Here is a 244,495-nt window from a genome sequence, read left to right as displayed (position 1 = left end):
CACTTTTGAATAGGGGGTTCGAAAACAAAAATAATGTATTTGATCTGAAACGTGTGAATTTTATTATATTCAAAAGGTGTGTTTGAGCTCTGTTACATACATTTTTATATTCAATTGGTTTACTTTTTGTTACGTTGGTAAGTTATTCCACATAACATTTTTGAACTACATGTATTTTACCATTTTAGAGAACACCCACACCCTTGATCCATTACGGCAAAATGTTGTACACAAAAAAGACAAGACTGTCCAAGCATTTTAAGGTAGAATGCTACTCACGAGTTTTTTTGCTCTTCGCAGATGTTAGCGCACATAAAAGTGACACAATTTCATGTCGAAATATGTCTACAATTATTCATTTTAGTATTAGTCAATTATGTATTATGTTATTTTATTTCTGTACAAGGCCTCAGCCCATTGTACAAAACGTAGTGGATAGAAAAGTGCATAGGACATTTTAAAAACAATAGAACATTTATGTAAACATATGGTACTAAGTTAAGCTGGATTCATATTCATCTCGTCGCTTGAAAACATTTAAAAGACACAAAGCTAGTTGATATATGGTGTGGCAGTTTAGCAGCGGTCTCAATAGACTTCAATGAATACATCTCTTTTTTATGAACCCACTAAAAATATAGAAAATTTTGTAAGACATCAAAAAAACAAAAACAAAAAATGTGTAAAAAAAAATATGTTTGAAAAATATGATTCATCGCATAGTTTTAGTGCTGAATCAACACTGTAGGGTAAATTGTTGGCTGCAAGAAGCTCTTCAACCTATACAACTCGTGATGATAAATCTTCGGCATTTTTTTAATGCTCTGTTCAACCCGTAGCTGTACACTATTGTCCAATAACACAAGCTACACATACTAATACAATAAGTTGACTACATTTGGCTGATACACTTGGAACAAAACAGTGTATATGCCATCATTAACTCGAAGAATACAAAACTAATGAACCAAACTATGACAGTACAGTGTCGTGTTGTCGTGTCAATCCCGTTCGATCCCCACACTTAACTAACTGAGCGAACACTAGCACAAGACAAACGAACCTATTCAGGACCACCACATCCTTCAGAGAGTGACTACCATTACATTATTGTTTCAATGTTGCTTTAATATTTAACATCAGCTGCTTGAACGCGATCTTCATTACACCATCGCGGAATCACCGAATAAAAGCTTGCCCATTTATAACAACCTGTTTTGATTGACTGCTGTTGAGCTGAAACGGCATAAAATGTAACTTCACGATTGACATTTAAAACTCGTTTCCACCAAAATGCTCATTACTATGCAATTTCGGCCAAGTCTGATAGTTACCTCACTGAGTCAAGTGATTTAAACGATGATAATTAGTTTAAGTAATACTGTTTGTTTTATTATGTTCTGACTTCTACGATCATAAATCTATTCACTTCCAAAATTTAGGGGGGTTCGACCGAAAACCCCCCGACCCCCCGACCCCCAAACTACGGGCCTGGATGTAAACGCATCGTTTCGCGTGAACACCTCGACGAACGAAATAACCGACAGCGAAACCAAGTGAGCTACAGAACTGCAGCTAAGCTATTTTGTGAGCATAACCATAGACCATCTTTATGGTCTATGGCATAACACCGTAACAGTGTAACATACTACAATATTGCCATTTATTTTTTCTTGCGGTCACAGCACCGTCTTTCAACGCGGTGGTCATAGTAAAAACTCGTTCATTTGATACAGTTTGCGCAAAAATGTCAAAAATCAATGTGTATAGTGCCACAAGCATGGCCCAATAAGGAAATGTTCGTTACCATACAGGCTATTGTTTTCTATTTAGCATAGTCAAATAAGGAAATGTTTATTATCATACAGACTATTGTTTTCTACCAAACATAGCCAAATAAGGAAATGTACATTATCATACAGGCTATTGTTTTCTAACAAGCATAGCCAAATAAGGGAATGTTTGTACCATACAGGCTATCGCTTTCTATCAAGCATAGCCAAATAAGGAAATGTTTATTATCATACAGACTATTGTTTTCTACCAAACATAGCCAAATAAGGAAATGTACATTATCATACAGGCTATTGTTTTCTAACAAGCATAGCCAAATAAGGAAATGTTTGTACCATACAGGCTATTGTTTTCTATCAAGCATAGCCAAATAAGGAAAGGTTTATTATCATACAGACTATTGTTTTCTACCAAACATAGCCAAATAAGGAAATGTACATTATCATACAGGATACTGTTTTCTATCAAGCATAGCCAAATAAGGGAATGTTCGTTACCATACAGGCTATTGTTTTCTATCAAGCATAGCCAAATAAGGAAATGTTTATTATCATACAGGCTATTGTTTTCTATCAAGCATAGCCAAATAAGGGAATGTTTGTACCATACATGCTATTGTTTTCTATCAAGCATAGCCAAATAAGAGAATGTTTGTACCATACAGGCTATTGTTTTCTATCAAGCATAGCCAAATAAGGGAATGTTTATTATCATACAGGCTATTGTTTTCGACCAAGCATAGCCAAATAAGGGAATGTTTATTATCATACAGGCTGTTGTTTTCTATCAAGCATAGCCAAATAAGGAAATGTTCGTTACCATACAAGCTATTGTTTTCTATCAAGCATAGCCAAATAAGGAAATGTTTATTATCATACAGGCTATTGTTATTTATCAAGCATAGCCAAGTAAGGAAATGTTCGTTACCATACAGGATATTATTTTCTATCAAGCAAAGCCAAATAAGGAAATGTTTATTATCATACAGGCTAGTTTTCTATCAAGCATAGCCAAATAAGGGAATGTTCGTTACCATACAGGCTATTGTTTTCTATCAAGCATAGCCAAATAAGCAAATGTTTATTATCATACAGGCTATTGCTTTCCATCAAGCATAACCAAATAAGGAAATGTTTATTATCATACAGGCTATTGTTTTCTATCAAGCATAGCCGAATAAGAGAATGTTCGTTACCATACAGGCTATTGCTTTCTATCAAGCATAACCAAATAAGGAAATGTTTATTATCATACAGGCTATTGCTTTCCATCAAGCATAACCAAATAAGGAAATGTTTATTATCATACAGGCTATTGTTTTCTATCAAGCATAGCCAAATAAGGGAATGTTCGTTACCATACAGGCTATTGTTTTCTATCAAAAATAGCCAAATAAGGAAATGTTTATTATCATACAGGCTATTGTTTTCTGTCAAGCATGGCCAAATAAGGGAATGTTTGTACCATACAGGCTATTGTTTTCTATCAAGCATAGCCAAATAAGAGAATGTTTGTACCATACAGGCTATTGTTTTCTATCAAGCATAGCCAAATAAGGAAATGTTTATTATCATACAGGCTATTGTTTTTTATCAAGCATAGCCAAGTAAGGGAATGTTCGTTACCATACAGGCTATTGTTTTCTATCAAGCATAGCCAAATAAGGGAATGTTTTTACAGACTATTGTTTTCTATCAAGCATAGCCAAATAAAGAAAAGGTTTATTATCATACAGGCTATTGTTTTCTATCAAGCATAGCCAAATAAGGGAATGTTTGTACCATACATGCTATTGTTTTCTATCAAGCATAGCCAAATAAGAGAATGTTTGTACCATACAGGCTATTGTTTTCTATCAAGCATAGCCAAAATAAGGGAATGTTCGTTACCATACGGGCTATTGTTTTCTATCAAGCATAGCCAAAATAAGGGAATGTTCGTTACCATACGGACTATTGTTTTCTATCAAGCATAGCCAAATAAGGAAATGTTCATTTCCATACAGGCTATTGTTCTCTACCAAACACAGCAAAATAAGGGAATGTTCATTGCTATACAGGCCACCATTCTCCAGAAAGCATAGCCAAAAAGTGAAATTGAGTATTTTACCAAAGTCCCTCTATAGATGGACCTCTACTACATTCTCAGGCAATGCAAGAACGTTTCAAGGATGATCTTTCAGTCTCTGGAGTATACCTCAATCACTCACTGAATAGACATGTATCCATCTAAATGAAATACAACAGATATAGTGAACTTGCTAATTTATTGCAAAATAAAAAGTTTTTCAATGCTTAATATGCATAATCTGAAGAATATCCAGACTACAAATAGCCAGAATACTTTCAGTTATGACATTACAAATCAATTACATAATATTCATAACATCAACGTCAAAATTTTTAATTTGATATGAACTTTGACTTTTTACCTTTAACCCCAAAGCTTCCCAGGTGCGCATGAAATAAAATCTGTGTGTTCTCATATCAATAGAGGTGAGGAAAACATACAAATGACTAAATAGGCGCTAAATTTTTCAACAATTTATGACTATCAGTGACCCATACCCTTCAAAATAGTAATGTAGTATACATCATTAAACATTTCAAAATTATCAAAATAAAAAGTTATTTTTATCATGAGAAGCCAAGAAAATTGCATGACTAAAAATGTAAATTTCTGATAGCAGACTGCACACCAAAAAAGTGAACAAAAAGTCAACAGACATATGTCAACATACATAAGATATTGACAACATAGACCTAATCATTACAGAGTTGACCTACATCACTAACAGGTTCTAGACAGATACAGTATTTGTTCCTATTACAAAGAAACGAATATTTTGGAAATGACATTAGTTTTAACTATTATTGTCTTAATACAGGCACAGTAAATAAACATACATAAAACAATAGGCTGCACCAAATCGCACCAAGAAATGAACATTCATATATTGTTACTTGTGGAATTAACACTTTGAAACTAGAGACTGTTGTTAGTTGATTTTTTCCACATCTGAAAGTGTGTGAAAAGTTTACGTGGCTGTATCAAGATTAACTTCATTTACTGAATCTCAATGGGGATATGGGTTTACTGACTTAACTACTTTGCATGTTTACCAAGTTATAGTTCCAGCCCCCAGTCCCTGGATAAGGGAGCGGAAGTATCAATGGTAAACAAAACAATACTACGACGATACAATTTACAATCATTATACATCAAACTGGAATAAAACATGAAATTAAAAAATTAATGGATGGTGCAACAAAAATATTATTTTTTTGGGGGGCAAGCAGACGACGTAATAATACAACATTAAGGAAACCGAGACACAACAAAGTTATGTTGTTAAAAAGCTGAGTCTCAAATTATTTATTGCGTCTCGGTTTCGATTTTTTTTCTCTCTCTCTTTTATAATTCAAATACTGAATCTCCATTGAAATTAGCTGATGACAACATATCAAAAGCTTTTTTGTCCTGATGTATTTAGTTTAAACATTATCTACCATCTTCATGGTAACAATAACCATAATTTTTTTTTTCTCATCTTAAAAGATTATTTACATCTTTTAGAAACCTGATTCTCCAAATATCACAATAGACAAATATTTCATCTTAAAAAAAAAATAAAAAATTTCATGAACAGAACAAAAAAAAAATTGCAGCATTTACTAACAAAATTATATTTTTCTTTCAATGCTAATATGGTGTTAGTATACTTAATTTGTCCAAAATGTATACAGAACTATTACTGTTAGGTAGTTGAACAAAACAAACAAAAAAACAGAAAAGACTTTTGGCAAATTACACTTTATATACAAATTCCAAAATCTCCTGCTTGTTAATTTGCATAAATTTGCATATTATGTACACAATACAAGTAAATCCAGTGAAATGTAGTTATGTGTAAAATTAATTCTCACATATATTTATATATGTCAGATTTCTTGTCATATTATATTTTGTGTCCATTTAGGTTTTATTGATCCCCACCATTGACTTTGTCAGGGCTGGGTATCTGTCCTGGTGACTTGTCACCATTCTGCTGTAACCCAGTGCCATTTTCAGTCTGTGGTGGTTTATCACTTTCGGTTTTATCAGTTTCCACTGCTTTTGGTTTGGGTTTAGGTTTGCCCATTTCCTTTTTAGGTGCAGTCTTAGTAGTAGGGGTCTTTGTTGCTGTACTTGATCGCGCTGGTACTCTTGATGGTGTAGTAGGTATTCGTGACCCCGGAGTCGTTAATCTTTTCGCTGCCGTCGTTGTAGATTTCACTGGAGTGTCTTTATCACTAGCTAAGGAGTCTCGACTTGACGTGCGACTTGGAGTTTTTCTCGTCAGTGGTGTACGTCTAGTGGCACTTGGTGCATCTTTTTCGGACCCAAGTGATTCACGACTTGCACTCCTACTAGGAGTTTTCCTGACTGTTGATGTAGGTGTTGTCCTTCTCAGAGGCGATGGTCTCTTGAGGGCAGTGTCCTTTTCTGATGACAGAGACTCTCGACTTGCACTTCTCCCAAAAGCACTTATTGGGGTTTTTCTTATTGGTTTTTTAATTGATCCATCCTTATCTGATGACAATGACTCCCGACTTGATGCCCTGCTGGGAGTCTTGCGAGGGGTTGAGAGTCTGTCAAAGACAGAAAGCCCCCTAGTTGACCCATCTTTATCAGAAGAAAGAGAGTCTCTGCTTGTTGATCTTGTAGGAGGTTTTGCTGTTAGTGTCTTCTTTGTTGGGCTAGGGATTCTTGTTGGTGATGTCACCTTTGATGAGGGTGTGGTTGGTGTAGCCTGTGTTGTCTTAGTTGGAGATGCTTTTCTTGGGACTCTAGTATATGTAGTCCTAGCAACAGTTGGCAAGGTGATGGTCCGTGTCTGTAAAGTTTCTGTTCTAAATGTTACTTCCCCCCGGGTCATGCCACCAACAGTCTTAGTCTTGACATCTGCTGTTGTGCGGACATGTTGACCGCCAACTTTACAGGAAACGTCAGGTCCATGACTGTGGCCATGCACATTTCCGTGGTCATGCGAATGAGGACCTGTGAATAGAGGCAGAAGAAAATTAATAATTAATAACTGCTATTTCATATCCAGGCAGTTAGATATAGATAAGAAAACTAGACCCACATGCTGGATATTAGTAACTGCTAGTAAATTGTGGTACATGTAACCATTCATAACTAAAGATAACCATGAGTAACAATCTTTATTAATTTTATTTAAATTTAAATTAACAACTATCAGTCAGAGATAACCCTTAAAAACTATAAACAATCATGATCAAGTAATTATATGTATAAGTAAACTCAGATAACCTCTGGTAAGTTAAGCCGCCGAGATAACCAGAGAAAGTAATCTGTGGTAACTAAACAAGATTATTCAATTACTTTTGTTAGTAGTTTAATATTTTCATGCTCATTGTAGCAGATCACTCACATATCAACTATTTTAAACTCATTTTAAGGTAACAATTAATTTTTATATTTGATTACATATAAACTGGACTTATATTTTTTAAACTCAAATTGAATGACTTGTATAAGAAAAGCGGCATTTGGGTGAAGTGACAAATGCAAAGTCTGGCATTTACTCTGGGATAGTAAGTAATACCAAAATTGAATAGTAATACGTAATCGTCCTTTTCATAACATCGTTAATTGTATGTGCTAATTTTTTTTCAAGCCATGATTTCCCTTTATTTTATGAGCTGACAATAAAATAGAAGAAATAAGGCCAATACTACTCAAAAATGAAGACAAAACTGGATTTTAGTTTGTTCTGTTTCATGTTTTGAAATACAAAATAATAAAATCCTTGGGTAACTATTTGGTAACAATTAAATTAAATTTAAAGCATGCAATAAAACAATCACACCAACATGCAGAAAACAAAGTCAGCTAAAGCTACAATGCAATGCAGTACAGAAATGCAAAAGAAAAAGATAAGACACCTTCACCACACCAACCAACAAACTTCACTACTTCCGCCACATGTGACTAAAATGCTCCTCGTCAACCGGAGACAGCAATTTTTTGGACCGGGCTTTACATTTATGTGCTAGAGTGCAATGGAAGACAAAGATGCATGAAAGAAAGTCAACATATAGAGTAACAATCACGTCTGAATATTCCAAAGCTTGGACATAATTTGAAAATAAAATGACGACGAAATATTGCAAAGCTTGGACGTAATTTGAAAGTAAAATGACGACGCAGTATTGCAAAGCTTGGACGTAATTTGAAAATAAAATGACAACGGAATATTGCAAAGCTTGGACGTAATTTGAAAGTAAAATGATGACAGAATATCGCAAAGCTTGGACATAATTTGAAAACAAAACGACGACGAAATATTGCAAAGCTTGGACATAATTTGAAAGTAAAATGACATCGCAATATTGCAAAGCTTGGACGTAATTTGAAATCAAAATGACAACGTAATATTGCAAAGCTTGGACGTAATTTGAAAGTAAAATGACGACAGAATATCGCAAAGCTTGGACATAATTTGAAAATAAAACGACGACGAAATATTGCAAAGCTTGGACATAATTTGAAAGTAAAATGACATCGCAATATTGCAAAGCTTGGACGTAATTTGAAAATAAAAAGACAACGGAATATTCCAAAGCTTGGACATAATTTGAAATCAAAATGACAATGTAATATTGCAAAGCTTGGACGTAATTTGAAAATAAAATGACGACAGGATATCGCAAAGCATGGACATAATTTGAAAATAAAATGACGACAGGATATCGCAAAGCTTGAACATAATTTGAAAATAAAATGACGACAGGATATTGCAAAGCTTGGACATAATTTGAAAATAAAATGACGACAGGATATTGCAAAGCTTGGACATAATTTGAAAGTAAAATGACGATGAAATATTGCAAAGCTTGGATGTAATTTGAAAGAAAAAAGACGATGCAATATTGCAAAGCTTGGACGTAATTTGAAAGTAAAATGACGATGAAATATTGCAAAGCTTGGATGTAATTTGAAAGAAAAAAGACGATGCAATATTGCAAAGCTTGGACATAATTTGAAAATAAAATGACGACAGGATATTGCAAAGCTTGGACGTAATTTGAAAATAAAATGACGACAGGATATCGCAAAGCTTGGACATAATTTGAAAATAAAATGACGACAGGATATCGCAAAGCTTGGACATAATTTGAAAATAAAATGACGACAGGATATTGCAAAGCTTGGACGTAATTTGAAAGTAAAATGACGATGAAATATTGCAAAGCTGGAAAATAATTCAAAAGTTAAAACTTGTGTGCTTTTCATATTGGAAGTAAAAAAATATAATAAAAGCCAAGACAAGTCTGGTATTTGGGGAATTTGTCATCAAAAGAAACTATAATGGGAAGCAAAAGATAAAGCTGTACACATCTACAAAAAAAATAAAGAACATTATAATGAAGCCTAACTGGTCAGAACCAGTCAGCTGTGAAGCTGAGAACTGGTCAGAACCAGTCAGCTGTGAAGCTGAGAACTGGTCAGAACCAGTTCTGACTAGTACAAACTGAACTGGAAAACCTACCAGCTGGACATTCTTTAGTATGATGTGTCTTAGTGATGACTGTACCATCAGGTCTTCGTTCTCGTGTTGTTTTGACACCGTCAGAACTGGTGGAACTTACAACAGATGGAACAGACATGGGTGACTGTCTTTGCCATGGGCGAGTTATATTCTTCTTTTCACGAATCTATAAAACAAAGGTGAACAAAAATAGTATTAGAATATATAATTTCTTTTCACCATCTCACTAATTTGTGTTTACTATTCAAATCTTGAAATATGGCAGTCTTGCACTTTCATCAGACATGACACCCTAGAATTAAATGCTGTGGTAAAAGAAAAATGAACTCAAAACACCATGGTCACCCACCTTCATAATAGGTCCGCTCATGCTTCGGGAGCTTCCGGTCGTACTGGAGCCAGATGTCGAGACTCCGGGACTCCTCGTCCTAAATGCTTGCATTGATTGGCTCACACCTTCTGCTAAGATGAAACGCTCACGTAGTTCAATGTTTGTTCGACCGCGAGCTGCAGGGAAAGCAGACAAAAATAGAAAGTTGGAACTACATGTATATTGGAATTATATTTGACATGTTTGCGCTGATTAGATATAAATATATCAGCAACACAGTCACAGAAAGTTGTTTTCACACCGTAATAGATGGCAACAAAGACACCTTTCACTACAACTTTCATTTACAATATGCTAAATACTAGTAGCCAATGTTGAACTGCTTAGCATCGAAAATATGAAAAAAACCATAATATATAATTTTGTTCCAAAAAGAATATTAAATTGATATTATAAGCTCTTATGACTGATATTATAGATGGCTTTTTCGAAAATTTAAAATAATTTTCTGAAATTAGTTAAGACAATTAATGTATATATATGCAGGAGTCAGAAGTCCTGGTAATGAAAGGTTCAACTTTTGTGGCTAAAGATGCATATTAACCATGTCAACGTCTAAATCGTCTTTCGCACATTACAATTTCTTAACAACTACTCAGAGAACAAAAGAAAAATAAAGAACCGAAAATGGGTTAAAGGCCAGGCCAAGTACCACTAACTATCAAAAGTGGTGTACTTTTCCCATCATGCAAGCATACATAAACTGAAATGGTACATGTCTTGAGGGTGGCCAAACATAACAGTTCATGTTGGTGGACATTGAGTTAAAGACTGAATATGATGGGAACGGAATGATAGGCAATGAGGTTTTTGTACAGAGCAAAAATTAATTAACTGTTTTTAGTCCATAACACCAAGCCAATTGAGTGTAGAAAGCATTTTTTGGACCAGTCTTCCACTGTGGAACTGTGAACAGCCTTATTCAGTTAAAATATGAAGGGAAACAGGCTTGGTAGAAATATGTGTTCAGCAAACAATATAATAAATATTAGTTGATAACAAGACATGAATTCGACCATGATGTCATCAATTCAATCTATGATGTCATCAATTAGGCAATTATGTCATCAATTAGGCAATGATGTCATCAATTAAGCAATGATGTCATCAATTCAACATATGATGTCATTACTTCAAGCCATGATGTCACTAAGTTGAATGAGATTGTGTGAGATTGAATGAGAAGAGTCTGAAGAGTGTTGTAGACATTTGACCCATGTACCTGCACCAATGAAATACACAGAAATACTATGTACTCTAGAAAGATGAGAATATCTGAATTGGCTACAATTTGATTTTATTCAGTATTAAAGGAGCTTGATCGATGTGAAAAATTGCACAACTAGTTTTCAGTTACTTGTTTTGAACATTTAGTGAACAAATCTAAAAAAAAATCATGTTGGTAAAAGTTATTATAAAACATCAATCCATGATTATACATTGGAAGGTCTGTTGCTACAGGTAAATTCAACAAATAAATAAGCTCCCCTAAGTTCTCTGAAACAAATCAAAAGGCAGCCATATTCCTTCGACACAAGCAATAACAAGACAAAAAGACCAGTTCCCAGTAACACTATTGCAAGTTCTATTCATATTTGAACCTATTACCTTCTTGTAAAATTCTTTTCCGGACTGAAGATACAGTGAAAATAAATAATAAATAAATAAATATTCAAAGTTTTTAAAAACATTTTCCCATTACCATTTTTCCCCTTCATGTTTTTCAAGCATTACCAATTGTTATGGTGTTCAGATTTGCCTCCATGCAAGTTAAAAATTATTATGAGGGCACTGTGCTGTGAAAACATGCTTTCAATAATGTGAATAGAATTTGGAAAACAATTTTTTTTTATTTTTTGACAAAAACAAATGCGGCAATAAAGGCAGGCTTGACAGTGCTTCACTCATTTTTATTTGCAACTTTGAATTATAGTTTTTTAATTATTAATCACCAAATTACATAACCAGCTAACTGAATGAGATGATTTAAACATTTTTAATCATTTATTGCCAAGACATTTAGACAGTCACATGATCAGAACATGAGAATCAGATGAATGTCATATGTTGATCACATGAATGTCACATGTTGATCACATGAATGTCAAACAACGGTCTGAGAAGCCTGACTCAAAAGTTCCAAAACTATAATGATTTTTTTTTATGTAGATGAAACAGTGAAGTACAAGAATGCCAAAAAAATAGAAAACAGGACCACCCGTTAAAACCATCAATGGAGAGAGTGAATATTAAGAAAAAACAGGTAAAATTAAATTAATGAAACTAAATAAACACATGGGTAAAACACAGAAAACATAATATAACAAAAATTAAAATAATATACCTAAAGGAAAAAAAAAAGTGCAACTACATATTTTACCCTCAACCAAATATTTGTGTATGCTGTTACCTTCAGCGACATTGTACTTCCGCTCTGAACATAAATAAATAATTAAAATAAAAAAAAATTAATAAAAAAATACATGGGATAACGCCAATTCCAAAATTATTTTTTTGAGAATGCAATCAACTTGGAAGTAAGATGGAAAAGCATCTTTTATTTATCTTTGATGGTAGTATTGTTTCAGTGAACAGTCAAAATCTGACTGTAAGAAACATTGAACTGCCAAAAAGATACAAACCTAGAAAAAAAATGTTTGCAGACGCAAATAAAAATATGAAAGTTTGCAAGATGGGAATAAGGGGATGGGATAGAGATATAAAGAAAGCAGCCTACCTCTACATGGATCATTTTTCACCAAGAACTCGTCAAGTGCCATCCATCCTCCACCAACACGAACCATTACGGTACTTCGTAAAATACGCACCAATCGTAACCGTTGTGAATCGCCAAACTAGAAATGGGCAAAAACATGAATAAAGTAAGCAATGTCACACAAAAAACAGCAATAACAAGATCAACACTGTAGTAATATAACTCCATCAAATCTTACTCTATTCAAGGATTATAGTGCAAAGGAAGCTTTTGGAGCAAAATGCAATTTATGCAAAAAAAATCCATAAGCAAACACCAGTGCAGTCTATCTTGTATATAACTCATTGAACACCTTTATTGTTCTGTACTTTTTTTTTTTATAATTTCTTTGTTAATTTTGAATCCAATTTCCTTTTAGCTACAGAAAATGATGCAATTTTTTTTTTAAATGTGAACAAATCGACAAGTTTGTAATTGTGAAAAGTTACATTGGTGTTCAACGGGTTAACTATCTACTCTACTAAAATTTCCCATTTTATTCAGATTTTCCATCTTCTGATACCAAAATTAATATACACATTGTCTAAAAATTAATTTATTTAATCATTTCATACTCCCTAGCTTGTACTTTATTGTGTTCATACTCCCTGTGTTGCATATCATTGTGCTCATACTCCCTCACTTGAACTTCATTGTGCTCCCTAGATTGTAGTTTATTGTGCTCATACTCCCTAGCTTGTAATTGTTTGTGCTCTCTAGGTTGTACTTTATTTTGCTCATACTCCCTATGTTGCATATCATTGTGTTCATACTCCCTAGCTTGTACTTCATTGTGCTCGCTAGGTTGTAGTTTATTCTGCTCATACTCCCTAAGCTTGTAATTGTTTGTGCTCTCTGGGTTGTACTTTATTTTGCTCATACTCCCTAGCTTGTACTTTATTGTGCTCATACTCCCTATGTTGCATATCATTGTGCTCATACTCCCTAGCTTGTACTTTATTGTGCTCCTTAGGTTGTAGTTATTCTGCTCATACTCCCTAGCTTGTAAATGTTTGCGCTCCCTAGGTTGTACTTTATTGTGTTTATACTCCCTTGGTTGTAAGTGTTTGTGCCCATACTCCTTGGGTTGTACTTTATTTTGTACCCACTCTGTAGAAGTTGTGTTATTGTGTAATTGTACTGTGTTAATATTCCCTAGGTTGTAATTTTTTTATGTTACCGGTAATACTCCCTATGTTTTACTTTATTGTGTTCATACTCCCAAGGAGTTCAATTTGCCATAAAATTTGACAATTCCATGATAGCAAAAAAATATAATGTGAAAATTCAAGTGTTTGTTTATTGTAAATCTGATAATAATATTCAAATATGCCAAGTGCAAAGTCTGTGTAGTAAACCTAATTGCTAGAAGTACTATTTGGAGTACGATTCAGGCATATTGCCCCCCCCCCCCCCTCCCACCAGTGCTGGATTTCACATGGCTTATGAACCCAAATAGATATCATAGAATTATTTGGAAAATATAACTGAAAAAAAGTAAATTCAGCACTGCAGGATTGGTATTTCAGAAATCCGCTTGTAAATTGGCCAGTGATTATTTCTTTAAATAGAGAAATAATTCTTTATTTTTTTAGGGGGGGGGGGGATCTGTGAACAGGTGATGGTAAGAATTGCAGGGAATACCCCTTAGTTTTTGTAAAAATTTATAGGCTGGTAATAGCGACACATTTGTTCAAGCCATGTTGTCTTCCTTCACCATTTAACACCTCGGGAGGTTATCAAAGCATGCAATTTGGTTTGGTTTGTTAGTTCAGTGTTATTATTATATAAATAACTGTGCATAAGTTAACAGAGATGGAAAACCCGATATAATGGGATGCTGAAAACGCTGCTTATCACAAACAAAATTATTTCAATCATTACATTAATGAAACTTATATAATAAGTGATGCTAATAAAAGCATATAAATATATACAAATAACAGAAACTTAATAATATAAATTAATAAAAGCATGCACTTGAAATAATATGCAAACACTTAGCAGTCAATGTCAAGCAACACACTATGCAACCCATATCCGAACCACGAACCAGTCAGTAAAGGACCCGATAAATTTTTTTTTTTTTTTTTGAATTAACGTACTTGTCCAATTTGCACGTTTGGTGAGCTCATATCCTTGGTGTACATCATGTAAAATTGCTGTGATGAATGGCAGCAAAAAAGTGGGAGAAAGTATGTTTTTTTTTTAGTTTTTGCAAAAGCTTACGAATAATTTGAGAAAAGTCTCAATATAAGAAAACTTAAGAAGTACCGGTACCCAAAGTGGAAAACCTGAGAAAGAAAGGCCAGTGGTCCAGAGGAGAGTTAAGTTACAAAGCAATGGTGTTAAGGAACAAGAGCAAGCATTATGGGTTTGTTTGGCATAAATTTGTGCAGGAGACACACCATGTGACTATCATGTGGGCACCATGTGACTGCCATTTAGGCATCAGGAGCCTGCCATGTGGGCTTCATGTTAAGTCATGTGGTGATCATGTGATAAGATGATGATGAAGACAACACAATGAACTTACATGAACGAGAAATGATAATGGAAAGTTGTAAGGGATACTCATTTGATCGTAAATTTCTTCAATTGGTGTGCTGCATAACATCTGTTAGGGGCGGGGACGGTAAAGCGAGGAATGGATGATGGCAAAAACGGAATCGTAAGTACGAAGTGAGAAATAAAAGGGAGTGTTTTGGAAAGGGATGGAAGGAATAAAGGAAGTCCATGATTAAAAATCGTTTTTTTTCTTCTGAGAAATAATAGGCAAATAAATGACGAAGCTCTATGAAATTGAGATGGGGTTTTTGAGGTAGAACTTGCAGCATGGAGATAGCAATTTGCAATTAAAGCCAGACAGCTGTGTGTTTGATGCAACTTACAAATAATATTATTAAACTGAAATGTTTATAAACAAATAAAGGTGCAAACAAAATGAAACAAGCATGGGTTCCTCATTTTTTTTAATTTGCCAAATTGGTATCTCCATGACAACAGATGTCAGAGAAATAGAGAAGCATTTCATCTTTCATTATCAGCATTTTTTTTTTATAAGCTATATGATGTTATGATTGACACACAGAACATGATTAGCACAAACATACGCGACGAAGCCCAGAAGTGCGATATGTTTAAAATGTATGGGATGACAAGTTTACCGGATACTGTATGGCGGCCCATCAACCGTTTACGCATTTCACCATGATAAGGAAAGAATCATAGGAAAACAAACATACCCGACTAAAAAACTGATACATTTGTTGGTTACCACTCTAAAAAGCGAAAACACCCGAAAAATAAAAGAACATGATAGTAGAAAATAAAATAGCATGCATTACAATTGTTAATCAGGAGCGTGGGAGTTAAACTGGTAAGTCACCTTAGGTAGGCGAAGTGCACCCCATGCTTTGAATGGGATTTGATTTTTAGTATTGGCACAAACCCAACTTGAAATTGGTAAAAAGAAGATTGACAATATAAAACAGATTTAGATGGACAAAAGAAAACACGTAGGATTGACATTAGGAAACAGATGTAGATTTGCAAGATTGACAATAAGAAACAGATTTGGATTTAAAAGTTCATTAGCAGAAGAGTTTCACTACATTTGATTTATTTCTAAACATCTTACATAGTTTCTTTTAATTTATGACGTTTCTTATCTAATATGCAAAACATATGATAAATTATATATGGGTACAATGATATTTAAGAGAATACAGTCTATAAATTCTTATGGAGGTTACAGTACTATAAATTAAAATTCTATATATTACTATAAGCAATAACTGCAAATAGTAATGTAATGGGAATGAAAAGATGCGGATGCAAGATAGTGAGAAGAAATTCAGGATCAACAAGTTGGGAATGTTCCAAATATCCCTTTATTTAATCACGACACCAAACAATGGAATTAAAAATGATAAAATTATGCAGATTCTATGTCTGTCTGTTTTTTTTTAATTGGTCTGACATGACACCACATGATAATAAACACCCACCAATGATAACACGCAACACATAACATTGATATAAAACCAAGTGCTGAATTTGCATATGAATACTAATTAGGTACATACCCTGTACTTTCCCTCTCCTATCTGCATCACCTGGAATTGTTTGGTGCAGGTACACAATGATACCTGACGCCTCACCTGTGAAAAGAAAAACATGATTGGCAAATATGATTAATTATAATATAATATTTTCCATTTATGATTTTCTACATCAAGCAAAATTATTTGTCAACACATTGAATTCACTCCCTCACCTTAGTGCTTTTAGGAGAGCTATTCTTCACTCTCCAGCCAAGGTCTGGAGTCATTCAGTCATCAGACATAATAATTAATGATTTTGTGATATAAACAATTTGATATTTTAAAAACATACTAACCTCATCCTGAATCTTATCTTGGTCCGTGATAGGCTTGGCTCGTTCACTATCTGGTTTTAATGCTGCGATAAATTCCTTGTAGTCAATGTAACCGTCACCATCACGATCAAAGATGTCCGCTACAGCGTTCATTTCTAAACGTGTTGTGGGGAATTCTGAGAAAATAAAAAAAGAAACATTTAGCAAAGTTCCCATAACTGCAATGATCTATAAAATCATTTTCTTGGTGTGTATTGAGAACTGAATCAATTTTTGGACGTCATTCTCCCAAACCCAACGTTAAGTGTTTGGTAAGTCTGGGCAGAATGAATTCTTTTACTTGGAGAATCATCAAACCCTCAGCTAAGACGACTGACAAGACTCACCACTGTAATACACATGTTGGTAATGACTTACTTGATGATAAAACACCTTCAATAAATTCACGTCTTGTGACCTTGCCATCGTGATCTAAATCAATACGACGGAAGAAATCCATCACACGCGACTTTTTGTGGTTCATCCATCTCATGTAGCGACGTCTCCAATCATTGAAGTTGAAGTTCTTCATTATGCGCATCTAATGTAATAAAAAATGATAAGAGAAATTATGCCCTCTAGTGTCACAATTTATATTTTTTTTTCAGTCTTCATCTCACGAAACTTCTATGAAACGCCCTCTAGTGTCAAAATCGATAAGTTCATTTGTTTTTAGGATCCATAATCAAAATATCAAACTTTATCTGACACATATTTTCTATCAATAACAACTAATTGTTTTAATCTGCATTTATACCTCAGCGAGCCGATCATAGACATCTTGTAGTTTCCGTTGTCTGTCAAGCGACATGACCCACACATGCTTCCATTTGTTGAATAAAGCAGCGGCTCGAGGATTCCTGCTGGCATCTGGACCAGGGCTAGGTTCCCGGCTTGCTGGACGGCGATGACGATGACGACCACGGCGAGATCTATCAAGAACTGGTATACCAGTGTGGGAACCATCACTAATTGATCGTCGTCTCTTATGCGGCTTGATTACTCTGTCAACATCAGGCTGCTTTGTCGACATCTCACCCTGGAACTCGCGATGTTCTTCAAGAAGTTTCTCAACAACTTCAAGTTCCTCAGGGATAGGCTCCTCTTCTAGTGTTTTGAGGGTAGCTTCAGCACCTTCCAACCATGCCATGAGAGCTTCAAGAAGTTCAGCATTGGTCTTCAGCTGCTGTAGTGCATCCAAAAGTCTCTGTTCACGTTGATCAGACCAGTTCTGGACCTATAAACAGTGAGATTTGTCAGTAACAGTAGTGAATTGGCAGTTGAAACAGCAAAGCATCAAACATTTTTCTGAATGCAAGGCAATCAAATAAACTTTGACAACCATAAATGAGGATATTATTTTTTTTACAAAAAAACAACAACCAAAAAGCTCCTGAAACTTACCTCTGCCCATCTTGCTTCAAGAACTGTAATCCAATGTTTAATGACTGTTTCTGCATCAGGATGGCATTTTTTAAGAATTGCCATTCCCATGGCAATCGTGTCCTTCAATCTGGATTCCTCTGCAGCCATCAATTTCTTAAAGTCCTGTATAAACATGAGTCAAGTTAAAAAAAAATTGTGAAGATGAAATGTACCATAAAGTTTTATGTTCAAAGAACATAATCTGTAATGTTCAACATAACACAACACAGCACAACATACTTTATGGTTTTCTATTTGTTCTGTCAAAATCTCCTCATCTTCTGGTAGGGGTCCATGGAAACGAAGACTTTGCTCCGCATCAGCTAACCACTCAAGTAAAGAATGAACAGCCTGGTGGAATGCTTCAGCCTAAAAAAAAAGCAAAAAAAAACTTTATACTATTTATGCAAATCAGTTTTTTAGTTTTTTGAATTTGTATTATTTAAATGTAATTATTCTAAAAACAGTGCAGAGTATGTTTAATAAGAGTATGTTATTGTATTATCATCCTTGGTACTCATCAACTTTTCTTCTTTTTTCCTGTACAGTCTTTTTTTATTTTTTTTTTACTTATGTTGAATATGTAGTTGTAATGGAAAATAAAACAGGTTAATTAAGAAAAAAAATTCCTTGAGCAGAATATGTTGGAATTTCAGATAAACAATTGATGTATTTAACACAAGATTGGTCTATGGGATTATGAATATGATGTTGTCATGGAAACTGTAACACTTTAAAAAACTAAACTAAACTAGTGAATTATAGTTGACAAAATAGGCCACTATTACACATAGTAGATAAAGGGTTAAACCAAATTAAAGGATGATCACTATTCCAAGCATACCTCTTTCATGGCGTCCCCGAGTCTATCTAGTTTAGTGACACTCAATCCACAAACTCTTTCCCATTTCTGTTGCAACTCATTGAGTTTGGCTTTCAGTTGTGTAGTGTCATCACTGGATGTCTCCATCAGTTCTTTGGCAGACTTATTGACAGATTTAACACTTGTCTTCCGACTGCCCAAGTCACGCTGGAATTGCTGTAAAGACAAAGAATTTTATAGAAATTAAAACTACACAGTACAGGAATATACAAAGAATATCAAATGGAAGCATGGCAAACTAATTGGGCAATGAGGCAATGGCCTTCGTTGCTTCCATGAAGTTTAAGCCCTGTGATACTAAATATGATTCGAATAGAAACAGGATAAACCCATCCTTCATGATAACAGCGGCAAAAATAACATTGTCTATACATACCTTGTGGGCGTCTGTGAGGTTCAGGACTGTATCAATATCTCCATGGACTGGAGACTCCTCTGTTAATGTCGGTTCTACTCTGTACAACCAGTCAAGGAGTGCTTGTAAGGCATCCTTAAACTGGCCAGAATATAATAGTGCTTCTTCAAGTTTGTGTTGCCTGTAGACAGAACAGTGTTTTCATTAGTTGTAAATTTCTCATGAACACAAATACTACAAGGTGAAAACACTGCGTATAATAGTCTGTACTGTTCATAAAAATGCCCCCACGTGGCAACAAATATAAAATCTTTTGTTTTAATAGTTGAATAATTAATATAATGAATTCATTTAATTTAACCCTTGCATAAATAAAAAATGAAAACTGACCTGTCAACAGATTTGCCGCAAATGAGATCCCATTTGTCTTTGAGATCTCTAAGCATACCATTCATGATCTTTGTATCCAATGGGTTGCTTTTCTCTCTTAGAGTACGTCCAGTTCGTACGATGTTGTCGTATACCGGCTGCTTAGCGCCAAGAGTTCTCTGGAACTCCTATATCATAAAAACAGATAAATGTTGCATAAAACAAATATTTTGTCTCAACATCTATGTAAAGTACCAGGATGTGCAACTAGGTCAGAGGTCAGAGGTCACGCAAAACATACTACAGTGACATATTGGAATTCTTACCCTGTGTTGTGCCAGTTGTTGCTTCAATACTTTCGGGTCACTGCCAACTGATTTGTTAGCTATCAACATCTTCTCAGAATCTTCCAGCCAGCCATATAGTCTACGGTACTGGTCATCAAACTGGAAAAAGGGAAAAAACAAATTAAACCATGAATATATTCATAATAGAAATATGGCTAAATGTGTCAGAAGTACAAATCATGCTGAAAAAAATTCACCTATTTTCAGTACTTTAAATCAAAGATGTTTTCCAGTAAATTTTAGTGAAACGCCCATATACCGGGTAAAGACTAAGTTGAAGATACCCGTAGTAGTCACCAATGTGTAGCACAGGCATTGTATATTTTTTTAATATTTACTGTTATTTTGTCAATGAGAATTTTGTAGAAATTTCCCGTCAGATCATTTTTTTTCCTGTCTAAAATGTGCAAAGCTGTCAAAAATAACAAGGTGGCTGGCTAAAAGTCTGTTGTGGGGGTAATGTGAGGACTATTAGTTCATTTCATAAGTGAATTGCACACTTGTTCATGTAAATACCACCAAAAGTAAGTTTGTAATCTCCAAAACCACGGCGTAGATACCTGTTTAGCTCTCTTCATTCCTACTTCCAGTTGTCTTCTTGTGTCAGCGCATCGTGACAGGGCTTTCTCCCATCTATGCTGCACACTAACCAGCAGATTCTTTATGAGTATAACGTCTTGTTTCTGACTGAAGTATTTTAATTGTGTCCCAACTCTGTCGAGTTCTTTTATAGCTTCATGTTTATCCTTGACTTGGTAAGTGAAATCCTAAATGAGTGAAAATTATTGTTAATGTTAAGTCAAACATTTTACTGGATTTTAACCTAATTTTTTTCTTGTATTTTGGATTTACAAATTATTTAAATGGTTGCATCCATACTATATAAAAGACTATATAAATCCATCTAAAATCTTTACAGCAGACTACGTACTTCGTGTTCTTTTATTTGTTTGTTGACATTTTCCAAGATTGTACTTGGTGCCTTGCTGTTATTCAACGTCTTCTCAACTGTTGTCAGCCAGGAGATGAATGACTGGAGTGAGTCATGGAACTCTTGAGCTTGCTTCAAAGCTATTTCAAGTTTTTGCTACAAAGAAAAAGTACATGTATGATTTGAAAGTATCACTGAAATCCAAGATGGCTTCCATAATATAATTACCTAAGTTAGGGAGTTTAGTTCAAAAAAATCATATGCTAAGTGGTTGACAACGCTTGTATTGCTACAATTTAGAAGATTGCTATTTTAAGTTTGTATTTATAAAATACATCATTGAGATAAGGGAAAAGTAAACATAAATAATGGTACACACCGAGTTGTGCACAAAGCAATTACTGAACTAAGGAGTCACGTATAAACAATTACTGAAATAAGGAGTCACATATAACAAGGTTCCCTTTCAAATGATAAATAACACTCACCTTTCTTTCGAGAGACTTATCCTGTATACCTTGCCATTTACTTTCTAGGTTGTGTAGAGTGTGTTCTACACTGGTACGGCTTTCAGGGTCACTCTTTTCAAGAAGCTGGTGTCCCTTCTTAATGAGGAAATCCACATCAGGCTCTTTCCGGGCAATGTCTTTCTGTAAATTCTGTGATGAAAAATAATTGATTTAATTTTAAAAGTTTCTTAAAATTTATGCAACATGAGTCGGAAACAATAACCACAATAATAACTTCAGTTAATATGAATAAAAAAACAAACCTACACACCCCCATCTATGAAAGTGGTGTGTTCAAAAGCAGTATGTGTGATGGACTGAACTAATACTATAGGTTGGCTGAAAACCTTATGTGTCACCCCTACATACAAAAGTGGTATGACCCAATGCCTTATATGCATTGGGCCAAACCAATAATTCTAGGTGAGCTGTAGTGTGTGCAGCAGCAAAGTTATCCAGCATTGCGTGTTCATGTGTACTTACAGTGAAATGACGAACGGCGACAGATTGCAGTTAGATTGGTTACATTATACTTACGTCAAAATATATTTGTTTAGGTCTGAAATGTATTCGGATTACCGCGACTACAGAGCGACAACGTTCGTGGAAATCCTCAGCATGCAGACTAGATTTCTGCAAGAATGATGGCATTTAGTCTTTGTTGATGATGAAGCTTGTTAATTGGATTAATTATAATCCAGTTATACACAATTTTACTTGGTATTAGTTTTTTTTTTAAAAAGTTAGTGTGAAATTTTAAATTACAATTAGTGTCGCTATGGAATTAGTAAGAGTGTTTTATATTAGTACCACAATCGGCAATGCTGGAGTAGGGACACCTCAGCTACACTACCTACAGAAAACGATGAAGCGTACCTGACATACCGACTATAACATATTGCAAAATAAAATGTCAAAAATGAAAAAACAAAAACAAACATGCAATCTAGCTGCAGCTAAAACACTATCACTAGCAGATTGTTAAGAGTTTTTGAAAGAGTAAACATAAGTTCTTTGTAGTGAGTACTTCAAGCTGACTTTCTTCAAGAATGGAAGTCAACTTGAGAGTTATCAGGAGAGTAGGAGCACAGGAGTACTTGGAACTTGAAAGTAGACTTTACAATTAGAGTCTTTCGAGGAGTGGAAGTCAACTAGAGTCCTTTGAGGAGTGGAAGTCAACTAGAGTCTTTTGAGGAGTGGAAGTCAACTAGAGTCCTTTGAGGAGTGGAAGTCAACTAGAGTCCTTTGAGGGGTGAAAGTCAACTAGAGTCCTTTGAGGAGTGGAAGTCAACTAGAGTCCTTTGAGGAGTGGAAGTCAACTAGAGTCCTTTGAGGAGTGGAAGTCAACTAGAGTCCTTTGAGGGGTGAAAGTCAACTAGAGTCCTTTGAGTGGAAGTCAACTAGAGTCCTTTGAGGGGTGGAAGTCAACTAGAGTCCTTTGATGAGTGAAATTCAACTAGAGTCCTTTGGGGAGTGGAAGTCAACTAGAGTCCTTTGAGGGGTGAAAGTCAACTAGAGTCTTTTGAGGAGTGGAAGTCAACTAGAGTCTTTTGATGAGTGAAATTCAACTAGAGTCCTTTGGGGAGTGGAAGTCAACTAGAGTCCTTTGAGGGGTGAAAGTCAACTAGAGTCCTTTGAGGAGTGGAAGTCAACTAGAGTCCTTTGAGGAGTGGAAGTCAACTAGAGTCCTTCGAGGAGTGGAAGTCAACTAGAGTCCTTTGAGGGGTGAAAGTCAACTAGAGTCCTTTGAGTGGAAGTCAACTAGAGTCCTTTGAGGGGTGGAAGTCAACTAGAGTCCTTTGATGAGTGAAATTCAACTAGAGTCCTTTGGGGAGTGGAAGTCAACTAGAGTCCTTTGAGCAGTGAAATTCAACCCGAGTCCTTTGAGGAGTGGAAGTCAACTAGAGTCTTTTGAGGAGTGAAAGTCAACTAGAGTCTTTTGAGGAGTGGAAGTCAACTAGAGTCTTTTGAGGAGTGAAAGTCAACTAGAGTCTTTTGAGGAGTGGAAGTCAACTAGAGTCCTTTGAGGAGTGGAAGTCAACTAGAGTCTTTTGAGGAGCGGAAGTCAACTAGAGTCCTTTGAGGAGTGGAAGTCAACTTTTGAAAAGAGTATATCAACTAGAGTTGAGAGGAAGTCAACTTGAGTTTCTAGAAGTCAACTGAAGAGTACAAGGAAATAGAGAAGAAATAGAGTTTCTTGATGATTTTTCTAAAGATATCTAGATATCTAAATATCTAGATATCTAAATATCTAAAAGGTCAAGTACATGCAGACAGTTTTATCCACTTTTTCTTAACAGTTAAATTGTTCATAATATCCTTAAATGAAAGTTCCATTTTCAAGAACATTGTTGATTTTCTCCTTTCACTGGTGCCACACTTTGTCCCACAATTTGAAAACAAAATATTTGTTTCAGTGTTTCCAGAGTATATTTTTTGGAGATTCAGTCTCAACAACAATAAACAAAGCACATGGAAGTACCAAATACTGCTTCATGATAGCATTACTTAAATAGTAAGTGTTTTCTTTTCTTACCACATGTTGATCGAGCTGCTCTTTAGCAGTTTCTGGAAGTCCACCAGTTGGTTTGGTAGTTTCTAAGTCGTGTGTGACTTTCTGCATCCATTTCAGCATAGTCAGAACACCTTCTTGCCACGAATAAGCCTAAGAATAGACAATATTCAATGAAATTTAATATATTAAACAAATTCTTAATAATAGTAATATAAACAATCATGTTTACATAATGAATAAATACCACTACACAAACATTTAATCTGGACAGAATGATAACAAATCAAAAACTGCCATATCTGATGCTAACACAGCTGTAACCAATCATACAATAGAATCATAAACCTCAACTTACCTCATCAAGAGCATCTTCTAGTTCTCGCTGTCTGTCATCACTCCTCTTCATCACGTCTTCCCATCTCTCATTCAAATCATCAAGTTTAGATTTCATCGCGCCAGCTTGATCAGCGTCCTCTGTTCCGATAAAATTCTTTCCTGCGGTGTTAACTTGACGAACACTCGCTTGATGAGCTAAGATATCATTCTGCAGAACCTTATGTTTGGCAAGCTCCACTTCAATCAGTTTGCGATCACCATACACATGCTTGGCCTCATCCAATGCTTTCTCAGTTGCCTTCAACCAGTTAAGAAGTTCATCTAATGTACCTTCTAATTGGCCGAGAGCTAACATTGCTGCTTCAAGTTTGTGCTGAAAGTACCCAGAAAGATTGAGTAATTAATTAATCACTTCAATGTTTGGACAAGCATTAATCAATTTTAGTATCTTTTTAAATTTTAACATATTAGGGTTATCTAAAAAAATGATTTTAACAAAATAGGGATATGTATATAAAATGATTTTATGAATATGCATGAGGTGATGCAACTTAATAAATATTCATGAGGTGATGTAACTGAATGTACATTACGAATAAAGTGAGTTAGAAATCAAGAGGTTTAGCTGGCATACCTTTCTATCAACAGTCTTGACCTGAAGGCCATCCCATCTTCTGTTGAGATCCACAAGTGGTCCTCTGATTATGTGTTTGCAGTCATCTGGTAATTTAGACATTAGCTGGTTACCTTGCTGATTGATGGCTTCAACGTCGACTTGGTGTGGATCCAGCTCTCCTTTAAATTCCTGAGAATAGGAAGAAGAAAATCAATAAAATTAGTTTGTTTTATGGGACTGGAAAACAACAATAATTAAACAGTAAATAGACATAAAAGTAGACAACGACATTATTAGTCTTCATCATTAGCTCACATAACAACTATAACACTTTATTTTAGTTTAGATAGAATTACCATGGATACACAAAGAATCAGAATATTTGTAAACCTGTTTACATATATTCTGAAAGCTACATTTACCTTGAGTTCTTCAAGTTGTTCCTTGATTGTCACAGGTTCTGTTGCCACAGGAGCAAATGTGTCAAACTTCTGTTCGGCATCAGTGATGTACTCCAATAAGGCCTGCAAATGAATGAAGGAACCCAAATACTTTTAATATTTGCTTGTGAGTAATTCATCACTGAAACATGAGCAATATTTTCTCACTACTTGAGGTCATGTGATCAGATAAGCCAATCAGAAGAGATATTGAACCCAAATACTTTTAATATTTGCTTGTGAGTAATTCATCACTGAAACATGAGCAATATTTTCTCACTACTTGAGGTCATGTGATCAGATAAGCCAATCAGAAGAGATATTGAACCCAAATACTTTTAATATTTGCTTGTGAGTAATTCATCACTGAAACATGGTATGAGCAATATTTTCTCACTCCTTGAGGTCATGTGATCAGATAAGCCAATCAGAAGAGATACTGAACCCAAATACTTTTAATATTTGCTTGTGAGTAATTCACCACTGAAACATGGTATGAGCAATATTTTTACACTACTTGAGGTCATGTGATCAGATAAGCCAATCAGAAGAGATATTGAACCCAAATACTTTTAATATTTGCTTGTGAGTAATTCACCACTGAAACATGGTATGAGCAATATTTTCTCACTACTTGAGGTCATGTGATCAGATAAGCCAATCAGAAGAGATATTGAAAGCCATTTCAATATTATTTTTATCCCAAGTATACAACATGTGAACTTTTTAAACTACAAACTTTTCAGTTCTCACTGTTTTTTTATTGTTTGGTAGAAAACTCTTCAAAGAGCCCATATATATATTCAGTTTTTAATTAAATATTTAATACATTTTTTTCAGAAATCACTCAGCTTAAAATAAAGGTACTAACATGTAATGCATCATGGTATTTGGATGCAGCATCAAAAGCGTCAGTTAGCGCTTCTTCTCGGTCCTCATACATAGCGTTCAAAGTATCCCATTCCTTATCAAGCTCATCAATATTCTTTTTCACTTCCGGCCGATCTGGTTCACCACATAGTCTCATCAGATCTTCTCCAGTCTGGCGTACATTCTCCACATCATCCTGAGTGCCTTCAATCTCTTCCTTAATTGCCTGGTTTTTGAAAGAAAGAAAGAAAATCACACTCAAATACCAACAAATCACTTCAATAATCCATACAGTTGTATGCACTTGTGAGATACATCAACATCACAAAAGTCTGTTATATACCACGATTAAAACTCCTTATTTTGAAATCACATTTCTCAATAACATTATATATGCAGATACCCTTAAATTACACATGATGTATTTAATAAGGGCAAAGCAACAGATGCCAATGACAGTTCAACTTAGAGCCATAGGGCAGTATTCACTCCATACCTGCAAGACTTCTTGCTGTTCTTTGATGACATCTGTTTGCACACCGGGTGGTTCTTGTGATTTCAGAGTATCTTGCGTCTCTTTCACTGTATTGGAGACACCCTGAAGTTCATCCCAGAATCTCTCGGAGGCATCAAGACAATCATCCAAGGCACTGCCACGGTCATTGGCTTTGTCAATGATGGTGTCCCAAGTGTCCTTGAGTTGCTCGAGCTTATCTTTCAACTCTACAGGAAAAAGAATGCAGAAATTCCTACATCAATATTTTAAAAACTTAAAAATGCTTTTATTATAAATAAGCAAATGCCACACTTGTCACTTCCACACACAAAGTGTGATGACATAAAGATGTAAGACAGGTCTTGCAGTCAAGTGTTAAGTCACATATATAAAGTGTGATGTCATATGAAGTACCTATGATGTCATGCATGAAATGTGATGTCATACATAAAGTCAAGTATAACTGTTGCATACCTTTAACTGTTGGATCCTCTAGATTCTCCACACCTGCCATCATGTCTTCACCAGCCGTCTTCATTCCTTCCACTGAATCTACTAGTCCTTCAACATCATTGCGAAGATTCTGTTTTTAAAAAAACATGAACACAAAATCAGTATTATTGACAACTCCAGAACTAAATAGGTGTTATATCAGTTTGTAACCTCATCCAAGCACAGGGGCTGCAGGAATATGATGTCATCTTATTATAAGTAGCCAATCATTAAGGCTGTTACAATTCCACTACTTGCAGGGGTTGCATGGAATAAGATGTCATCTTATAAGTAGCCAATCATTAAGGCTGTTACAATTCCACTACTTGCAGGGGTTGCAGGAATATGATGTCATCTTATAAGTAGCCAATCATTAAGGCTGTTACAATTCCACTACCTGAGATCAAACAATCAAACAAGAGTTTATTATCACTCCTTACCTGTAGTTTCTTGATTTGTTTCTTGAGTACTTCAGGATCAGCTGCAACAGGGTCAGCATTAATCAGATGGTTGGCAATCTTACCAAGTTGTTCTAGCATGTTGTCCAGATCCTCATGGTACTGAGTAACAACAAAACGACAACATCAATTAGAGGCCGAGTATGATCTTGGGGGAAAAGTTACTATGAAAATTAAAGAAAAAAGAACCCAAAACTCAAACAAAACTTACTGATGTGGTTCTTTGTAAGGCATCGGTAAGTCTTTCTGCTCGTTTCTGAACTTTCTCCTTGATCTTTTCGTATCTTGCATTGTCATCATCCGTGCGTTCTTTGACAGAATCTGCTCCCTCGCCAGGACTCAATTCCATCAGCTTGGGGGCAGTCTTGTTCAGTTTCTGGATGAATTGCTTCTTCTCAGCAATCTCTTGTTTTAGCAACTGGAATGAAAAAAAACAATTATTGTTTTTAAGTGTACCTTTTTTTATTTCAAATGCCGGTAAGGAAAATATATATAAATACTGTTGATATTGAATGGACTAAATAAACAATGGACACATATGCAAGTGTAAGTTTGCAGAATCATCTCAAGTAACGTACCCTATTCTTATCAACTTCCTTTCTGATCTCCTCTGCTTCTAAACCTGGTGGCACTAAATTCTTGAGTTCTTTCTCCATCATATCCAACCAATCCGTCAATTCCTCATGAGTTTCTTTGAACTGCAGTGCTAGTGGCACTGCATCCTCAATCTGGTCCAATTTGTCCCCGCTGATCAATTTCAGCTCATCGTATTTGGATTTCATCATATCTACTTTATCTTTCAGTTTAGTTTTGCTTTCTTCATCTGATGTCTCCTCCATCAGCCTCTCAGCAGCAGACAGGTAGTCTTTCATCTTATCTCCCTTGGAATGGACATCTCGGTCAGCAGACTGTGAACAGATCATCAATACTTAAATTGTAACATGATTGTAAATTTTTTTTTTGTCACTATAAATTTTCATGATTTGATGACTTAATGACATTCGTTAGTAAAGTAAAGTTTTTAGGTTCAAGGTGAATTGATGATATGACATTTTCACCATACTTTCATTTTTAAGGGTTCCGTCAGAATGCACACACAAAAATTGTGATCATCGGACAAATTTTTGAGATGAAAAATGGTCAAAAATGGTATTTTTATATTAGTTTTCATGGAAAGATTTTTCCTTCATACTTCAAAATTTTGTTTGACACCATTAGATGAAAAATCATATAATTTTATAAACATCATTTCTAATCTTGTGGAAACTTTTCAAAAAATTGACAAATTAATGAGTTTGTTTGTCCTAATATACAATAGGAGTTGTCTCCCACAATGCATTGCATATATGTGCAGTGACATGCTCAGTTGTGCTAAATTTGAATTTGGCTAAAACTGTTTTAGAGACCCCAGGAAAACATACAATGATAACATTTCTAGATTCTCCTCTTTCTCACCTTCATCGTTTTGAGTTGTTTTTTGGTGCCGTCTGGCTCAACATCGATTGGTTCCTTGCAAAGAATTTTCAACATTCGTTCTAAGTCCTCCAACCACACTACCATTTCATCAAGGCTAGCAGTGATCTGATAAAAAAAAGCTCAAATTAAGCCAGGTTTCACATAATCAGGTACTTATGACTGATGACATAATGCATGTACAGCAAGGTGACTATATTCATAGTGAAATTCATTTGCCATGCGGCAAACTCACCCAATGTCATATATCAAACTATCTTACCTTCTGAGCACCTTCCAATGTGGCCATCAGTTTGTACTCAATCTCCTTTAATTTCTGGTTGATGCCATTGTATCGTTTGTTATCCAATGTTATCTTTTCTTTCAAACTCTCAGATTCCTTGGCATCTACCAAGTCCATAAGCTTGGGTCCGACCTCATTGATGGTGTCTATATATTGCTTGTGCTCACCTGCAAGTGCTTGTAGTTTCTGATGATGAAAGTATCAATAAAAATTATTATGTTCAAATTCTAAACAATGAATGTAATTCTGGTGTTCAGTATAATTAAGACATGATAAGATCTTTATTGAAACCACAGAGAAAGTGTGACATTTCTAATTTCTCTATAATTAGAATGACATAAACCTGGCGGGAGAAATTTTTGAAATGAAATTGAAATGTGATTTCATTCATTTTAGGGCAACACACAGACCCTCCCCACCAACTTCAGCACCTTGTACACCTCCAAATTTCCACAGAGACGAGATTTCACTGTTTTTCAACAAAAATAATGTCATACCTCATGTTTGATCTTCTGTTCTTCTGCTGGAATGGTGGTATCAAATTTATTTACGTCGTCCTCCACCTTGTCCAGCCACTCCACCAAAATACGATGGGCTTCGTGAAATCTACTTGAGTAGGTCTTTGCTTGCTGTAACTCTTGCATACGGTCATCACTCTTGACGCAAATGTCTGTGTATTGGTCCTTTATTGAGTCAAGTTTCTGTTCCACTGCGAGCACCTCAGAACCTAATTTTAAAAATAAATGCTATGAATATGGTTCTTCCCAGAGCATCAGTGTTGAGCGTGCCCTCTACTCTATTATTTTGCAAAAGGATATAGCACATGCCATGCATTTTATTTTGCATAACAGTAAAGACCACCACATACTGAAGAATGGAGGAATTGTTTGTTTTTCATTTCAGCAGATGTTTTATGGATCCAAATCAATCTTTAAAGCATGTATTCAACAGTTTATTTGGTAAATGTTAAATTTTTTTTTAAATTTCTAAGGACAAAATAAACCATTTTGCAATTGGTATGTAAATTAGTCACAAGGCTAGGATACTTGTATATTCTAAGGAATAAATCTCAAATGCAATATTCTCGAAGTACATGTATAATCTGGTAAGTTTCAGAGAAGAAGTTGTTCATAATTATTATTAATATATAAAACTATGAAAATAAATGATACATAACAATGTATCCTTTTTATTTAAATTTTTGAAAGGTTATGAATATTTACCAGTGCAGTGCTTGATGAGTTCGTGACCAGCTTCTATCGCTGCATCTACATCCGACTTGTGATTAACAACATCATCATTCAGGTTCTAGAAGGTTAACACAGTATAAGAAATAATCAAGAAAAGTTCACCCTGAGAAACTGTACGCAAAGAACATTTACGTGATGTTTACAAACATGATCAAATAATTGATTGCATCTTTCATGCACCTATCTATATTACAAGATACACAACTTCTGATTGGTCAGTATATTTATGAATGATCAACTGTAACCAATAAATACTAAGCTTACATAGGATTTGAAGAGATTCCCTACCATCATGCCAGGCAACCCCAATCACCTCCATTATTTACAATCACAAGAATATTCAATAGGACACAAAAGACTGACGCAAACAACTTGCTTGGACAGTATGTATTACGTATGTGTTAACGATTTGACAATATACACAACATATGATGTATGACCGGTGTAGAACAGTGCTTGATAATGACAGTACTTGTGTGACGAGAGAACCGATTTTCTCAGAAGACGCTGATTGCTTGCATCGCTTCTTAGATGATGACTACTTCGGATCTCACTCTATGATTTTCTCGGTTTATTAGTGGTTATGTGCATGCATATGAACATTGGCGAAATATGCCGTGCGTCATGGTGCAATGCGAAAAACTAATGACCTATGATGTCACAATAATGACCCCATGTGATATTTTACAATGTTAAGTGCATACATGTTATTTTCAATATTTAAGTACCGAAAATAGTTGTCCTAGCAACAAATATTAATCTCACCAATGTTTGAATTTAGTATTATTCCTGTGAAACAATTAAGTGATATACAAAGAAAACAACAATGTGCATGCAAACAAACAAATAAATACAATATACGTGCATAAGTAAACAAAAACGCTACAACTAAAGTTAAAAGTGAAGAAGCCATTAAACATACAACTAATAAACTAAAGATTTAATATATTATTACACATGCAAGAACCCAGAATAAGTAGTGAATAAAATTTAAAGATGCAATTCTTTTCTTACTTTGTTGAAAAATTAAATATTTGTTTCACAAAAAAAATCAAATTGCATCTCCAATTTTTTTTTAGATTCGATTGATACAGTGAATATATAGTAGATTTTGAGCTAAATGTGATTTATTTAATGGTTAAAAGAGGATTTAATTGAGAATCTTTTTTAAAGAGCTTTTTTAAAGAAGACAGTTGAGAGAGACCCAGAGAAGTCACCGCTCATGCGACTGATGAACTGTACCGTGTGGTCTCCTAGTTGTTGTTCGATGGTCTCGTATATGGAAGATATCGGTTCCATGGCATCCAACCGCTGATTTGTTTCCACCAACCATTGTATGAGATCTTGTTCATTCGCTCCAAATCTTTCAACATTTTTCAGCGCTTGCGCAAGCATTTTTTCTCGTCTAGCACACCGCTCAGCAATTTCATCATATCTGATTTGTGTGCGATCCATCTTGACTTGCAAGATCTCTCTGTCCTCGTCACAAACCAAATCTCGCAGTGATTGGCCAATTGAAATAGACTGATCCAAAGGTTCTTTCTGATTGGCTACCTCATCAGCCAATGCCTGACATTGATACAGGGTGAATGCGGAATAATAAATAGAAAATAAATTGAAGGAATTTCACATGAAATAATTGTTGCATGTATCACTAGATCCTAAAATTGTGAGGTAGGAAAACCAAGATATATATAATGAGAAAAATAATAAATATCATGTTGCAATATCCATAGGGTTAATGAATATTCATTCTGTTGAAAGATTTTTTCACTTTTTTGTAAATATAAATTAACATAAAATGAATAATATAAAATTCAATTATAAATTTAAAATCTTTTAAAACTTGTTTTAATAAAAACGTTTTCATTGACCTTTCAATGATTTTTAATGTCAAACTACACACCTTGTGATCTTGTATCTGTTCTTCAATCTTTTCTGGTGTTGAACCGACAGGGTCGTGCGATGATAAAGTCTTCTCTGTCTTTTCTATCCATTCTGTTAATGGATCCATCTTATCCTGGAATGCTTTGGCAACATCCATAAGTTCTTCCAGATTCTTGCGTCGTTTATCAGCGAGATCATTCAGAGCATCCCACCTAGTTTGCAGATCATCCAACTGTTCACGAATTGTTTCTTTTTCGTCAGTATCCATGCTAGCCATTACCTTCTCCCCCATGTCCTTCACAGAATCAACGCTGTTCTTCTTTGCGGCAATCAGTTTGTCAAGAAGCTGGTGGAAATAAAAAATTGCGATAAATTTATTTTGTTGTTGTACAAACATGATTTTAAACTTTTATGGATGAATCACTATCGATAAGAGTTTTCATTTGCAAAATAATTTATTTTGTGAAGGAACTCACTTTTTGACCATCCAACTGAGCTTTGACTACTTTGTAGTCAGCTGAGGGGTCTTTCTGACTCGCTAAATGCTCCTCTGTGTCTTCCAACCAATCGAGTAGAGACTGCAGAGCTTCAGAGAATTTACCGCATTGCAATAATGAATCACTTAACTTGTTGTCTCTTTCAGACACCTGATAAAAGAAACAGATAAACAGATTAAAAATATCGCAAGAATCATCAGATAAACTAGTTTTCAAATTTACACTTCAATCAGCTCCAGATAAGGTATGAAATTAAAATATTGTGTTTGTCACCATAGAGGGCGTTTTCTACTACAGCTAAATATGTTCAAACTAAGCAAACTAAGGAGCCTGAGAAAGGATCAGAAATTTTTAGCTTATAGAAGTATTTTTGAAGCAAGGAGCTGTATGGCTAAAAACCAGCTATCTTGTTCACAGTGTTCGGCTTAGAGAAGTTTCTTTTTCACAGTGTTCGGCTTAGAGAGGTTTCTTGTTCACAGTGTTCGGCTTAGAGAGGTTTCTGGATCAATGCTTGGTTTAGACAGGCTGCACTGTTAAAGAGGAAGCTGCCAATCTGAAGAATTGTTCCAAGGAATTATGGGAAACTATTCACTTTTGTTATTGATTGTAATTTCAATCCAGTAAGTATATTTGCTATGCAAGGAGGCTTAACTGGAAGTATCCTTTGTAATGGATTGAAAATAAATTGAATCGATAATGCCCCACCCCTTCCATCCCCTATAATAACTAATTATATAATACCTCCACACTGAGTTTATTCCAGCGTTCATTCATTTCTTCAATGTCTTTCTCAATCTTTGATGTATCAACACCTGTAGAGGCGCTCTGTACTAGACCCTGACCAGCTTTGTTGGTGTCGCCGACATTGCCAGACAAACGGTCGATGTGTTCCTTGTGGAATTTCTATAATAAATAGAGAGTAAATAAAGAATTTCGAAACTGAGACACAGTAACAATTCAAGAATTAGTTTGTATGATGCACATGTGATATTTTAGTATTATTTATTATTTGGTTGACTGATTTCAAAATTCTTTTGAATATCCAATCAGATCACTGGAAAGTGTATGATGATGTCATCAAAAATTCACTGGACTCACCTTGAAGTCAGCTTGTTGTAATTTGATGGTGTCGACATCGGCACCAACAGGTCTGTATGATCGCATGGAGTCTTCTGCTGCATCCAATGCATCGCATACCTCATCCAGCTTCTGGTAGAAATCTCGCACTCTCTCCAACGTCATGTCAAGTTCATCGCTACGACTATTAGTGCGATCGTTCAGTCGGTTCCATCTCCTCTTTAGAGTAGCAATCTGATTTAGGCAAATAAAAAAAAACAATTTGGTTAGTTGAATGAACCTGGAGTGGTAAGGCTGAGAAGGCAAGAGGGTTTAGGTATACCATGAGTGCTAAAGCTAAGAACGTGTATGGGCCGAGGCAAATATGGGTTTTGTTGAGCTATTCACAAGTGGTAAGCTGAAAATGCAAGAAGGCTTTGGTATACCATGAGTGCTAAAGCTAAGAACATGTATGTGCCGAGGCAAATATGGGTTTTGTTGAGCTTTTCACAAGTGGTAAGCTGAAAATGCAAGAAGGCTTTGGTATACCATGAGTGCTAAAGCTAAGAACGTGTATGGGCCGAGGCAAATATGGGTTTTGTTGAGCTATTCACAAGTGGTAAGCTGAAAATGCGAGAAGGCTTTGGTATACCATGAGTGCTGAAGCTAACAGTGTGTATGGGCCGAGGCAAATATGGGTTTTGTTGAGCTATTCACAAGTGGTAAGCTGAAAATGCAAGAAGGCTTTGGTATACCATGAGTGCTAAAGCTAAGAACATGTATGGGCCGAGGCAAATATGGGTTTTGTTGAGCTATTCACAAGTGGTAAGCTGAAAATGCAAGAAGGCTTTGGTATACCATGAGTGCTAAAGCTAAGAACGTGTATGGGCCGAGGCAAATATGGGTTTTGTTGAGCTATTCACAAGTGGTAAGCTGAAAATGCGAGAAGGCTTTGGTATACCATGAGTGCTGAAGCTAACAGTGTGTATGGGCCTAGGCAAATATGGGTTTGTTGGACTATACACAAGTGGTAAGCTGAAAATACAAAAGGATCTAGGGCAAATGAAGGTTTTGCTGAGCATATAATAACAAGTAAAGCAGAGAATGTAAAAAAAATACAATAAATAAAATTAAATAAAAAATAAATGAAATCTACTACCTATATATGTAACTAACTTTAATGATAAAAAAATAATCATGCTTACAATTTAATAAATAAAAAAATATACTACATGATGATATGAACACATGCAAAATTCGTTCAATTATGTGAGGCCACAATATTTTATAACACGTGTAATAAATAAAGTGTCACTCCCTCCCTCCCCCTCCATCAATTTTAATTCAATATACTACTAAGACCCATTTAGAAATACATTTTTTTTCGCTCCAGACAAACTTATCACTGGGAAGTGTTAGTAATCAATAGTCATCAGACAAAAATATAACCATGCAGATGAACAAACATTTCTCTACATAACATTTTACCTGTTTTCTCATATCTGCAATCTTCTGTTTATTTTTTTTAAAGGAGTAAGAAAAATAATATAAGCGATATAAGCAACATTTACGCAAAAAAAAAGTGAATACAAAAAAAAAAGCACTTCATCCCTTGCACCTCCAGACATTTAGGGTTTCCCACCCCACACCATAAATGGTTTGGTCCAACCATGGATTTATTAGGTTTTTGCAGGGGTGCAAGAGTTCTAACCAACTATTACAGGTCACAACATAGAACACTTAAAGCTTTATTTAAAAAAAAAAATCAGCAATTGTATGGCTGGGGAATAACATCAAGATTTGGAAACTACTTACGTGTATATTTGTATATTTATCAATCTAATTTGTTGATGATGAAGTCAAAGAAATAAACAGATGTTAAAAGGAGAAAAAAATTAGAATTCTAATTTAAAACAAGTGATATTTCTCAGTTCAACAAAATGAGAAAGGAAAGTGGATGTATAACCATCGAGGCAGTGAGATCAAGAGAAGTACTCTCACTATGGTAACATAGATGTAACTACATATTTACAGTATACATGACGTATCTATCCTAAGAACAATAATCCTGAAAATATAAAATGAGATTGAATAAAAATATTCATGGTGATAGATCTTACCTGCTCTTTGAGTTTCTCGGGTTCCGCAGTGAATCCTTTAGTGATGAGATCTTGTAAAGTGATTTCTTCTTTATCGATGTCCTTTTTTCGTTTTCTTAGCGAGTCTTGAAGTTCCTGAATTATACAATTTGATTGTGTTATTTGACATTACAGTCACTAAGCAGTAGGAATAGTGACGGTATCACAATGCTAAAACTCACTATCACAAGGGATCCCTACACTGCCAGCAATGTAAAAATGGCATCTATAATAGCATTCACCATGTGACATTGCAAAATAACAACAATGATGTAAAATCACTATCAAAGATGTACATTCCATCGAATTCATCAATATGACATACTCATCAATAACCATTATGCCCACCAATACACATTATTCTAACATTGTCATTTCAATAATCCTATAATACTGCTCCCAATATTTGACACTAACACCATCCGGCTACTGCCACCAATGATGAGAAGAAAACAACGCCTTACCTTAACTTCATCAATTTGTTTTCTGAGGGTATCTTCATCTCTGGCCACATGTTTGCACTGGTCGTACCTTTCCTCCAAATCACTCATATCGGACTGAAGATCTCGCAACTTATTCTGGAAAAGATCAACCTCCTCAGAAGCAGTCTCCAGATCTTTCAGTCTCTCAGCCACGGCAGTTTTCAAAAGATCAAGACGACCAGCAATGAAATCAACTTCTTCTTGAATGGGTGTTGTATCAACTTCTTCTGGTGCTTTATCAATAACATTATCCCCAAGTTCTTTAACTTTGTCCACTTTGGGTTTGATTTTATTTACTTCAGCTAGCAAGTCCTACAAATCAATTGCAAATGTTTTTTTGTGTATTAAAATAACATGATATCATAACCTGTAAGTTCCCGCTGCCAGAAATGTATACATTTTGTATGTCGTTCAGGGATTTTAACAGCACCCTCATGCCATGACCGTGCGCCCCCTTACCCTGGGGAGCAGATCCTTAGGCAACCATAAAATTCTGATTGACCAGGGATCACATGTGCCCACAGTCTTCAACTGTGACCTGTCAGATAGTAATTTTGACCCCAAGGAAGCTATAGAATGCTTCATTTTAACTTATCATTTTATTATCAAAAACTCCACACCTTGGTAGGGAGTACCTCATCTCTCCCACTGGGCGCCGCTGAATTGCAGTGCTCCCTCTTGCAGTTTTTTCGAGAAAAAACCCTGCTGTTTATGAGCACAACGTAACAAAATCTGCATACAACATACAACATACAATGCCACAACATACAATGCCACAACATACAACGCCACAACATACAACATACAACGCCACAACAGACTCCACTTTCCAGCTACTGACTAATTCACAGAACAACTTACTTTAATTTTATCCAGGTGTTTACTATCTTTCTTTTCATCTCCAAGTTTATCATGATCTGCCAAAATGCCCTCACATTTACCGAGAGCATCACTGGCATTTTTCACTGCATCATTGAACTCCTGCAATGCCTTCAAGTGACTGTCTATCTCATCTTTCCTCTCAGCTGCTCCTGTGATACAATAGAAAAAGAGTCACAAATCAGGAGGAGTTATACTACGAAGATTTCAATGAAATTCGGTGATATGAACTCAAGTAAATATTTCTGAGTGAGTCTCATTATGTGTCTATCAAACAGTTCCTAATGATCATTTAGTTCTCCAGTACAAATCACCCTAGATGGAACCCTTTAATTATTATATACCCTTGATATGATTCATTATGTATCATTAAGCGTACGTGTTATTCCAGTTCTTATGCACACATCACTAATCAACCCAATACTCCTCAATAAATACATTGTACTAAATTAAATATATTCCCACAATAAGGAGACACCAATGGTTACAAACAAGTAGAGATCAGACTTACCTTTGTTGAGTGTGTCAAATCGGTCATTAATCTCCTTGACAGCGTCTTTGATCTCGTCTCCTCCCGTTTCTGATGCATCCACCAGTTTGTCAGCAACCTGGTTGAGTTTATCAAGAATGGCTTTGTGTGCGGCCACATCATCATTCAGAGCCTGTGTACAGATCATAGTCATAACAAGATTCATTGCAAGAAGTGATGTCTGAGTACATAAACTATAACTCAAAAGAAACTTAATACACAAGAGTAAAAAAGTTCTATGTATAATTGCGCATATCTGTCTTGTGATAATGTTGTTTTCTGTGTAATTCTTGAGTCTCTATCCTTAAATAAGAGTATTATTTCAATACTTATTTACTTTTCCCAGCGTAGTATCACACTTTATAACCTCCCTTAATAATAGAAGAGTGCACTAGTAGGGGCACTTTGAACAGACTGATGGTAAGCTCAAGACTACTTGGTAATATATCACTTTCAGTAGATACAACAAGATGAAGCTCAGTCCAACACACGATCTTTCAATGACAAGTAAAATCGCCATCGATGTGTCAATGCAATGTTTTTTAAAGTTACACTTTGTTCTTTATTTGAGGTAAAAAAAACCATTAATTTGAACAATGGTTGACTATGCATTTAATTTTAATGCTGGAAACCAATTTTACATCATAGTAGTGCTTCATTATTCACTGTTTTAAAATGTTACAATAATGTACCAGAAATTTTAGCATGCATTTTATTTTTTAAACAAAGCAATATTATTTTTTCAGAGGACTCATATCAATGAATTCAATTCAAAACACACCTTGGCATCGTCTTTCTGTTTCTTTGCCTCATCCAACTCCAAACTGACTGGTGCCTGTGTTGACAATTTTTCCTCTGCTTCCTGTAACCATGGCAACATCTTCTTCATCTCATTGTTGTATTTATCAGCGCAACTGTCCACATCTTTCAGTTTATCTTGTCTGTCCTTTGACTTGGTGTTCACATCGTCCCATTTTGATTTCAGATCATCCACTTTGTCTTTCAAACTGTCATATTCTGGACCTGGTTGTGCCTCTAGAAGCATTTTCTGGGCTTTAGTAGCGACTTGTTCATAAGATGGTTCTTGTTGCTTGATGTCTTTCACAACCGGCTAAAAAATAAGACATTTTCATGTGATTATTCAAATAAATCAGATTATTGTTTTTGCCCAACAGTAGCGCATACACTTACAATGCAGACGCGGCTTCATCTAACTTTCAGTATTGTCATCAATAATTTCAACATATTTTTTCTCTTGTTCAAAACTTGTTTCACTTGTACCAAAAATACCTTCCAGCTTGTAACAAATACAATTTTTGATAAACCTGTTTGAGAAATTTACATACTGGTATTGTACAATCACTTCTGAGAATTTTGTGTATTTTTGATAACATTTTCAACCCCACATGAGTCACAACAACATGTGAAATTTCTTTTTAGAAATTATCAAATTATGAAAATTTATGGCAGCGAAAATCATACCGTTAACAGTACATCTGATTTTAAGATTGTTTGATTGCAGGGGAAGACATACCTCGTGTTGTTTGACTTGCTCCTTGACTTTATCTGGGAGGGCATGTACTGGTTCAGCACTGACCAGTTCGTTTCCTTTCCCATCCAACCATTTTAATATGTCAGCAAATGAATCTTCAAAGTCCTTGGATTGTAGTAGAGCAGCTTGTAGTTTACCGAGACGCTCATCTTGAATCATAGAAGTAAACAAATAATTAGTGCATGACCAATAAAATGTTTAGTACTGATCATTCAACCAATCAACAGAAAGATTTCAGAATGAGTCTTGGTTGGATTGACCAATCAAAATGATTGTTAGAGATGATTCCACCAATGAACAAAGAGATTTCTGAATGTATCTAGATTAACCAATCAAAAGATTTGTTACTGATGATTCAGCCAATGATATATCTTTTCCCTACCCAAATTAGACACAATTTATTTCAAGAATTGTATTCCATGAAATGTGAATGTTTTGCATGAATGGAAGTTGTCATGGGATTGTATTATGAAATCATGGGGCACTTTGTTTTGTTGCTCGTCTTAGTTTAATCGTGATATTAAAGAGATTAGGCCTTTATAATAAAGCATGATTAAAAGAAGAACATACCAAGTTTCTGGCACAATTCATCATACGGTTTGACAACAGCATCAAGTTTCCTCTTCAAGTCGGCTTTAGCAGTTGGTTCATCTACAAGATCCATCAGAATGTTGTATTTCTCATGCATCAGAACAATGGATGGTTTCTTACTATCAACTTCCTCTTGCAGGTCCTGCAGTGAAGAAATATAACCAATCACATACCATCTTACATATTCCATGCATATACATGTATTCCTTTTTCTGATTGACTGCACAGTAAGGTAACACTAAAATGATTGGTTAACTCACCTTTGTTTCTTGGATTTGTCTGTCAACAATCGCAGGATTGGTACTGACCGGGGAAAGATTCTTGAATCTACCATTGATATCTGACAACCAGTCGAGCATCTCTCGTAAGGCATCATGGAATTTCTCGCTCTCAATTAACGTTTCTTCGATTTTCTTGCATCTCTCCTGCATGCTTGTTTTCAGGTCATTCCATTTGTTGTTTAGTTCGTCCAGCTGTGCTTTGACGGGTGAGGATTCAAGTTCCTCCGGCGATAGCTTATCAAGAATTGGTTGACCAGCTTTATTAACATCTTCAAGTTGATAGTCATTGGAGTCAAACTCATCAAGCAGAACCTTGGAGAGAAAAGGAATATGAACATCATTTATTTTTAAACATCTTTGTTTATCTATGATTTTTCTGAAAAAATTTGCCTTAGTTGTTTCAGTAAGTTCCTTTTTGGAGAAGGAAAGAGTCCGCACATAAAGACATATACTGTAAAGCCGTCTGTCATCAAGAATCCTCAGAGTTCATTGCCCTGGTAACCTCAGGTTGAATAAGCAGTCTAAGAATGTTTACAAAAATGTTTATTGACTTTGGGGGAATTCCGCACTGCTATTTTATGTATCAAATTATATACATAAACAACTAATACACCACTTATACCAGTTAAAATATTTTGGTTGAGATATTCACCAGTTAAGGTAATTAAGATATTTTTTTTTCAAATATTTGTCAAAACAAAGCATAAGTTTTCTCTTGGTCACAGGAAGTTTTCATTATGGGCACTGTGATAACTAATCCAAAGAAACAGGATATTTTTTTTTTTAAAAAATTTCACAATTTTTTCTAATTTTTCAAAGTGCTATAAAACAGTCCCAATAAATGGCAAGGACTGTTTGGGTGATAAGCCAATCAGGTAAATGGCTAATCAGGAACAACCTTGTAAGTGCTACATGGCCTTCTAACTTCCTCAAGTAAGGACTTCCCTAATTGGTTCACCACCAGTTAGTGATAAGCCAATCAGGTAAGCGGCTAATCAGGAACAACCTTGTAAGTCCTACATGGCCTTCTAACTTCCTCAAGTAAGGACTTCCCTAATTGGTTCACCACCAGTTAATTAATTAATAAATAAATAAACATCACTGTGACAGCACTACTTTAGTTCACACTAGTTATATAAACAAAGAATACAATGACACGTTTAGTACTTCCAGTCTGTCTATTCATAGCTTTATATTTATGCAGACATACATGTATGTAGTATTTTATTCCAGTCCACCCAACTAATTAAAATCTACTAGGGCTAATTAATGATATTTGTTCTGCAGTCCAGACAGCTTGAACACATCTACAATGTCTGATGTAGTAGCACAAGTAAACAATACCAATTCCATTCCTTTGCATTATTTATAAACCCGATAGTATCAAATGATATTACTACCAGCGCTGTACTGTTACACTGATAATTTTTTGCAAGATTTTTAAAATTTCAAGTTTTCAAATTTTGTAAGTCAAAATTTGATTTAAAATAATTATAGAAAATTGTCAACAAATTTTAGAAATGAATATTTCTTATAATTTGAGTAAAAAGAATCAATTTGATACTCTTCAATAAAAGAAATGTTTTCATCATTTAACTTCCTTTATCCTAACATGTCTAAAATTAAAAAAAAAATCTGCCTTAGTTGAGGTAATTTCCTGACAAATCTAATTATATCATTATCTCCTTTTTTTTTAAAGTTACATGGTCACATGATGTCATTAGATTACAGTACCTTCTCAATAAACATTCATTTCAGCTGATACTATATTATTGTTATATTTTATAAACAAGTGGTGAGTTTGAAAACATTTTAGTTTATAAAACACCACAACAAAATAACTTTATTCAGGAAAACATAAAAGTTAATTTTCATTTTTATAGAGACAAATATTGATGTTCTTCAAGTGCGTCAATTTAGGAAAGGGACTCACCTCAATTTGTTGTTTCTGGCTTCGGAGTATCATCACTTCGGCAGCTAGCGATCCAAGTACACCAATGATCTTTTCCTTGTGCCCCAGCCATTTCTTGAGACGTTTACATGCCTCTTCGAAGTCACCAAGGTTTCCGGAGGCATCGTCCAATTCCTGTTGGCGATCTGCAGCCTTTTTCTGCAACTCTTTGTATTTATCATCTGTGGAAGGCGGAGGGAGATAAATAAAAATTGTAATTACTGTCAGCAAGAGGGCACCAAGATAGAGAAAGGTTACCATGACAACAACATGGTTCTGTGATAGTCTTTCGGGAGGAGAGAGAAAGATGGCGATGAGAAATGGATGGAAACTTAGACTGCAACATACACAACAGCTGGAGGTCAAAGTTCATGTGTTATTTTTATGTGTAACTGTATCCTATGAGAATGCCTGTTATGTCTTCTGTGCTTGTTTAGTTCTAATCTATTTTATGAGAAACTGATCCCAAGGTTTCCCTCGGCAACCAGATTACTCCTCAAGTTACTTCTGAAATGTACAATTAATTTTATACCAATTAACTCCACAGGTAAATCTCCTACAAAAGTATCAAACTTTTAATTGCCACTTTCTCAACAATATCTGTCAATGTGTTTTTATATGAATTGTTTTAATTTTTACATCATAATTTTTATTATATACTGGTAATTTAATTAACATTTTATATTCCTTAAAGGAAGTAAAGAGAAGGAAAGACAAACCATTCAAAATTGTATATATAATCATTCCAAGAACCCATTCTGAGAAATTAAATTCAGCTAATTTAGGTTGGGTGAAACGATATTCAGACTGTCCTTGATGGAATTGCTGGCTACACTGGAATTAAATACTATTAATTACTATTAAATTCCTACAAGTGTAAGTAAATATGTGGATATGATATTTGGATACATTTGGTACATGCTGGGTTCATTTGGGTACATGCCCAGTGTAAGTAGATATGTGGATATGATATTTGGGTACATTTGGTACATGCTGGGTTCATTTGGGTACATGCCCGATGTAAAAATAAGTGGATATGATATTTGTATACATTTGGTACATGCTGGGTTCATTTGGGTATATGGTGGCTATATTTGGGTACATGTCCAGTGTAAGTAGATATGTGGATATGATATTTGGATACATTTGGTACATGCTGGGTTCATTTGGGTATATGTTGGCTATATTTGGGTACATGCCTGGTGCAATCAGATCAGATCAGTATATACACGATATATGAAATACCTGGATACAATTGGTACATGCTGGGTAATCAAATACATAATGGGTATACAAGGTATTTATGATTGGTAACAGAATACATGCAATATGGAAGCTTCAAACCCACATCATGCAAATAACTGACACTTATAATTGTGTTATCACAACATACCAAGAGGTTTATAATACAAGGAAGCCACATACAAAGTACCACATAGATTACGTGGTACAACAATATAGAAGCAAGACAACCTCAGTAATCAAATTATTCCCTGGCAAATTTGTGATCATCAGAAAACCAACATTTTGCACAGAACTTTGAGGATTTGGATGATAATGTATTCTCATTGTTTTAGTATCTTTTATGGAACCATATTTAAAAAAGATTTATATGCAAGAATGTAAAATACTTTATTTTAGCAGGAATTAATTTTCGCTAAAAAGACTTTTTTGGGGTTTTGTATGGAATTTATTTTCACTGATTTTTGACGAGTTGAATGTAAAATATAGGAAAAAAAGTATATTTGCTGGATTTTATTTTCACTGAATCATCCCTTCAGCAAAATAGCGAAAATAAAGTATTTACAATAATTTGAATATTAAATATCGCTCATTATACATATTACTGGAACTTTTCAATTCAAAATTAATTTTGTTTTGAATCAAAATGAGAATACTCTTTGACAGGAAGTGATATAAGAACTGAGGCAGTTCACAAAATTCATGCTTGGCAAATATTTATTGTTGACATGCAATGGACAACACTGAAATTATACAAGTAAAAATACACTGTTTACTTAGTCTGGAGGTTATAGTGAATAATCCAGGGTCACATGCAGGCAACTTATGTTTGAGAGAACACCAAGCAGCAATATTTCACAAGATTAACATGTTTGTACAACAAAGCAATCTTTTGAAACCTTGAACAAAATAACTCTCAATACTGTAAAATATTTTATTTCAGCTGGAATTAATTTTAGTTGATAAGCCTTTTTTGGTGTTATGTATGGAATTTATTTTCACTGATTTTTGAAAAGTTTAACGTAAAATATAAGACAAAAGGTATGTTTTCTGGATTTTATTTTCACTGAATCATTCCTTCAGCAAAAATAGCGAAAATTAATTCCAAGCGAAAATAAAGTATTCTACAGTATGTGTTTCTATTTTTTTTCCAAATAATTTAAATAAAAATTGAAGCCAGTAAGAAATTATGTAAATTTTATCCAAAAATATGAAACAAATTATAAAAAAATACTTATGCAACATTTTTTTTCAAAATGTTTAAAAAGGTTGAGGTGAAATTGAAGCATAAATTTGATGGAGGGCAGAGTTGGCTGCGGCTTCACTGCTGTTAAATTCAGTCGTTTCACATGAAAAATGAGACCTAATGAAATGAATGTCAACGATTGTTTAAAGTTCTCTTAAAGTCAATAAAATGTACAGAAGAATGTGAAAATTGCGGCACTGCAGTTATGGTGTTGGTATTTCACAGTATATCAATCGTCAGTACCGGTATTACAGGGAGGAAACAAATTACAACGTTTGCCGACAAAAAAGGAATCATTGGGTATCCCATATATCATTTGATAAATTATCGGTAAAATTGAGTCAGTATAAAATTATTAAGTTTATGATAAGCTAGAGTTAGTATTTACGCATTGTGTTCAAGTTGCTGTTAAGAGATTAAAATGTGATGCTGCATGTCAGTAAGGCGTGGAATTAAAATAAGGGTGGAAAATGACTGGTGAGGTCACATGAATAAGGTGAAAGGTCAAGTATGAAAGGTTAACGGCAGTTACGCAGTCTACCATGTGTGTGCGGAAGAGTTACAAAACATTTCTGGACAATGATTCAAAGCAAAAACACTGCTTTGTTTTTATTACCCAGTGTCACGCATGCAACCCAGTGGACATGCACAATAAAACACAAAACCCTATATATCATGAGATGCCCTGATAATGAAATAAACATACCAATACCGTATATACATGGATAATAAATACAGGTATGCAAATATAAAGCAAAGGAGAGGTATTCCAACCCACACCTTAAAAATTTTAAAATAAATAAACAGTTCATGAGGAGGGATACTTGAAAAATATGGCTGACCCACTTAAGCGGCACGCCCACCCAGTGCCACAAAATGTGACCAGCGTAAGAGATAGGAAATCACAGATACACCATTAGCAGTGGGACAAAGTTGAGCGACAAGCACCTATTAAAAAACACCTTCCCAAATGGTTTGAAAATTCCACCTGTTGTAAATGAGCCGTGCCTTGAATCGACGGACTCTCATGTAACGGGGGATTAACACTGTGTCCACTTGATTGCAACAATACATATAGACACACTACAACAACATTCCTAGGTAACATTCAAGGCAGCCTAATGGAACAGATTGGTAAATGTTTCTCTTTTGAAATTTATACGAGCCACCTGATTTAACCTTTTGTACACCAAATTTAAAAAAATAAATAAACCTAATCACATAAAAGAAATTAATTTTTGTTCCAAAATTTCAAGAAGTATAGCCAGAGGGAAATTAAAAAAAATACATAACAAATGTTCAAAAAATTTTGATATTTTGGTGCAAAAAATATGTTGTTCAAAAAGTTAATACTAATTTCTTTTCATTTCCAATTTGTATTTTATCATTTGAATAATGACTGCCTTGTTTGAATTCTATTCAACAGGTGGAATAATTTTCTAAAGCACCAAGGCAACACCGCTTCCCCATATATGTATGACATAAAAAATTATTAACGCATGCACAGAGTTTGTTGACCTTTATCCCACGTAAAAAATAATATTCAGCATGCAGAAAAAGAAAGTCACAATTGATCAGCTGCTGGGAAGAGCTCCAAATAATTTATAATAATTTTCAGACAAAAAAATACTCTTTTTAGAAGAAAAGAATTTTAAATTTATATTTTTTTTTATTTTTTGAAAAAATATTTAATGAATATCAAAATTTGAGCACAAATTTTATTTAAAAGTTTATTGCATAGAAAAGGAATGTTAAGAGCAAATAAAGAGAAAGAATGTAGGTAGGACGAGAGAAGAATAAAACCGATGTATTCATCTTGGTTCTGCGGAAGAGGAAGTTTGGGTTCAATCCACACCCAGGTTGACGACACATGTACACGTTTACTGAAGACAGGTGGTGAAAACATTGAATTGTCACACAGAGACAATAACAGAGCTACTAATAAAGACCCATCACCATAGTAGCTACAAACAATTTTGCAAGCAATTTAAAAAAAATATTTTTCATCATTGCTCAAAATTTTTAAAAAAAATTTGATTATTTTTGTGTTTTTATAATTTAAAGTTTAAGTCAAATAAATTAATATTATTACGAGCTCTTCCCTTCTTGAACTAAAAGCAAGTAGAAATTAAAGGTGAATACAGCTACTGCAGTTTGCTGGATGATAACCTTATGGGACAAAATACACTATTATCAACATTACGAGAAAGACATTCAAGTAAGCAAGTGTGTTGATTCTGATCAGCCCTGTGATATCATGTCACTATTAGAATTATTGGAGAAGAGTACTTTCAAACAAACTAATTGTGAAGTGTCTCCTGTATTATGATCCATTAATTTGTGTGTTAAATAATATTGTTATATTTTTATGGGGATAATTTAGATTTTTTTTTTATGTACTTTGTACCCATATGTTATCAACCACTTTTTGACAGTATCTGCATGAGTGGGGGTCACGCAAACCTTTCACAAGAGGACGGAGATCGGCAGAACATGACGCTTCTCCAGATAAATTGACAGCTTTCACAGTATACGTCCCAATATCATCCACGTTAGCATCATTTAAAATTAACGTATGCCCTCCTTGATTGTCCGCATAAAACACAAAGCGGTTATTGGTGAGAATTTCAACCCCATTTCTGTACCATGTCACTTCAGGTGTAGGGTCTCCAACAACTTTGCAATCAAACTGTGCAATATCTCCATTGCTTAACTCAGTATCTAGAATCTCAATAATAAATTGTGGGGCAACTCCTCCCCGTCTGCGTTTATCATTATCCGTTTCCGTGGTACCCGAATTGCGTTCATTTAACTCCAAGCACACAGGGTTACTTCGAAAATATTCCACGGTGACTTCTTCAATTGGAGACGTTGCTTGTTCTTCATCTAACTGTATTTCCATGCAAATACCCTTCATGATTAAAGGCATTTCAGTGAGGTCCACATCCAAGGGTTCCAACGTTAACTTCCCACAGCTGGAACGTTTCTGCTGGTTTTTGACACCAACAGATGCCTCTTTATTCTGAGGCTCAGTAGCAGAGGTCAAACATTGCTGCCTAGGGGGCACAGTTGATGTTTTAGAACGAGTTAAAGTGTCCGCCCATACTGAAGGCTCAAAAGCCAAATGTTCACGGTTAGGTATGCCATAAATCTCAGGTGAGCATTGGGACAAAACTTCTAAAATAAACAAAATTCTTGTTGAGAAAGGCTACAACGAATCAACACACTTGTATTATGGAGGGGGAAAAAATACAGAATATTTCCCAGCCTTCCATTCACCTATTTTTACAAAAAATTCCAAGGAGACAGAAGTAAGGAGCTTTACCGATAACAAATACCAAGACACAGAGGAAAAGGTGTGTCAGTGTGGTGTTAAAGTGCCACACACCATAAGTGAAGTGATGTGATAAGGTGTAGTAGGCATGCAATGCAACAAGTGAAACTGACAACCCAAGGTGAAATCAATATGCAATCTTCAGTTTGTCAAAGAAAAAAAGTAAACAAAATAATCAATGGGTTATGTAATATATAAACTGAAAAAAACAGCTGGTATTTTAAGAGATAATACTCCAGCCAGGAAGGACAATATGTTTATTTAGTCTCTCTCCACAAATATTGATTATTTCATACAGAAAAGTCTTTAGTTAAAGTCAGAATCAGAGGGTCTATGCCAAAATAAAAAAATAAAAAAATATTTTAATAAAGTAGTTTTGATACTACAGAATTCTACTTTTCAAGGGAGACGAAAAATAGGTTTTGCAGAATTCATGCAATTTGGGAAAAGTTGTGGAAGTTTTCTACTCTATAATTGATTGTAACTATTTATTGCTAAGACAGGTTTTACAGTGAAAAGAAATAGCATCCGTTACCTGTTTACTGCATGCTTCCTAAAATTCAAACCGACATTCACCGCCACAAAGACACCATCGTACAAAGTCAATATGACACATAATGCACCATTAAAATAACTCATGCCAAATTCACCCCCACATTCAAACCAAAGAGTTCACCATATTGTTAAACACACCATATCACATTCACACTGCCTCCATTTATGTATTTCAAATATTAAATGTTGTGTGTGAATTTGTAAATGCTTCTATTGAAAGTCAATTCCAGATTATATAAACAGCCAAAAATTAAAAAAACATTCACAGATATTTTTATCTCTATGAAAAATATTAAAAAATTCATGTTGTTGCTTTGATCTGAATTTAATAATACACTTTTTCAAAAAATAAATTGAGATTTGGGAAATATTCGTTGTTCTATCACCATGACACACAAGCAATTGACAAATATGGGAAGACAATAAGAGACAAATGAGCTTACCAAGTTCCTTGAGGTCTTTCTTGATCTCTTCAGCCCCTGGGGCATTTTCTTTATCTTTGAGCAGGTCTTCTCCAAGTGCCTTCATGTCATCAACTTTGCCAGATTTGGCATCCAAATCTTTTTGAAGTGCCTACAAATACGCAACAATTACAAATTATTATTTTCTTGATTTTAAATTTGTTCCAAAGATATAATTTTATTTTTCACAACCACAAAATACCTGACAAATTACGATTCAGAATAACACTGATAGAGTGAGTTTATCAGTGGCAACCAATCACAGTGTATGTTTCAAACAATTCAGCTAATCAGATTTAAGATTTTATTTTACCTTCTGTTGTTTGAGCTGTTTCTTGACATCGTCAGCAGAAGCTGCAACAGGTTCTTGACTGTCAATGTCTGCCTCCATTTTGTCCATCCAGCCCATTAACTCTTTCATTTCCTCCTTCAGATGGTCAGACTTCTTAAAGTTGCTGTCAAGTTCTTGTTGACGGTCCTTCAATTTCTCACCGAGGTCATCATAGCGATCATTGATTTGGTTCAGTTGCTTCTGTACTTCTGATGTTTCTGTGGAGGAAATAAACATTTAATGTTTAATTGTTGGCAAATGACAAACAAAGAGAATGTCATCAAAATTCAGATTGATTTTTAGTTTGGTGACAACAAATTTTTACCTTCAGTGGCAAATGGAGCGCTGTCAAGTTGATCTGATGCACGTCTTCCTAGTTTCTTCTCGGGACTACCTTGCTGAGCGGCTAATATGGCAGCTCGAGATCGTTTCCTTGGAGATGCAGTTGGAGAGGGAGCATCATCCTCCTGGTTGAGCTTGTTGATAGCATTGCCAAGGTCGTTGACTTCTTCAATCGTAGGGTGGTATTTACCATGATCATCGCTGATTGGCTGAAACAGAAAATTATTGTAAATATGTAAGTTGATACTATGAACCAAAACGATAAACGTCTTTCAACTTGTCACACTTCGGATCAATTACACCAACCTGGACCAAAAATTTCGACAAAGTATGGAATGGTTAAAGCAACAACAACCACCTTACCTTCAAGCCCTCGAGTTCTTGCTTCAATAATTCTACATCCACAGCAACAGGTTTCAACTCTTCAACCTTTTTCTCCATTCCATCCAACCAATCCAAGACAGCTTTAGTCGCGTCATTGTATTTCTCATAAGCAGCCTGCTTATCGTTCAGTTGTTTGTTCCTTTCATAAAAAGATAATATATATTATTCATGATTCATCTGATTTTTTATAGCTATACTTTTCTGCTTAAAAACATGTAAAAATATATTGTGTTCTTAAACTAATTTTTAAATTATGAGCCTTTTCACCATTTTCAAAATGGCCGCTGGAATTATGTGTCCTGTTGGGAAAATACAAAATAGCTGTTGAATATTGTACACTATGGGAAATTACAAAATGACCACTAGAATATTGTTCACTATGGGAATTATAATTGGCTACTGAAATATTGTACACTATGGGAAATTACAAAATGACCACTAGAATATTGTTCACCATGGGAATTATAATTGGCTACTGAAATATTGTACACTATGGGTAAATTACAAAATGGGCGCCACAGTTGGATTTTATCATCTAAACAATTAATTTTAAATATTTTTGAAAGTGTTTGAACATCCATGAAAGTCATTACAGAATGCCTCAACAAAGATTAATAATAGTTATAACACATTAAGAGATTTTTATTATTCTAAAGTCACTGCTTTTGTCATCTCCTTAGAATTCTCTTTCTACTTTCACTGCACAAGCAGTCAAAAGAAATCAACAAACAACAGTTAAGAATAATAAATTAATACATGTAGTAAAGATTCCATTGATGACAAATAATGTACCTTAAAATCAGAGATTTATTTTGAATGAGTGCTCAAAATATATTCTTACCTCTTATCTAATAGATCTTCTAGCGAGCTCCAGTTTTTGTTCAAATTATCTAAAACATCTTTTACTTGAGAGGTATCAGAGAGTTTAGGATCTTTTACCAGCTCCTCACCAAGCTTCTGGATATCAGTGTACTTTGGACGGTTTTCATCTAAGTTGGCAGAGATTTCCTGTAATGTGCAATAGTCAAAAAAACAGGTTATTAACCTCTTGAACTTTAATTGTCTATTACCTTGGTGCGTGCGGGTGTCAAAATTATACAATCGTTATTACCAGACAGGTCAGTATTGGCAAAGTGTAAATACTGTAATGAATTAATTCTGTTTCCACTTTGATAACCTTTGGGTATTTAAACTCAACACATCAGACACATATCTTCACTACCTATCAGCAGCATAATAGCAGTTCTCTGGTTACATATCAGCCACTGTTTCTACAACAACTACCTGTCACTGACTAGAACTTTTGACCTATATTAAATCCTACAAAAGGCTGTTCTCTTTTATCAAAAAAAGGGGACGTGCTGCACGCCCCCCGGGGTTAGCATACATGAGAGCAATTCCTAATGACGCATGTAGCTGGTTACGCTAATACTTTAGCATACCCGGACAAGAATTTTGAAAAAGATATTGAAAGATATGTGAACACCTGTATAAGAAACTCGTCTCAGATTTGTACATTCTTTATGCCTTGCAAGATACTTTAACCCAACAATTCCCAGACGGAGTTGTAAATGAAGAAATATACAACAGACGGATTAATTACATGGCAGAAAAAATCAAAATCATAAAACTAAGGGGTATTGGGTGATTGATTAGTTATGGTTGGATACTGCAACTGATTATGGTCAGTGTAATGATGCATGATGGGTAGGAAGTGAAATAAAATATATGATGTTATGGAACAGTGAATACATTGTAGTTTAGAATCATAGATATTCCTGCTGGAGGGAATTTGCTAGTGCAGTCACCACAATTAAAAATTAAATACCGACTGAATCATTCAAGAAAATGGCAACAGCTTACCAATAACTTGCTACCGAGAGCCAACAGCTCCATGGTAGCCAGATCTTTCGATTCCAATGTTTCAAGCGTCGGCAACACAAAGTCTTCCAGTTCATCAACCTTCTCCAAGAAATGATCCAGTTTTTCTTGGACACCTTGAAGGTAATTACCATGATCTTTGGTTTTATCAGAGACATCACCAAATCTTTTGTTGAGGTCATCAAGTTTGTCTTTGACCACCCTGGCAACCGACGGCTCACTGTCTTTGATCAACTCGCTAGCTGACTTATTAATGGCGTCAACGCTCGGTTTGTGGCTATCAAGATCAGATTGCAATACCTAAAAAACAGAAAAGACAAATAAAATAAATGGTCTAGGAATGTCATTGGGAATTTTTTTTTATTTTTGTTAAGTTTGGGAAAACCCAACACTCCACTGACTTTAAAAAAAAAAGTTTTTGACATTACAAAATATTTTATTGTTATTAGGAATTTCAATCATTTTTATAACCAGCAATTATCGACAAGAATACAGCCAACACTTAGTTGACCTTTAAACCTAAATTAAATAATTTCATAACACAAGTGTTTACATAAACCTTTATGACATTTTAAACAGCAAATAAGAAATGTGAAATTTACATGGTTGTAATAAAGGTGTTATCTATTTACCTATCTATAAACACTAAATCAACAATTTTGACAAGAGCTCAAAACTGGGTCACTATTTAAAAGGTCATACAAAGAGGATGGCGAGTGTATTTTTTTTTCTTTTTTCTTTTTTTTTATATATTTTGTTGCTGTTCCGATGGCTTAATAAATATTATTATTATTATTATACACAGAAAGGAGTCTCCACTGTCTCAAACTTTTGACTGATTAACATGTTTCTAAAACCTCGCATAACTAGATGATAACTCTCCCATGAACTAGTCTGAATGAAGTTACAAGTGTTCCTTCTACACTGTCCATTGGTGTGCATCGATTGCTCGTTTTGTAGAACCAGGATTGTTTTGCTAATTGTACCGTCTACTGATTTCCAGCCAAGCAGATTATAAAATACAAAAGGCTAAATACAAAAGACTTAAAATCGGATAGTTTGTCTTCAATAAACACACCACCAATTAACATGTACAAGTAATATTGTTGCTAATACTTTTATGTTACACACTAGAAATTTCACTCGTTTTCTGATTTAATTTTATTCGTAACCATTCCTTTCCATCTTTGTATTAAAGGTTAATAAAGATTAATGTGTTTATCTTTTATTCCTTTGCCATTCTGCAAAATTTCTTGACAATTTCTTGTAATAATTTTATGCAGTATTTAAAATTACTAATAGTTATAATCAACTATACATCTTTCTGCTTAAATCATTTAATGAACCAAATCTTCTTTATTAAAAGTATTCATTTTCACAAGTCAATGTTAATATTTTGACATTTTCAGCACATCAATTGAATTTTTACTTTTACAGACTTTTTAAGCAAACTATATAAGTTTATTAGGTGTAAACAGTTATAATGTAGACTGTTTATATGGATTTAAAATTTCCAGAATTCACTTATCAGCGAAAATAACTAAAAAATAGATAAATTCTGGTAACAAATTATTGTGTTTAAAATACCTTGATTTCGCTCTGTTTGTCCACCAATGAATCTTTTTTAGCGTCAATGGGCGATTCAGTGATCTTATCAAGTTTCTTTTCAGTGTCGTCCAACCATGTTAGTAAAGCCTCGATTCCATCTTGTACGCCCTGAGACTGCGTCAATGCAGTCTGTAGAGTGTTACTTCTATCCGTTGCCATGGCGATAAGATCTTTGTATTTCTCTTCAGTATCATCTAGGAAAGACCAAATTCAAATTTGTAGATTGCAATTATATTTCCCACCATGTTGGAGGTACCGGTAATAAGTTTGAAAAGCATTAAATAAGAAAAGTTTATTTTTGTTGTTCAAAGAAATACCAATCAGATTTTATTATTATTTTTGAATGATTTTTTTTTTCATTTTCTAATTGTGTACTGACCTGTTGTATTCTGTACTTCGTCTTTACGTTCTGGTTGACTCTCAATCAAATCTTTTCCAGTATCTTTTACTTTCTCAACGTCTTTGCCGTGTGTCGCTAAATCGCTCAGCATTGCCTTTATGAGACAAAAATAACAGTATATTTATATTTGCCCTCAAATAACATGATTTTCATGATGAAAACAATCAATTTATTGTCAGCACGTACCTTGACCTTGTCAACTTGCTTTTGAACCACCTTTGGCTCTGCACCGACTGGTTCTTCCAAAACCTTTTTCAACTCCTCCTCTGTCTGCTGCAACCATGGCAACACATTATCCAGAGCTTCTTGGTATTTCTTCCCCTTGTTGTCAATCGCCTTCAATTTGCTCACAAGGTCCTTGCAGTTGGTTTTCAGTTTCTTGTATCGTTCATTGATGTCGTTCACTCGGTTTTTAAGCAGGCTAGTCTCTGGTGCCTCAGTGAAATTTTTAGTGAAAGATTTCGGGATCTTGTTGGTTCGGAATTCTGACAGTTCACTCTTGTATTCCTGAAAAAATAAATATAAATCACTTTTAATAAAATTTCACCCATGTTTTACTGTAAGAATTTAACAACTGACTTGAGTCAAAAATAACCATTTTCATTTTATTTCCCACTTAATTCCTAATGCTTTTTGTCTTTGGTAGTAATGGCAAGTGCATGTGCAAACTAGTCTCACAAACTTAATATTGTGTGTTAGTTGGTTGGCAAGGCAGACTGTACTCTGATTTATTCTGCTGCATAAACAGTTGGATCCAAGAATCAAACACACAACCGCCTTGATGTGAGGTACAATGTACTGTAATCACCTAAATGAATCAAGTTTTAAATTTGTTTTTAATTTTTCAGTTGAGTATAATACTACTATAACTAGTTTAATTTCACGACAGTAGAATTTTCACAAATTTCAGGTAGAAGTTAAGAAGATCCGTAAGACAGCGAAATTTAGTTCTCACGAATTACAAAAATCCATTGTGACAAAAATGAACTTCAACGTTCACAAATTATAGGAGGCAGGATTTCTAAATTTTTTACCTTGCTGTTCTCCATGAACTTTTGACCTGACATATTGACAAATCGGAGCTCTGCTTTGTGAGAGATGATATCTTCTTCTACATCAACCAGGTTTTCTCGTTGGTCTTTAAGTTTGTCAGACTCTTTGGGAATGTTAGTCGAGAATTTTATCAACGCATCTTCTGTGGCTGCGAGCCATTCCTCAAACGGAACCACTTCATCGGTGAACTTTTCTAATTCATCCACGGCGGTGTTGAGTTTTTTGACTCTCATAGTGGATTGCGTTGTGAGAACTTCGTAGCGTGTCGTCAATTCATTGATGTTTACTTGTAGCCTGCTTTTGTCGTCTTCTGGTATTTTCTTTCCTTTAGTATCAATCAGTTTCTCTGCGTTTCTCACAGCTTGCTGAATTGGTTGTTGATGAGTGTTGACATCATCATATACATTCTTGAAGAAAAAAATTGAAATCAGTTTGTCAGGTAATCAATCAATCATACATATTTCACTCAATTTTTTAAAGGTCCAAATCCATTTTTGTCAAAATTAATATTTTTTCAAGACATGCAGCAAATGGGAAATGTCTATTTGGAAATGATCCAAAATATAAATACAACTTTGAAAAATGTTGGTGCAAAAGACATCTCAAAATAGACAGACTGACAGACAGACAGACTGACTGTGGCATAAGCTCCCGGGGAAAAAAAATTGCTTAAATAAAGTAATTCAAATTTTAACCTTAATTTTGAACAAATTTTGTTCTACAAAATAATTGCAACGAATTCTTTGACCACATAAATTTATCTAAAGTAAAAGGTGACACATGTAAATATAAACACGAAATGATAAATATGCTGGCATGGTATTAGTTAATTTATGGAATAAGGTTGCATGGAGGCATTAATATCATTTTAAATAACAAAGAACTTAAATTTGCAGAGCCCTTTGTTAGGCTTAGTCTTGTTACAGGGATGTATGGGGCTATTGTTAAATTAGTTTTGACAAAGAGAGCACCTGTTGTCATGACATAATAAGTGTTAAAATGCTAAATAACGATGAAATATTCATACAATATGTTGACAGCCAAGTGTAATTATATCTTTTGCTACATTTTTTTGAAGGAAGTAAAGAATTGCAAGTGGAAATATTTACTGGTTCTAACAACCTTGGATTTACTGGTTGTCATGGCAATTTAGCTCAATATCATAAAACGTAAATGAGACACTACCCAGCTGTGCATTTTATTTTATTTTATTTTATTTTAAATTTTCTTTTTTTATTACACCATTAAGGGAACATTTGAAATTAGCTGTTTTTTTAAAAAAAAAAAGTAAATAATTAAAAATAAGGGGAACAAAAATACTGACAGGAAACTGATACCCATGAATTAATTCATACCTTGTTTTCCTTCAGTTGGTCAGATAATGGTGTTATTTCCTCTAGCAACGGCTGCTGGAATCCAAGTCGTTTCTCTGTTGCTACAATCCACTCCAGCAAATCGTGAATCGCTGCGGCATCCTCGGCATACTTCTTTTGGACGGCATCCTAATACGATGAAAAATAAAATTAAAACAGTCAGCGTTGAAAGGACACACCCATGGCTGGGTGATGAACTATATCGGTCAAAATTTGTCCTACTCACGTAGCGTGATAAACTGAAACGGTTGTTGGCATTAGAAGCAGTAAAGACGCGTTCCTGATGGTGACAGTTATAATGGAGTCTGCCACAGACACAATATAATATTACAGCGTTTTGCACATGTCGCTTCTATACCACATACAGATTCCTAATTATATATGTGTAAATTTGCACATCTTTGAGTGTATCACGCTAATAACCGCCACTATATCGTTGGTACAATCGGCAACGTACAAACAGTTGAAATATTTGCATATTAATTATAATTTTTAAAAAAAGATAATGTCCACCCGGTTGTTGTAACACCGAAGTATGTACAATATGGAGGTAGCTAGATGACCCTTGACCTGTCTCATTAGCATAATGAGTCATCATAACATCAGCAGGCCACTTTAAATGTATTTGACAAATTATCGGAGAGCATGATGTAACATGTGGCTTCATAACAAAACGACAGATGTATCAATATTTAATATTCCGGTGCGGTCAAATATCGGCTACTTCAACATTATAATAAAATATCTGATTACAAAAAGAATTTATTTAAATTGAAATATAAATATCAAAACTATATCTCACAACAGCCTTAAAGCAAAATTTGTATAGACTTAATATTATGATGATGTAAATCTAAATCTAAAATAAATTACTATATTTATTAATTTCCAATATAATTTTTCAACAAGATTAGTTTAATTTGACAATTTCATTTGTATATTCTGTGAATGAATGGAATTAATTTTTAGCATCTTGTTTTGAAAATCAATACAGATGACAGTTTACCACTTGGCGATGATTTGAAACAAATACTGTATATACACACTGATACCATTAATTGCAAGAATGTTGAATATTTTTAGCAAATTAGCAGCTAAATATATATTACAAAAGATAATATTGCAATGAATATCACACTTCTCAGTTAATTAATTAAAATTTTAAAAATCAAATTCAAAGTTTAAAAAAAAAAAAAACATTTAGTGAACCACTAAAATTGTTGCGATTATGTATACATGAATACTCTCAGACATGATCGACTATTTATGTCACTATGGCAACCGATAATTCCATCCTGTTCTCCGTAATGTCACTTGTACCAAATATTCCCACAGGATAAACAATTCACTACAGAAACCAATCAGACTTGCCTTCATTAGGCCGCAAGCGCAAAAGGCCTTGTACTTTTTCATCTTGACCACGGCCGGCAGTCACGCAACATCCAATAAATCACTCCATCATCGCGTCCAGTCAGAAAAAACGTGAAACATTTAAACATCTCGCCTTCCCTAGTGAAGTGCCTAACGCGATCTAAAAATATCTATCCCGATGTGATGGAGTCACATCATTTTTTGTGACAAATATGCAGGTACGGACAAGAGGACAATCACACTGGCATCAATTCCCCCTCAATAATGATATTTAAATATAGATTCAAAGCTTAACATTGTTAATACAAAGCAGCTGACCTATGTGGGCATATTGCATGCATAATTATTCAGAAGCCCCAAAAAATTAACAGCTGTTGAAAAATCAAAAAATATCAGACAAATATTAAAATAATTACAACACAGATGGAACTAAATATTGCAGTAATATCAGTTAAATTATTTATATTTAGTTACATAATGTCATAATTATTAAATGTTTTTTAATTGCTTTTTCAGTGGCTAAAATTTGTTTACATAACTTATTTGCATAATTTATGTTAATTATTCATAGGGTAAAGGTCAAATACCCCTATCACCATTCCATCCATCAGCATTTATTGAACACATTGTTTGTAACATGTATTTGTCCTAATTGAATAACTACATTATATATAACCGGTATGCAAATTTTGTCAGGTGATTCATCTCAACTGATTTTATACTTATTTTTCAGTAACATTTAAATTATTATTTAGACTATGGTATGGATCCCTGAAACTCCATTTATGAATATAATTTTTTTTTAAATTTTGCTTACAAAAATAAATTATTTTAGTTCGAACTGATTTAAATACACCACACAATTCAGGTAAATTATCTAAAGAACTGTCCATGATTGTTTATAAAATGTCAGATTTTACTGAATTTATATTATTTTTTTTTAAATCAATAAATTCTAACTAAATTGTAAATAGGTCAACAGCTGGAATGACATACTTACAATGTTGTCTCCCTTTTTTGGGTAACGTTGATAAAATAGTGATTTAATACTAAGTACACATTATGTTTGTACATGCATTAAAGCTAGAATTAATTTATTTATTATAATTTTTCTTAACCAGTAACAAAATAGAATTCCATGTTTTTTTACTGATAATGAATTATAAACACAATATCTAAAATAATTTTAATTGACTCATCTTGTCACTACAAATACAATAATACTTTCACTCACCTTCTCAGCTTTTTCTTTTTCAAGCTGCGCAAGCGTTGATTGCAGATCTTTTAGCCTTTCCTTAGCCTTCGAAGATACATCATCAAAGCCATTTCTCAAATCATTGATTTTCTTCTGCAAGTCTTCTTTCTGATCGGCTGTTAATTTATCTTGGTTGTCTGTCAAGAACTGCTCAGCCGCTTTCAGGGCATCAGTAATCGGTTGCTTGTGCTCGGCAGTGTCATCAACGAGAGGCTGCAATATAAAGAAAAGGTACATTGAAATATCTAGACTCGATATCAAATTCGGCGTTGAGTCGTGAGAAATGCGCATGTGCGGCATATCGTTCTTGAAATTAAAAACATCTGTCGCTGCATGTGCACATGACCCTCATGATCAGTTCATTAATGAATCTAATAATTAATTAAAATTTAATTACAATATTAGGTTACGCAATAATCTAATGAATCAATGACAAAGTAGCATTTCACCAAAACGTGAAAATGGTGGTCAGAAAGAGCTGAGATGAGATGAGAAAAAAATAGGTTGCGACAAGAAAGGGACAAATATCACTCTTAATGGGATGATATTAATATATATCAAATGAAATAAATCTTATTTTCAATTGAATGATAATAAGCAGACCACCTGTCACACAATGCAGTATGTTTCAATCTTACACTTAACTGCCCATATTGAATGCCCCCAGCTGACCAGCAGAGATTTCAGACTAAACATCATTGTTGTAAATCAATGTCAAACACTGCATGAAATATTTTTCACACACAGGCAGACTCATCATGAATTATATGCGGTTGAATGCGATTTTCAGACAAAGTCGCAAATTATGTTTTCTGTTGGCAGGTCTGTCACATGTTAAAGTTGAAAATTACAGAAATTAAGACTTTTGTAAAGTTGGTTATTCAAACATCTTTGCCCACCACCTCAAATTTTTTTATTTTTTCAAATTTTTCAAATCTAAAAAATATCTAACATTAGGTGAATAAATCTTTCAAAGTCAAGTTTATTTTAAGAGGCGAAATATCTATATTTTGTTCCCAAATTTCATACGAGTATTCCCTGATATATACGTCTCAATAGTACACCATCCCAATTTTTATAAATGGGACACTGTCTGGAAAATCATGCACAATCACACATGCATGCAAAGCTTGTTTAGCAACTCTAATTATTTGTATGATGTGTTTCATGCTGATTTATTCATGACATTTATCATTTAGATAAACCTTCCATCTATCACAGTCAAACTTTAGTTACCAAACTCTAATTTGTTTACTGAGCTAAATCTGTTTGGATAATATACAAGTTTTGAGTTCCGCCATTACATTAGGTGCTTTTGTATAAAAATGTTCCAATTTTGTCTGCATGGGGAGGTTAATTTCACATTTCGTTGATTTTTTAATACTAGTAGTACAAGCCAAATAAAAATCTGAGATCTATGAAAACTGTTCACATGACGTTACTTACTGTATATTCACTTTTGATAATACGAACATAGTAAAATTTACCTTGTGTTCGTTCAATTGTTCGGTAACTGGTTCAAGTTCACTTGCGATTGGTTCTTGAGACTCCAGCCTCTCGCCCATATCTATTACCCAGTCGAGCAAGCCTTGTACGGCCCCAGTCTTGTCGTTGAGCTCTGATACCAAACCAAGACTTCCTTCCAATTCTTTCTGCCTATCATCCAATGCTTTGATCAGTTTATCGAAACGGTCGTTGACAGCCGTGACTTGCTTTGTCACGTCAGAAGGTTCTAGAAAACATCAAATACAAGTTTACTCAACAGTTCCTTGGTTACTATGTTACTTTTCACATTTTTATGTATTTTCTATACTTTTTTGTTTAATATTGTATCCCCCTTTTGTAAATGTGTGAGGTACCCTGACTGATATATATACAATCAAATGTTGAGATTTGCAAATATTCACATAGTTAGGGGGCTTTGTTTGTCTTTAAAGGTCAGTATACATTGTAAATATTTTTGTCGAAAGGATAAGGACCCTGTAGTACTCTTGAGAAATGAGAAAGTGAGGGCAGGATATTCACTTCTCATACCGGTATATTTTTCAGATAAAATAACATCATTTTATGTTCTTAGCTTGTTATAGGATGTTTTACATATTTGCAAAGTAAGAATCAATTTTTGGACCCAAAAATATAATTTTCCACTGACAGGTATGTTCAGTAAAATATGGAAATTTTTATGTAAAGCTTACCTTGTAAGAAATCACTTGGCACGCCTTGGTCAGACATCCTCCTGATTCTCTTTCGTTCTTCTGGTTTCTTAGCAACCTCTTCATCTTCTGGTGAGACAATTTCTGAGCTTCGCTTTGGTTTAGCTGCTTCCTTCTCTGCAGGTGTTAATACAACAGGTACTACAGCATTGAGTGCCTCCAGCTCAAGACCAAGTTCAGTGACATTCTCAATGTCTGGCCTCAAATCTTCTAGTTCATTTTTGATTGGCTGAAATGAAATAGGTTACATGGTCCATTAAAGTTGTATTTGCAAGTAAATTAGTAGAGACATACTTTTGAATTCCGTTCACAATTTCCACATTTTGATGTTTTCTTTTGTTCAAAATTACATAAAATTGATTCATGGGTATTCACTCCTAGTTTTTAATAATTGAGAAATCATAACAAAATGAAAATAAATCAGTTTTTTTTAAGTTGTTTTTTAATACCTGTTGTTCCTCAAGTTGTGATTTGAGTGTTTTGATGTCTTTAGCAACAGGCTCCAGATCACCAACACGGTCCTCTACAGCATCCAAGAAATCTGACGCTTCTCTGATAGCAGCAATAAACTTCTCATGTGCTTTCTGTCTTTCATCAAGTTGTTTATTTCTGTAATAAAATCACCCAATTAAGTTTTGGAGAGATGCACCAGATATAAGTTTAAATAATTAAATTTTTATTTTATTATAATGCATCAAATGTCAAGTTACGCTTGGACTGTATAGTTATCAAAAGTAAGCTGTGCTTGACAAAAACACGAACAGTTGGACGACAAGATGGAAAATGCACAGTTACTTACCTCTTGTTGATGCCATCTTGTAATGCCTGCCAGTTTTTATTTACATTCTCTACAACTTCAGAGACTTTAGAGGTGTCTGCAGCCTGGGGGTCAGTAATCAACTCACGGGATAGTTCTTTGATGTGGCTGAAAGTTGGTTTGTAGTCCTCGGTCTCACTAGCCACTTCCTATTGGTGGAAAAAAGTTTGAATATGTTCAGAGAAAAATTTACCATACACACAAGACAACAGTAAGCACAAGAGGAAGAATACTCAACAGCTTCTTTCCATAATACTCCCCTGCCTTACCACAACCTTTTTTGTCAACTTAAATAAAAGTTTTCATGATCTCCTGAATGAAATATCTGCTTTAATCTGAAAAGTTTATTTTTCCAGATCACATTTTGATTTGAGGGAGACTGAAGCCAAATTCTTGCCAAAATGTTAATAAACAAGTACATGTTATATTTAGTAGTGCTTTTACCAGAAGTTGGGTTCCAAGCTGAAGCAATTCCATCTTGTCCATCTCGTGGGAGTCCAGTGTTTCCAACGTTGGGATGAGCCAGTCTTCTAGATTGTCCACCTCATCTAAGAAGTCGTTCAATCGATCATGCAGACTCTGGAAATACTCTCCACACTCACTAACGGTGTCAGATGCTTTCCCGAATCGACTGTGCAAATCGTCCAACTTTTCTTGAACTGCGTGTGCGACAGAAGTATCACTGACGGTGATGAGTTTTGTTGCCGACATGTTTACTGTCTCAATGCTTGGTTTGTGACTTCCAAGTTCACTGTACAACAGCTGTGAAAAAAGATTATATTTCAAGAAATGAAATAATGATAGCGAGTAATAAGAAAATGAAAGCCACTTTTGAAACAGTTTGTCCTTCTAAACACCTGATGTTTCCTCACTGTAAACATTTTGCTTTTAACAGTATTTTTCATCAACACAGCAATATTGGATATGTTTGGTTCAACATTTAAAAGAAAAACAAAAATTTTATTTAAAGCTATCCATGAAGAAGTCGAAAATGTAAAACGTTGAAGCGGACGACAGGCAATCACTCATATGATAAGCTCTGCTCAATAAAGTCAACAGCGGAGATAAAAATGTTTCAAAAATTTCCCTAAAATAGTTGCGAGGAAATGACAAATGTCAACGTTACCTTTTGCTTTTGCATGATGTTTCTGAGTTCCTCCTTCTGTACAATCATTGGAGTATGGAATTCCAGATTGTCCACTTTGGGTTCAAACTCATCCAGCCAATTGAGAAGAGCATCCAATCCATCCTGGACACTCTGAGACTGTGTGAGGGCAGTCTGCAAGGCATTGTTTCTGTCCTTGGCTTGTGTCTCTAATTTGCTGTATTTATCACTCACTTCATCTGTGGGAAACCAGAAAAAAAACAAATACATGTCATGATGTCTAATCAGTTGTCTAAGATTGAGGAAATTAGAATCCCATGGATATAACCCAAGTTTAGAACTCCCGCTGACATTTGGAATTTAAAGTATCTCATAAAACAGCCTTGTATCAAATTCACATGCATGTTTTTAAAAGATAAAAATGCATGAAAAGGGTTCAACACTAAAGACATTCCTAGATAAAAATAAATATATAGAACATAAAGCACTTATGAAAAAAAAAGATTTTTCAAAATGGTGGTATGAGGGCGCTGTAATAATTAGTGACAGTTATATCAAATTAGTAGATCAAATAATATATCAAAAACATGCCAGAGATTATGACCACCATAAATATATATACAAACCAACTCACCAAGCATTTTCTCAACTTCTTCCTTCATTTCTGGTTGTGTCTCTATTATTTCTTTGCCATTAGATTTTAATTTTTCTACATCTCTATTGTGGCTGTTGATATCATCTTGAAGTGCCTGGGGAGACGAATAAAACATGATTAATTGTTGTAAATAATTACATTCAATTATTCCCTTCAAAATATCAACTGCAATTGATGAATTTGTCTACACTAATTCTGATACAGACTTCACAAACCTTGAGTTTATCAATCTGAGATTGGACAAGATCAGGTTCAGCACCAATCGACTCTTTCATCAATTTCGTCATTTCTGCGTCTGTTTTCTCCAACCACGGTAGCAGGTCATCCAGAGTGCCCTGATACTTCTGGTGCTTGTCCAGAAGATCCTTCAAGGTTTCAGTATGCTGTGTACCCTTGGCCTTCAGCTTGTTATACCTGTCGTTCATGTCAGTCAGTCTGTTCTTTGTGATGCTGGTTTCTGGAGTTTCCACAAAGTCTTTAGCTTGTTGCTTTGGTAGACTGGTGTTGCGGAAGTCAGCCAAGTCCTTCTTGAATTCCTGCAATACACCAAGTGAGTGAAATTTTTGTCATTATCACTTTTTTCTCAAAAATGATGCAATGATCTGATGCAAATTACATCTTTTTACTTACTTTGGCAGTTTCTATAAGGATCATCTCCATGACTACAACCTACAATATGCAAATCTTTTTACTTACCTTGGCGGTTTCTAAGAATTGATGACCAGACATATTGATAAACTTCAGATCGGCTTTGTGGTCGATGACTTCCTCTGTGAATGTCTTCAACTCTTTATTCTGGTCCTTCAAGACATCTCGGTCCTTCCCGACATCAGAAATAAGTTTATCCAGTGCCTTCTCACATTGAGTCAGCCATTCTGTGAAAGTCGACGACTCGACCTCAAACTTTTTGACTTCCTCGACTGACGTCTTCAGACGTTTAACTCTAGTTTCAGTTTGGATGATGAGCACGTCGTACCTAGTCTTCAGACCAGACACACATTCTTCTAGCTTGTTCTTCTGTGGTTCTTCAAGTTTGCTGCCCTCTGTAGCTAACAGGGTTTGAGCTGCCTGCAGAGTTACTATTACAGGTCGCTGGTGATCGGTAACATCATCTTGGATTGTCTGAAAAAAAAACACAATAAATTATTCAGATGAACTGTTGAAATCAAAAATAATAATTGATTTCCTTAAATGTTATTTTTTATTTGGAAAAACTTGATAACATTTTTAGGTGCAATCTATATCATATATAATATTGGTTCCCCATTAACTTTAATAACTAAGAAAAAGAATGAAAATTATGTACAAAAAAGTTATAAAGTACATCATAGACTAACCTTGTTCTTATCGAGTTGTTCTGTTAATTGTTTGGGTATTTCTTTCATTGGTTGTTGCTCTCCAAGTTTGGTTTCAGTCTCCGTCACCCACTGCAGCATGTCTTGAATTGTTGAGTTCTGTTCTGTGAACTTTTCATCCAATGCGGCCTGAAAACAATACAAAAGTAGAAACTTGAAATGAGTGGGTGAAGAATTTTAAATAATATACTGTTATATTCTTTCAAGTTCAACAATTCCCCCCACAAACATTTATACATTTTCTCCAGCTTTTGTTTTCCTGTTTCCCAGCAACCATTCATTCATCCTCGTTTCACTTTAAATAATAAAGAATATAACCAAAACTCACTTTCTCAGCTTCCTCTTTCTGCAGCCTATCAAGTGTCTCTTGCAGTTGTTTCAACCTGTCATGTGACCTGTCACTGACATCATCATATCCATCTTTTACATCATCTATTAGTTTCTGCAAGTCTGCAATTTCTTCTGGTTTCAGTTTGTCTTTGTTTTCTTTCAAGAACTCTTCAGCTGACTTGGTGGACTCGGCCACTGGAGACTTGTGATCAGTGATGTCATCAGCAAGTTTCTGTGTGATAGTAAGGGGAAATCAGAGTTTAGATGTAATGCTGCCCTCTACATTCAAAATGTAGAAATACTGATGAGGGCGCTATAGCAAATCAATGACTTTCTCAGAAATACATTTATAATACAGGATAGATATCAATTTTATGATGTGCACAGTTCCAAATGAAAAAATTTGAATTTCTAAATAATATTCTTGGAGACAGAGCCATGTCACTGAATGTTCTATGTTGCTAAGACGCACACCACTGTCAACGTATTTCTATGGGCTCTGTGGAACGCTAACAAGGAGCCGATGAAAACAGCTAAAGTGAAGAAAACAACACAAATTCAACTGTGAGAAAACCAAAAAAACCAGGGGTAATCTTGTTATACTGTTTAGGACAGTCTCAATAACCATCCCAAAGTACCACTTTTAGAGAGCTTTCAAACGTTGCTTTCACTAGACATATATAAAGTAAGAAAATGACTGCACCAAAATGTGGCCGAGAAAAATTATGCCAATCAAAGGTTTAGGAACACAATCCTCCAAGAAAAGGTGACGATGAAAACAATGACAGATATAAACTTTTTTTTTTTGCATTTTGAGAAAGTTAAAAACTATTTTATTACCTTTTGATCATCAAGCTGTGCAGTAACTGGGGAGACGTCCTGACTCACAGGTGATTGTGATCGCAGTTGCTCTTTGACCTCTTCAACCCATTCCAGTATCGGCTGTAATTTATCAGTCTTATCGGTCAATCCCTTCATGAGATCTCGTGTCTTGGCCAACTCATTCTGTCGGTCTGCTAACTTATCAGCTAAGGTACTGTAACGTCCAACGACATCATTTGTCTTTTTCTGAGATTCTGATGGTCCTGAAAACAAGTATAAAACAGTGCAGGTTTTACCGTTAATTTAATTATATTAAAAGTTTCACAAGAAGAGTTGTACCCAAATACCCAAACATTTTCTTTGAAAATAAAAACATTCAAAATAACACTTGTATGCCCCCACCTTTATAATACTGCCAACTCCAGGCAATTTCTAGAATATTAACTCTTGGATTGAATGAATTCTCTCAAGTTTGACATATAACTTACAACATAAGCATAGTATGGATGTACATTGTTTCAGTGGACCACTCCCATAATATGGGCAAGGTTCATTGCAAAACACAATATTTTTCACAAAAACGCTTACCAGTGAGAAGGTCACTTGGTACAACCCGATCAGACAGTCGTCTACCAGCTGGGTGTTTCTTTTCTGATGGTTTTTCAGGTCCAATATCTCTCGACCTCAGTCGTTCTGGAACAGCCTTCATCTCTTCATCTGGCTTGGTGAGGGCATCAAGAGCTTTACAAAGTTCCTGGACTTCATCAACTTTGGGTTTGAGGTCATCAATGTCTTTCTGGATGGGCTGTGAGCACGAAAAATGAATCATCAATAAATAACAACACATGTATAATTATATTTTAAATTAAATAAAATAAATAATTTAGTATTTTTTACAACTAAGTAACTATTAATAAAATGGTGCCAATATAATAAGAAACATTTATTGTTTTGGGCAACATTGTCAAGATACAATTGCAATGAAACAATATTATGCAAATTAAGCTAATTAATATACATACATTCTGGGGAAAACAAGGGACAACCTATTTCATGCACTCACCATTTGCTCATCAATCTGGTCATCTAGTTTCTTCACATCTCTGGTGACAGGCTTCAAATGATCCACCTTGTGTTCAATCTTATCTAACTCATCGCCAGTGGCTTTAACACACTTGCTGAACTCTGCATGGGCGTCTTCACGTTCGCCAAGCTGCTGGTTTCGTTTCTTCAGAGCATCCTCAAGATCCTTCCAATTCTTTTTGACATTCTTAACCACAGCCTCCACTTGACTCTTGTCCTTGGATTTGGGATCTTTGAGTAGTTCCTCGGCGAGTTTTTCAACATTCTCGAAGATTGGTTCATTCTCATCTTTCTGGTTGCCAAATTGCTGCAATAATAATAAAGTGATAACAAGTTGATGAAAGTTAAATTCACTGCTCGTTAGTTGTTAAATACAAACATTGTTTGATACAGCCCGACCGATCGACCGACCCACTCCCACAATAAATACATTTGACTTTTTAGCATATACGTCATAACTAGTCATGACAGTTCAGAGGTCATCGACGAACTAATCTGAATATTTACCAGTAAAGTGGCTCCCATCTCAACCAGCTCCATACGATCCATATCAGGTGAATCTAGCGTTTCCAGCACAGGGATCATCCAATCATCCAGCTTATCAACTTGTTCCAAGAAATCTATCAGTTTATCAGTCACATCTTGCAAATAACCACCCTTATCTTTAGCAGCGTCGGCAGCTTTCGTGTATCTTTTATTCAAATCATCAAGTTTGTCCTGCACGATTTTACCGACTGATGGTTCACTGTCTTTGATGAGTTTGTCTGCTGAAGTGTTAACCGAGTCCACGCTGGGTTTATGATTGTCGATGTCCGTAATTACAACCTGCAGGAAATAAATATGATTTATTAGAAACAAATATTCGTAAGTTTAGAATGGTGTAGGTCATCAAAATAAGGTCTAATTTCTAAAAATAATAATTTAAAATCACAGCATGATTGAACTTTTTACTATACAGATCACATAGTAACATAGTTAAGCTCCTTATGTACACATGTACAAGTACCAATCTCTCAATATTGGCTAAATTGCATTTAGTGATAAAATACTGTAAATCGATTTATTTTCGCAAATTCCGTGAAATAGCGAAAATCACGAAATTGTGTAGTAGTGAAGGTGTCCCACAACATAGAGTGTACGTGACTTTTGCAAAATTTTATTCTCACAAACAATAAATAATCCACAATAAACGGTTTATAGTATACAAAATCAAAACCGATTTGTACCTTCACGTCTTGTAACTGTCCGTGTAATACCTCTTTGTCAACGTCCACATCCTTGGCATTGATTTTCTCAATTTTGGGTTCGACTTCATCCAGCCAAGACAGCAGGCCGTCTAAACCATCTTGTACACCCTGGGACTGTGTGAGGGCAGTCTGCAAAGCATTGTTCCTCTCAGACAATTTATCCTTCAGGTTATTGTACTTGCCAACAGCATCACCTAAATCAGATATAATGACTTTTTAGAATTGCATGACATGGAGTATTAGTAAAAAGTGTGAGACTAAAGTGAAAGGTTTGAAATTTTACAATTCAAATTCCCACCATTTTGTCGGTTGGAACAAAAATCATTATGAATTTAGATTCTCACCAAAGAAGCGGTGAGAATTTAGATTTTTGCCAATTGATAACTAAGAATAAAAATTCTCACTCATGTCAATAATATCAAGTCTTGCTAAACTGTGAGAATGTGTTTCAATCTAGTCTCACACTTTTGACTTGCACTAATAAAGAATCATGGATTCATCTATTTTTTCAAGTATAAATAAAACAACAGAAGCTATTTTTAAAAACTTACCAACAGTCTTATCAGTTTGGGGTTTAAGCTCTGGTTGTGTTTCGCCAAGATCTTTCCCGGTTTCTTTGAGTTTGTCAATGTTCTTTGCTTGAGACACTGTCTCTTCAGTCACAGGCTGGAGAAAAAAAAAATATCGTAAATATGGATTGCTGAAAATCATGTCTCTCTCTTCTTCACAAGAATTTTTTTTTTTTTGTGCTGTCATTGTTATTGTCATCATCAACTTAGTAAAGTCAACTCTACCTTCAGTTTCTCAATTTGCTCTTTTACAACATCAGGTTCTGCTCCAACTGGTTGTTCCAGTTGCTCAGCAACAACAGCTTCAGCCTCCAGTAACCACGGCAATAGGGAATCTAACTCATCCTTGTAGTTCTTGTGTTTTTCTTTCAGTTCTTTCATCTTCTGTTCATGTTGGACACCTTGTGCCTTGAGTTTGTCATATCGGTCACTCAAACTGACCAGCCTGTTTTTGATAATGCTTGACTCTGGTGTCTCATGGAAGTCTTTGTTGAATTGAGCTGGGAGTGCGTCAGTACGGAAGTCAGCAAGCAAAACTTTGTATTCCTGCAATAAAAGTCATATGTTTTGATGAAATAAAATCTTTGTTTTTAAAAATATTTACTTTTCATACTCCACAGGTATGCAATATACAGAACATTGGCATATTAGTATTAAATTTGTTTTTTCAATGAAAAGATTTTAATTCTAACTAATTTCTGATATCTTAATATTTACAAGGTCATTAATTCATAAATCTTTGAGAAAAGGATGGAAGGGTAAACTTTTTTCTTCCAGTAAAAATTACCTTCGCATGTTCCAAGAATTTCAGACCAGACATGGAGATGAATTTCAGCTCTGGTTTGTGTTCGGCAACATCCTCATTAAAAGTCTTCATCTGGTCGGTTTGTTTTCGCACTGTGGGGTTATCTTTGCCAACATCCTTCATCAGTGCATGCAAGGTCTGCTCAGATCGAGACAACCATGTCTCAAAGGTAACATACTCATGTTCAAATTTCTGCAGCTCATCCACCGACGAGTCCAGTTGCTTGACTCTTGATTCTGATTGGTTATTGATTTTATCATAGCGTTTATGTACATCCTTAATTGTACTGTCCAGTTTGGTTTTCTCGTCTGGTGACAGTTTATCTGCATGTGTCACCAACAAAACTTGAGCACTCTGAGTTGATATCACAAGGGGCTGTTGGTGGGCGAGTACATCATCGCGAATCGTCTGAAAAAATTTTTTTAAAAATTTAAAAAAAAAATGACAAACATAGTAAAACTTTATTTTGCAAAAATGATAAAAACATAGAATATCATTATCAGAAACCCAAAACAAATGAACAGCTTATGCAACAAATCATACAGACATCCATTCACAATTTACCTCATACTCATTTACAAATTACCCAACATGCATGCTTACCTTATTCTCAACATCCTGTTCCTTCAACGGTTTAAGATCTTCAGATGCTGGTTGCTGAGAACCAAGTTTCTCTTCTGTTTTCTGAATCCAATCTAGTATATCTTGCACAGCGGTGATCTGTTCTGTGTATTTCTGTTCCATTGCAGCCTGAATATCACACAAAAAAAACATAGTGAATTTAAAACAGCTTTGCCCATTCTATGAATTACTTTCACTCCTGCTAGGAAGCACAGTTCAATTGACAGGCATTTGATTACTCCAGCACACTCTCACAGCTATTTTAACATATAGTACTAGTATACTCATAAATTGTTTTACAGTAAAAAATTTCGCAACATGATGAAGGGAATTATCTGAAAAATTAACTGGTTGATGAAATACATCCATCAATTCTATCTTGTTTTCATCATGCGTTCTCAAAGAAATTTCACCAAATTCTCTGCATTACCTTCTCTGCCTGATCTTTTTCCAGATAATCGAGTGTCTGCTGCAGATGTCGCATTCTTTCGAGTGATTTCGCACTCACATCATCATATTTATCCTTCAAATCATCTTTCATTTTCTCAACTTCAGCCTGTTGCTCTGGTGTCAGTTTATCTTTGTTGTCTCTCAGGAACTGCTCAGCATCTTTAAGAACATCACTGAGAGGAGATTTATGTGTCTGTATGTCCTCCTGAATGTCCTGTAGAAACAGAAATCAAACCATGTTTAGAAATTTCAAAATTATACTGATACTTTTTGAAAATTATTATGATCAAGGTCAAAGAGCAGTTTCTTGCAAAAAAAAACGATTGATTAAAAAAATGATGTAAATAAGCTTTGTAAATAATAAATATGCATACTACACAGATTCACAAATTCACAGATTTAACTAGTCTATAAAAAGCTAATTATTAAACACAATTTAAGACCTACCTTCTGATCAACAAGCTGTTCTTTGAGTGGTTCTATTTTATTTCTTTTAATTGGTTCTTGTGATGTCAGTTTCTCGTCTACCTTGTCTACCCAGTCTATCAATGGTTTCAGCTTCTCCTCTGTGTCTGTAATTGCCTTCACAGTCTCCAGTGTGTCTTCCAACTCTTTTTGTCGATCAGCCAACTTATCACTGATGTCACCATAGCGACCACTGACTTCGTCACTTTTTCTTTGAACAAGCGATGGGCCTGAAAGTTCAGAAGAGATAAATAAATCAGTATGTGCAGAGAAAAATAAATCCGTATGTGCAGAGAAAAATATAAAATAATTTGTGATTATTCAATGAGACAATATTAAACGCCATTAATTTTAGAGTCAAGTTCTCACCCATAATGCATTGCATCATTTGATGCAAATTCATGCGCCAAACACTGTAAAAAATGTTATTTCACTTACCAGTAAAAATATCTGATGGTATCATCTGGTCTGATGACTTCCGGACATGTCCTGGTTTCCTCGTTGGTTTGTCACTAGGAATTTGGGCTACTTGGGATGATCTCCTGTGTGGTACAGCAGCAACAACCTCACCAGTTGGTTTTGTCAATGCCTCCACGTTATCACCAAGACGCACAACATCCTCGATCTTGGGTTGGAAACTTGCAACTTCTCTTTGGAGTGGCTGCAAAATAAGAATGGTGAAAATGAATTACAGTTGCCATATTTGATAATAAAGTAAATATTCTTATTATAGTTTCCATATTTGGCTCTGTGGATAATAAACATATTAATTAACCTTTTCACCAACAGATAAATCTTTTTGGATTTTTATTTTATATTCATCAATATTTCTGGAAATAAACCTTAATTTTGGAGCCAACAGACAAAATTTTAGTTAAATTTTCAGTTTTTACCCCAACAAATTGGCTATTTGTCCCAATGAAAAGAAGAAACTGGTGATGGTGGTTTGTTCACAAATTTACATAAATGACACACTCCCAACTATCACTACTGTGATGGAGTAAAACATTCCATTGCATAATAAACATGCATTGTTTTGTTTTTAATGAAATTATATATATCATTCTCTACCTTCTGTTGTTCTATCTGAACTTGTAAGTTGATAATGTCTTTGGCAATTGGTTCTAATTCATCAAGCTTGCCATCCATGTTGTCCAGCCAGTCTTTAGCAATGTCAAACGCAATGCCGAATTTTTCGTGAGCTCGTTGTCTATCAGCAAGTTGTTGATTTCTAATTTAAACAAAAAAATGATTAATAACTTCAATGGTTGAATCATTTCAAATTATATATGACACAACAAATATTGAATAACAAATAATAATGAAAAGATTATAAAAAGACAATTATATCTCACCGTTTGTGAAGTAGATCTCCGACTGCACGCCAGTTCTTCTCCACATTGCCCAATCCATCCGAGATAAGTTTTTTATCTTGAGCTTTTGGATCTTTCATGAGATCTGAGCCGAGCTTTGTGACTTCGTCATAGGCTGGTTTATGTTCATCAACTTGACGTCCAAGATCCTGTAAATAACAAACTCATTAGTTTTGTTTTCAGTACTTGTCCTCTAGTGTTGGAATGTCTCATCACATACAAATAGATGTTACATATCATTGATACAGACAGGTACTGGACTCTTGCCATCTTGTTGATGGCATAATAAGTACTGAACTGTATAATAAACATTAGATTCACTCACCAGCAACTTGCTCCCTAATTCCAGTAATTCCATCCTGTCCAGAGAAGGAGATTCTAGTGTTTCCAGAGTGGGTAGCAACCAATCTTCCAGGTCGTCTAACTCCTTGAGGAATTCATTCAATTTGTCCTGCAGCTCTTGGAGATAGTCTCCACGTTCTTTGACAGCAGAGTCAAGTTTATTGTATCTCTTGTTCATATTATCAATTTTGGCTTTCACGACACTGGCTTTTGAGGGCTCTGTCTCCGAAATCAGTTTTTCTGCATTTTCATTAACGGAATCCACATTTGGTTTATGGTTGTTAATATCTGACGACACATTCTATTAAGAAAGATATTGAAAATTAATTAATTCATTCAATTTTTTCATTCGAAGCAAATTACTGGCTTAATTTCACTGAAAATACATCTTGGCTGTTTTTATGAAGTTTATTTTCATTAATTTTTGATGAGTTTAATGTAAATTAACGGGAAAAAAAAAGTATTTTCACTGGATTTTATTTTCACTGACTCATCTCTCTAGCAAAAATAAATTTCATGAAAAAATAAAATACTTTTTTTGGTACTTTGACCTAAAAAATATGACCCAATGTCCATTAAAGACTAGAACATTTACCTTTGCTTCTTGTAGTTGCTCAGCAAGTGGCTCCTTCTTTGTGACAATAGGGGTGTTAACAATTCTCTCAACTTTAACTTCAACGTCTTCAATCCACCTAAGCAGTGTGTCCAAGCCTTCCTGGACAGTCTGAGACTGAGCCAAGGCGGCTTGTAAAGTAGTTGTTCTACTCGTGACCTGACTGTCCAACTCTCCGTATTTGTCAAGCACGAAGCCTACAAACAAACAAATTGATTCAGTGTTATCTATGGTATATTACATAATTCTTACACAAACTGAAATGCTGTAATTTTTTTAAAATTGTAGTGGTCATTTGAATTTTGTACTGCATGTCTCATCAGACCCATAATGATGTCACCAACAACTGTCTTTTGACACTAGTATTATTAGAGAATTAGAGCAATGCAAAAAGAATGAATGACATCAGAATTTAAATTATTACTGCACCATCATTAACTACGATGTTCGGTTCAGACCAAAAAATGGTAATTAAATGCTTTTACTTCAACAAAAACAACAATAAAAGAAAGTAATAGTTCATTTTCTCTCATACCACTTTGTTCAAACTTTGTTCTAATTTTTTTTTGATAATTTAAAGATTTTAAAGAGAACTCACCAAGTGTCTGGTCAACATCTGGTTTCAGCTCTGTCTGTGTGTCTGCAAGCTCCTTGGCAGCTTCCTTCAACTTCTCAACATTCTTCGCCTGCGCAGTGATGTCATCATGAAGTATCTAAATATGGTAATTTTAAAATAATCAGAATGATGGAAGATACAAATCAATGTACGTCATAGTAACAACAGTTGGCATGGTTACAAATTGGGTATCCAAAATGAAAAGTGTTAAGGTAGGTGTCTGCTATTAAAACACATCGCCAAATGTTTTTTACTATATGGCTTTATTTTATGCTGTTGTTCACAAAATAAAGTAACAATGAACTTTTCATGCAAACATTTTTGAGTTATTTACCATTGGTTGCTATGGTAAAAATTTTGTTTGGGTATATATGAAAAAATCACGTCGTTATATGATAGGTACTTATTATTGGGGAATTCTGACAAATACTGTTTATTTGTTATGTACCCTATGCAGATATTAAAAAAAGAAAAATTCCATGTTTTAAAAAAAATATTTAATACCGGAGAAAAAAATCAATAATTATTACGCCTTTGAAACAAAAAACGTAATAATTTTGTTCTTCTTCTTTAAATTTTACCACATTCACGGAATGAAGATATGATACCATAATTGTAGGTTTAATCAATTTGCCAATAGAGGGCGCTGTATATCCAACCCCTTGTGCCATTATGATCACACTGGTACTATACTTACAGTACTCATTCCGCCCAACCTCCCGCTTTTATCGCTTTTTTTCCGACCGCTTATCGCTTAATTTCCGACCGCTCGCTGCTTTCCGACCGGAAACCGACCGCTTTTTTTCCGCTCGCTCGCGTTCGCTTTTGTTCGCTCGCTCGCTCGCTTTTGTTCGCTCGCTCGCTCCTGCTATGACTGGCTTCAGAAACACCGTCCGCTTGCCAACCGACCGCTGGAGTAACAATGATCGTACATTGTATGTATAAACTTAAGTTTTTATTCGTAATAAATTTAGGTTTTAATGACGATTCAAAATACAACGCCTATTGCTTCTCTGTTTTGGAAAAAAGACGCCTTCAAATCACTTGACACATTGTAACGTTTGCTACGCAAGTCCAACTCTGACCTGTATTTACATATTTACGTCCTTGTGTGAGTAGTTCAAGCAGCTATATGACCGGTCAATCGCGATATTATTGAGTACTAGTATTTGTGTGTTGTGTGTGTGTGTTTCTGTGTGATTTTGACTAAATTTATTCCGAACGGCGCTCAAAATAATTTGACACTTTGTTATTTGCGAACGCAACTCACACAATGACTCTTACTCAATTTGCACAAGTAATACGAATGCTGTAGTTCAGAAAATCCATTGGTTAACTTTTGCTCGTGTCTGGGTGCGCAAAACAAAACTGCACATATAATTATCGCATAGCTGAATTTCTACAAATCAATTGGACTTAAACTACTAGTATAATGACTGTGACGATTAATCGCTTGTCTGATTACATGCGACGACGAATTATTGGATTGGCAGCAGCCGGACGAAAAATGAAAGAGATCTCGGAACAGTTAATTTGTTGAGGAAAACAAAACAAACGCTTCCAGTGATACATTTTGAAAACAAAAATACAAAATAAACGCAATCAGAGGCGCCGACCACGCGCGTTGGAAATAAATAAAACATCTGTTTTAGTATGTTGTGACAGTCTCATCAAACTCTTTTACTCGCGCAATATAATTATGTTATTTCCCAAAGCACTTATATTTAATACATTGACGAAAAACACCGCAAGGAAAATGTAAATCAGGCTTATAATTACTAGTAACTCTACTCGAAAGCAATGTTGATCACTGTAAAAGTGGATAAATTCGAACCGTCATCAAATTCAAAATTCAAGCGATCTCTTTGAATGTCAAAAATAAACTCGATGTTTAGAAAGACAAAAACAACAACATATTAGAGTGCAAAAAAGCTAGCAGCAAAGAACGAGAAGTGCATGTGGGAAAGCGATGAGTGAATTAGAGAAAAATTATGCTGATGTGAGAACAAGCCATATACCCGCGAAATACTCGCTAAAACATCGAGAAAATGTGCCATTTCAAAGAGCACCCTTACAAATAATGTCTGCGATTGTGTGAACATGATAACGTGCAAACATGGAACAGAGCTCGTGGTCCACCAAGGAAACTTAGCGATGACGCAGTTTTAGATGTATACAGCTGTTGAAAACAGAGACTCCTTCGATCTCATATAAGCAGGTTCACGTGGATGTATCATTTTCAACTTTTACCAACAACGCTATGATAATAAAGACATTGTGAAATTCTTTTGTTTTTATGTAGAAAAATACAGTAATTTTACCAAGTAAAATCATATTTATTAAAATTGTTGTTCATACATGAGTTGTCGAACACACTACATAGTTTGTAATTTCATCCAGCTCCTTTCAGTCACGATTCAAGACAAATAAAAGGCACAAATATAGATAATATAGCCAATTATTTTTTTCTGTAATATTCGTGTGTAATCAGTAATTATGGAATACATTTCGTTATGAATTATTCTTAATATCAATTTCTAAATTATCTTGTCAAAATCAGGTTTTTTTTCAGGGTTTTTCCCCCAAAACGAAAGAATTTCATAATGTCGGAAACGAGAAGTTTTTGTTGTTGTTATTATTGTTATTTATTGGGAACGGAAAGTCTTTATCGTAGTGCTTCGCCTCGGTTGACAATGAGCTCTTCGGGTCGCTAAAACTGTATGTGCACCTCTGTTGGGGTGAACATTTGTATTATTATACTGAATAAATCTTAGAACAGAAATGGTGGCACTCAATCATGGCAATCTTCCAGGTCATCGTTAGAAAGATTTTCGGAGGCAAATTTAATCTTGAAGGATTGCAGGAAATTGACCCTTAACGATTCATATTTATGAATTAATCGGGATTCAGGTACCATAGTGTTTATAACAGTAAAAAAAAAAGGTTTTCGTGGGGGATTTTTCATGCAAACATTGTGAATGGTTCCCCGACACTGATTCCTTTTTAACTTTCAATTTTTCTAAGACGCGGCAAACCCTGCTCATGACCGGAGACGTCGTCGAGATGCAGGTGCGATTCCTCTTAGCAACGCGTTCTATTTATTTCCAAAGCGTGTGGTCGGCGCCTTTGATTGCGTTTATTTTGTTTTTTTTATTCACGTAATCTATCACTGGCAGCGTTTGTTTTGTCGCGTCTCACAACTTACAACAGAATTCGATCAAGCTGCCTCACCGACTTGTCCAAGCTGACTTTGTTTTGACTGTAAGTGAACTACGTACAGCTCATGAAAGTATTTCGCCCAGAGTTCGCAAAAAACGGAATACCCTGCAAACTTTGAATCCTTTATTTTATAACGAGACATTGGGCGCAAAAATAAAAACCATAATTGTAATTCAACAAGTTTATGTAACGTGTTAGTCCGCTTGCCAGCCGCCTAGTTAAAAAACGCGATCTCCATTGTTGTCGGCTTCGACAACTTCGGACAAGTAAGATGGGCGCTGGCCGACATTACATTTGCAAGTATTGTATTTGTTTGACAAATTTTACACTGCTGTCATTCTATAACAATCGATTGGTCGTTTTTTTTCACAGTCTTACTATTCCTGCAGATATTCTTCAATTGTTATAGGTGCCATAGATTTACATAACTACAACTTGACCCGTGTTAAACCCAAACCATGCGTGCATGACAACCGTCACCCTACACACGGTTACTCAACGAATACCGTACTCTACAGTAGACATTTTTAGCTCTCCACCAAAAATTGAATGGTTTTATTTCATATTAGTTGTGTCTGTGTCAGTGTCGTATTTGATTTCACATGTTTGGTTCGATCTTGTTTATGGTGGACATTATTGCTACGCGTATGTATTATTACCAATTTTATATGGCCGTGTGATCCACCGTATTTTTTCAACGGTCGTTCTATAAATTTCTGATTGTATTTATTCTTATTTTAACATCATAAAAACAAAAATGACACACTTGTACATGAAACAGTAGGTAATGAACTGTAAATGCGGGCGGTTGCTCTGTCAGGCGAGCGAGCGAGCGAGCGAGCGATTGCGCGAGCGGCTACTTCCGGATTTGCGCGGTCGAAAAAAAAGCGGAAATTGCGCGGTCGAATTGAACAAAGCGAGCGAAAAAAAAGCGATCGAAATCCGGAAGCGGGCGGGAGGCTGGGCGAAATGAGTACTGTAACTTAGACCACAAGTAGTAGTTGTACTTTGTGACAATACAAATAAGACAAATGGTGATGTTATGAATTTTGAGCATTGATAAAGCATTTGAGAAATAGTGCATAAGAAGTTGAGAGAAATCACCAGACTCCTACCTGGGTTTCATCCAAGCTGGTCTTCTCGGTGTCAGAAAAAGATGAAATGAGATTTAATTGTGAAAAGATAAAAGAAGAAATTATCAAAAGGAAGTAATAAGTCAATGATTAGTGTTACTATGACAACAGTCAAATAACTGTTTTTATGCCATTAAAAATGAATAATACTCTTATTGCAAATTACAGTGCAGTCAATAATGCTGTACAGCAAAAAAGGTGATTAATGCATGCAAAAACATTAAATCTGTTGAATGCCATAATTTTTTACATTTGTATAATTTGTATATTTTTTTATCAAAATGTTTGGAAAAAAATGAACGTTTATCTGTGTGAATTATGGCATTTAACAGTTTAAGCAAAAGTAACTAGCTCCTGGATATGGGTGCAGTGGGTATGAAATTGGTGCTGTGGGATAAAGTGGAAAGGATATGGGTGCAGTGGGAAGGATATGGATGCAATAGGCAGGATATGGGTGCAGTGAGATGTGATGAGCTGGATATGGGTACAGAAGGGTGTAGTGGGCTGTATATGGGTTCAGTTGGATATGGTGTGATGTAAATGGGGTGTAGTGGGACAGAGTGATTCTGTGCAGTGGGAAATACCTTTGCTTTTTGCAGCTGTTCTTTCACTTCATCTGGTTCTACTGCAACTGGTTCTTTCAGCTGGCTTGTTAACTCCTCTTCAGCTTGCTGTAACCATGGCAACACTGCATCCAGAGCATCTTTGTACTTGAGATGTTTATCTAGAAGGTCACTCAGTTTCTGACTCTGCTGGTTTCCTTGCTTTTTCAGTTTGTCGTATCGGTCATTGACGTCCTTCAATGTGTCTTTGATGACAGGTGTTTCTGCATCTTCAACATACTCCTTGTTGAATTCCTTCGGGAGAGCTGATGTGCGATAATCGACCAGATTGGTCTTATATTCCTGTTGGTGACAAATAAAGTTAAACCATGATGTCATATACTTTAATGGACAAAACATGTGTCAACCATGATCACACATATGTACGAAACTGAGAATTAAAATTTCGTTTTATAAAGATAATTTGTACATAACTTATGTGGTTACCATAACAACATAACTCTTAATCACAAATTTAGCTACAATTTCAATTTTCAATATTTTTTTCTGAATACTATATCCCACTATATTTAAATATATTTAAAAACGTACCTTTGTATTTTCTAGATACTTCTGACCACTCATGTTAATGAATTTTAAGTCAGCTTTATGATCAATGACGTCTTCAGTGAATTTTTTAATGTCTTCATTCTGTTTTTTCAAAACATCCAGCTCTTTCCCAGTCTCGTCAACTGCATTTTGTAATTCCTTCTCTTTGTCTGTCAGCCATTTATCAAAAGTGACATGTTCTTGTTCAAACTTTTTCAAGTCGTCAACACCAGATTTCAAAAGCTTGCCTCTTGTTTCAGACAGGACACTGACAACATCATAACGAGCTTTCAAACTCTGGATATCGTCTTCAAGCTTCGCTCTGTCATGGCTGCTCAGTTTATCTCCTTGGGTAACCAATAGTTGTTGTGCAGTCTGTATAGACTGCTGAGTCGGTTTCTGTTGTTCGGTGATGTCCTTCTGTATTGTCTGCACAAGAGAATGGTTGAAAAAAAATCAATTCCCTTACAGATTTTAAAGTCGTTTGTATTTACCATAACAATGTAATATTTTATGCCAAATTATTTTGAATTTCGGAAATTTCTTAATAAATTTGTTAGTACCGTAATAATATTGTTACATTTTCATCGTACCTTATTGTTATCATATTGTTCAGTAAGTGGCTTAGACTCTTCATTCATTGGTTGTTGAGATCCGAGTGTCTTCTCAGTTTGTTTTACCCATTGCAGTATATCATGAATAGCCGTAGCCTGTTTGGTGTATTTCTCTTCAAGAGCAGCCTACAAAAAGAGACAGTACACATAAAACAGAGTTTGCAAACAGACCAAAATCTGATGCAATGCAATGCAAACAAAACATGACACATATGCCATGTTTCTCATAATTTTGTCGACAGCAGGGCAACAAAGATGGCAGAATAAAATCTTACCTTTTCAGCTTTATCAGCTTCCAAGTGTTGCAAAGTGTTCTGTATTTCTTTCAATCTGTCCTTTGATTTATCATCAACATCAGCATAAGTCTTCTGCAAGTCCTCAACAGTCTTTTGTAAACCAGCCTGTTGAATAGGAGTCATCTTATCACGATTCTCTTTCAAGAATCCAGTGGTATCCATGACGACATCCTCCACAGGTTTCTTATGCTCGTCAATGTCATTTTGAACATCCTGAGAAAAAAGGACAAATTATGTCAGGCGAATGATGTATTTATCTGATTATAATTATAGTTAAATCACCAAATCATAGTCAATATCATCAAATCGTAATTTTGTCAATTTTAAACTACCTTTTGCTCATCCAATTGTTTCTTCAAAGGTTCAATTTCAGACTTGATTGGTTGCTGTGACTGCAGTGTTTCTTCCACTGCTTTGACCCATTCTATCATTGGTAGCAATGCACCATTCTTATCGTTCACACCCTGTACTGTCTCAAGCATGGTGTCCAAATCCTGGTCACGGTTTTCCAGTTTGTCACTCAGTTTGTTGTACTTATCTGTCAGATCTGCAATCTGTTTTTGTGGTTCTGTTTGCTCTGTTGATACAAAGAAATCTTACAACATCAGTCACATGGCAATGTATAAATATATAAAGAAAAAATATTAAAATAAGATGTCATGTCATTTAGTATTAATAATTATAATGTTGTATATTCACCATCTAACAGCTCATCACTACTCCCACCATCAGATAGACGTCGCCGGACACCAGAAGCACTTCGTCCTGGTACAGGCTTAGTAGATGCAACTCCGGCTACTTCAACTGATCGCTGTGGCTCAATCTGTACATAATCGTCACCTGGTTTTGTCAGTGAGTCGAGTTGATTGCCAAGTACAGTGACTTCCTCTAGAGTTGGTTTGAAGTCATCAACTTGTTTCTTGATTGGCTATAATTTGAGAATAAAGAATGTACATTACATTACGCATAGAAGGACATTACCAAAATCAGTTTTAAAATAAACTGATTAAGTATAGATATTGGGTACTAAAACATCCACAAAAATGTTTATAGTTCTGTCAACGTTTTGATGGCTAATTGAGTGGGAAAAGTGGGTTTGTCTACACATCAAATTTGTTTGTTGTTGTTGTCTGTTTATTAGTTATTGCTGGCTCAATGTTTGAAGAGTAATAATTAATTATTAACAAGTTGAACATTCACAGTGTACATTGGTATATATAGAGAAGCCTGTATAAATAGAACAGCTTTAAACATGGTTCTGTTCAGTTAAGTTTCACTCAAGTAAAGTTACTCATAAAATGTCTTGCTTGTGTCTTTGCATAATCGTAAAGCGTGGATTAAATGCGTTTTCCCTTTTAGAATCTGAAGGTAACCTCACTAATGTCTCACTCAACTGTTCATCACCTGCTTCTCTATACCATAGAATGGAAATACATTTGATTGATGAGACAATAGAACTTGGATCTTCATTGCATATCACTGTGCATGGTTGCACATCTCATAAATTACACATACTAACCTTAGTCTCTGTAATCTGTTTTTTCAGTGTATCTTCTTCGGCTGCTACAGGCTCCAGTTCATTCAGCTTCTTCTGTACATCATCCAAGAACTTATCAGCATCTTCAACGGCATCGCTAAACTTCTTCTGCGCTTGTTTTCTGTCTTCCAATTGATCTTTTCGCTTCTTGAGCGCTTCTTCCAATGCTTCCCAGTTCTTATCCACGTTGTCTAGAAGTGTTGAAATCATGGCTTTGTTTTCGACCTCTGGCTCGTCTACAAGACCTTTGCCAACATCTTTAATATCCGCATACAGTGGCTTGTAGTTGTCAACATCCTTGGTAATTTCCTATACACAGGAAGATTAACATTTTGTTAAATATATGAACATTTTTTTATTGCAATATAATAATTGCCACACAAAAAATCAAAATTTAAATTAAAAAATTAAAAAGAAGACATACAAGAATCCGAGCATCGAGATCCAGTAGTTCCATATGATAAACTTCTGAAGAGTCAAAGAATGTCAAAGTTGGGAGAAGCCAGTCTTCCAATTGGTCAACTTTCTCCAACAGGTCACTCAGTCTATTCAGCAGACTTTGTAACAAGTCTTCCCTCTCAGTTACGCAACTCAAGACCACGTCATATCGCTTATTCAGATCATCCAATTTAGTCTGTATGTTCTTTGCCTCAGCTAAGTCACTGTTTTGGATCAGCTCCTTGGCAGAGTCATTTACAGACTTCACGCTGGGTTTGTGGCTTTCAACGTCCGAAAGTATTACCTGTAAAAATGGAACAATATTTTGAATCCCTCTCATTGAACAGTTTTAATTGAGAACACTACAGAAGTAATACTAGTAATCTAATAAACCATTGCATTACAAACTCTGGTGACTCAAAATTTGTATCACTTTTTTTTTTTTGCTTTGGAGTGGGCGAACAATTATACACTACACTACTGTGGGTAGAATTTTTAAAACTTTCATGCGACTGAAATCCAATCAAAAAGCCTAAAACAAGGTAGATTAATTAAGTCATCTACCAGTTTGCTATTGAAGACACAGAGCATTAATGGTACCTTGATCTCCTTAAGGTGTGTGATGAGAATTTCTTTCTTGATGACAATCACCACAGTAACACATTTTTTAACTTTTGGTTCAACCTCGTCCAACCATTTCAAGAGTGCGTCCAAACCATCCTGTACTCCCTGGGACTTTGTGAAGGCCGTCTGTAAAACGTTACTTCGTTTCGACACTTGGGATTCCAAGCCATGATATTTGGAATCTGCATTCGTAATAGTCTTCTCAATATCGTCCTTCAACTCTGGTTGTGTGTCACTTAAGTCCTTGCCTGTAGTCTTTAGTTTGTCAACATCTCTTCCACGAGAAACTAAGTCATCATTCAAACCCTAGGCAGAAGAAGAATAAAGCGGTTTGAATAGATCCTTGTATAGTGATTTGTATTATTATGTTCACATAGATTATGGGTGACATACAATGCTTTGGTTGTCAATGTGATGATATCAAAATCTACATACCTTTAGTCTATCAATCTGTCGTTTTACGCCTTGCGGCTCAGCACAGACTGGTTCCTCCACTTGTTGTTTCACTTCCTTCTCTTTCAATTGTAACCATGGCAATACGGCATCCATGGAATCCTGGTACTTGTCATGTTTCCCAACCAGTTCTTGAAGCTTGTCTGAGTGTTGTTTGGTGACAGCTTTCAATTTGTTGTATCGTTCATTCATGGTGTTCAGTCGGTTCTTGATGATGTTGGTGTCCGGTTTCTCGGTAAATTCCTTGGAAATATGTTTAGGTAAGGTTGCACTGCGGAATTCAGCCAAGTCTTTTTTGTAAACCTAAGAAGGAAGCAGATAGGTTAAAATACAAACATATTTAATATTTGATACTTGACCATTCACTGTCCGCATATCTTGAACTAAAAGCGTCAATTTAAATCAAAATAAGTATGGAAATTTAATTTTTAAATTCACTGGTGCTTCCATACCTTGGCATCATCCAGGAATTTGTGACCCCCTGAGTTTAGAATCTTGACATCAGCTTTGTGGTCCATTATTTCTTCATTTAGCGCTTTCACCTTCTTGTCTTGTTTCTTAAGATCATCCAATTCTTTGGCAACATCTCTTGCGAGATCGTTGATAGTTTTCTCAGCTGACGTCAACCAATCCTCGAATGTTGTTCCATCTGTTTCATGCTTTTTCAAGTTATCCACCGCTGGCTTGAGAAGCTTCACCCGTATTTCAGTCTGCACAACAAGAACTTCATAACGTGTCTTCATGGTTGTGATTTTTTCAACAATAATGACCTTGTCCTTCTCTGGGATTTTGTCGGCTTGTTTAGCAAGAAGCTCGTCAACAGACTGCGAGGTGATGAAGATTGGTTGTTGATGAGCGGTGACATCATCCTTGACCTTCTGAGCTGTGTCTTTCTGATTGGTCAGTGGTTCAGATTCTTCGCTCATTGGTTGCTGCGATCCAAGTTTGAGTTCAGTGGCTGTAATCCATCTCAGCAGATCGTCTATCGCAATTGTCTTTTCAGACAAATCTTTTTCAAGTGCAGCCTAGGACAAAATCATGCCATTAGTATTAGCCTTGTATTAACATTATGATTTGGGAGTTTATTTTCAATGCAAATTTCAATGACTGATGCAGACAAGAAAGTTGAGTGTGGTTTGTTATATTCACCACAAATTATTGAGAAAAGGAAAAATAAATAAGTTCCCTTATCTATCAAAAGTTTTAAATCAATTGAAGTATACCAGGCTTTCTAAAATTATGACAAAATCCTGAACAAAAATTTAATTTCGAGCAACAACTAAGATAACACTTACTTGTTCTTCTTTGTCTTTCTGTAATTGGTTCAATAATTTCTGTAATTTTTTTAGTCTATCAGTTGTCTTGTCTGTGATATCATCATAGCCATCTTTCACATTTTCAGACAGGTTCTGTAATTCTTCTCTTTTATCTGGAGTCAATTTGTCCCAGTTTTCACGCAAGAATTGCTCAGTAGATTTCACTGTGTCAGCTATTTCAGGCTTCCGTGATGTGACATCATCTTGGATATTCTGAAAGGAAAACCATCAAGACATTCTTAAAAATAATATTTTGCATTGACTGGCAACGATCTTGAATTTATCATTTTAATAATAGCAGCCATCTAAAATTATTCATTTTAATTACCATATTTGTTCTATTAAACTGACTGGAAGCCATTTTGTATTTATCATTCCACCTATATTATTGGCAGCCATTTTGTATTCATCATTCCACCTATATTATTGGCAGCCATTTTGTATTTATCATTCCACCTATATTATTGGCAGCCATTTTGTATTCATCATTCCACCTATATTATTGGCAGCCATTTTGTATTTATCATTCCACCTATATTATTGGCAGCCATTTTGTATTTATCATTCCACCTATATTATTGGCAGCCATTTTGTATTCATCATTCCACCTATATTATTGGCAGCCATTTTGTATTTATCATTCCACCTATATTATTGGCAGCCATTTTGTATTTATCATTCCACCTATATTATTGGCAGCCATTTTGTATTTTTCATTCCACCTATATTATTGGCAGCCATTTTGTATTTTTCATTCCACCTATATTATTGGCAGCCATTTTGTATTTATCATTCCACTTATATTATTGGCAGCCATTTTGTATTATCATTCCACCTATATTATTGGCAGCCACTTTGTATTTATCATTCCACTTATATTATTGGCAGCCATTTTGTATTTATCATTCCACCTATATTATTGGCAGCCATTTTGTATTTATCATTCCACCTATATTATTGGCAGCCATTTTGTATTTATCATTCCACTTATATTATTGGCAGCCGTTTTGTATTTATCATTCCACCTATATTATTGGCAGTCGTTTTGTATTTATCATTCCACTTATATTATTGGCAGCCATTTTGTATTTATCATTCCACTTATATTATTGGCAGCCATTTTGTATTTATCTTTCACCTTATATTATTGGCAGCCATTTTGTATTTATCTTTCCACCTATATTATTGGCAGCCATTTTGTATTTATCATTCCACCTATATTATTGGCAGTCATTTTGTATATATCATTCCACTTATATTATTGGCAGCCATTTTTTATTTATCATTCCACCTATATTATTGGCAGCCATTTTGTATTATCATTCCACCTATATTATTGGCAGCCATTTTGGATTTAACATTAGTCCGGTACATTTTCTAGAACTCATTAATGTAATAATGTAATAAGTCAAAAATACAATATAACCTTCACGTCAGTTTATTACGTTGTCATATTTCATAACCACATTATAAAATATCTAATTTCTGAATAATATTACCTTTTGTTCATCTAACTGGTCCTTGACTGGTTCAAGTTCATCACTGATGGGACTCAGTGACTTCAGTTTATCACCAGTGGCAGAAATCCAATCCAACATTCCTTGTGCGTCCCGAGTCTTGGCTGCAAGGCCATTCGCAACCGTAAGATTGGAGTCCAAGTCCTGTTGTCTCTCAGAAAGTTTACTGCCAAGATCACTGTACCGATCGGCAAGATCAGAAGCCTGTTTCTTTGCTTCAGATGGCTCTGTAAGATAAAGTATGAAATATGATGCACTGATTTGCTTTCAGAACAATAGACCTTGGCCGCCAAGATCACGATGAAGGAAGCCACAGGACTTGTTTTTGACCATCAAATACAATATAATGTTCAATTCTCACTAGTCATCGTGTCCACTATTAGAAATACTGTCACCATGGTTACATAGATAAGAAGAACAAGGGAACGGGATGATGGAATAGAGGATTAAAATAGTTTTGTGACTCTCTCGCTCTCAGCAGCCATTTTGCGTCTAAGGTGTAACGATGATAAAAGCATCAAATTTAAGACTATGACAACAAAATAAAATTGCATTTTTTGATTTTTTGAAGAAGGAAAAAAGACAGACCCTGATTAAAAAAACAAATGGGCAAAATAGCTTAATTTTCATCCTCCCATATACAAAAAACAATTCATGAAGTGTTATTGTTGACTTGTTTGTCAGTCAAGCATTGGCCATACATCTCACGGAATGTATGATAAATTGTAAATAGCCCTATAACTGAAAACATAGTATAATAGAAAACAGCCAAAAAAATTAGAATCTCATTTATTTCATACAACTCTCACCTCTGAGAAAATCTTTAGCTGGAGTGGCTTGTACTTGTGTTACAGCAATTGGTGTGATTTCCTCATCTGGAAGGCTTGCCAGAGTTGAAGACCGTCTGTGTGGTACAATGGTGGCCTGTGTTTTAGGTTGGGATATTGCATCTAGTTCTTTACCCAACTCAGCAACCTGGAGAATCTTGGGCTGAAATTCTGTATAGTCCTTCATCAATGGCTGATTAGAGAAATAAACAAAACATAGTCAATGTGTGCGTTTCATCATTGTTACCATAACAACCAATAAAAGCTATGACAACCAACTCTACAATAACCATAGCAACGTACCTTGTTTTCTTCTATCTGTGCCTGTATTTTATACACATCATATGCTGCTGGTTCAAATTCGTCTACTTTTTCATCCATTCCATCTAGCCATTTTGTCGCAACCTTGTGGGCACTGACAAATCTTTGCTTAGCATACTGTCTGTCATCCGCCTGTCTTCGTTTCATATCCAATGCATCTTGCAATGCTTCCCAGTTCTTGTTCACGTTGTTGAGAATTTCAGAGACTTGTTCAGTGTCATTAGCTTTTGGATCTTTCAGAAGTTCGTCTCCATGTTTTTTCACCTGCTCGAATTCAGGTTTTTTAGATTTCGTCTCACTTGCAACATTCTGAAAACAAATAATTATAGTTTATTGTCAATTTAAAGAAAATTCATTACACAGTGTGGTCTGGTGAAGAGCATAGTGCCATGCGCTGTGAGCGCAACAAATGCATGGCACAAGAGACAGACTACCGGGAATAAATTTTCGATAATCACTATATATATCATACTCATACCTTCAGTTTTTCATCTACCTGCGGTAAATCCAACTTATCCAACTCAACACCTTCCAAAGTTTCTAGAGTCGGTAAAAGCCAGTCTTCAAGTTTGTCTGCCTCATTTATAAATTGCGCTAACTTATCCAGACGACTCTGTACATAGTCACCATGTTTCTTGACCAACTCTTCCTCCTTGTAGAACTTCACATTCAGATCATCAAGTTTGTCCTGGATCGTCTTGGCTGCATCTGGTGGACTCTCTTTCATTAATTTGGCAGCTGAGGTATTCAACGCTTCAATGCTTGGTTTGTGGCTCTCCAAATCAGACTGTAAAACCTATAGTAGAAAAGGCAAAAATGTTAGTGGTGTAAACTTGACGTAATACTGTAAAACAATTTATTTTAATGCACTGACTTTTAATTTCACTATTTTGATGATTTATACAAATTCGCTAGGTTTTAAGTTCACAAACTTGGCAGGAAAACAATGAGTTCTCTTATAATTTCACATGTTCACATGGATTTAATTTAGAGAATTTTCCTTATCAGCTATCCTCACACATACTTGGCCAATTTTTATTATAAGAATTATAAATTTTGTCATGAATTTTATACTGTATGGCTTAAGGTTCATATAATCTCACTATTATTTTTTTTTTTGCCTTTACCTTTTGTTGCTGTGACAGTGCCGTGAGTGGATCTTTCTTAACCACAACTGGTGTAGCAACAAGATGTTCAATCCTATCATGCAAATCACTTGACCACGTCAGGAGTGTATCAAGTCCATCTTGGACACCTTGCGATTCGGTCAGTGCAGTCTGCAATACGTTGCATCTATCCGTCACCTGTGATTCTATCGCCTTGTATTTATCAGTCACATCAGTTATCAGCTTATCAACGTCCGATTTCATTTCCGACTGGACCTCGACAAGTTCATGACCAGTTTCCAGCACTCTGTCAACGCGAGGTGCTTGTGAGATTACAGCATCATTCAGATTCTATGTAAAAAAAAATTTGTAAATATTTTTGTTTTTTTTAACTCTTGTTAACACTGAGAATGTAAACATGAAAGGAATTTTGTAACTTGATATATATGAACTTATAAAATCATGAAAACTTGTTAACAAATAATAAAGATGAGAAGACCACTTGCCTTCAACTCTTCAATCTGAACTTGCACTGCTGCAGGATCTGCTGCAATAGGCTTCGTCACGAGAGCAGTTAACTCCTCTTCCTGCGTCTGTAGCCATGGCAACACCTCATCCACTGCATACTTCAAAGCAATATGCTTCTCCAGAACATCGTGAAGTTTCTCGACCTGTTGTTTATTTTCAGTTGCCAGTTTGTTGTAATCCTCATTAGTCTTAGTGAGTTTGTCTTTGATGACGCTCTGCTGAGGTGCCTCCGTGAACTCTTTGTTGAACTGCTTCGGAAGAGTTGAGCTACGGAACTCAGACAAGTCTTTCTTGTATTCCTGTTATGTGAGACATACACAAGATAGGGGATTTAGTAACAGCTTCTCTGATTGGCCAGCTTGTAAAGATTTGAATGTGCAGCAAATCAGAGGCAAGTTTATAATTCACTTCCTGCTCAATTAATGGGCAGCAACATGTAATTAGATTTAGTATACAATCAAAAGAACAATTCAATGTGTCCAAAACATTATTATTGGGATCTGTGAACTTTTTTAGTAAAATACTAAAACAATGGTAAACCTTATCTGGTCAAGTCAATGTATATGTAAATGAGGCTGGCAGGATAGGAGTTAATTATCCTAAGATATCAAGTTCTTGTTACAAATAATTAAGGAGTGAATCACCTTTAAACTGCACCTACTGACCCAATTACTAAAGAGCATGTAAATAAACCAACATTCCATCATACCTGAGCAACCTCTTTGACTTTCTGTCCTTCTTCATTCACATTATTCATCTCCTCGCGATGTTTCTCAACATCCTTAGCGAACTCTTTAATCTTTTCAACTTGTTCCTTGACAGCTTCGGGAGTCCGACCCAACTCCTTTGTTATGTCAGAGAGGGTATTTTCAGCATCACCGAGCCATTCCCTGAAAGTGTCATGATCCTCTTCAAATTTGATGAGTTCTTCTGATGCCGTTTCTAATTTCTTGACTCTTGTTTCCGACTGAGTGAGGAGGACATCGTAACTAGTTTTCAAATCTCCAAGAACCTTTTGTAGTTCTTCCTTGTCTGTGTCACTGAGTTTGTCTTCCTCCTTTTCAAGTAGAAGCTGAGCTGATTGAATGGTGGCAGTTATCGGTTCTTGGTGCTCAATGACATCTTCCTGAATAGCCTGTTAAAACACATGTAAAAGGGTTGCAATATCTGTTTTTTGTGTCATGTGACTTTTCCATACATTGTAGTCATGACTGTGTCTCTTTTTTGTTTGTTTCTGGTGCTAATTGCAAGTGACTGTGCATGCCAGTCTCCCAAATCTAATACCAGTATTTGAAATGTAGTGCAGACTGTATCCTGATTTATACAGCTGAGTATACAGTCGGAATTGAGATTGAACCCACAACTTCCTTGAAAACAGTTACAAGGGTCCACGAACAGTAGACGTGAGGACGAAAGAGAATAGAATACTATTTGGGATGCAAAAATAAGTCACATGGCCCTCTCACACTCAACGAGATCTGTCTCCATTTGTAAATAAGATGTGTTGATAATATATTCAAGTTTGAGGTATATAACAGCAGCCTATGACAGACATATTGGTAAATAATAATTTGATAAATAAAATAATAATAATAATATAAATAAATAATAATAGGGTAAATAATAATTTGATAATCATGTTAATGGTAAATTTAATCAATATTATTATCAATATCACCATCATTATCACTATCATCATATTAACTGTATCTTACCTTGTTCCCCATTTGCTGCGAGGTCAAAGGTTGAACTTCCTCAAACATAGGTTGCTGAGATCCCAGCTTTTCTTTTGATGTTTTTATCCAGTCCAGCATGCTAGCAATGTGACTTGTCTGTTCTTTGCATTTAGCTTCCACAGCAATCTACAAGACACAAAATAACAGTGTACCATGAAATGTACCCAAGATCTAATATTGTATTGATAGTCGGAATTTTGCACTTGTAAATCAAAATACAAGGCATGCCTGGAAAAAAAACACTATCTACATTGAAAGCTTGAATTAGAAGCTGCAGTTCTTCCATTTACTCTTGCTTATAAGCAATTTTTCCTGTTGCCATGAAAATAATTACAACGGGTTTGATATTTTTGGCTGTAGAATTTTCTGTTAAAACATTGATAAATTTGAAGATTAAATACTTTGACATATTGCTATATTTTCATGAAGTCAGAATGAATGATGAGAAGAAATGCTGCTTGCACTTGATTAACCAGTACAAGTAACTCCAGATTATTCCGATACAAATTGATTGCAAATTTCTTCATATTATTATATTATAAATGTACCTTCTCCTTCATACGTTTCTCCGCATCATTTATAGCAGCCTGTGTTTTTCGTATGTTGTCCTGTGATACATCCGCGAGTTTGTCGTATCCAGTCTTTACATCGTCCGACAATCTCAGTAAACCGGATTGCTGATCTGGTGTTAGATTGTCTCTACTGTTGTCCAGGAACACCTCAGCTCCTTTGACAGCTGAATGAACTTCACCACGGTGATCACGAATATCCTCTTGTAGGGCCTGAATAAAGTATATTTTCAATCTGGTTACTATGGTTACAAAAGTAAGGACAGTGTGCTTTAGAAAATTCTCAAAGTTTATATAATTATGCAACTGTAGAAAGGGCGCCCTCTAGAGGATTTCATAGTTGCTATGATAATGTATCTGTAGGCAGGGCGCCCTCTAGAGGACTCTCATATTGCTATGATTATAAATCTGTTGGCAGGACGGCCTCAAGAGGGATATAAAAGGTATTATAATTATAAAATTGTGAACTTGACACCCTCTAGAGGATTCTCAAAATTAAATTAATTTAAAAGGCCCTTCAAGAAGAGTCATAAATATTTAATTTCATGAGAAAGACAAATTTGACAGAATCTTGCCTTTTCTTTGTCCATCTGATCTTTCAGTTTATCAGAATCATCCGTCTTTGGTTTCTCTTCTTTCAGTACTTTTTCTACATCACCAATCCAACTCTTCACGTCTTCCAAGGCATCTGTCTTCTCTTCCAGAGCTGTTGCAACACTAAGGTTGTCCATTAAAGACGTTTGTCGGTCGTCCAGTTTATGTTCAAGAGAGTCGTACCTCTCTGTGATATCCGCAACTTTGTTCTGAGCGGCTGTTGGACCTACAGATGAAGGTGAAAATTTAAGTTTAATTGATTGACGACAGAAAGTTTCAACCAGTAAATATTTCAAACAAACATAAAGACATTGAAAAATTTATTTTCATTTCATTGAATTCCCGATAATAAGAATAATGTTACGTAACAATGGTGAATTGACACAAAATAAATACAAATCAGGCAATGATCAACTATGACCTGAACGATTTTTGTATAGAGAAACATAATCGCATGATGAGAGAGAATCCACATCAACTGACCTTTGAGAAGATCACCTGGTGCAACCACAGTTGGTTTCCTGGTGACCTTTCCTAGTGTATCTGGTTCCGCTATCAAGGCACTCCTACGTACTGGTGCTGCCATGGTAACTGCTTCATCAGGTTCATTCAGAGTATCCAAATGTGAACCAATCGTTTTAACTTCCTCAATCTTAGGTTTGTAATTTTCAACTTCCTTCTGGATTGGCTGCAGACAAAAAATGTTTAAAAACAATTAATAAATCTGAATAAATATAATGATAAAGTATTACAAGTTTGCAATTTTACTCAGAAACAAAGTATCACAGCAGTAATGGACTTCATTGTGGTTCAAAAGCAAATTTGTGACAGCTAGAGCAAGGTTTGCTTGGGTGAAGTTTAGGGAATGTGGAGAGTTACTATATGGGAAGAGATTTCCCTTGGAGATGAAAGGAATAGTTTATAAGAGTTGTGTGAGATCAGCATTGCTGTATGGGAGCGAGACATGGTGTTTGAGTGAAAATGAGCTGGGTATTTTAAGGAGGACAGAGAGAGCGATGGTGAGAGTGATGTGTGGGGTGAAGTTGATGGACAGAAAAGTAACTGAGGACTTGATGCAGATGTTGGGTTTGAAGGAAGCGGTAAATCGGTTGGCGAAGGCAAATGGGGTACGTTGGTATGGGCATGTGCTGAGGAGGGAGGATGGGCTTGTATTAAGAAGGGCCCTTGATTTAGAGGTGAGTGGTCCAAGGAAAAGGGGAAGGCCAAAGAAGACGTGGAAGATGCAAGTGGAGGAGGAGAGTGGGAAGGTTGGGATGAGGATGAGGGATGCTTTAAATCGTGCAAAGTGGAGGGGTAAGAGCGATTGCCACTAGTTTAAGGTGAATCCGGCCACCCTCGTCTTCGGGGACAAAACCGGATTTAAAACTCTGGACTACTACTTTAATGACAGTTTACAAAGTAAATGCTCTTTTTAAAATACTCAAAACAATTTCTGATTCGTTGCTATACAGTTGAATATACAGAATTTGTGAATCGACTTTGGTTGAAATTTTAAACTGATTGATGATGAGGCTTCGTTTGAAAAACAAAATATTTGAGTTGTTGTGGTCAAATATATTGTTAATGACAATGACTACAATAGGAGCAGACTTTAAAGGCTGTTTCTTTGTATCTTACCTTTTGTTCCTCAATTTGTTTTTCTAGTGTAGGTTTCTCATGAGTGGCGGGTTCCAAGTCTTCAAACTTGGTTTCCATGGTACCCAACCAATCGTCAGCATCTTTAGTAGTCTTGCTAAACTTCTTGTACGTTTTCTCTTTGTCTTGAAGCTTCTTATTTCTGAAGACAGAACACGGAGAAAACTGGTTAGCTTTGATCGCAAATACATGTAATGTAATTTGGTTTGTGTTTTGAAATATAGGGATAATTTCGTTCAATTCTGTTCACACTATTAAACTTCACAAAGCGTTCATTGTGTTTGGTTAGAGTATTGATTAGAATCATTTTGATTGACATGCTTGGAATGAGATCGCTTTTAAATGCGAGAGTTTGCTGCTCGTGCGATTTTCATTGCGAATCACCTTTCATAGTAGTTCTTCCCAAATAAAAGTAAAGAAAGTTGTGACGGAGAAAATGAATTGTTCACTGAAGTAAAATTTAAGAAATAACTATTATTAAACATTAATTTTTACAAATTACATTATACCAACATATGAAAATATATTCATTTATACCTTCGGTCAAGTGTGTCTTCCAAAGCATCCCAATTCTTGTCAACGTTCTTCAAGATTTCGGACACCATGGATGTGTCGGTAGCTTGTGGATCTTTAACGATGTCATGTCCAAGCTGTTTAATCTTCTTATACAGTGGACGATGAGTGTCAACCTCATGGCTTACTCCGGTCAATTTCTTGCCAAGTTCGGTCGGGTTGAGTTTGTCAACTTTGGGTGACTGGAGATCCTCAAGCGCTGGTACCAACCAGTCTTCAAGTTCCTCAACGTCTTTCAGAAGATCGGAAAGATGATCAAGATCAGACTGCAGATAGTCGGCCCACCTTTCGATTTTATCACTGGCCCGCTGGTATCGATCACTAAGACTGTCAAGTTTCACTTGCAGCGGCTTTGTCGCAGAAGGTTCACCTTGAGATACTAGTTTTGAAGCTGCCTCTTGGATGGTGTCCACGCTTGGTTTATGACTGTCAATGTCAACTTGCAGCACCTGAACAAGTGAAAAAACAAAAGTTTTAATCTAATGAGTGTACATTGTATTTAACTAAAGAAACTACTGTTAAGGTCACTTTTCTACATCCTCTTCAATTTTATTTTGTACAAGTATCCTATACACAGTTTATCATGAAAATGTCATAAATGTCTTGCACCAAAGCAATATGACGATCATATCAACTAACATGTAGTAAAGGTCAATGCAATCCCGTACTACCTGAGTGCATAATTTTGCAGTATTCTCTTGATAACCTTATTATTATATTTTGCTTGCTTGGAGTAATAATTTAGTACTGTAGCTGTATATTAATAATTCCTGATATGCCAAGATGTAATTTGCAGTTCATGATTTAATAGCAAGACCACATATATTCATATATATATATATATATATATATATATATATATATATATATATATATATATATATATATGATATACAAGAGCAAAAACAACTCAAACACGCAAATTCAGAGCAACAACAAAAATACAACATACCTTGCAGTGGTGTAGCTGATCCAAGAGTGGATCTTTCCTTACAGTGACTGGTTCTGCTTCTAAATGTTCAATCTTGGATTCGATGTCATCCACCCATATTAACAATGTCTCTAAGCCTTCAGCGACGCCCTGTGATTGAGTCAAGGCCATTTGTAGGAGATTTACTCTATCAGTTGACATGTATTCAACTTGGTGGTACTTCTCGTCAATCTCAGCTGCAGAGAAATGAATCAAAATGAGTGCATGCAACGCTTAGAAAACCAAAATTGTTTCTCACGAAATGTTAGTAGTTAATAATCATATTATTGCAAAATCAGTCAAAACTTGCACACAAAAAAATAAAACTTACAGAGTTGTCCTTCTACTTCTGGCTTGATTTCCGGTTGATGTTCGGCCAAGTCCTCACCAGTATCATGGGCTCTCTCAACCTCAACGCCATGAGCAATGATGTCATCACTTACACTCTGTTGAATAACAGAAATTAAATTATTATATTTTATATTCAAATCATTTTTGTTTTGGTAATTTGATTGCTTTTGTGATGAAAGTTCATGGTGTCTCCCCACTAAATCATTATTGCCAAATTTGCAGTTACCCTGATTTGTGCAATTCACAATAATTTTGTTCTTACATTCTTATTCTTTCCCAGATCTTGCAAATATGCATCAAGTTAAGGATACTTAAATCCTCTCACCTTTGATTTCGCAATCTGCTTTTGCATCTTCTTTGGCTCTGAGGCAACAGGCTCCCTAGCTTGCTTGTTAACAATCTTCTCAGTGTCTTCAAGCCATGGCACTAACTCAGACAACACATCGTGGTATTTCTGGTGTTTCTCCTCTAGAGTGTTCAACTTCTCTAGATGCTGAGCAAATAACTGACTCAGTTTCTCGTATCTTTCATTGATGTTGACGAGTTTGATTCGTGTGATGTTAGTTGCAGGTTCTTCCACGAATGTTTCGTTGAATTCTTTCGGTAGGGTAGTTTTACGGAAGTCAGCTAACATCTTTTTGCAATCCTGCACACACAAAATAAAGATTTCACAATTAGAAAATAAAAAACACTAACGATTTCTATAATCCGAACAAATAACATTTTCCATAGTACTATATAAACACCAAAAAAACATCGGGCACTTTTCTTATAATTATGTGAAGAAAAAAATACAAAATAAAACATCTCATTTTCAGAAAAAAATGTTGAAGGTTGTAAAAACTATAATGTTCTGAACAGCTTATTCACCTTTCCATTATCAATGACCTTTTGACCTTCTTCATTGAGAGACATTAATTCTGGTTTGTGTTCATTAACTTCATCTTTGAACATTTTAATCTGTCTGGCTTGCACATTTAAAGACTCTGGGTCGGTACCGATATCTTCCTTAATGACATTGAAGGTCTTCTCCGCTTTATGCAGCCATTCTTCGAAGTCCTTCATGGCGTCTTCAAAAGCCGCCAAGTCATCCACGCTGTCCTTCAATTCAGTGGTTCTCTCAGTCACATGATCAAGCAAGTGGTCATATCGCTTTCGTAACTCTGATTGGGTATCCTGTAGTGTTGTCTTGCTTTCCGGCGACATCTTGTCGGCACTTGAGGCAACAAGTAGTTGGACATCTTGAAGAGTCTGGTAAACTGGTTCCTCGTGTTTTTTTACATCATCTTGAATAGCCTAGAGGGATTAGCAGTAATTAATATTAAATTCACAATCACATTTTTTCATTGAATCTTTAATCACCGAAATTCAACTTAAAGTGGATATCAAGTAAATCATGCAAGTTTCCCTGCTTTTGTACCAAGTCCAAGCAGCGACTTCTCAATTTAATGCTAAAACATAACGGTAAAACACTTAATAATTTTTCTTGCTAAGAATTTTCAATATTTGATTATTTTATAGCATTCGTGAAGACCAACTTTTGCAAAAGATGCAAAACTCGCAATTTGTTTAATAAAATTAAGGCAGTTCACACTCTTTGAAACATGACAATCTATATATTTATACATCTAGTAAATTCCGGATAAACCATGCAGCCTTGATTACACTAAAAATGACAGGAACTGAGTCTAAGCCAATAACATGGTTGAATAACAATGCGAACAAACATAGCAGTCTACATGGAAGAGTGTTTGACTTGTTCCATCCATAAAGTTATGACTATAAATATACTGCTTGTTATTTACACATTAAAATATGACAGTGTTGCAGAACTAGATAATATGCATGAAATCAACAAAGCAAGCATGAATGTATCAGCATCAGCAAGCACACAGCATTTGTTTAAGCATTATAAGTGAGCATATTTCAACTTATAAGTTTGTAGTCATGAAAACGGCGTGAATGGAAGAAGAAAAAATCAGCCATTTTTTATTCTCAAAATAATCTAGTAAAGCATTGCAAGCTTTCACATGGTCCCAAGTCAAGACAAAAAAAAAACATTTGACATTCTCAAAGATATCGATAGTATAAATTGTGAAATTTGTATGAGAAATGTGCTAATCATCATTAAACACTATATTCGTGAGTCCCAAGTGCAGTGCATAAGTTAACTGAGTCACAAGTGCAGTGCATAAGTTAACTGAGTCACAAGTGCAGTGCACAAGTTAACTGAGTCACAAGTGCAGTGCACAAGTTAATTGAGTCACAAGTGCAGTGCACAAGTTAACTGAGTCACAAGTGCAGTGCATAAGTTAACTGAGTCACAAGTGCAGTGCATAAGTTAACTGAGTCACAAGTGCAGTGCATAAGTTAACTGAGTCACAAGTGCAGTGCACAAGTTAACTGAGTCACAAGTGCAGTGCATAAGTTAACTGAGTCACAAGTGCAGTGCACAAGTTAACTGAGTCACAAGTGCAGTGCACAAGTTAATTGAGTCACAAGTGCAGTGCACAAGTTAACTGAGTCACAAGTGCAGTGCATAAGTTAACTGAGTCACAAGTGCAGTGCATAAGTTAACTGAGTCACAAGTGCAGTGCATAAGTTAACTGAGTCACAAGTGCAGTGCACAAGTTAACTGAGTCACAAGTGCAGTGCACAAGTTAACTGAGTCACAAGTGCAGTGCACAAGTTAACTGAGTCACAAGTACAGTGCACAAGTTAATTGAGTCACAAGTGCAGTGCACAAGTTAACTGAGTCACAAGTGCAGTGCATAAGTTAACTGAGTCACAAGTGCAGTGCACAAGTTAACTGAGTCACAAGTACAGTGCATAAGTTAACTAAGTCACAAGTGCAGTGCATAAGTTAATTGAGTCACAAGTGCAGTGCATAAGTTAACTGAGTCACAAGTGCAGTGCATAAGTTAACTGAGTCACAAGTGCAGTGCATAAGTTAACTGAGTCACAAGTGCAGTGCATAAGTTAACTGAGTCACAAGTGCAGTGCATAAGTTAATTGAGTCACAAGTGCAGTGCATAAGTTAACTGAGTCACAAGTGCAGTGCATAAGTTAACTGAGTCACAAGTGAAGTGCACAAGTTAACTGAGTCACAAGTGCAGTGCATAAGTTAACTGAGTCACAAGTGCAGTGCACAAGTTAACTGAGTCACAAGTACAGTGCACAAGTTAATTGAGTCACAAGTACAGTGCACAAGTTAATTGAGTCACAAGTGCAGTGCATAAGTTAACTGAGTCACAAGTGCAGTGCATAAGTTAACTGAGTCACAAGTGCAGTGCATAAGTTAACTGAGTCACAAGTGCAGTGCATAAGTTAACTGAGTCACAAGTGCAGTGCACAAGTTAACTGAGTCCCAAGTGCAGTGCACAAGTGAACTGAGTCACAAGTGCAGTGCACAAGTTAACTGAGTCACAAGTGCAGTGCACAAGTTAACTGAGTCACAAGTACAGTGCACAAGTTAATTGAGTCACAAGTGCAGTGCATAAGTTAACTGAGTCACAAGTGCAGTGCACAAATTAATTGAGTCACAAGTGCAGTGCATAAGTTAACTGAGTCACAAGTGCAGTGCATAAGTTAATTAAGTCACAAGTGCAGTGCACAAGTTAACTGAGTCACAAGTGCAGTGCATAAGTTAATTAAGTCACAAGTGCAGTGCACAAGTTAACTGAGTCACAAGTGCAGTGCATAAGTTAACTGAGTCACAAGTGCAGTGCATAAGTTAACTGAGTCACAAGTGCAGTGCACAAGTTAATTGAGTCACAAGTGCAGTGCATAAGTTAACTGAGTCACAAGTGCAGTGCATAAGTTAACTGAGTCACAAGTGCAGTGCATAAGTTAATTGAGTCACAAGTGCAGTGCATAAGTTAATTGAGTCACAAGTGCAGTGCATAAGTTTGGTGGAAATCCTGTGGATAATAAAGATTTCTGTGACTTTTTGCAACTTCACAGCAGTAACAGCACATTAGCAAATCACATATAGCAGCAAGCAAGGAAAGGCATGGGCAGCAAAGCAGTAAAAAGCTAAAACTATAATTGGTGACTTCGGAAGTCCTGATACTCCCTATGTTTCTAATTATAGGATCCAGCTGAATGCATACGTTATACAATAGAAGAGACCATCGTACCTCAAGTTCTTTGACCTGGGCTCTTGCAGTGTGAGACTCTTCTCTCAGCGGCTGCTGCAGGCCAAGTTTTTCCTCTGTAGCAACTACCCAAGCCAAGAGATCATTAAGAAGTCTAATGTCTTTCTGACATTTCTGCTGTATATCAGCCTAGGGAGTAAAAGATATAAGCAGAACCATATATGGTTAGTGAATAATTATACTGCTTCAGTCTAGGGAGTTAAAAATATGGTGAACATGCATATATGGTAACTGAACAATTATTCTACATCAATCTAGGGAGTTATAAAATATGGTGAACATGTCCATAGACGGTACTTAATTATTCTACATCAGTCTAGGGAGTAATTATATGATAAACATTACAATATTTTGATATCTGGTAGCTTGTTTTCAATTTTGTGTAAATAAAATTATGAAAAAAGCAAACCTCTTCTTGGAGCTGCATTTGTTTTCTCCCTTTCTCTGCCTCTAGTTCTTTGAGTTTGTTGTCAGCCATTTCCTGGACTTTCTCCTTTGCTGATTTCAAATCGTCCACAGTCTTCTCAATATCACGTTGCTGTTCTGGAGTAAGTTTATCTTTATTTTTCAGGAGGTTCTCCTCTGTCGCTTTGATAACGGTGTCGATGTCACTTTGCCGAGTGGCGAGTTCATTCTGAACATCCTGTAAATGAGAAGTGTTTGTCTAAGAGAAAAAAGTTGTTGTGGCTTTTGCCCGAGAATTTCATTGCTGCAAGAGTTTTGGAGAAGTATTTTATTAAAATATCTCTTCAAAAAGGATGTATACATGACCTTGAAAGGTCACTCTTCCTGATACTTTCAGGGCTAACAAACTCATGAGATCTGTGACCTTTGATCTAAATTCTCACCTGTTGTACTTTGAGTTTTTCATCTACTTGTCCAGTATATTTGGGTGCATCGACTGAAGTCAAAGTGTCACCCTGCTCCTTTACCCAGTCCAGCATGCCCTTCAGACTCTCTTTCTTTTCGGCAACATCAAGGTTGGTGTCAAGCTGTTCTTGTCGATCAGTTACTTTATCATCAAGAGTTTCATAGCGAGTTGTGATGTCTGACAGTTGTCTTTGAACTGGTGTTGGCTCTGTGTATCAAAAAGTAAAGAATTTGGAGTTGTTTTTTGTCTTCAGTAGATTAAAGAAGTGTGAGTGAGAGTTTTATTCAGGCTTTAACAATTTGAAGACTTCACATGTGAGAACAAGTGATGGTGTAAAAGAAATACCAGAGAAACAGATGCCAGTTAATAGTAGAAAGGTGTTGCAGGTATTGTAGTAGCCGATCACATGAAGGGCATCATACTATGGACAATGTGGCAGATGTTCTAAGTAAGCATTGATGTGAGGGAGACAGTCACCCTCTATGGATGGCCACTAAAGCAAGTGGATATTGTCACTATGTGAAGATAGCCACTAAAGCAACCTCCTCATATGGACATTGTCACGATATAAAGATGGCCACTAAATCAACCTTCCAATTACCACCACAAAAACTTGTCTGAATCAATCAATAATTATTTCTCATAAACTATTTACCTTTAAAAACAACTTCTGGAGCGTCTTCCTTTTTCACAGTCATTTCTGCTATATGTTCTACTGGAGCTGCACTTTCTTCTAAGATTGTACTGCGTACATGGGGCACCAATGGAGTGAGCGGTGCCGTCTCTTCAGTCATGGTATCCAATGTGGTGCCGAGTTCTTGTGCCTTCTCTACTTTAGGCTTGAAGGCTTTTACGTCTTTAAGGATTGGCTGCAGATAACAAAAAGATTATGTTGCGTTAAATTTTGTGACATATATAGTGGTGAAGAATGATGAGTTGTGCTTGATTGGAAAAAAGTCAACTAATAAACTTTTTTTTTTACTGGAGTTGTTCTTTTAACATAGCAACTAAGTATATAAAGTAGAATCAGATGCAATAAAGCTGTTATAAATAAAACTGTTTGTTCCCTTACTTTATGCTCATTCATTTGCTGTTTCAGGGTGCCTGTGTCATCTGCAACGGCTTCTAATTGGTCCACTTTAGCCTCAGTCTTATCCAGCCAGTCTGTTACGTACTTCACATGTCCAGTAAACTGACCCTCAGCAAACTGGCGTTCCTCAAGTTGTTCATTTCTGTATTGAAATAATAGAATAATATTCAAAGTTTTTTGCCTGAGTCTCTATTTCGACCAATCAGATTAAGTTATTAGAATATTTGAGCCAATCAAATAACTGGTTTTGCCTTACCTCTTCTTGAGAGCATCCAGCAGGGCTTCCCAGTTTTTGTTGACATTATCTATGATATCAGTGACTGGGGCGGTGTTGCTGGCTTTTGGATCTTTAGTAAGTTCCTTACTGAGTCTGTTAACAGTGTCATACATCGGATGATATGTATCCATCTGTTTTGTGACATCCTGCAAAACAAATTAATCAATTATTATCAATTAAAATGTCTATAATATTATTGATCCTTGCCTAAATCTTTATACAAAAGTTGACGAAGAAAATGAGCTGATAGTAAAGGCTCAAATTCGAGGAGAGTTACACAAGTTTTATGATGACAGTGTACTCAAAGAAATGACCCATGTACATGTCAACACCAGAATGGATTGGCAATATCATGACAATAATACCTTTTGTTTCTGTGCCAAATCTTCTGCTGGTTTTCTACCGGTCTCTACAGATTCCACATCTCTCAGTGTTGGCAACAGCCAATCTTCTAACTCATCAACTTTATCCAGGAAATCTGACAACTTATCCACTCGTCCCTGAAGGTATAAACCACGTCGTTTGGCTCGGTCATCCAATTTACGGAATCGGCCAGTGACGTCATCAACCTGAGGTTTCATACTCCTGGATTCTGGTGACTTACGGATGGCGTCCAGTGTTGGTCTGTGGTTGTCAATATCTGACTGGAGAACCTATAAGCACAGGTATATAAACAAGAATGTTTATTTCAGTTGACAAATTTGGGTACTTTTACTACACATGTTTTGCAAAGATTTTGATGAAGATTTTGAAAATTAACAAAAAAAAATAAAAAAATGCTTTAAAAATAGAGCTAAATATAGCACAAGAAGGATTGTGGAAAAATGTCATCATTCAAAAAGTTAAGAAAAAATCTTAAATAAAAAGCAGATAAAAACAGGGAAATCATCAACACTAACCACAGAGGGCGTGTTCAAACACAAATTTAACTGAGTGTAGAGGCTACCTTAATCATAAGACTGTATAAATGCACAATAAATACGTTCAGAAAAAAAATGAGCTTTGACATTCACCTTGACTTCTTGTAGCAGGTCCATGAGTGGTTCTCTTTTGACCACAGGGGATTCTTTCTCCAATCTGTCGACCTCATTCTCAGCTTCTTTCAACCATTCATCCAAATCGTTAAGATTATCCACAACGCTCTGGGATTGTGACAACGATGTTTGAAGTAGCGTACTCCTTGAAGTAATTTGATACTGAACTCTCTGATATCGGGACGTTATTTCCACTGAGAACAAATTGAATATTTGATTAGCAGCCAAGAACAAGAATCAACGCAGGATGTATGAAAAAGCCACACAAAGTAGTGATAACACTATGCTGTAGCTACTTACAAATTGTCTTGTCAACTTCTGGTTTATATTCGGGTTGACTTTCCATCAAGTCTTTAGCATTTTCCTTCAGGCTGTCAATATCCGTACCATGAGAGATGACATCATCGTTCAATGTCTTGAAATGAAAATTAAAGAGTTTGTTAACAAATAATAATCAAAACTTACTTACATACCAATAATATACTCAATTATCTCCAATTTGCTAACTCACTTCAACATGCTAACTCACGTTTTGCTCACCATTTCATTCACTCTAGCATGATTTCTCTTATCATTCATTCACTCACTCATTTACTCAGTCACTTGCTTACTTGTTCTTTGAAACACTGAGCCACTCATTCATTCTCTAAATCTCTCACTCTCACTGAACATCAGAAGTGAACAGCACTAAACTCACCTTCAATTTGTCAATTTGTTCCTGTATCTGTGCCGGCTCAGATTTAACTGGTTCCTGCACCAGACTTGATGTCTCAGTCTCTATCTTTATCAGCCAAGTTGTAACCATGGTGATTTGGTCTCGGAATACCTGGTACTTCTGTGCGACGTAGCCAACTTTTGATGTTTGTTTGTCAAAGTCAGCAGTAAGTCGATCATATCTGGTATTCAAATCTGTGATCTTATCATGAATGATGGCAGGTGCAGTCTCCTCTTTGTACTCTCTAGTAAACTGCTTTGGTAGAGCGGTGGTTCTGAACTCTGTTATCTGAGTCTTGTATTCCTGTTATCCAAAAAATGAAAGTTAGCGTAACAAACATGTTTAAAAGAGACAGACAAACAGACAGGGGTAATGACAGACATTCAACTTGTACTTCACATGCGAGAATAAAAATCCAATCTAAACAATTCCATAAATGAATTTTTATTGTTTGTTTTTTAATTTTCAGAAGAAAAGTTTTATCATAGTGTGAATATAACAGTTTTGATTTTAATGTAAATCATATTAAAATCAGATATAAATATTTATGACAATAAAATAAAAAATAAAAATAAGATTTTTAGAATACTTTACAGAACTTAAGTAAATGAAATCAAAAATGTTTTCCTCTAACCTTGGCAACGTCCAAGAACTTCTGTCCATCTACATTTATGTGTGAAAGATCCTCTTTATGTCTCTTGACGTCATGGTTAAAACTCTTCACAAGTCTCTCGTGATCTTTAAGGCCACTTATCTCCTTTGGAACCACCTTAAGAGTAGTTGCTAAGGTGTCCTCCTCAGTAACTAACCAGACCTCAAAAGTTATGATTCGCTGATAGAACTCTTTCAGATTCTCTGCTGAGGTGGTAAGCGTATTTACTCTCTCTGAAGTCACTTGCTTGACAGTGTCATAGCGTGATTTCAAATCATCTGCTTCTTTACGAAGTTTCTCTTTGTCGTTATCATCTAATTTTGTATCATGTTGATCCAAGAAATCGAGAGCTCCATGGACAGCTTTCGTCATTGGCTGTTCATGGGACACCACATCATCTTGGATGGCCTAAATTTGAAGAAAGATTGATTGAATTTCATGACACTAATTACTTAACATATAATGGCATCTTTTTTTTTTGCATTATTTATTTTACCACAGGGTGTGTACTTTTTGTACAAAACACAAATAAAACAGTTGAAAAAGGGTTGATTTTGGCCATAGAGGGCATATTTTTAGTGTATTAAAATGTGATTAAAAAACTAATGTGCTATAATTTTGCTGAAGCATATGATCAACTGGCAAACATTTCTACTTAGAATCGACAAGTGTAGGATTCCATATAGGTACATTTCTCATAAAGATTCTACAAATAACTGGAAATAATTTGGATAATACTGAGGTGTATTTCCAGTAAAAAAAAATCGAAATGTCCAGTATATGCTTCTTAAGGTGTATTCTAATAGTTCCCCTTTTCATAAAGAATTATGGGTATTTTTCAAAGCATAGTTGCAAGAGATATAGCAAAAAATATCAACAATACTTTATAAAACAGTTTTGCTTTATAACATGGCACTACCTTCAAAATAGTCTATTGAGGAAATACATTTGTATGCTGTATTGGTCCTACACCATCAACAAATCATTAATACATCATAAGAGAGCTATACTCTCCCTGCCTTCCTACCTTGACTTCATTCACTTGCTGACCGAGTTGCTCTGGTTCTTCCTTCATTGGTTGTTGAGATCCCAGTCTCTCCTCCAATGCTTTCACCCAATCCACAAGTTCATGTACACCGTACTGCTGCATCTTGTACTGGTCTTTCAGGGCAGCCTGGTTTTCACAAGAATTATACAATGAATGAATGAATGAGTTAGGCGAATTAAACACAGCAAATACAACAAAATGAAATTGACAAGATGAATGAATATTTTAAAATAATTTCAAGAAGATTTGCGATTTGGCGAAGTGAGTTCCGGAGTTCAATTTGCTTTGAAATGTTGAAAGTATAGGACTTGCATCATCCTCCCTTTTTTTTATGTTTTTAATACAAGTTTAGTCAACTATTATAGAATCAAGAAACAGATTAGCTACCATTACAATTGGATAACAATTAATATGACAAAATAGTGTTTTTAGAATATTTATCTCTCTCTCCGCTCCCACTTTGTACTTCAGCTGACATTGCATTTGAATGCTTTACTGGGAGTACATGTAACTACACAAAGGACTTTTTCAAAAACTACTCTGATATAATGACAAAATTCACAAAAGTTAACAAGATTGTAGATTATACATTAAAGGCAGCATACTGTGTCATGTGACCAGAGTATTATATCAGAGTTCACTGTTAATACCGATTACAAGATCAAAAAGAAAAAAGGGAATTTTGTAATTTTGATTTTATGATAACTAAACATGCTTCTGGTGTATGACAAGGATTATTTTTTTTAATACACAAATGTTTGATGTTAGAATGACACAAAAGGTTGGGCTGGAAAAATGGAATATTGTTTTTTTCTGGAGGGTATCGATGAAAAAAAAATCATTAAAAATCTACTGAAATTTTTTAAAACATTCAGATGAACATAATACACGATTTTACACCAGGTCTATGTTTAACATTAGTCACATGAAATGTAAAACATGTTCATACATTGTAAATGATTAGCAACATGAAATGGTCATAACAAGCAGTATGCAAATCACACCATTAATATGTAAATATAAAGTCTGTCCACACAGACAAGATGAGAGTGAATATTCATGACAAGTTACCCAATGAACAAACATCCAAAATTAGCATAAAAACAGCAGAAACTCAATACTCATCCCCTGAGGGCACTCTATACTCATCTGTAAATATGAGAATGGGTCTATAAGAATGGCAGCCAGCCACTTGGCTTTGAACACCGCAGGTTGCAAGCATTAGTGAGTTAGCGCATTCACCTTTTCTCCAAGTTCCTGTTCAAGTTGACTTACTATCCCTTGTAGTTGTCGGATTTTATTATCAGACAACCCTGTCAGGTGGTCGTAACCTTGTGTGATGTCATCTAAGAGGTACTGCAGTGAATTCTGCTGTTCTGTTGTCAGTTGATCTTGATTGTCCAGGAGGAATTTCTCCGTTGTTTTGATCTGATCTGTGAGAGATACTTTCCGTGCTGTGATAACGTCCTTCAAAACCTTTAATGGTAAGAAAATTAATGATTACTAACCAAGTAGAGCAAAATTGAACAAGGAAAAGACAATTATTGAAAACAAGTGGTGAAAATGCCCGGATGACGACCCCAAAAATAAGATAAATGTTGCAGAGTGTTATGCTACATCACAATAATGATTTCTACTTCAGTCTTTAACAGTGAGTTAAGGTGAAATAAAAAAAGACACAAAAAAAATTCAGGCAGTCAAGTCACTTTTGAGAAGAAGTTGATCAATTTGACGAACGGACAGCAGACATACTACCATCTAAGAGCTTTTCCATTGGGCTAATATTATAACAATACTCTCTAATATTTCATATTTTGATGGATAATTATAAAAAGCCAATAAAAAACACTGTACCTTCTGATCATTGAGTGTCTTTGTCGCTGCTACAAGCTCCTCTGGGATTGGTTCATCCGGTTTTATCTTTTCTTCCATATCCTGAATCCATTCCATGACATCTTCCAAAGAATCACGTCTGGCTTTGACGTTTCTGGACTGGTCTAATCCGGTTTCCATGTCTTCCTGTCTGTCGTCAATGCACTGATTCAGTTTTTCATAACGATCTGTTATCTCTTCGATTTGCTGCTTTACCTCAGGGTATGCTAAAAAATAGGTTTTCAGTAAAACTTTATTTCATGTATGAGAAAACATACGTTCTGTTATCTCAGCTTATTAACTGAGTCTATATGTAAAGTGGTGCATTTCGGTATTTCAATATAAATGCACTATGAAAGCTATCTGGTTTCTTTAGGTTTTGTGTGTTCCTGTGTCAACGCATAACAAGTTATTTTTTTTCTATTGGCTTGATCTAAAATAAAAACAAAAGTAATTTGTTTTTACATTGTTTTTTTTTGTTGCAAAAAAATGGTTGCCTGCCAGCCAGTTTGCAAAATATGGCTGCCAATCAGCCATCTTGAATTCAATTTTGATATGACATAATATGCATGAATATATATAATATCCATTATCCAACTTTGCCAAGTTCAGCAACTATTTTAAAAATTTTTTCACAAAAAGCAAAGGCTGTTTCTATGGCGACTGTCTTACCTTCACTGATAGGTGTTGGTGATTCCCTGACTATTTGCACTTCAGTGATCTCCTCTCGTTCATCTTGTGTCGGTTCAGCAAAGCTTGAGCTTCTCTTGATGGGAACCTCATTTTGTAACACTTCCCACTCTACAGATGGTTCAGTCAACTTTTTCCCAAGATCAGTTGTCTTAGTAATCTTTGGTTTGTACTCTTTGACTTCTCTCGCAAGTGGCTGAAAAAATTAATAGGTCAAAGAAAGCATGAGAACAATTATAGTGTTTGTTTTTAAATGGCGTAATTAAGCATTCTGCTTTATAAATGAGATATTTGATTCAGATAAATAAAGGAGTGAACAAAAACTAAAATTACCATATATTATATAATTATAACTGTTGTGGCATTAAAAAGATTTTCTCCAGGGATTAGTTCAAGTCGTAAACTCCCTAGGATTCACAACAAATCTCCAAAAATCCCAGCAAGGTTAGGCAGTTATTAATGCACGCTTTAAAGAAACAAACTATGCATGTTTCTGGGTAGTCACTTCAGTTATTTTTTTTTTTATCTCGGATGACTAAACATTGTTGGTTATCAACTAATAAATACAATAAACAAATCTTAAAAATTATAAAAGGGGCATTGACTGAATTATAGTATACCTTATGATCCAGAATCTGTTTCTGGATAATGGGAGCCTCAAATGCAACTGGTTCTAATCTTTCCACCTTGTCTTCTGTTTTATCCAGCCATGTGGTGACTTCCTGGGCAGAGACTGTGAACTGTGAGTGGTTCTTCTGTAGCTCCCTCATTTGCATATTTCTAGTTGAAATCAAAAAAACAAGGTCAGTAAAAAATTCATTTCCAGTCCAAAGCAAATACAATGCAAATCAGAACACACTCCGATGAATTAATCAAAATTTAGAAGGTGTACATTCTGAGACGTTAAAATACAAAGAAATCATTTCACCTCTTGTTGAGAACATCTTCCAGAGATTCCCAGTTCGTTGTCACTCTCTTTAAGACTTCAGATGCTCTTTCGGTGTCACTTGCTTTGGGATCTTTAGTCAACTGCTGTCCCAGATGCTGTATGGTTCTATACAGTGGACGCTTTTTCTCAGTACCTTCTTCAATGTCCTGGAACAGATAAGTATGCAAATTAAGTATTAAATTAACATTTGTATGACTGTGGACGTATGTACTACCTAGAAAATATGCCATATGCGAGTACCAAGTTGCGAGTCGCAAGTAGCAAAATATGCCATATGCAAGTGGTAAAAACGGTATATGCAAGGGGTCAAATGTGTTGTTTGCGAGTGGTACATATATATAAATGTTCCAAAATGAGCCAAGTTGGGTGAAAAGTACGGGCCGTACTTTTCAGAAAATAGCGAGTACGGGTGATATCCCATACCTCAGATGTTGAATAGAGTGACGTCACAAAAATGTTTCATCACTAGAGCAAGTAATTTATAGAAATTATATTATTATTCGTACCTCTAACTTCTTATTCCGCTTCGATGCCGGCAACTCGGCTAACTCCTGCGATACCAGAGTTCTCAGCACTGGAAGAAGCCAGTTTTCTAACTGGTCTACTTTCTCCAAGAATTCGCCTAACTTGTCTAGACGTCCTTTTACATAATCTCCGAGTAAGTTCGTTCTATTTGACAGCCTGTTATATCTGGTATTCAGGTCATCTGTCTGTGGTTTCAGAGCCTTAGATTGTTTTGGGTCCCTCTTCACTGTATTACAGACTGAGCTAATGCTCGGTTTATGGCTATCAACATCAGCCTTCAAAACCTTTAAAGATTAAATAAATGTTCAATCAGTTATTGTTCATGTTTTCAATGAACAACAAAGCCAACTTTTTTCATGTTTTACGAAAATATTGTTTGACATACATTAATTTTGGCCTACAGACAAAGGGAAACTATTTTATTAGGTTGAATATTATCAAAGAAATTATTGAAAAATATATTAAATAAGCAATATTTGGCAGGAAAAATCAAGTGGCTAATGAAGTTAGCGATTTAAGTATATTATTACAATGCTCATTCTTATTCTCCTTATATTATTGAAAGAAATTAAGTACATAAACATCTTATATATGTGCATGCAGACAGACAGACACATGGACAGAAGCATACCTCCACTTGTTCGTGAATGATCAGGAGTGGTTTCTTCTCAATCACAATTGGTGTATCTCTGTCAAGCGACTCAAGTGTCATCTCTGCTGTGTCTGTCCAAGTGACGAGTGCCTCCAATGCATCATGGGTAGTCTGCGACTCTGTCAGCGCAGTCTGTAGCACGTTGGTTGTCTTGGTGGCAGAAATCTTCAATGCTTCATAGCGAGTGACAATATCACCTGAGGATCGAAAGATTAATTTATTCAATAAGTTCATTTTTACTTCTTAAACTTTTCCAGATGCTTATTGTTTTAGCAGAAACTTCCTCGGGTAGTAAGAAGTAAGATAATGTGAACATGGTAAAATACCAAACTGGAGATTACCAATTAACAGGCTTGGAATCAGAGAATCAAATCACCTGTGTTTGTCAAGGCAACTTACCGACTTGCTGAGCAACATCCTTCATCACTTGAGGATGAACTTCAATCAACTCACGACCAGTATCTTTAACTTTCTCAACATCCCCGTTGTGAGAAACAATGTCATCGCTCATGTCCTAAAAATACCAAATGAAACAGAAAACAGAATTAGTTCTTGACAAAACTGGCAATAATTTGTGATAAAAAAGGTGAATATATATATGAAAAAAAAAATATTCATCATTAACATGCTTTGTCTGATTGATATCTGCTGCAGAATATGCACAAAAGAAAGGAAAGATGTTGATCAAAGTAAGAGTCCCAGTTTTCAGCTGCGATGAAACTGGAACTGATTATTAAGGCATCTAGAAGTCTAGACAAATGACATGTACTGCTTATAACCTGAGGCATATACAAAGTATATCATGGAATATTATTTCAAAGTACCAACAGCATCTATAAAGTGACTGGCACAGTCTAAAACAAAAAACGGGGTGTACTAATTCAATACTTTTCAATAGCACACCTTCAGTTGGTCAACTCTCTTCTGAACAGAATCCGGCTTTGTGGGTACTGGCTTCTTCTTCTCTTTAGTGGCTTCATCCTCAGTCTTACGTAACCATGGTGACACTGCATCAACTGTTGATTCAAATGTGGTGTGCTTCTCGATAAGAACAATCAGTTTTTCAATATGTTTGGTGTATTCTACCGTCAGTTTCTTATATCGTGTTGTCATCTCAGTCATTTTATGTTTCACAGTTTCTAGTTCTGGCTCCTCTTCGTATTCTCTGTTGAACTGCCTGGGTAGCACAGTCGTTCGGAACTCAACGATCATCTCCTTGAAGTTCTGAATAAGTAAACAAATATAGGTTTTTCTTTAAAATTCAATTTTTGGCAGAAAAAATGGTGTAATCAAACACATTGATTGAAATTGAACATAGCATACAACACTGATTTATTTGTAAATATATTAATATTCAGCAGTTGAAAACATTGTCTATATTACAGCATTTTAAACATATTTTTCACCAATACAGCTTTTCAAAAATTTATTTCAGGATTTTTGAAATTTCGAAAGCTTTCAATGTTACTTGTGAGTTATTACATATTTATACTGAGTTAGGATTCAAACTTGAAAATAAAATAACAGAAAATGAAAAATTGTTTTATAAGATTTTGTTGCCAGGGAAACAGATCAAAATTGAGGGAATACGGTGTGTATTTGCGATTACAACATATTAGCTCTATTAGAAGCGCAACCTATATGGTACGTTACAAGTGTGTTTCTATAAGGAAAATAAGTCATATTTTATATTCCATATACAACACATGCAATTTATGTGCACTTCTGATAGTGCATATACGATATTAGGGTACATGTAACTTCTAAGGTGCACTACTCTAGAAATTATTTAATACACATGTACTTTTTTTTGAGTTATTTTTGACAATAAATTACTAATAAAAAAAAGAAGAAACTCCAAAAAACAGTGTTTTACAAGGGTATAATTAATTAATTAATAATTAATTAGCCACAATAAAACTCTTGTATGGCTTACATGTGCTTGTATTAGAAAATGTCTTTTTATACTACTATACACAGTATATTTCACAGCAATTTTATTCACAGCAATTAGGAATTTAGTATTCTGTCAAACTTATGTACGTATTCAAGTTATGAAAAACAAAATGTCAGAAAAACTATTCATCACAAAAATCTCAAAGATCAGAATTACTTACACACAGGATTAAAATTTAGGAATTTTATAGAATATGTCAGATATAAATTTTGTGGAAACATGAGTTCTCACAAATGATTAAAATTCGGGAACAATGCATATGCTACACAGGGAATTGAAGTGAAAAGTGACTTCAGATATTAAAGATTTAACAAGCCATGCATGGCACAGTCCCCGTCAGTTATCAAATTTAAGATATATAATTTTGTTTATAGTAATATAGCTGGAATATAACCATGTCAGGAATATGATTTTTTAACATTAAAATGATTGACATTTGTATCTGATCGTCAAAAAAGTACTTGTCCATATTGAGAAATATTGCTCTGGAACAGCATTCAAAATCAGCCATTTTGAATACATGTATATACATGTATATATAATATGATGTATAACGAATATATAAAATTTGAATATAATCAGTCAAAGCATTTAAGAGATATGGCTCTAGAAGCCCAATCATTAAAACAAAATGGCCGCCAGACAGCCATTTTGAATCCGATCTGAAAAATAAATGATGTGCATCAGGAACCTGTAATGTCTATCATATGTACCAAGTTTGAACGAAATCCATCCATAAATGCTGGATATTTGATGATTTTTTAGCACAAAAATGGCCACCATTTGGCCATTTTGAATAGGATCGTCAAACCAATATATCTGTCTATCTATGACATGATGTATAATGAATATTTAAAATTTGAACATAATCAGTGAAAGCAAGTCAGAGATATGGCACAAGAACCACATTCATTAAAACAAAATGGCCGCCAGTCGGCCATTTTCAATCTTATCTAAAAAACAAAATTATTTGCATCAAGGTCCCATAATGTCTAATGTATATACCAAGTTTGAACAAAATCCATCTGTAAACAGCCGAGAAATGCTTGATTTTGATGATTTTTAGCACAAAAATGGACGCCATTCGGCCATCTTGAATCAGATCGTGAAACAAATTGACGTGCATATGTATACTATCATGTATGATGTATGTGTGAAGTTTGATTGTGATTGGTCCAGGCATTTCTAAGATACAGGTCCGGACGCACACACAGACGCACGCATGGACGCACAGAGATCAAAACATAAGTCCCGTTTTCGGACTGCGTCCGAATGGGGACTAAAAATATTTTATACCTTTGCCTCATCAATAAAATGTTGTCCAGTCATATTAGTGTCATCAAGTTCCTCTTTGTGATCCGCAACATCAGCAGCAAATTTCTTTGCATTCTTTTCTTGTTCTTTCAGTTTCGGAAGGTCTTTGGCGACACTATTTTGTAACTTTTTCATTGTCCTCTCTGAAGGAACCAACCATGTCTCAAATGATGACACCTTCTTAGTGAACAAGTCTAGTGTCTTCTTTGAATCGTCAAGGTTACTGTCTCTGTCATCAGTTTCATCTGCCACTTTCTTGTAACGCTTTGTCAGATCAGCATGATCACGTCTGAGTCTCTCAGCCTCAACGTCATCCACTTTGTCACCGTATGTTGCAAGGAATATATCAGCACCACTGAGGGCATCAGTCACTGGTTTCTTGTGGTCATCAACATCAGCTGCAATAACCTTAATAAGAGAAAAATGAGGTCATGTGTGAAAGAAAATAAAGGTCATGGTGAAATCCATTTTTTTAATACCCTAAAAACAACTTGACTTGCAGGACCAATTAAGGGTATTATTTATACAGAATGGCTCCTACTTTTTGTTTCCATGGAAGCATTTTTTCTAGCCAGTAACATTCTGTATACATCTACCAAAACCCATAAAACTAAATTATTGTCCAACGTACCTTGTTTGATTTAACCTGTTTATTGAGTTGTCCAGGCTCTTCTTTCAATGGTTGTTCAGATCCAAGGCTTATCTCGACAGCTGACACCCATTTGAGTAACTCCTCGAGATCGTAGCTATGTTCCTTTAATTCATCCTCAATGATTTTCTACAAAACAATAATTGTAAAAAAAATGTTTGAACAATATGTAGCGTACACAAAAATTATAACAATTCAGTTTGAACATGATTGCAATGAGACAAATGAAGATATGATTTGCAATTTATGAAATCCTGTTGTTTGATACTGACATCTATCTTAGAGTTAAAAGAAGTAGCTGCAGAAAAAATAAATTACACAATATACTCTCACCTTTTCTCTATCATCCTCAGCCTTTTCTCTATCATCCACAACTGATTTCACACCAACTGTTGTTGATTCTAATGTAGTGTGTTTCACGATAATAACATGAAGTGTCTCAATATATTTGGTGGATTCTACCGTCAGTTTCTCATATCGTGTTGTAATCTCAGTCATTTTATTCATCACAGTTTCTAGTTCTGGCTCCTCTTTGTATTCTCTGTTGAACTTTCTGGGTAGCACAGTTGTTCGGAACTGTGTGATCGTGTCTTTGAATTCCTGTAATAAGTAAACAAATATGAATTGAGTATTCTGTCAAACTTATGTACGTATTCAAGTTATGAAAACGAAATGTCAGAAAAAACTATTCATCACAAAATTGTCAAAGATCAGAATTACTTACACACAGGATTAAAATATGTCATACATAAATTTTGTGGAAAAATGAGTTCTCACAAATGATTTAAATTCGGGAACAATGCATATACTACACAAGGAATTGAAGTGTAAAGTAACCTCAGATATGAAAGATATAAAAATATTTTATACCTTTGCCTCATCAATAAAATGTTGTCCAGTCATGTTAGTGTCATCAAGTTCCTCTTTGTGATCCGCAACATCAGCAGCAAATTTCTTTGCTGTCTTTTCTTGTTCTTTCAGTTTTGAAGGGTCCTTTGGGACATTATCTTGTAACTTTTTCATTGTCCTCTCTGAAGGAACCAACCATGTCTCAAATGATGACACCTTCTGAGTGAACAAGTCAAGTGTCTTCTTTGAATCGTCAAGGTTACTGTCTCTTTCATCAGTTTCATCTGCCACTTTCTCGTAACGCTTTGTCAGATCAGCATGATCACGTCTGAGATTCTCAGCCTCGACATCATCCACTTTGTTACCATATGTTGCAAGGAATATATCAGCACAACTGAGGGCATCAGTCACTGGTATCTTGTGGTCATCAACATCAGCTGCAATAACCTGAATAAGAGAAAAAGAGGTCATGATGCAATCCCCTTTTAGCCTAATAACTCGACTTGCTGGAACAATTAATTTTTGATACAGAGTACCTCCCACTTTTTGTTCCCACGGAAACATTTTTTCTAGTCAGTAACATTCTGCATACATCTACCATAATCCCAAACTTATCTCCAGCCTACCTTGTTTGATTTAACCTGTTTATTGAGTTGTCTAGGCTCTTCTTTCAATGGTTGTTCAGATCCAAGGCTTATCTCGACAGCTGACACCCATTTGAGTAACTTCTCAAGATTGTAGCTATGTTCCTTTAATTCATCCTTAATGAGTTTCTGAAAAACAATAATTGTAAAAGAAAATGTTTGAGCAACATGTAGTGTACACAAAATTATAACTATTCAGTTTGAACATGATTGCAATGAGAGAAATAAAGATATGATTTGCAATTTATGAAATCCTGTTGTTTGATACTGACATCTATCTTAGAGTTAAAAGAAGTAGCTGCAGAGAAAATATATTACAGAATATACTCTCACCTTTTCTCTATCATCCTCAGCCTTTTCCCTATCATCCACAACTGATTTCACACCAACTGTTGTTGGTTCCAATGTAGTGTGTTTCATGATAATAACATGAAGTGTCTCAATATGTTTGGTGAATTCTATCGTCAGTTTCTCATATCGTGTTGTAATCTCAGTCATTTTATTTTTCACAGTTTCTAGTTCTGGCTCCTCTTTGTATTCTCTGTTGAACTTTCTGGGTAGCACAGTTGTTCGGAACTCTGTGATCATGTCTTTGAATTCCTATAATAGGTAAACAAATATGAATTGAGTAATTCTACCAAACTTACTTGTGGATTCAATTTACGAAAAACGGAATTTCAGAAAAAAATATTCATCAAAAAATCTCAAAGATCAGAATAGCATACACACAGCATTCAAATTTAGGAAACTTACAGAATATGTCAGACACAAATTTTGTGGAAAGAATAATTCCCACAAATGATTCAAATTCGGGAACAATGCATATACTACACAGGGAATTGAAGTGAAAAGTGACTTCAGATATGTAAATTTTGAAAATTATTTATACCTTTGCCTCATCAATAAAATGTTGTCCAGTCTCATTAGTGTCATCAAGTTCCTCTTTGTGATCCGCAACATCAGCAGCAAATTTCTTTGCTGTCTTTTCTTGTTCTTTCAGTTTTGAAGGGTCCTTGGGGACACCATCTTGTAATTTCTTCAGTGTCCTCTCTGAAGGAACCAACCATGTCTCAAATGATGACACCTTCTTAGTGAACAAGTCAAGTGTCTTCTTCGAATCGTCAAGGTTACTGTTTCTGTCATCAGTTTCATCTGCCACTTTCTTGTAACGCTTTGTCAGATCAGCGTGATCACGTCTGAGTTTCTCAGCCTCGACATCATCCACTTTGTCACCGTATGTTGCAAGGAATATATCAGCACCACTGAGGGCATCAGTCACTGGTTTCTTGTGGTCATCAACATCAGCTGCAATAACCTGAATAAGAGAAAAAAAAGTTTATGTGTGAAAGAAAATAAAGGTCATGGTGGAATACATTTTTACCCTGAAAACAACTCGACTTGCAGCACCAATAAAAGGTATTTTTGATACAGAGTACCTCCTACTTTTTGTTTCCATGGAAACGTTTTTTCAAGTCAGTAACATTCTGCATACATCTACCATAATCCCAAACTTATCTCCAGCCTACCTTGTTTGATTTAACCTGTTTATTGAGTTGTCTAGGCTCTTCTTTCAATGGTTGTTCAGATCCAAGGCTTATCTCTACAGCTGACACCCATTTGAGTAACTTCTCAAGATTGTAGCTATGTTCCTTTAATTCATCCTTAATGAGTTTCTGAAAAACAATAATTGTAAAAGAAAATGTTTGAGCAATATGTAGTGTACACAAAATTATAACTATTCAGTTTGAACATGATTGCAATGAGAGAAATAAAGATATGATTTGCAATTTATGAAATCCTGTTGTTTGATACTGACATCTATCTTAGAGTTAAAAGAAGTAGCTGCAGAGAAAATATATTACAGAATATACTCTCACCTTTTCTCTATCATCCGCAGCCTTTTCCCTATCATCCACAACTGATTTCACACCAACTGTTGTTGGTTCCAATGTAGTGTGTTTCATGATAATAACATGAAGTGTCTCAATATGTTTGGTGAATTCTACCGTCAGTTTCTCATATCGTGTTGTAATCTCAGTTATTTTATTTTTCACAGTTTCTAGTTCTGGCTCCTCTTTGTATTCTCTGTTGAACTTTCTGGGTAGCACAGTTGTTCGGAACTCTGTGATCATGTCTTTGAATTCCTATAATAGGTAAACAAATATGAAGAGTAATTCTACCAAACTTACTTGTGGATTCAATTTACGAAAAACGGAATTTCAGAAAAAAATATTCATAAAAAAATCTCAAAGATCAGAATTGCAAATACACAGCATTCAAATTTAGGAAACTTACAGAATATGTTGGACACAAATTTTGTGGAAAGAATAATTCCCACAAATGATTCAAATTCGGGAACAATGCATATACTACACAGGGAATTGAAGTGAAAAGTGACTTCAGATATGTAAATTTTGAAAATTATTTATACCTTTGCCTCATCAATAAAATGTTGTCCAGTCTCATTAGTGTCATCAAGTTCCTCTTTGTGATCCGCAACATCAGCAGCAAATTTCTTTGCTGTCTTTTCTTGTTCTTTCAGTTTTGAAGGGTCCTTGGGGACACCATCTTGTAATTTCTTCAGTGTTCTCTCTGAAGGAACCAACCATGTCTCAAATGATGACACCTTCTTAGTGAACAAGTCTAGTGTCTTCTTTGAATCGTCAAGGTTACTGTTTCTGTCATCAGTTTCATCTGCCACTTTCTCGTAACGCTTTGTCAGATCAGTGTGATCACGTCTGAGTTTCTCAGCCTCAACGTCATCCACTTTGTCACCGTATGTTGCCAAGAATATATCAGCACCACTGAGGGCATCAGTCACTGGTTTCTTGTGGTCAACAACATCAGCTGCAATAACCTGAATAAGAGAAAAAGAGGTCATGATGCAATCCCCTTTTAGCCTAATAACTCGACTTGCTGGAACAATTAATTTTTGATACAGAGTACCTCCCACTTTTTGTTCCCACGGAAACATTTTTTCTAGTCAGTAACATTCTGCATACATCTACCATAATCCCAAACTTATCTCCAGCCTACCTTGTTTGATTTAACCTGTTTATTGAGTTGTCTAGGCTCTTCTTTCAATGGTTGTTCAGATCCAAGGCTTATCTCGACAGCTGACACCCATTTGAGTAACTTCTCAAGATTGTAGCTATGTTCCTTTAATTCATCCTTAATGAGTTTCTGAAAAACAATAATTGTAAAAGAAAATGTTTGAGCAACATGTAGTGTACACAAAATTATAACTATTCAGTTTGAACATGATTGCAATGAGAGAAATAAAGATATGATTTGCAATTTATGAAATCCTGTTGTTTGATACTGACATCTATCTTAGAGTTAAAAGAAGTAGCTGCAGAGAAAATATATTACAGAATATACTCTCACCTTTTCTCTATCATCCTCAGCCTTTTCCCTATCATCCACAACTGATTTCACACCAACTGTTGTTGGTTCCAATGTAGTGTGTTTCATGATAATAACATGAAGTGTCTCAATATGTTTGGTGAATTCTATCGTCAGTTTCTCATATCGTGTTGTAATCTCAGTCATTTTATTTTTCACAGTTTCTAGTTCTGGCTCCTCTTTGTATTCTCTGTTGAACTTTCTGGGTAGCACAGTTGTTCGGAACTCTGTGATCATGTCTTTGAATTCCTATAATAGGTAAACAAATATGAATTGAGTAATTCTACCAAACTTACTTGTGGATTCAATTTACGAAAAACGGAATTTCAGAAAAAAATATTCATCAAAAAATCTCAAAGATCAGAATAGCATACACACAGCATTCAAATTTAGGAAACTTACAGAATATGTCAGACACAAATTTTGTGGAAAGAATAATTCCCACAAATGATTCAAATTCGGGAACAATGCATATACTACACAGGGAATTGAAGTGAAAAGTGACTTCAGATATGTAAATTTTGAAAATTATTTATACCTTTGCCTCATCAATAAAATGTTGTCCAGTCTCATTAGTGTCATCAAGTTCCTCTTTGTGATCCGCAACATCAGCAGCAAATTTCTTTGCTGTCTTTTCTTGTTCTTTCAGTTTTGAAGGGTCCTTGGGGACACCATCTTGTAATTTCTTCAGTGTCCTCTCTGAAGGAACCAACCATGTCTCAAATGATGACACCTTCTTAGTGAACAAGTCAAGTGTCTTCTTCGAATCGTCAAGGTTACTGTTTCTGTCATCAGTTTCATCTGCCACTTTCTTGTAACGCTTTGTCAGATCAGCGTGATCACGTCTGAGTTTCTCAGCCTCGACATCATCCACTTTGTCACCGTATGTTGCAAGGAATATATCAGCACCACTGAGGGCATCAGTCACTGGTTTCTTGTGGTCATCAACATCAGCTGCAATAACCTGAATAAGAGAAAAAAAAGTTTATGTGTGAAAGAAAATAAAGGTCATGGTGGAATACATTTTTACCCTGAAAACAACTCGACTTGCAGCACCAATAAAAGGTATTTTTGATACAGAGTACCTCCTACTTTTTGTTTCCATGGAAACGTTTTTTCAAGTCAGTAACATTCTGCATACATCTACCATAATCCCAAACTTATCTCCAGCCTACCTTGTTTGATTTAACCTGTTTATTGAGTTGTCTAGGCTCTTCTTTCAATGGTTGTTCAGATCCAAGGCTTATCTCTACAGCTGACACCCATTTGAGTAACTTCTCAAGATTGTAGCTATGTTCCTTTAATTCATCCTTAATGAGTTTCTGAAAAACAATAATTGTAAAAGAAAATGTTTGAGCAATATGTAGTGTACACAAAATTATAACTATTCAGTTTGAACATGATTGCAATGAGAGAAATAAAGATATGATTTGCAATTTATGAAATCCTGTTGTTTGATACTGACATCTATCTTAGAGTTAAAAGAAGTAGCTGCAGAGAAAATATATTACAGAATATACTCTCACCTTTTCTCTATCATCCGCAGCCTTTTCCCTATCATCCACAACTGATTTCACACCAACTGTTGTTGGTTCCAATGTAGTGTGTTTCATGATAATAACATGAAGTGTCTCAATATGTTTGGTGAATTCTACCGTCAGTTTCTCATATCGTGTTGTAATCTCAGTCATTTTATTTTTCACAGTTTCTAGTTCTGGCTCCTCTTTGTATTCTCTGTTGGACTTTCTGGGTAGCACAGTTGTTCGGAACTCTGTGATCATGTCTTTGAATTCCTATAATAGGTAAACAAATATGAATTGAGTAATTCTACCAAACTTACTTGTGGATTCAATTTACGAAAAACGGAATTTCAGAAAAAAATATTCATCAAAAAATCTCAAAGATCAGAATAGCATACACACAGCATTCAAATTTAGGAAACTTACAGAATATGTCAGACACAAATTTTGTGGAAAGAATAATTCCCACAAATGATTCAAATTCGGGAACAATGCATATACTACACAGGGAATTGAAGTGAAAGGTGACTTCAGATATGTAAATTTTGAAAATTATTTATACCTTTGCCTCATCAATAAAATGTTGTCCAGTCTCATTAGTGTCATCAAGTTCCTCTTTGTGATCCGCAACATCAGCAGCAAATTTCTTTGCTGTCTTTTCTTGTTCTTTCAGTTTTGAAGGGTCCTTGGGGACACCATCTTGTAATTTCTTCAGTGTCCTCTCTGAAGGAACCAACCATGTCTCAAATGATGACACCTTCTTAGTGAACAAGTCAAGTGTCTTCTTCGAATCGTCAAGGTTACTGTTTCTGTCATCAGTTTCATCTGCCACTTTCTTGTAACGCTTTGTCAGATCAGCGTGATCACGTCTGAGTTTCTCAGCCTCGACATCATCCACTTTGTCACCGTATGTTGCAAGGAATATATCAGCACCACTGAGGGCATCAGTCACTGGTTTCTTGTGGTCATCAACATCAGCTGCAATGTCCTGAGTAAGAGAAAAAGAGATCATGGTGCAATCCCATTTCACCCTAAAAACAACTTGACTTGCAGGACCAATTAAGGGTATTTTTTATACAGAGTGTCTCCTACTTTTTGTTTCCATGGAAGCATTTTTTTCTAGTCAGTAACATTTTGCATACATCTACCAAAACCTATAAAACAAAATTCATCTCCAGCCTACCTTGTTTGATTTAACTTGTTTATTGAGTTGTCTAGGCTTTTCTTTCAATGGTTGTTCAGATCCAAGGCTTAGCTCTACAGCTGACACCCATTTGAGTAACTCCTCAAGACTGTAGCTGTGTTCTTTTAATTCATCCTCAATCATTTTCTAAAAAACAAAAAAAAAATAACTTAGTGAGCAATATCTTGCATAACCGATAATAATAACAATTCTAGTTGAACATTATTACATGGGAAATAACAAGAAATGAAAAAAAAATAAGGCACATTTATTTTTACCTTCTCTCTATCATCCTCTGTTGCTCTGACACCTTCAAGTTCATCATATGCAGGATGGGTTCCAAGAGGAGTAGCCTCAACTCTCTGTAACTTCTCAGGTCTCACAATATCCTCAACAATTTCTGGAAGTCGTTTCTTCCTGTCAGGAGAAGTTTCATCAACAGTCTCCATTGGATGAGTGCCTTGAAGTGTTGCAGCAATCTCTGGTTCAATTACACCAAGTCTCTGAGCTTCATCGGGCGTCAGCTTTTTGCCAGTATCTGGATCTACGATTCCACCACTATCAAGCTGGTCAGTAAGCATTTTTGTTACTGTTTCTCTATCAATGAGACCAACGGTGAATGCCTCAGTCACTGGAATCACCTTCCCTGTATTCTGGTCCACAACGCCAGGTATGTCTTCTACCGTCTCCACTTCTACAGGCTCCTCAGTGACATCTTTAGGCTTAATTTGCTCTTTTTCCACTGGTTTAGTAGGTACACCAGGTACATCTTTTACTGTCCCCACTTTTACTGGCTCTTCAGTGACAACTTTGGGTTTAATTTGTTCCTTTTTCACTGGTTTCGTGGGTACCTTCGGTGGAATTTTTGGAGACTCAGGCTTTGACTTTTTCTTAGGCTCTGCTGGTGACCTTTCCCTTTGAGGCACCTTCTTTACTTCTGCTTTGGTGGGAGTCTTATCTTTCTGCATAGCCTTAGGAGGTTCCACAGTAACTCTCTTGGTTTCAGATGGTTTTCGACCTGCCTTGATAACTTTACCGGGATCTGGTTTCTCTTCAACAGGTTTCTCTCTTTCTGAATCCATTGGTTTAACAATTTTCGATGTAACCTTTGAATACACTGTTGTCTTCTTCTCTTCAGGAATTTTAACTGGTTTCTTGTCTCCTGGGATACCTTTAGAAGGTTCTTTAGGTTTCTTCTCACTTGGAGCTACTTTAGTTGGCTCCTTTGGCTTCTCTACTCTTGTCAATTCCTTTTGTTTTTTGTCTCTTGGTACAACTTCGGCTGGCTTCTTTTCTTCCTTACTAGGTTTAAAGAAAGTTGGTTTAGCTTTAGTTGGACGAACTCTCTCTTCTACAAGAGGTTCTTCTTTCACTTGCTCACTAACTTCATAATCAAAAGGCTCCTCCTCAACAGGTTTTTCAGATATAAAAAGTTCCTCTTCTGCAGGCATAGCCCTCAACATCTCGTCAACCTGATAGCTAATTGGCTGTTCATCGAATGGTGCAACCTGAGGAGGTCTCTCATCCAAACGTTCTGTGAACAGAACATCCTCAGCTGGTTTATCCTCACGGAAGGCAGCTGGAATCTCCTTGAGAGGCTTTTTGAGAACTGGTTCTTTCTCCACTTGAATGACTTTTATAGCATCATCCATCTGAACAGTAATTGATTTCTCATCCACTGGTTCCCACGACATTGGTTCTTCAGGTGTATATTCTTTCTCATCCGCACGTCTAGGTCTATCCATCTCAGACAATGGGAGTTCGTTTCTATCAGCGGTATCTAAAGAAGATGTTTCAGGTATTTCAGTCGGTCTCTGCTGTAGTGCATGAACAGCAGTTTTAAGGTCTGTAAGACGCGTTTCCGCAGTTGACACAACTCTATCAAATCCAGACCGAAGTCGATCAGTAGCACCTATGATTTGTGTACTCTGTTCAGGTTCAAGTCTTTCTCTGTTTGCCAGCTCGAAAGTTGTTGCATTGTGAAGAGTCACAAATACCACTTCTCTGTACTGCTTGATCTCTTCATAGATTACCTACAAACAGACCAAATAATTATACAATAAGTTGATCTGAAATGATTCAGTAACTGAGTAATTAAGATAATTCCGAAAATGTTTCCACAAATGTTAGGATAATTGTCTCAGTCAAGTTGACAAAAAAGTCAAACATGAACAACTAGCATGCTTACCATATGTTGTTCTATTCTAACAGTGATGATTTCTACAGTTTCTAGGGTAACTGTTTCTTGAACTAGTTTAGCCTCAGTTGCATCAACCCATCTTAGTTTACTTGTGACATCTTCCAAAACAGTTTCAAATTCTTCTCTGAGGATAGCCTGTAATTGGAAAATAAGAAAGAGGGGAGAAATAATTAATAATTGTCATTTGTATTATTTGATAAGGATTTATAAGATGAAGGTATGCAACAAAAGTGATGAAGATTCTTATTTGAAGTTATGCAAATTGCGAGATAATTCTAAAATTGCAAAACAAGTCTAAATTTCAAGAAATATGATACAAATGTGTAAAAAAACTGCATCAAGACATTGAATAGATAGTTTCTTTTAGTCAGACTTAGTTGTAAAGTGTGCATGATACGATTTTTGCATAATCTCGTTAATTTCTGTTTACACAATCTAACTTGTCCAAGCATCCACTTTGTTCTGCGACTCTTATGGTTAGAAATGTGTTCAGTTAATCTACACCCAGAAAAAGATGTTTATTGCCGTTCACTTATACATAGATATCTATGTTGCATATTTGATGAATCATTTATGTAACTTAATTTTTTTTTATATAATCTGGGATATTTCTCAAGAGGATATGATTATCAATACGAATATTGGATTCAGGAAAAAAGAAACAAATTCTCCAACATACTGCAAAGACCAAATGATGGGCATTAGGTAGCTATGGTAACCATTATCTCACCTTATTGGCTTTACTGAGTTCATCGTCTGTTGTTTTCACCAGAGAATTAAGCTTCACGCCAAGTTTTTCATATCTTGTCTTCAGGTCGTTCATCTTCTTGGGAAGGGCAGTCTGTTGTGGCTTCTTCAACTTAGGCTTATTCTTCTTCAAGAATACGTCACATCTCGAAATAGATTCTGAGACAGGTCCTTTCTGCTCAATGATATCATACTGTAAACCCTACAATGACAACAATATAATGAATAACACGATTTAGTTCAATGATGAGAAATAATTATTAATATTTTGATAAATTGAAAAATTTTTAGTATTGAAATAAATAAATTGATAATTATATACAGTAATAGACTGGTGTGATCATAACTTAACATTAACTTAGCTTGAACCCTTTAACCACCAGATATTTTTTCAGTATAAATTATAAAACATTTTACCAAATTTTCCTTAAATTTTAACATAATTTTGAATCATGTAGACAGTATCTGACATATAGGTTTAGAAAAAAAAGGTATGTCAATTATTATCAAGATTTCATGTTAGAAGCAGACTGTACTAAAATATTTTGTGGAAGGTGTCAAAAGCTGACAACGACATTCAAGAGGTTAAAAATTGGCTTGGCTTGCTTTCAAAAATTCTATATTGTTTAAAATAATCTGAATATTTCTCATGAATATCGCAAACAATAAGTTGGGCAATGATACTTATTATGAGCCAGTTGATAGCCATGTTATGTGCCAACTTTACTGTAGATTGTAATGAACAACCAGGACATACTAACACACTAACATGTGAATGCCAGGTATTCATCAGTAGCTGAGAATCACAAACCTAGGAATAAATATGACAGATAATTGCAAAAAGCCATGAAATTTACCTTTACAACAACCAAATGGATTTTGAGATCATGAAGATCAGTTGGTGATTTAGGGATATCTTTCACTTTCTTCTCCATGTCAGTCGCCCAGTCTATCTGATCTTGTAGAAGTCTTTCAACACGTCTATACTGGGCATCCAGTTCTCCTTGCAATAGCTAAATTGAAGATATCAATAAGGTGTTTTAAATTTAATAAAAAATTTAGTTTGTGAGCATCGCTTAAAACAGTATATATTTGAGTTTAAAATAACACTGGACATTCACAGCTCATTGTGTTGATACAAAGCTTTGTAAATAGTGAGTTTCACAATTTGAAATTTGCAGGGTGATACGATGATGATATTTTAAGAAAGTCAACCTGAATTAGCATATTGATCTCCACTAAAAACATTTCATCTTGGCCGATATGACGTGCCGTTGATGCACAAATATTTGGTATGACGTAACTATTTGTGCTAATTCACTGGTGTTTCATTGACTCACATTGTGTACTGATATTGTGACCTTGAAAAACATCACACGATAGTTTGGGAATTTGTAATTTGGGAGCCACAACATGTTTGTGTGTGTCTCAAGTTACCTATAAAGTGACATACAATACAAGACGATCACCCTAGCACGAAACTTGAATTTGGGGACTTCACTACAAGTCGAGATCAGTCCTGTTAGAGGGCACAATATTCCTCAGAACAAACATTCTTTTTTTTATGAAACTGACAGAAGTACTTTACATGGGCATACCATGAATTACCACCACTCTATTCATAACCTACATACCTCACCACGGCTTTCAGACCTTTCCAACTGACGAAGAGCTTCTTGAATTTTCCTCAGTCTTTCTTCGGATCTATCAATGAGGTTTTCATAACCTGTCTTCAAGTCGTTACTCTGGAGATGAAGTGCTTCTCTCTGTTCGGGTTTCAGTACTTCGCTGTACTCTGTGATAAATGCCTCAGTCTTATAAAGGGCTTTGCTGATAGGCTCCTTGTGACTGGCTACATCTTCCAAGAAGGCCTGAAATAATGAATAATTTCCTCTTTTAATGTTTCTTGAAGGTACCCAACATATCGTAGACCCTACGAGGTAGGTATCGTAAAAACATTTATTTTCAACTATTTTGAGCATATTCACTGTGTTTTAATTTCACAAATTTGTCAAGGAAACAATGAGTTCTTTTGTAATTTCACATACTCCCATGATTTAATTTAGCAGATTTTACTTGTAAGAAAAAATAGTTAGAGTAAAACCCGGCGAATAATTAATGTACATACATTTTGTATATGTACATGCTCTAGATTAGACTGCTTGTAATTGATCATTCACACTCTACTGTAAGTATTTTCCACCAAGTTGACAAAAACTGATTTAATCTACTCATCCTTTACCTCATTCATTAGTGAACAATGATTAAACACTACAAAATTCATACACTGTACAGTACGACTTTCTTAAGTAAATGTTTTGCATTCTCATTGCATATTTATCACATGAGCGTCGTCTATTGATTACGTTCTGATTGCACATTCGGTACTTTCCTATCACATTTGCATTGCATATTTGTAATACACATTTTAATAGGATTTCAACTTGAATTTGTAAAAAAAAACATTGTCACTTAACTTCTATGATGGCCATCAAATGCAAGACCATTTTTTCAATGAAATAATCTAATAAAAAATCCAATTAGCTGGCTACTCCAGTCAATTTGTTACCCAGTGTGCCTTGGTAATAAGCATGATATTATATATGTGAGTGCACCAAATGCACAACACAAATGTGATGAATATGCAATACCTATGTGATAAAATGCGCAAATGTATGTAATGTATGTGTGTGAAAGCCACACTTTTATAAAATTTCAAGAATCAAACTCCCTTTGATATTGTATTACTATTCACAGCATCAAAAAGCAGATTCTGGTGAATAAATGCTGATGTTTTTGTTTTTTTTGTCATGAATTTGAAATAATTAAAAATATTTGCTACAAAACATTTATCATTAATTAGTCTAAATAATTACAAGATAACATTATAAAATATGAACTTCAAATTTAATTTATATTTTTACAAAGCCACATTTGGAAGCCTGAATAATAATAATTGACAGCGATACAAATCCAAGAATTTCTTACATTTATTTTTTGAAAAATTTTGCACCAAGCCATATTACTTTATTTGTATTTCTGATTTAGTTTCTTATATTTATTATGTATATGCATTGTAAGACAATAATACATTTAATTTATTAATAATTATTATTATTAATTTGTTTATTCATGAAAAAGTGTAATGGGAAGAATATATACATGTAGTAGAATACATAACAAGACAAGATAACCAATGACAAGACACAACATAGGAATCATGAAACACACAGAAGTTGTTGTCATGGAAATACACTGAGACACACAGACATGGTTGAAACCACATACCTCAGAGGATATCAATATGCTCTGAGAAAGCACACGATAGGAAATAAAAAAAAATAAGTATGGTCAGATTTGTTAGTCAGAAAAAGAAATTTATTAGTATTAGTAAAATGGTAATCATGCAAATGCAATATTCAATAAGTATGAAACAAGAAATTGTTAAATATGCATAATAGTAAAAACTGTGGAGAGAGAATGGGATGAAATGAATGACTCCTGACAAATGGTTACACCACCCCCTCAAATGTACTACGATATGCATCCTTGTTGTGGCCAGGCTCTGAATTGAGTCAATTTCACAGAATGAATATGAATAACATGTTAAAGGCAGCTGAATCCAACTATGATATTATTCACACACGACAATAACATATCTTTCTACCTGCTGTTCCTCCAACTGTGAATTCAACTCATCTGTTGTCTTGGCAATGGGAGGCAAGCCTTTGAGATGTGCTGTGGCACTTGTCACCCAGGAAAGCAGGCGATCTAAGTTGTTTATCAGCAACTGGTATTTTGGTAGTAGTTCAGTCTGAAATTTAAACACAGAGGTTAAGGATCAAATATTACTGAACAGAAAAATTTCTTTTTGTCTAACTGTTATCGCTGATCTGTAAACAGTGTTTGAGCTATGTCCCCACCAATGTCAATGCTCAAATGCCAAAGTCATCTTCTGATACGTTTCAAAACTAGTATAATCAGTTTCCCATTTTAAATTGTTTTTGATAAAATTGATCAAGACCCAAACCAATGGCAATTTTTTTTTTTTATTGTATTTTGAATGAACTGTCTAGAATATCAAAGTCCATGCAAACTTGTAGAACTATATAACATGCACAACATCACTTTAGTAACAATAATAATTTACTCACAGCAACTTTCTGTTTCTCAATGTCTTGGAGAGCTCCTCTGAGATGCCTCAGTCTATCTTCTGATCTGGATATGACGACATCATAACCAGTCCTGACAGACAGCATTAACTTCCGCATTGAAGTACATTGTTGTGGGGTGATATGCTCACTAGTCACATTAATGTAAGCTTCGGCTGAATCCAACACTTCACCTATTGGTGCTTTGTGACTAACAACCTCCTCCAGGAAAGCCTGAGGATCGGATAAAAGTTTAAAAAGCTGCAGTTCCAAATGCCGATTTTATAGTCATACATGATTAATTTGAAAGATTAAAAAATGATTAACAAATGTCAAACATCCTGGTACCTTTGAAAGGGGGAGATGAGATACATTATCAATGAAGATTTTTCAAATAATTTTCATATCAAACATTAAGGTACGTTTTAAACCAACAATGCCAGGATGAGTGACCTTCAGGGTTCATGAACAAATAAATGGTGCAGAAATAAAATTGGACAGCTTGTTGTTGATTCAAATGTATAATTACATGTACGCAATCCAAAATACTTCATACCTCATGCTCTCGCAGTTGCTGCATTAACTTGTGGACATCATCGCTGATCGGTTGCTCATTCGACAACCTATTGTCAACATCTCGTATCCATGCATCCTCGTCCTTGAGTTTATTTTGAATTTTGTCATAATGATCACCCAGTGGAAGCTTAAAAGAGAAAACTGATATGTGGGACTGACCAAAGACATATATGTGTATGAAGGCGTGTGCATGTGATTGATGTGAAATGTTAGGACTCTGCTGCCAGCATAAAACCTGTTGAAAGCAATTGTTAGTAAAACAATTTTATAAAGAGTGTATACTTACAACGACCATACTTACAAACTGTTGTCCTCATGCAATCATCCAAATTGTCAGAACTGCAGCATCTTGAGATATTATTATTTATATAATTTAAAATTTTCAGTCTAAAATGTTCCTATAAGTTAGGATATCTAGTTGAGATTGGTTATAACGATGAAAATAATATTGAGTTGCAAGCAAGCAATGTAAATGAGTAAGGTGATGCTGAAATGGAAATATGGTTAATACGCTGTTGCAAAGCTAAGGTGTTTGAGATGTTATTTTCTACACCTAAATGACAACAGATCGCATCTGGGTTTAATAATCACCTCTTCACCATTAATTGTAACCATTATTCTTTCCATGGTAGCACGGGTATCTTCAGTTTCCATTCTGCTGACAGTCTCTGTTGGCACACTCTCAATGGATTCAGGCTGGGTCAGCAGTCTCTTGGCAGTCTCTTCATCCACAAGTCCCAGATGCAAGGCTTTTTCAACTGAAAGATGCTCGCCTGTTCGGGGATGGATGATTTCTGCCACAACTCTCCTTTCTGATGAGACTTCAATGTCGCTCTCGGGTGCTCTAGACAACTGGTCGGCCATTTCTTGATCAATTAATCCTCTGCTCAATGCATCCTCCACTGTAAGGTGTTCACCAGTGTTAGGATCTACAATTTCTGCAGCAACACGTCTCTCGGTTGTGACAACTCTCTCAGATGTTAGAGTGGTTGATATCTGAATCTCTCCCTCACCAGGTTCTTTGGCAAGGTTTTCTGCAGTTCCAGGATCAATGAGTCCACAGTTGATTGCTTCTTCTACAGTTAGATGTTCTCCTGTTCGTGGATCTACTATCTCAGTCTGTACTTGTCCAGAGGTTGTCACAACCCTTCTCTGTGTGGCAAAAGTAGTGGTCAATTCTACACCTCCATCACCAGGAGCCATCATAATCTTATCAGCAGTTTCTTGGTCAATTAGTCCAATCCTGAGAGCTTCTTCAACAGGAATTCTTTCTCCTGTATGTGGGTGGATAACAACAGCCCTGACTTGTCTCTCAGATAATACAACACCTTCTGAGGGAACATCATCCCCAGTCAGCATTACAGCTAAATCCCTGTTTATTAAACCAACTTCCAGGGCTTCATTTACTGTAAGCTGTTCACCAGATGTTGGATGTTTTATACCACCATCCATCAGTTGATTTCTTAAAATCTTTGCAGCCAATGTATAATCAATTAGTCCTCTTTCAACAGCTGTGTTGATTGGAACATACTCTCCAGAACTTGGATCCAGAATGCCACCAGCAGACAACTGACCTAAAAGAAGGTTTTCCGCTAGCTCTGAGTCAATAATTCCCCTTTTCAGAGCTTCAGCAACAGTCAAGCTTTCTCCAGTGTTCGGGTCAATGATGCCACCTGCAAGAAGTTGGTCTTTGAGTAGTTGTTCAATGGTATCTCTATCAACAACTCCTCTATCAATGGCATCTACTAAGCTCAGTCTTTTACTAGTAGCTGGATCAATGATGCCGCCTGTTTTGATTTGATTCTTGAGGAGAACTTTGGCCATGTCCCCACTGATAGCACCCTTCTTTACAGCTTCCATTAGTGGCATCTGATCTCCAGTCTTTGAATCAAGTATTCCTTTTTTACCAAGTTGTTCTTTGAAAATAGCCTCACCTTGATTTGAGGTGAGTAAGTCCATTCGTATTGCTTCCTCCACAGATAGCTGCTTACCAGTTTTGGGGTCAATAATGCCTCCATGTGAGAGCTGTTCTTGTAAAATCTTTTGCGCCTTAGTATTATCAATATATCCTTTCTTGAGTGCATCAAACACAGTTATTGGTTTACCAGTCTTTGGATCTTTCATGACCACAGCCTTTTGTTGATCACCTTTCAGGAGTTTAGCCATCTCTTTATCTACAAGACCTTTCTTGAGAGCATCATCTATGGAATGTCTTTTACCTGATTTAGGATCAATAATGCCACCAGCAGCTAGTTCGTCCTTCAAAAGCTTCCTGGCCATATTCTTGTCAATTATCCCTTTCTTCAAAGCTCCACAAACAGAGATCTCCTTTTTAGTTTTTGGATCAATTATACCACCAGAGCTGAGCTGATCCTCAAGGACTGCAACAGCCAGTTCTTCAGTAATAAGATGTCTCTTGACAGCATCAGCTGGAGTCAATTTATTTTTAGTTTGCGGATCAATCACACCACCTGTCTTGAATTGGTCTTCAAGTATATCTTTGGCCATATCTCTGTCAATGAGTCCTTTGTTAATAGCTCCAGACAATGGAACGACTTTGCCTGTATCAGGATCCACAATGCCACCAGAAGTGAGCTGTTTCTGTAACTCATCTTTCAAAATACCTTTCGGTATGAGGCCCCATTCCAATGAAACTGGCACTTGTATGTGTTGGCCAGTTGATGGGTCAATGATGCCACCATCCTTTATCTGATCATGGACAAGTTTTCTTGCCATATCTTCATCAATTATACCTCTTTTGAGTGCTTCGGCTATTGGTAACTTCTCTCCAGTTCTAGGATCAATAATACCACCCTTTGAAATCTGATCCTCAAGCAGAGAAGCTGTAGTTTCTCTCACACATATACCTTTCTCAACGGCTCCAAGAAGGGTCAAACACTCCCCATTTGACGTATCTATGATGCCACCATTTTCTAATTGTCTCTGTAATAACCTTTTCTCCATGTCCTTATTAACAATGCCTTGACTAACTGCATCACATGTTGGTAGTTTTTCTCCAGATTTTGGATCAACAATTCCACCAGTCTTCAATTCTTCAATGAAAAGCCTCTCTGCGAGATCAGTATCAAAGAGACCTTTTTGTAAAGCTTCAGCAACAGACAGTTGGTCACCAGTAGATGGATCTTTGATGCCACCAGACTTAAGTTGCCCTTGAAGGTATCTTGCTGCAGTATCAGTGTCGACTAATCCCTGTCTAATTGCCTGCATAATAGGCATTTCTCTGCCATCAGTTGTCTTTACCATCGTTTCTGTCTCAATGCTGGTAAAAATCCGTTGTGTAATTTCAGTTTGATTCAATAATCTTTTAGCAGTCTCAGGGTCAATTACCCCACGATCTAAAGCTTCTTCTACTGAAATGCGTTCTTTAGTGTTTGGGTCAATAATTCCAGCAATAACATGCTTTTCCGAAGACTCTTGCATTTGGTTCTCAGGCATTTTCGCCATTTTATCTGCAGTTTTTTTATCAATTAATCCTCTTTCTAGGGCCTCATCAACACTCATATGTTCACCAGTCCTTGGGTCACTAATTTCAACACCTAGATGTCGTTCAGTTGTGATAAATCTTTCAGCAGTTGATGTTGTAGTCACCTCAACTGTACCTTGTGTTGGCTCTTGAATCATTTTATCAGCAGTGTCTCTGTCAATCAAACCAACCTGCACAGCTTCATCAAATGGAATTATTTTTCCAGTCTTTGGATCAGCGATTTTATTTCCAATTCTTTTCACCACGGTAGTCTTTGTGAATTCAAGCTCACCCTTTCCAGCTTCTTTCAAAAAATCATCTGCTGTCTTCTGGTTAATCAATCCCCTGTTTACAGCGTCTTCAACACGAATCTTATCACCAGATTTAGGATCAACTACATGGATTAAAATTGCTTTTCCAACTTGTTGGATTTCATTAAGTTTGTTAGCCATCTCCTGGTCCAGAAGCCCAATCATCAATGCTTCATCAATAGAAAGTCTTTTCCCACTCTGCAGATCTACAATTCCACCGGAAAGAAGTTGGTCTTTCAAAAGTTTTTCTGCCATATCTTCAGAAATAATATCATTACCAAGGGCATCTTGAACTGTTAATTTGGCTCCAGAATTTGGATCAATGATGCCACCATTCGAAAGTTGTTCCTTCAATATGCACACAGCAGTGCGGCTGTCAACTAAACCCTGTTGTTGGGCATTAATGAGAGGTATGACTTGCCCATCTTCAATCTGAAACACACCCTTCTCAACCAATAGTTTCATTTGACCTTCAGTTGGTGCACTTCTATCCATTATTGGTTCATCCGTGCGATCTGCGAGTTTTCCCATTAATGATGAAGGGACAATTCCTCTCCGGACAGCTTCATCCAGAGGTACCTTTTCGTCATGGGTGAAATCGATTATTCCACCAGATGCGAGCTGTTTCATAAAAACTGTCTTCAGCATGTCTTCATCAACTAATCCAAGTCTAGAGGCATCACCTGGAGACACATATTCTCCTGTAGCAGGTTCAAAGACTCCACCTTCAGATTCAAGTTGCTGTTCAACAATATGTTGGCAAGTAATCGGATCAACAAGAGAACGCTTCTCAGCTTCAGCAAGAGTTAATCTCTCTCCAGTCCTTGGATCTGTGATACCTCCACTCATCAATTCATGGGCGACCAATTTTTCAGCAAGGATTGGTTTTAATAAGCCATGATGTAAACATTGATCTATTGACAATTTGTCACCTGTTGTTTCATCTAGGATTCCTCCCTCCTGGAGCTGATCTTCTAAAAGTTTCAGAGCATCACTCTGACCAATCACACCACCTTCAAAGGCCTGGTTTACATTTGTTCTTTCACCAGATTTTGGATCAACAATGCCCCCAGTAGCAATCTGTTGAGTTAATATCTGAAATTTATCCTCTTCACTGATAACTCCTTTCTGTTCTGCTTCTACAAGTGTAAGAAGTTTACCATCTTTATCTTTTACTACAGCGGGGGCAATTTCTTTCTCAGCCATTTTGTCTGCCATTTCCTGGGGTAAAATACCCTTCTCAACTGCAACTTCAATTGATACTCTTTCTCCCTTAGTTAGGTCAATAACACCACCCAGTACCATCTGTTCTTGGATTAATTCGACAGAAAATTGTTCTGGTACAATTCCTCTTTTGACTGCCTCAGCTAAGTCGACCTTCTCACGAGTCTTGGTGTCTGAAATTCCACCATTTGCAAGTTCCTCATTAAACAACAGAATAGCCATATTTTTGTCAATAAGACCATGTTCTTGTGCTTCAGCCACAGTGAGTTTCTCACCAGTACGCGGATCAACTATTCCACCCTCATCAAGTTCTTTCTGGAGAAGCTTTTTGCCAGTCTTTTTGTCTATTACACGATTTACCAAAGCTTCAACGACTGACAACTGCTTTCCATTACCATCAATAATAGTGAGAGTGGGACCATGCTTATAAATAGTTCCAGACTGAATGCTTATATTTTCCAAAGTACCTCTTTCAAATTCTCTCTGTCCATATGTCTCTTTTGGAACAATTGGTGAATCAACACTATCAGAAAGATCTAATGTGACTCTCTCTGAAGATAAAATTGTTTCAAATGATGTTTGATTTATAATATCAGCAGCCAGTTCAGGGTTCAATACACCTTCTCTAACAGCTTCATTCAGATCCAATTTCTCACCAGTCTTTGGATCCAGTATGCCACCAGTAGCAATTTGATCACGCAAAAGTGCTACAGCTGTGTGCTTATCAATCAAACCTTGTCTGAACGCTTCAGCAGCAGTTAATCGTTTACCTGTAATTGGGTCATAAATACCTCCCCCATCAAGCTCCTTCTTGAGAAGTTGTATTCCAGTTTTTTCATCCAGAACTTTGTTTGCTAATGCTTCAATCACAGAGAGTTTCTTTCCAGTTCTTGGATCAACAACTGTCACTAAGACCGCTTGCTGTTGAATGGTCTCAAACGTCATTTCACGATGTGTTATGCTCACTTGCTCAGGATATTGTGTTCTCACTGTTTCACCAGTTCTTGGATCCACTGTTATTTGGAAAGATGATGTTGATTCCCCAAGTGGAACCTGCTCATCAACACCAACAACATGTACCCTTTTCTCATGAACAACAAATGGCTTTTTGTCTTCAATCAATGTTGTTTCTTCTCCATCACCCATCTTAAGAGTAAATGAAATCAGTCCTCTCTTTCTAGCTTCATCTGCTGTTTCAGGACCAATAATACCTTTTTTCACAGCATCTTCAAGTGGAACATTTTCTCCAGTATTTGGATCAATTATTCCTTCCGATGACATTTGATATCTCACAGCTTCAACTGCTAGTTCGGGATCTATCAACCCTCGTCTAATGGCTTCAGCAAGATCAACTTTGTCACCAGTCTTAGGATCCAGTATTCCACCAGAAGCAAGCTGTGCATTCAAAAGTTTTGAAGCAGTATCTTTATCAATCAAACCTTGTTGCATGGCCTCATATACGGTCAGTCTTTGATTTGTGGTTGGGTCATTTATTCCTCCTCCATCAAGTTCCTTCTTGAGAAGTTGTACTCCAGTTTTTTCATCCAGAACTTTGTTTGCTAATGCTTCAATCACAGAGAGTTTCTTTCCAGTTCTTGGATCAACAACTGTCACTAAGACCGCTTGCTGTTGAATGGTCTCAAACGTCATTTCACGATGTGTTATGCTCACTTGCTCAGGATATTGTGTTCTCACTGTTTCACCAGTTCTTGGATCCACTGTTATTTGGAAAGATGATGTTGATTCCCCAAGTGGAACCTGCTTATCAACACCAACAACATGTACCCTTTTCTCATGAACAACAAATGGCTTTTTGTCTTCAATCAATGTTGTTTCTTCTCCATCACCCATCTTAAGAGTAAATGAAATCAGTCCTCTCTTTCTAGCTTCATCTGCTGTTTCAGGACCAATAATACCTTTTTTCACAGCATCTTCAAGTGGAACATTTTCTCCAGTATTTGGATCAATTATTCCTCCCGATGACATTTGATATCTCACAGCTTCAACCGCTAGTTCGGGATCTATCAACCCTCGTCTAATGGCTTCAGCAAGATCAACTTTGTCACCAGTCTTAGGATCCAGTATTCCACCAGAAGCAAGCTGTGCATTCAAAAGTTTTGAAGCAGTATCTTTATCAATCAAACCTTGTTGCATGGCCTCATATACGGTCAGTCTTTGATTTGTGGTTGGGTCATTTATTCCTCCTCCATCAAGTTCCTTCTTGAGAAGTTGTACTCCAGTTTTTTCATCCAGAACTTTGTTTGCTAATGCTTCAATCACAGAGAGTTTCTTTCCAGTTCTTGGATCAACAACTGTCACTAAGACCGCTTGCTGTTGAATGGTCTCAAACGTCATTTCACGATGTGTTATGCTCACTTGCTCAGGATATTGTGTTCTCACTGTTTCACCAGTTCTTGGATCCACTGTTATTTGGAAAGATGATGTTGATTCCCCAAGTGGAACCTGCTTATCAACACCAACAACATGTACCCTTTTCTCATGAACAACAAATGGCTTTTTGTCTTCAATCAATGTTGTTTCTTCTCCATCACCCATCTTAAGAGTAAATGAAATCAGTCCTCTCTTTCTAGCTTCATCTGCTGTTTCAGGACCAATAATACCTTTTTTCACAGCATCTTCAAGTGGAACATTTTCTCCAGTATTTGGATCAATTATTCCTCCCGATGACATTTGATATCTCACAGCTTCAACCGCTAGTTCGGGATCTATCAACCCTCGTCTAATGGCTTCAGCAAGATCAACTTTGTCACCAGTCTTAGGATCCAGTATTCCACCAGAAGCAAGCTGTGCATTCAAAAGTTTTGAAGCAGTATCTTTATCAATCAAACCTTGTTGCATGGCCTCATATACGGTCAGTCTTTGATTTGTGGTTGGGTCATTTATTCCTCCTCCATCAAGTTCCTTCTTGAGAAGTTGTACTCCAGTTTTTTCATCCAGAACTTTGTTTGCTAATGCTTCAATCACAGAGAGTTTCTTTCCAGTTCTTGGATCAACAACTGTCACTAAGACCGCTTGCTGTTGAATGGTCTCAAACATCATTTCACGATGTGTTATGCTCACTTGCTCAGGATATTGTGTTCTCACTGTTTCACCAGTTCTTGGATCCACTGTTATTTGGAAAGATGATGTTGATTCCCCAAGTGGAACCTGCTCATCAACACCAACAACATGTACCCTTTTCTCATGAACAACAAATGGCCTTTTGTCTTCAATCAATGTTGTTTCTTCTCCATCACCCATCTTAAGAGTAATTGAAATCAGTCCTCTCTTTCTAGCTTCATCTGCTGTTTCAGGACCAATAATACCTTTTCTCACAGCATCTTCAAGTGGAACATTTTCTCCAGTATTTGGATCAATTATTCCTCCAGATGACATTTGATATCTCACAGCTTCAACCGCCAGTTCTGGATCTATCAACCCTCTTCTAATGGCTTCAGCAAGATCAACTTTGTCGCCAGTCTTAGGATCCAGTATTCCACCAGAAGCAAGCTGTGCATTCAAAAGTTTTGAAGCAGTATCTTTATCAATCAAACCTTGTTGCATGGCCTCATATACGGTCAGTCTTTGATTTGTGGTTGGATCATTTATTCCTCCTCCATCAAGTTCCTTCTTGAGAAGTTGTACTCCAGTTTTTTCATCCAGAACTTTGTTTGCTAATGCTTCAATCACAGAGAGTTTCTTTCCAGTTCTTGGATCAACAACTGTCACTAAGACCGCTTGCTGTTGAATGGTCTCAAACGTCATTTCACGATGTGTTATGCTCACTTGCTCAGGATATTGTGTTCTCACTGTTTCACCAGTTCTTGGATCCACTGTTATTTGGAAAGATGATGTTGATTCCCCAAGTGGAACCTGCTCATCAACACCAACAACATGTACCCTTTTCTCATGAACAACAAATGGCTTTTTGTCTTCAATCAATGTTGTTTCTTCTCCATCACCCATCTTAAGAGTAATTGAAATCAGTCCTCTCGTTCTAGCTTCATCTGCTGTTTCAGGACCAATAATACCTTTTTTCACAGCATCTTCAAGTGGAACATTTTCTCCAGTATTTGGATCAATTATTCCTCCCGATGACATTTGATATCTCACAGCTTCAACTGCTAGTTCGGGATCTATCAACCCTCTTCTAATGGCTTCAGCAAGATCAACTTTGTCACCAGTCTTAGGATCCAGTATTCCACCAGAAGCAAGCTGTGCATTCAAAAGTTTTGAAGCAGTATCTTTATCAATCAAACCTTGTTGCATGGCCTCATATACGGTCAATCTTTGATTTGTGGTTGGATCATTTATTCCTCCTCCATCAAGTTCCTTCTTGAGAAGTTGTACTCCAGTTTTTTCATCCAGAACTTTGTTTGCTAATGCTTCAATCACAGAGAGTTTCTTTCCAGTTCTTGGATCAACAACTGTCACTAAGACCGCTTGCTGTTGAATGGTCTCAAACGTCATTTCACGATGTGTTATGCTCACTTGCTCAGGATATTGTGTTCTCACTGTTTCACCAGTTCTTGGATCCACTGTTATTTGGAAAGATGATGTTGATTCCCCAAGTGGAACCTGCTCATCAACACCAACAACATGTACCCTTTTCTCATGAACAACAAATGGCTTTTTGTCTTCAATCAATGTTGTTTCTTCTCCATCACCCATCTTAAGAGTAATTGAAATCAGTCCTCTCTTTCTAGCTTCATCTGCTGTTTCAGGACCAATAATACCTTTTCTCACAGCATCTTCAAGTGGAACATTTTCTCCAATATTTGGATCAACTATTCCTCCCGATGACATTTGATGTCTCACAGCTTCAACTGCCAGTTCCGAGTCTATCAACTCTCTTTTAATGGCTTCAGCAAGATCAACTTTATCACCAGTCTTAGGATCAAGTATTCCACCAGAAGCAAGCTGTGCATTCAAAAGTTTTGAAGCAGTATCTTTATCAATCAAACCTTGTTGCATGGCCTCATATACGGTCAGTCTTTGATTTGTGGTTGGATCATTTATTCCTCCTCCATCAAGTTCCTTCTTGAGAAGTTGTACTCCAGTTTTTTCATCCAGAACTTTGTTTGCTAATGCTTCAATCACAGAGAGTTTCTTTCCAGTTCTTAGATCAACAACTGTCACTAAGACCGCTTGCTGTTGAATGGTCTCAAACGTCATTTCACGATGTGTTATGCTCACTTGCTCAGAATATTGTGTTCTCACTGTTTCACCAGTTCTTGGGTCAACTGTTACTTGAAATGAAGGTTTTGAATCACCAGCTATTATTGACTGACCAGGCTGCCAATCATGGCGAGTGATGTGCGATTTACTATCAGTCATAATAAGTGGTTTAATATCTGCAAGCAAAGCTTCAGTCTTCAAGTCTTTTGTCAGTACAATAGGAATAATTTCAGACTTTCTTGATGCATCTGCAACATCAGGAGTCACAAGGCCTTTTTCTACAGCATCATCAAGCGAAACCCTTTGACTTGTACTTGGATCAATAATGCCTCCAGTCAATACTTGATCTTTGACTACTTCAGCTGCAATATCTTGGTCTGCAATTCCTCTATCGATTGCCTCATTTAAACAAATTCTTTCACCAGTTTTCATGTCAAGAATGCCACCACCTTCAAGCTGTTCACTAAGTAATGCTACTGCTGTGTCTTTGTCAACCATACCCCTCTTCAAGGCACTGTCAACATCTAAATCTTTAACGGTATCAGAATCAATGAGTTTCACTGCAACATTTCTTTTTTCTACTAGCTCAATCCTTGTAATCTCAGTTTTGTTTTCTAAATCTTCAAGTGGAATCATTCGTCCTGATTTTGGATCAGGTACAAGGGTTGTAGTCTTGGGTTCAATTGCTAGTTTTCCAGTTTCTTCATCAATAATTCCCCTTCTTTGCGCTTCACCAAGTGATATAACATCTCCATTCACAGCATCAATAACACCACCACCAGAAGCGAGTTGTTCTCTAACAACATCAGATGCTAAATGGGGATCAATTAAACCAAGTGTAACTGCATCAGCTAATGTGTGTCTTTTCCCAGTTTTTGGATCAGTAACTCCACCATCAGTCACTTCCTTCAGGAGGAAAGCTTTTGCGGTGTATGGATCTATCGAACCTCTTCTGACAGCTTCAGTCATTGTCATTCCATCTCCAGTAAGTGGGTCACTGAGCCCACCAGTATGTATTTGATTTTCAATGAGCTTCACTGCTATGTCTTCATCAATGAACCCAGTAACAACAGCTTGGCCTATTGTTAGTCTATCACCAGAACATGGGTCAACAATACCACCAGTTTGTAACTGCTTTTCAATAGTATCTTGTTTATCCTTTATAGAAATTAAATCTTGAGATACAGCTTCATCAAGAGTAAGTTTTCTGCCAGTATGATCTGTTACAAAAGCTGGTGCTATTCCCCTTCTTTCGGCTTCTTCTGCCATCTCAGAGGAAATTAAACCATTATCAACCGCTTCTCTAATAGGCAACCTCTTGCCTGTGTGGGGATCAATGACCCCACCCATTACAACCTGTTCTTTGACAACATATGCCGCAGTGTCCAGTGAAATGCAACCCTTTTGTACAGCTTGATTTAAAGGTAATTTCTCACCAGTCTGTGTATCCAGTATTCCACCAGATAGTAGTTGTGTGTTCGAGAGTTTCACTGCAATGTCCTTTCTGATCAGACCTCTTTTCAGTGAGTCTTCAAGACTAACTTGTTCATCTGTAGATGGGTCTACGATACCACCAGCTTCAAGTTCATGTTGTAAACACTGACTGGCAAGTTCCTTATCAACAATTCCTTTTTGTATCCCTTCAACAACTGAGAGGTTTTTCCCACTATCAGGATCAACAACAAAAACAGACAACTTTCTTTCTTCAACCATTTGATACTTCTTTCTTCTAGAGGCCATTGCACTGTCTGTGTCGCCGACGCCTAGTTTTGACTTCTCTGCACGAGTTTTGCCAACAAGTTGGGCACTTGATGGATCAACAAGTCCCCTTACTACTGCTTCATTAAGAGTCACTCTCTCTTGAGTGTGTGGGTCAAAAACACCACCAGCTCGGAGCTGATCTTCAACAAACTCAGCAGCAGTTTCATGAGAAACTAACTGCCGATGCACTGCTTCCCCAAGACTTAAACTCTCCCCTGTTTTTGGATCAGTAACCCCGCCTTCAGAAATTTCATTCTCTAACAATTTCTTTGTTGTGTGCGTGTCTATTGTTCCATTTATAATAGCATCTTTCAGTGTCATTCTGACCCCAGTTTTAGGATCAATTACTCCCCCAGACTGAATCTGTTGTTGTAATAAAGAAGTTGAGGACTCCTGATCAATTATGCCAGCAGACAAAGCTTCAGGAATTGTTAATTTAGTGCCAGTGCCTGGATTGACAATACCACCAGTTTGCAGTTGCTCTTGCAAAAAGAGGTTCTTCTTCTCTTTTGTAATAAGTCCTTCTTTTTGTGCTCGTTCCAGGGTAATTGGCTTTCCATTGTTGTCCATTAATACTGCAGGCGCAATGCTTTTAAGACTATCTAGATTTGCAGTGTCTACTGTGACTAGACCTCTTCTCACTGCTTGATCCAATGACACCAGTTCACCTGAGTTTATGTCAATCACTCCACCCATGACTAGTTGATGCTTTGTCAGTTCATTAGCCATATTGTTATCAATTATTCCTTTTTCAACTGACTCTCGAATTGAGAGCTTTTCACCAGTATTTGGATCAACGATACCTCCTGTCACTGTCTGGTCAAACAGAAGCTCCATGGCCAAATTACTGTCAACAATTCCTAGTTCTTTTGCCTCTGAGATCGTCAGTTTAGACCCTGTGGCTGAATCTACTATTCCACCAGCTTGTATTTCATGCTTCAGTAGTTTCTTCGCAGTGTCTTTGTCAAGAATATTTTTACTAATTGCATCCATGAGATGCAGTTTATCTCCAGTCTGTGGGTCCACTACTGAGATAGACAACTCTCCTCTTGTAGCAATTTCTGTTCTTGTTTCATGTTTGATATGTTTGACTTGGTCAGGTGTTCCTGCAGATGTTAGGGTACCTGGATGTTTCACGCCTAGAAGTGGCTCAGAATGACTAAGCGACACATCCAAGTGTTTAGATAAAACCTCAGCCACTGTAGGGTCTATCAGGTTTCTCCTCTTTGCCTCATCAATGTTAACATAATCTTCAGTGACAGGGTCATATATCCCACCTTGTTTAACTTGTTGAAGGAGCAGTTTTTCACAAGTGCTAGTGTCTATGATACCACGTTTAACTGCATCACTGAGAGTAAGTCTCTCTTTTGTTCTTGGATCAGTGATACCCCCTGTTTGGAGCTGCTGTAAAAACAAGGAACTTGCAGTGTCCAGATCAATAACACCCCTTTTAAGTGCTTCAGCTATTGGCAATTTTTCACCAGTTCTATGGTCGTCTACTATTGGTTCACCTACAGTACCAGCAACCTTTACAGCAGAGTCTGGATCAATTAGTTGTCTTTTTAATGCTTCTTCAAGGGATACTGTCTCACTGGTATCAGGATCTAAGATCCCACCCTCTAGTACTTGTTCAGTAGTGAGCTTCTTAGCCATACTTTCATCAATAAGGCCACGTCTCAGTGCATCGGCAATTGTTAATTTTGTTCCTGTACTTGGATGGATAATACCCCCAGATTTCAATTGATCTTGCAGCAACTTAACAGCAAGCTCATCATCTAACAGGCCTCTCTTCTTGGCAGCACTGACAGGCAATCTCTCCCTAGTTGAAGGGTCAATGATTCCACCAGCATCAATTTGCATCTGCAGCACAATTTTAGCAGTGTCATCATCAATTAAACCCCTCTCAACGGCATCATGAATAGAAAACTTATTTCGTGACTGTGGATCAACTATACCCCCTGACTTTAGTTCTTTATCAAGCATATCAGCAGCCGTACTAACATCAATAACATCCCTCTGCAAAGCTTCAACAGGATAAAGTTTATCTCCTGTGTGAGGGTCTAAAATCATCAAGGTATCAATTTGAAGATGGATGTCAGATGGACCAACTGGAGTTTCACTGGGGGAGAATATACCAGACTCAGTAGGCGAGTCAAATGTTTCCATGAGAGTTGACCCTTCAACAGGTGATCCCATTCTTGCAACAGTTGATCCTGGGGTACTCACTGACTCATCATATGATGGTGTCTTTGTAAATTTTCTTAAAAATTTGTCTTCATGTGTGATTTTCTTCATATCATCAGGTGTTCTGTGTGGCTCATCAGTACTATCAAAATCCTCCAACATAAGGGAAAGAGGTCTAGACCCTGCATCATCAAGACTTGACCTTTCAACAATTTCAGTTGTGATAGTTTCTTCATAGGGCTGCTGTGGTCTGTAAATAACAGTGTCACCAGTATCAGTGGATGATGGTTGAGAATGATCAGAAGTTCTTGTATCAGTTGGACTTATATCCACTTGTTGACCAAAAACTATTCTACTCTCTACTGTTGTCACAGTAACCTCTTCACCAAACCCAGTGGTTGTCAGAGTGTCAGTTCTAGAATCTAACACCTTATGTTCAAACTCAGGACTAACATATGTTGGTGTTGCAGGTTTATCAATAGGTTCTTCATACTCCACTGTTTTAATTTCCTGAATTTCAGTGAGTGATTTATCATCTGGACTTTGTTTTGTACTCTGAGTTGTGATTGTAAATTCTTTCTCTCCTGGACTAAGAGGACGTCTAATAGGCACTTCTGGTGATTTGGGAGATGCTGGATCAACGCCGCTATCAGGGGTCTGTGAAATCTGTTCTGGTTGTTTGCCATCTGTATGAAGATCTGTCACCTCTAATTGTGAGACATCTCCAGTTAAAGATTCCTTTAGTGGTGAAGTGATCTCAGTTTGTTTCACAGCTGGACTTTCATCAAGTATCACTTCAGGTTCTTTAACTTTCTTAGTCGGCTTTGGAGCAGCTTTAGGTGGTTGTTTTTTCTTTTTAGTTGGAGAATCCGGTTTTTTATCACTGGGTATTGTAACTTTACCAGGAGATTGTGGAAGTTCAGATGTGTACTTTGATTTTGGAGATTGTAGTACAACTTTTGCTTCTTGTCTTGTTGTAATTGGTGATGAAGGTTTCTTCTCTGTAGACTCAGCTTTCTTGCCTTTTGTAGGTGATTCTGGTTTTATAGTAAGTTTGCTTACTCTTGATTTTGGAGACTCAGGTTTCTTCTTTTCAGGAGACTCAGTTTTCTTCCTACCTGGAGACTCAGGTTTCTTCTTTTCTGGAGACTCTGTCCTTCTCAACTTGGAGGGCGATTCCGTTTTTATTGGTTTATCAAGCGAATCAATTCGCTTGCCTCTTCCTTTTGGCTTTTCAGCAACCTTAGGTGGAATCTTTTGTCCTTTAGGGAGAGGTTTTTCAATTAGTTTCTCACCAACAAATTCACTGTCTATTTGATCGACAGTTATAATTTCTGTTTCACCAGCAACATCTTCACGAGGTGCAACAGTAGTTGATGATGACATCTGGATCACTTGTCGTGCTGTTCTGGTTGTGGTTGTTACACCGTCTGGAGATTCTTCAGTCCATTGATCATATTTCTCATCTCGTGATAATCCTAACGTGATATCTCTTGACGTACAGTGTCTTACTTGGGCAGGAACATCCTTGGGTTTTCTATTTCTCTCATCTAAATATCCTGGAATGTGTGGTTCACCGGCACCACTAGTTTCACTTGTAAAACTTGTATCACTATAGTAACTAGTTTCTCGTCTCTCAACAATTGTTGGAGCAGTATGAACTGTCTGTTTGCTTATTCCATCTTCAGTAGTTTCTACAACAACCTGATCAATACCATCACCGGGTTTGTCTTCACTTTTCATTCGTAGGGTTATCTCTGTTGGTCCTTCAAATCCTTGTGGTGTAAAACGTTGATGTCGTTCAACAGTAGGGAACTGGGTTATTTCAATAACTCTTTCAACATGCCTATCAGTCTCCTGTTCATTCTTAGGTGATAACAGTTTACCATCAAGGACATCAACTGGTAAACCCTGCACATTCTCCTTACCGGGTTGGATTTCAATGGTAAATTTATTACCACTATCGAGAAAGTCATGTTCAACAACTTTTTTTGATGTTGTCTGAATGACCCTCTCAGTTCTTTCAAATGGTTTATGTTCAGTTGCTTCAGCATCTCTTTGCATAACTTCCATAGGTTCCGGTTCTTCTCTCTTTGACACACTCAGTGACATTTCTGTTAGACCTTCAACTTTTCTTGGCTTAGGTGGAGCAACTGGTGGCACACGTTTCTTCCTTTCATGGCTTTTAGGTGGGCTACTGGGGGGAGTTTTCACTGATGCAATTTTAATGTCCATCCTCCTGATTTCTGGGTGCTGTGCCTGGGTTGCCAAGGCACGTTTTCTGGGTGTTTCAGCTTCAATGGAAGGTCTATGAGTAATTTCTTGCATAGTATATGGATATGTGGTTTCTTGAGCCATGTGAGGGTCATCTACTTTTGCACCTTCTTCAAGTGCTTGAACTCTGGACTGAATTGATGTAAATGTTATTGGAGGCGCTTCATCCTCAGGAATCTCACTGGAGGGTTCCTCGATAGTCATTGGCTCGCCAGTTACAGGGTGCATAATAGTTCTTTTGGTAACATAAGTATGCTTAGTTGTAGTGACTTTCTTTGTCTGAACAGTAGCATCAATATCAGCCTTCACACCTTGCAACGTTACTTCGGTTCGAATCCTTGGAACATGGCTAGAGACTGGTTGAAACAATGTGTACCTCTCAAGCAGATCGCCCTAAGGAAGATTAAAAAAATCAATAGTTAGCACCACAAGGAAACTATCTCTGTGGTGATTTTCAGTGGTTCAGGAAGGACCTTGACCCTGGGAAACCATGGAACAACACCAATACTAACTGGGAAAGGGTTTTAGGGAATCAGGGAAGGAGTGCAAAGTAGAATTGGGAAATGGAAACACTGGGAAACAATTACTGGATAATATAGTGTCTGCACGGCACTGATTACAAACATTTATTAAGTGAAACAATTTTAACAAAGGGTGCAACAGAGAATAAGCTAGTAGTTACCCTAGAAAGCTCACATTCTTTCCGTACTCACCTGTACCTTCTATTTCGTCCAGTTCTTAAGACTGTTTAGTTTAAACCTAATATTTTGGATTGTAACCCTTAGGCTTTTAGATTCAATCCAATACTGGCACTGGTATATTTATTATCCTATTCCTTTAATTATAGATTGTCTTTAAAATTTCAAAATTAATTATTATTTTAAACATAAAGAAAAACAACATATAATAAATTACTCATTTTATAATCAAATATGCAACTGTTAGGCTGTGTTACATTTTCCATTATTCATCGTTTCTAAACTGCAATGGAAAAAAAAGAGCTTTACCCTCTTTACAATTTCAAATTCGTCTTTTCATTTCTGTTTTGTCACCAAAAATTAGTTTTTGCATAATCCTCTCAACATTGCAAAAACATTTTCAGGGCTTTTAAAAAATATTGATAATTTTGACAAAAATACACTGAGAGTATTCTGAATGCTGTACTTCATTTAATGTGAATGAGTAATTTTGACTTGTGTTAACAAATATTTTAAATTGTCATCCACATCCAAAATTTGTACACTTGTATATAAACAAGTACCCCACCAAAAGTGGCTTCCAGTGCTATATTTTTTTTTTGCAGCTGATTCTCAATGTGTAGAGCTAACAAATTTAGTAGTTGCACATTAGATCACTAGTTCCTGATTGTGTCGTATGCATACATGCTGACAAATTTACGACCTCTATGTTCTCTGATGTTTCGTAGCGCTATTTCTGAATTCAGATTTTTTGTTATATTCGACAAATTTACTATTCTAAATAGAACCGGACCTATTATGGACTATTTTCTCTATCAGGAAAACCACCTCCAAAAAATGTACATGTACAGTTATTTTCTTAATTGAAAGCACACCTGTACCGAATTTTCTCTATTTGATACAATTGTACAAACATAGTTAGTTTATTTCACTTGTAGTATGCATAGCACAAGTTTTTGTACATTTTTTAGTTTTAGTTTTTTATATCATTAGTTTTTGACCAAATAAACAAGATTTTCAATAAGAAAAATATGCCGGTTTATTATGATGGATTTAGACAATAAACAATAAATACAAAACATCAGAGAACTTTGTGCCTCAAGTAGTGCATCATTAAATTCTAACAAATAAATTTATTAACGGCAAATTTAGAAACTATTTATTGTTTATCCTAGACTTGTATTTTTCACATAAATATAACTATTAATTGATTCAAAACTATTAATATCAAAAACTAGACTAGACTTGTATTTTTCACATAAATATAACTATTAATTGATTAAAAACTATTAATATCAAAAAATAGACTAGACTTGTATTTTTCACATAAATATAACTATTAATTGATTCAAAACTATTAATATCAAAAACTAGACTAGACTTGTATTTTTCACATAAATATAACTATTAATTGATTAAAAACTATTAATATCAAAAACTAGACTAGACTTGTATTTTTCACATAAATATAACTATTAATTGATTAAAAACTATTAATATCAAAAAATAGACTAGACTTGTATTTTTCACATAAATATAACTATTAATTGATTAAAAACTATTAATATCAAAAACTAGACTAGACTTGTATTTTTCACATAAATATAACTATTAATTGATTAAAAACTATTAATATCAAAAACTAGACTAGCCTTGTATTTTTCACATAAATATAACTATTAATTGATTAAAAACTATTAATATCAAAAACTAGACTAGACTTGTATTTTTCACATAAATATAACTATTAATTGATTAAAAACTATTAATATCAAAAACTAGACTAGCCTTGTATTTTTCACATAAATATAACTATTAATTGATTAAAAACTATTAATATCAAAAACTAGACTAGCCTTGTATTTTTCACATAAATATAATTATTAATTGATTAAAAACTAGACTAGGCTTGTATTTTTCACATAAATATAACTATTAATTGATTAAAAACTATTAATATCAAAAACTAGACTAGACTTGTATTTTTCACATAAATATAACTATTAATTGATTAAAAACTATTAATATCAAAAACTAGACTAGACTTGTATTTTTCACATAAATATAACTATTAATTGATTAAAAACTATAAATATCAAAAACTAGACTAGCCTTGTATTTTTCACATAAATATAACTATTAATTGATTAAAAACTATTAATATCAAAAACTAGACTAGGCTTGTATTTTTCACATAAATATAACTATTAATATCAAAAACTAGACTAGACTTGTATTTTTCACAAAATATAACTATTAATTGATTAAAAACTATTAATATCAAAAACTAGACTAGACTTGTATTTTTCACATAAATATAACTATTAATTGACTAAAAACTATTAATATCAAAAACTAGACTAGACTTGTATTTTTCACATAAATATAACTATTAATTGATTAAAAACTATTAATATAAAAAAATAGACTAGACTTGTATTTTTCACTTAAATATAACTATTAATTGATTAAAAACTATTAATATCAAAAAATAGACTAGACTTGTATTTTTCACATAAATATAACTATTAATTGATTAAAAACTATTAATATCAAAAAATATACTAGACTTGTATTTTTCACATAAATATAACTATTAATTGATTAAAAACTATTAATATCAAAAACTAGACTAGACTTGTATTTTTCACATAAATATAACTATTAATTGATTAAAAACTATTAATATCAAAAAATAGACTAGACTAGTATTTTTCACATAAATATAACTATTAATTGATTAAAAACTATTAATATCAAAAACTAGACTAGACTTTTATTTTTCACATAAATATAACTATTAATTGATTAAAAACCATTAATATCAAAAACTAGACTAGACTTGTATTTTTCACATAAATATAACTATTAATTGATTAAAAACTATTAATATCAAAAAATAGACTAGACTTATATTTTTCACATAAATATAACTATTAATTGATTAAAAACTATTAATATCAAAAAATAGACTAGACTTGTATTTTTCACATAAATATAACTATTAATTGATTAAAAACTATTAATATCAAAAACTAGACTAGACTTGTATTTTTCACATAAATATAACTATTAATTGATTAAAAACTATTAATATCAAAAACTAGACTAGACTTGTATTTTTCACATAAATATAACTATTAATTGATTAAAAACTATTAATATCAAAAAATAGACTAGACTTGTATTTTTCACATAAATATAACTATTAATTGATTAAAAACTATTAATATCAAAAACTAGACTAGACTTGTATTTTTCACATAAATATAACTATTAATTGATTAAAAACTATTAATATCAAAAACTAGACTAGCCTTGTATTTTTCACATAAATATAACTATTAATTGATTAAAAACTATTAATATCAAAAACTAGACTAGCCTTGTATTTTTCACATAAATATAACTATTAATTGATTAAAAACTAGACTAGGCTTGTATTTTTCACATAAATATAACTATTAATTGATTAAAAACTATTAATATCAAAAACTAGACTAGACTTGTATTTTTCACTTAAATATAACTATTAATTGATTAAAAACTATTAATATCAAAAAATAGACTAGACTTGTATTTTTCACATAAATATAACTATTAATTGATTAAAAACTATTAATATCAAAAACTAGACTAGACTTGTATTTTTCACTTAAATATAACTATTAATTGATTAAAAACTATTAATATCAAAAAATAGACTAGACTTGTATTTTTCACTTAAATATAACTATTAATTGATTAAAAACTATTAATATCAAAAAATAGACTAGACTTGTATTTTTCACATAAATATAACTATTAATTGATTAAAAACTATTAATATCAAAAAATCGCAATTATTGTGTGGATAATATAGAGAACTGCAATTTTTTAAAAATATATTCTCTGTTGAATATCATTGCATGATTGTTTCAAACATTTTTTTGATTATGATCAGATAGAAATTTTTCTTTTTAAAAGTTTGGCAAGGCTGATGCCGTGCCTTTCTATATTGTGGGTTAACAAAAGAGAATTGATAACCCTAGCATAACCCACAAGTTGAATGGCCGAGGATTACCACTCAGTCACACCTTATTCAAATTTGGCATTGCTATATAAAGTACATCAAAGAGTCGAAGTGAATAACATTCTTTGATATGACCTCGGCATAACCCCCAGGGGAACAGCCACTAATCTTCTTTCATTCGTATTTGCCAATGTTTAGCTCAGACATCGTAACTACATCAATGAGTCGGCATGAATAACATTCTTTGATATGACCTCCACGTAACCCTGGGAAAATAGCCAATGATCTTTTTTAATCTGCCTTCATATTCAGTACAGACGACTACAACAATAAGTCTAAAGACCATTCTATATAAAATTTAAATAACACTGAATGTTTATATCATCTAGACTCCATTGCAAAATGAGTGACCACTGATTTTTGCCTAATTACTGTTAATTGAAATTCAGTAGAGACATCTTGACTGCATCTATGAGCCAAAATTTATGATGTATAAACTGTATTTAACAATAGAAGTCTGTCGTAATAATGAATCACTCCTTGCTTAGGCTAGACATCGTAACTGCAACAATGAGCCAAAATATGGGAGAACTAGAATGCAAAGTACACCAATAATGCTGGCCTAGCATTTTATGACTAAGAATAACGATGGGAAGGGCAGTTATTGGCATGACGCCAGTCATTTTGGACAAACAGTTGTGGTACAATATATATACTGGTGTGGTATTGATTGCTATGACAACCACCTTGGTACGTGTGATAGCACGGTTTCAGTTTGTATCCATGATGACAGGAATCCTCTGTTGAACAGGTAAACCGCGAGTTTGATTTCCTACTCTTCCCTAACTTGCAAAATTTTTAATTGGGCGGATTAACAATGAATGTTTCCCTAATTTCCTAGATCAAAGTTCAACCAAGTTAAACATAGTGCTCATAATTTGTAGTAGTTTCTTACAAATAATTGTATTTGAGGTTTTTCTATTTATAAAACTATAAAAAATAATGTTCATTGTACTCTATTATATACAGTTCTTGGTGAAATCACCATTTTGAACAGTAATTTATGAGGAATTGAAAAAAGTTGCAGTTAAACTCAAGCCTCAACATGGAAAGTTTGGCACATAAAACCTCATTATTACTAACAATTATTTAATATACAAATAAATTTGCATAAAAGCCCTATCAATAAGAAGAATTTGTTCAGTGCCAGTATTGGAAATACTCTTTCCTATCAACCCTTTCACAGCAGATACATCTCCAGCAAAAACATATCGGAAGTGCATATTTTTTAAGTTTTTCAAAAATTGTTCATTTGGACAGAACAAGAAAAAAGTGCCTGCTGATATTAGATCAGCAACTTTCAACAATTTGTGATAAATAAATATGCTAGTATACACGAGTATTTTTTTGCGGAAGGAGACGATGACAGTGAAAGGGTTAAATTAAGCTTAAATTGCCTAATCTCTGTTGAACTTCACGGAGGAACTTTGGGAGGAGTAGCATGGGGAAAATGACTTTATGTCACACATGTAAAGATGGAATATGAACGACTTGATATGACTTGGTGTTACTGTTAATAGTATGTTTAGATCTACGTGGAACAAAAACAGTGGTTAAAAAATCATAATAAAAAGCATGAAGCAAGCGTCAATGACAATAAAGCAGCATGAGGTGAATATAAAGCATAGCAAAGCTGATCTGTATGCAAATAATGGTAAACAACATAACATTGTAAAGCAAAGCAATGGCAAGCTGTAATGGAAGGAGCAAGGGTTAAAGCAATGAATATAATGTTTTTTTTCTGTTAAGCCACTCTGTTAATATTCTTACACATTGTTAGTCTTCAAAGAGCCACACAACATGAACAGAAGTTTCCTAAACATGTCTAAAAAAATTTACTTTGAAAAAACACAACATAAACAGAAATAAAAAATGTAATTATGCTTTTGTCAAAACATGTCTAAAAATTTATAATAAACTTTGAAAAGTTTGAAAAAAAAAATCAACATAATCCAGAAGTGAAAACAAAATATGCTTTTGCTTACTAGCGTTCCAAAATTGGTAATACATTTTGAAAAGTTTTTTAAAAAAAATTTCAATTTCAATTGAATTTGTGACAGAGATGCTCAAGACATAATAACTACCTTTACAGAGGGAAGAAGAAAAAGACGCCCACTTGCAATGTATCAACCATTTAAGCAATGCACCAAGCAATGAACCAAGCTATTTGCAGACCAATTTTGTTTCAAAATCAACCAAAATAAACACAATTTTGCCATAAACTGCATGCAAACCAGATGCATAATCAGAGAAAACCAAATCCAAGATGGCCACCATAATAAACATGTTGATTGTGAAATGAACAATTCAGAGAGACAAAAATTCAAGATGGCCACCACAATATCATGCTAATTTATGATATGAGCAATTTAGAAGAACAAAAATCCAAGATGGCCACCACTACACCATTTTGGTTATGAAAAGAACAATTCAGAGAGACAAAGTCCCAGATGGCCACCACAACACCTATTGATTACGAAATGAACAATTTTTTTTTTAAACAATCACTTCGGAAACAAAAACAGAATAATAAGCACAAACAGAAATATGAACAATATGAGCAATGTCACCTGGTTGACTGTCATTCAGAAAACTGTTACTGAGCATATTGAAACAACAACAAAACAAATTAGTGATAATAGAAGAAGTCATTTCATTATATTAACACATTCGATGCAAGTGGGTAGTCTAAAACAATAGCAGGGAAGGAAATGATGCAATCAGCACTTTAATACATCATATGATACGATATGAATAAATAAACGTTAATATGTAGCAAATTGTAGCAACAAATAAATGTGATAATCAGTGTATATAAAGCAATCAATAAATATTAGCAATAATTAATAATTGTGAATGTGTTGAAAACATGTTAGAGCAGTGTATGGCAATGCATTGTGGGTTAGATCATGAATATATCATATTTTGATGTATGATAGTGTGGTATAAATATCTATGTGGGTAGGGTATATCCCATTCTGGTAAATATTGGTATGATATATATCAGGAGTATATCACATTATGATGTATGATAGTGTGGTATAAATATCTATGTGGGTAGGGTATATCCAATTCTGGTAAATATTGGTATGATATATATCAGGAGTATATCACATTATGATGTATGATAGCATGGTATATCTATATGCAGGGTATATTACATTGTCACATATATCAGTATGATATAAATGAAGGGGTATTTCACACAGTGATGTATGGCAGCATGGTATAAATCTACGCAAGGGATATATAACATTGAATATATGGCACACACAAGGAATGAATAATGGTTTAAGACATGGTATAACACACAGGGAACTATGCTAATATTTCACATATGGTGCATTGTAATAGGAATAAAAAAAACATATACATATAAAAACATAATAAATCTTTTTAAAATTAAACAATCCAGGAGTACTGAATGTTTAACTGTGATGAAAAAATTCAAATAATACTCTTTCTTGATTTTCCAGACGCTATTTGAAGATGAAACCTACAATGGTTGGAACAAATAGTGTATCGAGTCATCAATATGTTTACATGCTAGGAACATACTGGAAAAACAAGCAAATTATTTCAGCTACTTTAGGTACCTGGTAATTTAACTGAATTAAAATTCAGCAATATGCCAAATGGTCTTGAATGCAAAATGTTGCAAAAATCTGGTGGAGAGCCACAGGGTTTGTTTATACCCTTATTAGTGTTCCCTTCCCTACAGTCATCATGCCTTGATCAATGGCGTTTGGAACTGTGGATACGATGATGGGAGGGAGTGGAACACTACATATATGAAAGGTAAAAACCAAATTTTGTAGCTCTTTCTCACTTTCAATGAAATCTCACGAGCCATTTTCAGATAAGATAAATTTCATTGTTTGAATTCTTGGGCCCACAATCAATTTGCAAACAGTATACACAATATCAAATAACTGCCACCAGAGGGAGCTATATACCATACAATACACTTGTGTGGCATGATGTCATATTGCAGATTTCATCTTGAAAGCATTGCATAAAAATCAAAGAAAGAGCCAGAGTCAACTGAGTATGAATAAACGTCTCAATTACCTCAGGGATGTTTAGTCGTTCTGCCACTGCTCTCAGCATGACAGAGACTTCAGCACCAAGTTTACTGTAATCGTCGTTAACGGCCTCGATCTCCTGGATGGCATTGTCTACCCCAGATTGAATCTTAGGTTTCTTGCTATCACCAGTGTCAAGAACATCTTGTAAACTATCTTTGTAGTTCTCAAGCAGGCAGTCATATGTCTAACAGGAAATGGATAATTTTAGTTTCATTATCGAAATAGGTTTCACTTTTACAAAAAAAAAAACGTTAAAATATAAGATGATGATTGACAATCAAAAATGTTATTGAAATGCTAACTAATGCCTCTGTTACATCTTTCATTTTTATTTAACAGGAGGCATGAATGTGCCAATATTGGAATACAACACTGAACGACCCCCTCTTTTTTCATTCTAGAACTACTGTAGAATACTTTATTTTCGCTTGGAATTTATTTTCGCTATTTTCGCTGAAGGGATGATTGCGTGAAAATAAAATCCAGCGAATATACTTTTTTCCTATATTTCACATTCAACTCATCAAAAATCAGTGAAAATAAATTCCATACAGAACGCCCAAAAAGCCTTTTCAGCGAAAATTAATTCCAGCGAAAATAAGGTATTCCACAGTTTATATAAAGAAAGCTCACCTGAGCGAATTGAATGTACTGGTTTCCTTTCGTATTGAATTCCTCAACAGTAGGTCTATGTTCAATGATTTCTTCTAAGAAAGCCTGAAGAACAAAAATATGTGTCGATATAGTAAAAAGTGATGAAAGCTAACAAAGTTTTTTTCTTTTTTTTGATTCACATCTAGGAGTACATAATCATTAACAAGTTCAAACATTTAGCCATCATCAAGACGATGCAATAAACAAACATTTCAGATAGGGTAGATGGTTATTATTACCCACAATGCATTTAAGATGACACAAATCAATACTCTTATCTATATCATATGTTTGCCCCATAAACAAATCACAATACAAGATTTCCCTACCTTGACTTGTTCAATCTGGTTTTCCAATCCTTTTCTGTCCGTTACCGTGGTATCCAGCAGCATCATGGTAGCCTGTGCTTGGGCTAACCAGTTTCTTTCATCTAGCAGAGCGTCTTTGAATTCTCGTAGTATGTCAAATCCACTGTCTGCCCTTTTAGCCCTGTAGTCCAATAGATAATATGGTCTGTTCAACATTCTCGGTCGAGTAAAGTTTGTTCCCATAAATATTTTTAAATACACTTTAAACTGTTATCATTTCACGACAATGTGCAGATGTTTGAAAAAAACAGTTTATAGTCTGCTCTTTTCAAAATGAAATATTGTAAAAATCCGAAAATTTTAGAACAAAAACTAGAAGCAATTTCACATTTTGACTGCTTGGCCCAAAATTAAGTGAAAATTACAGAAAATGTGATCAAATTCAAGCTGGAAAAAAATTTAGCACTCAAAGAGTTAAGAGCCTGATAATTTTTTTTTTTTATTTTCCTTACTAAATTACAGTATATACATTATCTTATTGAAATAGAAACGTATCTAAGAACATTGTTCAGCGAATGAAACAGACTAAATGTTGACAACGTGCACAGACAATAATGACAATTTTGACCATCAATCGTGTTATTCATTGAGGTATTTCCAGTGAAGTTTTGTGATTCAAAGAAATTTATTGGCAATAATTTATGTTATCATATCTCCATATAAAACGATTTGTAAACTGCACAACTAGTACGATTCAGACTATACTACGTTTTTAAATTCTACTTAAAATATGCAAATAGCAATTTATTGTAATCTTATCGGCAAGGATATGATTGTAATATTAAAGACTTGCGTGTGAAGCAAGAAAAGAGAATGTACCATCTCGGCAGTGTTTGAGATTTACAAATATGTATTTGCATAACGAAGTACAAATGTAGATGTTTAAGAACAATGTCAATAGATGCTTACCTTTCGTTGGTCTGGTTACAAACATTCAGCCATCTAGTGTTGATATTTTCAACTTCTTTTTCAAACCTTTCAATGTCTCGCTCATTGGCAGTTGGTTCTTGGATATTCTTCAATTTCGTCACCTCCTCAGTGAGTTGATTGAATATAGGTTGGCAAGGTGGGAGTGACGTTTGCATATCCTGCACAGAAAAAAAAATATTCAGTAAAATTTTGTTCTTATAATGAGTATATAGTATTAGAAGTAGAATTTTATAAAACTACACTCTGGAAATTGAAAGTAGTAAGTATACAAGGTGGTCTCTGATTCGTTATGTGGTAAAATGTTAGGGTTGCATAGCCAATGGGAGGTACTGTTGTAAATAACTTTTACCTCACCCAGTACACAAGCAAGGTGTTGCGCGATTGGCTGAACTATTAGATGGAAGAGCTGAGTATTCAGTGAGTGACAATCGTCGCTTCTAATTCACAAAGTTAACAAAACAATTAATGTGTCCTTTGATTGGCCAGAAAGTTGGATGATAAGGTTGAGAAGCCAATGAGACACTTCCTTATTTATCTCATTTAACTCACCTGCAGCACCTCTTGATGTGACTGTAGCTGTGCTAAATCTGAAGGAAGGTTGTCATGGGATACCAATTCCTTCTCATATCTTGACACAATGTCATTGGCTGTCTGTAAAGATTTCAGTATCAGGCTAGAAATAGTCAACCTGTTAAAAAAGAAAAGGTTTGAACCAGGTTAGGATTGTGCAACAGTTGACACTAATATAGTGAAATTATAACCATCATCAGTTATGAAAACTCTTAAAGTTAACTTCAAATTCAGATTGTTGGTAATCCGGTGAATACACATTGGAATCAAGGTACCAGAATCTGCTTCATATTCAGTAATAAAGAAAGCAATATTATTTTGTAGTCATGACAATTTCACTGCTGTTCACCGAGTGCAAGGTTACAGTGATTTGTTGTGAAATATCGTAACAAACCACGGTATCAAGCACAAAACCGGTTGTCATGGAAACCAAGATATCAGCTCCCTATCTTGCATGTTGACACTGTGTGCAAAGATTTGGAATTATTTCCAGAGTAATAGAAACCATTAATATTTCTGAAAGGACATTTTTTGTTTACTTACGTCTGTGTGTGTACAAGTGAGATGTTCCATACATACTCCCATTTCTTGATGAACATACTGAGATGAGATTGGAGTCTGGGTTGCTGTGAGGGTTCTGACTGTCGCACAATGCTCTCACAGTTTATTTTCAGACTATGGTACTGTGGTTGTTGATTGCTTAATTCTCTGTGGAAGGTCTGAAAAGTAACACATATAACACAATACATAAGGTTTGTCATGCACACATGTATAAGCACTCTGTCTGATGACGACAATTACCCTTTTAGGTTGATCAACACTTTTATGCAGTTGTGTGCGCAAGTCATTCACATTTTTGTTTATCATCCATCCATTTTTTAAAGTTCAGCATTCTTATCTGAGAACACGTTCCATGAATTAGCATCCGGAAACTTCTGAATCAGTAACTCACTTTTTTTATTATTTAAATACAGTTCCTAAGTTTTTTCCTTTTGTCCCACAGAGTCTAATGTAATCTGCTTAAAGTAATATCATGGTCAAAATTTGGTTCTTGACCCCAATTTTTTATACATATAACTTTGTACGATTCAAGAGTTGCTAAAAATAAATATTTTACAAGCAATATATTGAAACTGTCAGGGTTTGTCTGATTAAATTCCTTTTATTTTTTTCAAGAAAAAGTTCACAATACGGGACTCACTTGCTGTGCTTCTAACAGCTGATCAACCGCTGCTGCATCTCTTGGAATTGGAGACTTCAATTTGATTTTAAGAGTTGACACTTTGACGTCCAGATCACTCATAAAGTTATCCATGTCAGTCATAACGTTCTGAGCTTCCTGTGGATTCATAACGGCTGCAAGGAAATAGATTATTGATATTTTGTTGGAGAAGACAAAATGAAAGATGTAAACATGCAACACAAATTGAACTGAGAAAATCAGTTACATGAATGGTCGTTCAATTATGCACAGTCTATCTCATGATTCAAATCCAATGCTCTTGATTGATTGGTCATGATTGAAAAGTATAAATTTTCCCATCCAACAGTTTGCGCATTTTTCAGAATTGGTTTACAATTTCTTCATTAATTTTGGACCAAATGTTCATAATTTCTTACTGGCAACAGGTCTTGAACAACAATTTTGAAAACAATATGTAAAACATAATGCACTTCATTTTGTGAAAGAATTAAAGATGGTAGACAGATGACAAGTGAATCTCAAGCAATGACTACAGTGAAATATCCAAATGCTGAAAGTTCACAATTTGTAGTCTGCTGACAAATAGTTCCAATTATTTTAATAATACTTTTGTTATTTTGAAAGCATCAAGGAAATCAAGATTATAAATTAACGACTCTAACTCTTTAAGTGCCACCATTTTTCTCAACAAAATTTTGGTGCAAGATTTCGCCTGTAGTGTTTGTATGTACAAATTGTTTTTGATAATTTTGAACCAAAAGGACATAATAACCTAATGGCTGTAAAGCATGATCAAAATTTTGGGAAAAATACAAAAAATTAAGGGTTAAATATTTGTGAATGACAAAAGTTGACTTAAAGGGCGGTGGTCGTCGCGCAGCACTTGTTCGTACTTCATGTAAATAAACAATGTATTTTACAGGCATTGTATACGTCGCTATGAGTCCCATATCAAACACGCCACGCCGCCCTTTAAACTAATAATAATTGTGACAATGTCAACAGAATGCAGTCCAGTCCACAGAGCATGTCAAAGAAGAAATATCTGCACCTTAAAATATTAGTTTCCAATAATTCATTTAGTTATTCAAAGAAAAAAAAATTCCACTCACTCTCGGCTCCTCTTGACATTTCTTCAATTAATTGGTTGCAGTTGTCAACTTCTTTTTCAAGTTCTTCAAGTTCAGGATCAGTCGATACGTGTCCAACCTCACGACTTTCAGTCATAAGTCTTTGTGTATCTTCATTCAGCTGATGTATAATCGCTTCTCTCTGTGTTGGATCCATGTCCTCAAACTTGAAAGAGTTATGAATATTTTACTCACATTGTCACATACATGTATTTTATTATTTATGTTATTTTTCATTTAACCATATAACATAATACCAGAGGTACACTACTTGGGGTTTGTAAGTAGTGTGACATGATACCAAGATCCAGTTTCAATCTTGCTCATGCATAAGCGTTCCCAACTCATAACAATGCGAATGTGCATGCCCAAGGTAACTAGGATACTGGGATGTCCAGGTGGATCAAAATAGGTGCTCACGATGACAGATTACGAGAACTATTCTGTACATTTTCGATGTATTATACTTTTTCACTATGATAGTGGTGAGACATGTTTTATTGCTTTAATACAAACCTTGAACATTGAAATATGTCATGTCAGAAGGTCGTAGCATCAGTCTCGCTATCTACGAGATGAGACTTGAATAGAATCTTGACATGATGTCACCATACGCTACTATGCGCATTTCAAACCCCAAGTAATGTACCTCTGATAATACCTATGGTAGACCTACCTGTTGCAGGGACATGTGCTTGACTTTGTTTATATTCAGTACGATCTGATTCCTGGTAACGGTCTGTTTAAGTTTCATATGTTTAGATCTCCATAGGGTTAGAAGATGCTGATACTGAATTTCGAGCCTGTCAAAAAAACAATTTTACAACAAATTATTTGAATGAAAAAAGGTTTAAAATGAATGAAGTAAAAAAAGTATTCCTTGATATCTAAAAGTGTTCACTTGCACTATTTACTACTGTCAAATAAATCATTGTATCAATTACAGTAAGTACTGTAGAGAGGGAAAATATTCACTTTGTTTAACCTTTCCACTACTAGACTTTGTCTGTACTTTTTTCTTATATTTTTCAATATTTCTGGAAGTGAACTCTAATTTTGGAGCCAACAAACAAAATTTGAGTTAATTTTTACTTTTTACTCAAAAAAATTGGCTACTTCTGTTCCAAACTTCTGAAGGAAAGTGCAGGTTATAAACAGGGCTATTTTTTGTCTTTGTGATGAAAAGAGGGAACACTAGTGGTGAAAAGGTAAATTTTAGTGGATTTGATGTTGCAACAAAATTCACTGGTTTTGTTAAAGGGACAATGCATTCTATTGTTGAATATTCATTTGGTTATAATTTGGCTGTTGGTGAAAGAAGTAAAAATAAAACTACATATACATGCTCTGGTACATGTTCAGTATCTGCTGCCCTCTAGAGCCTGTTTTGGAAATATACTGCCCTCTAGTGATAAGTTGTTGTTTTCTAAAGCTTCTGGTGGCTAGTTTTCTGATTATTTGTTTTCTCTGGCAGGTTGTTGTTTGGGAACACAGCAGGATGGAAAAACTTGGAAACTTAAGCTCACCTGGAAATGTACTCCATAGCTTCTCTGTTTGGTGGGGGTAGCAGAAAACAAACTCCTGGAATGGTAGCCTCTTGTCCAACACTGGTTATTATCTTCCATTTTGTTTTATGCGTGTTGTCCAGTAATACACACTCCTCCCCTCGTTGAACGCAAATCTGTTGACAGAAAAGTTAGTGAAATATTTGACTTAATATGGTGCATATTTATATTTTGAAAAAATCACTAAAAAAGTTAAATCAAAACAGATTAATGGCCATTATTGTAGAATATCACATTTGTTGCAAGCACATCTCTGATAGCATTGTACTCAAACCAAAAACCAATTATGTGCATGCTAGACCAAACAAATTTGGATAACACATAATTTATGTAATGCATGGAACTACTAATAGAACAAATCTGATGGGTGGGTTATACTTTTTAATCGGGTTAATAATTTATGAACTTTATTAACTCAGCAGGTTCTGTATCATTTTATGATTGTCATCAATAATCACCACCAGTTCCCTCTTTTCATCACAAATTCACAAAATAGTCCCACTTATAGTTTGCTCTATCCTTCAGCAAATTGGGGACAAAAATAGACAATTTTTTCAGTAAAAATTTTGTCTGTTGGCTTCAAAATTAGGGTTCATTTTTCAGAAATATAATGACATTTAAAAAAAAGTGCAGAAACATTTGGGCGAGAAAGACTGGTGGTGAAAGGGTTAATAGAAGGTCATAGAATTCATAAAATCATAGATGAGTAACTTTCCCAACTGACGTTTTTTAATAATTATGTCGTTTACTCATTCTTAGTAAGTAGGTAAGTACAAAACCAGAATAAAATACAAAAAAGCTTTCAATAAAAAAAGTAGTCTTTTTGATTGACAATAGACAAATCAGCAACAGCTGAAAAAGTTGAAAAGAATATCAGTGACCCTCAATGTTTGGGATCATTTCAAAATAGATTATTGTAACAAATTTAAGACAAATCTGTAAAATATTTTAGCTGGGATTTATTTTTGCTGAAAAGACTATTCGGGTGTTTTGTATGGAATTTATTTTCACAGATTTTTGATGGGCTGATTGTAAAATATAGGAACAACAGTGAATTCGCTGGATTTTATTTTCACTGAATCATTCTTTCAGCAAAAATAGCGAAAATTAATTCCAAGCGAAAAGAAAGTATTGTGAAATACTTTATTTCAGCTGGAATTCATTTTTGCTGAAAAGAATTTTGGGGTGTTTTGTATGGATTTTATTTTCAGTGATTTTTGATGGGCTGATCGTAAAATATAGGAACAACGCAAAATAACGAAAATTAATTCCAAGCGAAAATAAAGTATTTCTACATTATTATTCTACAGTATTTGCAAAATCAAAGATCAATTAACAGTTTAAGTACAATAATTTTTTCAGCCAAAAATTGTATGCAACATTTTTCTACACTTGTATGTATTTTTTGATTTTTCGATAAATTATTTGTTAATTTTGGAACAAATGAACTTAATCTTATATTTGCTGCAGGTCTTGATAAATTGAATTTGTTCAGAAAAATCTGATTACAATTTACAAGCTTTATTTTGTGGAAGACGACAAATTGACTTACAAAGCATTTTCCACTTACCTCCATCTGTTTATAATCACAAAGGGCAGTGACAGGAAGCTTAGTTTTCAGGTACTGTCTTCTTTGTTTTAAAGGAACAATATGTTTACTTCTAACTACCAAATCACTAACAACATCTTTGTACTCCATAAGTTTTTCCTTCATTTCCTGTTGAAAAAAACAACACAAATAAAGTTAGGGAAACTACTACTCAGATCCTTAGCAACTTATTACACTTTTTTTTCAAAGTTTGCATGATATTTTGCTTTTACCTTACTGATGCTCAAAAATTGGATGAATTATTACTATATTTGAATATGCAAACTGTTTGCATGGAGCAGTCAAGATGTTGACAAGATGAAAGTTAAATATTCATAAAGAGATACCATTCACACCCCCTCTAAAGAAAATTGAATTTAACTATAGAAGGCAGTGTTATTGATGTTATACTCACAAAAAGTTCCTGAAGGAGATCGGTACTTTCTTCAAGTGATAAATCCGATCTGTCATATTTTCGGTTTAATAATTCTGCTTGGTCACTCAACCACTGTTCGCATCCATGAGCATCTCCATAAAACTGCAAACGAAAATTAGTGACTCTTGTGAGCAAAAAAAAACACTAAATACACATACAGATATTATACACCTGAAGGCGTCAAAGTTCATCGGATAATCAGACAACTTACCTGATGATAGGCTGCAGCATGTTTCAGGTGTTGTTCCAGGCATATGGTGAGCTGTAACAGCCATTCCCACTGTGAGGTCATCGCCTGTAAATATGCCTAATAACAAAACAGTATATTTTTTTTTTTTAAATATTTGAAGGTGAGCAAGTTTGCAAGTTATTGTCGAAGCATAGTTTACCATGATTATCATGGTATAGGCATTTGCATGATATTCACAGCGTTCGATATCCATGCTGTATTATATAATTTTGATTACGATGTTTGTCAAACAATGTTCAAAGACTAGTCTTTATGACTAGACAGTCAAAATTTTGAACATTTTGGAAAGGATGGGCGATTAGTCAAACTTGGACTTGAAATAGAAATGCCCCAAAAGTGGAGATTGAACGCTTCGTCAAGCATAGCACTGAGTCAGACGAGTACAGTATGTGATAAACAAAAGCTAACAATGATATGGTTGCTCATAAAAACAAAAGTATTTTTGGAACAAATCAAAAGAGGGCACTTCACGGGTGAAGTCAACCTGTCAAGATGAACAAAACTAACATCAAGGATAATTTTAAACTGGCAAATGATTTGAATAGAATGAAAATATGCTAGGAAAGGTGACAAAACTGTTGTCCCTACACAGCTGTTACTTAATTCCATGTTTCTGAATTGTGGAATAAAATATTTAAAACATTCAACCTGAATCTGTAAAGCCATATGTCAAATTTTGACAGTCTGGTTTAAAATTAGACAAAATTTGAGAAAATTAGAAAAATGTCAATAAAAATGTTGGAGGAGAATCAAATTATGTATACAGTACCTCAATAGTCTGTGATGCTGGATGGCTATGTAAGACAAGCTGTTGTCCATTATTCTGTATTATTTTGAACTGACCCTCACGGTTCTGCAGTTCAGATAACAGATTCTGAAGAAGAAATTTTAAGATTTTAACTATCACACTCATTGGCAGGGATACTAGTATCCATTCACGGCACCTGAGGATCAGCCATAACACATAACTTGTATAGTGGGATAACACCTAATTCATATACTGTAAAATACTTTATTTTCACTTGGAATTTATTTTTCGCTATTTTCGCTGGAGGGATGATTCCGAGAAAATAAAATGCAGCGAATATATTTTTTTCATATATTTCACAGTAAACTCATCAAAAATCAGTGAAAATAAATTCCATACAAAACACCCAAAAGGCCTTTTCAGCAAAAATTAATCCCAGCGAAAATAAATTATTCCACAGTATCCTCTTAAGGCTTAGACATTGAATGGAACAAAAGTATAATAACAAAGGGTTGATAAGTAAGGGCATGTAACTCATTGATGAACATTGCAGCAGATCAACACACGCGAGAATTGTAACAGTTGATTTAAGTCACAAAAAGGATCCATCATGGCACTAAAATCTGGTATATTTTGGGAAGATGACAGCGCACTGAGTCTCTGTGATTTCAATTTTAGATGAGCTACATGAGAGGAGTTACTTATTACCATTACTTAGGTAACATGGGGTAGACCTGTCACATGAGAACATCAGGTAGTGGTTGATTGATTACTGTTTTACACATTCGGCAAACGGCTCTCAAAAAATGAACATGCAAACGTGATAAAAACTGTTGTTTTTCTTTTGTTAAATGAAAAATTGAATATAATAGCGACACTTGATTTGAAATTTCTGCATGCATGATAGAGGGCAGCATTCAAGAATAAAAACAGACACAAGACACTCCATGAATAACAAGAACATACACAAACTGTAATGTGAATACAAACATGCTACAAAGTACTGTCAACAGAACATAAATTTGAAATACAACATGGGAATTACAACTGAATATGAAATATTAAGAATACTGAAAGCTGCTGAGTGAACTGGTAAATTGAACTTCCTCAAATAAAGTAATATTGTGAACTGATATAGTGCGCCGCAATAAGTTTTCACAATATGATAGCTACCCCTTTGAGTCATAAAATTTGATGCCAAAAAAATATTATCATAATTTTGGAACAAATGCAGATAATTCCTTATTAGATGCAGAACTTTAAAATTAAAAAAAAAAAATATGGATATAATTTTGTAAAAAAGTAACTTTGACACTCTAAGGGTTAAATTTTACAAAGTTTCTTCCAGTCCATTGTGAATAGTTTACAGATACAAAATTTCCCTCTTTGCCTATGGTAGTTTCAGCCATTATTTGGCATGGCAACAACATGAAGTGAAGTTTTTAGCAAAAACACAGGCATCCATAGTTGTACTGTATGAAATGTAATTTTGCAAGACACTGTTTGTGATTTTCTGGGATTCTGTTACAATTTGAAAATTTCGCAGCAGTTAAAATTCGTAAAATGTTCAATTTTACACAATTTCAATTTTATTTTTTGATCAGCTTTCAATATTCTGAGGAAACAAGGGTTTTAAATAAAAGGGCAAGGTCCGCTGGAACCAATTACACCACAAACCTTGTTATGGGAATGACGACTATTTGGATATCTAGACTGAGAATCCCAAGGGGAGCAAACAAAGATAAAACAAACAAACACTGTGATGAGCATTATGGGATGTGCACCCAAGCATGATGGGTAAATCTCTGCATACAGGTCAAACATCATTGCATTCCTGTACACTTGTACATTTGCCTTTGTTAGCACTGTGAGGCGTGTTTGAAAGATAAAGTGATTATTTTCCTTCACAAAGTTAAGACTTGTGATGTGGTTTACAATCAGATTCATGCGCAAAGAATGTCAGCACAGTCCAGAATATTATAGCATTCGTATTATTCATGCACAAACTGAAATGAAAGATCATATACACTGTATCTCTACATGGTAGTCTTCTCATTCAGACAGCGTAACAACTCACTCACTCACTCACAAGGTCGATTGGACCATGAGAAATAACAGTCATCAACTTAATTTCAATTTACTAGTAAATTGTTAAGGGTTTAGTTTCATTAAGAGGCAACTGTTGGCTGAATAGTTGTCTACTTTGCTAGTTCAGTCAGCTACTTTGCATTTTTAAGACTAATGTCCTATTTTGCCCTCCTACTTTTTAAATCCAGCCGCCAACTCCGGAACTTAGTGAAACCCCAGGGTTGATATCACAGAGGCAGTTGCAAGCAAATAAGGCATAAATTGAACACCGGAGACAACTGCCTGGAAAATCCATCCTAACATTATTGCAAACCAAATTCCCTACCTGAAAGTATTGCTCAAGTTCGGGAACATCAAGATTTTTAGCACTCCAATCTCTTGATACTTCTGTCTCTTCCTTCTCGTTTAACCACATTAGCTCTGTAGTCGCGGCCTGCATAAACTCTAATAACAATTCCAAGTCTTTGATTCTCTTAGCGGAAGAGTCTAATAACGATGCGTACACTTGCTCTAATCTGGACAAGTGTTGAGAGTATAGCGTATTCTCATCACCACTCAAGTTACTCTGCAATGGAAAGTAGAATATATATATATAATGAAATCTCGGGTCAGGTCTTAACATTTATATTTTCCTTCAATATTGTTCTTCTGAATCATAAAATTAAACATTTTAACTGTAATATACAATTCAAATTTCCGTAGAATCTGAAAAGCTAATAGAGAAGTTGTAAGTACCACTTGCATTGTTAAGACAACAACAAAATAAATGATGATGAGGCAATATCTTCAACAGACATTTGTCTCTCCTATACATTTCATTGTGTCTATTTTACAATAATGATCAAACTAAAGTGATATTACTGTGAATGAGATGCAGCTGCAACAAAAAAATATTATAATAAATCATATATCATACTTACTTTGGCATCCCTACATCTATCGATGTTAGTTTTGAATTCTGTAATGACGCGGTGTTCTTCACTGTGTTGTCGCAAATATCTCTGGACACTCGGCAGATCGTTGCCATAGTCCAGGGAGTCTATGGCAGCCTGAGTAGAAACGAGACAACATAAGATCCATAGTTGAAACAAATCATAATTATATTTGTGGCCACATTTTATAACGTTAACATTTACAACAACGTTAACAAGAATGGAAGGACAAAGTAGTAAGCAGAAGAAACAATGGCCGAAGCAGATAAATCAAAATCGTATTTATGACCACCTAAAAAAGTTAACAACCCTGACGACAACCACAAGAACAGGCATTAACTTTTTTCCTTTCTACATGCCAGTAAAAACAATGTAAGAAGCAAAATTAGTTTCTATAGAGTCCAATTATAACTGCTCATAACTTTGTGAAGAACAAATTTTCCCAAATTCTGAGTCAGAAAAAAAGACAAAAATTTGTAGGAGTGAGCTTTTCACAGATGAAGAGCTGGAATGCAGTCATTTGATTTAATGCGGTAAAATACAAACATAGTGAAACTATTAATGCCTTGCCACCTTATTTAACTTTTCCTTTCATCTTTATGGCAGGCAAGGTAAAAACTAACTGGAAAGCAATTTTCTAGTAAGTACATTTTTAGACTGTCAATATACAAAGCATGTACTCATGGATATAACAAATAATCCAATAACACAGGATGATGGTTCAATAATTACAAATTTGTATTATTCTCTTACCTGCTTATTCTGTATCCAAATGAGACATTCTTGAATGAATTTAAATATTTCATTTGTTTCAACAACTCTGTACTCTGTTCTTGTTTCGTATCTTTTTGTCAATGTAGTTTCCTCCGTCGTCAATGTCATGGTAGCTACTTTAGAAGTAAGGTTCGTATGTAGTCTATTACGTAATGCCAACCATCTTTCATGTAAATTGAATACTCTAAGAAGAAGAAAAAAAGAATTTAGAGTTAGCTAAAAGAGAAATATTTTTTCACATAATTGTGAATTTCTTCCTTGATGTATTTCTAATTAACGAAAGTAAGTCACGACTCATAATAATCGTTACAATTACACAAATCAAAACATTGTTAACAAACGTATCATTATTATTCATCTTTGTGAAACATTTTACAAAACCTCCATTTGAATCTTTTGAACAGCAATGTCAACTAAATAAATTTAAAAAAAAAATTTGATCGTGCCCATTGATAAATTATGTCCATTTGTTCCAAAAATCAGAATACTATGTTACGTCATGAGCTTACAAAAATCAGATGATCACAAAAAGATTACTGCTATATTGCATTAAAACTCATGAGAATTTTTTTTTTATGCGAAGGTTGTTGGTTGAATAAGTTATCAAGTAATCCCATCATACGGCTGCTTCTTGAAATAATTTATAATTAGCGATTTTATACCCAGAATTCATCTCACCTTCTGTAAATTATATCAGCTTGGTAATATTGTCCGTCCTTCAAAGCTTGGGTGTCGTTGAACATCTCACGAATCGCTGTCTCACACATCTACGTAAAAAAAAATAAAAAATAAATTGTCTATAAAAATTCCATTCACTGTAGAGTCTGATTGGCACTTTCAGGAAACCAACATTAAATAATTAATTTTTGATTGCAAGAAAACTGTTTTCATGTATTCTGAAGAATTGGCATTCTATGAATATTCATGAATGTTGGTTCATATACATGTATGGTTGTTACACTGTATCACATGATCAATATTAACCAATCACAAGTGGCAAGTCTCAGCAGGATGATAAGAATCATTTATTAGTTTATTTACACTATTCTGATTAATTATTTACATATCACCCTCATTTCATTAAATACTCAAGATTAAAATATAACCTTGTTAACCTTTAAGAACCTGTAAATAATGTGGGTTCATATTTCAAGTTCAGCATTGATCAAAGAAAAAATTAATTAATAATTCATACAAAACCCACAGAAAATGTTGGTTCAGTATAAATGCTCGATTAAAAAAGAAACCTTAATAATCTGCCCAAGGCCTATAAATATCATACCTTGAGTCCAGCATCGATCTGATCAACTCTCTTTTTAGCATCCGCTGGATGCATCTTATCTATCCTAGGTTCATCAGCTTCTATTCTCCTTTCTAGTCCATCTAATGTATCGGTGGTTCTACGGATTTGTCTCTGGACTTTCTCTCCTAATAGGTATAAGTTTTCTAATCTACAAATGACAAATAACACACAAGGTTATTTATGGATCCAAAAAAAATATACTGGGGGGGGGGGGGGGTAATTCAAAATCAAACATGTATACACTAAACAAAATACAACATTTTTTCTATTAGAAGAAAATGTAATCCAACAGTTGCATGCATTGTATACTGGCCTATTAAAATACGACTTATTCGGACCATAGACACACCTTTGTCATTTATATTAGTGTATGTATACTTAATAGAGCAAATACAGTATTTTGAAATAGTGTTATACATGACAGTATAACGTCACACATCCATTTTATCAAAACGTGCTAGCAGCTTTGAACAATTCAATATGACATTACTGAGCGATTGCTCCAGAAAATGCCAGGATGTATGTATGACCCTAAGGAGTCAAGCATGAGGATTATCTCGAAAAATAAAACGATTAAATACATGATGTGAATAGGTGATAATTGTACTTTGCAGTACGATAATTTAAAATATCTACAGCTTACCTATTGATTTCGGATCTCAGCATTTTATCTCTTTCTTGCTGTGCAATCATAAGTCGATCCCACGCTTGCTCTATGTCGTGTATATCCAGGCCCTGTGGTACGTGAAACTGACCAGTTGGTGCAAACAATTTCTAAAGGAAGAGAATTAAAATAAATTAGTAATTTTGAATAAATCTGTTTAATGCACAGTTTCTCATTTGAGAGGGGGAAGGTGGGTAAAGACAAATCATGTGACTATCACATGAATCCTATTGACAAGTCACATGCAGCTCATTATTTCAACTTTACCCAGGATGCATCAGTAGCCATCTTTGGTATGTGTGCAGCAATACTAAAACTTGTGACAAATATAACACTGTACCTCTAGTTCTTTGAACATTCCCAAAACTTTATGTTTCTCGCTCATTTTCGGAGGCACTGTTTCCAGTCTGTACTGGTTGAACTGTTGTAATAGTTGTCTAGTGTCTTGTAAATTGTTTGGAAAGTTCCTGTCTTCCATCAGTGCTGTTGAGTGCGTGACCCACTGCATGAGGCGACCGGCGTAGTCCTGATATTCCTCCCATCTCAGCGCTCTCTCCTGAAATAGAAGTAAATTGACAGTCATTTTTAGTTTCTGACTATTTAACCATACTATAATTCTCAGAAGTTCACTTCCAGTAATGCACATATGGACTGATAACCAACATTAACTTGTCTGGTATCAGTGTAGATTTGACCTTGGACGAAATATTTGCTGAGATCTCGTTGAAAGCGAGTGAACCACATGACTTGTTTTTCTCCCTCAAATAGTGCTCTATTCTTCCCCACAATCACGTCCACCTCATTCACATAGAGCTGGGTGTAGACCAACGCGGTACACGTTAGTTTTACCCAAGTTTTGATAGTTAGTTTTCAAGACACATCACCAGTCTCACGAAACATTTACAAAACCATCTGTACTAACTTGAAACCTCTTGTGTGAAAAGTGGAACACTGATTCAAGGGGCAAAAACAAGTCATATGATTTTCACACTCCCAATAAGATCTTGGCTGCCATTCATGTAAAGGTCAATAGGGTGTGATTCGGCAGTTTAATAAAGTCGCCATTTTGAATTTGTGAACATTATGAGTTTCCTGATTAATAAAATATTAACTTTTTTAAACTGCCAGGGTCTGTATTAAAGGAAATAAAGATGGTAGGTTTCTGCTTACATTGTCTGCGAGTGATGATTCAATATTAGGAACCTCAGGAAATACATCATACATGGAAGAAACGTACGTCATAATAGACTTGTCATCTGGGTCTACTCGATCTACATCTGTAAAAATAAAATTCAAATGAAATTATTTTTCTGTCTTATTTTTGCATTCTCTAAGAAATGACAACAGCTTGGTGTTGTGCGTTATTCTGCACTTCCTGAAATTCTAAGCCCGTTTCTTGCCATTTTTTCATTAATGTATCAATGCACAAAGTCATCTGTTGATCTCTGATTATTTTAATTAATCCATTGATATAAATATCAACTTGCCAATGTATGGTTGATCCAATATTATTCTCTAAATTGAAAAATTATCAATAAATGTATCTTATAAATCAGGCTGAAAAAATTGATGCTGCAATTGTAACAATCTGTTTATTGTCACATTAGAATAATTTAGGAAAACTGTAAAATTGTTAATATTCAGATGTTCTTAATTTCATTATTAAAAGTGTTCATTATTAAAAATTAAGTTTTTTATATTAAATTTATGAATATATTTAGTTTTGTGATGTTTTGTTGAACATTTTGAATAGGTCTTAAAAGGAGGCAGAATTGTGAACCACAGCATGTTATTGCTTTCACAGAAACGTGAGAGATATCACGCATTAAGAAATCACTGGTAACTTCACTTCTTGCTACTCAATTCTACTTTGCCTCGGTAGACATTCCTAGATATACAACATTCTTCATTCAAGTGTTATCTAAAGTTTTATAAAACACTTACAAAACTGTCTGCGTTTATATGTACTGATTCAAAACCTTTCTCATGAAGTCAGTCATTGCAGAGTCAACAATTTTCAGCAAGTTAAGGAGTTTTCACAAGATGGAAGAACAAAATGTCTGATTTTTCAAAATTTTTCCAAAATTATCTCTAATTTAATGTGCAATTTTTGACAAAGGGAAAATATTCATAGATTTGTCAAACAAATATTTGTGGGAAAAGGCAATAATAAACTGATTCCCATGCAGAATGACAGTTAAAGTTAAAATGCAATGTAGTTATGCATTAGGATTTAAGAGTAACCAAGCCAAAAACAATCAAACTCAAAGTTATAGGAAAGATAAAACAAACAATCATACCTTCTGGATCTAGTAGCCTAGTTACACCAAAGTGATTTTCCGCTACGCTAAAAGCATTCTCTAAATTTGCTTTGTGGTCATCTCTACTAAGTGATTTGAAATCAATTAATTCAGGCCTGTAAGAAAAGAGAAAATTTATTATTATTAAGTCTCTCTGTCTTCTTAAAGCACATATTCAAATCTCACATTGCATACATCACATGTGAGCCATAACAAACATGAAGCAGGCAATGACTGAGACAGTCTTGCTACAAATAATGTCACTGAGCATTAGGTCATGTGATTAATTATTTATAAAGACGTTTGATTCAAACACAAACAAATAAAAATTAAAACAAAAATTAAAACAGCGATAGGCATGTTTATAACTTTTGTGGTGTTGAAATAATTTATCAGGGATTTCGTTCAGGCAATAAACTATTTGGGGGTTCACAACAAATCATCAAAAATTACCAATCATCAAATCGCCAAAATAATGGAGTTGTGGGTTTAAAATGTCTTAGTCGTCAACACACCCTGTCCTCCATTTCACACGCTGTAATGCATTCTATGTTCACATCAATTCTTTTTTATGGTAGAATGCTACTCATCAGTTTGTGCAAATTTTTTAGCACATAAAGCAGTGATAATATTTCATGGCAAAATCTGTCTACAGTTCACTGTCTACATTTTCACTTTAATATATTAGTCAACAGTTTGTAAACTTTTTTGGTGCACTGTCACTGTCAGAAGTGGTAAAATAATGTGCCATTTTAGCAGCGAATTCCATAGACCACATTGAAAACATATTTCCTCGTTAAAAACCCACTAATACTTCTCGGCATCGAAAGATACTTTGTAAGACAATTTATCCCTTTATTAATAGATCTTGTAAACGTAAACTCTATTGAAAAGGTACATAAATGTCTTGAATGCACTGTACCATAGTAATGATAAGTCATTTTATATCTCAGTTTGATATGGTTTGTAAAAGGGATTTACTCTCCGTACATAATGTTGCACTAGACAGTGCCACACAGGAAGTTATTACCTCATCCCAGTCATCTAAATCCCCATATAGTAAGTGAAACGTGCCGAAAACAAACTTTGTGAAACTCAAAACCTTTTTAGACTGAATGCTTTATCTCGTTTCAGGTTTCGCTGCGTTTATTTTGGTGGTGTTGATGACAATACAGGTATTAGCATTTAACGTATTTAGTGCCAAAGTCAACTTCTGGCCCCATCTACAAAATACTAGTAGTTTATTTATAGTCTGCTTTTTTCCCTGCACAAATTGTTGTAAAAATTTGAAATTTTCTGATCAAAACTTGGAAATAATGGTACATTTTGATGTTAGCTCCAAATTAAAGATTGATTCAGTGAAAATTTCAGGAAAATGTGAACAAACTTACCCCAATTTGAGCGGGAAAAATTTGGCACTTGAATGGTTAAGGGCTATCTTACAACCAAAATAGTCACAATATTGGATTAAATAATGTGCATAAGTATGTCATCTTCTATAATATTTGTTCCAAGATTGACAGAAATGAGCAAACATGGTCAATGCAGAAATGGCTTTGAATGTAAGCAGAGACAGTAACCGAATTTCATCCAAGTTTTCATACTTCAGCCAAGATAAACACATTGCATGTTCTACAAAGCATTGTTTTCATGCTCTTGATGAAAGACGCATATATTTACCTATTTCTATGTAAAATTGCATTGAATGCTAAGCCATCTCTCCAGCTACGACTGAAATCTTTAATATTTACACCAGGGTAGCCATCTGTAGTCCTCCGACTCCATAGCAACAAGGCTTCTTTAACATTCCTGTCATCTGGCTGACCAGTTACAATGATGTCGGATATCTGTAAATAAACAAATAAACAAAACTGTAAACAACATTTTTCATTTTATATTAATATTGAATAAATATATAGTAAATTCAGCCATATAAGAAAAAATGGAGGGGGGTAGGGCAAAATGGCAAAATGGGGGGGGGGGGTCTAAATAAAAACATTGTACACACCAATAAATGCCACAAACATCAAATTTGTTGTTGCCATGACACTCACACTGATGTACCGGAGGGGGAGGGAGTATTACTTGTTTTTTGAACAGAACTGTCAAAATATCATAATGTCCATCATTTTTATAGTTTGCTTTTCAGCATAAAACTAAATTTATGTCATTTTTCGAAAGTTACAGATTCAGTATTTATATTTGGTATTCATTGTCCAAGGCCTAATAACGCAGACTGATGTCGTTCAGAGTTGATGAACTATATTCAAATTTGAATGATGATGTCATTAAAAATTGCTTTCAGATGCCCAACTGAGAAATGTATGATAACAAAAATAAGAAAGTACAGTACAGATATATATCATTTCAAAATGTCAAAGTTGAATGAACTACATGAAATCTTATCGTCGTTTAATTAATCTCAATTCATCATCCCAAAATGGTAAAACCATTCTATCTGCATCACGAAAAATATTTCATACATTAAGTCATTCACGTGGACGAACATTTGCGAAGTCACTGCGTCAAAATTCTTTAAGTTTCTCACTGCTGTTCCTAATAAAATCACTGTTTTATGTTTCTAAACCCAGATATAAACAGATTTCTATTATAATTATGACAATAAAATATAAAGATTATATTCTTCTAAAAACTATTGCTCATGTGAATATCAATCCAGGTGTTAATATATACTGGTAATCATAAAGAATTTGTTTGGACTTTTAACATTGTATCTTTAATGTTATTTTTTTTTTTTCATGATTGGCTTAAACTGTATTCATGTTTTCGGTATTAAAGTTATGGGTACTATTTGTTTGGACTTTGACATTGTATCTTTAATGTTATTTTTTTTTTTTCATGATTGGCTTGAACTGTATTCATGTTTTCGGTATTAAAGTTATGGGTACTACTGTGGAATAATTTATTTTCGCTGGAATTAATTTTCGCTGAAAAGGCTTTTTGGGCGTTTTGTATGGAATTTATTTTCACTGATTTTTGATGAGTTTAATGTGAAATATAGGGAAAAAAAGTATATTCGCTAGATTTTATTTTCACGGAATCATCCCTATAGCGAAAATAGCAAAAATAAATTCCAAGCGAAAATAAAGTATTCTACAGTATATTCGTTTCCATAGTAGATTACAGGTGTTTCCATGGTAATATTTTATTTGCATCAGATGCAATATACAACAAATGTGACTTTCGGATTATATGTGCTTGTATTGGAGATGCATTTCTAATAGAGTAAAACATGGTCCACTGAGTCCTGTTAAATCATACATGTTTAAAATGTACTGTGAAATACTTTATTTTAGCTGGAATTAATTTTCGCTGAAAAGACTTTTCATTTATATTTCACTGATTTCTGACAAGTTGAATGTAAAATGTAGGAAAAAAGGAATATTCGCGAGATTTAATTTTCACTGAATCATTCCTTCAGCAAAAATAGCGAAAATTAAATTCCAAGCATAAATAAAGTACTTAACATGCAATTCCTATGTTTGTAGGTCTTACTGAATACTGATCTACTTAATAATTAAAACACCATATAGTGCATAATGCATACATACTGTTATTTAATTTAAATTTACATATATACTTTCTGGTTTTTCTAAAACACAAGTGAGCACTGATTTTATTGTATTTCGATGTCTACTTTGGAAAGAACAAACTATATTCATACTCGTTTCCATGTCATAATGCTAGGTAATATAAAACAGTACCCCAGGGCTCTATAACAAAATTTACTACTGGATTATCATATCATGATAATGACCCATGATATTATTATGAAATCATGATTTCCGTCAGCCATCGAAAAAAAACAGGATTTTCCATGGATAAATTTTTTTTTTTTTTTTGCGTCTTTTCCCTTTATCACTATCCCAAGGATATAAGCATGTTCCCAATGATCGACTCACAAACTACATTACACAATTGGATTATATTAAAATTGGAGTGGTTAAGGGTCAAAGCATTGATGTATTGGAGAAATATGCCCGGTATAACATTCAGTGGAGAAAGCACTACACCCAAGCATGCATAATATCAAGGTCAGAGTCATTATCATAATGGTGGTAGACATTAAACAGGAATTTTCAAAAGGAGCATTAATTTCATTTTGAAAATAAGCAATACTATTGGACAGGAAAAATCTTACTGGTTTATACTACATGTACATTTTTATATCTATATACATATGAGAAATTCCGAATACATCGATATTTTTAATTTTCAAAATAGTTTCATAACTCTCAAGAATTATTGATAAAAAATCTGTAAAAAAAAATATTTTCCTGAGCAGGTTTAACATTTATATGTAATGGCTGGTGAGATTTCTAAAATCATTGATATTATGGAATACCGGTAAAATGTTTAAATGTTGTGGGAAATAAATGTTTGTAAATTTTGGATCAAGCGAGTCATATTGGCTTTCACTGGGGTCCTAGTGAGTCACAGAGACTTTCACTGGGGTTCTTGAAGGGTAACGAAAATTTTCACAGGGGTCCTAGGGAGTCTTTGGGACTTTAACTGGGGTCCTAGGGAGTCATGGGGACTTTCACTGGGGTTCTTGAAGGGTCACGAAAATTTTCACAGGGGTCCTAGGGAGTCTTTGGGACTTTCTTAAAATGTCATAGTCAGAAATGCTCTCAAATTATTATGAAATCAGGAAAATTGATTATATAATAATAAATGTGTTTTTTTTAGTTCTACATCCCTGTAATGTATTCTTGTAGCAATACACTTTGAAAATAAAAGTGTTTAGGGTAAATTCTAATGAACTATCTTATCTTCCACAGCATATTATTTACAATATTTTATTGCAATCAGTGTAGCACACACTATTGAATTCCAGGATACAGGAGATTAACTGTGTGTATGTTTAAATATTTCCCTAACACATATGTAGATTATGAGTTTACAGAAATATCAAGTGTCTGCCAAGGCTTTGAGAAAAATAATAGAAACATAAAATTTATTGTATTGCTGAACAGAATACATGTATATAATGAATAAATATCACTTCAGGGTTGAAATCTACCCATTGATGTTTGCTGGTTTGTCCCTAAATGAATCATACAGGACAACGAGAGTTACCCCATAATTATTATTGATTGGTCCCTTACATGTACAAGAACCAGTACATGCATCTACTTAGACATGCATAAGATAAGCCATTCCAAACATTAAGTAATATTATAGTATCTGAAGAAATAAATTCACTTCTGTTTTTAGTTTATCCCTAACATTACAGATAACTATAAAACTGCCTTTTCACAAAATTTAAATTTCCGTGGGTCAGGAAAAAGTGTGACTGTTAAGAAGTAAATGCTTTGTAAATGCCAAGTTCTTTTACCTTTTTGAAACTTTTAATCACGCAAAAGCCCTCAAATTAATAATTTTAAGTTCATACAAATGTAGTACTAAAAATGCTATGCTTTACCATTGTAGTCATTCCCACAGGAAGTGAAAAACCACCCAAAACTCCTCCTCTCACCCTCAGGGCTACTTATCAATCCTTGTCCTAATTAAAACACTAGGGTGGTACCCTCCCCCAGCTAATTATCAGCATAAACCCAGACAGGTGGAAAGATTTCTTTGATGAATCAGTTTAAAAAGAACAATTTCCTTTTTAACTGAAATATAGGAACTTTGATTGTGAAAGGAGTATTGCCGTGCTTGTATTATAACTGAAGTTAAAATAAGACATTTCCTGAAATAATGATAATGATCTGAAAGAAAAAGCTTCAATACATGACATATGACAGGCAGATAGATGAAACAATTAAATATCACACAAACTTAAAATTTTAAGATTATATAGTATTTATAAAATTTAATAAAGAAATTTTGAAATACTGGTGAATCAGTTTTTATCAAATTGAAAAACTTCATCTCATTCATTCAAACTTCCAATGCTCAATTTTTCTCACTCAAAGTTCTGACTTAATTTTTTCCTGATTTTTTTGAATTTTCACTGATTTTAATAATAATTTTTGATGAAAACAGATGAAATTCACAACTTCTTCAGACAGTTAAACTATTGAAATTATTGTTATTTCATACGACAGAAACTGATTCATACATAGCAACAAAAAGCGAATTTTATTACTATAAATTTATGGAAATCATTTTTGCTAAAGAATTCTACTGAATAACCTACAAAGCATTGACCTGACTGACTGGCCAACGCACTGAGATGACAAACTGAAAACAGCACTAATCATCACCAAAATCGCAAAAAAAATCGCACAGAACACATACACAGTATGACCTCAATATTTGACCCCTAACACATTACGAGCATCACCTTAAATTCAGTTTTTACACCATGTAATATTAATAAGTCTAGATATAACAGGAATGCGGAAATACTTCAAAATACAGGAAATAAACTTTGCAGTTTCCGACAAGACAGTGCAATCATAAGTTGCCTGACCATTATAATGAAATACTGATCTTACAGTAATAATAACACGATTAGAATACATATAACGATGGCAACTTTCAAGATTTATTCAGTACCATTCACCATAATCGTACTTTAATGACCAATTTTTTTTTTAGGATTTTAATTTCTGGTTTACCGGTACATGATAAGCATATAAAACTGTTTTGGTCAATATTTTTACTACTGTTCATATGCATTTTTGTTTTTATTTATTGTTTATGAATTTTTTCTACCATTTTTAACCTACTGAACAATTTTCATAATATTTCCCGCCAGAATTTCTATATCATATTTTAATGCTTTTTTCTGTCATTTCATTGTTTTTTTTTCAGACTAGACAGAAACAATCTTCCATAACTTACAGGTCAGGATCAAAAGTTTTTGAAGAAAGAACAAAATTTGCAGTGACATTTGCAGTGACAAAATTCAACTCACGTTCAAAGAGTTGAGGAGCATTGTTGTTGTGAAGCTTTTAGAATTTTGAAGCATATTATTATTATTATTATTCATAAATGAACCAATTGTTCAATCAGAAAATTATATTTTGTTTTAAATATACCTATATTAAGTTTTCTCTGCAGGATTATTTTGAAGGAAGTTTGTAACAAATGTAGCGATGACGACAATACAAGTACAACAACTGATTCAAATTGTGTGAAAACAAATCAATAATTTCACAAACCCCAATGTATGAAACCATCACCCACATTACACAGTGCAAAAACCCACTAAATTCACACTTTGTGAAATTTTAAGTAAGAAAAATTATTGTAAAGCACAATAATTTTAAATTTCAGACTGAATAAATTTTCCCATTCTATTTGTTTTCATGTCAGACAGTTCAGGACATACTACCATGGCAACCCTGACCTATTGCATTAAAGAGGTTGTAATGGAAACTTTTAGTTCAAAAGGTCATATCACGACCACCATTGATTCAAGCACAGACAACACATACAGTATTTCTCTGATTTAATTCTGGAAGCTAACAATCCCCCAGCGAGGTCATTAACATTAGAGGGTTATATATTAAATATTCTGACTCAGGAAAAATTTTTTCGGCTCAGAAATGAACCACTATTATGACTGATTTACTTGCATTGTGACACAATACAAAAGTATGTTAATTAGGCAATTGTTTTATGATTAAACTCAGTTAATTAGTCAACCCTATCAATGAAAAGAATAATATTCATTCTCTCTCACTTTTCACAGAGGTGCGAAGTGACTTTTTACTCATTGCCGATTCAAAAGACTTAAAATCTTGCTTAAAATCAGAAGTTCTAAGTAACCAGAATGAAGATTAAATTACTTTCCTTGAAAAAGTTGCATTTATTTTTTTTCAACTTTTCAACTCATACATTTGTAACTTCTTCCACACTTCATTTTAGTTCTTCTGTTTTAAACAGATTCAGTCGTCAATGGCACTTGTGATTTATTAAACATACACTTCGTTTGAAACAAAATCAGTATTTGATAAATAAATCTTGCAACGACAATTTGACAAGAAAATACGACGAGATGGCAACATAATACAGATGTAAATTTATCATGTCCGCACCTAAACAAAGGCCAAACACAATACATGCACTTATAACAGTTCATATAAATGTAAATACAGACATTGAAAGTCTTTGTTCACGAAAAAACAGTATTTCACGCAAAGCCACTTCATTGAGAAAGTTAATCAATTTTATCGTTATGTCATGCACATCGACTTCAAGCAATTTCAATTTTCAGTGCACTATTTGCTTGATGTTAATGTAGATGTCTGGAATATTAAACAAGCTTACAAATATATTACATAAATTATAGAATATAGCGATTAGTTAGGTTATTACATTGTTGAATATCAGTTTGCAAGAAACCATGAAGGAATTGCATTTACTAAAAGTGCGATCACTTTCTTTTTTTCATAATCTTCGTGTATTTTATTTGAGATGAGAGATGCTCATGCAATTCACTTATCACTGAGGTCAAAGGGCAAGCCACTGAGAAGATAATAATTTTCTTATTCTCAGGATGGTATTAGTTTTATGTAAACACGCAAAATAACATCAGATTTCTGGCATTTTTAATAACCTGATATCAGGTTTTGAGGTACTTTACAAGTTCTAGAGAAATTACCAACAATTTGTTAATAATAAAACAAAACAAATTTAATATATACAATTTTAGAATAAAATTGTGCAATGAAAGAGTTACTTATGTGAAATTGAAACATGTTAAAAAGAATGCTTAAAAGCATTTTTTTGTTGACTTTTGAATTAAATTGCATATGAATGAACATGTCCTTGGATATGGCAGGTTGAGTCACAAACTGAAGCATGTCAGCATTGATGACAATGCATAGGAAGGAACCATGCTTTATATCCGACCAATTTTACATGTCAAATTGAATTTAAAAAACAAACTGGGATATAAAATTAAAATATTGCTGATGTAATCAATCTTAATGAAATTAACACCGAGTTACGGAGGTCGTAGTGACACAGAGAATACATGTGGCTTGCAGTACAACATGCATTAAGATATGAGTGGGAGAGACAATGAAAAAAAGAAAAAAAACATACATCGTCTTCGCTCTCATCTGACAGAATAGGTCTGTTTTGGCCAGAGCGCGAGAGTCTGCTACCACGGCTGGAAGATCTACTAAGAGGGTTTGTGATAGTAGCATTAAAAGCTTCATCTGACGGAGGTCGACGCATGCACCCACACAAGTTTCCACCCATGATGAGAAAATTTGTCTGAGTGTTCGGGAGATGAGAACGAAGAATTGATACACAAGGAGCAGGCCGCGATAATCCATAAATTGTGCCAAGAGACGCATATTACGACGCAACATGATGAAAAACGGAAACAGAATCCAATATTGTGGTATCCATCTTGGATTTTAACTGAACAGCATGTGGATACCACAAATAGCAGTGAGCGTATTTCCTAAGTGCTGGATGTCAACTGAGTACATTATCATAAAATGCACACACTAATGGAACCCCCTTGCAGGGTGCCTCATTTAATAAGATGTACTTATCATATTCACCAGGAAGGTCCCAGGATTGAATGTCATTTTTTAAATAATTAGGAAACTCAAAAGACAGCTGAGATAATGGAGATTAGAATATAAAAACAATAGTAATCAGTCACGGTATCTGCGCATGACATACCACTTTTAACTCATTGATATTCAGTTCTGTTAAACGCCATGAATAATGTAACGACAATGCCACTCGTTCATCGACATGTGCTATTGTATACTTCTCTTTCAACAAATCAAATTGCAACAAAAATTTGCATAACAATTTTAGACAATGAAATGAACTAGACAGAAGTCGTTATTTTTAAAGTTAATTAGTGCATAGTTAATTAGGCTTGTTTTTTGGTACTAATAATTTATTATAATTTTTAATTAAGATACAGTTTATCGGTGTTGATTTAACTTCAGAAAAAAAAAATTTATTGATAAATAGTAAAATTCTGGTTTAAATAAAGAGAGAATAAATAAACATCAAAATTTTATAATTCAAAATAGATTTGGTCTTTTTTTCTTTATTGATCTACACAAAGAAAAACAGAATATTTATTTGTTTTTATTTAATTTTTATATTTTCAAAAACTTTAAATAAAATAAATTGCAAAAAGCAAATATTAAACAAAACTTAATCCAATAGACACACAGTGTTCAAACAATGCACAGACTGTAAACAGAAAAATTCTCAAAGTTTAGTCGCAGTAAAAATGCAAGGTTTTTAATGGACAGACAAAGCAACTTTCACAAAATGTCATCCTCGTAACCACTCACAATATCAAATCCTGAACAGTTCTGGTGGCGAAAACTTGACGATTGACAGTATTAATTACATTGAATTCTTAGGAGACTGAAGTAAAGCCGCCATTTGGATGACAAAATTGATTAGAATTGTTTTAATAAAGTTCTGGCTAAATGTAGTTATTAATTCTTCCTACAACAAATGTCTGGGAAGTCATATATCTGTCAATTACCTATAGCATGGAATTTAAAGATAAGTGGAACAAAGATGTACTCTATCTCTTGTTTATTTATTTAAATTTAATTATTTATTTTATCTATTTGTGGTCATATATTGTGGATTTCCCAGTGTCTGTCAAAGTGCTGTTGTATGGATGGATATAAGAGGTGCACACAAAATCATATTAAGACAATAACATTTTGTTGAGGATTATTATTTTTTTTAACACCACTGCTGTCTGTCAGTTTTATAAGCATGTGGGGACATTAAAATTAGACTTATTACAACCATTATATTTATGGTGCCAGACTTTTCACAATTTCAAGGCATCTGAAAGTTTGCAAAAATCATAATGACTCTGTCCTAAAGAACCCTGGGAAATTTTCTCAGCTATCAAATTTGTTTTCACACAGTCACAAAAATACCTCATGAAATTAGAACAATTACAGTAATTTGTCCTAAGATCTGCCAGTTTAACGTTGAAACATTAATCATTTATTGAGACATGAGGAGCAGACAGCCAATGACTCATGATACACACTGTGACTCATTTTAACGTCCAAATAATTATCTCCTCTGATATATATTTGTTCTCAGCTGAATACATATTCTAATGAAATGTAACACAAGCTCAAAATTACACGTCTACTTCCACGATCCTGTTGCTATGTCAACAATTCAGATTTGATTAACTCTTCAGAGAATACATGATTTTTATTTTATGATTTTTCCAGATCCACGAAAATGTTTCTCTTGTGAAATAAAAAAAAATATTCAGTTGAATATGCATTAGCCTGATGTCTCGAAGAGGGTAATAGTAAAATTACATAATTCTAGCAAATAATACATGACCCATGGTTTAACATTATTATATTCTGAGTTGGTGATTTAATAATGAAAACAAACTGTATAATTTATTAATGCATAATAAAGTCAGTCAAGAAACCTGATGATACAAATATATCCCCCTCCACTTAAACTGTGACACTGACCTCGTTAGGTAGTAATTAGGTCAGAACAACTGAGGAGGAATGCAAGGCAACATTACGGCTAAACCAAAATCGTTTAAACCTTACTGGGATGGACAGTCTCAGGTCATTAAATGAGACAGTTCCGGCACAGATGGAAGAGTCGTTCCTACTGACCCACTGACCAAGCTAAGCCACAAGTATTGTAAGTAGATGATTGTCATTTAAGGTCAAGTCAGTCCAAGTGATAAAATATCAGCATAGCTGAATTCTACGCTAAGGGGATAAACTCCTAATGTGTGTCTAAGCCCAGTTTTTACACAGGTTAACATTCTCTAAGCAGAGTTTTCCATAATCTACTGATATTGAAGGCATGTCAGTTTTCAAATTATTTTATTCTCACACTCATTTGCTTGATTTGGTCATTTGGACTAACGATTACTGGCTTGTTGTTTAAACAGCAAAAACAATAGTAAATCCCATAATTCCAAGGTGAAGTCCTAGGGATTTAGGAGACCTCATTTAACCTCTGCAGGGTGTACAAGTCACAATAATTTAGGGTATGTTAAACACGCCCTGTTGACAATAGAACACCAATAAACCTAAACTGGTTATTTACATGCATCAGTTAATACACCAAATCTCTTTTCTTGCACTGAAGTCTAATGTGCATAAAAACTTAATGTCCCGGAACTAAGCAACTATAGTATCAACTTTATATTACCGACATAGGTTGCCTTGACAACCAGTAATGCCAAAATAAACCAATTTTTAGTTTTTTAACAAAGCAGATTCAAAATTGTTTGTCTAGTGCTATAACCTTATTTTACATTCCTAAAAGCCCAAGTCATTTCACAGATTGAAAAAATAAGGGGGAAAATAAACTTTTAGAATACAACCCAAAAAAAACAACAAAAGACAAGTCAAGTGTATAAACAACACAGCTGCAACATATGAACAATTTAATAGTTAAATTCCTTCAAATTAAGATTTTTAATTTTTTTTCTGCAGTTTTTCATAAAATTTTCACTGATGAATAAGTTTCAACCAAATTTCAAAAAAAGCCATCGTGACTTACAATCTTGAGAAATGTTCACTGCTAACAAAATTTGTGATTTCCTGACTCAAAAAAATTACAGCAATTTGTATCTCACACAAAATTAACACTATAGAATCATCCTGAATCACAATTATCATAATCATAATCATAGGTTGATTCTCCGACATTCTGACAAATCCCTGAATCATCTCCTCACCCTCAATGCCACCACCCTTTTTTCTGGATCCCCACTCTATATGTCACATTTCATGACACCTAGTGAAGGACGGGAAAGCCTGGCTAGCTGTGGGGTGCCATCTAAATTTTAACAATCCTTCTGACATCACTATTGCCATGGAAACTAACACTGTTGTATCAGTCCAGCAATAAGACATTAATCAAATCTAGGAGTTCAATTTTACAAACACAGTCCTAGTTTATTGGGACACCGTCCTAAGAACTGTACACATTCACCTGGCGCAGAAGCCACAGAGTAAAGTATGGAGCACAGGCCTTGAACAGTAGGTGAGATAAAACCTTTTTATCCCTATCTCTACACACAGAAAATGATAGGAAGGAAATGTGTTACTCATACGTAGTATTATCGGTATTTTATAATCCTAGTACATTTCCAGATATTTGATACGCGATGCCCTTTCTTATAACAGTCCAAGGGATATTGAGGAATGCTTTACAGCTGAAAAACTATGCAAAAAAGTTATTTTGGGTCCGTGGATATAAAGATTAAGTGGCAAGTAAACATGATCACACTTAAAAGCACTATAAACAAGAGTAAAGGGACATGAGTGAGTGGGGTTAGACCTCGTCTATTGGTGCTCCAGTACAAAGTAGGACGTAGCTACACTGTCGGAAATTAAATTTAATAATCATACGATGCAATCAAGCATCTTTTAGCAGTAAATATGTCAGATTTAAAGATCAATACTTGAACTATGTTATCAAAATCCATGTAAGTATCGTGCACTGCTACTTGCCATAGCTTGAAAAGTTCAACACTAATCACAATAATATCAATTTTTTTGTGTGAAATGCTTACCATTTGGTTCAATTCTTGGGTCAGCATGGGTCGGTAATGGGGGTGAGCCATTTTGTCTCAGTGACATAACCACAGAAATATATCCACGTGTTTCACAGCTTGAAAATTAAAGTCAAGAGGAGCCACACGCCGGTCGCCCGGCTGATGATCCCACCTTCCACTTTTTCAGCACAAAGTCAGTACAATGGTCAAGTTATCTTAAGTTTTCACTCTTTGATCAGAGGCCTCCCTGGGTGATTTACGTTGCTCTACAAATGAACGGTTGTCAACTTTGGACACAGAATCCGCATTGAGGCATAACTGACCCACCAAATCATGCCTCCTGGTCAATTCGTACCCGACATCACCTCAAAGTTAAACTGACCGTGCAGGGTCTTGATTTACAGATTTTAGGGTAATTCATCTCCTCCCCTTTTGGACCTTCCTTAGTTTAGTTTTAGTCAGTGACCCTGTGAGTATTCTAGTAGTATCACGTTTCTAAATAACCTGTCTCCAGTGTTCGGAACATGTGGTCAAACCAGTGTTTTTACATGGATATAATTGACACGAGTTTCTTAGGCACATATACCACCAAGCTTTTAAACTTACCCAGTAAGCTGGTTATAAGATTCAAAGCTATCAGCCAAGAAGTATATAAAAATAATTTTTTTAAATTAGCAGGGTGCTTGTCGAACAATCTCTTATTTAGTATATAAGTTGTAGAACTACATTGTATTATACCTGTCAGTATATGAATATTACAAAACTTATAAATATATACCACATTAGTAGACAAGCCTTGAACTAAACTTGGTTTGCACAATGCTAGACATTTACAGAACTTTACCAAGTGTCAATAATGAAATGATGGAAACAGAAGAAAAAAAGAGATTGCCATCCCTCCAAATAATTGGATTTAAAAGATTCCATGTGAATTTGAAAAAAAAACTTGGAATTTGTAAAACTCTCGCTTTATGTAACTTAATCAGTTCCGGTAAAATGAACAAAAACACTTCTCAAATTTTAATTTTATTTTTTCATTTACCCAAAATGCCCAACTTTGTATTACTAACATAATTGGGGTATTTTAAATGGTCCAAAAAAAACTTATGTTGATATTTTGTTTGAAATTAAAATTTATGAATTTGAATTTCTTTATTATGATTTTCCAGTGCACAAGTATCTATTTTATTTTACATTCTTTTTCTTAAGTTTCGTTAGAATTCAAAGCTCCATATGGCTCCTATTTTTAAACAAGCCTACAAAAACATTGTCGTCATGCAATTTGAAAAGCTTGTAGTTCAGTTCAGTTCAGACAAACAAGCTAACTGATTTTGACTTTATCGGTATTTCACTTTAATCTGGGTGCCATTAATTATGTTGGGGTAACTGAACACATGTTAGACCAATTAGCGTACATTGTGAGTTTAATGTTGTCTAGGCAACAATGGATTTACCATATTCACTGTAATTGTCAAATACTTGATTTTTTTTCTATTTAATAAAAGAAATGCCTAACTTTCTCAACTTTCACATTTTTTATTGTCTATTTCAATTTAGGTGTTTTAGGGGTAAAAAAAAGTGTGGGTGAGATTTGTGTTGTTGAGTACTTGATGAATGGAAGACTGAGAATTTTTTGGTAAATAATTTAAACAAAAAATTTATGGATCCCAATTTTGGTCTGAAAAGTTGAACTGAAGTTGGGAAGTTGCTTTGCAAAATATCAGATAAAAATAGTATACACTAGTATACTACTGTAAAGTACTTGATTTTCACATTTTCAACTTTCGTTGAAGGGATGAATCAGTGCAAATAAAACCCAGTGAAAATACCCCTTTTCTTATGTTTGAAATTTAACTCAAAATGAACTTCATACAAAACAGCCAAAATGGCTTTTCAGCAAAAATTTATTCCAGCTAAAATAAAGTATTTCACAGTATTTGGTAGAATGAAAATTTTTGATATACTGTAGAATACTTTATTTTAGCTGGAATTAATTTTCTCTGAAAAGACTTTTTTGGTGTTTTGCGTGAAATTTATTTTCACTGATTTTTGACAAGTTGAATGTAAAGTATAGGGAAAAAGGTATATTAGCTGGATTTTTTTTTCACTGAATCATTCCTTCAGTGAAAATAGCGAAAATTAATTCCAAGTGAAAATAAAGTATTTTACAGTATTGTAAAAATTATACAGGGTTGTATGAAGGGACAACATTTATGGTGTTCCTAAATAGTTCATATCAATTCAAATCATAAAGTTAAAGTACCAGTTGTTTTAATTTATTAGTAATAAAGCTGCATATAGACTATTTACTGCTCCATTATGCTATAATAAAATCTGACTTCATTGGTGATATTCCAGTATTAGCTACACAAGTAACAACAAAACAAAGTTTGTTTTTTCAGGATTTTTCTGAATACTGTAGAATACTTTATTTTCGCTTGGAATTTATTTTGTCTATTTTCGCTGGAGGGATGATTCCATGAAAATATAATTCAGCGAATATATTTTTTTCCCCTTTATTTCACATTAAACTCATCAAAAATCAGTGAAAATAAATTCCATACAAAACGTCCAAAAAGCCTTTTCAGCGAAAATTAATTCCAGCGAAAATAAAGTATTCCACAGTATGATAAAAATAGCATACATTTTTCAAGTTACTTTTTATTATTATTTATTTATAAAGCTTTTTATTTTATTATCATTATATCAGTATAATTATTTGAGTTTTGTTTACAAAATTTTCTTTCTGGATAAAATCTATGCCACGCCTGTCCCATTCATGAAGCATGTATTTGATATTCAAATTTATGCTAATTCAGAAACATCCCAAGGGCGAATCAAAGTTATTTATTACTCTCTTTTGCTACAACAATCTTCACAGGAGCATCACAATTGGTTTGATTTATGGGCATGTATTGTTTCCATTCACAGTCTGCATTTTGGACTACAAATGTGCACATATTTTCACTACTATCTAAGCTAATTTCATACAAAACAGAAACCACCTATTTGCTCTATTTGAAGCACACTTCCAATAAAAGTACACACATATGCTGTAATTCTTTTCATCGATCGAGAATTTGTGATTATTTTTCTATCACATTTATAAGTTCTTTATAGTAATTCATTCAGAAACTTTCCCATTTATAGTATATGAAATTTGTGCCACAAAATCTACTTTTGCCACAAGAGGGCATGCTGTTTAAGAAAGGAAGCAAGTAATGACCCTGTCCATCAGGGTAAGGTGTCAAATAACATTTAGCATTAACCAACTAGATTTGTTCTTTTAATTTGTCTCTTAAACCTGATGTATTGGGCTCACACCACATACGCAATGAGACTAATGCATGATGTTTTTGTTTTTTGACCTATGAATTTGACATTTCAAAAGTGACTGAAAAAACTTTTCTACCACTGAATGATAAATTTGGTATGATTGGTTGGTTATTCAACCCTGAGCGAAATGAGCCAATCACGATGGTTGTTACGAACCGTGTATCAGATACAACATTTTCAGTTGTGAGTATACATTTTTCATTTTCCCCCTCATGGACATCTGACAGCAAACAAAACAAGTGGTGTTGCTTGGCAACTATTTGTTGCCAGGTAACAGTACCTACCTGGAAGTGAAGGATGATGGTCCATATTAATCCAAGAGTCAATTTAGCATTCCCGTCCACAATATCATCATTCCGGATGTTGACAAGTTTGATCTATATTGAAAAAAAAAAGAATTTAAATATAAATCTTTACACAGATTAATTGAGGGAAGTTTTCTTGACATCATAGATGACAAAACAAATCACCTAATTTTTCTGTGGATTAAATATTCAGTGATAGAAAAATCAGATGGTAGAAGGTCAAAATGACCAACTACTTTAGCAGTAAAAACAAAAATATTTATGGACAGACAGTGGCTTTCCAGTTTTGTTGGGACGAACTACATTTGCATTTTTTCTTCTGACTTAAAAACAAAAATACATTGCTGAGTATTATCAACAATAATTCAAAGGGGTACTGGTGACTATTTCAAATTTCAATTACAGCACCAGTTCTTAATGTAACTGAGGTGCAGAATGGATAAATTTAAACGATAAAACTCACCTTCTTGTAACGAAGAAAGTCTAACGCATTCTGCACGTTCTGAAGACGATGAAATCTGAGTCTTCCTCGTTCCCTTGGCTAGAGGATAAAAATATTAATTATTATCATTCTGCATTAAATATATGATCTCCCTTAACTGCCCTTGGTATGAACTTAATATTCTGCAGCAAATGAATGATCAAGATGGTACCATTAATGCTCTCACGATGAGCAGAATCATTTGAAAACTAAATTCCATTTTGTTCTTTGTTCAACCTGGTTGATACATGTACAATGTACATTGTACAAGCCCAGAATTCTACCAATATGAATAAAATACAGGATTTATCAATTTTTTTTTTAAAGGGGCAATGAGACAAGCTTTTTGTCTGCAAAAATAACACATAAATTTTACAAGTTTAATCAATTTGTCAGCAGAGAGTACTGGCCCACACTTTTTTCAGTGGTGTGCATGTTGACTGGAAACAATAATAATATACCTTATTTTCATGAAAAATTTAAATAAAAGATCAATTCTAAAATTAAAATAGTAAAAAAAAAAAACATTTTTTTTTATTAGGGGAAGGGAGGGCTACAAGATATACTGTAGAATACTTTATTTTTGCTGAAAAGACTGTTTGGGTGTTTTGTATGGAACTTATTTTCAATGATTTTTGGTTAGTTGAATGTACAATTAAGAAAACAAGCCATGCATGGCACAGTCCCTGTTAGTTATCAAATTTAAGATATATAATTTTGTTTATAGTAATATAGCTGGAATATAACCATGTCAGGAATATGATTTTTTAACATTAAAATGATTGACATTTGTATCTGATCGTTAAAAAAGTACTTGTCCATATTGAGAGATATAGCTCTGGAACAGCATTCAAAATCATCCATTTTGAATACATGTATATATATATAATATGATGTATAACGAATATATAAAATTTGAATATAATCAGTCAAAGCATTTAGGAGATATGGCTCTAGAAGCCCAATCATTAAAACAAAATGGCCGCCAGTCAACCATTTTGAATCCAATCTGAAAAATAAAATGACGTGCATCAGGAACCTGTAATGTCTAATGTATGTAGCAAGTTTGAACGAAATCCATCCATAAATACCAGAAATGCTTGATATTTGATGATTTTTAGCACAAAAATGACCACCATTTGGCCATTTTGAATAGGATCGTCAAACCAATATATCTGTTTATCTATGACATGATGTATAATGAATATTTATAATTTGAATATAATCAGTCAAAACAAGTCGGAGATATGGGTCTAGAAGCCCATTCATTAAAATAAAATGGCCGCCAGACAGCCATTTTGAATCTGATCTGAAAAATAAATGATGTGCATCAGGAACCTGTAATGTCTAATGTATGTACCGAGTTTGAACAAAATCCATCCATAAATGCTTGATATTTGATGATTTTTTAGCACAAAAATGGCCACCATTTGGCCATTTTGAATAGGATCGTCAAACCAATATATCTGTCTATCTATGACATGATGTATAATGAATATTTAAAATTTGAACATAATCAGTGAAAGCAAGTCAGAGATATGGCACGAGATCCACATTCATTAAAACAAAATGGCCGCCAGTCGGCCATTTTTAATCTTATCTGAAAAACAAAATTATTTGCATCAAGGTCCCATAATGTCTAATGTATATACCAAGTTTGAACAAAATCCATCTGTAAACAGCCGAGAAATGCTTGATTTTGTTGATTTTTAGCACAAAAATCAGATCGTGAAACAAATTGACGTGCATATGTATAATATCATGTATGATATATGTGTGAAGTTTGATTGTGATTGGTCCAGGCATTTCTAAGATACAGATTCAGACGCACGCACAGACGCACACACGCACGCACACACACACGGACACACGGACACACGAAGGTCAAAACTGCGTCCGAACAGGGACTAATAAACTTAAAACTTACAATAATTTCTTGTGATAGTACTTCCAATAATGAAATCAAATTATGTCCATCTCTCATGTCTTCGTAAAGGTCAGTGACCTGTTTACGAGCCTAGAATAAAAAAAAGAACAATACAGTTAAAAACTGATCAGTAATGCACAAAAGACATCACTATGACTACTGAGGTTAGGGTTACACAAAAATGTTAAGGACACCAAGTATCAACCATGAGTTAAAACTTGTAATTATTATTTTGTTGTAAACACCCACGATGTAACCAACATGCATGACAATACCAATGTTAAAACCACAATAGGAACATTAACCTCAAGGATAAATAGTTTTGGGAGGATGGGGGCACTATACTGATGTACGGGTGAAGGGATGAATATTTGGGTTCCTTCATGCTTAAGAACCATTGAAGTCTATTTACTAATGTCCCACTAGTGCAGACTGGATAGTTCTCATGTTTTCTCATCAAGATCAGGTGGTTGGTAAGGTTCAAAAAGCCGATAAAATGTCAATCAACTGCATATTCCATATGCAGTATACTTCAGGCAACTCTGCCTATTTTGTCATTTTTCTGCATTTTTAACAGAAGCTCTGTTTCCAGTAACTTTTATTCCAAGAAATACATTAGAACCATCCAAGCTTAGCAACAATATACTACCATGAGTGCCTCTTGTGTATGTGTGTATATATACATCATGCATGGTGACGTGAGTGTCTGGGTGTAAACAGATGTATTACTAACATTTCCTAGTGATGTGTATTGATTGATATAAAGTGAGATGTGAATTTGTGTGTGCAACTATCAATGTATATTACTAAACCAAAATTCCGGTAAAATATCATTTCACCGAGACATTGTCATGTGCTTATATGTAGGTGCACGTTTGAGAATATCGTTAATTAATGTGTAAGTTAAAACGAATCAATCAATCAAACAATATATATATTCTAACTATGACTGATAAATTCTGCTGATATTTTGGGGTCATTGTGAAATGGAATTACAGACAACAGCTGGTAAAGCTTTGAAAACTCTGAGTGTTCCTAGCGCCTTGGCTGTCAGTGCATTCATGTAAAGGCAATTCCCATGATGCTCGGCAAATTGAGTGGGGAGGGCTAAAATGGATAAGGAAAGATGGCCCTGCAATTTTAAAATCAATTTCCCATGATGCTTTGCAATTTAAATTTTTTAAACGGGTGTGAAGCAGTGGGAATATTGGACATAAAACAAATCTGTGACATGCATTGATAAAACAAAGTAAAATAAACAAATCAAATTAGAGAAGTTTCCATACCACATTGACGTATAAATTAGTGATTTTGTGCAGGTACAACATATCACAGCAAAGTTAGTACAAACAACTAGACAGTAATTTAGTGTTAGCATGGCAATAAACACCAAACATGGCGTGTGAGGATTATCAGAAAAATAGAAGGAGGAGAAAAAAAAAGACTTTTCTACATCATACCCTACCTCGTCATGTTTCCAATGCTGTAATCCAGGATTGGAAAAGTAAGGAGAAAAGCGAACAAGAACGATTGATTATTAAAAACTAGTAAGAATTACAGTAGAGCAGCGATTTTAATACATAACATTATGTGCAACATAAATACAACATAAAATATCATGTGCAACATAAATTGACCCTAAAAGGGGAGTAAATAGTGTGAACAAACAAACATAAAAACATGCATAGTACAACCTGTAAGAGAAGAGTGAAACCTGTCTATAGTGACTGTTCATTTTGCCAAATTAAAATTATTAAATTACGGTACTGAATAAATGGTTTGCTCAATTAATAGACAGGTTTCACGTCTGTTGAGTGTTCACTGACAATATATCTCAACAGATACAAACACAATGTTGCAAGTTGCTTGATTCACAGTTCAACTGTAAACAAATTCTGGATTTTATTGACTATAGGTCTTGCACTACAATTAGAATGTCTATCCACCTACACCCACGACTTTCACTTTCACTTTCTTTCAAAACTATATTTTTTGAGGAATGGCATGCCTGTAAACGTGATTACAGAATAACCAAGCTACAAATGTGTGAGTGACATTTTAGGTTACAGCAGATTCACAAATCTACAGTTTTTTAAAGTTCTTTCTTCGGACTGTACACTGCTTAATTTTTGCTCCTAGGTATTCTCATAATTTGATGACTTTATGACAATTGTAAAGACGATATTTAAATTGTTGTCTTACTCTCCCAAACACTTGAAAGTGACCCCATTCTGTTTGCAACAATTGAACATATTTCTAACCAATAACATCCCAGAACTCAGTGGATACTTTTGAAAAGTTCAATTGCGTAATGAGTGATATCATCTCTAAATTGAAAAACATAAAACACGCATGTCACACAATTTGCAAATAAGCAATGACGCTGTCATAAAACGGTCTGAGACATGACTCACTAATTTGCATTAGAATATCTAGAATTGTAGGTTTCCCTTGTGATTTTGAGATCGTATGGCAATTTGTGTGACTTCTTCAATCTGTATTGCACATCATCACCTTGCATTCCCTAATCATAAAAATCCTTGGAACATACGTCAAACTATACATCTTACATTCTGGCAACAGTACCCAGTTGTTTTCACTTTTCTTAAATTAGATACATTATTCATGTATATGCAGGCTCTACCTGCAAGTTTAAAATAGACTTACAAGTTTACACAGTATCAACTAGTATAAAGTTGAGACTCACATGAAGAGGTATCTCTAACACAAAGAATTGTCAGACAAATCTTAGCTTTAAGAAAATATTTAATATTGATTTCCTATCAGGGCACTATTAAACAGGACCATGATCTTGTCACAGTGCTATAAAATGAACTAGCATTAATTTAAAGAGACAAGTGTACTATAAATCAAGTGTAATTGATTATATACTATGGCAGTGTAAACAGTATTGTAGCCTTAAATCCAGTATTGTTAGAACTTATAAATCATGAAGTCATTTAGTAGTCAACATCAGTAGATCATAAAAAAATAAAAAAAAAATAAAAAATGGACTTTTCAATGTTAATCCTGTGTATCTTGTCTCAAAATTAGTAAGTAAATAGCATCATAGTCGTGTGTAGAATACTTTGTTTTCATGATATCACACACTTTTAGGTCATTTTTTGAAATTTTATTGTTAATTTTTGACTAAATGAACATACATTGTATTTTCCCACTGGCTACAGGTCTTGATAAAAAAATTGGAAAAAAAATATGGAAAAAAGCTGATATTGGAGAATCAATTACAAATCTAACAATTCAGATGGAAAACAACAACACATGGAATTGCAAGATATCAATTTCAGTTTCATATTTTAATATATTCATATTACCAGTGCTCTATTTTTAACAGATGAAACCAAATCGAAATAGCTCAGCACAGGAAGTGGTAGGAATGAAACAAGTAATATGCATGGCTGCATAGCTTCTGAAAAATAATCTCAAGACAGTCAACAGTTTCCAAAAATAATGTGTTTGTTTTTATTTTTGTTATTGACTGGTTTGCACCTAAATAAATGCTTTAGTCTATTATAGAGAGGGGGGTAAGTAGTAAACTGTTAATACTGATAAATCTAATCAATCCAATTGCAGCAAAAGTCAAAAATATTGAGGGTGTCCTTTAAGAGAAAAAACAGAACTGTGGTCAAACCAGTGCCTGATTTCCATGCTAGAATCTACAAGTTGCTTTTTGTTTTTAGTAAATAGCTTTGAAATACATTCCTGCTGAACGGCGATGCACTGTATTGCATGCCAGAGCACAAATCTCCTAACCTTTGTTGACGTTGTTTTGCGAAAAATGAATGAGATAATTAGTATGCAAATATGCTGGTGCCTGAACTGTAAATGAAAACATGGTGGCTTTACTGCTACTAAGTACACATGGTAGGTGAGGTTAAAAACCCAGACTCACAAATCATGAGATGCAACCACGCAAAGTTTAAATTGAAAGAGAGCGACACCTTACCATCCAGGATTTCTTCCAAAGATATGGTAAAATATAGTACATATTCTTTGCCGGATGCCATATGTTGTTGAGAATACCGGCCATGTTAACGTCACGTTAATATCAACAGATATTTATAAAAATAGCAATACTTCATATCGTACAAACACTAAAAATTATGTTCAAAATTTAAAAAATCGTCGAGGGTTCCCCAAATTCACAGCATTCAAGTTAAAAAAAAAAAATGAATGAGTAAAAAAATGTTGATGTAACATGACACAGGATGTCATCACATGTGTAATACTGCACCATGGTACAGCTGTCTAACAAAAATAGACTGAGTAGCTGGAGACAGAAAATAGTCAGTTGGTGAAGACTTCCTGCAAATGATCCTCCTGGGGATTCAGGGTAGCTTGTCCGATGTCATGTTTGTCACTGATAGTCCAGAATCAACTCGGATGATTCTGCCGACAACAGCAATGACCTTTATCAAGTGGAATACCATAAACTAACACACAATCAGCATGTGCCTATATGAACCGTCCATAAATAGATTTTGTTATCTGACGTCAATGGATCAAGGCGTTTTAAATGCTCCCATTGAAAACGTCAAATGAATGGAGTGGTAAAAGGCCAAACCATAAAAAAACTGTCAACCAATCAGAATTCTTTTTATATGATGATTAATGACCGTTAATTTAAATGGAAATTTAGTTTGTTATATGTACCACTGGTTTAGGCTTTAATACATTCCAAGGGTTCCAGGGTTGTAAACAAGTGCACTGGGGTGATCAGATTGGCCAACATCAATAACTTATATGCTATAGACAATAATGACAAAATCAAAGCATGTGCTTTTTTTTTTTCATGAAGGCCCTTGCCTTGGAAAAGTAAGTTGGGAGTAAAGAGCGCCACCATGAGTTCAATCAAGAAGAAAACATAGTTTAGTTTCATCACGGATAGGCATTAAAGGGGAGGTGGTCAATCTCTGAGACTGTACCATTGCATTATGGGATACATAACACAATACATATAGGCATTAAAGGGGAGGTGGTCAATCCCTGGGATTGTACCATTGCATTATGGGACGAGCTAACTCACAGATATAAGCATATCTATTAAAGGGGAAGTGGCCAAAAAACAAGGCATTGTGGGACACATCTGATCGCTTTATTTAAATTTACCAGATTTGCTCTAATACTACTAGTAGTATATGCTCTAACGTAAATACATGCAGCAAAGTTTTCTATGGTCAAAATAAAATATTTTAATAATTCTGTATTAAAAAAGACAATGTTTAATTTATTTCTACTTCTATCACAGATTAACTTCTAATCCAGCAAATACATTACCCTCCATGATCAATATAATCGGTATTTTTTTTCTTCAAATGGTTTTTGAAAACCAGTTGAAACATCAGAATCGCCTTAAACCACACACACACACAATGCATTAAGTGTCATTATAAACCCTGTTCAATTCACTGAATGAGTAGACCTCACACAGTCATTACATGAAAGCTGCTCTTTTTCGCAATGATAATGTTTCCCCCTTTGCTGTGTTTACCTTACATCTATTGGGAGTTAATTGAAAGACCAGGCAAATTATGTACTTGTATTGAAACTTGATATCGTTTTTATTTCAAAACAGAGTCCTTTTCACCAGGTACTAAAAGTGGGTTACACAATGCAGTTCAATCAATATGTCAACCATTATTCATTGTATTACTTTACAGAGAAACAGACATGTTATTCTTTATATGTAACGTATGTGTTGCATTTGCACGCAGACATTCAATGTTAAAGGGTGGTGGTCATTGCGCCACGCATGCGCGAGATATGGGACTCATATAAACAAAGATGGTGACTTTGACTAATGTGAAGATCAACGAGTTTTAAACTGAGACGTTACCAAGCTTTAATTAGATAATTTTGTTGGTGATTGAAAGGTATCAAAGGAGTCACGGGCGGTAATTAGTGCAAGTTGCGATCAGGTCAAAACTCATACTTGTGATTTAGTTAGAAGAGCGCATTGAATTGTGGGAAAATCAATGTTTATCAGCAAAAATGTCACACATGTGCGGCGCGATCTAAGCCTACTAGGAACACACATGACAACCACTGCCCTTTAAATTTCACAGGTGCATGACAGAAGAATCAATGCTTACCTGTTTTTAATTGTCATGAATAGCATGATATGAAATGAAATGCTCCGTTATTTTTACCTAACATCTGCGCAGTCCTAACCCAAATTGAGAAATTGATATATCAGGAGTGGTGCTGCCAGTATAGGGATGAACAAAGACATGTTCTCAAGAACTACGCCCTCTATTGTCAACTTTTGGAAAGCTTTCCTGGCTTTTAAAATATTACATGAAATATTTTACTAAGTTGGTGACAGTTTATGACAGTACAACGTTACCGATGGCACTGCTGTGCCGACAGCAGGAATCAAATAGATAACACGTGTTGACCAGCAATTAGGACACATGTTACATGGATTGTGACAGGGTGCGATGGGAGGAAAGAATACTTACAATATTATAATATTAACAGCAAAATACAACCAAATAACTGCAAGATGCAGCACTGCAATTCAGCGGCGCCACCAAGTGGGGGAGATAGGGTTCTTCCTACCAAGGTGTGGAGGTTTTGATAATTCTAAGTTAAAATATAGCATTCTATGGTTTCATTGGGGCCAAAATTACTATCAGACAGGTCACAGTTGAAAACTGTGGCCACATGTGATCTCTGGTCAGTCAGAATTTTATGGTTGCCAGAGGATCTGTTTCTCAGAGTAAGGCGGGCGCATGGCCATGGCATGAGGGCGCTGCTCCCCTGTTCCTGTTCAAAAAAAACCCTGAAAAAAGTATAGAATTACATACAATGAATTCTGAATATGATATCTATACATGTGTATTTGCACTATGAGTGGCACATATGCTAATTGAGCTATAATAACTTATTTCTATGATAAAAAAAAATAATATTTTAATTATTTGGTATACAACAAACATAATTATGGTTAATATATGTAATTCAAGTATAGATAAAATACATTATGGTAAAACTTGCAAGTGAGAAATATAATTATGCAAGTCATCCAGCGCGTTGTACTTTCAGTCACATGGCTTTTTTCAAAATTCTACGGTAACTAATTTTTAGGGCTACATGTAAGTTATTTATCTATCTTAATAGATCATGCGTTTCCATAGGTGTGTCTATGACCAGGATTCTGTAATTGCTTTATTGCAATTACTATGTATATAAATGACAGTGGTGCGGTTATGATCGGAATACAGTAATTGCTTTATTAGTAGCACAACACAATTACATGTATATAAATGACAGGGGTGTGTCTATGATTGGAATACAGTATTTTCACAATTACGTAAATAAAAGCAGTGTGTCTATAATTAAAATAAATCATAACCAATCATACAATAATTGTACAATAATTATTTCTATTAGATAAATTATAGACTTAATTATATTTTATTTAGTCTAAGTTGTATTTCAAGCCTTCTAATTGAATTCAGCATATAAAACACTGAGGAAACCACACAAACTGTTTTCATGGGAGTGAGCATGGGGGGTCTATATTTTTATTGTATTTTATTACATACTTGAATATTCAAGAGATATTTTCATTGTCACAGATTTGTTTTATGTGTCTGGCTTGTTGTAATGCATAGCTACGTAAAATAAATTTGGCAAAAATACAAATTTTATGCAGTGAGTATGGTACATGTATGACTGAAAAAGCCTCTAAGGATAGAAATAGTTTAGTTATTGTCAACCGCCCACCAAGAATGAATGTTGAAACCAACCGATTGTTAAAATCTAATATATAATTCCATTCATCCCGAGAGACGACCTTATATAAGAACAACAGACAGAGCCTTCTTGCAAAGGTCATACAAAGGTCGACACAAGATGTTTATCATCGTTCCAATTTCACTGGTAGCACAACCGAACAGGTTAATCTAAAGCTCCCCCTTATGTGGTAATAACCATTTTGTTTAATTAACAATTCCTTCAGGTGCATAATACAGACGGTTTAAACTTTCGCTGTCGGAATACCTGATGAAGTAGCTACTGCATTATAACTCCAGGGTCAGCTAAAGGTGAGGCAGCTTGCGATAAATAATAACAATTCAACATTATTACATGTAAATGTACGAGACTTTTACAAATAAAGGGAATGGTCATTGCATAAGTAGGCAAAATAACCAGCCTGAAACACATAAAGTTTAATGGCTGTTGAGAAAAAAAAAAAACTTTTGTTTATACTTCAAGTGCTACACATGTACCATTACTCAAAAAAGTAATTAAGTGTGAGACGAAATCACAAACAACGCTTTGTTCGTGTCTGCGTCAAGAGGATGTTCTCACACACCTTCTCGTTAATAATATCTCGTTACAACACCCAAACCACTTTGCAACGAAGCTCTCTCTGACCTCAATCACCAACACATGCTGTTTAATTTACCGCATTTATGCAAATTTATGCAAATTAACTACCAACGTCATGGCAAGCGATTTGTTGTTATGCATCATGCAGTGATGATATTTAGCTTGTGTTCTTCCGAGGTCTTTAAAACATGTTCATGGAACTATTTTTTTCACAAATCTTGATAAGATTATAGAAGTTTTTTTCAATGTCTACACAAGGAAAGCACATTGATATGTCTATCATGTTCGATGTATGTCTCATGTGAGGTATACAACGCATAAAGTGCACAGTGATTACGGTGCTTTAAATAGATCAATATCAGTGGAGTGGGACAGACAGAGCCACCTGTGCACAAACTGACAGTCTGGAACAAGTACACACCTACAAGTTGTCAAATTACTGTCGAAAAACACAATCTCAAACTAACCGATAAAGGTTTGAATATATCTGCGTCGAATATTTTTTGGCGACATGTACATGTAGTAAACATGCCAGACACATGTGGTTTACATAGGGAAATTACTGCTGACAATACACCTAACTATCTAAGCAATTAATATTCTCTGATAAAACTTGTGTTAATTCTGTCATAAAATGTGGTTAACTGATAAACTTTTGACATACACATACCTGTAGTATTGGCCCACAGGTGGTTTTAGAAATGAGCCCTCTAGTGTTCATAATGGGAAATGTTGCAGTGAGTTAAAAAGTAAATTATAACCTGTACTATTGAAGTGGATTGGTAATTTCTTTTTTTTTTTTTTTTTTTTTTTGGATTTTGTGAGAGACAGATCTAAGTGAGAATATTTTGTGAGAGACAGATCTAAGTGAGAATATTTTGTGAGAGACAGATCTAAGTGAGAATATTTTGTGAGAGACAGATCTAAGTGAGAATATTTTGTGAGAGACAGATCTAAGTGAGAATATTTTGTGAGAGACAGATCTAAGTGAGAATATTTTGTGAGAGACAGATCTAAGTGAGAATATTTTGTGAGAGACAGATCTAAGTGAGAATATTTTGTGAGAGACAGATCTAAGTGAGAATATTTTGTGAGAGACAGATCTAAGTGAGAATATTTTGTGAGAGACAGATCTAAGTGAGAATATTTTGTGAGAGACAGATCTAAGTGAGAATATTTTGTGAGAGACAGATCTAAGTGAGAATATTTTGTGAGAGACAGATCTAAGTGAGAATATTTTGTGAGAGACAGATCTAAGTGAGAATATTTTGTGAGAGACAGATCTAAGTGAGAATATTTTGTGAGAGACAGATCTAAGTGAGAATATTTTAGGGTTTCACGGCATTATACATAAAGGCCAGATGTCCCGTAACTGTAACTCTTTAATTCCGCAACAGCTTTTTGGAATGAATGCCATCCTCATGCATGTATTCTAAGATTTTAGTTTTTTAATTTGGCCTTTTTAATAAATTGGTTAAAAACTACTATAATAATGAGAAAAATACCCAAATGGGTGAAAACAATATATGTGGAGAAGAGTACAAAAATGTATGGGAAGAGAGAGTAGGGCACGACTGGGCGGGGTATGACTGGGCGGGGCATGACTGACTATAATAGCATAGAAACTTTAAAAAATTGATCTTCTGACCAAACAAACTCTAGGTCAAACACCTTCCAAACACGTACGTAGGAAAAATGTCTATTTATAAAGAACAATAAAGAATTGTTCTCTTGGTTGAAAAGATTTAGAATACAATTGTGGTTTGTCTTCAATTACATTGTAAGGTTGGCCGAGGAAATCCTATGTACCATTTCAACTTGAATTCAATATAGTCACAGCATAAATGAAAGTGGTACTTCCATATATGGTACAATATTATCATGGTTGGATAATGACCTCTGACCCTAATTTGCATTCTAACTAATAAAAATAATGGATTTTTATTGAGCATACAGAGTAAAATTTACAGGTAACCAGGTAAATTACCTGGTCAGATATTCCCATAGATGCGTTATTAGTTTCAGTACAACCGCATATACAATACAGCAACATTTGCTCAACATAGACAGTTAGTGTGGATTAATAAAATGTACTCACAGATTGGGGAAAAAAGTGAAATTTTTACAGTGATTGAAATCACCTTCCACTTTCTCCGAATGAAGAGATTTTATTTATCCACGTGTAAGGTCATGTCAAATGGTACACAGACCTTGTCAGGCTTGGATCAAAACGGAATGCATTACGTAAAATAGAACAATTAGCATTTGTTATGGTTGTGAATTATATTGCGACAACGAAAAAAACTGGATCACCATTAACTACACAGGTGTGCATTCCAAGCTGAATTTGTAGCTTGTCAACAATTTCAGTTCACTATGGGTGACTAGTTACGATTTATCCAACATTACATCACTCATCGGCAAAAAAAAATGAAATCTGCTCTGCTTCGAAAGTTCAAGATGATGCTGAATTGACTTTGATGTCCAAACAAAGATTTGATGAGTTGTTAAAAATGGTTACAAATCATTAATGGTATTAAATTATTAACCTGCCAGTGTCTGAAAAAGTAAGGTATGAAGTCATGTGAATGGCCAACTTTTCTCTGGGTGGGCGTGTTGTACTAAACAAATCATTATGCACACAGCGCAGCATTGATATCATCTATTTCTGTTGCTCTATCTTTTCAGAAATGTTCAGGAAAGCTGAACCCAATTTTAGATGTACATATAGTATTTTATAATTATCAAAACTCTTGTCTGATTTTCAGAATTTTTTTACAAGACCTGGGGGTGCATAGCAACATGAGGCAGTATAATTATAGTCTATACTGGTGAATACAATCATAGGTGTAGAAGCAGCCTCTATCTGATCCAAGATGTACACCTTCAAGAATTGGTCCCTAGGCCTTTTTTTGACAGACTTTACAAAAGTCAACAGAACAAGTACAGAAAAACAAGTTGTTGCATGACTAAGTTTGTGAAATGTATGAGAAAAACCATCCATGTCTGTTTCTCAAGTAATAAACGTCAAGTGAGGAAGATTCATAGATGTACAATGTACATGCACAGGACTGGGAAAATTACATATGCACTGACACAACTGTAATTAGGAACCAAGTTTGTCAGTAACCATGACAACCAGTACTAACAGTAAAAGATGTAGGTAGATGCATAATTTATCAATTATTAAAAAAACAGCGGTCACAATGTAAGAATGACAAAGGGTCATCCAGACCTTATTTTATTGTCAGAGACCATTGGTGAAAGATATGGGTCATTGCAGAAATTCTTATACATAATGTAACAAGAAATACTTCTACACAAAACAGTCTACACATTACAGTTTATGTGAGACATTGAGTGATTAGCGGATAGGACAAGATGTGGTCCAGTGCCTTCTACTGATCTCTGCAATTAAGGGACATGAACTCACCAGGTATGACCAACTATGTTGAAAAGATAAATCACAAGTCTGTTTGATTGACTGCTACAAGTACATGTACATGTGTGTCATTAACATACCTTCATTTGTGGTATGTAATCAATTGAAGAAGATGAGAATTTACGATTTCATGGCAGGAATAAAGGGTGTACATTGGCCTAGAGGAACCATCATCTATGAGCCTCAGTGCTCTCAGGCTCAGCGTGCTGCATTGCACAATTCATGCTCAGTGAGTTGGCTTGTACAATCTGACCTCAGTGAGTTGGCTTGCACAATCTGACCTCAGTGAGTTGGCTTGTACAATCTGACCTCAGTGAGTTGGCTTGCACATTCTGACCTCAGTGAGTTGGCATGCACATTCTGACCTCAGTGAGTTGGCTTGCACAATCTGGCCTCGGTGAGTTGGCTTGCACAATCTGGCCTCGGTGATTTGGCTTGCACAATCTGGCCTCGGTGAGTTGACTTGCACAATCTGGCCTCGGTGATTTGGCTTGCACAATCTGGCCTCGGTGATTTGGCATGCACATTCTGACCTCAGTGAGTTGGCATGCACATTCTGACCTCAGTGAGTTGGCTTGTACAATCTGTCCTCAGTGAGTTAGCTTGTACAATCTGACCTCAGTGAGTTGGCTTGCACAATCTGGCCTCGGTGAGTTGGCTTGCACAATCTAGCCTCGGTGAGTTGGCTTGCACAATCTGACCTCAGTGAGTTGGCTTGTACAATCTGTCCTCAGTGAGTTAGCTTGTACAATCTGACCTCAGTGAGTTGGCTTGCACAATCTGACCTCAGTGAGTTGGCTTGTACAATCTGACCTCAGTGAGTTGGCTTGCACATTCTGACCTCAGTGAGTTGGCATGCACATTCTGACCTCAGTGAGTTGGCTTGCACAATCTGACCTCAGTGAGTTGGCTGGCACATTCTGACCTCAGTGAGTTGGCTTGCACAATGTGACCTCAGTGAGTTGGCTGGCACATTCTGACCTTAGTGAGTTGGCTTGCACAATCTGACCTCAGTGAGTTGGCTTGTACAATCTGACCTCAGTGAGTTGGCTTGCACATTCTGACCTCAGTGAGTTGGCATGCACATTCTGACCTCAGTGAGTTGGCTTGCACATTCTGACCTCAGTGAGTTGGCTTGTACAATGTGACCTCAGTGAGTTGGCTTGCACAATGTGACCTCAGTGAGTTGGCTGGCACATTCTGACCTTAGTGAGTTGGCTTGCACAATGTGGCCTCAGTGAGTTGGCTAGCACAATGTGACCTCAGTGAGTTGGCTGGCACATTCTGACCTTAGTGAGTTGGCTTGCACAATGTGGCCTCAGTGAGTTGGCTAGCACAATGTGGCCTCAGTGAGTTGGCTTGCACAATCTGGCCTCAGTGAGTTGGCTGGCACATTCTGACCTCAGTGAGTTGGCTTGCACAATCTCGGTTGGCTGAGTGATATGGCATTAACAATTTACATGAAGTTAGTTGGATTTCATGAAATCTTCTCCAGTACTCTCAGAATCAGTTTATAACATTTGATAGTAATGATGCATCATTTAAACACACATGCAACTCCCATGATAATAACATGCGTATTTGAAAAAACAACCTGCTCATACAATAGATGTGGCACTGAAGAGAGACGGAACTATGAACAGTAATGTCAAGCCTATCCTTCTGGAGACTGAATCAAATTTATTAAGATTCAAATAAATATGCTAATGAGACAAGCCAGCTCAGATCTCTCCAATGCTACTTGTGAGAGAAATGCCTTTAAAAAAAACATACACGTTCTGGAATAGAGCATATATAAGCATTGCCTCACGGGTCAAGAATGTCACATATGAATGAAGTACTTGTAAACCAAATCATTAGAGGTGATGGAATCAAGACGATAAATACTGCATATTATATGTTAAAAGTACGTTTTCAATTCAAAAGAGAAGTGGGGGAAAAAAATCCTTTTAAAATGTTGTTTTCACTGAAAGTCTTTATTATAGTGATTCAAGTATTCAAGGGTGTGACAATTATCTCTTTTCAGGACGCCTTTAACAGAGATACCTTTATGAAGGCAGATTTAAAACACCAAAATGTACGTAAAGTTCAGGCGAACCCTCTACCCTGCCTGTCCTAGCCATGTGGACAGCCACACTGTTTGATTGTTAAAGTTTTTTTTTCTCAATTTCTAAAAATATTTTTCCATATATTTCACAGATTTTTAACATGACCTTTGGTCAATAGAAAATAACATCTATTTCTTTCAAAATTAACAGAGAAATCATACATAAATGCATACAAATATGCAAAATGTTGAGCTAATATTTTGGCAAGAACAAATTATGTTAATGAAAAGTGTTAAATAAGATATCAGAAGAATTCAGGGAAGATATGTGAGTGGGACAGTTACTGGAAAATGTGAGGCAGCACTGAATGACAGGGTACCATTAGTGTTCAGTATTAAGCTATATACCAAGTTTAGTGCAAGTTAACATCATGTCATTATTTGTATACTACAACATGAGCACCACTTAGCTGGGTTATTGGCAGTACTGTAAAACCATTTATTTTCTCTGGCATATAATTTTGTTGTTTTGCTGATTTCAGCAATTTCATTGGGTTTTAAGTTCACAAACTTAGAAGACAAATACTATGAGTGCATTATGAGGATACCTCAAAGTATGCACGAAGACAGTACAGCGGGAGTATCGACCGACGCGCAGAGGAGGTAGATGTGACAGTGTACTGCCTGAGTGCATACTTTGAGGTATCCTCGTAATAACCTTATTATTATACATCTTTTCTTTCGAAGGATACATCATGGGAATGCCAAAATCAAAAATGTTTAGAACAGAATCAGCAAACTTCTTTGTGTGGAGTCTGTTCAAACCCTGGTGGCAGCCATGTTTGTTTGCATTTCATAATACTGTAGAATACTTTATTTTCGCTTGGAATTTATTTTCGCTATTTACGCTGAAGGCATGATTCCGTGAAAATAAAATCCAGCGAATATACTTTTTTTCCTATATTTTACATTAAACTCATCAAAAATCAGTGAAAATAAATTCCAAGCAAAACGCTCAAAAAGCCTTTTCAGTGAAAATTAATTCCAGCGAAAATAAAGTATTCCACAGTACGCTGCAACTTATAGCGTTAAGATGACAGATGTATAATAATGAGTTATATTGTTATTTTAAATATAGTGAAAACAGGGAAATTAAAAACTAGTGAATAACAAGTATTTACAGAATAAACTTTCTAATAATGTTCCTCCCACTTCACAGTAATACAACAGCTGCATTTTATGACAAAACAAACCATGCCACATTAATTGTTACTTTCAGTAAACCTCAACATATGGTACAATTTTAATCCATTAGAAGAAGAAAGTTTATAAATGAATAGTGGTTTATACACTGGTACAAGTATGGAATGATATGGTGCAACACAGTTCAAATGACGATAGGCAAAACACACATAACACAATTTAGCCACAAACCATGATCGTTGAAAAAGAAACGATCTGTATAATCACCTTATCACATCTTGAGAATTGGTACTTAGACTGACTTCAAGTGTGAATACAGGGAGTCTCGAAAAGTCTTTGATCAACGAAACCAACATCAGCACAACATACAGAAGCATTTATATTACTCTACTCAAGACCAATATTGTACAAATAAAACAGTATTTCAGACAACAGTTCTTGAGAACGATTATACTGTGCAAATATAGCATATTTGATTAGTGACCTGAATTCCCGTACTAAACACTAATGCAAATCATAGATACGACAATGCAGATGAAACATAGGGTCCCTGGTTTCCCAAAGATAATGGATAAGAACATAAAAATGAAAAATAATTACAGGAAAAAAAAAAAATTTTAATTTCACCAGGACAAGTTTTCAAACTGCCATTTTTTTCTCTTGTTGAATTTGTTAGTAATGAGTCCTGTTAACAGTCAAAGTGAACTTTTGTTACCCCCCCCCCCCCCTCCCAAAAAAAAAAAACCTAATAAGATAAAATTCCACCAAATATTCAGAAGGGAGAAAGTCATAAATGGCAGTCAAACGATGGGTTGACTCTGAAGAGGTAGTTCAACCAGGTCGACTAATTCCAAAAGTAAATATTAAAATTCAACCTTGATGGTGATTGATGGGTTGTCTTTAAACCACATTCACAAGGTGAGAGATGGCATACAGCGAAAAAGAAACACTTCAAAATATCTAAGAACAGATTTCTGGGGTTTAAGTGTAACTTATAAAGATCTACTTAAACTACATCTATACATTTGCACAGGTGACGCATCAGTGATTAAGTAGGACGCTGTGACCAACCAGTATGGTGTTTTATACGATGGCGTCATGGTTCAATGATGTAAAGTTTTTGCATTTTGCAAGAGTATTTTTGAAATCCCTTTCAAGTTCTGACCCACCCCTTGGAAATTCAGCTAATGCATTACCAGCAGCCGCCAAGTTGTGGCCTACATTCAGGTATTGCATTATCATCAGATGCCATATTAACAAGTCACAACGTTGAGTTCAATATGGGTCCCATGTATGTAATGCGTTGAAGGTGCACAATGTCAGCGACACTATAGATACATGTACATATCAGAATGGCTGTCGCTTATATTATTATCAAAGTGAGAGTGTTATACTGCAATGATGAATATGCAATATGTCATTCACTTCTCGATTTAATTCGGCAATACCTGTATGTCACTGTGTAATTGAGTCACTGATAATTGTATACGCAAAACAGTGACTGATTACACAGTAAACATATACATTTTTACCGAGATCAGGTTTCTTGATTTCAAAATTGCAATTGCATGGAAACAATTCGGTAAAAGCCTTTGCGACTTCCTCGATAGAGATCTTCAGTGAAAATTCATGACAAAAGCGCCTCACATAAAGTTTTAAAATGCCTGACAAACTAAAATTCCACAAGTGTAGTGTAATGTTTAGATCACAATGAAAATGTTTAGAATGGTCACAGCCTAACAACAAAAAGGATTAACCACCCACTATAAAAAGTTCATTGACCCAATCAAAGAACAAGACGCCACACGTATACCATGAACTTGATATTAATATATGTATATGAATTTGACAAATGATATTACATGGTTCTAAGTCATATAAACATGATAAACCAGGATTGTTATGGTTTAAAAAGTTAACCATGTAGTTTTTTTAAACTACAAATAGCTTTGGTAAATATTTTGTGTTGTAAAGAACAAATCATTACTTACAGCTTTTTTGGTCAATGAGTCAAAAAAAATTAATGCAAAATTGTCAAAACCAACAAAACAATATTCATTTTTTTTATTCTTTGGTCATGACCACTTTCCTGTCAAGTGCAATACACTAACAAAAACAAATCAAGAATAAAGACCGACAAGACTTATTAAACAAGCAACTACAATAAATCAAGGTCCAATCCTGGGTTTTTTTTAAGAGAACATGGAGGATCCTTCAGTTTTATATCTGTTATTGTTTGTTTTTATGAACCAGAAGCGGGCCTGCGTAGTCCACACTACAAGAAGGTCATCGACATCTTTACTGAAAAGAACTTGGCTTTAACATTTAAGATCTACATTCCACAGATCGGCATACAAAATACTGGCATTGTCCGATAGGTGTAAGCCAGAAACACAAAGCTGTAGGTATTCAGTGGGCAGCTTTTATAGAAACATACAAATTGTCAACCACTTTGTATAACAAATTCTTGTCATGAAAAAAGTATTTCTCCCTGTGTTAGATCTCACAGACTTAATAATAAAATAATAAGTCAATCATAAATAAAATTTCCATTTTGAACTATACATTATAGTTTAATCGTAATTTAACATTTAACTAACTTCAAACTAGCTTGGTTTGCTTTTAAAAAAAAAAAACTGATAAACTAAAAAAAAGTGTAACATTTTCTTAAACATTCTATTCTATTCTATTCTATTCTATTCTATTCTATTCTATTCTATTCTATTCTATTCTCTGAGCAATCTATCTAACTATGTCTCATATTGGTAACATCGGTAAATACTTACTGTAAGTTCAATTATTATTGATGACAATAATATGCTGGGTAATTAAAGTTATGCACAAACTGTGCATGTACCAAATTTTGACACAAATTACATATTTTATTATAAATTTAAAAAACACTTGCATGGTATTACATAATTTTGCAAATGGTCAAAGAAGCTATACATTTTCAGTTGTTTATTTCTATTATTTGTATTGTATTGTCAACAAAAATTGTCTTTTAACATGTTAAGTAATACATGTACTATATTAAACATAATATCAACAGATACAGATATTTGACTTGTCAACAGCTGAAAATCACAGAAAGGTTCTGTATCTGCACCCTTGGGAGGGAGGCGGGGCATTTCCCTGCAACCCCACATAGAATTCTCAGTTTGACAATCACATATGGATAATATTACCAGGAGTTTCACAAAGCCTTTAATAGCAGGTCATCATCCTGTAACAACAGGCCAAAAAATTAAATAAAATGCTCTTGACAGTGCGAAGCGCTGCAGTGAGACCGGCGTAGGCAATCGACAGTAGACAACCAATTGGGGCTTATAGCAGGCCATATGGCTGGTGGACGGCTCTTAACAAAACCCCTGATTACACAACCAATATTTAATGTAAAATATTTTCCCATTAAGATTAGACTGATATGCACAAGACACTCCTAAAATTGTTTCCAGAATAGTCATTAGGAGCCACCTCTTCGAATTTATAGGATGAATATTTCACTTAAAATACCGCAGTATACAAGCAAATGTCTAACATTACATATTTCCTCAGGTTGTAATGCCAGCATTTCAGATTTGATTTTTAGCCAAGTCACTCAAAAGAAATGTAATTGTGTAGTTTCCATGGTTGCCTGGCAACAGCCCACAGTGTATTTGAGAAAGTAACAATCCTACATGTAGTCTCTACATTCACAGTACATGCATGTCCAGCCGATCAACAAGTCTAAAAATTGGCAAGAGAATTGTAGTGCCGAGAATCAAAACTACTTAAATCACTTGGGGACCGACTAGAAAGTCCATCACTTTAATAGCTACCAGGGTTGGTTTGCATTAGACTATGACCATATTTGGATTGCACGAGTTACAATACAAAGTGACGTACATTTCATGCTATGCGTTCTACGAAAAAGTGATGACTGAATCTGGGTGTGGAAATAATACAATGAGTAAAAGTTTCTATGAAGACTTAAACAGTACATTGTCGATAATGCACACATTTGTAGTAATAATGAGCACAGGGTCATGACTTATTCAAGATCTGATTTCTTTTATAACCAAAGCGCTTTCGATTTATAGTCACAATTTTACCAACTTCACAGTCATGCCCACGATAACAACAGATCTAGAATAGGAATTTGCAATTTACTTGCATTTACTGCAGGAACTAAGATAAAAATGTTCGACCTATTCCTGGGTATTCAAGTATTGGCCAAGCTGTTTTGAAGTACTGTACTTCACTCTAAGGCCAGGTCTTGTAATATTTACATAGTGACCAGGAAGTCAAAATGCCATTCTATCTGAACATCAAATGCTGATTACTGTAAAATACTTTATTTTCACTGTTTTCGCTGAAGGGATGTTTCAGTGAAAATAAAATCCAGTGAATAAACAGGTTTTTTTTTTATGTTTTATTCTCAACTCATCAAATTTCAGTGAAAATACTCCATACAAAACACCCAAAAAGTCTTTGCAGGGAAAATTAATTCCAGCTAAAATGAAGTATTTCATAGTTAGTACATATAAAGATGATATAAAGATGTAAAGTGACAGAAAACCTGAAATCTGAGATGGGGGGGGGGGGGGGTTTAGACATCTTGCAGATATGTTAAAAATAAACTACATAAATCTACTATGATTGGATTTTATTTGTGAAAAAGCCAGTACGAAGAAATGCTCCTTTCTCTATCATTCTAATTGTCAACCACTAAAGTCCCCCCCCCCAAATTTAATTGAGCCATCCCTTTAGATGTAGTGCAATAAACTACCATATAATCAGATTTCAATAATCTAACATAACTAAAACTGTGAGTTTGGTCTTCATTACACCACTTTCCAACAAGTAAATGTAAAAGGGTATTCCTGTGAATGATGCAGTCTTCTGTTTCCCAAACTAAAGCCTCTTTTTCCATAGCAAAATAAACTGCCAATTCAGACGTCATTATGTTGAACTTGTATATATCGCAGGTGTGCTTACAATGAAGGAAATTAAGTACAAAATTTTATTCTATTTGAAATGTTTTTTGAAAACAAAATGGTCGTTTGTCGGCCATTTTGAATGAGACCTGTGTAACAAAATGGAGTTTTGGTATCCTGATAATCTGATAATGGATGTTCGGTTTTGATGTATTTTTTATACATTTCAGATTTCATTTCAAAGCCTGTAATTTACACATTCTCAAGACTTGGTATGAACAAGGACTAGGAACACACCTAGGAATTTTGCCCAGGGGGGGAAATCAAACAAATCATACCAAGTTCAAAATTATAGCAGTCACAAGGACTACGTACTTGAGAACTGCAAGCCCATTAAGCATGAAGAACGATGGGACAAGTCTTACGAAGGTGAAAGTTACAAAAGATTTCAGATCTATGCATGTTAACAAGCACATTGAGAAGGTATCCAGTCTATTATCACATACTTCAATACATCACTGACTTCAATGAAATTTGACGATGCATATCCATTCAACTTTTGAACACTGTAATCCCCGCCCCTATCATAAGAAAAAAAAACTACAGTACGTGGGAAAAGGCCAAGATTTATAGCTATGCCGTAAAGATAAACCTCTCGTACATCCTAGGTGATAATAGTCTAAAAAGCAAGGTCAATAATTCGTGACGGACTTCATTAACGTCGTGGAAGGTTATTTTTATACTCGTAACTTTCTTTCTGCAAAGACATGGGGGATGTCAAGAAAATTTGCTCCCCATGCGTGAAACGAACAAACCTACCAAATAATGTGTAAGAAGATAAGAAGTGTTATGGGATGGAATATTATGATGCAATATGATGGTTAACACCTTGCTTGCTGATTTTTTTTTTTTTTTCGCTAATTTCAGCTACCATTGAGGCATCCAGTCGGTGATATGTTAAAGGGGAACTAAATAGAGCTTATTTTGGTGTTTGTATTTATCAAGTTATGTATATTGATTATAAATTTGAAAAAAAAATTTTTAAAAAATGATTATCTTCAAAGTTATGATGATTTAAATATGAGAAACCATAAACCTGCGAAGGACTTCTGTTTGCGCCATCTTGCCGTAAAAAAACGCCCTCATGAGGTATAAACAGGTAAGGTAACAAAGCATGATGACGAAATAGTATCTGATTAAATATAAGCAACTTAGGGAGCCATAGATGGCTGGACTGGTGAATTGACTTCTAGTCTAGGTTGTTTCGACTTTTACGTTAATTTTATTTACAAGCGTATCAACATACAAATATTATGAATGTGCGATTGATCGAGACAGGCATTTTGTTTTGTTTTGTCTGTCTAATAAATGCCGTTTCCAGTACTGCACTGTGCGGCGTGCAAATTATTCAAAGTATGGATGCTGGAGTATGCAATCTTGAGTTCGTAGGGTGGTGGTGGAAACATTTTCGTCCATGTATTCACGGGGCTGCACTGGCAAATCATGGGACAAGTGTCACAGGTACACCAAGCAGATTGTGAACAGACTTCCATGTAATTTGAAATAAAAATATCATCCGAACAAGGGGCATCGTCGACGATATACTCTCATCCCTTACACTGGACTGATCTGAATTTTCACAGTATACCGTACTTCCCTGATCATAAGCCCGGAGGCATGAACACGTAAGGGAAAAGTAAGGGATGAGCTTGTACTCGAGGACCAACTCAGAAAAAATGATTTTGTTTTGGGGTTAAACACTGTAACCATCTGCAAACAATGAAAAATTATCCAAAAAAAATATTCGTTCACCACGCCGGGCTCGGGAAAATAATACTTATTTTTGATAAAAAAAAATGCGTCATTGATTTGAACGACACTTACAATGAAGAAACAAACATGTTCATAAAAAACACACACATTTTATTACAATACGATTTACATACCATCTGAATTTACGGTGAAATAATGGGTAGGGTCTGTGAGGAAACGGTGGACGAAGGCATTTATCATTATCTTCGTTTTGGTATGTTTTCGATTGTACGCAAACTCTCGACGCAAAGCAATTTTCCATCATGAGGTTTTTCAGCACGATTTGACCTGGAACAACTTCCTTTGACATAACAGGTCATGTCTTTCATTAACCAATCAAAATGATGTGTCGTAATGATGAAATTTTCCAATTATTGACGATGATTTTTTAAGTGAATTACCGCGATGTTAAAATGCGATCTGTAGCACTGATTGCAACGAAAAAACAATGATTTTTTCCCTAAAAACTGGCGATTCGCAATTTCCGAAATATAAACGACGGTTAATAGTAACCCACTATTAACCATCGTTAAACTGAGTGTGGAGGAAGAATTTAAACACCTTTCACGGTCGCCAACATGTCACATCGTTCAAACCCTAGGCCTTTCATGATAGTCTCAAAGTAAACCATGCCCAATAACCAGGTACACGACTTAACGATCACATTTTTGGCTTTTCGAAAGCTACTACTCAAAGAAATATGGATTACTCCAGAATTGCAACATCGAGGTTCATCCTGAGAAAATGACAGAATAGAAAGGATGCAAACCACGTTGTTTACGTTCGCCATGCACTCTGAAATTAATGCAAGTTTTCTAATAAAACTAAAAGCATGAACCAAACCACCAAGCCAATCACGATTATTATGAAAACCTTTTACACGCATATTTTAAAGAATATCGTCGACGCCCAGTAAAAACACTCTGGGCTTATAATCGTGAATGCTCTCAACTCGATAAATACCAAGTAAAAATATAGGGATGGGCTTCATACTCGGGAGGGGCTTACGATCGGGGAAGTACGGTACTTTAACGCAATTGGGCTTTCACTCTCAGAATACTGTGGTTCAAACGCATAAGGCTCTAACCCAAGTTTTAAAAAGCACATTGTGCATATAAAAGTTGAGTTTATACTAGTAGTACACAATGCTTGGCAGCATGAACGGCTATGTACAATGGCGTATACGAATGCGATCAGATACTAAAACGTCATAGCTTTGAAAAGTACCCGGATGTTAAATATGTTCGTTCGTTCGTTTTTTATTCCCTTCCATGAATGGCCTCCATGGTGTTTAATTGCAAGCACTTCAAATGTCTATCCAAGCTACAGTTATAATTAAAACAAAATTAAACCACTGCAATGTTATTTCGAATACAGTTTAAATTAAGCCCGCATTTAGTTTGCTTTGAGTATTAAAACATTGGTCTATGATAATCTCTCAGTTCTAGTATCGGATTATAAAGTTCAAGGTAGATATGTTCTCTCGCCAAATTTTTTTCTTACATTTATTGTTCACCTTGATCCATTATGGCATTACTGCACCCACATATACCGTGAATATCCAACTTTCAGCAAGGTGACACGCCCCCTTTCACCAGCAATACATTCATACTGATATGCAAATGAGACTGACTGACTGACTACACTTCTTTTTGAAGAGAATCTTAGACAGGATCAGTGCTAATTGAAGCGACAAATTTTGAGTCAAAAGATGCTCTTAACAGAATACAGTCTGAATTGGACATTTTCTTGAAAAGTTGTACAGTGGGGGAAAAAAAGCAAGTCAATTTTTGTCCAGTTGACATCATTCTAACAATCACGTACCTAAAACATAGTATTCTGCTATTGTCTGTGTTCAAGGCCAGCTAACACCACTTTATCACAGGTAGCGAGGCAGAGGTACATTTTAGCACTAACTTAAGAAAACTACATACAATACAAACAAGCAGCCTCTCGGCTGAGATAGCTCCGCTGTTAGCAATGCACATTTCAATTAAAGAACAGAAGATATCATTAGAAAATGAACAATATGTATACCGGTAGTATCAAAGCAATGGAACTGGCTGTTTTCAACAAGAATTCAAAAATATCATTTTTCACCATAAATGATTGTGGTTTTAAACAAGAAGTCGAAGATATTACTTTTTACCAAAATGATAAAAATATTCATTCATTCATTTAAGATATCATCATGAAATGAACAATATGTATCAAAGCATTCAGGCTTGTAGTTTTCAAGAAGAAGTCGAAAAAGTAAAACATTGACACGGACGACGACGGACAATCACTCATATGATAAGCTCCGCTCGACAAAGTCGACAGCGGAGCTAACAAAAAAGACAAAGCTGCCAAAACAGTTCTGATGCATTGGAAAGTGTACTTATTACTCAAATAAAGTTAGTCATCTTCTTCTGTACATGTATGTGTTAACCATACACTGGTAACCCCCCACTCTATTAAGATAATAACTTGACCCTTGTATCTTTAATGTGTCCCATAATTCAGCAGTGTAGATTATCCATAGTGAACCATTATGGGAGCAATTTACCAGTAGCAATAAACAGTCTAGGTAACACAATCTCTCAGATTAGAGCCATATTGTCATTTTGGGAATTCTCAACTATCAACTAAGCCATACTGGACATACTGTTGCAGAATGCATATCCCACACTCCAGTCACATGCCAGCAACAAAAAACCACTACAACATGAACAGTAAACAATATATTGACAGCTTTTTAATACTGTTAAATTATTAGATTTAACTAAATATATTACCAGACACTGTGTAAACTGGGAAAGTTTGCTACAATTGTGCTTATCAACTCCTACTAGAAATGACGAACCTAGGTAGCATTAGTGGACGGCTCGAAAACTGACATTGTACGCATTAATTCAGGATGACGTTTTAAAAATCGACTTGGGGTTATTTTGAAGTTGTTTTGTATGATAACAAACACTGATTATAACAAGATTATTGTGAATCTAGTCATCTGATTGGTTGAAGTAAGGTCTTACATCTGTCATAAGTGAACCTGTGATTTGATCTGGCTGAAATATCTATCTGAATAGAACTCACGCAACTGTGAGCACTGTTCATAGTGATTGCAGATGTGTATGATCAATTTATCAAAACAGGAAATTTAGGTTAAAGTAATGATACAAATCATTGTTTAAATAATAATTTTTATAATTATTAAATTATGGCACATTTGGTAAGAAAACTCCTAATGGTGAGCATGCATTTTCTTTGCTGCATAGCAGATGAATCAAACGTTGACAAGTCTATAGTTGCCACTCGTGGGGTCTGTCATAAAAGTTCACACTGAACCAGTTATGCAAATGTTTTTAACAATTTATTTTATTTGGTAACAGCAAGCATTACCTTTAAAACTATTTTTCTCTTGTTTAACTTTATATCACTGTGCCCAAGCCTAAGCCCATTGCCATTCAAACTTCTAAACAAATTCCTACAACGTATATTGCACTCTACAGCAACAACAAAAGACTTAAAGTCAGCCACCAAAACAATCAGCAGACCAGAAAAAAATGAATTCGTGCACATTTAAATACCTTTCAATAACATTTTATTCATGACTCCCGGGCAAGGAAAAACTACACAGCTTTACACGGTCATTCGTAGGTCATTCGTAGTTCACCGGCATGGACAAATATTCATCTCTAGCAAGAGTTTTCAATGTGAAAAAAAAAAAAACAATAGCGCTCAACTTCCAGTCTAATCAACAGACACAGAAAAAATAATTTTTTTAACAGCACGGTAACATGGACGTGCGTTTATAGAATGTACATGTGATTCGTATCACAGAGACTAATGTTTTTGATGACCTTGGATGACCTTTTGTAGTTAATAGCAGTATTAAGCATTAGCATCGAGTATAGTTGCCGAGGGTCTCTGTTAAAGTTACATATCAAGTTATAACATGTATATTGATATACAAGTCAATTGGGTTTAATTATTAGTACATTAGGACATATGCTACAACTATAGCCCTGTAATCAATGCATGGCCTCGTTCAGCAGCACATTTTTGATGCACTTCATTCATCCATGGATTAACGTACAAACACAAATTTTCAAATTGAGACAATGACTTTCATCACGAAAACACATCCACCTTGAATCCTTCAAATCTTTGAAACGTAAAACAATTTTAGAGGGGAACAGTTTTAAAGAAATTTACATTCACTTTTACGCATTGTCAGCCAACGCCCCTTTTTTTCCCCCATAGATTTGGGAGACTCTCAGGAGACCATGTGTAGGAAATCTGACCACAAATGCCCCGCCAATCATGGTAAATCTTAAATCTCAGACATGGAACTCCTTAGTTACAATTTAAATTTAAAAAATCTTTGCCTTTAACTTTGAAAGAAAAAAAATCATAATTGTTGGCGTCTGTAGTACTGTATCTTAGCATTGGGACACCGCACATATCAACCGAGACGCCATCTACGTGATTCACCATGGCGACAGCCCTAAGACTTTAAACGCTGCATTGATTCTAGGGCAGCAATAACCACAGAAAAGAAAGAAAAACAAATTAAACAGGTATTGTCATTATTGTATACATAGACATGGTACTCATGATGGCTCAACTTCAAGTTCACACAGCCCTTGTCTCGAAACAAACAGATTTTCCGTTCATAGTATTGACCTACTGGTGTCCATTTTCACTAACACTTCTCAGTATCAAAGTTTACTTTTGCCCGATTGCATAAAATAATCTCACAGCGGGCACCAAAATAAACTGATACTAAAAGCTGCTATCTCCCTATCAATCTGCCTTGGAAGATACTTAGTGGTATCTGTTATGACTTCGTCTTCTATAATTTGCATATTGAAAATATCACGACTTAATTGATGATATTCACTCATAATTACAACTATAATTTGAATTTTTATCATCAGCATACATGTAACATGCAAATTACTTGTAATGAGTAAAACTAAAAAATTGAAAAAAAAAAACACTATATGATTTTTACCACCCTGAGCACCCCTGGTGACAATGGGTGTGTTTTGTTCACGGTGCTGGCTGTTACAATTGAAATTGACAAAGTCAAAACAAACACCACAAAAATGTTTCGAAGGAGATTCATGATCGTTATTCTGGAGTCCACGGTATTTTACCAAACTTTTGATCAAGACCTTCAAGGAATAGAAAATTACATAAATTCGTTCAAAAATTAACAGCAGAGTGATAGAGAAATTTATGAAAGTAAAACAATTTTGTGCCAAAATTTTGACTGGAAATATGATGTTTAAAGTGCCTGTGAAATGGCTGCTATTTTCACGCCTAAAACTATCAATTGATACATAAATATTATTAATTTTTATGTTTCTAAGCATGAATTATTTTTTTTAAGTGAAAAAATGTGTTTTAAACTCAGTCTACAGCAACTTTTTTTGTGTATTTTAAAACGAGGCTCCTCATTAGCTTTTCATTTGCATACAGAAATTCCCCTTGTGACGTCAGAAGGGGAAGTCGCATGGCAGCTTGCATTGCCGATACGTGTAAATAAGGCAAATTTCTTGTGCAGTTTTCTTGTCTTTGACTATATTGTCACTTATGTACTTGTTCGTTGAGGAAGAATGGACCATAATGAACACATTGTATATCTTTTTTTGCATGAGGTTAAGTTAGATGCAAAATATGTCCGTTCTGGTATAGCTGGTCACCGTGATCGTCACCGACACCGGCACACGTTTGTACACTGTTGCTGGACAAAATAGAATTTGACGTCTGAATTATCTAGTTATTTAGCAGGTTACTAGGCACATCACTACACTGTTTTATTTCATCGATCGTCTGAGTAAAACTTTCAAAATTAAAATAAAAGAGAACATATTTAAACATTCTAAACATTAGACTATAGTGATCACTATAAAATAATTAAAAAAACGACAAATCACAGTAACATGTACTAAATAAATGACAGCCGCGTGGAAATAAATTGACATTTTGTTGAAATAGGTGAACGCGTCGGGTCACGGCGAGGGCAAGTGCGTTAAAAGCGGCGTTTAATTAGATAACAAAAATAATCGAGATCGACACGCATACAGATAAATTCAGAGTGGATTCGAGTTAGCTTGATCCATGGCGTGATTGTCATAATTATAACATCGTATTAAAACTTTATTTGGTGGAAACACATTGACCAAGCCCGGATTCTTATTTCATAAATTATTACGCAGATCAAGCTGCAAGCATGGAAGTAAAAAAGAACAGAGGTGTGAATTCGACATTCAACACCAATCACCAAACAATTCAGAAACTTTTAGCCTTCGAAAATGAAAACAGTTAGCAGTGTGTAAGGGCTGTGTAATTTCCTGTTTGTTCGACGCTTCGTTTTCGTGTTACTGTCAAAATTATTGCTTTTACTTAACAGGGACTAAATGGTCTCCATAAAACGATAATCAGGATCGCAAAAAAAAATCAACTGATTTGAAACACTTGCCGGACGTCTCTCTCTCTTCTGAAATCCGCCTCGGTAATCATGGGCTGGTCCGGAATCTATTTCTTTCAAAAGTGTTGCGCCAGGTTTACGTTGTCGGAGTTTCTCTTTAAATCTAGTCGTTTTTTTTATGGACGAGGACAGTTGAATGAATCTAAGGTTAAGTGATGTCGCACCTTCGGATCGATTAGAAACGTGTGAATACATACACTATGGCTATACGTTTCACTGCAACTGCCCACAACACAACATCTAAAACCTCTCTCAAAAAAAAAATAAAATAGGCAAAAAAAAAGGAAAAACGCCGACCGAAAAATGTATATCGTTTAAAAGTATACTGAACGACCAGTGTTATTACGGCTCAGGGGTATAACTTCCTCCTCTCACATTTTGTCATTTGGTGGCGCACTTTCGGCGAGAGTCGGAAATCCGGAAACAGTCGACCGTTTCACGATAGGTGGGCGTGGCTACAACACGAGAAATATCCCAAATTTATTTGGATACGAGTAATCATTTTCAGCAAAAAAATCAATAACTACCCTTTTCAGTGGGACACAGATCTAAAATGGGAAACGTGAGGGTGGGCATTGCACAGGCACTTTAATACTAAGCCAAATTCATGTGTATCGTACAGTCCGTAACACGGTATATTGTTGGACTGATACACTGAGAAATAAATTGTAAATGTAACATAAACAGGCCCATTTGTCTTTAAGTAGCATGCTTCTTTTTTCAAATGTAACTGTGAACTACTGTATGAATCCAGTAGACTATAACCACCTGTACAAAACATCTACTTATCGGTTCTTTCGATATGGGTTAGCTCTACTCAACTGAACACATACAGATGACATTTTGGCACAAACTTGTATTTCATGGGTGTTGTCTTATCAAGACTTCGTATAACGTCTAATGCACGACTGATTGTATATGCACATAGTGAAAGTACCAGTAATAATAATAAGTTATAAAACAAAACGCTGAGACAATAGAGGCCTAAATCACTTAGTGCCACAAATAATACATGCCTCAAAACATGCATTCCTATCTTAAGAGCTTGTGATAAAAAAGACTGGGATAGGATATGGGTCACTGGTCACACCCAGATTTCTTCAGTGTTGCGTACTTTCAATCAAAGTTGATTCAAAAGTTTGACAAGGCACATTAATAATATCGATGAGTAAGGTTTGAATAAGCAAAATGAGGGGTGGTTAATATAATAAGGATGATAAATATACCTTGGAAGTGAATTCCCACTTTGAGGTTGTGTTTTTTTTTAATTCTTTTTCAACAAATCATATAACATGTTATGTTTTTGATACTACAGTTGTGGGTATATGCTGTGCATTTTCAGATTTGGAGGATTTTGTGCGACATTTCATGTTTTGCTTCATAGTATTCTACTTAATTTGGACTATAAAGTAACAGTGTTGTAGTAAAGCATGATAAGTCATGACATAAGATTCACAGCCTACACTCCCCAGCCTAAAGCAAGTGTTTCATACGACTGCACCCGATAAAACACTCCCACTATCTTTGTACCATGAAAATTCTCCATGAGACATCCAACTTTGTCAACCGATAAACACAATCATCACACAGCGCAGGTTCGAATATTGTGCACCATATACCAGGGTACTTTAATTTGAGCTATAAAGCAAAGACTGCACCCGGCAAAACACTCTATCTTTGTACCACGATAATTTCACATCTAACTTAGTCAACTTTTAAAACAACACAATTGTTGCACAACATGGGTTCGAATATTGTTGTATTTCTCACCCATTTTGGATATGACTCAAAATTTGATCAAGACTTTTAGGCAATAGAAACTTGAGTTTATTGTTCAAGACTCCAACGAAAGCATCTAGGAGATGCCCATCAATGTGAGAAATTATGGAAGATTAAACAAAAGAAATAATTTTAAGTACAAACATTCACGGATGGTATAGAAACAGACAAGATAGGAACACGGATGGTATAGAAACAGACAAGATAGGTACACAGATCGTACAGAAACAGACATGATAGGTACACGGATCGTACATAAACAGACAAGATAGGTACACGGATCGTACATAAACAGACAAGAAGGGAACATGATTTAATATAGAGCCCTGCAAACCTTTGACATTCTACGCCTGAATAATACAAAAGACTGATAGTTATTGCAGCAATCTAGACACACATTGGTCTTTTCTTTCCTAATACACTAAATGCATGTTTAAGAACTTAAATTTAATGGGACAAAGTTTTTTAACAAAACTAATAAAACTCCAGTTTTTTTATCAATTAAATGATACGGTATATGATGTTCATAACTGTCGGGTGTGTTTGATATAAGCCCCATACTATGCATACCAAATATGTAGGTGGGTGAAAAGCGCTGTTTATTTCGAATGCATGCATCCATGACAACTAACACCCCTTTAAATAGCGGTATTAAATCTTAGACTAAAAATAGAACTTTTACTGAAGTGTTTATTGAAAACAAACATGTACCTTATGGGTTTGTGTAACTTTTATTGCACAATATACCACAAGCAACTCCCCTCCAGACATTACATGGGTGCTCCCTACATTCTGAGCAACTCCCGCTGCAGACATTACATGGGTGTACTCTATATCCCAAGCACCCCCCTCGACAAGAAATGGGCACTCCCTACATCCTGAGCAACTCCCGCTCCAGGCATGACTCGGCTACTCCCTACATCCCAAGCTACTTCTCCTGCAGATGCGACCCAGGTAATCCCTACACCCCGAGCAACTTCTTCTCCAGACATAACATGGGTGCTCTCCCCCTTTCAAATATGAATTGGAAACTCTATATCCTGAGCAACACAACCTACAGACATTAATGGGTACTCCCTATATCCCAAGCAACTCCCCTTCAGACATGACATGGGTACTCCCGAAATCCCGAGCTACTACCCCTCCAGATATGACACGGGTGCTCCCTACATCTTGAGCAACTCCCCCTCCAAACATGACTTGGCTACTCCCGAAAAATCCCGAGCAGCTCCCCCTCCAGACATGACATGGGTGCTCCAACATCATAAGCAACTCCTCCTCCAGACATGACATGCTCCCTCACATACCCCAAATAACCCCCCCCCTTACAGACATGACAACATAGATGCTCACACACAATCTCTGCATGCTATGAATAGTTGCATGCTATGTTTACATTCGATTTTACATCAAAGCATTAACAGTAGCCACTATCACATACACATCAATGAACAGTTTTAAAGCACTTTCTCTCCATAGCAACACCAACAGTCTCCCATGAGATTACCATGCATGATCTCTGGTTATTGTCAGTTGCAGAACTTGCTTTGTAAGATGCAGTCAGACCAACACAGACTGGAGTTTAAGAATTGCATTGTCGCCTTCCACTATGTCTCGCATTGCATTTACCAAACTCACCAACCCAGAAACTTTATGCATGGAGTAAAATTATCATTCAATGGTGTAGTTCATCAAGGATGTCACTAAGCACTACGTAATGCGATGAATTATTCATGAAGAGAAGTCAATTTGGAAAAACAAACAAAAAGCAAACTAGAACAGCCCAGATCTTATACATATAATAAATATAAATTCACAACACATCACTGAAAAGCTACAGCGAAGTAATCTAGTTGGGGCTGAAATTGGCTTTTGATTTAATTTACTTGCTGAGCACTTTTATATAATTGTGTCTTCAGTTCTGTAATTTTTTTACAATTTGACATATTCATGACAAGCGCTATAATGCAACATCCAACGAAAGACACCACATGAAAAACTTGTGTACTATATCTTCCCACGATCTAAACTTTTTAGCAGACTGAATGATTTACATTGTTCTTAGGGGTTTGTTATGAGATATACAATTCGCTGGTAAATCTACAAGTATTTTTACTACTACAAAAGTGGAAAAGTTGAACAAAATTACCATGGTTACCATTGCAGGGTTACCAATACGAAACAAATCGCAAAATCATTTAACTGTGAAAGAGAAAGTAATATTTTAACAGTCTTCGGAAATAGACAATCGTTATTGTCCCTAACCCTAGCTCTTAAAAGCATTTTATTTCATATTTTATAGGTCATTATTTTTCAACTGAATACCATATTTGATTTATTGCATGCAATCAAAAGTTATACAACCTTTAAAACAATACAACAATATGAGACGAACACTGCAATGAATTCACACAATGAAAACTCCCATGCTGCAGGTGACTTCAAGTCACCAGTCAAACTTGTTGTGTCACCAAACATATTTTCTTTCATTTTCATTTGCATTTCTAGCATCCCTTTCTCGAAAAAAACACATGCAAATGGTTATGGTCACAATAAGTTATATTTCAATGATCCACTACTAGTATCTAATAAATGCAATTTCTGTGCCCTTCTATATTTCTATAGAGTAAATGAAGCATTTTGCAATAAATTTTATTTTTTGGTTGAAAAAAAACATGAATAAATTTATTAAAGTGAAAAACAAATTTATTATAAGATTTATTATGCAGCTTATTATGCAGCCCAAATATAACAATATTAATGATATCATTATTACATCATAATGAAAAATGATACATGTAGTTCATATATTAAAAGGTAGAAAAAGAGACAATAAAGCCAGATAAAATAAGGAAAAGTATTATGAAGTTTTTGGTTTACAAATGTGTACATGTACAACAAGGAATCCAAGTAACTGCACATACCTACCAGTAACTAAATACAACCTATGAATAAATTTGCATTTAGCCTTGCTTTCAATCAGGTGACTATAAGGGGGTCCATTGTACCACCCAAGGTTATCGTCAATTCCCAATTACACAAGACCAGTAGCTAGTTACACAACAGAATAATATTTCAGATTCAATCATTCTTTAGTTATTTCAGAATGCAAGGCAATTTTATTTTCAACTGCCTAAAATGGATAATACATTTTCCCACATAAACAATTTTTTTTTAAATTTTACTAAAATTTTTCAACACTACAAAAATTGCAACATTCTCTGGTTCATTAAATTTACAAAACTTTGTCTTCCATAAACTAATACCTGATCAGACTAGGTATTCATTGACATATACTTTTCGGTTCTGCAATTTACTCTCTGAAAAAATTCCAATTACTTGATAAGAAAACAATAAACATTAAATATTTACATTTTTCCTTCAAGACATTATAATCATTCAGTTAGCGGGCGACAAAAAATGATAATAGTTTTTTGAATGTTGAATAAACTTCCCCAAAAAGTGTTGTTTGTTTAAAGTCTGGTATAATAATTATAATATATGTACGTGTGTTCACTCAACACTACTTGAATTGAAAGAAAATAACACCTAAAGAAGGTGGTGTTACTTGGGACCAGGAAGGTCACACTGCATAGTACGCTATCCATATTAAATGCACACCTGTGATCACGACAACCCCCACCCTTTTTTGTAGGGAAAAAGAGTTAATATTAACAATAACTGACTTTGTGTGTACACTTGGTGAACATAAATAAGTTGTGTGGGTTACAACATAAATATACACCCAGAGATATAATATAATAAGTCAAACGGGAAAGGTCAAACTTAAGTTTATTAAACTCATCATTACTTAAATGGGTACGGGCACTTTTGTGTGGGAATAGTCCAAAATTTGGAATCCATAGAACAGTGTACTTTACAGAACAAATCTGTCAGCTATTAATTTCATAATAAAAATTATTTAGCAATGTTTTGCTTTTTAATGATAACAAATTATTAAACTTGTTAGATTAGACTACATACTGTACATATCACCATTGATGTCAAACAAACATGTGTACTTTGGAAATTAAAAGCCATACACATGAATGAGATGGATGGATGGTGGTTGTCGTCGCACAGCACGTGTTCAAATTTCATGTTAACAAACAATGTATTTATGAGTCTCATATCGAACATGGCACAAAACGATGACCATCGCTTTTTAAATCTGTTTATTGTAAGTTGGATTTGGTCAACATCAAAGATGTCTCACAGCCAAAGCATCCACATTACTGAAATTGATTGTAAAAGCATTAACTGGGATTTAATTTCACTATTTTAATAAAAAAAGTAGATTCACAAGGTTTTATGTCAAAATCATTGATTTTTTCAGTTCACAGGATTTTTTTTAACTGTAAAATGATCCAGTAAAAGCAGCCATATTGTTCTAGAAAATAAAACATTTTATTTAAGTAATACCAAAAATAATAGTGCTTTCCTTAAAATACTATCAAGTATGAAAATAATTCAGTCAAATTTTAACAGCTGTTCTTAATGAAATGTAATTCAAGATGGTGGACAGGTTGTAAACAAGATGGTGGACAGGTGGAAAACAAGATGGCTGACAGTTACCAATTTGAATATTTAATTTATAATGTTGAGATCATTTGAGGTCAAAGGAACAAGTCAATCAATTAAGTGATCATGTATAGTTCATCAATCATGTTAAAAAATAAGTATTTATTAAAATGGGTTAGATAAAATAGACATTTTAAGTTCAGCGCTGAAACATAAATGAATTCACTTTAATTTCTGAGAGATAAATTTGCATGAATTTCTGCGACTGTCAACAACTTTGTGAAATTTTGTCGTCACAAATGCCATAATGTCATCAAATTTTGTAAATTCCACGCAAAAACTTTAAACAGTTTACATCTCATAAACCTTCATGACAAATGTTGCTACCGAAAATTTAATTTTTTTTACATTCTTTCTCACAATGTATTTGTGACATTTGTTTGCAAATTTCCATAAAAAAGGGATGTAGTAACCTTTATGATACCCCAACGTTCATAGCAAACTACATGTACAATGAACCACAGTATGAGATGTCACACTTTAAATACTTGACAGGTTTATGATTTCATTACACAAAAACAGAATAATCTTTTGAACTTTGAATTTTTTCCAGGTGAAATAATGAATGAGAAATTATGACCATTTTGTCAAAACTAAGAAAGAAACTATGGAAAATATATAAAAATGTAACACTTGGTGAGAAAAAATTATGGTGTTCTAAGAGAAAAAATCATCATACCTTTGTAACTGAGATAATCGCTGTCAAGAAGATCAAACCAACTTGAGCATGATATTTACGATTAGAAATAAGAGGATAAATAAATATCTGGCGTTATACAAGATAAAAAAATGTAACTAGATATATATATTTAACACAATAAAAGAGATGCCATCAAACTCAACTAACCCTGACAAACAGATGAAATATCAATTCATCTCTTGATTATTGGTTAGTTCCTGAAACATAAGGACTTCCCATGGGATTGCTTTCTACAATTTAACTAATTAAAATTATTTAAGATTTTATTTTACACCAAATTTCATTCTAGACCTCTACGTGAATTCCAATACTGAATATTTAGACCAAATAAAAAGAATTCAACATTGTACAATTTTGATCTGATTTGATTAATATTTCTGATGTCAAAATATACTAATAAGAGGTATGACATTTTTTTTATATTTCACTTGACACATTTTAATGTATAGTGCAATGATGCATATTATATAGCAGAGAAAATTTGTACAAAATTCAACTAAAATGACAACGTTATTATAACTTGTAAGGCAGACAATTTTCCATTGATCCCGGAGGCAAGTCAGATGTGTGACGAATTTGGATAAGCTAAAAAGGATGCTAAAGGCAAATAAACACATGTGCTGCATGCTAAAGATGATTTGGAACACTTCATTATCTACAAAGGGGTGATAAGAGATCTATCCCTTCAGATGAACTCCCTAAGTTTTCTTATTTTCATCTGAACTTTATTTCCTTGTAAATATCACACTTGTACAAATATATAAGGCACTGAAATTACTGCGTAACCTAGGGAGTTCATTCAAATTTGAGGAACATTGTACAAATATTCGAACATAAGAAGCAATTCAACAGAAATATACATTGTACATTTGCATTACAGGTAGTTTAATATGTATAATTGAAAACAATCATTCTCCCAGTTTAGATTTTGACCCAGAGAGCATTAATTTGCATAAAACATACCTGTATGCAGGTGAAATTTGCATATCATTTGCATAGACCTCTCTAATTCACTAATTCAAAATATTGTGAGTTCAGAGATAAAGACCCTAGCCATGCTTGCCATCTTAAATAGTGTTGTCCAACAGGAATTCTATGTTATTCTCAAATCTGGAGAAAAGTGATGATCGCTCATTCTAAATTTTAAAATTTGGTAATTAGGTAAAATTTTGAATTCAAAATGGCCGCCAACCAAGGATAAATACATGTACACACTATGAAGAAGAATCACATTAGGGGGAAAAAATGTCATCAACTTTTTTTTTTTATAGGTGTACTCATCTCATGATAAATCAGTCTTTCAGACTATGATTCTGATCTATGAGAACTGGCAATTAAGTAACTGATCCACCATTTACCGCTTTAATCATTTTGCTTTCAGTGACAAATGGATATAAATCAGACTGCATTAAGTGAGTGCTATGATACGTTGTAAACCGGTAATGTTTCGCCATTAGAAATGTCCATGATTTGACTGTAATTTGAGGATAAAATTATGCAAAACTTGCAGTCTCTAGTGAAATGTTGAATGCCACAAAATTTTACAACTTGAAATTTACAACTTGAAATTTGTTTTTTTTTGAGGAATTTGTTGTTTGTTGTAACAATCATGAGCTGGTCAATATCGTTTACACATACATAACATATTCAATATACCAGGATATTTCAAATAATTTTATTTTTACAAATTTAAATTAGAAAACAAAAACACTGTATACTGTATATAGTGATATTGCCCCTTAAAATAGTTACCTTCTGTTTCACGAAGGCGTGAATGTTATTCATAGAAAATATTTATAAATTTTTTTGTAAATTTTAAACTATTTAATAAATCACAATGCTTTAGTGGATGTACACCATCCATACAGAATATATTTCTTGTGTATTGCAGTAATATTGACCAAGGACTGAAAGGAATCTGCAAAGACTCATGGGTAATGAACAACACCAAGTGGCAGCTATAGCCAATGAATGTATAACTTTCTTAAATTTGAATGTAGCGCGAGGATCTTCTAAAGTATAGATATTTTATAAATTTCTATAAAAGAACATTTTACAATTTATCAAGACAAGATGAGAAAGACAGAAACATTCACGTAGAAGGAGGTATCCACGTAGAAGGAGGCATCCACGTAGAAGGAGGCATCCACGCACTCAGGTGCAGCAACTGATGGTATTTACATAAACAGTTAAACTTTGATTGTGAATAATGTTTCATAATTTGAAGACGAAATGTTGTGAAGGCCATTTCAGCTTCAAAAATGTTAGCTGTTTAAATACAATATGTTTATCCAACGTTGTATCTTATAAATTTCACCTTCAAATTGAAATTTTCTTTCATTTTGAAAAAAAAAACGACTTAGTATGGATTTCATCGTCGTGGCATCAATTGCCAATTACTGACCACAGAACATCATTATGCTGAAAAATCATTTATGGACGAATAATCATAATATCCACATATCCATTTGAAAACGAAATATGTTGCATACTGATCCCCAAATAGCAACAACCATTATCACAGAATGGTGGAATTTAAATCATTCAAATATTACACATTGACTTGGGCTTTAATGACCTAGATTCAGAAGTATTAGGACCAATCTACAGTAACCATATTTTTAATGTTGAACATTAAATTGTATAAATTTTAGCGTTTTCAATGTGGATGAAAAAATTGTGTTATTTTCCATGACTAACGAAGATATGCCTTATGTGAAAGTGAAGAGGTTGTTGGCAGTGGGTGCAGGGAAATGACTGAATAAACAAGCAAATAAGACGGAAGGAAGGTCCAATGATGTCTCATCATGTAGGTGCTGGGATTTGGGTTGGGAGAGAGTGTAATTTATAGGTTAACCTATTGAGACATATCCTGTCAAGCACCACACCTCAAAAATAGTATTTGTACTAACAAGTACAGTCACATATGTATATCAACCTACAGTAAACTTTGGTGCAGTCAAAACATTGGCACAACCAAAATGCCTGTGTAGCTAGGAAGGTCTGAAGGTATGTGTATAGTTTGAATTTCGTACAACAATCTGCTGTCAGTATGGTGTTGATATTGTGGGGGGGGGGGGGGGGGGGCTATTACACTTCCTTTGGTTCTCACTTGCTATGATGTGTTTGTTTACACAAGTCCAGTGCCGAGACAGGGAAAATACTTCCATGTGCTGGAGACCTGCACATATGCTCAGAAATACAACAACGCATTGTTCAAATAATCCTGAATTTCTTTTATTGACAAATGCTTATAAATTTCCAGCATTTCCAGTATTGCACATGTATAGTTGCAAACTTTGCTCAAGTAATGATATGCAAATCATATGCAAATATATGCAGAATCATGCTGATTGTCATTTGAATTTAAACAAATTGTTTTTGGTCCTAAGATATTGTAATGCAAACTTTTTCTTATTTAAGATTTTTTTAATTGTCATGAAAATCTACATTTTTGTTTTTCATTTTTAAACTGGAGCCTTAGCTTGTTTTGTTGGAACTACATCCTGAAAACTAACTTCCTGTGGTTTCTCTCAAATTGCAGACTAGTCTAGCCATAATCCTTCAACATAGCTATAACTAGCTAACTAAAACCGGTCTCAATTTTGATAGCAATACAACGAATTGTCATTACGTCTCAATCGTCTTGTATTCGAAAACTCACTTCTCAAAAGAAGCCAGCAGAATTCCTGCTTTAGAAACGAAGTCATGCAATGAACATTGTGATTTAAGGGAACTGATCTCTCATAGTACTAATTGAGGGTTATCTTCACATCAAATAACTCCAAAGTTCAACTTTGGTTCAATATGATAAAAGTTTATGATGTAGGATAGGCCACACAATAAACAGGGGTCCGCTCAGTGTTTACAGCTTGGATTGTAATAATCTGTAAGGCTACTCATTCTATATGTGTAATTTAATTCCTTAATTACAAAAATTCAGACTCTTGATGGGACAAATTTTTTGACCCTGCTCCAAAAATTGTAGAAAAATTCAGAAAAGTGTGCAAAATTTTGCACAAAAATTTTGGCGGGAAAATTATAGTGCTCAAAGAGATAACTAATATAATTACAGCCCTGACTTAAAGATGGTGTAGAGGTAAGATTCTGTGATAAGGAAAATTGGAGCATGGAAACAACTAGTTATCAATTAAGTTTTTTAAACTTAAGATTATGAGGTTTTTTTGCTGCAAAGGATTACCTAAAACTGCAACCATCTAGGAGAGTTACACTCAGCTGAAAAGTTAAAAAGTTTCAGATTTAATCTAGAAAGACCTTCATGCTCATTTACATACTGTAACATTATCACTGGAGTTAACAAGTAACATACAATCATATCACTATCATCTCCTGGCCAATAACCTACACTGTACATTTCAACTAACAATAACTGAAGCAAAATTGAACAATTCTATTCAGTGCTGAAAAAAAAAGTCAAAAGTAATTTAACATAATTACAAAAAGTTTGGTGCCTTTGAACTTTTTTTTGTTGATTGGCATGAATTTGTAAACTGAATCCAGGGTTTGAGCTGATTATATGGTTCTATTGTTAGTGTGCAAGGAAGCAACTCCTCATCTACAATGGTACGCACAATGTGACAATAACAATTCGAGTCATAAAAGATATTGGTAGGCGGGCATTTGACGTCAATGTGTGTGGGAACAGAAAGTAGTCTAGGTAGGATTGCTATGAGTAATCCAGTGAACCAATCACTGATAACGTCGAGCTAGATTGGTTGATCAGTTGAAAAAAAAAATTTAATTTCTAGCCGTTGTTCAGCACCCATGTTACGACATAGAGGCACGAAGTTTAAGGTTTACCCATAGATAAGACACTAGCTGGCCATTAACTGGTTTAAAATGACATCACTAATTAATTATTCATGAGTACAATTAACTACCGAAAAGCAGTAGCTTTGAAAATGTTGCTTGCCATACCACGTTCGACAATCATGTCTCCTCTATTACTGTAAAATCTGTATTAGAAACCGCGGCTTCTATTAAAATTGTACAATGCAATAGAGGGGATGCATCTTCTATTGGAGCATCTACACATATGAGAAATGATGAATTTTTGGTTCTCAACTATTCAAAAAGTATGTGTGCGACTTCTATAAGGGATGCGGCTTCTAGTACAGATTTTACGGTACCTCTCATAAACATTATAGAAATCTCATATTTGGGGAGGGGGGGGGGTCCCCAATATTTTGACCAGTAGGCAATAAGAAATTATGTTTATTCTATGAAAAAATATACAAAAATACATAGTACCGGTAATAGATAAAATTTTGGTGAGGATGCTAGTAATTATTTTTTTAATCACGAATTTTCAGAAATCATGAATGACTTTTTGATAGGCAATCACAAATTATCACAAATGAATGTGAAAGTTATTATTCAGAATGAAACTTTATTTTTGCACGTCAAATAAATTCACCTGATAGGCTAGTGCTGAAATGCTAGTCATTTATTGGCCATGACCCACACCCTAATAAGCCACTCCCAATTATATAGATAACTAATCAAGAGCAAAATCTAATTAATATGCTACTGGTATCAACAATAGAACATAAATAACCAAATATTCTATTTCGACCTTTGACCTAAAATGGCCACTATTTTGACTAGAACACGTGGAGGACAAGTTATCATATTATACATCATGGAATGTAAATATTATAAAATTAGAATAAACATTTTTCGTTGGAACTATACTGGTATATAATATACCTCATTGTAACAAAATCCCTGCTAACAATTTCAAAACAGGACACAGACATTTTTTTACGTACATTAAACAATGAAAACACTCTGATATGGAGGCATACAGGGTGTAACGACATCACAAATACACTCCCACACACGGATAGGTTATTTAGTTAACCATTAGGTCATTAGCCGGCCTCTAATATGAATGACACAGACACGTACGCAGGTTTATTCGAAAAAAAAAAAAATGTTTTCACTGTACAGTGGTGGGATCAATCAGATTATTTCAAATCTCAATTAAAGTATATTTAAAGTACACTTGATTAAACTGTTGATGCCGAATAATTATATTATCCATTACATTTACCTTTGATTATAAACCCCCACACAGTTGAAGGTATAATCACACCTGTTTATGAGGGTTCGGCTCCAGTGATAGAAAGATCTATACCTTTATTTTAAACCAGAAGTCAAACGAATAAAAATATACAAAGTTGAAATAATTGTGACTCAAACTGATTCATCTGAAGGTGAAGTTTAGTTGAAATAATTGCAGTTACAATATTGCTCATTGCACACTGAGTTCAGACGTATCCAATTACACAGACATGAATGAATCATCTTGATGAATGGACGGCCGGAAAACACTCACTGAGTACAGGGTATGTGAATGCATGTTTAACCAGATATTGAAAAATAAATTCTAATTGGGCCAGTGGAAAATTTACAAACCAACTGTTAGATTCTGTGATATTTTTCTGAATGAGATTAATGTTCTGGGTGGTTTTTATGGGGTTTAATAAGCCAGAGTTAAAAGCGGAGTGTGTATTCTTCGCGACAACGCTTAGTCTGTATCTTTTATTATCATGCACAGTGGCATTTTTTTTGGCACTGCCTCGTAGGTACATGAAGAATGACAATCAATCCCTGGGTGTCGGCCATTTTCAACTAAAAAGTCATTTTTTGTAACTTTTCGCAGAATAGTCTTGCATAAAGTTTTCCATATTTTTTCAAAAATTGTAATCAAAACCTGTGGGAAGTGGGTGATTATGATATAAAAGGCATTAAGAAAGTGAGAAAAATGGTGCCATTCAGAGTTTTAGCTCTCTAATGAATGCCAGTGAACTGTTCCAGGCCATGAGTTAACCAATGACGTTACCTATTTCATTCAAGCTATTTACATTTGATTTCAATAAAATGGATACATTATTCATCACAACCTTACATCTGGGGTAAGTTGACCTTTCATATACTGGTACTCATTGTGTCAAAAATACAATCATGCTATTCCCATGTTTAGTCAGATATCAATTAGTGTTGCAATTTCATTCTTTCTTGTTGTACATTTTATCAATAGCACCATTGGGGTGCTCACTACATTCCCAAACCAGGGTTTGAAAAGATCAAAACTTAAGTATTGCAAACAGAAATGCAAGCAGTGGATATACAAAGTCATTAAAATTTACTCATGGTACAGAATCGTCCGAAAAGAAGTAATTTCCATGAATGAAACACTTTCATTTACATGTGAAACGTCATATTTTGCTCACATGATAAAAAGTTTAGTTCCTCAATTCTGAAAAACAAAGTTTCTTACTGCATTGCCTGTTAAACCAGCAATACTGTATCACTGTATATTTTATTGCCAGTGTAAACTGCACATCATAAAAAAAAAAAAAAGTGCATTGTCTCAAGTATTGTAAATAAAATTTAAAGGCCTGACCAAAATTGTAAACACATCACTTGTACATTTCAATTCCTTTGTATTATTCTTAAATCAAATGAACGATTACTAAGTTTGAGTGAAATACAGTGAAATGGAACGCTCAAATCTGTATATATACCCTGCAGAGGCTGCATGAAAAGGGGCATGACCTCGAGCTTTTCATGATTTGCATACCATTAGCATCAGGGCTTCAAAAATATAAACATACATGCCGTACAGGTGAAGCTTCTGAGCCATTTGGACTTACACATTATAAAAACTTTCACAAGTTTTCAGCAAATTTATATAAAAGTATCAATTTGGATGACTGTCGCCTACACCTCCACAGTGGATGCCCATTCATTTGACAAGAGAATTAAAAATCTCTTTACAATCATAGTGAATGGATACCTCATTAGTATTTACACCACGAATGACGGTTCTATTCTTGGGCTTTTATCTATCGGTATGCAATGGGGGGGGGGGGGCGATTTCCCACTCTGACTAAGAGTAGATCGCAAGACTTGCAGATAAACAATTGAACTCCAGAATGACAACACTCGGTTGTCTACGATAAGGTTTTACATTTTACAATGACTTAGGTTTTCAGGTTAGCACTGTGGATAAAGCAACTTGCAACATCTATGTATTGGTGGAACTGTAATAACATTAGAGTAACATACCTTGATTATATGTTTGTTCACCCATTTTGTGAACGTCTTCTTCTGGATCTCATCACGCTCATCTAGAAATATAACAAAGGTGGTTGCAAATAAATAATATCAATTTCAACGCAAACATCAAATGACATATTATAAACTGGTTGCATATCAAAAAAAAATCAACAATATTAAACTGTGCAAATATAAATAGAGTCAAAGGTACGTTGCTGACTTGGTGTTGACCTTGGAAGGTGGGGACTGAGTTCCGAAATTTGAACAACGTGTAGGAAGAACTAAAATTGTGATTGACATTTAACAAAATACACACCCTTGTATCTGGTTAGGTTCTGCTCGTAATATTCGGCAGGGTTGAAGTCAGGTTCGACATCAGCCGGATTTTTGCCCGATGCCATATTGTATTATAAACAAGAGTAACTAGTTGTTTGCTAAATTGAGTTCGGTGCGATCGCTGTGAAGGTGACTAGACTATATATACCGACAGAGATGGTGCGGTAATAAACTGTAGCGGAACGCGTGGGGTAACGTGTTCGATAAGAAAATACTGGATTTCGGCTGATGCTGTCCGCGAGTGAACTGTCAATCCTAATCGGCCCTAGTCTGGGCGAGATCGTCACAGGTTGCAGACAGGTGGGCTCAAAAGATCCACACTGCTACACAACTGCGGCCATTTCGGCGATCGATACCACACTCAGGGCTGGCAGCACGAGTGGCGCGTCGTCGTCGAATTGAGTACCTGCCTAGATCTCGATGAGTCACCACATCTAAAGTGAGGGCCTTCTTCTTTTATATGCAGATTGGCCCCCTATTATTAGGCAGCCAAACCACTGGAGGCGTGAAAGACACCAAAAAGCAATGTGGGCCTGGCTATCCGCGATCACCTCCGGTCCACCGTTGTCTGGCTGTCACTAAACAGCGCCCACAATAGGCTGAATCTACATTAAAATAGGGAATCAAAGGTGATCATATGACCTGAATCGGACAATGAAATGGGACTACTCAATAGACCCAGTGTGTTGTCAGTATCACCTCCCTGACAGACATGTACACATTAAAAGATAGCATGTACACATAATACCAAACTTACCTGCTATACGGAGAACGGCGCGGTCAGCTAGGTCCAGGGGCTCTAGTGGCGGATTTGGTGTCCGTGCCGGTGAGCCGGGGCGTGATCGTCGTTCCTCCAACAGGCGGACGATGGATTTGTTATGCTCTCTCTCCTCCCGATCTCCGAAATAATCCATCCTGATGATCACTATGGCACACGAGAGATTAGGTTTTCCATTGACTGTTTAGGGTGGAAATTTAGCACCGATTATCAAGTCAATCAACAGAATTGTCGTCCAATATTAACTCGATGTTTCATTCAAAATTCATAGTTCCAGACAATCGAGAAACGTCATTTTCAGCCGCTAAACATGCTGGCAATATTGAATATGGCCGCTCCTTCAATGTAGCCTATACGCGCTATGCCTTCTACGGGCAATACTCCGTTGACGATGGCCTCCACTTGTCGCAGTTATTTGTCCTAGAGCCCCCGGTGTTGGTATATTGCTGTCTAAATATGCCAGTCGCCACTGGCCGGTCCACCGATCTGCAATTGAAGACAACGATGTAACAATTAACAGTCCTGACAGAAATAGAAATCGTCGAACAACCAAACAGCCTGCAATATCCCAGCTGGGAACCGCATAAACCATAGAACAGCGAATACAGCTAATGAAAGGACCTCGGATACGTTTATAACGGTAATTTTGATTGGTACTTGGAAACGCACGCCCCTATCGCTGAGCTACGCCAATCGTAACCCGTGTGAATTACCTCATTACAAAGTCTCGACCAATCAACGCCGGGTTAGCAGTTTCGAGGCGCTTCAAATGCAAGTATGTCGAGCATAGTCGCATGTGCACAAAATTGCTAAACGTTTTTAGTTATGCAAGTTCTCTCTCGTCGATCAATACTTTAACTGAATACATTACATTTCAACGACTTGAATGTTTACACCATGTATTAATGTATGGCACAACCATATTACGTCATAAGATAATATTAGTCCCACCATGACGACTCCGCATTCTGAACAAATTTTGTGAGGCTTTGCAACATTCGTTTTATTATTATTCAGATATATTTTTCAGAGACACTAGCGAATTATCTGTCGTCCAATCTCCAGTTACGTAACAATAAAGCCTTTTGACGTTCGTCAATAGCTATAAAGGCTGGTTATCCTTTGCAGAAATTGAGGCCATCCATGAAATTGGACGTGAGTGGGCATGTTCATAGCATTGTATCATGTGTAGTTCATTAAAATGGACTTCATTTGATATAAATCAACAATACACTACATCATTTCGCACCGAAAAAAACACTGAGCATAGACGCGTGATTATTTATTTAAGCAATAACGTTTCACTGTTTATTTATTTATTTTTTTGCAAAAGAATTTTGGAATTTTCGCGCGATGTTGTCAATCCATTTATTGGTACCGACGATTGGTATACTTTACACGCCTTGCTTTTAAACTCTACCTATCAAAGTCCCGCGGTAACAACAGAACATGGTCGTTAACTGAGGCCAGTTCTGGTTCATTATAACAAGTTATTGTTATGTAAATTAATGATGATATTTAAAGTCTACGTGAACAGCTGATATGATGCGGCGGTTTTGGAATTACTGTACAACACGTGTTTCTGTCTGCTGCGATGTTAAACCGCTTCTGATTCGCTAATCAGGGTACGTGACTGTCAGTGCGTTATATTTGTGTTTACCGCTCATTTCCGCAACCGCGTCTTGTGTTTTATCTTGCGTGTTGTAATGCTAGTGTAAACCTAAAGTATATTGTCATAGAAACCACTAAAGCAAACAAGAACACACAAAGTATTTATTTTTGAACTGTACATAATACACGTTTTTTTGCACGTGATCAGTTTATTAAGTAACATTCATTTGTCTACCACCTTATAGGAAACAATTTAAACGCGCGTATATTTAAAACAATAAATCTGTGTCAATAATTTTAAAAAAAAAATTATTTATGTAACATCATTCGTATAACATTAACCCGAAGGATATGAGTCTCGAATGATCAATGAATGGCCGCATTTCCCATGTTTACAATTCAATACATATTAAAAGTCACAATATTTTGAATACAATCCGCCATCAAATTTACTTTCTTTTGTTTTTAATTTTCGGACGATTTTAATCTATGCCAGTGCAGTGGTTCATTAGATCTCTGCATTGTGTATCAGACCCCCCCCCCGCCTTTTTTTCCCGCCACCGCCACCTGCAGTGGGCACCGATCTTAATTACGGACACGTATCCGGGTTATGCGGTTTGCTGCCTGCTTTGCTCTGTCCTTGATATAACACGATGACGGTATGGATATGCTATTCCGTCGTGTATTAATAGAACATACCTCAGCTGTTGCATTCACTTTCAGCGGGTAAAAACATGCAACGTACAAACAGAAAAAAAAACATTCGTGTAATCACATTGATTCGTGACGGGAGAGCATCATCGTGATGATGGCGGACAAAGGCGGCAAGAAATCACAGTCAACGATGTGTATGATCAGCAAGCGACTTTTGCTTCGAAATGGGGATCATCTTCAAATCGGGAGTGCTTACATAAATTTTCGTCAAATATAAGCTTATTGCCCCCCTAATAACAAACGCACGGACCACATTGCGTATCCTTTGGTTGTCAAAAATTGCGTGACACTAATTCGATATGTCATCACGTGACATGTCGGGGTGGGGGAGGTCCACCACGCGATTACACTGAAATTCTCTACTATGCACCACCCCACTATTTTTCGAATGTTGCCAAGCATTCCTGTATGCCATCATTTTTTCTGTCAATATTTATGTTTACGTATTATTTATTTTTATGTATTATTTTGAATGAAATGGGCACACTTTCTCTGGTTTTGATTATACGACATGTATGACATTTTCAAGTTGGTGAAAGGTCACGAAAGTTCAATGACTTTGGCGCTCAAAGGTTACAATGTGCAGCTGAATGGCTAGCCAATTTGAAATCTGCAAGTTCGATTGCTTTGATATTATACATATAGGTACCTCAGGTGGACCACTCTCAGATTTGTTCATTTCGTGGTTATATTTTTCATTCTCCGTCTAACTTGATGAATACTTTTGTCATTTATGGCAAAACGTTATAATTTGGACTTTTTGTTGAAGTTCGATTGTTTTGCTGTTGATAGGTAACTCGGGTGGACCAGGCTCTCTTAGATATATTCATTTCTATAAATCTCAAATTATGATGAATAATTTAGTAATTTTTAGTAAAATGTTACGTATTTTCAATTTCTTGTTGAAAAACACAAGTCCGACTGCTTTGATGTTGAACATATAGGTACATATATGTATTTCCTACTTCGTCTTGAAAACAGCTCCCCCAATTGCTTTATTTTTGTTTGTGTAGGTACCTCGCCGGCGTGTGGACTCGTCTAGGTTTTGTTCAGAATGCTTGTGAAATGTGCATTGCTAACACCGGAGCTATCCCAGCCGATAGGCTGCTTGTTCTAATTTTTGTTTAAATATTGATTTAATTATTTATTTCTCGTGTATTTTTAATTTATTATTTATTTACCTGCTGTGCATTATAAGTCGTTCGTAATGATAATAATAAAAAAAAATATAAAAAAATATTAAAATAAAATATATATATATTTTTTAAATACAGCCTGTACAATATATTAGATTGCAATCAGACTGTTTTCATAATATATTTCGAAATTATCGAATTTAGATTCTCATTAATCTCGATAATAAAAATCTGAACCGATTTTTAAAATAAATTTGAATTATATGTACAATGAAATAAAAGTTTTATTTTTTATTTGAGCGCGATGTACATGTACTCTCATCAAGATTACGCCGTGACCCCTCCCGTCATAGCACTGTTCTGTTATCAAGAAGGTGTTGTATGTTAACACATTAGTGTGTTTGTTGGGCAAATATCTTTTACGTACCGTGTACAGAGTTCGTAGCGGTGTCCTATATAACAGCGGTGCAGATAAACACGTGGGGTGTCAAATTGCAACACAAGACATGGGAATAAAATAACAAATACTCGCATTTACACATTTCCCATCAAACGTTCAATGAGACTGGTTGTTACACACGTTCATGATTACAGCACACATGGTGGATTGATTGAAAAACTGAATCAGGTGAACACGTCACGTGATTTATGTACTCCAAGTTGTATGTAATACTATAATAACCAGGGCGGGTGCAGGGTTTCCGCTTGATAATGACGTCATTACAGCACTGCTTCGTGGACAACGCGTGTATGATTAACGAATGGAAACCTGCCTCATTGTTTCCGCCACGGATAACTGGAATTCATACTCGAAAGAAAAAATTGGCCGCCGATCGGCCATATTTTCTCGAGAACTGTAAGTCCGAATGACATGTGTTCTATAACGTTTTGTATGCATACCAACATTCACTTACAGTACATTAGTCACTGTATATCTTAGATAAAAGACGGCTTGTGCATTTAAACGTCAAATCAATTCAAGCAGCGTGAAAATATTCGCTTTCGCCTCGTAATATCCTAGCTTTCGCATATTTCAATCAGTAAAGTTGGTTGACGGATGTGCCATTAACTTTCGAGAATAGATATTTTTGAAGCAAACTGCCTACCAATCAACCACCGGATTGGTCGGCTTGTAAAAACAAAATGAGTATTTTAGTTGTGTAATCAGTGAACGACAGAAAGCTGCACCTTGGTTGGTAAACATATTTATTTAAAAAAATGTGAATACGGATCTCAAGCTTTTTTTAAAAAAAATTCTAATATTTAATTGTAATTTTAATATTTTGATAATATCCCAAGGTGTCTGCCGTTCACTGTATGGAGTTAAATACTGCAATAGACGGATGAGGTGTGCAGAATAAATTCAGTATTTGTTCGAACGAGAATTAACAATGATTGAACTGAGTAATAAATCGTTAATGTACCCCAAAATGCTTTTTGTGCACTGTAGTACGCAATTCATCTGACATTCACATATACCACAATCCATGTGACCGTAACTTCAGGAGTAATTATACATCAGTCTAATTCACGTTTTGTATTCTTAGCAGGTCAAAGGTGACTAATGGACATGATTACCGGGCATGGCCCGAGGGCACATACATCGCCACACGGAAACGTTAAATGCAACTCACTTGCTCCACTCATTGGTACAACTTTTCAATTCATCAACGCCTCTCCACTGGACACGGCCATACCTGCCAATTTATGCCCACCCTAACCACTGAACACTACCATACCAACACGTTCTTGCCTACGTCAACCACTGCACCAGCATATGCCCATTTATGCCCATCTCAACTGTCACAGGACACCACCATGTCTACCCATGCTTGCCTACCCAAACCACTGGACACAACTATAGGGCGAGTTGGTCGGTTCAATTGGTTAGTATTGTTGGATAAAGTTGGTGGGATACGTAGGGTGGGTTGAATGATAATGGATTAGAAGGTTGACCGTGTGATGGCTGAGGATTGTGTGTGGTGGATGGCCAATTTGCTGAGCATGTCAAATTGCACGTGGTTGGTTGGTTAGTTAGTTGAGCGGTTGGTAGGTACTGTGGGTTGAGACGAGTATTTGGGTGTGCTATGGGGTTGAAAGTGATAATGGGCGTGTTGTGGGTTGAGAGTAATGGTGACTTCTTATATTGAGAGTTGGGAGTAATAGTGACTTGGTATGTTGTGGGTTGAAAGTGATGATGACTGGGTGTGTTGTGGGTTGAGAGAGGTGATGATTGGCTATGCTGTGGGTTGAAAGTGATGATGACTTGTTATGTTGTGGGTTGAGAGAGGTGATGATTGGCTATGCTGTGGGTTGAAAGTGACGATGACTGGGTGTGTTGTTGGCTGAGAGTGGTCATGATTGGGTATGTTGTGGGTTGAAAGTGATGATGACTGGGTGTGTTGTGGGTTGAGAGAGGTGATGATTGACTATCCTGTGGGTTGAAAGTGATGATGACTTGGTATGTTGTGGGTTGAAAGTAATGATGACTGGGTGTGTTGTTGGCTGAAAGAGGTGATGATTGGCTATGTTATGAGTTGAAAGTGATGATTGGCTATGTTATGAGTTGAAAGTGATGATTGCCTATGTTATGAGTTGAAAGTGATGATTGGCTATGTTATGGGTTGAAAGTGATGATGACTGGATGTGTTGTTGACTGAGAGAGGTGATGATTGGCTATGTTGTGGGTTGAAAGTGATGATGACTCGGTATTTTGTGGGTTAAGAGTGATGGTGACTCGATATGTGGGTTGAAAGTGATGATGACTCGATATGTTAGTTGAAAGTGATGATGACTGGGTGTGTTATTGGCTGAGAGAGGTGATGATTGGCTATGCTGTGGGTTGAAAGTGATGATGACTGGGTGTGTTGTTGGCTGAGAGTGGTCATGAAAGTGATGATTGGGTATGTTGTCAGTTGTGAAAGACGATAACTGAGTGTAGTAGTAGTGTTGTGGGTGGAGAATGATGATGATTGGTCACTTTTGGGTCGACAGTGTCGCCTGAGTTGTAATTGATGGTGACTGTGTGTATGTCCTGGGTTGAGAGTGACGAGGACTGCGCGTGGAATAAGTTGCGAAAGATAATTATTTGGCGTGTTGTGATTGTTGAAAACAGTCGGATAATATCAAGGGTTGTAAGTGTTGAATATGCTAATGTTCAGTAGTGTAGTGTGTATCAATGTATACATAAGATGTTTATATAAACGCAATTATTATGTATTTTAGACTGATATATTGTTACATTTGTTTTCTTTACTATCTTATACTAAATTCCATTTTATAAACAAAAATAGACTCAACTAAATAGGTGTATACTTGTTTATAATGTCGTTGGTGTGTAAGTTGTTTATAAAATAGTATGCAGTATATTTCTACTGGTAGCAATAGGTGCCTAGAACTCGGCAAGCAAGATGTATTAATAACTGTGGTTTTGTAAGTGGAGCTCGGTAGGTAGGAGTTCACACCGCTGCACAAATACTACTACTACTACTACTACTAATAATAATAATAATAATCACAAATTATCTACACTTGAACCGTGCTACACTAGTAAAAAGGAATACTAGTATGTAATAGTATGTTTATTTAGTATTTCTGCTGTACAAACATTCACATTTGAAGTCCTTCAAATTATTGATAGAATTAGTCATATATTTAATATGCAAATTAGCATGTTATCACGCGAAACAATTCTTACTTCTTACTCATTCTTACTAGTCATATTGTCATAATACTTGTGTAAACCCCGAGTCGGTTGTAGTCATGGTAACAGGTGTATTTAAATTACCATTTCTCAATTGATGGAA

At 35.1% G+C, this 244,495-nt stretch overlaps 2 protein-coding genes across 3 annotated transcripts; both read right to left on the bottom strand.

The window, feature by feature from the left end:
* Positions 1 to 4,041: 4,041 nt before the first annotated feature.
* On the bottom strand, positions 4,042 to 129,607 carry dst (dystonin). Of its 2 annotated transcripts, XM_085492638.1 has the most exons (165): positions 129,599 to 129,607; positions 129,323 to 129,469; positions 127,290 to 127,526; positions 126,513 to 126,668; positions 125,639 to 125,857; positions 124,897 to 125,043; positions 122,987 to 124,741; positions 122,709 to 122,855; positions 122,088 to 122,513; positions 121,532 to 121,798; positions 121,181 to 121,327; positions 120,544 to 120,969; positions 119,988 to 120,254; positions 119,637 to 119,783; positions 119,032 to 119,457; positions 118,478 to 118,744; positions 118,127 to 118,273; positions 117,490 to 117,915; positions 116,934 to 117,200; positions 116,583 to 116,729; positions 115,978 to 116,403; positions 115,441 to 115,707; positions 115,090 to 115,236; positions 114,441 to 114,866; positions 112,091 to 112,411; positions 111,587 to 111,701; positions 111,167 to 111,384; positions 110,517 to 110,819; positions 109,990 to 110,156; positions 109,682 to 109,841; positions 109,044 to 109,257; positions 108,354 to 108,598; positions 107,742 to 107,975; positions 106,479 to 106,625; positions 105,434 to 105,859; positions 104,782 to 105,102; positions 104,385 to 104,499; positions 104,064 to 104,278; positions 103,416 to 103,703; positions 103,030 to 103,196; positions 102,756 to 102,915; positions 102,339 to 102,552; positions 101,661 to 101,890; positions 101,222 to 101,455; positions 100,795 to 100,941; positions 97,526 to 97,951; positions 96,981 to 97,301; positions 96,636 to 96,750; positions 96,287 to 96,501; positions 95,299 to 95,783; positions 94,744 to 94,903; positions 93,589 to 93,793; positions 93,087 to 93,331; positions 92,491 to 92,724; positions 91,922 to 92,068; positions 90,916 to 91,341; positions 90,185 to 90,505; positions 89,700 to 90,029; positions 89,051 to 89,368; positions 88,555 to 88,881; positions 88,234 to 88,444; positions 87,407 to 87,651; positions 85,887 to 86,120; positions 85,044 to 85,616; positions 84,574 to 84,894; positions 84,115 to 84,444; positions 83,501 to 83,818; positions 83,059 to 83,385; positions 82,239 to 82,467; positions 81,872 to 82,116; positions 81,519 to 81,752; positions 81,223 to 81,369; positions 80,633 to 81,058; positions 80,063 to 80,383; positions 79,461 to 79,481; positions 75,109 to 75,223; positions 74,493 to 74,707; positions 73,881 to 74,198; positions 73,538 to 73,704; positions 73,254 to 73,413; positions 72,621 to 72,843; positions 72,165 to 72,412; positions 71,698 to 71,931; positions 71,250 to 71,396; positions 70,629 to 71,054; positions 70,067 to 70,387; positions 69,824 to 69,938; positions 69,252 to 69,466; positions 68,533 to 68,850; positions 68,006 to 68,332; positions 67,531 to 67,747; positions 66,961 to 67,205; positions 66,119 to 66,352; positions 65,773 to 65,919; positions 65,132 to 65,557; positions 64,651 to 64,971; positions 64,415 to 64,529; positions 63,802 to 64,019; positions 63,120 to 63,437; positions 62,658 to 62,824; positions 62,308 to 62,467; positions 61,841 to 62,087; positions 61,133 to 61,377; positions 59,625 to 59,858; positions 57,002 to 57,148; positions 55,628 to 56,053; positions 54,780 to 55,100; positions 54,573 to 54,687; positions 54,173 to 54,387; positions 52,568 to 52,885; positions 51,546 to 51,712; positions 50,684 to 50,843; positions 50,304 to 50,529; positions 49,961 to 50,196; positions 49,630 to 49,759; positions 42,792 to 42,991; positions 40,838 to 41,170; positions 40,557 to 40,719; positions 39,969 to 40,135; positions 39,216 to 39,545; positions 38,417 to 38,567; positions 37,888 to 38,057; positions 37,009 to 37,338; positions 36,527 to 36,640; positions 36,222 to 36,245; positions 35,895 to 35,918; positions 34,449 to 34,661; positions 34,092 to 34,253; positions 33,330 to 33,500; positions 32,873 to 33,199; positions 32,209 to 32,535; positions 30,940 to 31,024; positions 30,214 to 30,443; positions 29,696 to 29,902; positions 29,416 to 29,541; positions 28,539 to 28,868; positions 28,172 to 28,378; positions 27,943 to 28,062; positions 27,485 to 27,593; positions 27,011 to 27,237; positions 26,516 to 26,740; positions 25,627 to 25,728; positions 25,223 to 25,393; positions 24,608 to 24,961; positions 24,274 to 24,402; positions 21,717 to 21,887; positions 21,229 to 21,384; positions 20,858 to 21,064; positions 20,277 to 20,396; positions 19,972 to 20,138; positions 19,603 to 19,762; positions 19,188 to 19,382; positions 18,584 to 18,712; positions 18,323 to 18,466; positions 17,676 to 18,155; positions 17,297 to 17,459; positions 16,901 to 17,055; positions 16,587 to 16,661; positions 15,744 to 15,779; positions 12,481 to 12,598; positions 12,154 to 12,177; positions 11,352 to 11,375; positions 9,702 to 9,859; positions 9,353 to 9,518; positions 4,042 to 6,834 (listed from the first exon to the last, which is right to left on the bottom strand). In XM_085492638.1, the coding sequence occupies exons 1-165, from the start codon at positions 129,605 to 129,607 to the stop codon at positions 5,777 to 5,779; spliced, it is 39,579 nt and encodes a 13,192-aa protein (XP_085348764.1). In that variant the 3' UTR covers positions 4,042 to 5,776.
* Positions 129,608 to 129,694: 87 nt separating this feature from the next.
* LOC102804605 (uncharacterized) lies at positions 129,695 to 237,826 on the bottom strand. Its single transcript, XM_085493323.1, has 34 exons — positions 237,208 to 237,826; positions 236,124 to 236,185; positions 194,164 to 194,181; positions 192,699 to 192,788; positions 190,754 to 190,831; positions 190,270 to 190,362; positions 174,841 to 175,007; positions 173,161 to 173,276; positions 172,031 to 172,137; positions 171,201 to 171,416; positions 170,840 to 170,970; positions 170,176 to 170,344; positions 169,572 to 169,660; positions 168,873 to 169,077; positions 168,108 to 168,236; positions 167,513 to 167,752; positions 166,777 to 166,812; positions 165,121 to 165,225; positions 164,313 to 164,408; positions 164,081 to 164,203; positions 163,648 to 163,794; positions 162,039 to 162,193; positions 161,189 to 161,315; positions 160,495 to 160,678; positions 159,380 to 159,534; positions 158,722 to 158,897; positions 158,158 to 158,296; positions 157,588 to 157,766; positions 156,640 to 156,799; positions 156,290 to 156,373; positions 155,640 to 155,840; positions 130,974 to 147,191; positions 130,363 to 130,509; positions 129,695 to 130,040 (listed from the first exon to the last, which is right to left on the bottom strand). Exons 1-34 carry the CDS (start codon positions 237,362 to 237,364, stop codon positions 129,780 to 129,782), a joined length of 20,760 nt encoding a protein of 6,919 aa, XP_085349449.1. The 5' UTR covers positions 237,365 to 237,826; the 3' UTR covers positions 129,695 to 129,779.
* Between the last annotated feature and the right edge of the window lie 6,669 nt (positions 237,827 to 244,495).

The sequence above is a fragment of the Saccoglossus kowalevskii genome, chromosome 18, assembly GCF_978046115.1.
Source record: "Saccoglossus kowalevskii chromosome 18, keSacKowa6.1, whole genome shotgun sequence".
In the NCBI taxonomy this organism is placed as follows: Eukaryota; Metazoa; Hemichordata; class Enteropneusta; family Harrimaniidae; genus Saccoglossus; species Saccoglossus kowalevskii.
Note: the sequence above shows the minus strand (reverse complement) of the source record. Positions and strands in the feature narration are given on the sequence as shown.

What these genes read in the sequence shown, in the direction of transcription:
- LOC102804605 (XM_085493323.1), bottom strand. Translation starts at nt 237,364, where the DNA reads ATGGATTATTTCGGAGATCGGGAGGAGAGAGAGCATAACAAATCCATC. An exon ending in CGCCGTTCTCCGTATAGCAG is followed by an intron (nt 236,186 to 237,207) that starts GTAAGTTTGGTA and finishes TTATATTTCTAG; the next exon opens with ATGAGCGTGATGAGATCCAG. An exon ending in TCACTTGTACACACACAGAC is followed by an intron (nt 158,297 to 158,721) that starts GTAAGTAAACAA and finishes CTTTTTTAACAG; the next exon opens with GTTGACTATTTCTAGCCTGA.
- dst (XM_085492638.1), bottom strand. An exon ending in AGCAACTACAAGAAGCAAAG is followed by an intron (nt 74,199 to 74,492) that starts GTAAATGTTCTA and finishes CTTTCTTAATAG; the next exon opens with AATGTGTCGTCAGATATTAA. An exon ending in GGAGATCTACTTCACAAACG is followed by an intron (nt 73,414 to 73,537) that starts GTGAGATATAAT and finishes TGTTTAAATTAG; the next exon opens with AAATCAACAACTTGCTGATA.